This window comes from Peromyscus leucopus, chromosome 9 (genome assembly GCF_004664715.2).
Source record: "Peromyscus leucopus breed LL Stock chromosome 9, UCI_PerLeu_2.1, whole genome shotgun sequence".
NCBI classification, from domain to species: Eukaryota; Metazoa; Chordata; class Mammalia; order Rodentia; family Cricetidae; genus Peromyscus; species Peromyscus leucopus.
Window position 1 is genome coordinate 95127814 of NC_051070.1, and position 288358 is coordinate 95416171.

At 45.0% G+C, this 288358-nt stretch overlaps 4 protein-coding genes, 1 non-coding gene and 1 pseudogene across 7 annotated transcripts; 3 read left to right on the top strand and 3 right to left on the bottom strand.

The window, feature by feature from the left end:
• Positions 1-2072: 2072 nt before the first annotated feature.
• LOC114697412 lies at positions 2073-32979 on the top strand (annotated as a pseudogene).
• Positions 32980-48845: 15866 nt separating this feature from the next.
• On the bottom strand, positions 48846-76467 carry Nr1d2 (nuclear receptor subfamily 1 group D member 2). The gene is made up of 8 exons (XM_028875681.2): positions 76143-76467; positions 68500-68766; positions 67016-67104; positions 63370-63514; positions 60244-60866; positions 55872-56057; positions 53529-53739; positions 48846-51704 (listed from the first exon to the last, which is right to left on the bottom strand). Exons 1-8 carry the CDS (start codon positions 76156-76158, stop codon positions 51508-51510), a joined length of 1734 nt encoding a protein of 577 aa, XP_028731514.1. The 5' UTR covers positions 76159-76467; the 3' UTR covers positions 48846-51507.
• Positions 76468-108317: 31850 nt separating this feature from the next.
• Positions 108318-110594, bottom strand: Rpl15 (ribosomal protein L15). Its single transcript, XM_028875683.2, has 4 exons — positions 110498-110594; positions 109862-110043; positions 109564-109700; positions 108318-108673 (listed from the first exon to the last, which is right to left on the bottom strand). The coding sequence occupies exons 2-4, from the start codon at positions 110031-110033 to the stop codon at positions 108368-108370; spliced, it is 615 nt and encodes a 204-aa protein (XP_028731516.1). The 5' UTR covers positions 110034-110043; positions 110498-110594; the 3' UTR covers positions 108318-108367.
• A 48-nt stretch (positions 110595-110642) lies between these two features.
• Positions 110643-129190, top strand: Nkiras1 (NFKB inhibitor interacting Ras like 1). 2 transcript variants are annotated; one of them, XM_037208684.1, is made up of 4 exons: positions 110643-110863; positions 114398-114508; positions 117103-117344; positions 128585-129190. In XM_037208684.1, the coding sequence occupies exons 2-4, from the start codon at positions 114415-114417 to the stop codon at positions 128615-128617; spliced, it is 369 nt and encodes a 122-aa protein (XP_037064579.1). In that variant the 5' UTR covers positions 110643-110863; positions 114398-114414; the 3' UTR covers positions 128618-129190. The 2 variants fall into 2 exon arrangements, with proteins under 2 accessions (XP_037064579.1, XP_028731515.1); XM_028875682.2 differs by lacking the exon at positions 128585-129190 and adding an exon at positions 120833-121433 and having other exon boundaries at positions 110651-110863.
• Positions 123857-176910, bottom strand: Ube2e1 (ubiquitin conjugating enzyme E2 E1). Of its 2 annotated transcripts, XM_028875684.2 has the most exons (6): positions 176745-176910; positions 175988-176172; positions 171517-171567; positions 126690-126822; positions 125631-125778; positions 123857-124631 (listed from the first exon to the last, which is right to left on the bottom strand). In XM_028875684.2, the coding sequence occupies exons 2-6, from the start codon at positions 176137-176139 to the stop codon at positions 124534-124536; spliced, it is 582 nt and encodes a 193-aa protein (XP_028731517.1). In that variant the 5' UTR covers positions 176140-176172; positions 176745-176910; the 3' UTR covers positions 123857-124533. The 2 variants fall into 2 exon arrangements, with proteins under 2 accessions (XP_028731517.1, XP_037064577.1); XM_037208682.1 differs by lacking the exons at positions 175988-176172; positions 176745-176910 and adding an exon at positions 171848-171879.
• Positions 176911-285672: 108762 nt separating this feature from the next.
• On the top strand, positions 285673-285833 carry LOC114697431. The gene has a single exon (XR_003735179.1). It is a non-coding gene; the product is annotated as a U1 spliceosomal RNA (small nuclear RNA).
• The last annotated feature ends 2525 nt before the right edge of the window (positions 285834-288358 follow it).

The following is a 288358-nucleotide window of genomic DNA, read 5'->3' on the forward strand; positions in this document are numbered from 1 at the left end:
GCTGCTGTACCATTGCTTTGTTGTTTTGTTTTATTTTTGTTTGGAGGCTTTATCGGAGGGGTTGGAAGCTTGCTTTCTTGTTTGTTTGTATTAAGCACACTAATCCCTGCCAGAAACATACACAAACTTGCTTGTGTCTTTCCAGAATATTAGAATAACAATACATGCACAAGGTGTAGCACTTTCAATGACAACAAATTGTCATAAAAATCCAACTCCCTTGGTAGGCTGGCTGAGACAAATCGAGCTCTTTATTCTAATTTTAATCACTGCTATGAACTCTCATCACAGCCCATGGAAATATGTCTGTATATCTGTGTGTGCCTGTAAGGGGTTCAGAGCAATACACATCTGAGAGTCTGCACCAGTACGCAGGAGGCTTCAGGAACGGGAAGGAGTCTGTGCAGGTGTGATAAAGGACCAGGTCAGCAGTGAAGAGCACAGAGGTGGGGAGGGTCTGGGAGGAGTTGGGGGAGGGGACAAACATGAGCAAAATATATTGCATAAAAATGTTTAATTAAAGAAAATAAAGTGTGAAATTGTCACCAGAAAATTTTGATCACTCTTATCCTAGGAATCAAAGTCAACTTGAATCTATAAAAGTCTTTCTGACAAGCAGAAAATCAAGTCAGTATAAATGGCTTGTTAAGAAATAAGCCAGGCAGTGGAGGAGCACACCTTTAACCCCAGCACACAGAAGGCAGAGGCGGGGGATCTCTGAGTTTGAGGCCAGCCTGGACTAGGTGAGTTCCAGGATAGCCAGGGCTACACAGGGAGACCCTGTCTCAAAAACACAAATAAAGATAGATAGATAGATAGATAGATAGATAGATAGATAGATAGATAGATAGATAATAGATAATAAAAATAAAGTAATGGCTGTTCTTCTAGAAGACCTGGGTTTGATTTTCCGACCCACATAACCATCTGTAACTCCAGTTCCAAGGGATCTTTCCTGGGCACTGCACATGAGTGTTACAGAGACACACATGCAGGCAAACACCCATACTCATGAAATTAAAAATAAATAAATAGATAACCAGACCAGTGTCTCAAGGAAGCTAACAGTAGAAACTTTTGGTATCAGGTTTGAGATCAAGGTTGCAGAATCCAAGGTGATAAGGCCATACTGGGTCCAGAGCAGGAAATGACTGGTCAGGTCCAAACAAGAAGCAAGTTGGAGACACAGGTCGTTGAGACAGTTGTGTCAGTACTGGGGGACCAGCTGAGTCCGGGAGACCTCAGCCTTGATACACACACCAGGTATTAGATGTTAGTGATGTGGAGCCATGCTATGTGTCTGTCAGTTCATGAGGTCTGGACTCAAGCATTATGCCCTTTCTTCAGCCTACGGTGTCTGTTGGGTTCCTGGGCCTGATTTCCCTGATGTGTTTTTAATTCGCCATGTGCTCCCATAGTTTCAATTCTCCCCAGTGAACTTACGTTCCCAGGAGTAAGTCATGTATTGGTCTGTGCTGGACGGATGGAGCAGTGTCTGGGCCCACCCAGGGCTGCAATCATCTTTCTCCTTCACAATGGACTTGTGGGACACAATGGACTCGTGGGACACAATGGACTCGTGGGACACAATGGACTCGTGGGACACAATGAACTTATGACACAATGGACTCATGTGACACAATGGACTCATGTGACACAATGGACTCATGTGACACAATGGACTCATGTGACACATGGACTCGTGTGACACAATGGACTCGTGGGACACAATGGACTCGTGGGACACAATGGACTCATGGGACACAATGGACTCATGAAACAATGGACTCGTGGGACACAATGGACTCGTGGGACACAATGGACTCGTGGGACACAATGGACTCATGGGACACAATGGACTCATGACACAATGGACTCATGGGACACAATGAACTCGTGGGACACAATGGACTTGTGGGACACAATGGACTCATAACACAATGGACTCGTGACACAATGGACTCATGGGACACAATGGACTCATGACACAATGGACTCATAACACAATGGACTCATGACACAATGGACTCATGGGACACAATGGACTCATGACACAATGGACTCATGACACAATGGACTCGTGGGACACAATGGACTTGTGGGACACAATGGACTCATGGGACACAATGGACTCGTGGGACACAATGGACACTTGTAAAATGGAATCTCCTAGGGCCGTGTACAGCCTGAAAATCCACTGCTTTATGCAAGATGGAGTAACTCGGGGAATAGCTTGATCTCAAGGAAATCTCACTCTGTAGCTGAGGCTAGCCACAAATGCATGGTAATCCTCCTGCCTCAGCACCCCAATTGCTGGGATTACAGACACTGCACCCAACTTAAAATGTATTTTTCTAATGCCTTGTCTAACTCAAGCTGAAAGCAATTTCCTTTCCTCCTCTCTCCTCTCCCTTGGGCCACTGATTTTCTTCTAAACTTGTTTTCTTCAACTTTTCAGAATATTGTTCTGACTTGAAGTTGCAATCCAGAAAGGCACTGCAGTCTATGGCAGCTTAACTTGGATGGATAAACTAGTGCAGTAATGAAACCTAAGCCAAGGACTTCAGCCACAAGGAAATGCCTGGACCAAAATACCTATCACTGCAGAATGCCAAGACCAGCTGGGACATCCAGTGCCACGGGCAGGTGTGCTGCCGATGGTAAGAATAAGTGCCAGTCTCGGAAGGGAGGGCAAGGTGAAAACTGCGCATCATAGCTTATTTGATATTGAGAAAGAAGTGGAGCAATGACCCCCATGCCTGGAAACAAAAGCTAATAGTAGCTTGAGCACAGTGCCCCAGACGGTGGGGGAAGCTGCGAAATGGGAGGAACTTTTTCCACTTTCTGTCATCTCAGATTACTGCTCTGAATAAAGCGGAGAACCCAAAGCAGTTATGGTTTTGCTATGATCCTAGACTGAGTTTAGGCAAACCTGCGACCCTAAACAGATTATGAGCTAACCTATGACCCTAGACTGAGCATGGGCAAACCTGTGACCCTAGACTGAGTGGAGGCAAACTTGTGACTTTAGACTGAGCATGGGCAAACCTGTGAACCTAGACTGAGCATGGGCAAACCATATTCTTTCTGGTTATAGTTATCTCAGCAAATCCCCTGACAAAGTGAGTGTTAACACATTCCCCCCCTAGAATGCACTGACCATCAGGGTGGGGGGCAGACTGGTAGACTAGCATGTTGACAATACTTTAGTGCCAGAACCCCCTTTGGCTGTCTGTGAACTCCAGATCTGTTCTCAGAACTATTGTTCTGAGGCAGGCCCTAATGTACCCCCAGGTGGGCTTGGAGCTGACTCCAGCCAAAGATGAGCCTGAAGTCCTGATCCTGCATTTCTGAAGTAGCTAAGATTACATCGTAGGCCTCTATGCCTCCTTTTAGGTAGTGCTGAGAATTGAACCCAGGGCCTCGGGTATGCTGGGCTAGCACTCTTGCCACTGAGATACATCTCTAACTCAGAATTGGCTTTAAACCCAAATAGTGAGCTACATAGGACTAGAAAGGAAACCAATTACTTTGACTCACATCTTCACCCAGGAACTCCACACAAGCCCGGAGACAAGTAGAATCTGATGTTAAAGAGATGCAAAGAGCAGCATGGCTATGCAAACAAAACCAAAGGGCTCCACCAGACGCTGCCTGGGTTCAACCACGACGAGGCCGACACTCATGGGGCTCCACCCTGGGCACTGGAATCCCAAGCATTTTTAATATGATTGTAAAGTTGTATCTCCCGTAAGTTGGTGTCTGTCCTAGGTTTTCAACTTATTCTGCATGGAGAACTGTCATTTACCTTGTCCCCATTAGATAGCTGGCAAGGACTTCAACTTCTCCAACTTGGAAGGTCAACAGCCCCAAGTCAAAGCAATTCTAGAAGTCAGGCCTTCACCACTCAACTCCCCCTTAAGATGGAAGAGAGGCAAGTCCTCCTGGAGGGACTGAAATGGTGTGATAAGACATGGGCTCTCACACACTCAGCGCATAAGCCTATCGCCCACCCCCTCCTCCTCCATTGCTAATGTACAGAGTGTGTCTGTCCCTCATCCCCCACCCCTCCTCCTCCCTTGCTAATGTACAGAGGGTGTCTGTCCCTCATCCCCTATCTCCTTCCCCTCCATTACTAATGTACAGAGGGTGTCTGTCCCTCATCCTCTCCTTCATCTCTAGGTGAAAACCACCAGGTAAGATATAATGCCAGGACTTGTCTTGGGACATACAGGCTACTGTATCTCTGTCTTACAGGGAAAATGCCCCTGGTGGCCCGAGTTTCCTCAACACCAGTGCTGTTCCCTGGCCCTCGCATCCTTTTCTTTCCAACTGAAGGTTTTGTAAGGTGTGAGAGTATAGACTTCCTGATAAAGCCGCTAGGGGAAGTCCTACACACAGAGTGTATGTCCAGGACTGAAAGCACTATTTGCTATGAAATCATGTCACCCTGCCAAGCGTGTGGGGTGGAGGGCTCAGCAGGAGTCACCCACCCAGCCCTTTGGGCATTGAGGAGGACGAGAAACTCTCTCTCTCTCTCTCTCTCTCTCTCTCTCTCTCTCTCTCTCTCTCTCTGTGTGTGTGTGTGTGTGTGTGTGTGTGTGTGTGTGTGTACACATGTGTGTACAGGTCAGAAGATAACTTGAAGGAGTTGGTTCTCTCCGACCTCTCATGTCTTGGGAGTTGAGCTCAAGCTGAGAGGTTTGTCAGCAGCATCTTTTACCACTAAACATTTTGCTGGCCCCAGATAATTTTTTTAATGTGTATGAGGGTCTTGCCTGTATGTGTGTCTGTGCACCACATGTATGCAGTGCCCCTGGAGGCAAGAAGAGGGTGTTTAATCCGCTGGACCTGGAACTACGGACAACTGTGAGCTGCTATGTGGGCACCAGGAACTAAACCCAGGTCCTCTGCAAAAACAGCCAGTGCTCTTAACCACTGAGCCATCGTCTCCCCAGCCTCTGCCGACTCACACTTTAAAGCTTAAGTCTCCAGTACCAGCAGAGCACAGATACAACTGACTCACTGCTTACATTTTGTTTCTAAAGCTATGTATGACACGTGGAGATTTTTGTGTAAAACCCTCTATGAGGACTCACAAACTCCCATGTGAACATGAGAAGTACAGCAATGACCTGTTTGGAAATAGCCCAAAATAAGACACATTCTAACATTTGCAGGTACAGTGGCTCCCCAGCCTGGAGGGTTCATCTACTTTACAGAATCCATGAGGAAGAAAATGAGGCATCAGCAGAGGCAGGTGCTGCTGACAGTGGAGATCTGACCTCAGGCTGAGGTGAAGTTGTTCCTGGAAAAGCATGCCAACGGGCAGGTACCTTCCAGTCCTTGGCAACTGGTTCCAAAAGGAACCCGGTGTGGGTCTACTAGACTCCACAGCAAAAGCCAAGCTTAGGAATTGATCTCACTTTCGTTCTGACTGTGGATTAACAACTGCTGCTCTGGGCACTCATCTTTCCTGTTTTCATGGTCCAGCCAAGACTAGTTAATATCTGGGTCCTGCTTCCACTCAGGGCAGCAATAATTTATATACTTCTGCATACACATATTTTCCTCATTTCCCCTATTTTCATAGATGTGTATTTGTGCAAATGTGCAGTATGCATGTGTGTGCACCTGCACATAGAAGCACCTGTATGTGCCCACCTGAAGCTGATGTCAGGAACTGTCCTGTATTGCTCTTCCATGTTATTCCTTGAAGCAGGATCTCCCAGTCAAACTCAGATCTCAGTGATATGGATAGCTCAATAGCCAGCTTTCTCTGAGGAATCCCAGAGATCCCCTTATCTCCACGTTCTGAGGCCACCATACCCATCCAGAAACGTGGGTTCTGGGGACTCAAACTCTAGTCCTCAGACCTACCAAGCCCCTACATGCATACATTTCAAAGGAATAATAAGGGAAAAAATTAAAATCAAGCTATACAAGTTTTTAATGCCCAGATGTGCAGTCTTTAACCTTTGTACACACTCAGGAAGGGGAGAGCATGCCATAGATGCTCCAGCCCTGGTGAGGCTGCTCTTTACAGCTACTGTCCTTATATACTACCTAGAACGGCTTCTCCCAATCATGGTCTCAACAATTCTTGCTCATACAATCCCTCTTTTTTCTTGCCGATTGGATTCCTGGAGCTCCACCTGGGGCCTGGCCATAGATCTCTGCATCTGCTTTCATCAGTCATTGGATGAGAGTTTTAGCATGACAGTTAGGGTGTTTGGCCATCTGATCACCAGAGTATAAATAGCCAAACTAGTAGAAACACATGAAATATGAACCAATAACTGAGGAGCCCCCAACTGGATCAGGCCCTCTGGATAAGTAAGACAGTTGATTAACTTGAACTGTTTGAGAGGCCCCCAGGCAGCGGGACTGGGATATGTCCTTAGTGCATGAGCAGGCTGTTTGGAACCTGGGACCTATGCAGGGACACTTTGCTCAGCCTGGGTGAAGGGAGAAGGGGACTGGACCTGCCTGTACTGAATCTACCAGGCTGAGCTGAATCCCCAGGGGAGTCCTTGCCCTGGAGGAGATGGGAATGGGGCATGGACTGGGGGGAGGACGGCCCCCCCCCGGGAGGAGGGAGGACAGGGGAATCTGTGGCTGATATGTAAAATTAAATCAAATTATAAAATAAAAAATAATTTTTTTAAAGAAGAAAGAAAGGCTTCTCCCTCTTGTTAATCTCATTCTGCATTCCCTGCTCAAATTAACGTTTTTGTTGGTTTTTTGCTGTCCCTGGGGGTGAAGCCCAGAGCCTCAGAAATGCTGCCCATGTACTCTCCCACCGAACTTCTACCCAGAGTTCTTAGGGAATTCTGTGTATTAGACTTCCCCTGTTCAGATTGCTGTGTGCATTCTCTCTCTTGGTTAGACACAGACCAAGCCAATCATATGTCTTAGCATATCATTATCTAAAACAATTCTTTGGGGGCTGGCAAGTTGGATCAGTAGGAAGAGGCACTTATTTGTCCTGTAAGCCTGATGACATGAGTTCCGTCCCCAGAACCCATGTAAGTGTGGAAGGAGAGAACCAACTCTGAAATGTGGCCATTTGCCTCCATACACTTACCCTGATATTTATGCTACCACACAAATGCATCGTGCACACACATTGACTGTCCCAATTGGTGTTGGTTTACTTTTGTTTTTATTTGTTTTTGTCAACTCAATACAAGCTATAATTATCTGGGAAGAGAAACGTCAGTTTCTATTATAAAGGAAAATGCCTCTGTAAGATTCCCTGTGAGCAAGTCTGAGGAGGCTTTTCTCGGTTGATGATCTATGGGAAAGGCCCCATCCCACTGTGGGTGGTACAATCATTGGGCAGGTGGTCCTGGGTTCTATAAGAAAGCAGACTGAGCAAGCCATGAGGAGCAAGCCAGTAAGCAGCACCCCTTTCTGGCCTCTGCTTCAGTTCCTGCCTCCAGGTTCCTGCCTTGAGTTCCTGTCCTGACTTTCCTTGGTGATAGGTTGTGACCTGAGAGCTGTAAAATGAAATAAGCTCTTTCAGCCTCAAGTTTCTTTTGGTCATGATATTCTATTACAGCAATAGAAACCTCAAGACAGAAATTGACATCAAGTCATGGAGTATTTCTGTAACAGACCTGAACATGTGTTTTTGAGAGGATTGTGATACCGTTTGAACTGTGGTCTGGAAAAGACCTTGAGTGCTCAGAGCTTAGTGGTCTGGTCTGTGGGAGCTTAGAAGATAAGAACATTGAGAGCAAGCCAGGCATAGTAGTGAATGAACACCTTTGATCCCAGGACTCAGGAGGCAGAGGCAGGCAGATTTCCATGAGTTTGAGGCCAGCCTGGTCTACATGGCAAGTTCCAGACTACATATAGAATTCTGTCTCAAAAAGAAAACCTCAAAAAAAGATAGAGAAAAATGCTGAGAGTAATGTAAGCAATGTAGGCATGGATTGTGAAGTTTTAGAAGGAACCTGTGGTGGTTGGCTGGAGCTGAAGAATCAACTGTGATTAAAGAGAAACCAGCATAGTTGAGGCCAAGTGTTCTGGGAAATGTTTCCTCAGGGTCAACATGCAGAAGCCATTCCAGAGGGGCCCACAGCTGTACCCCATGCTGGCAGCTGGACTTGCTAATATATAAGAGATTCGTAGGTAGTACTAAATTTGAAGTCATGAAGGCATGTGGAGAGCAACTGAGGCTTGGCACCAGGGGAGGCCCTTAGTAAAGGGGCAGTCTGAGTGGCGGCAGAAGCCCTAGGGTTGAAGGGTTCAGGGTGATAAGTTGAGGTCTGTAGCCATGTGGCAGGGTCAGAGTCTCTGAAGAGGGCCAGGAGAGGCTGCTGCAGAAGAGACCCCAGTGTTTGTGGGGTGACACCCAAGGACTGCAGTGAGATGCACTATGTGTGACGTGGATGGCGGGGCCTGAGAGGTGGGGCTGCTCAAGCCCTTTAGAGTTCAGAAGATGGTTGATGAGTCCCAGACGTCTGACCCTGAGGTTTACATTACTGGACCTTGGTTTTGCTTTGATTGGTTGGGATTACGCCCTAGTTCTTCCCTCTTGGATTAAGAAAGTACGTGATTTTTTTTCTTTACAGGATCCCACAGTGTCTTGGTTGGCTTTCTATTGCTATGATAAAACACCACGACCAAAAAGCAATTTGAGGAGGCAAGAGTTTGTTTCCACTTACAACTCCACATCATAGTCCATCATCAAAAGAAATCAGAGAAGGAACTCAAGGCAGGAACTTGGAGGCAGGAGCTGATGCAGAGGCCATGGAGGATTACTGCTTCCTGGCTTGTTCCACATGGCTTAATCAACCTGCTTTCTTACAGCACTCAGGACCGTCAGCCCAGGGATGGCACTTCCCACAGTAATGGTAGGTCCTTCCACATCAATCACTGACGACTTCCTTTTAGTTAAGTAAGTTTTTAGTTACTTTTCCATCACCATGACAAAACGTCGTGACCAAGACAATTTATAAAAAAGAGCATTTAGGCTGAGCGTGTGGCACACACCTTTAATCTCAGCACTGGGAAGGCAGGAGCTGGTGGGTGTCTGTGAGTCCAAGGCCATTCTGGTCTATATAGTGAGTTCCAGGACAGTCAGAGCTACATAATAGAGAGAACTTGTCTCAGAAAAAGAAATAGAGAAAAGAAAAAGAAAAAATAAATTTACTTTGGGGTTCATGATTCCAGAGGTTAGTCCATAACCATCATGGCAGGGAGCATGGCAGCAGGCAGGCAGTCATGGCACCGGAGCAGTAGCTGAAAGATTACATCTGATCCACAAGTACCAGGCGAAGAAGAAGAGAGAGAGAGAGAGAGAGAGAGAGAGAGAGAGAGAGAGAGAGAGAGAGAAAGAGAGAGAGAGAGAGATAACTGGATGTGGTGTGAGCTTTTTTTTTTTTGGTTTTTTGAGACAGGGTTTCTCTGTGTAGCTTTGCGCCTTTCCTGGAACTCACTTGGTAGCCCAGGCTGGCCTCGAACTCACAGAGATCCGCCTGCCTCTGCCTCCCGAGTGCTGGGATTAAAGGCGTGCGCCACCAACGCCCGGCGTGGTGTGAGCTTTTAAATCCTCAAACCCTGCCCCCACTGACACACCTCCTCCAACAAGATCACACCTCTTAATCCTTCCCAAACAGTTCCACCAACTAGGAACCAAGCATTCGAACACTGAGCCTATGGGGACCATTCTTATTCAAACCACCACAGTCACTGACTAAGTGATTAAGCATTAATAATGCCCCACAGGCTTGTCTACAGACCAATCTGGTAAGAGCATTTTCTCAATTAAGGTTTCCTCTTCTCTAGCTGCTTGTGTCAAGTTGACAAAACACTGTCCAACACACAGTCATGAGACCTTGGGTAGTTTAGAGAGACTTTGAACTTTTTTTTTTTTTTTTTTTTTTTTGGTTTTTTGAGACAGGGTTTCTCTTGTGTAGCTTTGTGCCTTTCCTGGAACTCACTTGGTAGCCCAGGCTGGCCTTGAACTCACAGAGATCCGCCTGCCTCTGCCTCCCAAGTGCTGGGATTAAAGGCGTGCGCCACCACCGCCCGGCAAGACTTTGAACTTTTAAAGAAACTTTTGCTATTTTTTATTTATTTATTTTTACTTTATGTGCATTGATGTTTTGCTTGCATGTATGTCTGTGTGAGAGTGTCAGATCCTCTGGAATTGGAGTTATAGATGGTTGTGAGCAGTCATGCGGGTGCTGGGAATTGAACCCAGGTCTTCTGAAAGAGCAGTCTGTGCTCTTAACCACTGAGCCATCTCTCTAGCCCCAGAAACTTTTGGTGTTTTAAAGAGACTGAACTTTTAAAATGTTAGGATTTCTGAAGATTGTTTTTTTTTTTTTTTTTTTTTTTTTTGGTTTTTCGAGACAGGGTTTCTCTGCGTAACTTTGCGCCTTTCCTGGAGCTCACTTGGTAGCCCAGGCTGGCCTCGAACTCACAGAGATCCGCCTGGCTCTGCCTCCCGAGTGCTGGGATTAAAGGCGTGCGCCACCAACGCCCGGCGAAGATTGGTATTTTTAAAAGTTGGAATGTTTTACATTGTGATATTAACATTAATATTAGATCTTGAGGATAAACAAGAAAGAAAAGGTTATAGTTTAATAGTAATGTGTTGGTATGTCACTTATCCTGGATGGGTTTTGTTGTTGTTGTTTTTGGTTTTGGTTTTGGTTTTTTCTATTTTGAGAGACCAAAGCAGGATGATTGTTAATTTGAGACCATCCTGGACTACATAATGAGTTCCTGTCTCAGAACTCAAGAAAGAAAAAAAATCCACTCTTAAGCTGAAACATTGTGTTCTCTGCTCTCCCTCAGGTCAAGTGTGTCACTAAGGAATGGCAGAGTGAGTGTGGTATTGGCTAGCTCTGGCCACTTCCTTCTCTCCCTCCTTTGTGCTAGGACAGTGTCCTAGTTAGGGTTATTGCTGTGAGGAAACATCATGACCAAAAGCAAGCTTGCTTATACTGAGTCACACTCCATCAAGGAAAGTCAAGGTAGGAACCTGGAGACAGGAGATGATACAGAGGCCTTGGAGGGGTGTTGCTTACTGACTTGCTCTTTGTCAATTGCTCAGCCTACTTTCTTACAGAACCCAAAACTACAGGCCCAGAGACAGCCCCACCCACAATGAACTACCCCACTCCCACCCCCACCCCCATCCATTACTAATTAGGAATATCCCCTGCAGGATTGCCTACAACCCAGTCTTCTGGAGGTGTATTCTCATTGAAGCTCCCTCCTCTCAGAGGACTCCAGTTGTGTCAAGCTGATGTGAACCAGCACAGGAAGGAGGACAGAGAACAGGATGTCTTAGAAATGACCTATCCTCTCTCATGAGGCATGTGGTATGTCCCGTGGGGCCTGCGAGGATATCTGTGCTGCAGATTTCTCCCATAGAAGAACTGGTTCCAGCTCAGCCTCTGTCCTTCGCCCTCTGGTCTCTGCCCTTGGCTGAGTCTGCTCAGCGGCTTCTGCACCAGCCCTTGACCTAGAAGGTATTTTTTTTTTCATTTTGATCCTAGCAAGCTATTTTAAGCCAACACCACCTTCTCTCTCCCTCTAGCTCCCCTTTGCCCTCTCAGGTAGGCTCCGAACTCTCCAGAAAATCCCAACCCCCCAGGCCTGAGTCTTTCTCTACTGAGGTGCACCCTTCTCTTTATATATATATATATATATAGTTCTAGGCAGGTACTGCCTCTCAGCTTCTTGTCCCACTAGTAAATAACCTATTCAAACACAGGAAGGCTCCACTAGAGATTTGACTCAACAGTTAAGAGAACTTGTTGTTCTTACAGAAGACCAGAGTTCAGTTCCCAACACTCAACCAGGGAAATCCCAACTGTCTGTAACTCCAGCTCCAGCTCCAGGAGATTCAACACCTTCTGGCCTCTGAGGACGGACGGGGACACACACACACACACACACACACACACACACACACACACACACACACAAACACATTTAATCCCAGGAAGTAATATGGCAGGGCAGAGAAAGGTATATAAGGTGTGAGGACACAGGAACTCTTGCTCTTTAGGCTGAGGATTTCATAGAGGTAAGAACTAGTTGCTGGCTACTCTGCTTCTCTGATCTTTCAGCTTTCACCCTGAAAAAAAAAAGAGTGATAGAAAAGGACACCTGATGTGCCCTTCTGGCCTCTGTGCCAGCACAGGTGCACAGGCTTGTACACACACACACACACACACACACACACACACACACACACACACACACACAAAATAGATAGATGGGGACAGATGAGAGTGAGAGGTAATGATAGACAGGTAGATAGATAGATAGATAGATAGATAGATAGATAGATAGATAGATAGATGCTAGTTCTTTTTTTTTTTTTTTTTTTTTTTTTTTTGGTTTTTCGAGACAGGGTTTCTCTGTGTAGCTTTGCGCCTTTTCCTGGAACTCACTTGGTAGCCCAGGCTGGCCTTGAACTCACAGAGATCCGCCTGGCTCTGCCTCCCGAGTGCTGGGATTAAAGGGGTGCGCCACCACCGCCCAGCTTGGTAGTTCTTAAATCTTAAGTATCTAATAGGCACTAAGGCACTAGTCACCATAAAATTCCCTATTATAGTCTAAGCAAATCTGTATAATATATGTAGCAACAAAGGGAATTTTAAAACAATAGGAAAAAGATCAGTGATGTGGAAAGATCTAAGAAAGGACACACAAATGGACCTAATTAAACATGTTAAAATGTTTCGCCTCTAACAACAGAACAGCATGACACAGGCGCTCTTTCTCAGCAAACTGTACAAAGCCTTTCCGAACCTTGTAATAAGCCACATGCTCCAGATTTTCCTCTGACAAATTGCAGCCAAACTAGGTTTTCTCCACTCTATGTGGGTGTGACTGCTCTTTCAAAACTAATTTTCAGGACCTACATTTATTTCTACTATATTAAAGCTTCAAAACAGCCTTAATAGGTCTGAGTTCTCTGAACTAAATCATCAAAGTTTCCTATCTGTCATGCCAGCTTTTAATTCTAGGTTGTCTTCATTCCCCATCATTTTTCTTAGTCGCTCATGTCAGGACAAGGATAGAAAACAGATGCCACAAACCCCAAGGTTGTCCCAGTACAATACATGCATGGAAGAGAGTGTCTGTGACCATGAGAGTGATCACCAAGTTCCAAAATTGAAGGAAGCAAAAATGATGAGCAAAATAGACTAGGACAGGCTGGAACAACTGACCAAACATTTGGTAAGAGGTGCCAGCAGCCAGACACTGCCCAGCCCAAGCAGTGTGAAGGGGGAGCACAGCCTGAGATGGCAGGGACTCACAGCACATGGGCAGCTCGAAGGACCCAGAAGATGCATGTATCCTCAATTAGGTCCCTGGATGGGCACCAGCATCCCGCCGTCCTTAGCAGCAGTATGACAGAACCAAACAACAGTCTTCACAGATGGGCAGAGAGGAAAGGTGAGCCTTACAGCTGAGTTCAAAAGCAGTAATGCTCCAACATTCCCCGGAAGCTGTCAGGACAAGATAACAAGCAGAACTACTGCCCAAGGAGAAATGCCAATGCTCCAACAGAAAGTTTGGAAGAAGGATTGGGAAAGAATCGATTGGAGATGGGGTGGGGGCATAAATGGAACAATGGATGTAGTTGGGGAACTATTAATAAAAGGAAAAGGTTTCCTTAGAATGCAGCATAAGGGAATGAAGAGATTTAAAATATGAAGCAAAAGTCATGATGTCATCTCTACTGTATTCTATCAGCAAGAAACGTGTGACAGACCCAACCAGGTTCAAGGGAACGAGAAGACACAAGACTGCACAGGAAGCTTAATTCTCTGTGTGACAGAGCACCACACACTGTGTCTCCATCCCACTTCCATAGCAGGCACCTCTGTATTACATTTCATGCAGTGTTTCCATTTGCTGACCTTTCAGTCCCCCCAAGAGGACTGATTCTCATGAGGTCAAGAGCTCACTTGGGCACAGCCCTCAACGGGACATCTCTACCACACTCTTTCTCCCACCCCAGGCTCAGAAGAGGAGGCAGGAAGATTGTACAAAGCTGAGGTTTGGAAGACGCTGTGACATGACACCTTCTGGCCACGGCAGGACCACTTTGCTCGAGAACCCACAGCAGCTGTGGTTGTCTGCTTGAGACCAAGCTGGACAACAGTGCAGCGTGGACAGGGGCGTGGCCCACAGGTCTCACCCCCAACTGAGGAGCTGTTGGCAATTGATGGCTGCTGGAAGGGGTGGTCACTTTGCTCTGCTGGAGCGGCCACTGCTAAGTTCACCTGGGCTCTGGTGGATGGCCACATGTCCATGCACACACGGGCAGCACTTATTGGATTCAGTGGGGTATTTAAAAAAAAAAGATGATGACATGAAGTTGGGAGAGGGATATGAGGAGGGGTGCTGTGAGGCATGGCAGAGGGAATGTGGAGTGGATATCACTTATCAAAATGTGTTGTATAAGCGTAGGATATTTTCAGACTGTTTTGTTTTAAAGAACAGGCTCCCACACTCAGGTCTGCAGAGACTGCCTCAAGCCCAGCATAAGCAGGTGCTCACAGAGGCCTCTGAGCCCCATCACTGCTACTGAGTCCCTCAGAATACACATAAGCAGAGTGTCCAGCTCCAAAGATAAGTCTGAATCATCTGGGAAATATTCCCAAAAACTATAATGACACGAATTCCTTTAGACAGAAAGGTAGTCACCATGACAACTGGAAGAGTCACCGACAAGGCATTAGGAGGGAGGGAAATGAAAGAAGGGAGTGATTCAGCAAGAGCTTCATATACCTCACCCCAAAATCTACACACAATTAAGAATATATCTGTGCCGGGCGTTGGTGGCGCACGCCTTTAATCCCAGCACTCGGGAGGCAGAGCCAGGCGGATCTCTGTGAGTTCGAGGCCAGCCTGGGCTACCAAGTGAGCTCCAGGAAAGGCGCAAAGCTACACAGAGAAACCCTGTCTCGAAAAACCAAAAAAAAAAAAAAAAAAAAAAAAAAAAAGAATATATCTGTACTAAAGAAATAAAAACAGGACAGTGAGATGACTCAGGGGATAGAGGCGCTTGCCCTTCAAGCCTGACAGTCCTCAGGACCATGGAAGGAGAGGAGCAAACTCCTCCAATCTCCACGTGTGTGCCATGGCACCCATGCCCCTACACACACACACACACACAACAACAACAACAACAATACATAATTTTAAACTAAAGAAAACAATTGACTTTGCTGCTGACTGCAACTCAAGCATGTGTCATATGTATAAAGGCTGGGTACTGTGACACAAAGACCTCAGATATTCCAAAAAGAAAAAAAAGTAGGTCATACTGCAACACAATTTAAAACACTCAAAACAATATTTTAAATTAATGTTTGGGGGCTATCAATATGGCTCAGTGGTTAAAAACATTTATAGAGGACCGGGGTTTGATTCCCAGCACCCACATGGCAGCTTGCACTCATTTGCAAGTTCAGTACCGGGGATCTGATGCCCTCTTCTGGCCCACACACACACTGCAAGAATATGAATACTTGCTATCACTTAAGAGAATTGGTTATAAATTATTATAGGTTAAGATAAGGGAAAAATGTAAAAAATTCCAAGTAGAGGATCACTTGATGAGTTAAACAGAAAAAAAGATGTTTTAGGATGTAGTATTTTTATAAGAATATAAAGGCTTGAGAGATATGAGAATGAAAATTTGAATAAATGATTTTTTTGGTTTGAGGAATCAATTTAAGATATAAAAATATGAAGGCCTAAATATGTCATGAGAGTTTAAATAAATGTTGTTTGGGGTCTGAAAAAATAATTTGAAATATAAAAATATAAAGCTTTAAAGTTTAAATAAGTTTTGAGGTTTGAATATAAGTAAAGTTTATAAGGGGTCTAAGATGTAAAGTCTTAAGGTAGGGGGATATAAAAAGAATGTTTCTGGAAGAAGGAAAGTAATGAGATATATGGAATGCAAGTTATCAGGGTGTGTAAAAGCAAGTTATGAAGGTCTGAGGATGGAAAGGCTGAAGTAATGATAAAAGGAAACAATTTGAGGTGTATAAAAGAATGAAACATGTTTCAGATTTCTTGCTCTTGATATTCTGCTGTTACATTGAGACTCCAAAGGTTTATAGTTTTAAAAACTGTATGTTTTCTCTATAGGTATGGATGAAAACATGACCACATGCATGTTTGATTTTGAATGTCTGAGTTTGTGTGTCCTCTGTGTAAAGGAATACAAGTTAATACTAGTCATCCAGCTATCCAGATACTAGATTAAAGCATAAACTATTAACACTTATTTAATTATAAGCTATTTAAAGAAGAAAAAACAGAACCTGAGAGGTCCATTTAACTAATACATCTACAGGATAACAAATTGGCCTGGTTATTGTTACCAAACTTAGAGATGTTTTCAAGATTAGGCCTACATTTGTTTGGCTCAGATATATTTAATAGATAATGGTCCTCAAGCCTGTCAAAGATCTGATGAATATGGCATTTAAATTATTTGATAAAAAGCTTACTATAGCAAACAGAGACTCAGCTTCTAGCAATGACTCCCAAGGTCTCCAAAGAAGATAATGAACAACATGATGACATCACCGGAATTGCTGACAACACTGACCACTGGGCAAGATGCCCCAACTCAACACCTGCTGCCAGGGATCCAGTCCAGAATGGACAATGTTATGGGCCCGGCAGCCAAGACTGATGCTGTCCTGACACCTGTCCTGCCAATGCTATGAAGACTACAGGAGCCTGGGATGATGGTGGTCTGGGTAATGGATAGTCTATGTCATTTTTAATAGATTTGGAAGCCTGCACTCAGGTACAATTTATCCTTCTCACATCTCTGATAGCATTGATGACTAGGCTAGCTATCACTTTGTCAGCTTAGCAACATCAGACAACCAGAGTCTTCCACAAGGTTGCAGCCACCTTATTTATTCATTGATCAATGCATTAATTAATTAAAGCTACTAAGTCTCTTTCAAAAAAGAGAGAGAGAGAGAAACAGGTTCTGAATATAGACTTACAGATGCTTTTCATAGGGCCAAAGACATTTCAGTCCAATCTATACTTGGCTCTCTAGATAGAAAAGAATATACATGCTTTTTAACCCAAATCTGTAGCCTTTGCTAGGACTGAAAAATATGAGTCTACTCCTGCTGTTTTACATATACCTGTTACCTGCTTTTTCTACAATATGGATTTCAAGGCAAATTGATATAGCTCCTGAAGGTGATATTTTTCTCTCTCCTGGACTGGGACTCCTCTCCTTCCTCAATTACTGAAGTTCTTAAATTTTAATTTCTGTTCCTACTTTATATCTGTCTCAACAGGTTTCTACTTGGCTGACAGACACATCCAAGCATCATTTGCTGATGAGCCCTGAACCTGCTAAAAACTGATATGGACCAATCCAGCCGATATAAATGCCATGGCTTCAGCTGGTCAATAAACCAGATGCTTCTATGTTCCTTCCTTGCCTTTGACTAGCATTTTGGCTTTCCAGGGCCCTGACAACAACATCCCAATGTCAGCAGGAAGTAATAACAGAATCAAAAAATGTTGCCCTTGGTCCCCCCCCTCGCTGTAATGTTAGATCAAAAGGGAACTTCTTGTCATAGGGGAACTGAGATAAAAAAATAAATAATTACTGGAAGAGATAATGAAAGGACCAAGCAGAAGCCATAACAGGCTGCTCAGTCTTCTCTCAGAGATCAGGCCTCAATTTCAGTTTCTTGAGACTTGAGCAAGCAGATTCTGGGAGGGCCATGAACAGAAGACATAGTCCTTGCAGTAGCTCCCTTTCTGCACGTACTCTGACTGCTTAAGGTTCAACCCATTGTTTACTGTCTGGGACCCCTAACCAACTTATAGCTATGTGCATGAGTCAAGGACAGAGCCTGGGTCACTGAGTCAGCCCCCACAGTCAGTATGTGCTAGGCTATCCAGCCTCCATGGCAGCTCAAGGACAGAGCCTGGGACTTGTCCAGGCTACCCAAAAATGGTAAATGTAACCCCCAACTAACCCTAGCCAATTAAAAGTTACTAACATGATTGCCACTTGCATAAACCAATCCTGAGTCTGTTCCTATATAGTCTGTAGACTCCAAGTCCCCCTTGCTTTAAAAACCCTGCCCCATTGCTACTTGGGGTCTCTTCTGCTCTGCTGCTGCATCAGATAGGCAGAGAGTCCTGAGTTAACTTGTAACACAGATTCTTTGCTTTTACATAGGATTCGGTCTCTTGTTGGTCTTTGGGGGGGACTCTGGGCACAACACTAGTCAAAATCCATGGATGAAGCAGTCATAGACCTTGGAAGAGCCTACTAAATATTTGTGTTTATATCTATACACTAGTTCTGATCTTAGCCTCAGTCAGTGATACTTATGTCTGCAGTGAGTGATGGTTAATGAAAATACTCATAATTCATCAAAGTACAGAGAATAAGTAATAAGTGACTGTTAAAGATGCTCAGACCTAAACAGGACATCTATAATCATCCCCACTAAAGCTAGGAGGCCACTGTGGGAAGGATGTAGAAAGAATTTAAGAGCTGGAGAACAGGAAGGAGGTAAAATATGCTGTGAAATACCATCGTCTGGACATGGCACTGGCTTTGTACTCGTGAACCCACAGCAGCTGTAGTTGCCTACATAAGACCTACATAAAATCAAGCTACCCAAAATTTCAGCATGGATTGGGAAGGTCCTCCCTTAACTGAGAAGCTACTGAGTGGTGGCTGCTGGTAGGAGTCAGTTTTCTTTGGCAGTGTGGCCACTAGTAGGTTGCCCATGTTCCAGTGGATGGTGTAGCATTAACTGGATTCAGTGGGTAATAAAGAGCGGGGAGGGAGGGGAGGAGATGATAAAGGGAGATATGCGGTGTATTGGGGGATTTCTGGGAAAGCTGAAAGATGATCTGGGGTGGATGTGATTATAATCCATTGGATGCATGTATAAAATTCTCAATGCATAAATACAGCAGTAAGGATCTACAGTGATGGAGTAGCTAATCAGCCTGGCTTGATTGTCACGCATTGTATGCACATGTCTAATTATCACAGTGGTCCCTATAAGTATAGTTTTGGGTCTTCTTCTTCTTCTTCTTCTTCTTCTTCTTCTTCTTCTTCTTCTTCTTCTTCTTCTTCTTCTTCTTCTCCTTCTTCTTCCCTTTTGTCTTTGTATGTGGGAATAGAGTCTTGCTCTGTAGCCTAGGATATCCTAGAACCTGTTATGTATCCCAGGCTGGCCTCATGTGGCTCAGTCCTCCTGTCTCTGTTTCCTGGATTCTGAGATTATAGGCATACACTACTATACTCTTGTTTCCCTGCAAATAAATGCCAGTATATGTGTCAAATATTTTTTTAAAAAATAGATGTTGCTGGAGGGCTTCTCTCCAGGTTCCACCAAGCCCCGCAGTCCCACAATCCACGTATAAAATGATCACTCAGACGCTTATATCACTTATAAACTGTATGGCCGTAGCAGGCTTCTTGCTAACTGTTCTTTTATCTTAAATTAACCCATTTCTATAAATCTATACCTTGCCACGTGGCTGGTGGCTTACCAGCGTCTTTACATGCTGCTTATCCTAGCGGTGGCTGCAGTGTCTCTCCCCTCCTCCTTCCTGTTTCCCCAATTCTCCTCTCTCCTTGTCCCGCCTATACTTCCTGCCTGGTCACTGGCCATCAGTGTTTTATTTATGTAGAGTGATATCCACAGCAAATAGACACAATCACAAGAGATACTGTCTCATCCATAGATTGAAGGCAAATAGCTATTTTCAACAAAGAAAAAGATGAGCTCTGCTTGATGTGGTGGCCCATGCCTTTAATCCTACCACTCAGGAGGCAGAGGCAGGCAGAACTCTGTGAGTTCGAGGCCAGCCTGGTCTACAAAGGAATTCCAGGACAGCTAGAGCTGTTACACAGAGAAACCCTGTCTCAAAAAAAAAAAAAAAAAAAAAAAAAGGAAAGAAAGAAAGATGAGCTCTTTTTGTTGTTATTGTATTTGTTTGAAACAAGGTCAATGTGTGTGTGTGTGTGTGTGTGTGTGTGTGTGTGTGTGTGTGTGTGTGTGTGTGTTTTCCTGGCTGTCCTGCCTCTGCCTCCCAAGTGCTGGTATTGAAGGAATGAACAAACAAGCTAACAAAGACAAGCTCTTAAGAACCAAAACTATGGTGTCAAGATTCAAACCTCATTAAGAGATTAATAAAAGTAAATCAAAGCAGACATAGTCTCAAATGCACATAATCCCAGCACTCAGGAGTCAGAGGAAGGAGGATCATGAGAAATTGACAAGCCTGGGCTACATAACAACACCCAGTCTCTAAATAAAGTAAATCAAGGTGATCTCCCTAGAGAGAAACAGAAGACGAAGACAAAAATAAAGAGAGGTATGGTGGGAAAGTTGTACATTGTGTGAAGATGTACTGTTGTGATTGATTTATTGAGCTGAATAGACAATACCTAGGCAGGAATTGCAGGCAAAGAGAGAGGAAGTAGGAAATGAATCTAGGCATGTGAGAGATGCCAAGAGACATGGAAGAAGCAGGATGGGTGGTACATTACAATACAGATTAATAAAAATATGGGTTAATTTAAGTTATAAGAGCTAGTGATAGCTGGGCAGTGGTGGCGCACGCCTTTAATCCCAGCACTCGGAAGGCAGAGGCAGGTGGATCTCTGTGAGTTCGAGGCCAGCCTGAGCTACCAAGTGAGTTCCAGGTAAGGCGCAAAGAAACACAGAGAAACCCTGTCTCGGGGGAAAAAAAAAAAAAGAGCTAGTGAGACAAGCCTAAGCTAAGACCAAGCTTTCATAATTAATAATAAGTCTCCGTGTCATTATTTGTGAGCTGGAGGCACAAAGAAAAGTCTGATTACATATGGCACCCAACTTCTGGACACATATTTCCACATAAGGACTGAGAAATCTTAAAAAACAAAACCCGACACAGCTTTCTAGTAACCCCAGTGCTTGCAGCTTACAGAGGCATCGCTTCTGTACAGCAAACACTTGGGCAGCTGGGGCCCACTAAGTAGAAACATTGCAAGCTCAGCAAATCCCCAGAGCTGGGGCAAATAAATAGTGCTCCCAGTCTGTGCCATGGGCATAAGGCTGGGCTCTCAGACACCAGAGCAGGGTGGAGCCAGCCACCAGTGTCAGGGAAGGCTGCAGGTGTGCAGTAAAGCAGTCCAGACCGAGAAACCTAAACAGATACAGTATGTTTAAAAATGTGCTTAGATGCTAAAGAAAGAAAAAAAAAGGGTATAGACAGTCACAGAAAAATAAGTAAATAGCTTAAAAATAATAAAGTCTTTAAAGAGAGAGTAAAGTAATATAAAAAGAATAAGCCACGTAAAAATGGGAAATACACAGGGTGTCCAGATCCTATATGGTGCTTTGTTGACTTTAAAATTTTTAAATGCTAATGAACAAAAAAACAATAGCTGCTGAGAGACACTGGATTATGGAAACTGCTAATTTAAACCAACCGGTATATTTTTTAAATGTCTTAGTTTCAAAATGAAAGTCAGAAAATATGTTGATTTGTGGGGAGAGGTTATGCCTTTGTTTCCATAGGAAACAAGAAGTTATGGTTATCTTCAAATTTAATAAAGATCAGATTTGATTGGCAAAATCAAAATCTTGGCTACAGTAATGAAGAAAAAACAAGAAAGACTACAGGACAGGTAACATATATGCTGATCCCTCTTCTATGGGAACAGCTCTGAGACTGGATGAAACATGATATATCTTGTTGGGTACGGAGTCCTCATGACTTATTATTACATGCTACCCTTACATATGGCATGGATAGAGGTTTGGCTATATAGTCCAAATAAACTTATAAAGTTGGCAGATGCCTTTTATCTGTTCAAACATAGAACAAAAAAATCTTTAACTGATTTGTGCACACTGCACATTCCATACTTGTGTTAATACAGATATATATGTTACCTTTAAAAGGTTTTGTGTTTTCAGATAAAAAGGACCAGATGCCAACAAAAACAAGTAGCCCAGATGATCTAGTCTCTTAGAATGCCTCTGTTGCGGTTTCCTCAAAATTCTGCATCCAGAACAACTTCAAAGCTGCTAGCTGAGATGGTCCAGCCTCACAGAATATCCAGCCAGAATTTCAGATGAGCCCTGCACTTTCCCATCATGCTGAGACTGGACAACAGGTAACTCTCCCAGAATTTGACCATTATCTCAATTTTCTCAGGGTCTCCTAAGATGCCAGCACCCCCCAGACAATAGGAAGCAGTCTAGAAAACACAATGCCTGCATTCCCAAGAGGTGGAGTAGATGATTTTTGGTCATTCAATGGATTACAGATTTTTATCATAATTTAGGGGGGTTGGTTACAAGTTGTTATTAGTAATAATCAGGAAAAAGTAAAGAAAGGAGATTAGATTCGGTGATCTCTTTCTGAAGGGAAAAAGAAGGGCTATAGTATAGAAATGATTGTATAAAAGTGTGGATTGTTGAGTCTACTTTTGAACAACCACTAGTCTCAAATGTTTTACATTGCTATGAATTTTTGTACATATACACATTTAAGATTATACTGTATATATGTTTCTAGTCTTGTTTAAGGTATTATACCTATGTAGCTTATTTTAAAATGTAATGTAAAGGTCTGGGCCTTAAAAGCAATTTAGAATAAAGAAATACAGGTTAGTAACTAGTCATCTATAATAATCAAACATGTAGCCATGTTAGATATGTTTTCAGGGTCAAACAGGAATATATTTTAGATAGACAAATGGTCTTCAAACACTCTAGAGACCTACAGAATATGGCATTTAAAATGTTTTAATAACCTAAGGCTCTTCATGATAATGAGACACATCTGATCCTAGCAGCACCAATTTACTTCAAAAAAGGATGATGGGTACTGAAGAACCACCATATGGAGTTTGCTTTCAATGTACCAAAGTTAGTCACAGGGAAAAGAAACTGTGCTTACCTCAACTGCTGACAGCATGCTGTCCAAATTGGACAAGCAGGACACAAAAGAAGGCAACTGTCAAACTTTGTCAAGACAAGGTTGGACAGTCCTTCAAAAGTCCTACTTCACAGAAAAGTCTGTCAGATATTCTAGTCCGGTAGGCTGAAGATAGATGTCCCAATGTTGCAAAAGAACCTTGGATGACTGTTCAGGCATCCAGCTGTTTCTCTCATTTTTATAGTTTTGGAAATTGTTTGCTCTGCACTTTCTGTTTACTCAGGTAATATTTTATCTTGAGTCTCTGATGGGAATTAAAGACTAGATAGTTATACTGTTTTCTTTGTTATCAAATTCAGAAAAGAAATGTTCAAATGAGATGTAAAGTTTATAAGGCTGAGAGACATAAAAGCTTAAATTATCTATCTAAGGAAATGTTTTAAGATCTAAAAAGATAGTTTGGGGTTGGTAATACAGGTTAGGTTAAAAAGTAAATTAGGTACAAAACTTTTGACTTACCAATATAGGATACATATTAAAATATTTTCTCTGAATTTGCCAAATACAGATAGATTGAACATTGTAAATGTAAGTCTTACCTGATAATTGTTCTTATTGTACATAGTGGTACTATATTAAAGTTAAAACTTTTCCTTTTTATTTAGACAAAAAGGGGGAAATGTTGTGGGATATTTGTACACTGTGCGAAGATATATTGTTGTGATTGTTTTAATAAAGAGCTGAATGGCCAATAGCTAGTCAGGAAGTATAGGCAGGACTTCTGGGCAGAGAGAGAGAGAAAATAGGCAATGAAGTTGCATCTTGTATCAGCCATTTCTTTGGACTTCACTTTCCTGTGAAGTTCCCCATATATATTCTTTTTCTTGATTTCTTTTATTGATCTGATATGTTAATTGAGTTCTCAGGTTCAGCTAAAGACCATACATAAAAACTAAGAGGAACTTGGCCTGATGGCACAGATTCATAGTCCTAGAACTCAGAAGGTACAAGCAAAAGATTCAGAAGACCAAGGTTATCCTTGACTGAATAGTGATTTTGAGGTCACCCTATGCTACATGAGACTATCCTAAAATAATCACAATAAGAGGCATAATCAGAATCATATAAAATAAATATTACTGTAACCAAAAACATTAATAGATGATACTTGAGAGACTCGGGTCATAGAAGAGGGTTCACTGGTCATTGGCCAGAACCAAAATCACTAAGTCAATGAAAACTGCCTAAGGCATAATGGCATAGGCTATACTGCAACCCTTGGGAAACAGAGGATGGTGAATTAGTGGTCACCTGGGAAATAGGAAGACTATCTCTAGAAAGAAGGGGAAAAAAAGGAAAAAGTGTGGCTCAAGAAACAAAGCCAGCAAGTATGTTCTGAATATCAGAAACCCCACTGGGAAACCAAGAGTCTGTGCCCCCAAGATTGGGGCAGGGGCCTCTGTCTTAAGACGGAGTCCTATTTGACCTTTTCAGCTTTGGTAATGAAATAAATTTAGTTTTTGATATTAAATAAAAAGGGAGAGTTTTGCTGTGAGTGGTGGTACACACCTTTAATGCCAGCACTCAGGAGGCAGAGGCAGATGGATTTCTGTGAATTCAAGGCCAGTATGGTCTACAGAGTGAGTTCCAGGACAGCCGGGGCTATACAGAGAAATCCTGTTTTAGGGGAGAGAGAGAGAGAGAGAGAGAGAGAGAGAGAGAGCGCTTTTCATAGAGCCCTGTCCACTGCACTGAAATCTGTCCAATTCAGTCTGAACTGGCCCCTTTCCTAGGCTGGCTTGAAAACCAACACCTCCCTTTACAAAGTTAGAGGTCACATGGACAGCTTTGGCAATCACATGCATCCAAGCAGCTCCTTAAGGGTTACTCTCAAACCAGTTCATGACTCCTCCCTTTTATTAGGGGTGTGTGTGTGTGTGTGTGTGTGTGTGTGTGTGTGTGTGTGTGTGTGTGTGTGTGTGTGACCGTCTATGGAGATCAAGAGACTGGTCAGAGCAAGTATGAGGGGCAAACAGAAATAAAGAACAATGATTATATATTATGAAAATGTGACTGAAACACTATTTTGTACGCCAACTGTCCTAGCTACGGTCACTATTGCTATGATGAACCATGACCAAAAACAATTTGGAGACCAAAGTGTTTGTTAGCATTCAGGCATCTCTGCTGGCCTGCCCTTGGGACCTGGCAGATATAGCCTCAGCTACAGCCACTCCCCGTGTGCATGTGCTTGCTAGTACTCAGGCATTACACTGGCCTGCCCTCAGGGTCCTCAGCTGCAACCACTAAGAGCACCCCCGTGCTCATGCGCTTGTCAGTACTCAGCCTGCTCAGGGTCCTGACAGAACATGTCATCAGCTACAGCTACAAAGTCACTACAAAGTCCCTGTGTGTGTGCTGTGTCCCCCCATAAAAGATCAGCCCCTCCTGTCGTTCACCCCTTCTCTCCTCCCCTCTCGACCCCAGAGGCTGCCTCTGTGCCTCTTCCCTTCCCTTCCCTCCAATAAACGTGGTGTGACTTTCTGGTGCCCCTTGGCTCTAACCCGCCAAGGCAGCCTTCCCTTTCTGCCACTGCTAAACTACAACAGGGTTTCCTTTGCTTACACTTCCACATCACTGTACATCACTGAAGGAAGTCAGGGAAGGAACTCAAACATGTCAGGAGCCCAGAGGCAGGAGCTGATGCAGAGGCCATGGAGGGGTGCTGCTTACTGGCTTGCTCAGCCTGCTTTCTTGTAGAACCCAGGACCACCATCCCAGGAGTGGCATCACCCACAATGGGCTGGCTCTTCCTACACCAATCAGTAATCAAGAAGATGCGCTAGAGGCCTGCCTACAGCCAGCTCTTAGGCAGGCATTTCCTCAGTTGAGGGTCCCTCCACTTAGATGACTTTTAGCTTGTATCAAGTTGATATAAAACTGGCCAGGATACCAACTAATAAAATGAAAGAAGGAATTTAGTTCCACCCTGAAAGCCATCCAGAGGGAAGTGACTTGTCGCAGGCCTGTCTGATCACAAGCCCTTGGGCTAGAGTGGGCCTGTGAGCAGCCATGTCTTCTGCTCTTCACCTCCAGAGCAAATGTCACTCACAAACAGGAAACATAATGTCAAAAACAGGAGGTAGATGCTAGGTGCGGTCAGTATCCAGAAACCTCTTCTCCCATACCAAAGTTGGGGACCTTCCTCATCTCAGATCTTCCCAGGCTCACCTCAGAATGCTAGCAGCTCACCTCGAGAGCAACTCCACTCGGAGCTGACAGCAGGTGCACTATACAGAGAAGATGGAAGAAAATGGTTTCAATGTTTTACACACATACACATGTGAGCTCCAGGCCAGCCAGGCCTACAGGAAGACCCTGTCTCAAACAGACAACAATTAATGGCAACATGGTAACTCTAGTTAATAAAATAGGTTGCCTTTCTGAATATTGCTAGAAGAGTACATTTTTATAAGGTAATGAATAAGATAATTAGCATTATTTGGCCATTTCACAATTTAGTCATTTTTCAAAACAACATGTTGTATGCATATATTCAATGTGTATACATAGATATAATTTTGTAATTTAAATAAATGAATAAAATGCTTTAAATTGGATAAAATGGCAAAGTGAACATATGTGCTACAGTCTGTCGCCCCCAAATGCCTTGGAAGTGACAGAAGAAATATTTTTAAATAATTAAATCTATAACAATGTTGGCAAAAACAAGAAGTACCCTTACCAGAACTTTCAATGAATTCCTGGAAATCAGGGAGGACTGTTACCAGGTTTGTGGTGGAGGGGAAAGAACAGGGACCCACCATCCAAAACAGTGACAGAAAACAAGTGTGACGAGACGGCCACAGAGCCCTGGACATTGACAACCTACAAAGTGCAAAATGCGTAAGAAACACCTCAGAATCAAAAGAAGGTTGGCCACATGCCCTTGACCCAGCTCTTGAGAGGCAGAGGCAGGAGAATCCCAGGCCAGCCAGGGCTACACTTGGAGAATCTATCTGAGAAAAATAAAATCAACAATGATTTTTATCCGTGTTGGCAAAAATTTTATTTTTAATTATGCGTGTGTGTTGGTATGGGTGTGTGTGTGTGTGTGTGTGTGTGTGTGTGTGTTGGTGAGTGACCATGGATGCCAGGAGAGGGTGTCAGATTCCTTGGAGGTAGAATTGCTGGAGGTTGTGAGCTGTCCTATGTGGGTACAGGGAACTGAGCATTGGTCCTCTGCCAGTTCAGTACTCAATCTTAACCACGGAGTCATCTCTCCAGCCCTAGAATAAACACACACACACACACACACACACACACACACACACACACACTTAACCACTGAGTCATCTCTCCAGCCCTAGAATAAACACACACACACACACACACACACACACACACACACACTTAACCACTGAGTCATCTCTCCAGCCCTAGAATAAACACACACACACACACACACACACACACTTAACCACTGAGTCATCTCTCCAGCCCTAGAATAAACACACACACACACACACACACTTAACCACTGAGTCATCTCTCCAGCCCTAGAATAAACACACACACACACACACACACACACACACACACACACACACACACACACACTTGGCTTTTTTGAGACAGGGTTTTTCTGTGTATCCCTGACTGTCCTGGAACTTGCTCTGTAGACTAGGCTGGCCTCGAACTCACAGAGATTACACATGTCTCTGCCTCTCAAGGACTAGAATTAAATGAGTGTGCCACAACCACCCAGCTCAATAAATACTTTTAGAGTACCAAAAAAAAAAAAAAAAAAAGAGGCAACAAACACACATAGATGTCTCTGAGAGAAAACACAAACGCCTAATACACATAGTAAAATGTACAACCTCAGTGGAGGCTGGAGAATCAACAATTAAAACTTCAATGCCAGTGCTTCCTGCTTGTCAGTTCAGCTCAGGGGTGGAGGCAAGGAGGTGAGTATCAATGCTACCCTTCTTCACTTCAAAGCAAGTCTGAGACCAGCCTAGGAAATAGGAGACTGTAGCTGGAGTTTTTCTGTGTCCCACAGTCGGGACAAATCTCTCACCCACAGTCCCTCAGCCTTTTATAAAATAATCACACAGAGGCTTATATTGATTATAACTGCTCGGCCATTAGCTCAGGGCTACCACTAACTAGCTCTTACACTTAAACTAACCCATTTCTGTTCATCTATATGCCACCACTTTGTTTTGTGGCTTTACTTGTGTGCCATTACATGCTGCTCCCTGGACAACAGGCTGGTGTCTACTGACTCAGCCTTCCTCTTCCCAGAATTCCTCTTGTCTGCTTATCCTGCCTATACTTCCTGCCTGGCTACTGGCCAATCAGCATTTTATTTATCAACCAATCACAATAACACATTCACAGCACACAGAGCAACATCACCCATCAGGAGATCTTGTCTCAAAAGACAAAAATGAAAATGTGGTATTTCCATAAATGAGTTAGACTGAGGAAGTGTGCCCCTGGCACACTGGACCACCCAGAACTCCACACTGCAGCAGGAGTAGAAATGGGTACAGCTTTTTAGGAAATGAATGGAAATTCATTAATAAGATCAAAGATGTGTGTGCCCATAGCCTGTAAGTTCACCACAGTTATTGTGTAAAGAAATCATAACCACCTGTAACTCCAGCTCCAGGAGATCCAGCACCCTCTTCTGGCCTCCACAGGCATTGCACTCACATGCACTTCCCCACACACAGACTCAGACCTGTAATTAAAGGTAAAGATGCGGGTGTTGGTAGCAGCAGTGTTGATGATAGTGTCTTAGTTCATTTTCTACTGCTATAATGAAACATGACCAAAAGCAACTTTAGGGGGAAAGGGTTTATTTATCTTCCAGTTTACAGTCCATCATGAAGGAGGCCAGGACAAGAGCTCGGGCAGGAACCCGGAGGTGGGCATGGAGAACACAGAGGAACACTGCTGACTGTCTTACTCCATTATACACACTCAGCCTGCTTATTGAGACAACCCAGGACCCACAATGGGCTGTGAGCCTCCCACATCAATCATTCATTAAGAAAATGTCCTCCCTTACCTAAAAGATGATCTTAGGAGGTGTTTTCTCAATTGAGGTTCCTTTTCCCAAATGAACTTTTGTCACACTTCCAAAAATATCTAACTAGCATAGCTGCCCAAGAGAAAAGAAGTTTTTTTAAAAAAAGAAAGAAAGAAAGAAAGAAAGAAAGAAGAATGGAAAGAAGGAAGGAAGTGGGAAGGAAGGAAGAGGGAACAAAGGAAGGAAGGAAGGAAGAGGGAACAAAGGAAGGAAGGAGGAAAGGAAGGAAGGAGGAAAGGTGTATATGTGTGGGAGGGAATAACGAGAATTGCTGCTGTGAGTCTGAAAGTTTGTAAATTAAAAGCTAATTTGGAGACGAGGGAGACGGCACTGGGAGGAAGAGCTCTTGCTGTGGAGCTGAGTTCAAATCTCCAGCACCAGGCACAGAAGCCAGGCATGGTTATGCACAGCCCTATAACCCCAGTGCAATGAGGACCAGAGACGGGAGGGTAGCTGTCAGGAGCTCTTCAAGACTCCTTGGCAGATGTGTGGGCAACGCGGCTGCAACATCTGTCACCCCATTGATCACCAGGGTTGGTTCAGATGATCTGGTTAGGGCTCCCTCCCTCACAGCTCCGTGTGTCCCTCCTAAAGCTGTGTGCTCCCTTCCCTGAATAGAGGAGGACTAGCCTTCTGTCAAGGGTATAGCAACAGCTGCACTCCCCTGCTAGAACCTCCTGTGCGTACCGAGAGAGGACAGCAGATTTGGGGGTCACAGGAAAGATTTAAGTGAGAAGGTGGATAGAGCGAACAACCCCCATGGAAGAGAGTGCCTAGTGCGCACAAGACACTAGTCTGGTTCCCCAGAACCAGAGAGACAGAGACAGGCAGAGACAGAGAGGGAGGGAGGGAGAGAGATCAAGAATCCAGAATACGGTCAGACCCAGTAGAACACCCGATCCCAGCATTCTGGAGACTGCTAGGCCATTTCTCCAGCTATCTCTCCAGCACTTGCCCATATTCTTCTATTTAGAGCAGAAATGGTTGGATTTGGGGAGTGTTGCCTGTTGAGGGTTATGGTGATGTCCTCAAAGGCAGGTCAGTAGTGCAGATTGCTCTTTCCAAGGACCCAAGTTGGATTCCTAGCACTGACTCTGGATGACTCACAGGAGCTTACAACTCCATCTCCAGGGGATCTGACACCTTCTGGCCTCCCAGAGCACCTGCACTCAACTGTACATTCCCACACAGAGACACACATGTGCACTTGTAATTAAAAATAAAATGAATCATTTCTTTAATAGATATATTCTGAAGAAAGGCTACTTTAACAGCCAAGTGAAGCCTGCCTTTGGGGACATCACCATAACCCTCAACAGGCAACACAATAGCACTCCCCAAATCCAACCATTTCTGCTCTAAATAACTTCGCTGTTTCGAACACAACCCCTTTAACTAAAATCCCAGCTCATCAGTCTCGGTCTGCTAACTTGGCTTGCAGGCAATACCGGGCTATTTCCATCCCTGCAGGCACTGAGGTGATGCAGGCCTGGAAGGACTGAGTTTCCAGGATCTCAGGTTCAGCCAGCCAGGAGTCAGACCTAGTGGCTTGTGCAGCCACACATGCAACAAGCCAGGCAACCTGGATCCAGCAAGGTCAACCTCCTCTTTCCGGAGGCATTACCCACGTCTCTCTCACTGCTCCGGGCTCCACCCAGGCCTGTGGACAGTCTCTGTGGTCCTCCGTTTCCCTCATCTTCCCTCTGATTTCCAACGTTTTGTTTTTCTTCCTCCTCTCCATTCTGGTGGATTTTGTTTTGGGTGTTTTTTTAAATCATGTTTACAGGCGGCTCAGCATTTACTCGTGCAGGGACATTTTTTTTTTCCTGTCCTTGAAGCGAAAGCTTGTCTTTCCCCTCAAACGTCGTTGTCGCAATGCCTGATAAACTGTTTATTTTTTCTAACAGCTTTCCTTTTTAGCCTGAAAAACAAACATTAACCAAAACCGGCCTCAAGTCTCTGACTTGTAACTTGCAATGAAATCTCTGGTGCTGGAGCGCCGCCTGATGGGAAACTGAGAATTAGCAGGTAACGCTGTCTTTGCCTTAGCGGCCCATAGGTGGACTCCTGATGTAGCCCAGGCCTTGAGCTGATCTCCTGCCTCAATCTGCAGAATGTAGCAAGTGTGTTGTGCTGTTCGTCTTTGTTTTGAGAAATGTCACGTACTCGAAGATGGCTGTGAACTCAAGCCTTTCCTCCTTGTTGCTAGGATTAGCAAGCATGAGTGTGGGCGACTATGTGTATAAATGCTCATGTCTGCACACAAAGCCCAAGGCTGATATCAGGATTCTTCTTCAATCTCTCTCCTACTTTGTTATTTGAGGCAGGGTCTCTCCAGAAAACCCAGAGCTCACCATGTGTCTTGCTAGCAAGCTTTTCTGGAGAAATCCTGTCTTTGCCTTCTGAGTCTCAAGTTACAGGTGAGCCTCCATGCCTACTGGCATTTATGTGGGTTCTGGGGACCTGAACCCAAGTCCTCTTGCTTGTGTGGCAAGCGCTGGGGTGAGGCTCCTTTTTGATTGAACTTTTTAAGAATGGCTTTTGAGTGTTACGCCTGTATGCATACATGTGTGCTGTGTGTGTTCGGTGCCTGTACACTCCCACTAGAGTACAGGTGGTCCTGAGGCGCCTTGTGGATACTAGGTTCTATTCTCTGCAAGAACAGCAAGTGCTCTTATCCACTGATCCATCCCTCCAACCCTGGTGTGGCAGTCTTGATGCCATATCTTTTGACATCACATCTTCACATACCAACTGGAATTTGAATGTTTTCCTTTCTGTGATGGTGCCTCATGGATAGATCGCTGCATCAGGCTGGCCTTTGATGGTTCTTACATAGTAATATGTATTGTTTGTATATTATGTGGTGTTCTCTGGCTGGTCTGGTCTGCATGTTACCGGAAAAATGCGTTAAGAATACAGTTCTGGATTGCAGCTACTACTTTTCCTGGGAATGCTTGAAAAGCAGGTTTTTATAGTGAATAACAAACATCAACAGCACTGGACTGTCAACACAAGGTTCCCTGATACCTTGTGGATTCGAAGGACATCAGCTCTCTGCTTGTGATCACTGTGACCTGGAGTTATGGATTCCTCCTTTAGAAACAGTCATGCGTAGGTGTCTGTACCAGGGTGGCTTTATCTGCATATCCACTGAGGGTGTGATGAGAGCCGTGGAGCGAAAGATTCTGATGCTGTTCTTCTGGCCAGCCTGCCTCTCTCCTTGACTCGAGCCTGTACTGGTGAATTTTTTAAAGTTTGTCACAAACCATGAAGAAGACTCTAAGGCTAAAAAGGAACACTGTAAATGCCACTGTTTAGACAACTTACAAACCTCTCATCTCCACTGCTTGTGGTGTGGGCACAGAAGACAGAATCCAGATTCGAGTCAGGTTGGTGGAGCTCTGGGTCGGTGCATTCTGGAACTTCTTCTTTCACTTCCCTTCACTGTGGTAACGTGTGTATGGAGACCATCAGCACGAGATCAGAGCTATGTCTTCACGCCATCAGTAGACAACTGTCATGATGAAGTTGAGGACTTCCGGGTAACATCTGAAAAGTTAACCAAAGGGATAAAATTAAGAACCTCAAAAGCAGTTTCAACTGGAACAGCTAAACTTACTCCTGACCATCCTGATGAAGATTTGAAGTGGGTGGAAGAAAATATTCCCTCCTCGTTCTCAGATGTAGCTCTTCCACGGTGAATGGACCCAGACAAGGACAATATGACCAGATCCAAAGCAGGTGAAGGAAAAAAGTCTCCAGAAAAGATGTTATTGGAAAATTTAGAAATGAAGTCAAGTTGACAGGAAAGGATTCTCCCTTCTCAGGACCGAAAGAGACTTGCTAAGTTTTATTGTGTTGTCTTGGAAATCTGTGTATGCAAATAAGGAATTCAGGTGGTAGGAGGGTCTGCCACCCTTATAAAGCTGACTCTGAAGGTCAGTTAAATTGCCATTATGTTGCCAGAATTTGGAAATAATTTGAGAAATGTTACAAAAATGTTGTGTCCATAAATGCCTGGTCAGTGGCAGGCATGTGGAGTTGGGGGGCTCTCTCTTCACTGAGGAAAAAATAAACAAATGCCTGCGTGAATACTAGCTTCCTCTCACCTTGGAGATAAGTGTGACTTTTGTTGTTGTTGTTGTTGTTGTTTTGTTTCTAGACAGGTTTCTCTGTGCAGCCCTGGCTGTCCTGAAACCTGTTACTTGCTCTGTGGACCAGGCTGACCTCGAACTCAGAGATCCGCCTGCCTCTGCCTCCCAAGTGCAGGAGCTAAAGGCATGAGACACCACATCCCCACCAGATAAATGTGATTCTTTTGAAGATTAGCTTAGCAGTGTCCATCTTTTGCAATGATGGTAATTTTATCCTATGCTTATACCGACATGATTTAATGTTGAAATATGAACATGTTCATATGTTTAATTTTGTCATTTTTGGTGTGCACAAAGCTCTTGTTTGTAAGTACAACCATGCAATGCCATTGGAGTTACTTCTGTGAGCTCAAGGGAACTTCACATACACAGAGAAGTGTTGAGGACGCCTCCAAAGGCTAGCTCCACCACTGTCCTCTCCCTCAGGCCATAGGTGCACATGCTAATGATGATCCTGCTGTGACCCCTGGCCACATTGCTCACCTAGAGCACTTTCTACCCAACCAGCTGGGTGCCCCCTTCCTTGTGAGCTTCATGGGGACTAGCACTGTATCATTTACACACTCAGCATTTTCCATTTCATAAAAAAAAGCATATTTAACTACACTACACATCATACTCAACTTGTAATTAACCAACCCTTGGCCATGTTTTACATCTTTTGCTAAAATATGTTTGTAACATATAGTTTGGGAGCTTTTATTCTATTTTTTAATATAGACTGTTCTCAATTTGAAAGGCACTTGAATGTGTATGGTGAAAATGTGAATGATTTGTTTGCTGCCCTCACAACCAAAGACACCAGTCCAGCAGGTATTCAGCATGGTGACATGAGGCCGAGCTTGGATGGCTCCTCTCTGAAGGACTTCCAGCCTTGTGGATTGAGAATAACTGGATAATTATGATGGAGAAAACATGAACACCTGACCAGGAAGCTCACTTAACTATAACCTACGATGGTGATTTGCACTGCCATGATGCCTGCCTTCTTAATTCCCTGCGCTCTCATTTCAAAGGGCTTGGTAGAGATGTGTTTCTAACAGTCATGTCTCTTGAAAATGTTTTCATAGTGGACATTGGCACACCTGGTGAAAAAGGTCTGGCTTTCAAGACCCCACGGCTTTGGGCCCTTCCCAGGGGAGAGTGACTGATTCAGCCATCGTGAGGTCCATTCCCTCCATCAGTTTCCACCACAGTGATGGGCTCCTGTATGCTTCCCAGAAGGTTTTAGAACCTGAGGTACCTTTGGCAGGGCAGGGTGTCACTGTGTAACCCATGCTGGCCTTGAACATGTGATCCTCTTGCTGAGATCGCAGACATGGACCGCTGTGGCCCACTTCACATTTGTATGTAATACAAATACAAATGCCCTCATGGGAGGAGCAGTTGACTTCAAACCACAGCCTACAGATGGATAGCCGGGGGCTTACAGCCAACAGGGGGTACAAATTAAGTGGACTTTGGTGGGGAATTGATGACCAGGAAAATACCTCTGACACCAGGTCAGAATGTGTTTGTAAAGGGACATGAAGACAGGGGAAGAAGATACCAGTCTACAAGCCATGGAGAGAGACCTGGAATAGGACTCCATTCCACACTGCACACACCTTGGCTCCAACAGCCAGCCTTCCAGCTACAAGAACATTAACTGGTTGTTGTAAGCCTCCTAGTCTAGGGTCTTAGTACAGAAGTCTCAACACACTAAGGAGTGTATTCTATCAGAGCAACCTTTGCACTGGTCAGAACCAGTTAAGACCCAGGCTGCTGGCCCCACCCACCCTAACCTCCCTTGAGGAGTTTGCCTCATATACGAAGAGGACCTGGTGCAGATCTAGCAGACCCAGTGTTTGCTGCTTCAGTCTCTGTGAGCCCACAGTAAAGCAATTACTTATATTGTTCTATTATGAAGTAAAACTCAGGAGTCAGATATTGGGGTAAAAACCTGATTGAGACATTCAGGCCCAGCGGCGGCCCACAGAGGTAGACAGGCCCGGCGGCAGAGACAAGCAGACGCAGGTAGGCCTGCGGCGGGGGCCCGTGGAGATAGACGAGCCCAGCGGTGGCAGCCGACAGGGATACTCAGACCCGGCGGCAGCCGGCAGAGACATTCAGGCCCAGTGGCGGCCTGCTGAGGTAAACGGATCCGGCGGCAGCGGCCGACAGGGACATTCAGGCCCGGCGGCAGCCGGCAGAGACATTCAGACCCAGCGACAGCCCACAGAGGTAGACAGGCCCGGCGGCAGAGGCAAGCAGACGCAGGTAGGCCTGCGGCGGCCCGTGGAGGTAGACGGGCCCAGCAGCAGCCCGCTGAGGTAAACGGGCCCGGCGGCAGCGGCCGACAGAGACATTCAGGCCCGGCGGCAGCCGGCAGAGACATTCAGGCCCAGCGGCAGCCCACAGAGGTAGACAGGTCCGGCGGCAGAGACAAGCAGACGCAGGTAGGCCTGCGGCGGGGGCCCGTGGAGGTAGACGGGCCCAGCAGTGGCAGCCGACAGGGATACTCAGACCCGGCGGCAGCCGGCAGAGACATTCAGGCCCAGCGGCAGCCCACAGAGGTAGACGGACCCGGCGGCAGCAGCCGACAGGGACATTCAGGCCCGGCGGCAGCCGGCAGAGACATTCAGACCCAGCGGCGGCCCACAGAGGTACACAGGCCCGGCGGTAGAGACAAGCAGACACAGGTAGGCCTGCGGTGGCCTGTGGAGGTAGACGGGCCCAGCAGCAGCCCTCTGAGGTAAACGGGCCTGGCGGCAGTGGCCGACAGGGATATTCAGGCCCAGCGGCAGCCGGCAGAGACATTCAGGCCCAGCGGCGGCCCACAGAGGTAGACAGGCCCGCGGCAGAGACAAGCAGACGCAAGTAGGCCTGCGGCGGGGGCCCGTGGAGGTAGACGGGCCCAGCGGTGGCAGCCGACAGGGATACTCAGACCCGGCGGCAGCCGGCAGAGACATTCAGGCTCAGCGGCGGCCCACAGAGGTAGACGGCCCAGCGGCGGCCTGCTGAGGTAAACGGACCCAGCAGCAGCGGCCGACAGGGACATTCAGGCCCGGCGGCAGCCGGCAGAGACATTTAGGCCCAGCGGCGGCCCACAGGGGTAGACAGGCCCAGCGGCAGAGACAAGCAGACGCAGGTAGGCCTGTGGCGGCGGCCTGTGGAGGTAGACAGGCCCAGCAGCGGCCCGCTGAGGTAAACGGGCCCGGCAGCAGCGGCCGACAGGGACATTCAGTCCCGGCGGCAGCGGCCGACAGGGACATTCAGTCCCGGCTGCAGCCTGCAGAGACATTCAGGCCCGGTGGCGGCCTCCAGAGGCAGACAGGCCCAGCGTCAGCTGACAGGGGCATACAGGCCCGGTGGCGGACTGCAGAGGTAAACAGGCCCAGGGACGGAGACAAGCAGACGCAGCTTGGAACAGGGACGCCCCTAACCCCAACATCTGGGGAAGAAGCTATCTCGGTGGGTCAGAACCAGAACGAATCTGAACACTCCGTCTGAGAACAACCCAGGGCCCAGCTGCTGATCCTGTGAAACCCAACAATTTGGAGGTGTTGGTGAGACTACCCTGCTCAGCTGAAACCCATCTGTGAGAGGATTCAGATGCCTACAGCTTAAAGTCTGAGGAATCAAGATCAGCTGAGGAGTTGACAAATGAACAAAACGTGACCTGGGAACACAGAAGAAGGCGCTACCCAGACACCAAACCAGATCACCAGAATCATAAGTATATAATTCACCGATCGAAATCAGCTGCCCCTGAAGAAATAGCCCAATAGCACCAATTTAACCAAGAACCCCTACTAAACCAAGACTAAAAATTAGAACAAGAGAGGCACTCTCAGACACAGATACCACCTGCACCTCACAGAGGAAGAGATGAGTAGACGCCAGTGCAAAAATACAGGCAACAACATAAAGACCTATATGGCAACATCAGAACCTAGTGATTCTACACCTGCAAGACCTAAACATACCATGACAGAAGAAACAGAAGAAATCAACCCTAAAAATGACATTAAGAAGATGATAGAGGCCCTTAAAGAAGAAATAAAACATTCCCTCAATGAGGAAATAAAAACTTTCCTTAAAGAGGAATTGAAAAACTACCTTAAAGAGGAAATAAAAACTTTCCTTAAAGAGGAAATAAAAAACTCCCTTAAAGAGGAAATAAAAACTTCCCTTAAAGAGGAAATGAAAAACTCCATTAAAGAGGAAATAAAAAACTCCCTTAAAGAAATGGAAGAAAAAATGAACAAAAAATGGGAAGAAATCAAATCAAGCCAAGAAAAAGCAATTAAACAGATGAAAGAAACATTCCAAGATCTGAAAAATGAATTTGAGACAATAAAGAAAACACATGCTGAGGGAATGCTGGAAATAGAAACCCTGACAAAACGAACAGGAACTACAGAAACAAGCATAACCAACCGATTGCAAGAAATGGAACAGAGAATCTCTGACGCTGAAGACATGATAGAGAAAATAGATTCGTCAGTCAAAGAAAACAATAAAGACAAAAAAGTCCTAACACAAAACGTCCAGGAAATTTGGGACACCATGAAAAGACCAAACCTAAGAATAATAGGGATAGAAGAAGGAGAAGAATACCAACTCAAAGGCACAGAAAATATATTCAACAAAATCATAGAAGAAAACTTTCCTAACCTAAAGAAAGAAATACCTATGAAGATACAAGAAGCTTACAGAACACCGAATAGGCTGGATCCAAAAAAAAAGTCCCCTCGCCACATAATAATCAAAACACTAAACACACAGAATAAAGAAAAAATATTAAGAGCTGCAAAGGAAAAGGACCAAGTAACATATAAAGGCAAACCCATCAGAATAACACCAGACTACTCAATAGAGACTATGAAAGCTAGAAGATCATGGACAAACCTCATGCAGACACTAAGAGACCACGGATGCCAACCCAGACTATTATACCCAGCAAAACTCTCAATCACCATAGGCGGAGTAAACAAAATATTCCAGGATAAAACCAGATTTAATCAATACCTGTCCACAAACCCAGCCCTACAGAAAGCACTAGAAGGGAAAATTCAACCCAAAGAAGCTAAACACATCCATGAAAAATCAAGCAATAGATAATCCTACACCAACATACACCACAGAAGGACAACACAACACAACCAAAAAAATAACAGGAATTAACAATCACTGGTCATTAATATCCATCAATATCAATGGTCTCAACTCACCTATAAAAAGACACAGGCTAACAGAATGGATAAGAAAACAGGACCCATCCATATGCTGCATACAAGAAACACACCTTAACTCCAAAGACAGACACTACCTCCGAGTAAAGGGCTGGGAAAAGGTTTTCCAAGCAAATGGACCTAAGAAACAAGCTGGTGTAGCTATCCTAATATCTAATAAAATAGACTTCAAACTAAAATCAATCAAAAGAGACCAGGACGGACATTACATATTCATCACGGGAAAAATCCACCAAGATGAAGTCTCGATTCTAAACATTTATGCTCCAAATACAAAAGCACCCACATTCATAAAAGAAACACTACTAAAGCTTAAAATGCACATCAAACCCCACACATTAGTAGTGGGAGATTTTAACACACCACTCTCACCAAAAGATAGATCTACCAGACTGAAACTTAACAAAGAAATAAAGGACCTAACAGATGTTATGACTCAAATGGACCTAATAGATATCTACAGAATATTCCATCCTAACACAAAAGAATATACCTTCTTCTCAGCACCCCATGGAACCTTCTCAAAAATTGACCACATGCTTGGACACAAAACAAATCTCAACAGATACAAAAAAATTGGAATAACCTCCTGTATCTTATCAGACCACCATGCCTTAAAGTTAGAACTCAATAACAACAAAAATTATAGAAAACCCACAAACTCATGGAAACTGAATAATGCCCACCTGAAACATCAATGGGTCAAGGAAGAAATAAAGACAGAAATTAAAGAGTTCCTAGAATTCAATGAAAATGAAAGTACAACATACCCAAACTTATGGGACACTATGAAAGCAGTGCTAAGAGGAAAATTCATAGCTCTAAATGCACACATAAAGAAGATGGAGCAATCCCATACCAAGGAATTAACAGCACAACTGAAAGCTCTAGAACAAAAAGAAACAAACTCACCCAGGAGAAATAGACGCCAGGAAATAATCAAATTGAGGGCTGAAATCAACGAAATAGAAAACAAGAGAACAATACAAAAAATCAATGAAACAAAGAGTTGGTTCTTTGAAAAAATCAACAAGATAGACAAACCACTAGCCAAATTAACCAAAAGGCAAAGAGAGAGCACCCAAATTCACAAAATCAGAAATGAAAAGGGAGACATAACAACAGACAATGAGGAAATACAGAGAATCATCAGATCATACTTCAAAAACCTGTACTCCACAAAAATGGAAAACCAGGAAGAAATGGACAATTTTCTGGATAAATACCAAATACCAAAATTAAATCAAGACCAGATAAACCATTTAAATAGACCAATAACCCCTAAAGAAATAGAAACAGTCATCAAAAGTCTCCCAACTAAAAAAAGCCCAGGACCACATGGTTTCAGTGCAGAATTCTACCAGACTTTCAAAGAAGAACTAATACCAATCCTCTTCAAAGTGTTCCACACAATAGAAACAGAAGGAACACTACCAAACTCTTTTTATGAGGCTACAATTACCCTGATACCCAAACCACACAAAGATGCAACAAAGAAAGAGAACTACAGACCAATCTCCCTCATGAACATTGATGCAAAAATACTCAACAAAATATTGGCAAACCGAATCCAAGAATACATCAAAACAATCATCCATCACGACCAAGTAGGATTCATCCCAGGGATGCAAGGATGGTTCAACATACGGAAATCAGTCAATGTAATACACCATATAAACAAACTGAAAGAAAAAAACCACATGATCATCTCCCTAGATGCTGAAAAAGCCTTTGACAAAATCCAACACCCCTTCATGATAAAGGTCTTAGAAAGAATAGGAATACAAGGAACATTTCTAAACATAATAAAAGCAATTTATAGCAAGCCAACAGCAAACATCAAATTAAATGGAGAGAAACTCAAAGCGATACCACTAAATTCAGGAACAAGACAAGGCTGTCCACTCTCTCCATACTTATTCAATATAGTACTAGAAGTTCTAGCTAGAGCAATAAGACAAGAAAAAGAGATCAAAGGGATACAAATTGGCAAGGAAGAAGTCAAACTTTCACTATTTGCAGATGATATGATAGTATACATAAGTGACCCCAAAAACTCTACCAGGGAACTTCTACAGCTGATAAACTCCTTCAGTAAAGTGGCAGGATACAAGATCAACTCAAAAAAATCAGTAGCCCTCCTATACACAAATGATAAAAGGGCTGAGAAAGAAGTCAGAGAAACATCACCCTTTACAATAGCCACAAATAATATAAAATACCTTGGGATAACACTAACTAAACAAGTGAAAGACCTTTTTGATAAGAACTTTAAATCTCTAAAGAAAGAAATTGAAGAAGATATCAGAAAATGGAAGGATCTCCCATGCTCATGGGTAGGTAGGATTAACATAGTAAAAATGGCAATCTTACCAAAAGCAATCTACAGATTCAATGCAATCCCCATCAAAATCCCAACACAATTCTTCACAGACTTGGAAAGAAAAATACTCAACTTTATATGGAAAAACAAAAGACCCAGGATAGCTAAAAGAATCCTATATGATAAAGCAACCCTTGGAGGCATCACCATCCCGGACCTCAAACTCTACTATAGAGCCATAGTAATAAAAACAGCTTGGTACTGGTATAAAAACAGACATACGGACCAATGGAATCGAATTGAAGACCCTGACATTAATCCATGCACATATGAACACCTGGTTTTTGACAAAGGAGCCAAAACTATACAATGGAACAAAGAAAGTATCTTCAACAAATGGTGCTGGCATAACTGGATGTCAATATGTAAAAGATTACAAATAGATCCATATCTGTCACCATGCACAAAACTCAAGTCCAAGTGGATCAAAGACCTAAACATAAATCCAGTTACACTAAACTTAATAGAAAAGAAAATAGGAAGCACTCTTGAACGCATTGGCACTGGAGACCATTTCCTAAATAAAACACCGACAGCACAGACCCTGAGCACAACCATTAATAAATGGGACCTCTCAAAACTGAGAAGCTTTTGCAGGGCAAAAGACACAGTCAATAAGACAAAAAGACAGCCAACAGATTGGGAAAAGATCTTCACCAATCCCACATCTGACAGAGGATTGATCTCCACAATATATAAAGAACTCAAGAAACTAGACATCAAAGCACTGAACAGTCCAATTAAAAAATGGGCTAAAGAGCTAAACAGAGAATTCACAAAACAAGAACTACAAATGGCTGAAAGACATTTAAAGAAATGCTCAACATCCTTAATCATCAGAGAAATGCAAATCAAAACGACTCTGAGATACCACCTTATACCTGTTAGAATGGCTAAGATCAAAAACACCAATGACAACCAATGTTGGAGAGGATGTGGAGCAAAGGGAACACTCCTCCACTGTTGGTGGGAATGTAAACTTGTACAACCACTGTGGAAATCAGTATGGCGGTTTCTCAGAAAATTAGGAATCGAACTACCTCAAGACCCAGCCATACCACTCTTGGGCATATACCCAAAGAATGCTGATACATACCATAAAGATACATGCTCATCTATGTTCATAGCAGCACTATTTGTAATAGCCAGAACCTGGAAACAGCCTAGATGCCCATCAACGGAAGAATGGATGAAAAAAATGTGGTACATATACACAATGGAGTACTACTCAGCAGAGAAAAACAATGAAAGCATGAAATTTGCAGGCAAATGGATGGAACTAGAAAAAATCATCCTGAGTGAGGTAACCCAAACCCAGAAAGACAGTTATGGTATGTACTCACTCATTGGTGGATTCTAGATATAAAATGAACAATCAGACCACAACCCATAGAACCATAAAGGCTATATATATATATATATAGCATGGAGGTCCCTAGGACGACTGTGGCTTATAATAAATTTCAGTTTTACTCAATTATTGAAAAAAAATAGCCAAATGAATAGAAACACATGAACTATGAACCAAAGGCTGAGGGGCTCCCAGCTGGATCAGGCCCTCTGAATAGGTGAGACAGTTGATTGGCTTGATCAGTTTGGGAGGCATCTAGGCAGTGGGACCAAGTCCTGTGCTCAATGCATGAATTGGCTGTTTGAAACCAGGAACTTATGCTGGGACACTTGGCTTAGTCTGGGAGGAAGGGACTGGACCTCCCTGGACTGAGTCTACCAAGTTGATCACAGTCCTCGGGGGAGGACTTGTCCTGGAGGAGGTGGGAATGGAGGGTGGGCTGGGAGTAAGGGGAGGGTATGGGAGGGGGGAGAATAGGGGAACCCATGGCTGATATGTAGAACTGAATGGTATTGTAAAATAAAAAATATATATCACAAAAAAAAAAAAAACTAGAAAAAAAAAAAAAAAAAAAAAAAGTCAACTTGTGCAGAGCCACTATGATGTCATATGACCAAGGAATAAAAGAATGCCAGAATTAGACATATAAATAAATTCTATAAAGATAAAAAAAAAAAAAAAAAAAAACCTGATTGATTAGAGAAGGGGCAGAGAAGACACCAGTGACCTCCTCTCTCTCTTTCTTCCATCCAAAACAGCTGTGAATCATTCTAAGCTCCTTCCTATGACTTCCTGTGTCTCTCTGTGTGTCCTGGGTTCTCCAAAACGTCTATGGCTGATTCTGGTCAGTTAGTAGCTAACTCTGCCCTCTGACTCAAGGTAAACTTTATTGTCAGTCTCAGGGTGTCAGAGTGCGATCAAAATATCCCACAACTCAGAAGTGCCCTGCTTAGTTGATCCAGGGAGCCGTGTTCTCCTGCTGTCCTCCATCCGCTGGGACTCCTACAATCTTTCCACCTTCTCTTCCTTGGGGTTCCCTGAACTCCCAAAGGGAGGGACCTGATGGAGACCTCCAATTTGGACTCTCCTGCCTCATAATGTCTGGCTGTGGGTCTCTGTATCTGCCCCCATCTGCCAGAGGGAGTCTCTCTGATGATGACTAGACAAGGCACCCATCTATGAGTATAGCAGAATATCATTTAGAATCATTTCATTGGTTTTTTTTTTTTTTCTCAAGACCAGTTTTTTTGGTTCTACCCTAGGTCTCTGGGTTATCCAGTCTCCAGTTTCTGGTCATCCAAGCAGTGCTGAGCATGGGCTTCCTCTCATAGAGTAGGCCTCAAGTTAAATCAGACGTTGATGGCCACTCCCACAAATTCTGTGCCACCATTGCCCCATCACATCTTGCAGACAAGACAGATTGTAGGTCAAAGGTTTTGTGGCTACTTTGGTGTCCAGGTTTCTCTTTCTGTAGCCTGCAGAGTACCTTCCCACACCACAGAGACTAGAATATAGGGGTGAAGGCTCCATGCAAGCACCAGATCGACCTCTCTATGTTCAATGAGCTGTGTGGATGTTGTCCTCGACAACGGGCCCCACTGTCAGTTTTCAGAGAGCGACCCTCTGTCCCACCATCAGCCTGGGTTGTTTAGGAATCTCCACAGGACCTCCTAGCCCAACAATTCAACCAAATGTAACCCAGTCCCACCACTGGGAGCCTTGCCTAACTACAAAAGATAGCCAGTTCAAACTCCATATCCTCCATTACTAGGAATCCTCACTAGGATCACCCTCACAGATTCCAGAAAGTTTCCACTGCAGTAGGTTTCCACAGCACCCTCCAAATGTCCCCCAATTCCAGCTGTCTCTCCCTGCACTCTCACCTCCCATCCCATCTCCCACCCGACCTGATCCCTCCCACTCGCATCGCCATCTCCCACCCCAAGTCCACCTGTTGGTTGTTTTTGCTCTTTTTGGGGGGTCTGCCACCCAGCTCCCAAATAAATCACACATGGAGGCTTATTCTTACTTATTAATGCCCAGCCTTAGCTTGGCTTGTTTCTTGACAGCTTTTCTTTACTTTAAATTATCCCATCTACCTTTTGCCTCTGGGCTTTTATCTTGTTTTACTTCTGTGTATCTTACTTTCACTCTTATTCTATGGCTAGCTGTGTAGTTGGGTGGCTGGCCCCTAGCATCCTCCTCTCCTTGTTCTCTTGCTTTCTCCTTTTCTCCCAGATTTCTCCTATTTATTCTCTCTGCCTGCCAGCCCCACCTATCCTGTCTCCTGTGCCAATTCCTTCACCTTCTCTTCTATCAAGTTCAGTGTATCAGGTTTTATGTTGAGGTCTTTGATCTACTTGGACTTGAGTTTTGTGCAGGATGATAAGTATGGATCTATTTGTATTCTACAGGCTGACATCCAGTTTGACCAGCACCATTTGTTAAAGATGCTTTCTTTTATCCATTGTGTATTTTTGCCTTATCAAAAACTTGGTATCCATAAGTGTGTGGATTTATGCCTGGGTCTTCAATTTTATTCCCTTTATCATCATATCTGTTTTTATGCCAATACCATGCAGTTTTTATAGCTCTGTAGTACAACTTGATATCAGGGATGGTGATACCTATAGCAGTTCTTTTATTGCTTGGGATTGTTTTAGCTACACTAGGGTTTTTGTTTTTCCATATGAAGTTGAGAATTATCCTTTCAAGGTCTGTAAAGGAGTCTGATGGGATTTGGATGGGGATTGCATTTCATCTGTAGATTGCTTTTGATAGGAAGGCCATTTTTACTATGTTAATTCTACCAATCCATGAGTATGAGAGGTCTTTCCATCTTCTGATATCTTCATCGATTTCTCTCTTCAAAGACTTGGAGTTTTTGTCATACATGTCTTTCACTTGCTTGGTTAGAATTACTTCAAAATATTTTGTTTTTTGTGGATATATTATTAATGAAAAATGCTCATTTCCCTAATTCCTTTCTCAGTCCATTTGTCATTTGTATACAGGAGGGTTACTGATTTTTTTTTTTTTTTTTAGTTAATCTTGTATCCAGCCACATCACTGAAGGTGTTTATCAGCTGTAGGAGTACCTTGGTGGAATTTTTAGGGTCACATATATACTACCATATCATTTGCAAATAGTGATGCTTTGACTTCTTCCTTTCCAGTTTGTATCCCCTTGATCTCCTTCAGTCTTATTGCTCTAGTTAAAACTTCAAGTACTATATTGAATAGATGTGGAGAGTGGACAACCATGTCTTATTCCTGATTTTAGTGGAATTGCCTTAAATTTCTCTCCACTTAATTTTATATTGGCTATAGCCATGCTGTAAATTGCCTTTATTATGTTTAGGTATATCCCTTGTATCCTTAATCTCTCCAGGACTTTTAGCATGAAAGAATGTTGGGTTTTGTCAAAGGCCTTTTGTGCATCTAATGATTGTGTGGCAGTTTTCTTTCAGTTTGTTAATATGGTAGATTACATTTACTGATTTTCATGTTGAACCACCCCTGCATCTCTGAGGTGAAGCCTACATGATCAGGGTATGATCTTTTTTACATGTTCTTGAATTCAATTTCCAAGTATTTTATTGAGTATTCTTGCATCTATACTAATGAGGGAAATTGGTCTGTAATTATCTTTGTTGAGTCTTTATGTTTTGGGTATCAGGGTGACTATGGCTTCAAAATGAATTGGGCAATGATCCCTCTGTTTCTATTTTCTAGAATAATTTGAGTAGTACTGATACTAGCTTTTCTTTGAAAGTCTGCTAGACTTCTGCACTAAAGCTATCTGGATCTGGGCTTTTTTTGGTTGGGAGACTTTTTTAAAGACTGCTTCTGTTTCACTAGGGGTTATAGGTCTATTTAAATTGTTTATCTGATCTTGATTTAACTTTGGTAAGTAGTACCTATGGAGAAAACTGTCCATTTCTTTTAGATTTTCTAATTAGGTGAAGTATTGCTTTTTTTTTATCACTTTTTTTTTTTTTTTTGGTTTTTCGAGACAGGGTTTCTCTTGTGTAGCTTTGCGCCTTTCCTGGAACTCACTTGGTAGCCCAGGCTGGCCTCGAACTCACAGAGATCCGCCTGCCTCTGCCTCCCGAGTGCTGGGATTAAAGGCGTGTGCCACCACCGCCCGGCGAAGTATTGCTTTTTAAAGTATGCCCTTATGATTCTCTGGATTTCCTCAGTGTCTGTCTCCTTTTCATTTCAGATTTTATTAATTTGGATATTCTTTTAGTTTGAACGAGGTTTATCATGTTGGTTTTCTCAAAGAACCACCTCTGTTTCATTTATTCTCTATATTGTTCATTTCTATTTTATTGATTTCAGCCCTGAGTTTGATTATTTCTTGCCATCTACTCCTCTTGAGTGTTTACTTCTTTTTGTTCTAGAGCATTCAAGTATACTGTTATATTACTAGCATGAGATCTAATTTTTATGTAAGCACTTAGTGCTATGAACTTTCCTCTTACCACCAATTTCATTGTGTCCCCTAAGTTTTGGTATGCTGTGTATTCATCATCACTTAATTCTAGAAAAGTTTTTAATTTCTTTATTTGTCTTGACCCATTTTTCACTCAGTAAGTTGTTCAGTTTCCATGAGTTTGTAAGCTTCCTGTTGTTTGTTGTTGATATCCATCCTTAATCTGTGATGGTCTGACAGGATGCAGGGAATTACCTCAAATTTCTTGTGTCTGTTGAGACTTGCTTTGTAACCAAGTATCTGGTCAATTTTGGACAAAGTTCCATGAGGTGCTGAGAAGGTATATTCTTTTGTATTTGAATCAAATACATTCACTTGGGTCCATTTGGGTTAGTCTGTCAGCTCCAGTATTTCCGTTTTTGTCTGGAAGACCTGTCAGTTGGTGAGAGTGGGGTACTGAAGTCTCCCACTACCAGTATGTAAGGGTAAATGTGTGATTTAAGCTGTAGTAGTGTTTCTTTTATGAAAGTGGGTGCTCTTGTGTTTGGGGTATAGATGTTAAGAACTGAAATGTCATCCTGATGGATTTTTCCTTTAATGAATATGTAGTGTCCTTCTCCATCTCTTGGTGTTGAGGTATTTCTTGGATGCAACAGAATGGATCATTTTCACATCCATTCTGTTAGTATGAGTCCTGTTAATTAGGGAATTGAGACCACTGAGATACCAATGACCAATGATTGTTGATTCCTGTGATTACTGGGTGGTGGTAGTGGTGGTGGGTAGATGGGTGGGTGTCTGTGTGTATACACTTCCCTTCTCTTGGTTTTGCTAGAGTGAGATTATTTCCTGTGTTTTCATGGGTGTAGCTAACCTCCTTTGGTTGGAATTTTCCTTCTACCACCTCCTGTATTTGTTGATATTGTTTAAATTTGACTTTTACATGGAATATCTTGTTTTATCCATCTATGGTGATTTTGCAGGGTATAGTAGTCTGGTCTGGTATCTGTGGTCTCAGAGTCTACAGGACATCTTGTCCAGGCCTTTCTGGCTTTTAGAGTCTCCATTCAAAAATCAAGTTAATTCTAATAGGTCTGCCTTTATGTTACTTGTCTTTTTTCCCTTGCAGCTTTTTATATTTCTTGCTTTGTTCTGTACATTTAGTGTATTGATTATTATGTTGCCACAAGACTTTTTCTGGTCCAATCTATTCAGTGTTCTGTATGCTTCTTGTACCTTTATGGGCATCTCCTTTTTTAGATTTAAATTTTTCTTATATGATTTTGTTCAAAATATTTCCTGGGCTTTTGAAAAGGGATTCTTCACTTTCCTCTACTTCTAATATCTTTGGGTTGGTATTTTCTTGGTGTCCCAGATTTCCTGGATGTTCTACATCAGGAAATTTTCAAACTTAACATTTTCTCTAACCAAAGTATAAATTTTCTTCTATTTTTTCAATGCCTGAGATTCTCTCTTCTATCTCTTGTATTCAGTTGGTAAAGCTTGCATCTATAGTTACTGTTCAAATTCCTAAATTTTTCATTTCCAAAATTCCCTCAGTTTGTTTTCTTTGTTGCTTCTATTTCCACTTTTAGGTCTTGAACAGTTTTGTTTCTTTCAACTATTTGTTTTTCTTGGCTTTAAAAGATTTACTCATTTCATCCAATTGTTTGTGTTTCCCTGGCTTTAAGGGATTTTTCATTTCCTCTTTAAAGACCTCTACCACCTTCATATAGGTGGTTTTATGGTCTTTTTTTTTTATGCTTCAGCTATGTTAGAATATGCAGGGCCTGCTGTGGCAGGATAGCTAGGGTCTGCTGGAGACATTGTCCTTGCTGCTGTTGTATTTTTATGCTGGCTTCTAAGCAACTGGGTTTAGGGTGATTACAGGTGTACATTTTGAATTCTGGGAGTTCAGGGGGATGTTCTGTGGGATCCATAGGAGGCATGGAAAAGGGAGGGAGGGAGGCTGTGGCTGGGATGAGCCTGAGGGATTGGGTCTGCTGGAAGAACAGAAAGAGCAGAGAAAGTCTGCAAGCAGCCTACAGCCTGAGCTGGGGGCTGGGACACAATTGAGGGAAGGCAGGCTAGGAGGAGATGTTCTGTAAAATCCACAGGAAGTACGGATGGGGGAAGGGAGGCTGTAGCTGGTGTTCTGTTGCAGCATTAGAGGTGAGCCTGAGGGATTGGGTCTGCTGGGAGAACAGAGAGAGCAAAGCAATAAACTCTTCTTATACATTCAGCAAACTTTATATTGCAAAAAGAGAAAAAACAATTGAGACAGGTGTTTGCTCTCGTGCACAGGAATACATCTATCTGAACCCCTCTCACAGCTTTGCTTTGCAATGTTTACATAACACACATCAATTCTGACCCAATCACAATGGTAATTTTTTAGAATGTAGATGAAACACTAATCTACTGAAGTATTTTTAATCTGTAATTAAACCATCACCATAACAACAAACTTCATCTCAAAATGTCCCTCTATTCCCTTAGCTATTGCTCTCTGAAAGCTGGAATCCTCTCTCAGATCATGTAAAGACACACTAAAAGCACAGGAAAAAAAATGGTTCATCTTGCTAACATAATGCCCATAAGTCTGGTGACATAATGCCCATATTTTAACCTTGAACCATAAAGTCAGAGTTAAAGCATCACTTAATTCATACAGTACATTATTATCAAAAGTGCCCCCTTCCCACTGACTCAGAAGTTCCCTATCTGACTGATGTCATTTATTAATTGTTTAACCATGACTCAATCAAAGAGTGTGCTTGTATTAGGCTGCTGGTTTAATTTAGAATTAGAACGCTCGTATTTGGGCAACTTTCAAATACAGAAATACTACATGTGGCATATGAACTATGGATTTTGTTTCCCATTACTATAGGAAGAATTTATTGAAATAAAATTTTACGAGACAAAATGCAAATCTACATGCTTATATTTAAGTGTGTACATGTATATACTAACCCTAACTAAAGCATTACAAGCAATACTAACAGTTCTAGTTACATATTCCCAAAGACTTAACTACTTTAAAGATACATGTTATAAAGACACTTATGTCAAAGGCAAAAATGAAGAATCAACATAATCTTTGAGGTTTTCAGTATTATTTCAAAAAGCTCTCTATTTCCCATAGAAGAAAACTATGCATTTGTTTATTCTAGAAAAAAAATATAAAAGGATAATGCTATCATGTGAAGGATTCACAAAACCTAGTTGTATATCCCATGAAAGCCATACCCACTGAAGGTAAACAGCAGTTATGGTCCCTACTGTATGACAGACACACCATCAGCTTTCCTCTTTGACAACAAGGGTTTATCTTCTTCAAGCTCTCTTAACTGTGCCACAGAAATTCAGATCCTGCAGCAACAAGTTAGACTACAAAATAAGGCATTCTGCTTACATGTCACAAAAGTAACAGGCTTAAAATAGTCAAGCATATTCTTAACGTCTTTACAATTTCACATAGTCCAAACATTACACAGAAAGTAATTTTACCCAAAGAGTATAATTAATTGCTATTTTCCAGGGGGGGAAATGTTCAGGAATCTTCACTTTGGCTATCTCTCCTACCACGATCTTTAAGCCTGTAGGCAGGTCACCCACTAAAAGGTTTTTCCAATTATATTATATCTAATTTGACAAAATCCCTGTAGTGTTATTTAGGGAAAGAAAGAAAAGTGGACTTGGCACACATATGCCAACAGGGTAACGAAGTTTCCTTAAACAAAACTTCATCTTCCACATAGAATCCAAATCTTCCATCCACCTGCAGCAGGTAAGAGGCAGCAATACCACCTCTATTAGCACAAGGGAGAAAGCTGAAATGCTCTGAAACACCTAGTGTCTTTAACTGCAGATTTTACACCAAAGATGCACTCTAAAATACATGTTTTTTTCTGAAATCTGATTTGACTGCCCATCACACTTTTACATTAAATGTTGCTTAAACAAAAATAGGGCATAATTTCAGTATTCTACCACCTAAAGGTCATAAAGCAATGGTTATCCATCAGCAGCAGCAGGTAAAATGCACCTAATTTGGGTCCTTGACACCTCTTGTTTAAGTTTATTGTACGATAAAGTTCTTCACAGTTTAAAATATTGTGAAGTAAGATTTTATATATAATTATATTCACATACACACTATGTACACATACTATCTGAGGTGTCCATAAACCTGGAATATGTGTTTATCAATAGGGTCCCCCACTTAGAGCAGGAACCCTGAACAGATTGGTGTGGACTGTCAAACAGTTTCCAAGAAATGCTTAGAAATAAGACAAGAATATTATTATGAGCAATTATAATAAAAACTTCACCTTATTTACATAGTGCCTATCTCCCAAGAGGTAAATATGCTTCATGGATATCAATTATCATTTTCCACAACCAGGGACTACCAGGACCATGCACTTTGACATTTGTAGAGCAAAATCCAAACACGTAAAGACCTCTTGGCTCTCAGTCTCCCTTACCACATTTCAGTCTCGTGGTACAGCAAGATTCTCAGCACAAAGGGTTAATGTCTACATCCTCCGGTATCTGCAGTGTGTGTTAGATTTATACCACAGGGAGATCAAATGGTATTTTGGCTTTGGCAGATGAAAAAGTCTAACATTCAGTGTGATTATAACTCATTGTAACTTCTCCAGTCTAAGTACAACACAGCTGATTGGTCTACAGGGGCAGAAGGGCCAATGTCTAACATGGCAATGAGTTCTCATCCAAACAGCTACAGGTAGCTGACTACAGAGACAGCCCAGAACCTGGCACTGTCTAAGGTCTTTTCTAATTCCACATATAGTATACACATATAAATAAGAATCTTAGCATAAAATGTACAGTTAGCATCAGTTCATGTTTCAAGGCCTTACGGGTGAACTTTAAAGGCCAAGAGCTCCTCAGAGTGCATGTTGTTTAAAGATCGAAGATCTGGCAACTTTAGAAGTAATTTTGTAAAAATGGAGGCCTCATTTGGATGGTTTTTCATTATTAAGGTCCTTAGTGCACGGATGAGCGTTTCTTGCAAAGCTTCCACTGAGTTGACATTTTCAATTCCAGACCGATCTAATGGGGAGGAAGGAAGAAAGAAATATGAAGGGACGGACATATTAGCAATAAATATTCCTACTTACTGATCACTACCAAATTCAAAATAGGGTTTTACACACTGTAACACACACAAGTTTAGAAATGTAAAAATTCTCAGCCAGGCATGGTGGCACACACTTCCAGCACTTGAGGCAGAGGCAGGCAGATCTCTGAGTTCAAGGCTAGCATGGTTTACTAAGCAAGTTCCAGGACAGCCAGAGCTACAGAGAAACCCTATCTCAAAATTTAAAAAAAAAAAAAAAAGGAAAAATTCTCAATGGGAAGTTTTATAGCTGCTTATTCTACATATATCTCACATTTGTTAAATCAAGAATTCTTTAGTAGTTGGAATTTTCTTCATATAAAGTTTAGAGGTTCTAGATGGCTCAGAGGTTAAGAGCACTGGCTGTTCTTCCAGAAGTCCTCAGTTCAATTCCCAGCAACCACATGGTGTGGCTCACAGCCATCTGTAATGAGATCTGGCACCCTCTCCTGGCATGCAGGCAGAACACTGTATACCTAGTAAATAAATAAATAAATCTTTAAATAAAAAAAAAAAAGTTTAGAGGTTCTGATTTTTCTTTTTTTCTAATGTATATGGGTGTTTTGCTTGCAAATATGTCTGTATACCATGTGCATGCCTGATGCTGAAGAGTCCAGAAGACCCATTGGATCCCCTAGAACTCGAGTTATATATAGTTGTGAGCCACTGCATGAGTACTAGGAAGCAAACTCTAGTCCTCTGGAAGAGCAGCCATTGCTCTTAACTGCTGAGCCACCTTTCCTAGTCAGAGTTTTTCCGTATTTAAATTTGATGCTAATTTCAACTGCTTCTAATTGGCAAGATAAAATAATGTAGTGCAGAAATATACCCTTACCATATATGGACTACATTTCCACTTCCATGCACAGTAGATTCCCTACCCTAGTATCACACCTTGTATTGTCCCTTCCTCTTGAGAGGGTGTTGGGGGATGTTTGATCATACTGTGAACCCGTAGTTTGCATTTGTGTTAATTAAAAAATTAACCTTGGGTCAGGAGGCTAAGTTAGCAACTAGTTGACAGACAGTAGTCATAGAGCATCAGAGGGCATCTAGAAGAGATAGAGATGCACCGGAAGTAGTGGGGAGGGATCTGGGGTGGCGCAGCTTTTTTTTCTTTGGTGGAGCAGAAGGATGCTCTCTTTCAGAGGTGCCAGCAAAGAGAGAAGGTTAGCTAGGTGCTACTCAACCTCTCTGAGCTAGCAGGTTTTCACCCCAGGCTTTGAATCTTGAATCTTATTATAAACAGAATGATAAGAGATATAGTTAAAGCTACCTTCCGTGGCAGCAGCAGAGCTAATGCCTATAGGGACAGAATTCCCACCAGGCTGCAGCCTGAGAGGCTAGGTTGCTACCAGAGAAGTGGGCCAGTAACTGCAGAGTCACAATTGCTGGCTGAATAGCAGTAGATTAAGGCAGTCACTGTGCAGAAGTTAAACAATAAGGCTAGACTTACTGGTTCCCATATAATGAGTAAAATGCGGCCATTGAGAGGAGCAACCTGCACCTTAAGGGCTACTGTCTGAATGAAATACAAGAGAAAGTTGTTACAACCTAAATGCAAGGTGCCAGGGAAACTGGAAACATCACTGTGAGTCATGAGGACTCAGACACCCTGGTCACTCATTCAAACAGAAAGTAACCCCATACTAGGTTCATATGAGACAACTCTTTTCTCTAACAGGATGTGGAATCTGAGGCACAGAAGGATGAAATTCTCAGTCACTAATTAAGGCATAACCAGATTTTGAGCTTACCTGCAGATACCAGAACAACTGCTGTGAACAAACTCATCTCCTCATCACTGAGCTGGAGGGCATTCAGCTTCTCGCTGAACTCAAACATAGAACTGAGCAGATCTCCTGCTCCCATTGAATGCAGGTCATCCACACTGTACTTCTTCCCACTTAGAAATGTGACAGTCCTCTCCTTTGCATCAAACAATGAAGCAAATCGTACCATTAGAACCTGGAAGGCAGAAAATTCAAATGTATTTGGACAAGTTCATTCATAAAACTCGATGTAACTAGTCAAGTCAGTTAAGAAACATCTACATATAAAAGAAATTTTATAAAACGGAAGCTGAATTTATATCTAGAACCACTTTATTTTAATTTTTTTTTTTTTATTTTTTAGTTTTTCGACACAGGGTTTCTCTGTGTAACCACCATGGCTGTCCTGGAACTCATTTTGTAGACCAGGATGGCCTTGAATTCACAGAGATCCGCCTGCCTCTGCCTCCCAAAAACTGGGATTAAAGGCATGCGCCACCACTGTCTGGTTAGAACCACTTTAAAGGCAAATTCTCCACAAAACCAATAAATATCCCAACATCAGAAAAAAGTCGAGATTCAGAAATGCAAATATAAAATTAAAGTGAGCAATGATGTCACTGAGTTAGTAACTGGAGTCTGATCAAAGGCACTCATGAAACTCTTCAGGGTCCCAAGCATGTTTCAGGTGTCTATGCCCCGAGAGAAGTCCAATTTCAACAGAGCATCACTGGGAACCCTCAAAAAACCAAAGGCCGTCAAGGGAAAGGCAGCACACAAGCCCTACTTAGACCACTACAAGACCCAGAGTGTGTACCTAACGCTGGCCACCACAGCAACTGACCGCTACTCCAGCCAGTCAAGACTGTCTCAGGACCACAGCATCCCTCCATCCACTGTCTATATGCCTCTTTACAACCGAAGGTGCACTGCGCTTTCTTCTACAATTCCCCAAGCAAAGGTAGACTGCCCAGACAACCCAAAAGGGAGTGAATCTCCTGTGATAATGGTGCCAATCACTTTATAATGATAATGGAGAAGTCAGAAGGCAGAAAGAACATAAATCTTGAGGAAGTCCAGGACCCCTGTCAAAAGCCCAGTCACTCCAAGAGTCTCTTCACCTCTCTGGGCCAGAAGTACCCCTCCCAAAACAAGTGGACTGAGTCAATCACTGACTTCCTTCTGACTTGACAACTTAAGTCTCACTGTATTCCTTTAAATTAAAAGGCCCAATCTGTGTTGCTGCTTGCTTACTCTATGGATGGTTTATTATCAAAATGGTCCAGGTGGTCCAGGAAGCAGAGCCTGACACAAAAGCTTCTGTGCCCATGTGAAACTGGGGTAAGGAAAAAGGAAACAAGACCCAGCAGAGGGAGCAAACATGGAGGTCACTCCATCCAGGCACATCCCAGGTAGGCCAGCACTTAACCCCAGAGTGCCTGACAGTTTAACTCTGGAGGACTCACCAGGGGAAGAGTCAGCACATGTTCAGTCCCATTCTCACACTGCTCAGAGTTCAAAGGTCTGGCCCGCTAGATGTTCACTTCTTACCGTCCCCTCAAATGTCAGAGCTACCACTGGGAGGCCACTAGTTGGTGAGCTCTCTACACAACAGGCAGCCATGGCCATCCACCTACAGGCACAAAGCCTCTGTGCAAAAGAAGCTGAATGGGAAAGAATGAGATAGGCAGTGACAGGCAGCCATCATGGCACACCTCTATCAACTGGGGACAGAGACAGGAGATCGGGAATTTGAGGCATTGTCTCAAAAACAATGATGAAAACAAGTACCCAAGAACCATGAGAAGGGCAGCACAGGGATGTCTACTGAGTTCCTAAATAGTCTACAATCTTTTGAAAGAAAAGCCATATTCCAGTCTACTTTCTTGGGGGGTGGGGGAAGGGGGAATTGTTTGTTTTAGAGACATGGGGTCTCACTATGTAGCCTGGCTTGCCTGGAACTCAAGAGATCTGCCTGGAACTCAAGAGATCCGCCTGGTTCTGCCTCCTGAAAGTTGTGACTAAAGGTATGCACCACCAACCCAGCCTACTCTCCTTTTGTTTTCTGTATTGAACATATTAAACACCCATTAAGCAAAACCCAGTAAGTCTACACCTAAAACCACCACAAGAACTTGGAACTCACATGCTGCATACAGAGTTCAACACTTCCAGTCCCAAGTAGCTCAATGTACCTGTCCCTTCTCAAAGCCCTGGGATAGTTATTATTGTGTTAGTTTGAGACTCTGAACTATAAACATTTATTTAAAAAAGAAAAAAATTAGGTACATGGACTTTGTGTCAACAGTCAGGATAAATAAAACCTACCTCAAAAGTGCCAGCTTTTAGAAGGTTGACCTGATCATGTTGAGACAGATCTCGGAACCCAGGAATACGCTTTGCAAATTCCACCACTTCTTTTACTGCTGGTGTAAAACTCATTGAAAATTCTTCCCAGATTTCATGCCCAGACTTCTGAGGATCCACATATGGAGACTTGCTCATAGGACAAACCTAATTTACAGGAAATAGAAAAACTCTTAAATTGTGAAGGGTGACAAAGAATTCAAAAGTGTCATCTCAATTGTGAGAAACCTCAACATGAAACAATTCTTTAACTCAAGCAAGGTCTTCCAATAACCCTTCTTCTGTGTGCACCTCACCTCAACACAGGAAGCCTTCAGCAGTAAAGACAGTTGCACATGTCAGCATACATAAGAAAATGTGTGAATCCTAAACAACGTTAAGGTGGGTAAACATTTTCAAATGAAGGCGTTACAAATCACATATTCAGGCTGGAGAGATGGCTTAGCAGTAAAGAGTAAATACTGCTCTTCCAAAGATCCAAGTTCAGTTCCCAGCACACACGTCTGCGGTTCATTACTGCCTGTTAGCTGCAGCTTCAGAGGATCTAACACCTCTGGCCTCCTCCGGCGTGCACATATCCATACTCACACATACACTTAATTAAAAATAAAAATAATCCAGTTACACTAAACTTAATAGAAAAGAAAATAGGAAGCACTCTTGAACGCATTGGCACCGGAGACCATTTCCTAAATAAAACACCAACAGCACAGACCCTGAGCACAACAATTAATAAATGGGACCTCTCAAAACTGAGAAGCTTTTGCAGGGCAAAAGACACAGTCAATAAGACAAAAAGACAGCCAACAGAATGGGAAAAGATCTTCACCAACCCCACATCTGACAGAGGATTGATCTCCACAATATATAAAGAACTCAAGAAACTAGACATCAAAGTACTGAACAGTCTAATTAAAAGATGGGCTAAAGAGCTAAACAGAGAATTCACAAAACAAGAACTACAAATGGCTGAAAGACATTTAAAGAAATGCTCAACATCCTTAATCATCAGAGGAAGGCAAATCAAAACGACTCTGAGATACCACCTTATACCTGTTAGAATGGCTACGATCAAAAACACCAATGACAACCAATGTTGGAGAGGATGTGGAGCAAAGGGAACACTCCTCCACTGTTGATGGGAATGTAAACTTGTACAACCACTGTGGAAATCAGTATGGCGGTTTCTCAGAAAATTAGGAATCGAACTACCTCAAGACCCAGCCATCCCACTCTTGGGCATATACCCAAGGAATGCTGATTCATATCATAAAGATACATGCTCAGCTATGTTCATAGCAGCACTATTTGTAATAGCCAGAACCTGGAAACAACCTAGATGCCCATCAACGGAAGAATGGATGAAAAAAATGTGGTACATATACACAATGGAGTACTACTCAGCAGAGAAAAACAATGAAAGCATGAAACTTGCAGGCAAATGGATGGAACTAGAAAAAATCATCCTGAGTGAGGTAACCCAAACCCAGAAAGACAGTCATGGTATGTACTCACTCATAGGTGGATTCTAGATATAAAATAAAGATCAGACCACAACCCATAGAACCATAGAGGCTATATATATATAGCATGGAGATCCCTAGGACGACTGTGGCTTATAATAAATTTCAGTTTTACTCAGTTATTGAAAAAAAATAGCCAAATGAATGGAAACACATGAACTATGAACCAAAGGCTGAGGGGCTCCCAGCTGGATCAGGCCCTCTGAATAGGTGAGACAGTTGATTGGCTTGATCAGTTTGGGAGGCAACTAGGCAGTGGGACCAAGTCCTGTGCTCATTGCATTAATTGGCTGTTTGAAACCTGGAGCTTATGCAGGGACACTTGGCTTAGTCTGGGAGGAAGGGACTGGACCTGCCTGGACTGAGTCTACCAGGTTGATCGCAGTCCTCGGGGAGGACTTGTCCTGGAGGAGGTGGGAATGGGGGTAGGCTGGGGATAAGGGAGGGGGTGGGAGGGGGAGAATAGGGGAACCCATGGCTGATATGTAGAACTGAATGGTATTGTAAAATAAAATATATATATTTAAAAAAATAAATAAATAAATAAAATAAAAATAGCCAGATGTGGTGGCATATTAAGCTTAATCCCAGCCCAAAGATTTCTGAGTTCCAGGCCAACTGGTACACACAATGAGTTTAAGATCAACCATAAGTATACAGTGAGACCCTATCTCAAAACAAAAAACAACAATACGTTTTTTAAATAACACAGAAATCACATATCTTTTTATTTAAAAAGCCTTGTGCAAGGCAGTGGTGGCACATGCCTTTAATCCCAGCACTCAAGAGGCAGAGAAATGCAGAACTCTGCGAGTTTGAGGCCAGCCTGGTCTACAAAGCGAGTTCCAGGACACCCAGAGCTGTTACACCGAGAAACCCTTTCTTGAAAACAAACAAATGCATAAATAAATAGCCTTGTAAAGCTAGGAGTGGTGGCTCACACCTTTAATCTCAGTACTAGGGAGGCAAAGGCAGGTGAATCTCTTTGAGTTTCAGTCTGGTCTACACAGTCCCAGGCCAGTCAAGGCTCTACACAAGACCTCATGCATGCATGCATGAATGAATGAATGGGCAAGCCAGCCCTGTAAACCAAGTGTGGTGGCCCACACCTTTAATTTCAGCACGAGGAAGGCAGAGGTAGACAGATCTCTGAGTTCCAGCTCAGCCAGGACCACAGGAACCCCGTCTCCAGGCCTAAGGCAACCTAATTTAAACAGCTATGGATGTTTAAGTAGTAGCCTAGGAAAAAGTCTAAAACAGGCTATTTCAAAACCCTCGTGCACAGGCCTAGGTGAACCTTGTAACAGTGCTGCCACTTCACCCAGGCTTAAGGCGCTTTAAGTTCTGAGGACAAATCCCCCTGGTTACTACGGCCAACTGTAATGACCCGGAGTCTGTATCTTTAAAGCTGCATCTCAATTCATAATTCTTTCCTGAGTACAAGAACCTCTGGAAGGCTCAGTGCCTTATCCGAACACAAGTGAGATCATAAACTCTTACTTCCTATTTCAGAACTCATTTGTTCCTCAGTGAACAAAAACACTGCACATTCTAAAAGGAAGGCAGCATAAGGTGCCTCATTTAAGAGATCACTGGTCATTTATCTCAGTAACAATGGTGACCAGGAACCTCCACCAGCTTAGCTAAGAAACGGACTGGATACCAGGTACACCTTCCAAACAGGAACTGAGGGAAGCCAAAGAAGTTGTAGCAACACTAAAGAGACATGAAGCATGTACCATATAGTCTATTACTAAAACTAGCCTTTATTTAAATTTCCATTAAACCCATAGGAATCCAGGAATAAGATGATTCTTAAGCCTGGGGACTGCTATAAACCAGAACCTGAAGTCTCCAAGTGCCTGGAGGAAGAACCTAAGACACAAGGTAACCAAGTGTAAGGGCACCTTCCAGACCTGCACTCAGACACTGGCAAGAGACAAACAAAGAAAACTGAACTCAAAGACTGGGGTAGAATCAACTATTTTTAAGATGGGAAAAAAAAGATAACTTTAATTACCTGGAAGTTGAACAACACAAGCACTATCAAAGGACCTCACGGTTTAAACAGGAAATGGCATAGTACTGCTGTTTTGATGAAATTCTGGCTGAACATGAACACTGTATTTTTGGGCAGAATGTTCAATTTGATGTAACAAATTTGAATGATATGAATAATTAACTTATCTGAGAATAAAATCTTAGAAATTAGGCGAGTAAATTGTTCCTTAATTCTGAAACCATAAAAATACCTATCTCCAAAGCTCTTTCTAACATCATAACTAAAGAGGCTAAAAAACTTCTCTGCTAGGGAGTGATGTACTCTGAAGTCCCAATGATCCACACGTCACTTGAACCCAAGAGCTCAAAGGCAGCCTGGACAACATAGCAAGACTGTCCCCACAAAGGGCAACAAAACCCCTCTCCATAGAAATCAAAAAAGCTTAAAAAGATCAACCCTTTTGAGAAAGAACCCAAAGCTAATGAAGTACTAACTGATCATAGCACCTAAATTTCCAAAGAGACTTCCAAGAATTACAGAATCAATTCTGTGTGAACCGTATTTTATACAAATCTTAACCCTACAGTAGTAATGAAAGCACAAGCTTGTACATATTGCTATGTGAAATTAAGTTACTTCACAAGCGTTGCTAATTAACATTATTTCACTAAAAATACTACAGAGTCTTCTAGAATCTCTTTTGAGCTTTCTGACCCACCTCCCAAGTCAGCATACCACTCCCCCCCCACCCAAAAGAAACCTTCCAAGCTTTCCTTGATAAGGCGAGCAAAGAATCATTTCACTATACCAGATGCATCCTCCCTCCAGTGTTGCACAGGTAACTATTCTTGTTCTCATTCTGAGAACATCCATCTATCGGAACTCTATCACAGACTCTTTGAGTGTAAGCACTGGAGAAGTTCACACAGTGTCCATTTGCAATACAAATGCCATGCCCATTTGGGTAATGCATCATGTTCCTCCCTTTGTACTGTCCACTGAGATGCTGCTGGCTCTCACTACAGGGAAAGTAGCTGTGAAGCCTGCTGCCACAGTGGTCATGATTTAAATTATATTGCTCTACATTCCTGGAGATTCGTTCTCCTCTCTGGGGTGGCATGCTCTCAGCCGAGTTTTCTCGATGCTCTTGATTATACAGAAAGGTATCCTTGTGGGCTCTGGTCACCATGCCAATCACTTCCTCCTTCGCGAAATCAGAAGAGGGAGGAGGAGAGCTTTTGAGGTTTTCTTGCTCCAGCTGGGGCTTGGGCCGCAGCTGTTCCTGAGCTGGTAGGGCTTCATGCCGCTCCGCTAAGGTGTCATTTTGCAGATGGCCACTGAACTGGGTGTTCATCATGGTCTTCATTGCGCTTTGCATTTCAATTAGCATTCTCTGTTTTTCCCGCTTAGGAATCCGGCCAAATCGAACAGCTATTAAAGAGAAAGATAGTTAGCATCTATATTCTAATAAACTCACCTTATACAAAATAATGACACAAAATTACCTCTGGAAGCCATGGCCTCTTGTCCTACAAGTCAAAAATGTCTACATGTCCTTGGCCTAAGTTTTCTAAATTTGGTCCTGATACAACAAAGGAAGTGAGAAAGGAGAAAACGTCCCGTTGTTTTCTTTCCCAAAACAAGGCTAAGAAAAACATGTAGTTCTTGGGTGTTTTCTAAGCAAAAATCTAAGAAACATGGAAATAACTAATGAGAACCACAATGTAGAGCACACCAAGACTGTATTAAAGACAGACACACCACACAGCACTCTGGACAATCTCTGTGGGTTCCATGACAACCAGGGCTACACAATGAGACCCCACCGCAAAAACAATTTTTAAAAAGACTAAGATAGCTGAGAAGATGGCTCAGTAGATAAAAGAATCTGCACCCAAGCTGATGACCCACACAGAAAGAACCAACTCCCAAACGCTGTCTTCTGACCTTCACATGTATGCCAGGGTACACACATGCCCACATACAAACACAAAATAAATACGATGTAAACGTAAATAAATAAGGGGCTGGAAGGATGGCTCAGCAATTAAGAGCATTCATTGTTCTTGCAAAGGACCTGGGTTGAATTCTCACCATTCACAGGGTGGCTCACAATCATCTGTAACTCCAGTTCCAGGGAATCTGACACCATCTTCTGGCTTTAGCAAGCACTAGTTACTCACATGGTACGTGTAGGTATACGAGGGGAAAAAAATCATATACTGAAGTAAATTAATCTAAGTAAATAAAAAATGGGCTCCTTAGTAATACCAAGGGACCAAGAAGACAAAGTCAAAAAAATAAATCTTAAAAAAAAATTAAGGGCAGACATGATGGTGCCTGCCTAAAGTCCCAGCACTCAGGGAGACAAAGACAGGTAGATCTCTGTAAGTTTGAAGCCAGCCTAGTCTACATAGAGAGTTCCAGATCAACTAGGGCTATGCAGCATAATACATAATACATAGTATCATATAGTACATAACACACACATACACACATATATTATTTTATGTGTATGAGTATTTTGCCTGCATGTATATAAGAATACCATGTACTACAGTGCTGTAAGCCACAGGAATACGTAATGGAATTCAGCTACTATCACAAAAGCTACTACTTGGAAAAGTCAAGGACTTCTCCAAAGGTCAAGCCATGGCTTAAGAAGTCTTGGTGATATTTTAGCTTTTGTATGTATATTAGCTGGTTCCTACAGTGATTTTCTTGTAATGCTATACATTCTTCCTAGAACTCCTAACAGTGTATTTATCTAAAATACCTGTCAAGCATCCAAGGTCCAATGAAACAACACCTGTCTCCTAGGTCAGGAGGATAGCTTTATTTCTTGTGCTATTTAGGGTGAGACCCTACTCTCTTCTACAACCTTACCTATAGACCCCTAACTTCTTACCTAACCACTTCTAACTGGTCATTAGCTCTCAATTAACCTCCTCTTTTACCACTCCCATTGGGGGTTGTAAAAGAAGCCTGATGGTCACTGCCTGAGGAAAATTCTGACCTATCTTCATGGCCCCGTAAGAATTCAAGCCTGGTGACCTTGCTATGGCAGAGGATCGCTATTGCTTGGTTTATAACTGAACACCTCAGAGACTTGAGAGGACCTAGAGGTATAAGGAGACAAAGAGGAAGAGGAGTAGAGAACTTGAAGACAGAGAACTGAGAGTGATAAGGAGGATTTTGACCAGAGAGAACATGTGGACGAGATGGAAGATGAGGAAGAGCCAGATGAGAAGGATCTAGATGAGGCAGAATTAAGATGAGAGAATTAAGATAGAACTTAGAGGGAACAGTAGATAAAGGTAGAGAGAAATCAGGCAAGAAAGGAACTAGGCACAAGAACAGAACTGAAGCTGTGTAGATAGGATTTTATCTCAGAGGAATAAAATAGACGGACAAAGAAAGAGCTTGTTGTATGTAGATTCATTTCCTGAAAATAATTCTCGCCGTTCGTACTTTTCACTCCTGAGCCCCTAGGAAGTGTAATATTAAGGCTGGTCCTTTTAATATTATACAAGACCACAGATGACAGAAGAGTGCATCAAGTCCCCTGGAGTGACAAGCAGTTGTGAGCCATCATGTGAATGCTGGAAACTGAACCTAAGTTCTCTACCAGAGTAGTGAGTGCTTTGATTTGGTGCCACCATTCTACACCAAATAAATCCTCCTCCCCTGCCCCCGACCCCGAGAAAAACTTAAAATCACTTAGAAAAAATGGAAGTCAATTTACAAGAAGTAACTAGAAAGGAGCCATGCCAACAGCTGCCGCTGAGATGACAGCCCTCACCCACCATAATGAGTTGCATTCCACAAGTCACCATGTGCTTCCTGAAATACCACCGTCAGAGGCCCTGGTAACTGCTGACAGCTCAATGACCAGCTTTACACTTTACAAAAACTCTCTGAACTGGGAACATACCATCTCTTGACATTCCCACTGACAGACACTTCTTGAAGCGACACTGCTGGCATCGGTTCCTGTTCATCCTCATGATCGAACAGTTCTCATTCTTCAGGCACTTCTTGTATTGGATGTTTTGCTGAATGCTCCTCCGAAAGAAACCCTAAAATAAAGGAAGATTTATCCATCCATGTAAAAATAGCTGCATGAAGTCCTCACAAGAACTATTCCCCCATCTATCTAGTGTCTGTGGAGCTAGGCCCAGGTCAAAGAAAGAAAATTCTGACACAGAATTTAACTGGATACTTACTGGTATCAATCAGCAGATACAACACATACCAGCCAAACAAAATTCCTTTTCTTGCTGAAGAGTACCCTTTTATAAAGCATTCCTGCTGCTAGAACTCAGCTATATCCACATGCTCTACCTTGAAAGCAAGTTTTCAGCTTATTTTGGAGATGGGTCTCACGTAGCCCAGGGTGGCCTTGAACCCACTATATAGCTTGGGATGGCCTTGAACTCCTGATCCTCATACCTCCATCTCCCAGGTGCTAGGATAACAAGCCTGTACCACCATATCTAGCTTTCAAAGCTTTTGAAATATAAATATTGAGTTTCAGAAAGCTGAGAGTTTGATAGCTGAACAGAACCTTGTTACATTAGAATTTCATCATTTCTGATCATATTTGTTGACACCAACAAAGCCTACACACACCTGCTAGATGTCCCTAGTCACATGTCAGCAGCCATGTTACAGCACATGCCCAGAGCCAGCTAATCATCCAAAGAAAGAGTTCCCAAGCAGATGACTTTAAACAGCTATCTTGACTACACAAGCACACGCTCTATGGCAGGTCTTCATCAACCCCCTCGCTCAATGTTCCCAGAAAGAACAGAAAACTTGAGTAAAACTACAAAATCATCTCAAACTGTATTTCCCCCTAATATTATAACTAACTACACATGATCTATCTTTGTTAAATACTGACCAGATATAATACTTTTGCTTCTTACTGCTGTGATACTATATACTTGGTTTAAACAACAGAAGAGTAAGAACAGTGTATTTTTAAGAAGGTACTGAGGGCTAGGAGGTAGCTCAGTGGTAAAGTGCCTGCCTAGCCTGTGTGAGACCTTGGGTTTCATTCCCAGCACTGCCCCAAAAGCATTTATTTAGCAAGATATGGTGGCACACTCCTGTAATCCCCATTAACTTGGGAGACTGAGGTAGATTTTAAGTTCTAAGCCAGCCTGGGGTACATCATAAGACCCTGTCTCAAACAGGTAACACCAAGACATTAATCAACTATTTGTATTTCCAATATGGTGCTGGAGAGCTGCCTCAGTAGTTAAGAGCACCAGCTGCTCTTCCTGAGGATCAGCATCCACATGGAAGCTCACAATCATTTGTAATGCTTGTTCCAGAGGATCTAACACCCTCCTCTAGCCTCCATGGGCACTTGGCACACAAGAGGTGCATACACATACATGTAGGCAAAACAGGAATGTACATAAAATAGTAAGATACTTTTTAAAAAGAATATATAATGCACTTCATTCAGATCATGGTTTTACTTTCTAACTGTAAGGTGAAAATCAACTTAGCTTAAAAATACTTCAAATTTTCTTTAAAATATATATAGTATTTACACAGTTCTTAAAAACAGTAGAAAACAGCTACAGAACACACTAGTCATTCACAAGTTCCCAGATCCGACTCATTTAGAACTGTCCCAGAAGAGACTTGCTCTTTCATTACGAATGTTCCTCCTTATTATATTTGCCCTGCCACATCCTGTCAAACTATATTCCTACCCTAGCCACAGTGGGAAAACAGCAAGAACACATGTTGACCTTGTTCACTTTAGTAACAGGAAAAAGGGCTGTGTCAGTTTAAAGAGACAGTCCTAGACATAGGTAAGGAAGCAGAGCCATTTTAAGGAGGCTACCTAAGGCTCTGGTTGCAATCACTAGAAGTAATCAACTTACAAATTACCTTTTTCCTGAGTTTTCCATTTGAATTTAAGGTGGTCTGACTCCACTTGTATTGTATTGTTTGTTGCTGTTATTTATTTTTGCTTGTTTTGTGTTTGAGATAAGGTCTTGCTAAGTAGCTCAGGCTGGTTTAGCATCAACAATCCTCCTATCTCAAGCATTATTTCTGAGCACACTACATTCTGGCAAATACTTAGCAGTTACTGCCAGCCCACAGTACCTAACAGGATAAGATCTGATATGGTTTGACTATGTTCTCCAAAGATTATGTTCTAGAAACTTAACACTCAATGCCATGGTACTGAGAGGCAGGGCTTTATGAGTGTACCACATGTATCCTGCTTTCTTCAACTGGCTAATGTTAATATGGAAATGAATTTGTTAGAAAAAGTAAGTTGGGAGCCAGGCATGGTGGTACACATCTTTAATCGCAGAAGCAGCAGGTGGATCTCTGTGAGTTTGAAGCCAGCCTGGTCTACATAGCCAGCTCCAAGACTACACATAGAGACCCTGTCTCAAACAAAACAGAACAACAGCAGCAAAAGTTAGCTGGGCTTATTCCTATACATCAAGCTCACATTCTTATGCATGAGCACTTTGTCTGCCCTACTCAATGTCTTCCATCCTCCAACATAAAGGCCCTCCCAAGATGAAGGCCCAGTCTCCACAATTCTGAGGCAAATTAGCTTTACCAATTACCCCCACCTGTGGTATTCTGCTTCGGCAAACAGAACAGACTAAGACCTAACTCAAATTTTAATTTACAGGCATGGTGCCCATGCTTGTAGCAGGATTGTAAGTACTAGGTCATCCTCCACTGCCCTCCACTCAAAGTACTAGGTTATCCTCCACTGCCCTCCACTCAAAGTACTAGGTCACCCTCCACTGCCCTATACTCAAAGTACTAGGTCATCCTCCACTGCCCTCCACTCAAAGTACTAGGTTATCCTCCACTGCCCTCCACTCAAAGTACTAGGTCATCCTCCACTGCCCTCCACTCAAAGTACTAGGTCATCCTCCACTGCCCTCCACTCAAAGTACTAGGTTATCCTCCACTGCCCTACACTCAAAGTACTAGGTCATCCTCCACTGCCCTACACTCAAAGTACTAGGTCATACTCCACTCAAAGTACTAGGTCATCCTCCACTGCCCTACACTCAAAGTACTAGGTTATCCTCCACTGCCCTACACTCAAAGTACTAGGTCATCCTCCACTGCCCTACACTCAAAGTACTAGGTCATCCTCCACTATCCTACACTCAAGGTACTAGGTCACCCTCCACTGCCATATACAGTGAGTTCCAGGCCAGCCCTAGACTACCGGAGACCCTATCTCAAAAACCACAGAAAGAGTGAAAACCCAGGCGGCAGGGCTCCACAGCCCTAACTGTCTGGATCATACCAATTTCCTGACTGTGAAGGCCTGTGCCTGACTGGACAGCGAATGAGCCAGAACTGCCACGCTCCACACCAAGTCACCGGAACTGAGACAGCAAATTTATTTTGATCAGAATCTTTTTTTTTTTTTTTTTGATCAGAATCTTAAAGCTGAAGAGGAACAGCTGATTTCTCCTCCCTTCTAAATAAACTGTGGACATTCACAAACTTAACCCACTTTCTTTAGTCTCAGAATTAGATTGGTAGTAGGAAATAAAAGCTTGCATTACCTTACAGCCTTCACAAGCATGAACTCCATAGTGGAATCCTGACGCCACATCCCCACAGACTTTACACAGTAGAACCATGCCACTAAATTCTAGGGTACAAACAGACAAAAAATAAAAAGCTGGAAGAACCACTCAAGTGCTTTTCCCAATTGAATATCTTATCCCATTCAATTTGCAAGTGCTTTAAAACAATACACTTATATCTTTGTAGCACAGCAAAGAAATCTCTATACCAAATAAACAAAGGAAAACCAGTCTTCCTTCCTCTCCCCTCCCCAGCACTGGGGGTTGAGCCAGGCAGGGCCTTTGCCCACACTAGGCAGGTGCACCAAGCGGCACCCCAGCGACAGCTGCCTTTTCCTTTGGATGACTTTAGGTATCCATGGAAATTCTGTAAATCTGTAGTTACCTTACACCATGCATGCAACAAGAACTAAGAAAACAAATCTCTGCCGGAGGTGGTGGCGCACGCCTTTAATCCCAGCACTCGAGAGGCAGAGCCAGGCGGATCTCTGTGAGTTCGAGGCCAGACTGGGCTACCAAGTGAGTTCTAGGAAAGGCGCAAAGCTACACAGAGAAACCCTGTCTCAAAAAAAAAAAAAAAAAAAATCTCCTAGATAAAAAGAATTCAAACAGAGAAACTAATCAACAGAAAAATGTGAGGGGACGCTGAGAGATGGCTCAATGATTAAGAACACTCGCATAGGACTAGGGTTCAGTTCTCAGCAATCACATGGCAGCTACCAATAGCATGTAACTCAGTCCCACCCATCAGTTGGGGTGCCCTCTTTCTGGTCTCCAAGGAGACACACAGACACAGACAGACACACAGACACACACACGGTGTACATATATTCTCCCAGGCTCACACACATACACATAAATCTAAAAGCAAATAAGTAAGTAAATCTTTTCAAAAAAGAAGATGTAAAGAAGGCTGAAGGCATAGTTCAGTGAAGAGTGCTTACAGAGTGAACATGAGACCTGAGCTCGCACCCCAGCTTCACATAGAAAGAAAAAATGTTAAGGGTGCAGAGGTTTTGAGTTGCGCTGCTTCAATTCAACAGCAAGAGCTGGGCAAGCGCCATGCCTTCTCTACCAGCCCTGCTAGCCCTTTCCACCCACATTCACTCAAGTAAGCTGCCTCATTGGTCAGTACACTCCTGCTTCGTTTCCTATTCCCAAATGTTCCCAACTCTGGCTTCATGGAAGGAAACCCTTCCCACAACCAGAAACAATGTTCAGTACCAGGAGTCCAGCAGAAAGGTTTCTATAAGTGTGTGGTAAAAGGAGAGACATAATTGGGCCATCAAACCATATGACAGCCAGACCCTGGCTGAAACTTCTAAAACCATCCCTTGATGTTTTGCCTACTGACCACGGTTACCAGAGGGAGAGTAAAGTATAGTAGTACCCAAACGAAAGCCCGGGATACAGAACCCCTCTGCACCAGAGGCCACAGTATAAAACACTGACAGACTTACTTGTCATACCGCTGTGACTCTTGGTCATGCCAGGAGCACCAGGTTTGCCTGCTTTCACAGGACAATCTGTGCGATCACTCTTCAAGACACCTTCGATGCTAGAGATGTCACTGTTCTTGGGATTGCCGTTGGCATCAGAGTTAGAGCTAGTTGGAGAAGATGGAACAGACGAGGATGAGGACTGGAAACTGTTCTCAGAACCCTCACTGTGACAAGAGGCAGGGCTAGAGGCAGAGCTGGAGGAACTGATGTAGGCAATCACACCTCCTAGAAAGAGTACAAGTAGACAGTCAGATGCAAGACGATGCACGTGTTTGATTTTCACTCATGTAAATACAACACTTTACTGAACTGTTAGAAATGCCACTAATTTCAGAAATAAAAATGATGGACACTACTCTTGTTTACACCAAAAGACTTTTTCTTGTTTCATGTGACTCCTTCCACGAAGTTCAAAGCTATGTTAAGTCTCTTTGACGTAACCATGAGAAAGCCTTCAATAGCTTGTCACCAGCACACAGCAGACCCAAAACTAGCCTCTGAGAGCCCTCACAGCAGATGACTGTAGACAACCCTCACTGGTCCTCATCCTCCCTGGGACTCCACGCTTGCTTCCCCAGCACCTAGCTGAGACACAGGCTAACGGGGCAGGGGTTCCATTTGGAACAGCAGACAAGGTCATTATCTTAATGCAGGGAACCTTTCCCAGCTGCTGCTCCCAAATCTTGCTGCTCTGGCACTCCCTGAAGACAGGACTCCCCACCTCCTTCCTGGGCCCACCCACCACTGCCCTTGCACACTCATCTCTGTGCAGTTCTTAAGGATCCAGACACACTGTGTGTTCTTCTAACGTGTTACAGGCCACATTAGAGAGACTGGCAGAGATACACCATGCAAGAACAACAGTAAGGCAGAAAGAAGCTAGTCTTATCCACCAGACATCCTCTCAGTCTGTCCAAAACAGGACAGTTACATTCATGGAAGTCACCTCCACAACCCCTCAGCAAACTGGCCTGGGCCTCTGCAAAGCTATAATCTGTTCAGGATGAGACAGTATTTAAAAGTGTTCTTAGGGTATAATTTTAAACTCCTTCCCTCAAAGAGATAAAATACTGCAAGAGTAACCCCCAAGGCCAAATATATTATTTTCCCAAATCCCAGACCAAACAAGTAATTCTCTTCTCTGCCAAGGTCCACTGTGGTTTCTCCTGCTTCCATCATCAAATATTCACTGGCTCCTCAATGTAGAGCAGAAACAACGGTCACCTTTCCCCAGCACTGTACTGAAGTCACACTGCACCTCCTGTCTGCCTGCTTTCACCTGTTTTTTGGCTAGCCATAAGCATCTACGCAGTACTATAATCCTCAGTACACTTTACAGGGATGAACCCTGCCACACACACTTTTAACATCGTCTCTGCCTTTGTGAAATCCACGCTGACCAACAGATTCCAAGCAATGCAAGGTACAAGAGGGAAGTGAGGCTCCTGACAACTGTCTAGATGATGCACATAAGGAGGTGGAGAATTTCAAGGGCAATGGAGGAGGCATTAACTTGAAAATAAAAATGTAAGCTATGGCTCAGAGGTAGTGTGCTTGCCTATCATGGATGAGGCCCTGGGTTCGATCCTTAGTACTGAGAAAAGGGGGAGGAAAAAGTTTCCTAAAGAAAATAGCTCTTTGGTCCATCTTTGAACCAATTTTGGTAAAGATGGGATCTGTGTTTATCAGTTGTTTAAAAAGTAAGAGGTGGAGGAAGGCTCCACAGTGCTTGTGACATATGTGATGACCACGGTTCAAATCCCCAGCACCCAGGTTAAAAGACAGGAAAGCCTAGAGAGATGTTTAGCCATTATGAGCACCTTCCCCCGCTCCTGCTGAGGACCTGAGTTTAGTTCCCAGCACCCACATCAGGCTGCTCACCATCACCTGTAACTCCAGTCCCAGGAAATCCAACACCGTCTTCCGGGCTCCACAGGGACTCCCTGAGCACATGTGTACATACACACACATACATAAACATAAATTTTAAAAATAAATTGCAGGTGGGCATGGTGGCCCACTTGTAATCAACGTGCATGGGAGGAGAGAGTGAATTGCTGGAGTCAGACTAGCCCAACAGTTCAGCAAGAGAACCAGCTTTACTAATGTAAGGTAGAGAGCAATCAAGGAACACACACACCCAACACCTACCTCCAGCCTCCACATACATGCATACCTGTGCACATGCCAAGATATATACATAGACATGCACACATACATACACAATAATGATATAAATAAACCACACAACAAAAAGTTGAGCTCAAACAACCCTCCCAAATTCAGATACTTTAATTTACAGACAGGAGGGAAAAAAAAACCAGGCAGAGGAATTTAAACTACTTTCAGTCTATTGTGTTGAAATCAGCTTTTGGATGTGTAGTCTAGCACCAATCATCCACGTCCAGATAGGAAACCTCTGAGGAGTAAAGCACAGCCACAGCTCTCAGGGAGCTGCTATCACCCAAAGAGGGGAGGGGACAAGTGTCTCCTTTGCCGGGGACTTGTCAGTATGTGAAAAATCAACTGCACACAATTCACAAGGTGTTTTCTTCATTTATGTGCCTAGGTTTGTGTTCATGAATATATGTCAAGTGTGTGGGCCCCCAAAGTACCAGATCCCTGGGAGCTGGAGTTACTGGAAGTTGTGAAAAGCCCAATGTGGGTGCTGGGAACCAAATGTGGTCCTTTAAGTAGAGCATGAAGTGGACCTAACCACTGAGCCATCTCTCCTTCCAGCCCCTACACTCCACTTTTTTTTTGAGACAGGGTTTCTCTGTGTAGCTTTGCACCTTTCCTGGAACTCATTCTGTAGCCCAGGCTGGCCTCGAACTCACAGAGATCCTCCTGCCTCTGCCTCCCGAGTGCTGGGATTAAAGGCGTGCGCCACCACCGCCCGGCTTATACTTCACTTTTAAAGACAAAAATAATAATTCACTAAGCCAGGCATGATGACACATGCCTGTAGCCCCAGCACTAAAGAAGCATGGCAGAAGGATCCTGACTTACACATAACAAGTCCTTGCCTCAAAACCAAAGTAAAGCAAACAGGAAAAACAAAACAGAACCATAAATTGGTTAGTTATAAAGGTTATTATCTACTTAACATAACTGCCCAATTATCTGAAATGCCCTGTGAATTCAATGAGAACCTGCAAGCCTATTCTGTCTGGAGAACATTATGTGTGGAGAAAAATCTCTAAGTACATCTGTCTTTAAAAAGCTTAAGAGATCTGAAGTGCACATCATAAATTCCAGGGTCAGAAAACTGCAGAACATGATACCAAGAAAAACATCTTATCAGTGGAGTATCTCACAGCTCTGTCTGTAAGAAATACAACCTTAGACACTCAGTGCACACCTACTACTTGAAGAGGATAAAAACAAGACTCTTCCCTGAGACAACCTTCCCAGGACCAATACTGGAAGTCATTTATGTTCACAAGGCCTTCTGAGTACCTCTGCTTAGAAATAAAAATAAACATTTAGCCTATAATGACAAAAGTCAGGAAGCTGAGGCAAGAAGATTCACAAGTTCAAGGGCAGCCTAGGCTATAAAGTGAGATCTTGTCTCACAACAGCCTAAAGGTACTTAATGGGGGTGGAGGCCGGGCAGGCTAAGGAGGCACCTCAGTGGCCAAGAGATCTTGCTGGGCCGGCACGAGGATCTGTGATCAGATCTCAAGCACCCACAAAGAAAGTCAGACATGGTTTTGTACTACTGTGACCCCAGAGCTGGGAGGAAGGGTTCAAGACAGGAAGATCCCTGATGGTTTTTAGCCAGCCAGCCAGGCTAAGGAGGAAGGGGGTGACAGCACCTGTGTGAGAGACAAGGGCTCTCGGGCTCTGGGTTCAGTGAAAGGCTGTGTCTCAAGGGACTGGGGAGCCAGCAATGGAGAAAAGCCAGCACCCTCCTGACCTCTGCACCTGTGCACACACCACACTAAATAAACAAACTTTTAGAAATCTGCCCAACTGCACACACCACACACACTAAATAAACTTTTTGAAATCTGAGCTAATCCAGATTGCTTAAAACTAGCCAAAAGCACTACTTGGGCCATGACGGCATTAAACTTTCTTTGTAAACACTCCAAAATAAAACATAAGGAAACCCCCTGGCCTGTTATCAATCCAGCTCACATCTAACTCCAGTCCTTAGGGGATTCAAGTGTTTGTAGTCAGCACCTTGAAATCACTGGGACCCATCAAGAAGTAGCATCTTTCTTCCAGTCAGACCTCCCACGCTGACTTTCTTGTCCTCATCTCCTCTACACAGCAATCTACCAAGCTCATGGTTAGCAACTCAGGGGTTAAATGTAACTTCCTAGAAGGTAAGGCTTACAGGAGCAGCTCCTCGTGTGAAGAAAGGAAAATCAAACTCTCAAGTTCACACACAGTAATGAAGTCAACCATGAAATGAACACAACCTCCTGGTCACATTTCAGCCTTCTAACTTCCATTAACCCATCTGCAAATAAGGAAGTCGGAGCTGAGAAAGACTGAGTAAGGCAGCTAGTAAGCAGCAGAACCAGATTCAAAAGTCACTGAACTACCCAATGAGTGAGTTCACAAGATCACTGAGAAGACCTAAGCAAGCAAGTTTCTTTCTCACCAACCCTGAGTCATCACTTAAGACAGAAATATCTGCCAGTAACTGCAGGACTAAAATGAAAGTGTTCATAAAAGGGATTATTATATATACATATTTTTTGTGCACACAGTCTCTGATGATAAAGCAAGAAATGTAAAATCCCTGATCCAGCAAATCCCAACACTTCCAGAAACAAGCAGAATGCACTTCTTGGAGCCTTGAGCTAAAATTAAGTCAGGCAGCAAGCAGTCCTCTCTATTTTTAGCTCAAGGGGAGTGGAGCTGGGCCAGGTTCCCAGTCAGGGCTTACCCAGGAGTCAACGCCCTCCTGCAGGCTGAGGTCCGCATTCTCCTTTCCTGGGCTTACCCCTCCTGGAAAGGAGGCTTTGCTGCCAAGTCACAGCAATATTTGCCTGTTTTGTGCCTTAGAACTGAACATTTTACCACCAAGGATGCTTACTTTCTTATCACGGAGCGATTTATTAGTGATCCCTCATCACAGGAAAGTCGGGTAGATCTAACAGAAGCACTCAGTTTCCACCTGTGCCTGGGGCCTGGGGCTCCAGAGCACACATGGGCATGTCCCCAAAAAGCTTTGAAGATGGAGTGGAGCACTGTGAGCAGTGGTGTACAAACAGGGTGGAATGCTGAGGACCACATGAGCAGTGAACAGAGCAGAGATCAAGGGCAAAGTGGGTCTTAAAGAATGCATCCCCTTAGCCGGGCGTTGGTGGCGCACGCCTTTAATCCCAGCACTCGGGAGGCAGAGCCAGGCGGATCTCTGTGAGTTCGAGACCAGCCTGGGCTACAGAGTGAGCTCCAGGAAAGGCGCAAAGCTACACAGAGAAACCCTGTCTCGAAAAAAACCAAAAAAAAAAAAAAAGAATGCATCCCCTGATAACTGATGTATGTGCTGTGAGAGATATTTTTAAATAAGATTACAAAAAATGAGATCTTAATATGTAAAACTAACCGTATTTTGGTTTCTATGTACCACACTAGAAGGAAGCCAAGGTTTAATCTGGTGTCTGGAAAGTAAGCCAGCTTCACTAGCAACAGGGTTAGAGAGAAAGGTGGGGAGGCCGCTCGGAGTGCAGAATGCTGACAGCAGGCCTCAGACACAGGCACCTGACCCCTTCTCAGCCACAACCCCATTCCTCTACAAACTGAGTGGATCCATACATGATCTCCCAAGCTCCTCACTACAGATCCCTCTACTATAGATTCCCTATGTCAGTGGACCTCAACCTTCCTAATGCTGCCACCCTTGGATTGTGGGGACAGTAAACTACAAATTCCTACATTTCAGATCAGGCAATTTCTGAACAATGGATAAAATCTAACTTCAAAGTACTTCCCATAGGGAAGAAAAAAAAAACTTCCCATGAAAAGGTCCTAGCTGACCCCAAGGTTACTGTGAATCAGCAAACCAATATGCCAAAGAGAAATAGGTGTGTGGGTGTGGGTGTGTAAGTAAAAGGGCTACAAACTGCAAATAGTTCATTTGCAGCAGGGGCCAAAGAGAAGAGTCTAACTCGGAACGTGGGAAATGCCCAAGCATTTCCATGGCAGTCTACTCACTTCTGGGAGCTACATCCCAGAGGGCACCATGGATTTAAACTTGATTAGAAAAACAGTGGACCAAGTGAGAACTGTAATTGGGGGGAGGAGGGAGCCATCAACAGCCACCTGGGAAATGCTCACAATTTGTAGCACCAAAAGACTAACAGAAATAATTACGTCCTCCAAAGGCCCAAATCAGAGAAGCTTCTAAGCCACCTGACCCAACCACGTCATGAAGTTAGAACTTGAAGAATTCACGTGGAGAGCGGGGTTAGAGGAGGCTAACTCTACCAACCTCTAAATTGCTAGTGAAAAAAATGTTCACCCCATTAAAGATAATTGAGTATTTCCACGCGGCAATGGCTAAGAAGAACAGTAATCAAAACTATTTTTACCGTTAGTCTAAAAATTCAAAAAACATGTTACTATAGCCATGATTTTTAAAAGGTGCAGAGAACTCAAATTTTTCAAAACGAAAACTTGATTTGCTTCAGGTGTAAGGGCCATCAATGGGGACAGACTAAAAGGGAGCAGGAAGTGTGGTATTATTCTGTGACCATGTTGCAAGAAATGTAGTATGGTTTTGGGGTTCAGGCAAAGTCGGTCCTGAAAAAAAAAGGAGGGGAGGGGGAGATTCTCTTGGCATTTGAGTTAGGATCTCACACCGTAGCCCATGCCTGCAACTTTGTGCGGTCTCCCGCCTCAGCGCTGCTCTTGTGCGAGGATAAAATGTTTTTAATACAAATAAAAGTTTTGCAAGGTTCTGAAATTCTAGGATCACCAAGCCCTTGATCACAAGGGGCCGCATGCAGACATCCAAGCTCGAGGGGACTTGTAGACTATGTCCTCCAGGAGGCGGAACGCTGAGTACACGCGGTCCACCCGGAGGGTACTGCGGGGCTCCCGCAGGCCTCTGCTCGAGAAGGACCCACGCACTCCCTGCCCAGCAAGGTCAACCCTGCCGGGGTCACCTCGGGACGCGCGGGCTGCGGCGCGCACTGCAGCGGGACGAACAGCCGGCCTCGCGGGCAGGTGCGCATGCGCGGCGGACTCCGCAGTGGGCAGCAGCGGGAGACCCGGGACCGCGGCCACGTCACGGCGGAGGCCCCGGAGGCGGAGCCTCACGCAGGCTGTGGGCTCCCCGGCGGCGCCGCCCCCACGTGTCCCTGCAGCCCCGGGGAATGTGGGTCACCGCGCGGCCTCACGTGTCCCCGCCCGCCGCCGCCCAGCGCGCATTATGTAATGCCGCGTCACGCGCCCGCGCAGCCAACCGGCGCCCGCGCTGCCGAACGTAAACACACCGTGCACGTGGCCCGAGCGGCAGGGCCATGTGAGGGGGGCGGCCGGCGTGCAGGGAGCCCGGGCTCGGGAGCCCGGCGTCCCCACGAGAAGGACGGCCGCACGGACACGCGACCCTGCCACCCGCGCCTCCCTCCCGCTCTTACCCGCGTTCAGTTCCATGGCGCTCGGCGGGGTGCGGCCCTCACCGCGCCGCCCGGGGCTGCAGGCGGTGGGGCTCGCGGGCCCGCCTCATGAGCACCGGGCGCGGGCGGCTCCTGCGGGCCACCCGGCAGAAGCGCGGGGCAGCGGCTTCCTGTGGCAGCGTTCGGCGGCGGGCACGGCAGCTGACGGGGAGGGCGCCCCGACCATGTGACCCGCGCACACCCCCTCCTCCGCCGCCGCCGCCGGCGGTGCGGCCGCTCCGCCCGCTCCTCCTCCTCTGGCCGCCCGCTCCTTTTCCCCGACTCCTCCCGCTCCTGCCCCCTGCTCCGCCCGCTCCTCCTCCCTGGACTCTCCCGCGGCTACTCTTGGCTCCGCCCGCTTCCTCGCTGCAGGCCCCGCCCCCTGTGCTCGGTCGTACCCGCCCGCCCCTCCTCCCTGGACTCTCCCGCGGCTACTCTTGGCTCCGCCCGCTTCCTCGCTGCAGGCCCCGCCCCCTGTGCTCGGTCGTACCCGCCCGCCCCTCCTCCCTGGACTCTCCCGCCTCTAGGCTCCGCCCGCTTCCTCGCTGCAGGCCCCGCCCCCTGTGCTCGGTCGTACCCGCCCGCTCCTCCTCCATGGACTCTCCCGCCTCTATTCTTGGCTCCGCCCGCTTCCTCGCTGCAGGCCCCGCCCCCTATGCTCGGTCGTACCGGCCCGCTCCTCCTCAGGCCCGCCCTCTCCTTTTACTCTGGACGCTCCCTCCGCCAGGCTCCGCCCCCTCCGCTTGGTCACGCCCCCTCCCTCTCCTAGACTTGACCCTGTGGGCCCCGCCCTCTCCCGCCGCTACTCTCCAGGCATCGCTACTGTCCAGGCATCAACCAGGCCCTGGCCGCGCCTTCCTCCGGGCTCTGGCACCGCCCACTCCACCTCTTCCCTCCCTCTCCAGCTCCTCTCGTAGCCCCCCATCTCCGGTCCCCAACCCCGCCAACTGATCTCGGACTGCTAAAGGTGTTCTTCTCCCCTCCCCCTCTATGTTCTCCCCCAGCGCTAACCAATCTTGCCACCTCCGCGGTCCACATGGTTCACAGCCGCCAAGCTTTCCAGGACTCTGAGCTTGGCTAGCTTGTCCTGCCGACCGCCCCCAGCGCCGAGGACACCGGGGACACCGATGTGTCCTTTCTTTCTGCTATCCTCTTAGGTGTTTCCATTCAAGCTCATCGCTTAAATAGACGTATGTTGTGGTGATCCTCGCATTTACATTTCCAGTGAAGACTGGATTCTCAGATCCAGCAGCGGGCTTGGTTACGACCCTTGACCTCTCAGTTTAGGATGTGGACAGGTACATGCATTCTCACAACTCAGCAAACGTATAACTAAAGATTGGTGCAATTCACCTTGCATGTAAATTTTTTATCAACTGACAATAGAAACAAATTGGATGCGTGCTGAGGTGAATCCAGGAAGGTGTGCTTTGAGGATATTTAAATACAATGCAGAAATAAGATAAGATGACGTCAGATGGGACAGTAAGACGTAAAGTTTAAGTGGTGGGTATGACCACTACAAAGTGCATTCCTGTTTGCGCTGAAATTACTCGGTATAGAATGTTGGAGCACATCCTGGAATAGACACGTTTACATGTGAACATTCCCACCTCCCCCACACAGATTCCTCCGCTATAGCAATTTTTGCTCTGTTGGTTCATCAGGCTGAAGTCATCAATTTAAGCTTCTAACATGCTTTCTCGTTGCTTTTTACACTCTATTTCATCCTTAACAAGTCTGAGCTAGTCTACACTCAGGGGGGCGGGGCATGGCCGTGAGTCTAGATCCTGTCTAGCCTGGGCTGTTGGAACAGCTCCTTAACTGGAGTGAGCTCCTTGGGCCACCAACAGCCTCTTCTCTCCAGCAGTGTGTTTTTTTAAAATAGTAACTAGTCCGTTACCCTGCCTCAACAATGAAAAAACGTCACAGTCTTCCCTAAATCTGCACAGCCCTGTAAGCACTCTGCCTTTGGTCTCAACAAGGTCTCCGACCTAGACGTCCTCTACTTCCTTGCCTCAGGGCTGCATCATCCCCATGTGATGTCAGTGTAAATTTCCCAGCTTCTGTTGCAGCTTCCTTTGCACTGAGGTATCAACTACCATCTACCTCACAAGTAAAATGAGGTTAATGCAAACAGTCTAGAAAGGCAGAAAAATCACGAGCGGATTCTGCTCTTAAAAGGCTGTCTAGTGTGTGATAACAACTACATGACATTCTGAATGGCAAAACTACGAGCAGGTGACAGAAAAAGATCACTGGTTGCTAGGCATTAAAGGAGAAGAGATTAATACACTGAGCACCGAGGGCTTAGAGGTCAGAGAAGCTTCTGTAAGATACTGTTAGGCTGAATACCTGTGAGTATGTGTCTGTCAAAAACCTATAAATGTCTAATGTCAGAAGTTAACTAGGGCCTTGTTGGTAATGATGTGTTCATGTGTCACTGTGGAGCAGGATGTTGACTGTGGGGGAAGTTGTATCTTAATGGGGACAGAAGGTACACAGGGACTCTTAGTACTTTCCATTCAGTTTTGCTGTGAACTGAAAACAGTGTGCGTGTGTCTGTGTGTGTGTGTGTGTGTGTGTGTGTGTGTGAAGTCTCAAGTCTGAGACAAATGACAAACTAAGGTGTCTGTTTAACATATCAAAGTGGACCTGGCTGCCAGGTTCTCCCAGCATCCCTCAGTTCCTACCTGATACAGAGTATGGCTGGCATACCCTACCCTACCCTAAACTTCTCTAGCTCAGGGGCTGGGCTGCCTTTCCTCCCAGCTGTTCTTCCTTATATAATCCAGACATTGCTACCCAACCCTTTTGTCAACCCTTAGCAACCCTGATAGTAAATAAAGAACTTCGGAGGAAAGAGGCAGGCTTGCTTGCTTGTTTATTTGTTTATTAGTGTATGGGTGTTGCCTGCTGGTGTGTGTGCACCACAACCATGGAGTACACGCAGAGACCAGAAGAGGGTGTTAGATCTGTTAGAACCAAAGTCACAGATGGTTGTGAGCCACCCTGTAAGCACAAAGAATCAAACCCAGGTCCTCTGGAAGAGCAGCCAATGCTCTTAAATGCTGTCATCTCTCTAGCCCTGGAAGGTGGCAGTCTTGAAAACTCAGAGGCTTAGCAAAGGTTTTATTTTTACCTACATTATATTGAAGAGATGAGCTCATATTCTTTTAAATATTTCTCATTCTTATTATTTTAAAATTTAAATGTGTGTGGCTTCATGTATTTTTAAACACGTGTGTGTGTGTGTGTGTGTGTGTGTGTGTGTGTGTGTGTGTGTGTGTTTATTGTAGTTGTTACTGTGAGAGACAAAGAACTCTAAGCAGGCCCATCACCACACACTACTGGCCACTGGAATCTCACTGGCTCCTCAATACCACAGAAAATAATAAGCAGCATCCACACTAGGTTGTTCCCAGAGTACCATGCTGCAGTGGGAATCACCTTTGCCCCTGGGCTGTCTTTGCTGAGCCTCGGCCATGAACTCTGCGGTGTCTGTGGCTCAGTCTCTGTAGAGTCTCAGACTACTCACAGCAGATGTGTGCTTACTCTGCCTTGCTCATTCTTCTGACCAAGACAACTCAGCTGAATGAAGTGACTCTGTCCTCAGAAGTTACCTCTCAAAAATGCAAATCGCAGCTGGGCACATAACTCATGCAACTCCTGAGGCTGAGACAGGAGACTCTAGGCATTTAATGCTAGCCTGAGCGACACAGCAAGACCTTTCTGCTTTCTTTTCTTTTTTCATTTTCTGAGACAGGATCTCCTGCAGCCCAGGCTGGCCTCTAACTCACTACATAACTGAAAATGACTTTGCACTCCAGTCTATTTTTCTTATTCATAACTAAGGAAACTTCATTGACCCAACTGCTTTAAATCACTCTCATCTATTTCTAGGAAACATTTCAGTACATTAAGTCACCTCACAACTTGGTGGTTTGAAATAACAGCATTTGGGGTTGGGTGCAGCCCAGTGGTGGAGCACTACCCTAGCAGACAGGAGGTCATGGTTCCATCCCTAGCACAGATAGCCAAAGAGCAAACAAAAAGCTAAAGAGAAAAAAAAAAAAAAAAAAAAAAAAAAAAAAAAAAACAGTGTACTTGAAACATCCCTGATGGAGGGCCAATGCCTCCTAGCTGGAGCTCCTCAAGTAGGCTGGCATCTTCTCTGCCCCTGCCCTGCCCCCCAGGCCTTGCTCCCCTCCCTGATGATAATTGCAGAGCTTTGACAGATGTGGGCCACCTGTGGCCTCTGTTTCATATTTTGGCCTTGGAGTATAAGGCAGCTGTCAGAGCATTCAAGACTCCAGGACAAGTATTCCAGGCTGTGGGCAGAAGCTGCATCACCTTTTCTGAAAAAACCCCTTGGCTGACTGCAAGAACACCACCGCATACCCAGATAAGAGGGGACGCAGACCTTACTCCTTCATAAAAGGAATATCAAGCTCATATTCTGAACAGAATATGGGAAGGAATATACCTCAGTCACCACTGTTCAAACAGCACATCATTTTTTTTATTCTTTTGAAAATGTGGGGGTTTGCTGTCTTGTTCTGTTTTGAGACAGGGTCTCACTGTGCAGCCCTGGCTGGCTTAGAATTCACTATGTAGAAAGGCTGGCCTTGAACTTACAGAGATCCATCTGCCTCTGCCTCCCAAGTGCTAGGATTAAAGTTGTGTGCCACTATGTCCAGCTAACCTTTTATTTTAAGGATATATTATTTTCCACTCCAGCTGTTGACTCCATTTCTGAGAAATGAAGTCACAAACAGGAACTTATCCTTCCTATATTTTTTTTTATTAAAACCACGTCTGCTGTGGTGCTACAAGCTGCAAAAATATACAAAGTAGGATTTGGGCTGATTATGACAAAGCTAATACCTGGAAGAAGCCAAGGGCCTTCTAGAGGTCAGGCTGAGGCTCAAGGAGTCTTGGTGATATTTGGCTTTTGATTATCAGCCGTTTCCTGCTATGAGTTTCTTGTGTGCTGTTGTAGCTTTCCCATCATTTATTGGGCACCATTTCCCCTCTACTAAAGGAATATTTAGATAACCTTGTGCGCTGACAGCTATGCTCAGCCAGAACCCCAGTTCAAGCCTCCCTGTAATTACCATCATTGGCAGCATCCGGCCAGGTCCATCCCCAGATGGAGGAAAGTACCTTATCAGAGATACCTCTGTGCTCCGTAAGAACAGACTTAAGCATCCAGGCTACCCATTTAAGAAGGCCTGGCGGATGTACCAATTAAGCTTAACTTCCTCCTTTCCCAACTCTTACCTCTAGTTCCAGATCTCCCATTAACTATCACCAGAGGCATCTAGCTGTACACAGGTTGCCTAGCAACCAAGCACACTTTCCCCCACCCTGCAGAAAAACGGCAGAAAGCTTGGACAGATAGGAGCCACAGGAAAAAAGAAGACAGTTTTATTTTCTCCCATTGACCTAGCAACTTATAGATTCTTAACACTTTCTACCAATCACGTTTAAGATTATAGTTGAACACATAAGACCCCTCTTCTTAGATATTACCCGAATTTAGCATTTAGTTAATTCATTTCCCAATTAGTCACTTCCCTTTTGGGTTGCAAATGATAATTAACAATTACTGCCCCTCTATGTGATTCTTATCACCCCTCCGTTTGACCCTGGAAGCCTGGCTTTGTACTGCCAAGGGATTACTGCTTGTAAGTGTATGTTTACCGGGATTTCCAGGGTATGGGAGAATGAAGAAGATTTGAAAGAATAAATGACTGGACTAAGAGCTCTGTGTGCTGAGATTCTATTTCCCAAAAACAGTCTTCGCCATTTATAGTTCTCTCTCCTGAGCCCCTGGGATGTATAATATTAAGGCAGGTCCCTTATAGTATTATACAAGACAGTGGGATGTCTTTCTGTATGCTGTGGAATATGTGTTGCTCTGGTTGCTTGATAAATAAAGCTGTATTGGCCTATGGCAAGGCAGCTTAGAGGCAAATGGGAAATCCAAGCAGATATATGGAGAGAAGAAAGGAGAGGTGGTAGAAACGCCAGCCGCCATCAACAAACAAGATGCCAGCAGACCGGTAATGCCACGACTATGTGGCAACTTATAGATGAATAGTTATGGGGTGACATTTATAGTTATAACTATATATAGCCTGCCATAGGCCATACAGTTTGTAAACAATACTAAGCCTCTGAATGATTATTTTATAAGTGGCTGTGGGACCCTGGGGCTGGGCAGGACTGGAGAAACTTTCCAGCTACACATGTCTGTATTTGTACGCTGTATGTACAGTGCTTGTAGAGGCCAGAAAAGGGCATTGGACCCTTTGGAACTGGAGTTGGAACTGGATTATTGTGAGCTGCCATGTGAGTGCTGGGAACTGATGCAGGCCCTCTTCAAGTGCTTTTAACCAATGAGCTATTTCTCCAGCCCCAGCATACCATTTAAAGAACCACACAAAAACAGTTCACCTTTACTCAAGGACCATGTTGTAGTTGTAAGCATCAAACTTTAAGAGACTGCACTTCTCCAAGTGAGTTGTGGAATAATCCTCTGTACACTGTAAAAATTTGTCACTTGAATTGGTTTAATAAAATATTGATTGGCCAGTAGCCAGGCAGAAAGTGTAGGTCAGGCAACCAAACTAAGGATGATAGGAAGGAGAAGGAGTTACTAGCCAGACTCAGATGAATGTACCATGTTAATAAAAGTACCACCGCATGGTAAAGCATAAATAGAAATATGAATTAACTTAAAATGTAAGAGCTAGTTAGTAATAAGCCTGAGCCACTGGCCAAGCATTTATAATTCATATTCAGCCTCTGAGTTGGTTATTGGGGACTGGGCAGTCAGGACAGGAAATGATCATTTACACAGGTGAGCATTCTCATCCTCTCTGACAGGCAGCATTTCCCAAGGGGTGATGTAAGGAGGAAGAAAGGTACAGAGAAAGCAATGCAGCCAGGGAAGAAAGTGAGGCCCCAGCCTGAAAGTTCTCCACGCTCCACCCCACACTTCACACAAGGCTCCATTTACTACAGCCTTATGTGTTGAATGGCTGATCTCCCTCATGGCGGTGATATTTTTAAAGGTTCTGAAGAGTTCAGCGTTGTGGGGTATCCACCAGAGAAGACTGCTCAGACATGGGTGTCTTAGTCAGTGTTCTATTGCTATAAAGAAACACAATAACTAGCCAGGCGGTGGTGGCGCACGCCTTTAATCCCAGCACTCGGGAGGCAGAGCCAGGCGGATCTCTGTGAGTTCGAGGCCAGCCTGGGCTACCAAGTGAGTCCCAGGAAAGGCGCAAAGCTACGCAGAGAAACCCTGTCTCGAAAAACCAAAAAAAAAAAAAAGAAAAAAAAAAAGAAAAAGAAACACAATAACCATTGTAACTCTTATAAAGGAAAGCATTTAATTGGAACTTGCTTATGGATTCAGAGGTTTAGGTCATTGTCATCACGGCAGGAAGACACCCAGGCAGACATGGTGCTGGAGAAGGAGTGGGCAGTTCTATATCCAGATCTGTAGGCAGCAGGGAGAGAGCCACTAGGCCTGACTTAAGCATTTGAAACCCCAAAACCCACCCCTAGTGACACACTTCCTCCAACAAGGCCATACCTCCTAATTCCTGTCAAGTAGCGCCAATCCCTAATGACCAAGCATTAAAATATATGAGCCTATAGGGGCCATTCCTAGTCAACCCACCACGATGGGTTTAAGCCAACAGGAAGTATTTATTAGCTGGCCAGCACCTACACTGGGTGTGTGGGATCCCAGTGTAGCAGTGAGCCTTTCTCTAGGTGAGCTTTTCTGCACAAAAAACACATTCTGGGTTGACATACTTAGAGTTAACAAAAACAGTTAGCCAGAAGCACAACTCCAGAAGCCAAAAAGCAAGGTTCGAACATTTAGAGACGTCTCAGAACTATGGACTTTTATGGATTAGGTTTTCATTTTGGTTGGTGGTACTGGCTATGTGCTGATTTTTATGGCCTGAATGGTACTCCCATCAGGGAGTCATACTAAGGTCTGGGGCCCTGTTATATTCCCCACTGGTCTTAGTGAATAAGTTAAATCATGGACTCATCCTACTCAAAAGAGGTGTACATAATTGATCACATAGATTAGATGCGGGATTCCACTGTTAATCCATTCAGAATGAGAACCAGAGAGCAACTAGCCAGGGGCACCAAGAGAACCAAGATTGGAACCAACTATCTGATTGATGTCTTTGTCTTTCTCTTTCCTGAGGTTTTTTTTTTTTTTTTTTTTTTTTTTTTACCAACCATGGCAACATTTCCTCTAATTACTCCTGATCAATTATCATAGAAACAACAGTTTTTTTTTTCCCAAAAGCCACACATAGTTCCTCTTATCTCATGAGAAGTAAATCTAAACCTCTCCAATTTTGAAGGATCATTTCTGCAAGGGAATCTAACTGTTGTCTTAATTCAGAAATGGAAAGTTTTAGTATCTCTTGGTCTTGATCAAACTTAGTTTTTTTTTTGTTTGTTTGTTTGTTTGTTTGTTTGGTTTTTCGAGACAGGGTTTCTCTGTGTAGCTTTGCGCCTGTCCTGGAACTCACTCTGTAGACCAGGCTGGCCTCGAACTCACAGAGATCCACCTGGCTCTGCCTCCCGAGTGCTGGGATTAAAGGCGTGCGCCACCAACGCCCGGCTCAAACTTAGTTTTTAAAGGTTTTATCTCCTAAGATAAAGGCAACCAGGAGTGGGATAAGGACAGACACAGCTCTCTGACTCTGTCTCTCTGTCTCTGTCTCTGTCTCTGTTTCTCTCTCTCTCTCTCTCTCTCTCTCTCTCTCTCTCTCTCTCTCTCTCTCTCTCTGTAGTCCATGGTCCATATTAAAATGTGTTACCTCTTCTTACCATTATATAGATATACCTGGGGCAGAATGTGTCACACAAAAGGGGTTTCTCCATTTGGAAAACATCAAAAGAGGCACATTTAGTCAACCCATGAGTATGTGCCCATCAAGCAGTCTCAGGGATCCAGTAATACTGCTATTGTCCAGATGAGTTAACTCAAAAGGCAGAATAGCAGGCATTGGAATAAGGGGAAGTGCCTAGGTTAAAGGTTTTGGGCATTAGAAAGTTCCAGTCCCTCTAAGGTTAACCTCCCCACCCCACCCCCAGTTACACTGAATTTTGTTAGTCAATGGGCTCACAGTCCAGTTAGCTTCTATCCCTTTGGAGTAGGGGGGTCATGGGTCTAAGAATAAGCAGAAATCCTGGGTGATTTCTGGTTGACAATGATTGACTAAGAGTGGAAAACAGAGATGGGGATACCTCAGCTTCCTGAACAATGGGAGGTGGAACTCCGGCCTGGATATGTCAAATGCATTGGAGAGGAGAATTGGTTGGGGCTTTGGCATGGGTTAGAGATCTTTGTTAGGACCCAAAGGTCTGGGAACCTCAAGGGGAGATTTAAATCTATCCCTAGGGTCCTTCCTGTGGCATGGAGTTTGATTTCCTGGGCTCCCCCTGTTTCCAAAGGACAGTCTTCTTAAAGGAATATTTCAAGAAGTCTCAGTCTCACATCCCTGACTTTTGCAATGGAAATTCCCTTATTCCTGGCAAGTAGGGGCCCAGCCGTAGGGCATGCATAGAATGATAAACTCTGTGTTCCTATCTCAAAAGATAAACCCTTACATCTTTTCTTTCTCCAATACAACCAGACACTTAAAGTGGGCATCGGTGAGCAAAGGTCAAGATGGAGTATGGGTTGTTGGTCTGTAGCCTCATGGTGAGGGTTGGACCATGACTCTGTGTTCATACCAAAGACTCAGAAGGAGGTACAGGGGCAGGGAATCAGTATTTCATGTCTTTAAATCCTTGAGGAAACCTGGTCCAGGTGTGTTGACTATAAGGCAAGCAATAGGGACTGAAATTTTCCTTTTTGTTTCCAGGGTCACTGGATGTTATTTAATCTAGATGGAGGTAGCTGAATTGGTTAGTTGAACAATTATCGGGTGCCTGGAACATCTCAGGTTGTGCACTCCCCTAGGAGCTCCTTGACCACCACACATTTTTCTGCTCTGAGGGATTCTGAGACCCCCCCTAGTGTCTGTCTCCAGGCCTGGTCTCTGGGAATCTCACTGGGTCCTCCAGAAATGTTGTGGGGTATCCACCACAGAAGATTGCTAAGACATGGGTTTAAGTCAACAAAAAGTCTGTATTTAGCCAGCTAGTAACTATACTGGTGTTTGCAATCCCAGTGTAGCACCAAGTCTTTCTCAGAGTGAGCTTTTAAGCGCGCGTGCGCACACACACACACACACACACACACACACAAACACAATTATAGAGCCAAAAAGCAAGATTAATACATTTAGAGACTTTCCTAGAACTATGGAATTTGAATGATTGGGTTCTTGTTTTCATTTTGGCTGATGGTTCTGTCTACATGCTGAGTTTTACAGCCTGAATGGTACTTCCATCATGGAGTCAGTTATGCTAAGTTCTGGGAGCCTGTTACATTTAGGAGGTGGGAATTAGCTGGAAAGAGGTAAGAACCAGAATGTATGCCTTTGAAAGTTCTACTTGGTCCTGGTCCTAGATCATTTCCCTACTCTGGTTCCTGTGTGCCACGAGGTGATCAGCAGCCTCCTCCTCCTCTTCCATGGGCTCCTGACACCAAGATGAGCTTCCAAGCAACCAGGCACTGAGCTCTCTAAAGTTCTGAACTAAAAGAAATCTTCCCACTATGTTGTTTATAGCAGGCATTCTATTACAGCAATGATAAAACTAATACACCCTCCATATACTTACTTGTTTAACACGGGGTCGCATTCTACGGCTTAGGATGACCTCAGATGCTACAGTCTCCTTCCTCTCACTCCCAAGAATCATCCTCAGTGTTGCAGAACACTGCTCTCCATGCATAGCATGACCACTGCCATTTTAAATCATAGCAACTGTGATTATCTGCTGTGGGATAAAGCTCTTGTACACTGTAAAGATTTGTCACTCTAATTTGTTTTTTAAAAAAATGCTGATTGGCCAGTTGCCCAGCAGAAAGTATAGGCAGGGTGACCAGACTAGGAGACTTCTGGGACAAGGAAGGACAGAGTAAGGAGTCACCAGTCAGACGCAGAGAAAGCAAGATGAGAATGCCACACTGAGAAAAGGTACCAAACCACGTGGCTAAAGAGAGATAAGAATTATGGGTAAGAGCTAGTTAGTAATAAGCCTGAGCTACCAGCTGACTGTTTATAATTAATATTAAGCCTCTGAGTCAATTATCTGGGAAGCGGCTTCTGGGTATTTGGGAGTTGCTGGTGGGACAGAAACTTCCATTTATAATTATCCACACGAGGTTTTCCAAGATTGGACCCATGAATATTCCCTCATGGTGGAGGGTATCATTCTGTATGTTGTGGATATGTGTTGCTCTGATTGGTTGATAAATAAAATGCTGATTGGCCAGTAGCCAGGCAGGAAGTATAGGGAGAATAAGCAGACAAGGAGGATTCTGGGAAGAGGAAGACTGAGTCAGGAGTCACCAGCCAGACACAGAGTAAGATGTCAAGGCAGAACTGAGAAAAGGTACCAAGCCACGTGGCTAAGCATAGATAAGAATTATGGGTGAATTTAAGTGTAAGAGCTAGTCAGTAATAAGCTGAGCTAATGGCCAAACAGTTATAATTAATATAAGCCTCTGTGTGTTTACTTGGGGGATGTGAGTGGGAGAGATTTGTCCTGACCACCAGTTAGTGGGGGCACAGGAAAACTTCCAACTATGGGGAGGAGGGCGGCTCATGAGGCCCCATCCATCCCAGTTACATGAATTGGTTGCTGGGGAGTGGAGGCTTTTCTTCAGTGGTTTAGTTTCCCACACGTTGCCTGTGTAGGTGACCCTTCATCCATGCTCCTGTAAATAACCCCAGTTAAACTAATTGGTTCACAAGCTACATCTGGGTGGAATAAATTCTGTGGTCTATTGTAGATAGCCTCTCTGGGGTGAATGTAATTTGTCCACGTCTCCTCAGGAAAACTTAACACAGTACCAGCTTATTTCTTAGATTTTTTGGGGGGTTGTTTGTTTTGTTTTGTTTCTAAAAAATAGAACAGAACAAAACCAAAGACCAGGCTGGCCTTGAATTCACAGAGATCTGCCTTCCTCTGTTCCCAACTGCTGAGATTAAAGGCCTTCTTTCTGGGTTTTGAGTTTGTACTCTGTGGAGTTGATGGTCAGTGAAATATTTCAGATAGAAGCCCAGTTCTTTGCATTCTGAGACATCCTCTTCTGGCCAGCTCAGACCCCTGCATTCGTGTGCACACACACTCTCCCCACCAGCCCACACATATAATTAAAAGTAAAATCTGGGTCAGGCAGTGGTGGCACATGCCTTTAATCCCAGCACTCGGGAGGCAGAGCCAGGCGGATCTCTGTGAGTTCGAGGCCAGCCTAGGCTACCAAGTGAGTTCCAGGAAAAGGCGCAAAGCTACACAGAGAAACCCTGTCTCGAAAAGCCAAAAAAAAAAAAAAAAAAAAGAAAAAAGAAAAAAAAATCTGGAGAGATAGATCAGTGGTGAAGAGCATTGGCTGCTTTTCCAGAAGACCTGGGTTCAATTTCCAGCACCCATGTGGTAGCTCACAACCCTCTGTAACTCCAGTTCTGGGATATCAGACACCATCATCTAGTCTTCTCTGATTCTACAGGCCTGTAGTGCACAGACCTACATGTACTTAAAATATCCATACACATAAAAATAGTAAATACATCTTTAAAATTAAAAAAAATTTAAACAATATTGTGTAAGATTATAAGACAATCCCTAGCAAAAAACAGCTGCCCAAGATGCTTCATGGGATGGGGAATCCGCTCACTGTCTAGGTCTAAATCAGTTTCTATCCATGAGGTCCAGGAGACACCCTCCTTCCTGCTTTGAAGCAGGATCTCACTAAGTAACAGCGGCTAACCTGGAGCTCATTGTGTAGACCAGGCTTGCCTCAAACTTAGGGTTATGCTTTTGGCTCTGCCTTCTGAGTACTCAGATTCCGGGCATCATAAATCTGTGTTGTGCTAGGCCACTTAATTTTTGGAGATGAGATAAAGCAGCAATAGCAAAGGAGTAGAGACACCACACAGTCACTGAGGTAAAACAAGGAAAGGAGAAGCCAGGCTCACAGCTAGTTTATGAATTGGCAAACAGCCTCTTGGAATACTGACTTCACTTAGGCCATTGCTTTGTGTATGTGAACTAAAGTTTAGATCCAAACTGGAATACTGAGGAGTCTTTAAGGTTGCCTCAAAGATACAGAGAGAAGAGAGGTGAATGGGAGGGGGTCCTGCTGAGTGACCTCTACATTTACCATCCCTTAAGCTATTGTCCATAGATTGTTTTAAAAACTCGTTTTAAAAACTAGTTAGTGAACAAGTCTTCTAATATGCCCTGAAAGAATTTTGCTTTTACAAGAGAGCAAGAATGGATGCTTTGGGTCAGCAAGGATGTTCAGTGGGTAATGGTGTCTGCCACCAAAGTTGGCCACCTAACTTGACCATGTGCCAGAGGAGAGAGGACTTCTGATAGTTGTCTTCTGAGCTCCACTTGCAACCCATAGCACACCCTTCCCACAATAAATGTTATTTTAAAACATTAAAAAAAATAAAAGAATGATGCTTTCATTAAAGGGAGAGAAACCACCCTGAAGAAAGTTTTATTTTCTCAGGAAGATAGGCAAGCTGTGAATAATCCCCATGTGATTAACACTAATTCTTGCAAAATTGGTCCTTGTAGGTCAACCAGATCTCTTTCTTTTGTTTTAGAAATTGAGCTGAAATCATTCCTGCTGACCCAGGAATGCTGGCTGCCTGCCCAGAAGTGTCACACACACACACACACACACACACACACACACACACACACACACACACCCGTAAGTGCTCAATGTATAATGAGCCTGCAAAGGGCTGAACTCAGCATAAATAAAAGTTCAAACTGGAACTTAAATTTTTCACACATTTGCAGTATGAGAACAAAATAGCCAAGGAATCTACAACATGATGACAATGACCAAAGGATTTCTTTACTTGGCCCAAGACCCACTCTCGCGGGAGACGCACCCCTCCAAGAGCTGCCTAAACTGCCAGAGTTCTTTCAGCACTCCAGGACGTCAGGATGCAGACTGCTTCGTGTCCGGCTTTGGTTTAGTGGAGCGGTGTGTTGAGAGGGAGGGAGAATGAGACATTCCAGTTTTCTGTGTCAGAAAAAAGAAAGAGAAGGAAGAAGCACTGGCCATCACAACACTTGGAGGTGGAGGCAGGAGGATCCCAAGGCTGTCAAGAGAAAGAAAGAAAAGTGAAGAACAAAGAAGAAGTAGCATCAAGGAGAGTGGGTAGAGGGCTTCTTCACATGGGGGCACTTACTTCCCAGCTGTGCGTGTAACCCAAGACCACAGAAACGCAGAGGAGGGGTCGCAAACAGTGTTAGTAGTTTTGGGGTGCATAATTATTTGTTGGGGGTAGCTATTGTGTATGTATTTAAATGTTTGCAACTTTTTCTTGCTGTTGTTATGAAACAGGATCTCATCATGTAGCCCAGACTGGCCTGGAATGTGGGGTCCTCCTCCCTCAGCCTCCTGAGTGCTAGGATTACTGGATTTAACACTGGGCCAGAAGCATTTCAGAGTGTTTAGCTTCACTGGACTTCATGAGGAAAACACCAATCCAGTGAGACAAACAAAAATGTCTCCAGACATTGCCAATGTCCCTGAGGGGCAACTGCTCCATCACGATGGAGAACCATAGGCCTACAGTGGGGAAGGGTTGTTTGAGTGTGTGGAAGGAGATGGAAGGGCAGGTGTAGAAGTCAGCAGAACAATATGCAACTCATTTTTCAGTTTTTCAATAAATCACCACAAACTGTGGTCAACAAAATACAGATTTATGAGAGTACAGTGTTTGTAGGCTGGGGGTCCAAGGCAGTCTTGCTGGACTAGAATCCAGATGTGGACAGGACTGTTTCCTGTGGACACGTGGGGAAAGCCCCTATATGTGATCCTGTGGTCCCTGGCTGTCTGCAAAGCTGGCACTGCTGGGCTGAGTCCTCCTCTTCCTCACAATGCCATCTCTCTGGCTTTCAGCTCTTTGGCCTCTTCTCCATTTAGAGGACTCTTGGGATCACATTAGGCCATGGGAAATTCCCCATGTCAAAGTCAGCTGATAGCACCCTTTGTCCTGCTTGTTTTGTAGCCCAACATGTTCACAGGTTTCAAGTCTTCCAGTGTGGACAAAGTTAAGGGGACTGTTATTGTCTTAGTAACTGTTCTATTGTTGTGAAGAGACACCATGACCAAGGAAACTTATAAGAGAAAGCATTGATGATGAGTCCATGACCATCAGAGTAGGGAGCATGGCAGGCAGGCAGGCAGGCAGGCAGCAGGCAGGCAGCAGACAGCAGGCAGGCAGGCAGGCAGGCAGCAGGCAGGCAGCAGACAGCAGGCAGGCAGGCAGGCAGCAGGCAGCAGGCAGGCAGGCAGCAGGCAGGCAGGCAGCAGACAGCAGGCAGGCAGGCAGCAGGCAGGCAGGCAGGCAGAAGGCAGCAGGCAGCAGGCAGCAGGCAGGCAGCAGGCAGCAGGCAGGAGGCAGCAGGCAGGCAGCAGGCAGCAGGCAGCAGGCAGGCAGCAGGCAGCAGGCAGCAGGCAGGCAGCAGGCAGGCAGCAGGCAGCAGGCAGCAGGCAGCAGGCAGGCAGCAGGCAGGCAGCAGGCAGGCAGCAGGCAGCAGGCAGGCAGGCAGACAGGCAGACAGGCAGCAGACAGCAGGTAGCAGGCAGGCAGCAGGCAGCAGGCAGGCAGCAGGCAGCAGGCAGGCAGGCAGACAGGCAGACAGGCAGGCAGGCAGGCAGCAGGCAGGCAGGCAGCAGGCAGGCAGCAGGCAGGCAGCAGGCAGGCAGGCAGGCAGGCAGGCAGGCAGCAGGCAGCAGGCAGCAGGCAGGCAGGCAGACAGGCAGCAGACAGCAGGCAGCAGGCAGGCAGCAGGCAGCAGGCAGGCAGCAGGCAGCAGGCAGGCAGCAGGCAGCAGGCAGACAGGCAGACAGGCAGGCAGGCAGGCAGCAGGCAGGCAGCAGGCAGGCAGGCAAGCAGGCAGCAGGCAGGCAGCAGGCAGGCAGGCAGACAGGCAGCAGGCAGGCAGGCAGCAGGCAGGCAGGCAGACAGGCAGCAGACAGCAGGCAGCAGGCAGGCAGCAGGCAGCAGGCAGGCAGCAGGCAGCAGGCAGACAGGCAGACAGGCAGGCAGGCAGGCAGCAGGCAGGCAGCAGGCAGGCAGGCAAGCAGGCAGCAGGCAGGCAGCAGGCAGGCAGGCAGACAGGCAGCAGGCAGGCAGGCAGCAGGCAGGCAGGCAGACAGGCAGCAGGCAGGTAGGCAGACAGGCAGCAGGCAGGCAGCAGACAGGCAGGCAGCAGACAGGCAGGCAGCAGGCAGCAGGCAGGCAGCAGGCAGCAGGCAGGCAGCAGGCAGGCAGCAGGCAGCAGGCAGGCAGCAGGCATGCAGGCAGCAGGCAGGCAGGCAGGCAGCAGGCAGGCAGCAGGCAGCAGGCAGGCAGGCAGGCAGCAGGCAGGCTGGCAGGCAGCAGGCAGGCAGGCACGCAGCAGGCAGCAGGCAGCAGCAGGCAGGCAGGCAGCAGGCAGGCAGCAGGCAGGCTGGCAGCAGGCAGGCAGCAGGCAGGCAGCAGGCAGGCTGGCAGCAGGCAGGCAGCAGGCAGGCAGCAGGCAGGCAGGCAGGCAGCAGGCAGCAGGCAGGCAGGCAGGCAGGCAGCAGGCAGCAGGCAGGCAGGCGTGGTTTTGAAGCAGTAGATGAGAGTTTACATAGCAAGACCCACTTCAACTGAAAACACACACACACACACACACACACACCAAAACAAAACAAAAAAAAAAACTAAGCATTAACAAGTTAGAGAACTATTATATTGGAAATTGGGCAGAATATTGAAATGTTCTCATTGTGATCATATTAATGGAGAGTATGTTATCAGTAATAAATTGATTGCAACAGATTCAACCTACAGACTACAACTGGGCATCAAAAAATATATATCTTAAGTGTGGATGGTCTTTCTAAATGTTTTGCGTTATTTATTTTTAACTGCTGGGCCATTTTTCCAATCCCAAAGATAATTATTTTTTGAATGCTCCTCTCTGATGAATGAAATAATCTCACTTAGTTAATAATTACCTAGTAGTACGCTTATACTCTCACAGGAAGTTTAATGATTAAACAATGCATAATTATATCACTCACCAGTTGTTCTTAAACCAGCACTGACCAATAATGAACTTCCCTAAATCACAAGGAGAGTTACAAGCAAATTAGTTGAGGTGTTTATAGCAATTCAATTTGTATGTCAATTAAAGGAAGTTATTTATTAATTTTGAAGAGACGCTCTTTCTTGCGATTCAAAAGTAAACTGCACTGTGTGTGCTGGGTAAATCTTCAAAAGCATGCTTTTTTCTTTTTGGTTTTGGTTTTTTGAGACAGGGTTTCTCTGTGTAGCCCTGGCTGTCTTGGAACTCACTTTGTAGACCACGCTGGTCTCAAAATCAGAGATCCACCTGCCTTTCACTCCCAAGAGATGGGACAGAAGGCTTGGGCCACCACACCCAGTTGCAAAAGCATGATTTTGAGTGCTTCATGAAGCCTAAAGCACAGGCCAACTATGATGTCTTGGCAGTCGATTTATTATTGTGGGTTTTTCTGGGGAGTGGAGCGATGTTAAGCCAGGACCTTGCTCTATAGTCTAGGCTGGGCTGGAATCCATGGCAATCTTGATTCAGCCTCCTAAATGCTGGCATTACAGACACACACCACTTTGGCCAGCTTGAGAGGAATGTTTAAAGGAAACAGTGTTTCCCACTAACAGGCCCTGTTTGCCTCTTATGTCACTGTACGTCTGTTGGCAGTGTTCACTGCAGATCAATAATCAAAATCTTCCAACTGGCCAGCCTTCCCAAAGCTGAAATAGGACAGTGATGACAGGGCTATGGAGAGAGGACTTCTGGGTGAAAACTAACACTTTGAGCCATTCTCTGTGAGGTGGCTGTTGGTCAAAATGTAGCTTGTACCTGCATATCACCTCACCCTGGTATCTCAGGCCAGCTTAATTTTTCCAGAACAGACTTAAAGGAACTATCTCTTTCCTGAGTGAAGAATATTCATAAAACTGATTTCATGCATCTGAGAGTTTGGCAAGATGGGGGTCAGACTGAAGCCAGGGAGGCCTGTTTGTTTTTGTTTTTCAAGACAGGGTTTCTCTGTGTAGTCCTGGCTGTCCTGGAACTAGATCTATGGACCAGGTTAGCCTCGAACTTACAGAGATCTGCTTGCCTCTGCTTCCCAAGTGCTGGGATTGAAGGTGTGTGCCACTGCCAGGTTTATAGACCAGAAGCTCTGTCACACAATGAAGCGGCAGGCAAGCTGGTTGTAGTTGTGTGCAGAGGTCCTGCTTGCCTGTAACCCCACAGGAGCGGGTGAGCATAGAGACAGGATCACTGAGGCTTGCTAGTTAGCTCATAAAAAAGCAGTGAGTAAAGTGGGTGGTGGTGCAAACCTTTAATCCCAGCAGAGGCAGGTGGATCTCTGTGAGTTCGAGGCCAGCCTGATCTACAAAGCAAGTTCCAGGACAGCCAGAGCTGTTAGACAGAGAAACCCTGTCTCAAAAAAACAACCAAACAAACCAAAAACCAGTTTGTTCAGTGGGACTGAGGAGTATGAGAAAGATAGAGTACACCTGCAGTCCTCCTGTGGGCTTGCTGTGGCATTTACACAAGCTCAAATGAGCCTGTACACACACACACACACACACACACACACACACACACACACACACACTTTTTGACACAAATTAAATTCTCTTGTCTCTGCTTCTGTATGCTCTACCATGACCAGCTAAGTCCCTGAGATCTGGGGGCTATAACCTAACCTACTCTAACACAATAGTTATACTAATTTGGCTTACAAATTTCAAAATTTAACGATGGAATTAAGAGTTTAGAATGTGAACAATGAAGAGTTGAAATGAACAAAGTTATTTTATAGAATCTTTATTTATTCATCTTTAAGAAACTTTTGAGCAGAAACATGGTAAGAAATTAGCTAATAGTAGCAAGGGTTCAATAGAATATAGCATCAGCCAGGCATAATAGTGTACACCTGTACTCTTAGACTTCAGAGGTCTAGGAAGGATGGTCAGGAGTTCAAGGCCATCACTGCATAGCAAGCCAGCCTGGACTACATAAGGCCCTGTCTCAAAATGACAGAGGGAGAGGGAGAGGTCTTAGGGAAGCAGGATTTAAGGGAAAGAGGATCCTCTGATGGGAAAAATAGACAAAGGATCCAGAGTGGTGGTGCACACATGTGATTCCAGCACTGAGGAAGCAGAGGAGAATTGTGAATTTGAGGCCAGCCTGGACTACAAAGGAAGACCTTGTCAAAACAAAGCAAACAAAAAACCAGTAACTGGAGACCAGGGAGATGGTTCAGGATGTTAAAGTGCTTGCCAGGCAAGCCTGATGGCCTGAGTTTGACTCCCAGAGAGCAGGTCAAAGGGCAGATGTGATGGTATGCATCTCTAATCCCAGCATTCCGACAGTGAGATTGGAGGCAGACACAATCTCATTGTGTCAGCCTGGAGACCTTGTATCAAAGTGGGAGGACACCCAAAAGTTGTCCTCTGACACCCACACATCACTGCATATCCATATCCAAGTGTGCATGTTTCTCCTGCCCTCTGAACATACACACTAAAGCAAAACAAAACACACACATACAAAAAAAAAAAAGCACCCAGGAAACCCCAGGACTGGGATGTAGCTTAGTGACAGAGAAGTTGCTTAGCATGCTCAAGGCCCTGGGTTAGATCCCTAACACCACACTCGTAAAATAAAGAAAAAGTTAGGGGCTTGAGAGATGGCTCAGCAGTAAAGAACACTTGTTCTTACAGAGAACCCAGGTTTGATTCCCAGCACCTACATGGCAGAGCATGGGAATGTGACACCTTCTGTGGGTACCAGGCACACATGTAGTATACATATATACACACAGGCAAAATATTCATGAATATAAATCAATCTATAAAAAAAAATTGGGGGCTGGAGAGATGGTTCAGTGGTTAAGAGCATCTGCTGCTCTTCCAGAGAGTCTGAGTTCAATTCTCAGCAACCACATGGTAGCTCACAACCATTTATAGTGGGATCTGATGCCCTCTTCTGGCATAAAGTCATAATGCAGATAGAGCACTCATATACATAAAATAAATAAATCTTTAAAAAATAAAAAATAAAAAATGGGCCGGAGAGATGGCTCAGTGATTAGGAGCACCCACTGCTCTTCCAGGTTCAATTCCTAGCATTAACATGGTACTCACAGTTGTCTGTAAGTCCAGTTCAGGGAATCCTCTCACATACATACATACATGCAGGCAAAACACCAATGCACATAATTTTTTTTCTTTTTAAAAGGCACATGGCAAGCGGTGGTGGCGCATACATTTAATCCCAGCACTCGGGAGGCAGAGCCAGGTGGATCTCTGTGAGTTCGAGGCCAGCCTGGTCTACAAAGCTAGTTTCAGGACAGGCACCAAAACTACACAGAGAAACACTACCTCAAAAAAAAAAAAAAAAAAAAAAGGCACATGCCTTTAATCCTAGGAGGCAGAGGCAGCTTGGTCTACACAGGAGGAGAAACAGCCAGGAGAAACAGCCTGGAAAACTAAAAATAAATAAAATAAAAAGATAGTAGCAGATTGCTGAAAACGTAAGACTCATTGCTTATTTTATAAGCAGGGTCAACCTAGACCATGCTACCATGGGACTACAGCAAGTGAGAGTATCTCAGCACAGGGCAGTCTTCTCAGTCTAGCAGAACTGAGCAGCTCTCATTTTGTAGCTGTGCCTTGGAGAGCACGGGCTTCCATGGTCATGCGCAGTTTGGAAAAGCAGGGAAGGAGTGTATTACATCTACTCCTATCCCATTGGCAGAATAACTCATGACTTCTACTTAAATGTACGATGGGTTGACAAGAGATTAGCTGTGTATTCTGATGGGGAAAAGCTTTGGTATACATGTGGTGTTGTCTCTTCCACACTAAGAGGTGAACAATAAAAGTATCTCACAAGACCACTTTCCACAAGACTGAAAGATCCCAAAATTTTGAGGGATATTCAGACCCGGCGGCAGCCGGCAGAGACATTCAGGCCCAGAGGCAGCCCACAGAGGTACACGGGCCCAGCGGCGGCCTGCTGAGGTAAACGGACCCGGCGGCAGCAGCCGACAGGGACATCCAGGCCCGGCGGCAGCCAGCAGAGACATTTGGGCCCAGCGGCGGCCCACAGAGGTAGACAGGCCCGGCGGCAGAGACAAGCAGACGCAGGTAGGCCTGCGGCGGTGGCCCGTGGAGGTAGACGGCCCAGCAGCAGCCCGCCGACAGGGATATTCAGGCCCGGCGGCAGCCGGCAAAAACATTCAGGCCCAGCGGCGGCCCACAGAGATAGACAGGCCCGGCGGCAGAGACAAGCAGACGCAGGTAGGCCTGCGGCGGCGGCCCGTGAAGGTAGACGGGCCCAGCAGCAGCCCGCTGAGGTAGACGGGCCCAGCGGCGGCAGCCGACAGGGATATTCAGGCCTGGCGGCAACCGGCAAAAACATTCAGGCCCAGCGGCGGCCCACAGAGATAGACAGGCCCGGCGGCAGGTAGGCCTGTGGCGGCGGCCTGTGGAGGTAGACGGGCCCAGCGGCGGCAGCCGACTGGGACATTCAGTCCCGGCTGCAGCCTGCAGAGACATTCAGGCCCGGTGGCGGCCCCCAGAGGCAGACAGACCCAGCGGCAGCTGACAGGGACATACAGGCCCGGCGGCGGACTGCAAAGGTAAACAGGCCCAGGGACGGAGACAAGCAGACGCAGCTTGGAACAGGGACGCCCCTAACCCCAACATCTGGGGAAGAAGCTATATCAGTGGGTCAGAACCAGAACGAATCTGAACACTCCGTCTGAGGACAACCCAGGGCCCAGCTGCTGATCCTGTGAAACCCAACAACTTGGAGGTGTTGGTGAGACTACCCTGCTCAGCTGAAACCCATCTGGGAGAGGATTCAGATGCCTACAGTTTAAAGTCTGAAGAAACAAGATCAGCTGAGGAGTTGACAAATGAACAAAACGTGACCTGGGAACACAGAAGAAGGCGCTACCCAGACACCAAACCAGATCACCAGAATCATAAGTATATAATTCACCGATCGAAATCAGCTGTCCCTGAAGAAATAGCCCAATAGCACCAATTTAACCAAGAACCACTACTAAACCAAGACTAAAAATTAGAACAAGAGAGGCACTCTCAGACACAGACACCACCTGCACCTCACAGAGGAAGAGATGAGTAGACACCAGTGCAAAAATACAGGCAACAACATAAAGACCTATATGGCAACATCAGAACCTAGTGATTCTACACCTGCAAGACCTAAACATACCATGACAGAAGAAACAGAAGAAATCAACCCTAAAAATGACATTAAGAAGATGATAGAGGCCCTTAAAGAAGAAATAAAACATTCCCTCAATGAGGAAATAAAAACTTTCCTTAAAGAGGAATTGAAAAACTACCTTAAAGAGGAAATAAAAACTTTCCTTAAAGAGGAAATAAAAAACTCCCTTAAAGAGGAAATAAAAACTTCCCTTAAAGAGGAAATGAAAAACTCCATTAAAGAGGAAATAAAAAACTCCCTTAAAGAAATGGAAGAAAAAACGAACAAAAAATGGGAAGAAATCAAATCAAGCCAAGAAAAAGCAATTAAACAGATGAAAGAAACATTCCAAGATCTGAAAAATGAATTTGAGACAATAAAGAAAACACATGCTGAGGGAATGCTGGAAATAGAAACCCTGACAAAACGAACAGGAACTACAGAAACAAGCATAACCAACCGATTGCAAGAGATGGAACAGAGAATCTCTGACGCTGAAGACACGATAGAGAAAATAGATTCGTCAGTCAAAGAAAACAATAAAGACAAAAAAGTCCTAACACAAAACGTCCAGGAAATTTGGGACACCATGAAAAGACCAAACCTAAGAATAATAGGGATAGAAGAAGGAGAAGAATACCAACTCAAAGGCACAGAAAATATATTCAACAAAATCATAGAAGAAAACTTTCCTAACCTAAAGAAAGAAATACCTATGAAGATACAAGAAGCTTACAGAACACCGAATAGGCTGGATCCAAAAAAAAAGTCCCCTCGCCACATAATAATCAAAACACTAAACACACAGATTAAAGAAAAAATATTAAGAGCTGCAAAGGAAAAGGACCAAGTAACATATGAAGGCAAACCCATCAGAATAACACCAGACTACTCAATAGAGACTATGAAAGCTAGAAGATCATGGACAAACCTCATGCAGACACTAAGAGACCACGGATGCCAACCCAGACTATTATACCCAGCAAAACTCTCAATCACCATAGGCGGAGTAAACAAAATATTCCAGGATAAAACCAGATTTAATCAATACCTGTCCACAAACCCAGCCCTACAGAAAGCACTAGAAGGGAAAATTCAACCCAAAGAAGCTAAACACATCCATGAAAAATCAAGCAATAGATAATCCTACACCAACATACACCACAGAAGGACAACACAACACAACCAAAAAAATAACAGGAATTAACAATCACTGGTCATTAATATCCATCAATATCAATGGTCTCAACTCACCTATAAAAAGACACAGGCTAACAGAATGGATAAGAAAACAGGACCCATCCATCTGCTGCATACAAGAAACACACCTTAACTCCAAAGACAGACACTACCTCCGAGTAAAGGGCTGGGAAAAGGTTTTCCAAGCAAATGGACCTAAGAAACAAGCTGGTGTAGCTATCCTAATATCTAATAAAATAGACTTCAAACTAAAATCAATCAAAAGAGACCAGGATGGACATTACATATTCATCACGGGAAAAATCCACCAAGATGAAGTCTCGATTCTAAACATTTATGCTCCAAATACAAAAGCACCCACATTCATAAAAGAAACACTACTAAAGTTTAAAACGCACATCAAACCCCACACATTAGTAGTGGGAGATTTTAACACACCACTCTCACCAAAAGATAGATCTACCAGACTGAAACTTAACAAAGAAATAAAGGACCTAACAGATGTTATGACTCAAATGGACCTAATAGATATCTACAGAATATTCCATCCTAACACAAAAGAATATACCTTCTTCTCAGCACCCCATGGAACCTTCTCAAAAATTGACCACATGCTTGGACACAAAACAAATCTCAACAGATACAAAAAAATTGGAATAACCTCCTGTATCTTATCAGACCACCATGCCTTAAAGTTAGAACTCAATAACAACAAAAATTATAGAAAACCCACAAACTCATGGAAACTGAATAATGCCCACCTGAAACATCAATGGGTCAAGGAAGAAATAAAGACAGAAATTAAAGAGTTCCTAGAATTCAATGAAAATGAAAGTACAACATACCCAAACTTATGGGACACTATGAAAGCAGTGCTAAGAGGAAAATTCATAGCTCTAAATGCACACATAAAGAAGATGGAGCAATCCCATACCAATGAATTAACAGCACAACTGAAAGCTCTAGAACAAAAAGAAACAAACTCACCCAGGAGAAATAGACGCCAGGAAATAATCAAATTGAGGGCTGAAATCAACGAAATAGAAAACAAGAGAACAATACAAAAAATCAATGAAACAAAGAGTTGGTTCTTTGAAAAAATCAACAAGATAGACAAACCACTAGCCAAATTAACCAAAAGGCAAAGAGAGAGCACCCAAATTCACAAAATCAGAAATGAAAAGGGAGACATAACAACAGACAATGAGGAAATCCAGAGAATCATCAGATCATACTTCAAAAACCTGTACTCCACAAAAATGGAAAACCAGGAAGAAATGGACAATTTTCTGGATAAATACCAAATACCAAAATTAAATCAAGACCAGATAAACCATTTAAATAGACCAATAACCCCTAAAGAAATAGAAACAGTCATCAAAAGTCTCCCAACTAAAAAAAGCCCAGGACCAGATGGTTTCAGTGCAGAATTCTACCAGACTTTCAAAGTAGAAGTAATACCAATCCTCTTCAAAGTGTTCCATACAATAGAAACAGAAGGAACACTACCAAACTCTTTTTATGAGGCTACAATTACCCTGATACCCAAACCACACAAAGATGCAACAAAGAAAGAGAACTACAGACCAATCTCCCTCATGAACATTGATGCAAAAATACTCAACAAAATATTGGCAAACCGAATCCAAGAATACATCAAAACAATCATCCATCACGACCAAGTAGGATTCATCCCAGGGATGCAAGGATGGTTCAACATACGGAAATCAGTCAATGTAATACACCATATAAACAAACTGAAAGAAAAAAACCACATGATCATCTCCCTAGATGCTGAAAAAGCCTTTGACAAAATCCAACACCCCTTCATGATAAAGGTCTTAGAAAGAATAGGAATACAAGGAACATTTCTAAACATAATAAAAGCAATTTATAGCAAGCCAACAGCAAACATCAAATTAAATGGAGAGAAACTCAAAGCGATACCACTAAATTCAGGAACAAGACAAGGCTGTCCACTCTCCCCATATTTATTCAATATAGTACTAGAAGTTCTAGCTAGAGCAATAAGACAACAAAAGGAGATCAAAGGGATACAAATTGGCAAGGAAGAAGTCAAACTTTCACTATTTGCAGATGATATGATAGTATACATAAGTGACCCCAAAAACTCTACCAGGGAACTTCTACAGCTGATAAACTCCTTCAGTAAAGTGGCAGGATACAAGATCAACTCAAAAAAATCAGTAGCCCTCCTATACACAAATGATAAAAGGGCTGAGAAAGAAGTCAGAGAAACATCACCCTTTACAATAGCCACAAATAATATAAAATACCTTGGGATAACACTAACTAAACAAGTGAAAGACCTTTTTGATAAGAACTTTAAATCTCTAAAGAAAGAAATTGAAGAAGATATCAGAAAATGGAAGGATCTCCCATGCTCATGGATAGGTAGGATTAACATAGTAAAAATGGCAATCTTACCAAAAGCAATCTACAGATTCAATGCAATCCCCATCAAAATCCCAACACAATTCTTCACAGACTTGGAAAGAAAAATACTCAACTTTATATGGAAAAACAAAAGACCCAGGATAGCTAAAAGAATCCTATACGATAAAGCAACCCTTGGAGGCATCACCATCCCGGACCTCAAACTCTACTATAGAGCTATAGTAATAAAAACAGCTTGGTACTGGTACAAAAACCGACATACAGACCAATGGAATCGAATTGAAGACCCTGACATTAATCCATGCACATATGAACACCTGGTTTTTGACAAAGGAGCCAAAACTATACAATGGAACAAAGAAAGTATCTTCAACAAATGGTGCTGGCATAACTGGATGTCAATATGTAAAAGATTACAAATAGATCCATATCTGTCACCATGCACAAAACTCAAGTCCAAGTGGATCAAAGACCTAAACATAAATCCAGTTACACTAAACTTAATAGAAAAGAAAATAGGAAGCACTCTTGAACGCATTGGCACTGGAGACCATTTCCTAAATAAAACACCGACAGCACAGACCCTGAGCACAACCATTAATAAATGGGACCTCTCAAAACTGAGAAGCTTTTGCAGGGCAAAAGACACAGTCAATAAGACAAAAAGACAGCCAACAGATTGGGAAAAGATCTTCACCAACCCCACATCTGACAGAGGATTGATCTCCACAGTATATAAAGAACTCAAGAAACTAGACATCAAAGCACTGAACAGTCCAATTAAAAAATGGGCTAAAGAGCTAAACAGAGAATTCACAAAACAAGAACTACAAATGGCTGAAAGACATTTAAAGAAATGCTCAACATCCTTAATCATCAGAGAAATGCAAATCAAAACGACTCTGAGATACCACCTTACACCCGTTAGAATGGCTAAGATCAAAAACACCAATGACAACCAATGTTGGAGAGGATGTGGAGCAAAGGGAACACTCCTCCACTGTTGGTGGGAATGTAAACTTGTACAACCACTGTGGAAATCAGTATGGCGGTTTCTCAGAAAATTAGGAATTGAACTACCTCAAGACCCAGCCATACCACTCTTGGGCATATACCCAAAGAATGCTGATACATACCATAAAGATACATGCTCAGCTATGTTCATAGCAGCACTATTTGTAATAGCCAGAACCTGGAAACAACCTAGATGCCCATCAACGGAAGAATGGATGAAAAAAATGTGGTACATATACACAATGGAGTTCTACTCAGCAGAGAAAAACAATGAAAGCATGAAATTTGCAGGCAAATGGATGGAACTAGAAAAAATCATCCTGAGTGAGGTAACCCAAACCCAGAAAGACAGTTATGGTATGTACTCACTCATTGGTGGATTCTAGATATAAAATGAACAATCAGACCACAACCCATAGAACCATAAAGGCTATATATATATAGCATGGAGGTCCCTAGGACGACTGTGGCATATAATAAATTTCAGTTTTACTCAATTATTGAAAAAAAAATAGCCAAATGAATGGAAACACATGAACTATGAACCAAAGGCTGAGGGGCTCCCAGCTGGATCAGGCCCTCTGAATAGATGAGACAGTTGATTGGCTTGATCAGTTTGGGAGGCATCTAGGCAGTGGGACCAAGTCCTGTGCTCATTGCATGAATTGGCTGTTTGAAACCAGGAACTTATGCGGGGACACTTGGCTTAGTCTGGGAGGAAGGGACTGGACCTGCCTGGACTGAGTCTACCAAGTTGATCACAGTCCTCGGGGGAGGACTTGTCCTGGAGGAGGTGGGAATGGAGGGTGGGCTGGGGGTAAGGGGAGGGCGTGGGAGGGGGGAGAATAGGGGAACCCATGGCTGATATGTAGAACTGAATGGTATTGTAAAATAAAAAATATATATCACAAAAAAAAAAACAAAAACAAATGATTAAAAGGGACTAAATATGATTAAAAAAAAAAAAAAAAAAAAAAAAAAAGATCCCAAAATTTGCTAAAATGAGAGTCCCCTCATATGTTGTTGGTGGGGGTTTAAGTTGGTACAACCTTTAAGGAAAATACTTGGATAATGACTATTAAAATTGATATTTTGAGCTTAAGTCCAAGCTTATTTTTATTTCTGTGTGTATTAGTGTTGGGATGTGGACATATATACATATTGGTACTCTTAGAAGGCCAGAAGGCAGTGATGGATCCCCTGGAGCTGGAGTTTCAGGTGGTTGCCAGTTGCCTGATAAGGATGCTGAGAACTAAACTCTGGTCCTCTGCCTAATAGTAAGTGTTTGTATCCATCGAGTTATCTCTTCAGCCATTCTATGAAAGTTTATCTACAGGGTTTCTCTGTGTAGCCCTGGCTGTCCTAGAACTCACTCTGTATGTAGACCATGCTGGCCTCGAACTCAGAGACCAGTCTGCCTCTGCCTCTAAAGTGCTGGGATTAAAGGTGTGCGCCGCCGCCGCCGCCGCCGCCGCCGCCGCCGCCGCCGCCGCCGCCGCCGCCGCCGCCACCACCACCTGGCTGTTTATCTACTTTTAACTCAACCATTCTACTAGAATGTATCATACAGGTAAACTGCATGCACGTTTTCCTTTCTGTAATAACTCGTAGTATAAAATCTTAAATACTCATTAGTAAGCGTCTGTAATGATTAGCTTGGTTGTCAATCAACTATGGGACATGCAGTTCTGTGATGATATTTCATGGAAGCATTAACTGTGGAAGTTCTACCCTTGGAGTGGCCGTTATACAAAGTCCGAGGTAAAAGCGTGTTTTTGCTTGCCTGCCTTAGGTCTCTCAGGAACCCTCCAAGACTTCAGTCTGAACTGGGATTTCTGAGGTATCCAGCTATTGTTGCACTACCCAGCCTGTATCTTGTAAGACAATCTAACAAATCCCCTTTGTTCTGTAAATTCAGTCTGTTCCTCTAGATCAGTGGTTCTCAACCTTCCTAATGCTGCAGCCCTTTAATACAGCTCCTCATGTTGTGGTGACCCCAACCATAAAACTATTTTCATTGCTACTTTATAACTGTAATTTTGCCCCTGTTATGAATCATAATGCAAACATCTGATATACAGGGTGTCTGATATTCAACCCCTGTGAAAGTATCCTTCAACTCCCAAAGGAGTCTCCACCCACAGGTTGAGAAACACTGTTGTAGAGACTAATACCAGGGCCATATCAAATTACATCTCTGTAACACCATGCAAAATAAAGAGAATGAAGCTCTTTGTGGACAAATACGCTCCTGGGTAACTCATCAAAGAACTTAGTATGTATAATATCCTACCATTTGGATAAAAATAAATTACATTTTAGTATCTCTTGAGCCAGGTGTGATGATACATAAATGTGATCCCATCACACACAGAAGCAGATGCTGATCTGCTATCTTGGGATCCATAGCAAGACTGTCTCAACAGGAAAAGTATTTCTTAGAGTTGGAAGAGTGCTTGCCTAGCACACACAAGGTACCGATTCCATCCCTAGAACCACATAAGCAGGGTAAGGTAGCAGATGTGGTGGCAAACACCAGTAGTTTCCATACTCTGGTCAATATCAGCTCTAGGCTTGTTACTATCTCAAAATCTAAAATCAAATCTAAGAAACTGATTGTACCTATTGCTTTCAGAACAGGAATCTGGGAGGCAGACTTAGAGCTCTCTGTAGACCAGGCTGGACTTGAACTCAGAAATCCACAGCCTGGGCCTCCTGGGCGCTGAGATGGAAGGTTTACAGCAAAGGAAGACAAGGCAGAGCTTGCTATTCACAGCCTTCTTTTGAGACAGGCTCTGTACTGCTGATCCTCTTGCCTACCTCCCAAGTGTGAGGGCAAAGCTGGGAACTATCCCCAGCCATACATTTTGAGTGTTCTTTAGTACACCATTTAATTACATACTTCAGTGATGATAGATCAGTGTATGTACCTGTTCCTTGTTGTGAGACTACTATGAAAATTGGGCATCCTTGTAACCTCAGTATTCAAGGTCAACCTGGGTTATACATTAACTGTCTCAGAAAGAAACCAAGAGGGTACAGGCAGAGGTAGGTGGATCTGAGTCCAGTACAGTTTGGTCTACATAGCCAAGTTCCAAACCAGCCAGGGCTATATAGCTCTTTTCTCAAGACAAAAATAGCTTAAGTGTTAATGCATGCCTGCTATGATCCTGGTACATGGGAGGTGGAGGCAGGAGTTAAACGACAGCCTCAGCTAACTGAAACCACCTGAAATAAAACAAAAATCTTTAGCATTATCACATAACATCTACTAACATTCCAATTGTCTGGGGAAAGGTTTACAATGAAGATCGAGGAACTAAGGGGGCAGACATAGGTCATTTGCTAAGGACTTTGGTTTCCAGCACATAGAAGGCCAGGATAAACTTGACAGGACCCCTCTAGCTGCAGTGTGGATAAAGTTCAAGGATGGCAAGGACAAAGGCAAGCTTGTCATGCTGACAGGCCTTTAGCAAGACTCTTCCCAGTGCTAAGCACAGAACTGGAGGCACAGTGCCAGGCCCAAGCAGTCTCCTAATTCTTAGTATATTCCACTTCCTTTCAAATGATGCTTGTCATTTCTACCATTAGTATCTTTTGGTTTTTTTTTTCATTTGCTTTAACATAAAAGATAACATAGGTCCACTTGTTTAACAGACATTTATTACTTTAGTTGAACAACCTCTATACACAATGATTTGTTTTGCTGAATAGAAAGGTCAAGATTTTGAGTCTAGTATTTTCTGGAAATCAATAAAATCACCCTTTAAAAATCTGAAGAGAAAAAAAAATCAGTTGAAAGGCATCAGTTAGTTTTGTTTTTTTTTAAATCAAGCTTGCTAGCCCAGGTCTGTGATAAGGGCAATTATCTATTTCTTCCATACTAAAATGTACTGTGTGAAACTAGTTCAAGGAATGGCACAAATGAAAATGTGGTGGTATGTGTGGCCTTTGTGAAATGTCAACAACTCCCAGGTAATATACCAGGGACAAGTAACCCCAGCCACTACCTAAGGGAAGACAGTAAACAATGAAGTCATACTGCCAACCGACTTTTCTTACCTCCAAAATGAACTGACTGGCCTAGGATTTACCTTTAACTACCCAGCCACCCTTTTTATGTGGCTAGTGGATAGAAACTTCTTAGTGATTGTATACTAACTTCATCACAACTTTTTTTTTTTTTTTTGGTTTTTCGAGACAGGGTTTCTGTGTAGCTTTGTGCCTTTCCTGGAACTCACTTGGTAGCCCAGGCTGGCCTTGAACTCAGAGATCCGCCTGGCTCTGCCTCTCGAGTGCTGGGATTAAAGGCGTGCGCCACCACCGCCCGGCTTCATCACAACTTTTTAAGTTCACTTGGTTGGTATTAACTTGAACCCCACATGGCACCCATCACTAGTTTATACACCCTAAGGGTAACAATTTGCCCTTTCAAGGGCAACCTCACCATACCGGCCCTAAACATGCCCCACCCCATCCAATGTTCAATCTCCAACTTCAAAATACACAGGTGCCAACACCAATTACTGGGCATCAAACTCATAGTCCAGACACCCAACAGAAAATGAAACCTCTTTCAATTTTACCTGATTCTTCTGAAAATGGGACACTGGATTCAATTTTCAAAATGTTGGTTGTAGCTGACCTCCCTTTTCTATGCATGTTCACAAAACAGGTTGAAAAGCTTCTCTTCCTATTCATTTCTAAGCAAAACCCAACTCTAAAAGTTTGTACTCAAACTTCTAAGCAGTCACTTCAGCAAACTAGAAGACTGCATCATTCCAATAAAGCTGTAGGTTCTATCACATGCACCATACACATCTACAGGGCTAGCCCTAGGACTCCTTTTACAGGATCTTACACACAGGGTACCACATGGTGTTAACACCATACACTTAACCCCCTAAGTAGGTAACGCAAAGACAAAAAGGTTATCAAACACCCCATCACTTGTAGTCTTCAAACATTATTGCACTTTAACCGCTATAATTCCATAAAGCTTCATGACAATCTGCAGACTAATTTTAACAGACAAATAACACCTGTAAGCAGACATGACGGTCCTAAATTGTTTATTGGTATGAATTTTACAAACATTACGTGTATTAGCGGTAGCGGTGGAGCTGCAGAGTATTGCGCCTTCTCCAGGCTGCACGGCGAGAGCCACCAATAGTGTGGTGGAACTTGTGGCCCTTTCCAAGGCCACGGCTCTTGCGGCCAGCAGATGTCAGCCCACGCATCTCTCTGTGCTTGTGGACTGGTTTGGTGATCCATTGGGTGTCAGGGTTTCTTCGGATAGCTTTATGGAATGGATCAATGAGGATAACCTCAAAAAATTTATATGTGGAATCTTCGCCCACCCAGTAAGAATTCAGGACTCTCAAAGCCCCACAATGGCGTCCAGCTCTCTCCTAAAACAGGGTGAAAAGCCCAGTCAGTCTTATGTACTGCTTACAGCAGCTAATTACACAAAAATCCTTCCTTGGGTCAGAGACTGAAGCAAGCAAGTCAGGTCCCTACAAACTAAAGACTAGCTCAAAGCACAGATCTAGACAGAAACACATCATTTCCTTCTTAATTCTCCCTAAGACATATTAACACCGGGCTTGGAGTTTTGAGTACTATTGCAGCCCCCTTTATGGCCTTATATAGGAGTCAATGAATCAGAAGCTCCCACTTCTGGAAAGGGGTCTCCTATAACAGAACATAGCTTAGCAATCCAAAAGAAAAACTGCAACTGATCACACTGTATTAGCAACCTAAGTGAAAGTAACTTGAGAACAGCTCAAAAATTGACTGTCTTCAAAAGCTTAGGTTCTTCAGAACCTAGTTTATTAAAACAACTAACAAAACAGAGCTTGAAAGATGGCTCAGCGGTTAAGAACACTGGCTGCTCTTCCAGAGGACCTGGGTTCAATTCCCAGCTCCCACATGGCAGCTCACTACTGTCTAGAACTTCAGTTCTAGGGAATCTGACACTCTCTTACAGATACACATTCAGGCTAAACACCAATGCACATAAAAATAAATCTTTAGAAAAATTTAAAAAAGGAAGTAAATTGGCCAGGCTGCAGTTAAGACTATTCAAGTTTCTGTAGTTTACTCTCTATAAAAAACAAAAAAAAACTTTCAGTATATACTTAAGCACAGAACAGTAACAGTTTTGATAACAATTGCTCTTTGCCAAGGTTAAGTACAAAATACATCCAGTCCCACCTGATACCCAGTTATGTTGCCCCATTTCTTCTTGCCCACAACCATTAATGGGTTGCCAAGACAACCAGTACATCAATCCATTTACCTCAGCAACAGACTGAAGGCTTCGGGCAAACTTTAGCTGGTTGACACCATGATGGACAGGCTTGCCGTAAGTTGCACCCTTAGGAACTGGGCGTTTGCGGCCACCACGGCGGACACGAATCCGGTATATGACATAACCTACACATACACACAAACAAGTGAGACTCACTTAAGACTTCCCAATGCTTCCTGTTACATTTACCCAAACTGACCGCATGGGGGTGGGGGGCAGGGGGATCTCCAAACCGAGGATTTCTGGGGCAGCGGGACCGGATCTCCCACGCCAGGACACCACGCACCTTGCTTGGCCTTGTATCCCAGCCTCCGCGCTTTGTCAGGCCGGGTGGGGCGGGGAGCCCTGTGCAGCGCCGAGAGCTGGCGGTACTGCCAGCAGCGGACCCTCAGGAGAAAGCGCATCACGTCCGACTGCTTCTTCCTCCACAGCTCCTGGATGTATTTGTACGCACCCATCTTGGCTCACCTTGAGAGGAAGCAGATTGAAAAGGCGACCGCTGTCAGGCATGACCAGAACTGCTCCGTCCCTTCCGGCGCCCCACCTTCCACGGGCACCGAGAACGGCTCCGCACGGCGCCGCTGCCGACTCGGCTGCACCCATCACCCGGGCTGGCCGCAGGGATGCGACCGCCACCGCCGGCGACTAAGACCCGGCAAGCTTCGCCCCCGCGGCGGCCTGGCCGGGCCTCCTTCAGGCCCGGGCCTCCTTCAGGCCCGGGCCCGGCTCGGATGCCGCCGCCATCGCGTCTCCCCTCCAGCCTCCCGGATGGCCGCGTCTTCGCGCCCTCTCCACCCCGCATCCTGACTGAACGCCCGTGGGAGGAGGCAGCTCCCAGGCGGCCGGGCCGCCAGGGCCGGATGGCTGGAGACGAACGCGATTCGCGGCGGATAGAAACGCAAACACAGCCCAGCCAGCCTACCTGATGGCTGCCGCCAGAGGAAAGGAAGAAGCCTTTCTCCCACAATCCCTTTTGTGGCTCCTCCCCCACCTCGGCGACTCTCCTTCCGGTGGGGCGGGGTGGCCGCACAGTGCCTCATGGGGCATGTAGTTCCGATATCCAATCTGGTGGGCGGAGTCAGGCGGGACAGCTGGTCGCTTCCGGATGTCCTCCCGCTGGCTCTCAGCATTGCCTCTGAGCTGCAAGGGCTGCGGGAGGTGAGAGGCGCTGAGCCCCGTGTGCGTCGCGGTGCGGGTCCTGAGGAGCCAGGTCGGGGACTGGCTCCAGAGCGGTGTCCGCTGGCCGCGGTGACCGGCGTGCCTCTGTCTCACTGCCCCGCAGTGTCAGGTTGGTGTCTCCGCCGGCTCCTCTCCGTGATCCCGCAGCAGTGTGGCCGCAAGACAGCCACCGGGTGGGTGTAGGCGCAAGTGGCTGCACGCGTGGGCCTCGCGCGTGTCCTTGAGCCCGCCGGGGACCTGCCGAACCAGGCCGAGCTGGTGGATGGGAGCCGGAGATGCTAACGTCAGAACGCGGGGGCTTATTTTATGGATGCTTTTAGGATAGCAAATTGTTCATTTGTCAAGCCCTCTTAGGTACGACTGTTTCAGGAAGAAATGCCAGAATGCTGGCATTCTGCATTGCGTTCTTTATTAAGAAATAGTGGTGTATTGGAGTTTTTGCAGCTCCAGAATTTTCTTTTTTCATATAGTCGTGCGGTTTCAATACTCTACTCTTGTTTGTAGCCAAGATTCCGGAATCATGTTTCCTTTTACATCAATCTGTGGCTCTGTTCATCTTTTAAAATAAATAACGGCTTTAGCATTGTAGGAATCCTCACCTGTCTTTTTTTTTAAAAAAAATTTAATATATCTATATATACCTTAATATGTGCCAGGCGCAGGCTCAGCTGTTGGTGCTGCAGCCGCAAACAACGCACACGTTCTAGCCTTGGGAGAAACGTTAATACTGAGCTATGCGTTTAAGTTGGTGCCAAGGACACACATTGAGGGAGTGAAGGGGTACAGAGTGACAGTTGCTCCAGCGTCCCAGGAGGGAGGCCTGCTTCAGCAGAGCCCTTGTTTGGGAGTATGTGAGCCAGTGGAGCCTGGACATGGGTGGAAGTTATCTTCCAATTAACTGCCACGCTCCCCCCGCCTCTTTTTAAAAACACATCTGGTGTTGCTTGCTAGTTAGGACAGAGTGCTCAGGATAAGATTTCTTTTAGAGCTCTCCCTGGGGATGGGAACAAGAGGGATCCCGTTGGAGTGGATGGAGTGGGGGAGTACTGAAAGAGATGACTGGAAAGGGGTGCTTTCCAGATCAGGTAGAAACCTGATGAAAGAGAAATGTCCATGAATCTACAAGGATGACCCCAGCTAAGACTCCTAGCAACAGCGGATAAGTTGCCTGAACTGGCCATCTCCTGTGATCAGATTGGTGACTACTCTAATTGTCATCAGAGAGCCTTCATCTGGTAACTGATGGAAACAGATGCAGAGACCCACAGCCAAACATTAGGCCGAGCTCAAGGAATCCTGGTGAAAAGAGGGAGGAAGGATTGTAGGAGCCAGAGGGGTCAAGGACATCACAAGAAAACCCACAGAAACAACTAACCTGGCTCATAGGAACTCACAGAGTCTGAAACAACCCAGGGGCCAGCATGGGACTGACCTAGGCCCTCTGTATAAATGTGACAGTTGTATAGCTTAGTCTGCTTTGGGGACTCCTAACAATGGGAGCAGGGGCTGCCCCTAACCTCTGGCTGGCTCTTGGGAACCTATTCCTCATATGGGATTGCCTTGCCCAACTTTACTTAATACAAGGGGAGGTGCTTAATATGCAGCTTGATAGGAGGAGCTCCGATACCCGTGGGAGGCCTGCCCCTTTCTGAACAGAAACAGTCCTCTGGGCTTTCCTGCTGCAGGCCGCAGGAATTTTATCTTACTCCGTGGCTTGCTGTGTGCTCTGCTTTTCCCTCAAGTGAGGAGGCTGTGCTGGCCCCGCTGTTTTCTGTTGCAATATATTTAATGGCTCAAATAAAACACTTATGGAAAGATGCATCAGCAGTTAAGAGCACTAGCTGCTCTTTCAGAGGACCCAGGTTCAATTCCCAGCACCGACATGGTGGCTCACAACTGTCTGTAACTCCAGTTCCAGGACTTCTGACACACTCACACAGATACACATGCAGGCAAACACCAATGAACATTAAATTTAAAAAAAAAAAAAAAATCCTGGTGTCAGGAACAGCAGCCCAAGACTGCCTGCATCCCTTGGCTGCTGGCTTCTGCCACCTTCCAGTCAGTCATTCCCTCTCTCAAACCTCTAAAAATACACTTGTGATAGATCTCCACCTCCATCTTGATCTATGTCTCAAGGTTAATTCAGTCACACTTGCAAACGTCCTTTTAAAGTGAGGTCTCAAAGGTTTCCAGGATTAGGATGGAGGCATCTTCAGGAGTCCATTTCTATAAAGTGGAGATGGGGAGCCATCTGCTCACCCTGGTACCCACATGGCAGCTCATAACTCTCTTTACCTCCAGTCCAGGGGATCTAATACCCTCTTCCTGGCTTTCACGGGTACCAGGCATGAGTATGGTGCACAGACATACATACTGACAAAACACCCTTAAACGTTAAGCCACTGTGTAGGTGCTGGGAATTGAACCCAGGTCCTTTGCAAGAGCAGCCAGGGCTCTTAACCATGGAGCTATTGCTATGACCCCTTAAAAGTTTTTGTTGTTGTTATTTGTTTTGTTTTTGTGTTGTTTTTTTAAGCCAGGCTGGGTGGTATGCACCTTTAATCCCAGGATTTGGGAGGCAGAGGCAGGAGAATCTCTGAGTTCAAGGCCAGCCTAGTCTACATAGTGAGTTCTAAGACAGACAGAGCTACATAGTGAGACTCTGTCTCAAATTTTTTTTTAACTTATTTATTTGTGCATGCATGTATAGGTATGTATATAGTTGTGCAGAAGTTGAGAGGACAACCTTTGGGAATTGGTTATCAAATTCAGGTCATCAGACTGGGTAGCAAGTATTTTTACCCATTGGTGAGCTGGGGTTTTTCTATATACCTCTGGTTGTCCTGGAACTTACTATGTAGACCAGGCTGGTGTCAAACTCCGAGATCCACCTGCCTCTGCCTCCCAAGTGCCTCAATTAAGGGCTGTGCCACAATGCCTGGCTTACAATTTGACCTTTTTTTTTTCCATTGGTATTTTGCCTACATGTATGTCTGCGGTTGTCAGATCCCCTGGAACTGGAGTTACAGACAGTTGTGAGATATTATGTGGGTGCTGGGAATTGAACCCAGGTCCTCTAGAAGAACAGCCAGTGCTCTTAACCTCTGAGCCATCTCTCCAACCCCACCATTTGACTTTTTTAAAAATGACTTTTCTGTTGTTTTTAATGAACCATTTCCCTTTTTTACCTTAGCTGCCACGATCCTGTGTTTTGGAAAAACAAAAGCTTTAAGGAAAATGTTACTTTACTCATGGTAATCCTCCAGCCTCAGCACTCATTACTTCTATTACAGAGTGCTGGGATTGTAGGCATGAGCAGCCATGCCTAGATATCAACATCCAAGGTGGTCTCTAACTCACTATATAGCTGATGCTGATCCTCCTCTGCTTTCTGAGTGCAGGGATTACATGCATCTCCTTTAGGTATTTTTACAGTCTACCCAGATGATTTCTGTGGCAATATATAAGAAACTCTTCACAAAGAGCTTGGAGAATGGAGTGTGGAAAGATTATCTTATTCTGTATCACCCTTTTAATATTTGGAGTTTCCTCTGTATTACTGGTTCAACTTAAACTTTAAGGGAAAGAAAGGATCCACTTCAGTGCGTCTAGTTTTAAAGTCCCTCCATTTTCTCCACAGTTTTGTCCCGAGAGAAGATGGGAAAGGGCTGCAAGGTTGTCGTTTGTGGGTTGTTGTCTGTTGGGAAAACTGCGATTCTGGAGCAACTCCTTTATGGAAATCATACTATTGGTAAGATAATCTTTCTTTGTTTCTCTAGGTTCTGGAACTGGTTCAGGGCACTTGTTGGTCATGCTAAATGGTGTAAAAGGAGAATAAGTAGGGGAAAGAAAATTGGGTTTTGTTGCAATTCAACAGTGCTTGCTACAGGTTATATAACAGGTCAGAAAACAAATGGCAGGTAGACATGAGCAATACGAAAATGGGGTACTGTGCATCTGCCTCAAAAGGAGGTCTAGGAATCTTAGGGTCTCTGAGGTAGTGCCATTCTTCAGGCTTAGTGTTTTAATGCTGCTGTATAGGTTTAAAAATGAAGAAATGACTGTTTGCTACAGTATGACCTTGTTTTGTAAATTGAGGTCATCTCATTCATTTATTCCTCCGATGAGTACACTGTTTCCTGTTTTCTTTTTCATACTGCATGTGATGGTGCTTTGTAGAACTGCAGAGGTGAAGATGATGTCCCTGGCACTAATGAGGTCATGATTTTGCTAAAGAAGACAGAGGTGTTAAAGTGAACTTAGGTTATATAAAAGATTAGTAAATACAGATCTTTAGAGCGTTTCTTTCTGCTATATATATAGCTTAGAGTACATTTTTATATTTTATTCATCATTTTGATGATCTTTTTTTTTTTTTTCTTCTCAAGACAGGTTTTCTCTGTACCCTTTGCTGGAACTTGCTATGAGACCAGGCTGGCCTCCAACTCAGAGATCTGCCTGCCTCTGCCTCCCGAGTGCTGGGGTTAAAGGCGTGCGCCACCCCCAATGGATGACCTTGGTTTCTATTCTGGCTTCTCAAAATAATATATAACAATTGTTATTAAATCTGTATTTCAAGGGCTAGAGATGCAGCTCAGGGGTAAGCATGTATGAGGCCCTGAGTTCAGTCTCTGGCACTGCCAAAGAAATTATACTTAGTGTTCACTTTAAGGTCTATGCCAACAGTTCTCAAACTGGTTGGTGTCAGAATTTCCTTTAATCTCCTACTCTTTTCAGGTCAAGGGCAAGCTTTTTTAAAATTATATTCTTGAGTAGCTGGGAACATGGCGGCATATAACTGCCTAAGTCAAGGCCAGTCTGGGAACATGTGATATTTTGTCTAAAAAAAAAAAGGAGTTTAAAGTTACTTCAGTTTAAACTCTAATGCATCAGCTATGAAAAGTATAACTTAGACAAACAAAGGCTGTTTGGGTTTCAATTCATGCATCCCTCTTTACAATTCTGAGAACTAGCTTGGGTCTGGGCCCAAATTGGACATATGCAATTCTTCTGGAGATAACCTGGGCATTCTGCAGAAAACAGCCCATTACCCTGTTTCAGTCTTGCTTCTGATGGAGGCCGAAGCTGCTATTTAAATCAGCTTTTATCACTATCATTTAGGTATTAGTTTCTTTGACTATTATAGTTCATAAAAATAGGTAATCTCACTGCCAGATTTTTATTACCATTTTTATATAGAAGAAAAAATTTTACTTTTTTGGCAGACTTAACAATAGATCAATTCTAATACCAGAAGAAAGGTTTAGTTTGTTGGACAAGGTCTTATTAGCCCAAACCAGCCTCTGATTCCTACACAGTTAAGGCTAACCTTGAATTACTGATCTCCTGTTCACACCACCCAAGGGCTGGATATAAGTGTGTCACCTCAATGAGTTATGAGAAGAAACTTTTTTTTTTGGTTTTTTGAGACAGGGTCTCTTTGTGTAGCTTTGCGCCTTTCCTGGAACTCACTTGGTAGCCCAGGCTGGCCTGGAACTCACAGAGATCCTCCTGGCTCTGCCTCTCGAGTGCTGGGATTAAAGGCGTGCACCACCACCACCCGGCTTATACTTCTTTGTTTTCTTGAGAATGGCTGCCCTAGAAGTCACTGTAGACCAACCAGGCTAACCTTGAACTCACAGAGATCCTCCTGCCTCTGCCTCCCAAGTACTAGAATTAAAGGGTGCACTACCATGTCTGGCAGAAGAAATGATTTTTAAGCCGGGCGGTGGTGGCGCACGCCTTTAATCCCAGCACTCGGGAGGCAGAGCCAGGTGGATCTCTGTGAGTTCCAGGCCAGCCTGGGCTACCAAGTGAGTTCCAGGAGAGGCACAAAGCTACACAGAGAAACCCTGTCTCAAAAAACCAAAAAAAAAAAAAAAAAAAAAAAAGATTTTTAAAAAGTATGTCTATGTATGGGTGGGTGGGTGGGACATGTAAGCCTCTGTACAGAGTAAAGGATGACCTTGTAGAGTCAATTCTCTCCTACCTTTTAGTAGGTCCCAGGAATCGAATGAACTCAGGTCACCAAGCTTGAGAGTTATCTTGATGGTCCAAAGAATATTTTTAGAAAAACAAGATACTTTCAGATGAATAACTACTTTTAATTTTGAAGAAATTAGTAAAGTAGAAATTTGATTATAACATATGGTGCGTGGGAAACCTAGAAAGCCAGCCTTGAAAGGACAGGGAACTAGTGAATAACTGACCCTGGTTCTTTCTTTGAAACTGTGTATCCTTGGCTGGCTAGGAACTTACAGAAATCCGCCTGCCTCTGCCTCCTGAGTGCTGGGATTACAGGTGTGCGCCACCATGCCTGGCTGACCCTGGTTCTTTTTCATGTAGGGACGGAAGACTGTGAGACAATGGAAGACGTGTACATGGCCTCAGTGGAGACAGACCGTGGGGTGAAGGAGCAGCTCCACTTATATGACACCCGAGGCCTGCAGGAAGGCGTGGAGCTGCCAAAGCATTATTTCTCTTTTGCTGATGGCTTTGTTCTTGTGTACAGTGTGAATAACCTTGAGTCCTTTCAAAGAGTGGAGCTTCTGAAGAAAGAAATTGATAAGTTCAAAGACAAAAAAGAGGTAAGTGGCCATTGCAGATACCAAGCATGTTAGAAATGAAGTGTAGTGTAGGGCCGCATTGTGTGTAGTTCACACATTTCAAAACCATTCACTTGTATTGGCAGTATCTGCAAACACAGGGTATGCAGGATAGGCTGAGCCCATTTAGCACAAGTGTGGCTTTCTGCCTAGTTCTGTTTGACTCTGTACAATGTGTGCTTACCTAGCTCCCTTGCTCAGGTCCTGCACAGCTCAGTCATGTGTGGGATCATTGCTTCTTCAGGCTTTTAGGATATCTGTAGCAAAATAGGACTCTTATGATCCTCAACCTAAAAAAGTACATACAAGCTAATAACTAGTCATCAGCTCCTACCTACTTGCCACTGTTCTGCCTGGAATTCGCTAATCACAGATCTTCTCTACACTCTCACCCAGCTCAGTCATCATCTTTGGAGCCATGTAGCACACTGGTTAATAGCATTGATAAATTGTTTTATCCCAGATTCTTACACTTTACTTACTTACTTGCTTATTTATTTATTGGTTGGATGGATGGTTTTTTTCAAGGCAGGATTCTCTATAACAGCCCTGGCTGTCCTGGAACTTGATTTATTTATTTGTTTGTTGTTTGGTTGATTGGTTTTTCAAGGCACGGTTTCTTCAAACTGGGATTAAACATGCACTAATACACCCAGCTGATTGGCCATCTTTTAAAAAATAAGTTATGCTAAAGACTTATTTTATCTTTGATTATGTGGAGAGGGGAGGGGGAGGAGTTATATGCACATGAGTGCAGGTATCTGTAGCAGCCAGAAGACGGCATCAGATCTCTGGAGCCAGACTCAGGAGCCACCAAGGTGCCTCTGTCCTCTGTTAGAGCAGTATGTACTCCTACCACTTAGTGGTGTTTCCAGTCCCAAAGTTGAACATTTTTTAGTTTTATTACTTATCTTAGACAGGGTCTCCCTGTATAGCCTTGGCTGGCCCTGAACTCAGAGACCTACCTGCCTCAGTTTCCTGAGGGCTGCGACTAAAGGCATGTAATCCACTACACCTGGCCTGTTTTGTTTTTCAAGACAGGGTTTCTGTGTGTAACAGTCCTGGCTATCCTGGAACTTGCTTTGTAGGCCAGGCTGGCCTTGAACTCACAGAGATCCGCCTGCCTCTGCCTCCCAAGCGCTGAGATTAAAGGCGTGTGCCAACACCTCCTGGCTACACCTGGCCTTTAGTCATTTGAATACTGTGCTGACAATAAACATTGGGGGAAGATAAGGAAGGCTAGTGAGCAGGAGAAAAAGCGAGGGGTAAGTAGGGGTGTCCAGAAAGCAAATGAAGCTAGCACTTATATAAAGCAGAAAGTAACCCCACTGTCAAGTTCTCTAGGTAGATCAGAAAGGTTGGGGACTAAAAAATTGATGGATCTATAATATGTGGAAGTTAGGGCATACTCTAGGCAACTAATGAGAAGCAGCCTGCTTGGAGGTGGGGAAAATAAACACAGAAGCTACAGTAGCTCTTTGACTAGTTTTGCTATGAAGGAGAACAGGCCCTGGAGAAGGATGTGGCATTGGAAGTGTTTCTTTAGATAACAGTAACAGATAGGAGTGACTGGCTGGAGGAGTGGTGGAGTGACACTCATCCTTGTCCAAGCAGCAAAGGATGGCTGGTTCTGGAGCCATTGAGATGGGCAGGGAAGATGACAGGTCAGTTCGCTGGTGAGGATGTTCTCTTCCAGTTTACTTTCTTCCTGTAAAACAGCAGGGTCATCAGCTAAAGGACGGAAGAAAAGAAGTTGGAAAGGCCATGGTCTGAGATGTCATCTAGCTGAAGAAATTAATGCAGCAATCTGTTGAAGGACACGAGCTGGAGATTGGTGGTTATGAAGTGGGGACCCCCACCCTCCAGCAGGGCTAAGAGTGAAATTTAACATAGGGTTTAGCATGTGGTGGTATAAATAGCCAGGGTGGTGATGAAAATCATCTGGGCTGGATGAGGGACTTTGGGTGTGAGGTAGACTGCAGCTAGAGGTAGCAGAGCCAGAGGGTGCATCGTAGTGTTAGTAAGAATGGCTGCACTTAGGCTAAGTAGGAAGATGGGATTGGTGTGGACTGCCTGGCATTGAAATCTTTCCCAAAGGTCTAGGGAGTGACCATGGGAGGGGATGATTAGTTAGGAGGAAACTATGATCATCAGAAAAATCAAAACCAAGAGACCAGGTTATAGAAGCATGTACATAAGGAAGGAGTGACATTGTTAGGACTATAACCATAGTAGTGACGGGGTGACCATGAAATTAGTCTGATAGGCAATAAACAGCATGTGGGTTGGGGATTGGTAGGTGGGTATGTTGAACTAGGAGCACTAGGCTTCTGTAGAAGTGTTTAGGTAGGACCCTGTGCTGGCTTATTTTATGCAACTTGACACAAGCTAGTCATTTGGGAAGAGGGGACTTCAAGAAAGTGTCCCCACCTGATTGGCCTATAGGGCAATATCTTAATTGATGATTGCTGTAGGAGGGCCCAGCTCATAATGGGTAGTGATATTCCTGGCTGTGGTACTGGGTACTTTTAGAAAGCAGGCTGAGCAAGCCATGGGGAGCAAGCCAGTAAGCAGCACTCCTCAATGTCCTGTTTCAGTTCCTTTTCTGACTTCCCTCAGTAATGGACTGTGACCCGGGAGTTGTGAGCTGGAATTAACCTTTCCTTCCCAAGCTGGGTTTGATCAGTGTTTTATCACAGCAATAGAAACCCTGAGACAGCTGTGTTGGAGCAGCACTGAAGAACTCCGTACCTTACGTACACGTACACTGCCTCTGCTCAGGACTCCGCAGCAGTGGGAGGAGTGCCCGGAGCTCCGGCCTTCTGCAGAGGCCGGGCGCACAGCTGTGGCTCAGCGCTCTGCTGGGAAGGAATGCTCCACACTCACTCTGCCTTTGGGGATTTGGCACTGTGGTTCTGTGCTATGCTCGAGTCATGCCAAGGACTGCCTGCTGGGTAGCCAAACTTAAATGCATGATTTACTTGTATTTGGGGTAAAATGTTCCTCTTGGCTCACAATTCAGAGGACATTTAGTAGGCACCTTTCAAGGACAGAATAACCAAGAACCCACTACCACTCTAGAGGTACAGAACTCTCAGCTCCGCAGCATCTTTACATTGAAGCAGTGTAGTCATGGTAAGCCATGGTCCTAGACTGAATGGTAATTTCCAAGTCAGTTAACCAGAAGTTAGTTAAAAATATAGAATGTTTGTATGTACTCAGAAAAAAGAAGTGAGGTGATGCCTTCTCTTATTCCTATCACATCTGAGGACACTCCCACCAGCCTAGTACTAGGGATTAACCTAGGGCCTCGTGCCTCAGTCTTTTATTTTTTAAACTTTGTTTTTGACAGGATCTAACTAAGTTGCCCAAGCTGGCCTTGAAATGGCAATCCTGATTCTTATTTATTCATTTTGCATAAACTATTACTGACAGTATACTAGTGTGGTCTTTTCATCATTTTCTTTCAGGTGGCAATTGTTGTGTTAGGAAACAAAATCGACCTTTCTGAGCAGAGACAAGTGGATGCTGAGGTGGCACAGCAGTGGGCGAAGAGTGAGAAAGTCAAACTGTGGGAGGTGACAGTGACAGACCGGAGGACACTGATTGAGCCCTTCACTTTACTAGCCAGCAAGCTTTCCCAGCCCCAGAGCAAATCCAGCTTCCCTTTGCCTGGGAGGAAAAACAAGGGGAACTCCAATTCTGAAAACTGAGTCAAGCCTTGCACCGTGCATAGCATGACACAAGCTTACAATTTAACATGGCCCTTTACAAAACCACCTCTGGGCCTTAGGGAACCCCTAAGTGGGAATTCAATGCACTTTATGTTATAATTAACTTATTGGGCTAAGTTGTTGTTGTTGGACATTTTGTCTTTATTTGAAGCCTGTTCTTGAAATCACCATCTTTGTTATTTATGTTGCACCTGTCGTTAATAGTAAAATAAAATTTGGAGACTATGCAGTGTTCCATGGGGACCCTTCTAGCCTGTCAGGAACTGTCCAGTCATTGTAATTTTATGCAGATTCCTTATTGTGAATATAACTTCAAAAAGGCTTATTACTATATGTATGTGATGTGTGTATGCAGTCAGTTCCAGGGGTCGAACTCGGGTTGCTGGACTTGCATGGCAAGTACCTTTCAGTGGAGGAGGTTCATCAGGACTGGAGAGATTGCTGTTAAGATTGATGTTCTTGCTGGGTGGTGGTGGTGGCGGTGGCGGCGGCGGCGGCGGCGGCGGCGGTGGCGCAGGCGCACGCCTTTAATCTCAGCACTAGGAAGGCAGAGGCAGGCAATCTCTGTGAGTTGAAGGCCAGCCTGGTCTACAGAGTGAGTTCCAGGACAGGATCCAAAGCTACAGAAAAACCAAAAACCAAACAAACAAATTGATGCTCTTGCAGAAGACTCAGGTTCAATTCCTAGTACCTACACGGTGGCTCACAACCACCAGTAACTGATTCCAAGGGATCCAATGTCCTCTCTTGACTTCAAGTACTGCATGCACAGTGAAAAATCACTCATACACATAAAATATCTAAATTTCTTTAAAGGTTAATCACTAATATCTAAGATTATAAAACCTGACAATTGTTTTGTGTACCTAAATTGTATCAATAATGACAATTTGGATCCCCATGAGTTAAATTCTTATTTCACAGAGGCTTTGCTAAATAGAACAAAAGTCATGGTTTTGCTTTGCCCTATTAAGTATAATAAGACTTACTGTTAGGAAAAGTAGGCTTGTCATATTCAGAACCCTGTTTTTATTCTATAGCTAGGCCTGTGCTGATGATAAAACCAAATCCCAGAGGGTCTTCTTTCTTCTGAAAGTGGCTAGGCTGAAGGACAGAAAAGCACTCCTTTTCTTCTACTAACCCTATCTTATACAATAAAATATGTCAGAAACACTGAGCTACCATTAGTCCTAAATATTTATCTGAGTTAGTACTATAGTTTATCTTAGCCAAATCTGAAGAGTGTGGGTCACTGTGTTAAAAAGTGTGACAACACTATCCTAAGATCTAGGAAATAAGCTGCTTGGAGGTTTCAGCTATGAATCAACTTTAAGAATGTATTAAGACCACAAGTAAAGTATGGAGTCTTCAATGCAGTACTTCATAGTGGCTGTCTCAGTCTAGTGAGTTCAAGCCAATAGGACCACTGTGTATAACATCAGCATTGTTGCTGTTTGCTTTTTTTGTTGGTGGTACTGCAGACTGAACCCAAGGCTTCACGCACATGTATCATTGACCTTTTTACTTTTTGAGAAAGGGTCTTAATAAATTACTTAGGCAGAATCCGTGTGCCCTAGACAACCTTGAATACTGGGCTTACAGCCACCTGGTTTGCCCTGCCATCTCCCTTGAAAGACAGGGCTTGTTTGGACTATGTAAACCAGGCCAGCCTTGAACTCAAAGCCTTCCTCTGCTCGGATTAAAGGTGTGTGCCACTATGTCCAGTCTTGGCCAATTCTTTTTTGTTAAGACAGGGTTTCACTTTGTAATATCCCTAGCTGTCCTGGATCTCACTCTGTAGACCAGGCTGGCCTTGAATTCACAGAGATCCACCTGCCTCTACCTCCTGAATGCTGGGATTAAAGGTGTGCACCACCACCACCACCACCACCACCACCACCACCACCACTAGACCCGGCCTTGGGCAATTCTTTAAAAAAAAAAAAAAAAAGTATGTTGTTTTTTCTCTTTGATTACCACTCAGTTATTAAGTCACTTCTCTAGTCTGCCCTTCCAGGTATTTGTTTCAGCTTTTCCTCTTGGGTATTGGATATAGATCCCTGCCAGCAGTTTGCTTTTTTTCTTCTGACTACACTTAGATCTTATGCTTTAATACAATGGAATTAGTTAGCATGTTTTAAAAATGATATAATGAAAAAAAATGATATAATGAACATGTTCTGGGTCAGTTTTCCTTTTTGTGAGAAATGATCTCATGTGGTCTAGGCTAGTCTCAAACTCTGTGTGTAGCTGAGGATGACCTTGAACTGATTCTCTGGCCTCTACCCACATGCTGTGATGACAGGTATGTGTGCCTCTACGCTCAGCTTTTACCGACATGGGTCTGGGGCAACTGCAGCGGCAGCAGCACTGAGTCAGACTCTGCCCTGCAAAGCCAGTGGTGGCACCAGCTCACCAGGCCGCGCACTTCTTCTGTTACTGCTGCCGCTGCATCCGCAAATCAGAGAATGCTTTCAGAAACAGGCATCGAGTTTATCTTTGAAGCTCAGCCGACTGTTGATTGTGTTTTGTTTTGTTTTGTTTTCTGGTTTTTGGAGACAGAGTTTCTCTGTGTGGCTTTGAAGCCCATCCTGGAACTCACAGAGTTCCACCCGCCTTTGCCTCCTAACTGCTGGAATTAAAGGTGTAGGCCGCCACTGACTGTTTATTGTTTTCAATCGTCCTGGCATATGTATGTATTTCTGAACCTGCTTCAGAAGCACAGACTCTACAGAGGGAAATGAACACGGCAGGGCCAGGGTTGTTCTTAATATTGTTTATTAGCACAGTAACAAATGCAGACGTAAGAAGTCTAAAACACATAACCAGTCCACTGAGCAGTTCCTATTCCTCACCTACGGTTAACAGCTTAAGGTATTTCACTACAGGTTTCCACAAATCCTGATTCAACCTTTAAAGTAATTTGCATATGAAATAAAATACATTAACTACTCGTTTCCTACATGGTGTCTCATAGCCAAGTGTCCATTTTATATATACGAGGTAATGATCTCTATAAACTGTTAAATACCATTGTTTCCTTCTAAGAAGGAAAGAGACAAATTCCAACTTTTTTAAACAAGAAAATGGGACTTTACATAAATGGCCATGTGTGTAACCTATAAAAATGTAAGCTGATTTTGAAATGACAGTAGACTACAGTCAATGAAACCCAAGTGTCTACACGTACATTCTTCCCTGTTGGACTCAAAGTCAGCTAATCTTGCAAAACTGACAGCTCGAAAAGTCACTATTACCAATTTGTCTACTGTAGCAAGATACCTTAAGTTACAACAAAATCTTAGGAAGTAAGACTGAATAATATCTGTTATAGAAATACCCTACTCTTTACCAACTCCCACCCTCCCCCACCCTTTCAAAATCATAAGCAGCTCTCTTCTGTGACAGACAGATAATGTAAGAACTGAAAACCCAGTTTATGTAGCGTATCTCTTGGTCCACTGTCTGGCCATTCTGTCGTGTTCTGCTCTGTTGGTCATATACTGAGTGGCAATACTTCCCACCAAAGGGTCAGCTGGAAGAAAAACATGTAGATTACTTTGGAGAAAGAAAATCAGACACTTTGGATATTAACACACAGCAGTTATGACCATGCCCTATGCCTGAAACACTCACCAGGGTGTTTTCTTCTAATCGTTAGAAACAGCTTTTAAAAAGATTTACTTGATGTGTATGGGTACTCTGCCTGCATGCTATAGATGCAGGCTGCCATGTGTGGCCTGGGAACTGAACCCGAATTCTCTGCAAGAACAACTGCTCTAAACAGATGGGCCATTTCTCCAGCCCCAGCTTCTCATCTTTAATAGAAAGTAAAACAAGGAGGTTGGGAGGAGTCTTGCTGAAAAATGGAGTGGCCTGGCTATATTTTCTTATCCTACTTCTCTCCCAACAAGTGACACTCCTCGTCTTCATGTGTATGACCAAACTTACAAGTCTGGCTGCCCAAGGCTCCACCAGCTCTGCTCACCACTTAGAGCACTGTGGATGCTGTAAAAACCTTTGTGGCTGGTGCAGTTGACACCATCTATTGTACTCTGTATGCCTAGAAAAGGCCAAAACCCAGACCCCCAACTAAATGTGGTTCTCTGAAAATAGAATGCCTAATTAAATTTGTATGTTTAAGCAGAAAAATAAATCATTTCTTTTTATTTTAAAACAATTAGTCCCAGTAAGATTACAATTCTGAAATAGTTCTTTTTATTTTAAAACCATTAGTCCCAATAAGATTATAATTCTGTAATCACCAAGTACTTAGCAGAAAAATACCACTTTCCAGAGTGAGAACTGGCTATGGGGCAAGTGGTCACTGAGCCACCACCCAAACAGGGAGGCAACTGGGCCACTCACCCAGTCTCAGTGCTGGGCATAAGAGTAGGAAAGTAGCAACATTTTCCAACTAGTGAGTTAAAGTCTTGATTAAAACGTCCTTTGAAAACATGAGTCTCAGTTTATGTGGAAAACAAGTTCCTTTTCATTTTGTAAGAAATAAAGTACAGAAGATTATTAACCTTACCAGGGTTGCAGTCTGTAAGGAGTGAGCAGATAGAGAGGAGGACTTTCGAGATGGTTAGTGCTGGGCTCCAGTTGTCTTTCAATATGTCCAAGCAAATAACTCCTTGGCTATTAATATTACAGTGATAAATTCTTGTACGAAACGTAACCTAAAAATAAGGTTATTGTCAAGCAGCATTCCAGTAGTGGGAGACTTTTACTACATTTCAGCTGACTAATCCACAGACTGTGAGGTGACAGAACTCACTCATACCGTCCCCTTTCATTTGAAGGCGATGCCCATTGTCAAAGGCTAAGGGAGTTCAACACTTCCTCTATTCTCAGGGTGTTCTCTTGTCTTTCTCTTCTTTTCTTTTCTTTCTTTTTTCTAGACAGGGTTTCTCTGTGTAGCCCTGGCTGGCCCGGAGCTCACTCTGTAGACCAGGTTGGTCTTGAACTCACAAGAGATCTGCCTGCTTCTGCCTCCCCAGTACTCGGATTAAAGGTGAATACTAACACCACCCAGCAGGGTTTTTCTTTCCTTGATCAGGCTAGCCTTGGACTATGCATCCCAGACTAACTGCAAACTTTTGATCCTCCTGCCTGTTGCCATATCCAGAGTGTTGGGATGACATGTTTGGCCTAATTTTAATGTTTTAAATACGAATATTTCTAAGTTTGAATTGCTGGTTGTTTGCTGACCTCTTGTGTTAGCTAGTAGTAATACACTGCTTTTGAGTAAGCTTCAAATCTAATAAGCTTCACTATAAATAGCACAGGTTTTAAGCACTTACCCCTAGAGATGCGTATTGCTAACTGACGAGCCAACTCAATCAACAATCATCATATTCAGTTAAAACTAGCAAACACTGTATACTCAAGAAGCTGAGATCTTTTCTGACCCCTACATCAGATCTAGACTGTCTACCTAAATCACTAAAATGGAACACCCACGGGTAAGGAGGCCTTGGTAGGACACCAACACAGCATGGAAGAAATCTACCTTTCATGATTACATTTTTAAAACTTCAATGTGTCTCTGACAGGAACAGTCAAATCTGAGAATACACAGACTTCTTACCTTTGGAGGCTTAAAGGGATATTCTGGTGTAAATGTGATATCAAGGAAGAATACACCACCTTCATACACAGACCCCGGAGGCCCGAGAATGGTTGATCTCCACTCATAGATGTTGTCACCTTTGGGACCAGCACTGTGAAAATGAATACACCAGCAGATAAAGGATGGTGACACTGTCTCAGAAAAGGAAAGAATCCCCCGCCCCCATCCTTTTGGTTTAATGTCTGGGTTCTCTTCCTAAAGACTGTGGTATAAACTCATCTTCCATCAGAAAGTGAGCCATGACAGAAGAACATCCGGTCCATGCTAAGTCCAGCAGTTATAACCAGATATGATGCTTTCAACTCTCAAACATCTTTATATGTAAGGCCAACAGCAACTAAAGCCATGTCTTAGGAGCTGCGTTGGTAATGTCAGATCTCAAAGACAGTCTCAAGTCTCAGTACATGTGTCTCCTTCCTGCAGCGTCTCTGCCTTAGAATGCAGCAATTTTGGCTATGGGCTCTCTTGGTCCACGCACTCTATTGGCTTTTCTGGTTTCTCTCTTGGCCTCTTGGTCCATGGCCCCTCTCTTGTTTGCTCCCCCCCCCTTACCTCCCCCTCCCCACTCCTGGTTCATTCTGCTGGCTAGGTTCAGTCTGGACTCTTCCAGATGCCTCTGCCTGTTCTCCCCCTTTTTTCTAAAACCTTCTCCTCAACCACACCTAGGACAGATCATGTCCTCATTTCTCATTCAGTGACAAATAAGTTTTCTCAGAGCTACATCATCTCTTGTAACCATTTCTAGGACCAAGAATCTCGTTTTCTGACCCAGAGACTGACTCTTCCTTGTGCTCTATCTCTATAACCTTTGCCCTAACTAAAGTGCTTGGCAGAGTTTGGACCTTGGTGGGGCTGTCAGCTAGCCAGGCTAGCAAATTGGTGAACTCCAGATTGAGATAAAGACATACAACATAGACTTCAGTCTCCACGTGCACACATATGAACATGGACACACACACACACACACACACACACACACACACACACACACACACTATTGCTTTAGCTAACAGATTTCTAAGCTCCTCCACTTCTGGTCTCCTGAGACAGAGTAGTCCAGGCTGGCCTGAAGTCATGATCTTCCTGACTCAGCTCCTACAAGTGCTGGGTCATCTGTAATCACAACTTGGTGACTTTACTTTTTACTTTATAAACTAGTGAGGGAGAAAGGAGAATGTCAAGTATGTAACTAGTTTTCACTTCAGTGTTAAACTAAACACTAATGCGTATAAGCCACTCACCAAACCCTGTTGTTAAATATGTGTGGTTACACCTTCACTTGGCGACACCATCCTTCTTAAACATTTCACTGGCTTCCAGAGGGCTTTGTATTCAACACCTCAACAAAAGTGGTGACGCTTACCCTCCAATTCTAAGACCTATGAAGAGTGTATTACATCTACCTGCTCCTATCCATCAGGAAAGTACTCTGGCAAGAACAAGTGGGAAATAGTACACTGCATGCGGGCAAATGGCAATGGAACAGACAAAAGTATTCCCCTCAGTCCCCCAGACAGGTTTCTCTGTGTAGCTTCCCTGGCTGTCCTTGAACTCAGAGATCACCTCTGCCTCCCAAGTGCTGGAATTAAAGGCTTATGCTACCACCACTTGGCTCAAAACTGCAAAACTGCCCTTTTTAATACACCAGATTTGCTCAAACTCTCAATGAATGCCAAATGGCAATGGTTTGGGGGCTGAACAAGACTGTCCCCCCAAATTTATGTTAACTGATTCAAAGCAGGCTTGATCTTTTTCAGATGAGGGGGCAGAGACAAAGTGGAAGGGAGAGGGACTAAGAGCCACCTGTGACTACACTTCCTTAAACCTAACTGCACAGTTTCTTTCCCTTTCAGATCCAAGTTAGGATGAGAGAAAGGAGAAAATAACATGACAAGAGTGAGCTTTGCAAAGAACAAGCTGGGGGTGAAAACACTGAACACCAATGACACTGGGATTTTAAAATACAGGCCTGACCAAACTGGGATGACCACATGCAGCACGAGCTCAGACACGGACCTGAACACTGACCCTGTGACCCCAGCAGGTCCGAAGCCAGTTCAAGCTCTTGTCAGACTCAACAGCATTCTGGAACTAAAGGAACCTCGGGAAACCCAAGACTAGCTCACAGGCTTGGACCCTTGGAGACAGTTAGGTCAAGAACGGGGAAGTCATTCTGGAGGAGCTTAGTGCCCTTCCTTCTAAGACAGACCTCGCCAGCAGAATACTAGCTTTTTACCTGCCACATGAGGGCAGTGCAACAAGACAGCTGTCTGGAAACTAAGAAATAATTTCTTACCACATTAAGATTGCCAGTACTTAGGTCTTGGATTTCCTTTAAAGTTCAATCAACACTATTCCAAATTACCTTCTAAAAATATTCATTGTCAGGCTGGCAAGATGGTTCAGCAGGTAAAGCTGCTTGCTGCAGAGCCTGAAGACCTGAGTTCAATCCACAGAACCAGCTTTTCACATACATGCAGACCAGGCTGTCCTTGAACTTGGAGATCCATCTACCTCTGCCTCCAGAATGCTGAGATTAAAGTCATGTGCCACCAGAGCCAATATTGTAACTTTTTTAAAAGTAAAAATACTAACCACAAGGAGCCATACTTTTAAGAATGTCTAACTTGATAATGCTAAGAAGCCAACCTGGAAAAAAGAGGAGGGCCAGTGCCCTAAAAGTGACACAGTCTTTTTAAACAGAAGCTTAGCAACCTGCAGCCTCTAGAGAGCAACTGATGGGTCTCAAACTCGACTGACCATCAGGATAAAACATGGAACTAAAGGCTCCTTAGCTCCCTTGGCAGATGGTGCTGAGTTTAGAGTATGTAAAGGACACTCCAGAACCTGCATGGAGACGCCTCTGCTGCTTCTCCTATCGGCAGTTCCCATGTAGACACAGGACCACCAGGGACACAACTAGAAACCCAAATCAAGATTGTTCCTTTATAAAGGTGGGAAAGTTGTAAAGAAAGAGAGTTACGAATCTGGGGACTCAATATAAACGTTTTGTAACAAAGAAAAGGCTATGTTGCCTATTTCTGTTATACTTCAAAAAAATGAAGAATGAAGGTGGACTATATATCCGAAGCTGCCCAAGGAAAAGGTCTGTCTGTTCACACTCTCCTCCCTCCAGTCCTCTCTCCTGAAACAGTATCACTGTGGTGTCTAGGCTGACCTCACACTCTGGTGGTAATCCTCCTGCCAAGGCCTCCAAACGCTGGCACGACAGCTCCACACCATCACACCCAGCTGCCCTCCATTTCTTGCTAAAATGGCTGAGGAGGTTTACACTCAGGTCAGCTAAGTCTATTTCTACTAGCCCCTCCCCTTTGTTATGTAACACGGGCTGACTCTGAACTCAAGACTCCCTGCCTCATCTTCCCACGAGTTAGGACTGCGGTGCCCACACTCCAACACCGTTTCTTGCATTAACAGGAAAAACTTTGGTTTCCACAATAAGAAATGCAACTGTCACCAATCCAATGGTTACACTAACTGAAGTTCTGACCTGAGAAATGGAGCACAGTGCTTGAGTCTACCCTGCCTGCCTTCACAAGTCATCTCAAATTCAGCAGTAAGGTGTGTGTGTGTGTGTGTGTGTGTGTGTGTGTGTGTGTGTGTGTGTGTGTAGGGCAGAGGTCAACGTTAGGTACCTTCCTTGGCTGCTCTCTATTCTTTGAGATATGGTCTCTTCCTGAGCCTGAAGCTCACACACAGATCCAGCCAGGCTAGTGGAGAAGAGAGCTATGCCGGTCTCTGCCTCACCCTCTCAAGTGCTGGGGTTACAGATGCATGCCGCTACACCCAGCATTTATGTTGGGACTAGCAAGCCCTGTTTCCACCTCATCATGCTCAGCATTTTTACATGGATTTTGGGGGATCAAAGTCAGTTCCTCATGCTTGTGAGGCCAGCTAGCACTTTATAAACTGAGCCAGGAATATGAACCTGCTAAAATTAGAGTCTGTCTGAAACTAACTGAAAAGAGACCATGGTTTGCCTTCCAGATTTTTTTCATTAAAGAAAAAGTAAGATTTACTATTTATTTAAGTGTATGTGTGTGGGTCTGTACATGTATAAGTGTGTGTGTGTGTGTGTGTGTGTGTGTGTGTGTGTTGGTGCCAGTGGAAGCCAAAGAGGGTGTTTGACTTTCTGGAGCTGCAGTTACAGGCGGTTATGAGGCACCTGAGGTGCGTACTGGGAACTGAACTTGGGTCCTCTGGAAGAGCAGCAAGTGCTCTTAATCAATGAGCCACCTCTTCAGCCCCACTTATAGATTTTCTTAAACAGACATTTAAAGTTTCTTTGCAACCAAAATATGGTTCAAAACAAAAGTAAAGTAATAAAACTCTTTACAAGGCAAAAACAGATGCTTGTTTCTCATCAAATATATCAAGAAAAGTGGAAATTGCTTCTAATTAAGCCTTATCTTTTTTATTTCTATAATGGTTTCTGACCTAACACAGGCATGGCACCAGGAGCAGGCACAGTGAGCCACAGCACAATTCTGCTGGTGCAGCCAAGTCTGCGGAGAGTCGACAAAGGGACTCTCCGCACCAGCAGCTTTCCTTGTGACCCCGTGGCACATGCTCACCTCATTAGTGGGACATTGCTGACTACAGTTCCTGAAACTACCATTGCAGTACCTTCTGCTCAACACATGTGGCTTAAAGAGAATTTAAACAGCACCGATGAGTTCGGTCATTTAAGATACAAGCCTAAAGACAAACCAACAAATAATGTCATTGGAAAAGAACAAAAACAAAGCCCTGTCATTGGTGCAGTCCTAGTAGGATCCGATGTGCTCTCTGGGTTGACCTAAACTTTTCCAGTATAAAACTTTCCACAAAAACAACCTCTGTTTTATAGTAATTTTGTGAGTCCTCCCTCCTTCCTCCCTCCAAGCCCTCTGCAGCTCTTCCACGTCTACAGTCAGGCCAGCTACACCCTGTCTTCAAATAAGAAACCCTGAAGCAGAGAGTTCTACTCCATGTTAAAATCTGTACTTGTAGCTGTCAACTTTAAAAGTTTATTACAAGACAGCACCTTGGCTTACAGACACACGTTTCCTAAGTTTACCATCTTTCCTCTTCCACCTCTGAGGGCTGAGATTATAGGTGTAGGTTTAATTCTAAAGACTTAGTTATCTGCTTTAAAAAAAAAAAAAAACAGAGGTCATGGGGCTGGGAAGAGAGGACAATGAGGCTGAGCTAGAAGCAGGCAGACAGACATCAGCAGGAAGCGAGAGTAAAGGGCAGCACAGTCCAAGTGAGCTTGCATGCTTCAACAGATCCCAAGCAATTTCTGGCATCCATGCTCTGATGGCTACTCCATAAAGTAAAGAACCAGCAACCCTAGGGAGCAAGAGGCTGTAAAGACTGCCAACTGGCTAGTTTACTCCATGGATCTCCTTTACAGGAGTTTCAAGATGACGAGCAAGCCGCTTATAAGCACACCATTCACACACAACACTCCACCCAATGCCACATTTCAACATAAGTCTCAGGGCAGTGGGTGATAGCTAGAAGCTAAGTGAAATCTTCAACAGTGTTGCAGTCATTTCTGGATCGTTACACCTGAGAGGGAGGAGGGTACTGCTAGTATCTGGCAGATAGAGATCAAAGGATGCACTACTAAGTAAGCATCCTGAAGTGCACCAGACAGAGCAAAACACAGAATCACTTCAGCTGTGGATTCCAGCAGTGTTGATGTCAGGAAGCCCTCCCTATCTTGGAGAACATGGCTCAAGGTCAAGTTTGGGAAGGATAAGGCTTTAGCTGGTCACACTAATACCCAACATTATTTTACTGCTCTGTGCCTACTATAGAAAAAGAAATGCACATGGATATTATTACTGTTGGATTTGCACATACTCTGAATGCCCTATGAACTTGCTACTCAAAATATAGTCCCCAGGCAAAGAAGCAATGTCAACATCACCTGGGATTTTGTTAGGAATGCACACAGCGGACTTCACTCTAAACCCAATCCACTTGCTTTTTAACAAGATCCCTAATTTTTTTTTTGTTTGTTTTTGTTTTTTGTTTTCCAAACAGGGTTTCTCTGTGTAGCTTTGCACCTTTCCTGGAACTCGCTTTGGAGACCAGGCTGGCCTCGAACTCACAAGAGATCCGCCTGGCTCTGCCTCCCAAGTGCTAGGATTAAAGGCGTGTGCCACCACCGCCCAGCCCCTAAATGATTGAGTATATTCAAGTTTAGAAGTTAACAGTGGACCTTAAGTGGTGATAAGAATAGTTTTCTAATATTTTGCTTTGAAGTTATTGTACTGTAGCTCTTTCCTCCCTTGTCTGTAACTCTGCAGTAAGACAGATCAACGCTAGAAAATACTTAGTTCTGTTGGATGGCAAAACACTCAAGTCCACAACTGTCTATATTCCCTGACAAACACTATTCAAAACCCATTTCTGAGCTGGGTAGTGGTGGTGCACGCCTTTAATCCCAGCACTTGGGAGGCAGAGGCAGGCGGATATCATCAGTGAGTTCAAGGCCAGCCTGGTCTCAAAGCAGGACAGACAGGACTGTTACACAGAGAAACCCTGTCTCAAAAAACAAAAACAAACAAAAAACAACGGAAAAAAACATTTCTTTTTCTTCTCCTACCCCCTTGAGACAGGGCCTCTCACTATGTAGGTCTGGTTGTCCTAGAACTCACTAAAGCAGGATGGCTTCAAACTCAGCAGGGATCTGAGTGCTGGGACTAAAGGCTTGAGCCACTACACCTGGCTCAAAAATCTATTTATCTTGTCCTCTGTTGCTAGGAAGCTCAGAGAGTATGATCAGCTATGCTGGTAGCAGACGGTAGATCCTCTCCTCCACAATGAGAAGGTGAGCGCTGCCCTCTCCATAAGACCTATCTAGTCCTCATATCTAGGGCTTTTATTTAAAACAACAACCAAACCCACAATCACCAACTCTTTCATTAAACAATAGTGATTTGTAACCTAGATGTGGGGAGCAGGAGGAGCTTAAAAAAACGTCACCAGAGACTAAGAGGCCTGATGTAGTGGCACACGTCTATAATCTTAGTACTGGAGAAGCTGAGGCAAAAGTAAGACTGGAGTGGGTTGGCCAGTCTGTTCTATAAGACCAGGACAGGAGAGAGTTGTGTTAAGTGAGCACTGTGCAGAAGTCTACAAAGATCAGAGGAGGATGCTGGGACTGCTAGAGCTGCAGTCAGGTCACCGTCCCTTGGAAAGAACTTGTGGACCAAAGACCCACCTGAGCAAGTCTGTAAGACTGGCTCTCACACATCACTGTGTCCGGGGATCTGGACAGCCTCACTAGAACAGAGTGGGCTAAGGCCACTGTGTCTTCCTCAGTAAAGGGAAGGAGACTGGCCTAGGCACCAAGTCATCCCCACAAAGATTTCTAATTCCTGTTACACCAACACTCAACTCTCCAACAGGAGAGTGTCCAACAGGAAGTGAACAAATCTCAAATGGGTCTAAATTCTGTGCTCTCATAGTAGTTAGGCAAGAACTCTACATAAAATAGTAATAGAGTTTTCTTTTGATTACTATTTTATGTGTATGGGTGTCGTCCCTGCACATGTCTGTGTACCACATGCATGCAGTGCCTGCAGAGATCAGAAGAGGGCATCAGATCCCCTGGAACTGGAGTTAAAAACAGTTGTGAGCTGTCATGTGGGTGCTGGGAACTGAACTTAGGTCTTCTGGAAGAGCAGCCAGGGCCCTTACTGCTCAGTCATCTCTATGGCCCTTTCAAGAATTTTTTTTTTCTCCCATCTTTTGGAAACTATCTCATATAGAACAGGCTGACGTTGGAATCCTTCCTTCCTCTACCTTCTAAGTGTACAAAGGGATTTTAACTATAACTTTTTATAAAGCACAAAGCTGACTTGTAGCCTACAGATGCTATAGAATTGAGATGCTGCAATGTATTACAAACTAAGAGGAAAAATCTATCTGGGTTATTACACAGGTATGATGTTGGCTATTTTGCTACACATCTGTCTTAGGTGTCTCTGGAGAGTGGTAATTTCCTCCCACACAGACTACAAGGCCTACCGTATTAGTGTTCAACAATACTTAAACAAAAGCTCAAATATGCACCACTGTTTTGGATTATATAGCAGTATTCAAATCAGGTGAAACAGTGACATCACCACCTCAATTCTTAACCAACTAGTCCTTCAATTGTAGTTGAATGACAATCTGATGCATCTGGAAAACAATCTGCTATGTGAAGACTAAAGTCATGACTTGCTTCTATTCTGGTCTGTGTGTGTGTGTGTGTGTGTGTGCATGGGTAGTGGTCAGAGGGCTACCACCAAGTGAACTCAGGGCGAGAACCCGGGTGCTTAGGCGTGGCTGCAGAACCTCTCCTGGGTATGTCATCACACTGTCTGATCAGAGTGAAAAGGAAAACAATTTCCAGTGTGACCTGTAAGCAGAGAGGCTGAGACAGGAACGGCTGGACTGGTTTTCAGTAACCTGAAATAAGCAATACGCTTTTATCTCTGGTCTGGCAGCACATGCTGTGAGCTTGGAGAAAGCAAATGAAAGGACAATCAGTTCCTGGGTAACGGCTTGAAATGGAAGGATTAGAGAGTTATAGGAAAGCCATTTTCTTAGAAAGGTTAGCATGAGTATTAAGGATGACAGCACTTTGGATTAGAGGAGAGGGGCTGGCAGAGAGCAGATCCTGTTCAATTTTCCCAGAGACAGGGTTACTATGTCTACGGTCTGCTACTCTGGGTCCTGCTTCAGCCTCCGAGTGCTAGGATGATAGGCATGTACTCCCATGCCCAGCTTTGCAGACTTTTTTGGTGCTGTGTGGAGGATGTCCGGTGTCTTCCTCTGTTTTTTGAGACACTCTCTCACCAAACCTGAAGCTCACTGTTTTACAGACTGGCTACCCAGCAAAGTCTGGAATCAGTCTATCTCTGCTCCCCAACACAGAGATTAAAGGAACATGGAAGAGCTGGGGATTTGAACTCAGGCCTCTCTGCTTTCACAGCAAGAGCTCTTCTTTCTCACTAAGCTGTCTCCTTAGCCCATTCACACTTTCTGACCACAGTATGACTGTCTTTTGTTAGTGCTGAACCCTGAAGGCCATGGTGCCTGCCCCAAGGAAAGCTGTTAAAGAACACCAAAATTCTCATAAAGGGATTTACCAGTTTACTTCATTTGTGGGATGACCGGGGACCATCTTCAACTGTTTCTCCAATCTCAGAATGCAAGTGGGGGCTGAGCTGCTGGAAACTTTGAAACCTTGCTACTTACTGTGTGACATGAAACTGATTTGTATTGTTTGGCAAGACTTTTATTATTAGTAGTAACAATCTTAAGTGGTTTTGTAGCCCCTGTTGTTCTAAAAACAGGCCGTTTATATGAAATTTTCTACTTGGGGGGATTTTAGAACACTTGCATCTTGCCTTTCCCTTCTACCCGCACACCATCCTCTCGTGGGACATGAAGATCCAGTCCATGTAACACCCTCAATCCAGAACTGATTTGGATTTCTCTGGAGGACAGACATGCTTTCAGAGAAAGCTGGCACTTACATGGCCAAGGAAAGAAAGGTCACGAAGAGCTCCTAAGAGCCTGGTCAAGAAACCCACAAGGTTAAGACTTTTCACAAATGCAAAATGCTATTTGCCGTTTCTCTCAGAACTTGGAGGGATTTTCCAGTGGCTGCAGCTGTGTGAGAAGAGAATCAGGCAGATGAAACCCCAGCTGTCTTCTATTATGCCAGACATTAAAGAAACTTGCAAATATGTAAAACAGCACCACTCTTCTAAGGTTTTTTAATTTTGGAAAACAGCTATTTTCATTTAAAATGCTATCTATATTAATTGTTATTTCAAAATTAGATTTTAATGTTTGTTTTAATTTGGAATACAGCACAGCTCCATAATTCTTAGCTGTACAATTACATTACTGAGTCTAATGGGGTGGCCCGAAGGTGTAATGGAATATTGGTTTTAGTGGTACTATGGATTAAATCCTGGGACCTGGTTATTCTACCTGATACCACACAGCCCCAGCATCTAGGGCTTTCTTTTGCCAGAGACTGGATATTGCTGTGCAGCCTAGGCTGGCCTGGAACTCTGTTATAGTCATGAGCCACCACAGCTAGTTCTTATCAGCCTGTACTGGGGTCTTGAAACCAAAATATTTGAAAACTAAGTAAATTATTTTAAACGTTAGCAAATTAGCTAAAGCAACTGGGCATCAGGCATGGTGGTGACACTCAAGATGGGCAGACGCCGCCATCTAGCTCAGATTCAGGATGGTCGGGACTATACAGTAAGCCATTTTCAAGGTGCGGTGCTCAATCCCCAGCACGGTGACACGTGGGTTTAATGGGGGTGGGGTGGGGTGGGGAGCAAACAAAAAAAGGCAACAACAGATGCGAGGACGTAGAAGAAATGCAATTGGGCAGTTTCACAGTTCCGGGTGTGGGAGCGGCCACTCCCATCTTAATTCTCAATGGAGACTCATCAGCCTTCGCTGTCCTGGAGCTGTTGGCCCAGACTCTTCACTCGGAGGGTACCTCTTAACAACTGCATTCTTTGAAATTTCTCCAACTTTTTAATATAGCTGGTGAAATTTATATGTAAATCTATGAACCATGACTTCTCAGCCAAACTGAGCCCCTTTGTTTCTTTCCTTAAAAACAAAAACACGGGCTGGAGAGATGGCTCAGTGATTAAGAGCATTTGGTGCTCTTGAAGAGAACCCAGGCTCCATTCCCTTCATCGACACCAAGACAACTGCTTCTAACTCCAGCTTCAGGGGATCCCACGCCTTCACATGTGGTGCCAACATACACATGCAGGCAGATCCTCATACACATAAATGAGAATAATGAATGTATTAAAGGAGAGATTATTTCCTCTTTTTCTGTGTCTTGGAAACTCACCACCTCCTCCGGCGGCTGGCCACCCTGAGGCTCGTTGGAGAGCTCACCTGAGAATGGGGTCACCCAGACAGCACAGATGTGCCTGCCAGCTGTAGCTGTTTTCTTCCCAAGCCAGGCAGGGGGTGGAAAAGCCCTCAGAGAACTTAGCCAGACCCACCTGCTATCAGAGCTCAAGTGAACCCTGTCCCAGACAGACTCCAGATCTAAGGAAGGTTACAATAATGGCCAGTGGCTGTTCAGGTGCTTTTTAAATGTAGCAATAAAATAGCTGGTGGCTCTTTCGTCCAAGGCGGATTTCCCCTGATGTTAAAGCCACACAGAAAGACACTGAAAACAAGGTGTGAGAAAAAGTGGTGCAGCTGTAGTGTCATAGTTGGCTCCCACTGTCCATCCACTAACACAACTAGGGATTGGGAACCCAGCTGAGGAATTACCTCAACTGCGGGGGGGGGGGGGGGGGGCGCACATTTTCTTGACTGCAATTTGATGCAGAAGGGCCCAGCCAACTGTGCATGGTACCTTCCTGGGCAGGTTGGCCTGAGCTGTATGAAAAAAGAGACTGAAAAAGCCAGTAGGCAATGTTTCTCTATCATTTCTGCTCCAAGCTCCTGCCTCAGTTTTCCTCAACGATAGACTATCACCTGTAAACTGAAATAAACCTTTTCTTCCCAAGTAGCTTTTGGCCATGGGTTGTTGTTGTTTTTCTTTCCATAGCAAGAGAAACCAAACTAAGAAGGACAAAAGAATATTTCAAGTGCACAATATTAACAACTACTAAAAATTTAGTAGCAATGAAAAAAATGCAGAGGCATTTCTCAAAATGGAAGACCCATAGGGCTAATAAATTTTTGATCTTAGTCCTGTAGAAATGCAAATTTGACAACATAGTAATTTTTTCTGTATTAGAATGGCAACAATTTTTAGTAGACCCTTTTCTATGAAATCCTGGCTTGCTGTGGATATCGCTCTATACACTGTGAATGTGTTGCTCTGATTGGTTAATAAATAAAGTGCTGATTGGCCAGTAGCCCGGCAGGAAGTATAGGTGGGACAAAGAGAGAGGAGAATTCTGGGAACAGGAAGGTTGAGTCAGGAGCCGCTGTCAGCCGCTGCCATGAGAAGCCAAGATGTAAAGATACCAGTAAGCCACGAGCCACATGGCAAGATATAGATTTATAGATGTAAGATCTAGCTAGCAAGAAGTCTGAGCCATTAGGCCATACAATTCATAATTAATATAAGCCTCTGTGTTTTCTTGGGTCTGAGCGGCTGCAAGCCCGGGCAGGACTGGAGATAACTCCAGCTACACTGGCTCTCAGAACGTGTCCTAAGGAATAACTGGACATGTGCACTGGCTACAGCATAAGGATATTTAAAAGGATTTATTGTAGGATGAAAAAGCTGTGTGTATGTGCGTGCACCTTTATGTGTTGTGTGTGTGTGGAGGCCAGAGGTCAACAAGGGATGTCTTCTTTATGCTCTATCTTACTTTTACTTTCCGACTCTATGTGTATGAGTGTTTTGCCTGTAATGTGTGTATCTAGACACAAATGTATGCTCTGTCCATGGAGGTCAGATGAGCTTCAGCTACAGGCAGTTCTGAGCTGCTTGACATGGGTACTGGGACTGGAACTTTGGTTCTGTGGAAGAGTAGCAAGCACTCTTAAGCATTGGGGCATCTCTCTGGATCCTCCACCTTTTCTTTAGACAGGGTACCTCACTGAGCCTTGACTAGCTGGCCACTAAGTCCTGGGGATGCACCTGTCTCTACCCTGCTCCCATGCTCCTTCCAGTGTGTGGTTACAGACATGTGCTGTCATGCCTGGCTTTTAGGAAGGGGCTGAGGAGCTGAATGCAGGTACGTAGACTTGCGCAGCAAGCACTTGACCCACCGAGTCTCAGTCCCTTCCACCTTATCTTTTGAGTCTCTCACTGAACCTGCAGCGAGCTGAATCACCAGACTGGCTGGCCAACAAGCCCCAGGACCCTGTCTCTGCTTCCCCAGCACTGAGAATACAGGAGCCCATCACCATGACCAGCTCTTTCACGTGGGTTCTGGGGACTTGAACTTGGGGCCTTACATTTGTATGACAAGCACTTTACTGACCATCTCCCCAGCTAAATTATAGATAGGACACGAAGTATGTGTAAATGTGTGGCTTGTAAATGAGATGAGGTAAGCACAATAACCAGGAAGAATCCACCTTGCATCCCTGCTGACATTTATTGTTTGTTTTCTTTTTAAGAAAATCTTTTAGATTTATTTAATGTGCATGAGTGTTTTGCCTGCATGTATACTGTGCACTCTTTGTGTGCCTGATGCCTACAGGGGTCAAAAGAATGCACTGGATCCCCTGGAACTGGAGTTACAGGTGGTTGTGAGCTACAATGTAGGTGAAGGGAACTGAACCCAGTCCTCTGCAAAAGCAGCCAGTGCTCTTAACCACTGAGCTGTCTCTCGGGCCCCTGTTCTTTGTTTGATGACAGCCATTCAGCAGCCAAACTCTTAATAGTGGCTATACCTGGAAGACAGGATGAAGGACGTTTACCCAGGCATGCATTATTAACCTAGAAAGCAATGAGCACCAATTCCATCTAGAACATGTTTTCACAGTGAAAATTTAAACAAGAGGTGAAAGGAAAGACTATCTATAGCTCCTCCTCTGGGTGGCTGGAGAGCCAGTGTTGGGCTCGGCAGTTCAGAGGGCTACTCAGCCTCCTCCAACTGCTTCATCTTTTCCCGCAGGCACGCAGCTGGGATCTAAGGTAAGGCCTATCCTCTCGTAGGCCCAAATATGTTTTCAGTGGTGACACGCTAGTTTAGCTGAAATGCCTGGGTTCAGACACAGATTTCAGATTTGGGGGGAATTTACAAATCAAGCAAGCAGAGTGAGTGTGTGTGTGTGTAAAATTAAACATAGTAGCATAATAGGATGGACCCAAACTTAAACATGAGATTTATTTAGGATTCATATACATCTTATATACTGAATATGATTTTTTTTTTTTTGTAGTGTATTTGTATTTTGATTGCATGTCACCTGAGGCCAGTGTGGCATTTCTACTTCAGGTATCCTGTCTTATGCTCAAAATTTTGGAGCATTTTGCATTTTCAGACTAGATATAACCCAATCTGTGTGACATCATGGGTGAGACTCTAAAGTAATAACTGCTCTTATTCTTAATTTAAATGCTTTTAAAAATTACATTTACCCCACCCCCTTCATGCCTGGAAATAAAGGACAACTTGTAGATGTTAGCTTTCTCCCTCTACTCTGTGGGTCCTGAGGATTGAACTACAGTCACTAGGTATGACTGCAATCATCTCTACCCACTGACCCCTAAAACCTGTCCATGGCTAAAGTGATTCAAAAGTCTCCTGTGGCTCAGTTGTCACATTAAAGGGAAGACTTGGGACCTGTGAAAAGTGAAAGTTTCTCCCTATACCTACTTCAAGAGTTCTCCCTCTCGGTTCACATGCTTTTTCTTTGTCTCCTCCTAGTATATTATCAGGGAGCTGAGGTTCAGCTCTGGGGAGAGACCACAAGTCTCTACTTTACTACAAGAGGTAAATCAAAGGCAAACTTACTCCAAATCAGCTTTCAAAAGCAAGCAAGCAAACAAACAACCAGCAACAGCAGGGACTCTGAAAGCCAGAGGGAGACCATCTACCAAAAGAGGGTGCTCTTCCTGCTCAAAGGCACAAGCACCAAATGAACCAAATTGGCAATCGATGCTCAATTAATTAGATAAACAAAACTACTACACAAAATTGAAGATGAAAACTACATCTTCAAATAAAAACAAATTAGGTTTGGAATTCAGTCCTCCAAAATTTATTAGTTTGTTCTGGGCTAATATTTGTGTTTAAAATACCATTTCAAGAACTAAAATAAAACAAAGGCAGAGAAGTATTTTAAGAAAAATAGATAATTTTCAAGAGTTATTTTCTTAACATTGAATTCTTTTGATCTCTATCAAACTCTACACATCAGGAAATGTAACATACAGCCAATTAAAAAACACGGACATCCACTTATGGGGTTAAAAGTTATGTTTCTGAACCACACCCTGGCCCCCAACTCCAACAGAGCCCCCCCCCCAACTCCACATCCAGGGGGTAGCCCAATGTCATCAGAGAGGCTTCCTCCAGCAAGTAACAGGAGCAGATACAAAGACCCAAAACATTAGGCGGAGCTAGGGGAACCAAGGGCAAAGAAGGATTTCAGGAGCCAGAGGGGTCAAAGACACCAAGAGAACATGGCCCACAGAATCAAGTAAGCAGGGCTCATAGGGGCTCACAGAGACTGAACCAACACCCAAGGAGCGTGCGTGCGTGCGTGCGTGCGTCTGCACTAGGTTCCTCTGCATACAGGATAGGGTTGTTAGCTTGATGTTCTTGTGGGACTCCTAACAGTGTGAGTGGGGTGTCTCTGACTCTTGTCTGCTCTCGGGACCCTTTTCCTCCTACTGGGTTGCCTTTTCCAGCCTTGATACAATAAGATTAGGTTTGTGCCTAATCTTATTGCAACCTGTTATGCTGTATTAGGTTGATATCCTTGGGAGGCCTGTTTTTTTCTGAAGGGAAATGGAGGAGTAGATCTAGCGGGGGGAAGGGAGGAACACAAAGGATTGAGGGGGTGGAGAGAGAGTCTGGATATAATGTATGAGAGAATAAATTCACACACACACACACACACTGTAGAATGAGCTGGGGGTGTATGCAGCACAAAAATGAATGACTAGCATGAGTGAAGTAGTGGGTTCCATCTCTAGTAGCACCAATGTATGTGTTATGGGTTGAATTATGATTCTTGAAAAATTTGTGTGTTTAAGTCCTAAATCCCACTGTCTCATCTTGTAACTTTTTTGGAAATAGGGTCACTGCAGATCTAATTGATTAGAATGAAATCCCTTGGATAGGGTAGGCCCCAAATCCATAGAATGTTCTTATTATAGGCATGCATGTACATATTCAAAGGGAGGGAGGGAGGAAGGGAGGGAGGGAGAGAGAGAGAGAGAGAGAGAGAGAGAGAGAGAGAGAGAGAGAGAGAGAGAGAGAGAGAAACACCATGTGAAGATAGAGGCAGACATCTAGTTGATAGGATACAAATCATTAGAAGCCAGGCTAAAGTGAGTAGAGATTCTAACAATCCTCAAAAGGAACTATCCCTGCCAATACCTTGATTGAGCAGGTTGGGCAGAACACAGGATGTGCAGGGCCAAATTGTCTCCAAAGGTTGGATATTACTTATATGGACACAAGTGGTGGGCTGGCATACAGGATGTGAGTCCTGGTCCAGGTCTGGAGTTTGAGGATATATCTGGGCATCAGGGAGAGTACTGGCGAGTAACAGTCAAAGTTACTGGGCAAGACCCTGAAACAAGATGTGCAGGACCTTGATAAGTGCTAAGGTTGTATATGCTGTGCACAAAGGGCCTGCTACCTTTATATTGAATTTGTTTTTCAAATCCTGGATTGTCTTAATCATTTCTTCTAGCCTTGTTTGTATTTTCCGGGGCACTGCTCAGGTATTTATTCTAAGTTCCCTTGGGCACGTGTACTCCTTTTTTAGTTCTTTGTCATCTACAGACACAGCAGGATGCCCAAGAACACAAGAGATGCAAGACAAGTTGTGTCTGAAGGGTGGATATGGTATGGGGGGATGAAACCAGCTAGACACTCAGGCTTGGTTGCTGCAACCCATGTACATCCTGGTCCAAGCCTGGAAGTCAGTGGTAGTGTGGACTGCGTTGACCTACAGATTTGGGCTATATCTAGGGACTGATAAGGGTATGTGGAGGGGAGGATGGCACACTCGCCAGGCTGCAGATTGCTGCAAGATGTATTGCATATTGCTGCAAGATGTAGGAGTCAGGAGTATGATTGATGGTGCTGGTTGGAGGGGTTGGAATAGAGTTGAGGAGTCTAGGTCCAGGTCCTTGCTAGGAATGGGGGGCAAGCAAGGACTCTCAGAGGGGATGGCTGGGGCTAGTGATACAAGCTGGATTTCCCCATCTTAAGAGAGATGTGTGGGAAACGGCACAGGGTCACAGATAGGACTTGTGTTTCTAAAGGCATGTGCCAATGGTGACAGGAGCTGCTGGTGTGGGTCTAGAGACCCTCCCTGCAGAAGAGTGTCTTATGGGAAAGGAAGGGCATGGTTGGTGGTGCAAATCACTGGCTTCTGTTTAAGTCTAAAAACAAGATGTATTTAAAAACTAAGAACCTGTAGAATTATACAAAGAAAAAAATTATGGTGCATGTGTGCACGAGTGTGTATATGAGAAATGAACACTGAGCCATCTCACTGGCCCCTGAAAAAATATTAAATTACCCTTCATTCTACCACCCAGTTAAAGGGAGGGAGGGAGGGAGGGAGGGAGGGAGGGAGGGAGGGAGAGAGACAGAGACAGAGACAGAGAGACAGAGAGAGAGTTGAAGCCAGTGAAGCAGCCAGGCAGGCTGCTCTGGCTCAGCATTCTGGCTCTCTGCCTACAGTGATAGTTCTCTCCCCAATGGTTACCTGGCGTGGGGGCTCACCTCTAACACTGTTCATCATATTTACATTTGCTTTTCCAACCCTGCTTAAGCAATTTCATGTCAGGATTAGCCAAAGGGTATTTTGGGATCTGCTAAAAGGTGTTACTAAAATTCCTTAAATAAACGTTAATGCAGGGCTGGGGAGATGTTCAGTAAAGAAGCACTTGTCATGCGGCCACAGGAACTGGAGTTCAGATGCTAACATCCATGAGAGTGCCAGGCCCTAGAAGCCCGGGATTTAGGAGATAGAGACAGGAATCCTGGAACAAGCTAGGAAGCTACTCCAGCTGAATCGAAGAGCTCTGGGTTCAGGAGAAAGAAATTCTGCCTTGAAACACAAGGTGGAGAGTGATCCGGGAAGACTTACACACACACACGCACACGCGCGCCCTCTATATTTGTAGAAATACAATACTTGAAAATAAACATGTTGCACAGGGAACTTTGTGTGGAGGAGAGAAGTTTCTACAATAATGTGACAATCTGAAAGTGAAGAATCCCACCTTCATGAAAATCAGAAACAGCTGGAGGCTTTAACAGTTCAAATATTATGTGTGAGTTGAAAGAGAACAAAAAATAAACACAATTCTACTTCCATCTCTAAGCTCAAAGGTGGACACATTACCTACTTTCCCCAGTACAAAAGTCAGGTGGGCTCGGATGCAGCCTGAGAACAAGGCCACTTGCCTCTATTCCATTCCAGCTTGTAGGCAGAGACTGCGAACTCTAACAGCCACCAGGATGACCTACACTGAACTGTGAGGCGATCCCTGCCAAGGACACAGTATCAGTCACTGCTGCGGCAACCTCTGGGGCCTGAACCTCTTTGTTTCCTCCTACTGCACTCCACTGTTGAACCCACAAACACAGAAATATTTACTGCATGTGAAATGTCATCTGGTGTCTGTCTGTCTTGGCTTCAGATGGCCTAGAGGGAGAGAGGGAAGGTAGGCTGAGAGACTGAATGAGTGAGGAAATACCCTGTAAACATGAGGGCTGGGCTGGGGTCTGGATTCAGTGACTCCATCCCATCGAGCTGCACAGTAACACAAAGCTAGTTGCTACAGCACCTCCTGGAGGCCCTCATGTGAAACACCGCCATGGAACATTTTATAGGTTAACATTTACTTCTTCAAATGACAGCCATTTAATATTTAATACCAAAAGAATACAAAGCAGGATCCTGATGAACAAAAATGTTTATTATATGAATTTCCAATTTTATTTTATTTGAGATAAGGTCTCACTATGTAGCCATGGCCAGCCTGGAACTTGCTATTTAAATTGACCTGGGCCTTTGACTCAGAGAGCCACCTGTTTCTGTCTTCTGAGTGCTAGGATTAAAGGCATACATCACCAAGCGTGGCTCTGAATTTCCAATTTCACATGAAGCATATTCTCAGAGAACTAATGGCTTAGGTATATAAGTATTCCATAAGTTCATAGACAATGCAAAAAAGCAAAGCAAAGCCCCCTACACACACACACACACACATACACACACACACACACACACACACACACACACACACACAAACACACACACACACACACACACAGAGTTTGATGGAAAAGAGACAATTCCTCTCAGCCCAAGGTAAGGAGCTGGCTTTAAGGTACACGACAGGATAGGGGCACAAATCCATGCCTGAACAAAACAAAAGCTAAAGAGTAAAAGGATTAAAAACGAAGCCTGGCCAGGCGGTGGTGGTGCACGCCTTTAATCCCAGCCCTCGGGAGGCAGAGGCAGGTGGATATTTGTGAGTTCGAAGCCAGTCTGGTCTACAGGGCGAGATGTACATAAAATACAATATATATATATATTTTTTAAAAGGCGTCTATTGCCAGAGAGGAGACTGGAAGTTAGGAAGCAGACAATGACAAGGGCTGCCAGGAACCAAGACGGCCTCAAGTCCATGTAGTCAACACAGCCTCCAAAGACTTAGGAATGGTGGGGTCTCTGGAGACTGAGTGGTAAGGAGCAGTCACAAGAGCCTCTGTGACAGGCGGAGTTCCAAGACGGGCTGCTTGCACTTCCTTCTAGCCAAAGCCAGAGAGTTACAAGTGGCTGCTGTAGGCTCAGAGCCACAGCCACAGCCTTAGAGCATTGAGGAACCAGACTCAGCCAGTGACTATATGAGCCTGGATGGGCTTCTAAAGAGAACATGTGACAGCCAGCTCTGGCCTGCAAACTTAAGAGACCGTGAGCAGGAGGCCGAGCTAAACTGGCCCAGTTACTAAATGTGCACACTGTTTGGAATTGCTACACTTGCAGTACGCTGTCAGGGAGCAACAGACATTTGGCTAGACTGGCTGTATTTTCTAGAGCTGAGGGAAGAAAAATAAGTGGGTCTCTACACCAGGGTCATGAATATGGATGAGGGCAGAGGTGCAGTGCTGAACAGGAGCTTAACAATCTGGACAATAAGACCCCCAGCTTTTTTCAGCTCCCACAAGGCAGCCTAGCTTTGCCCAGCTTTGCTTTCTTTTAGGAAGCATGAGCAGATTGGATGAAGCTCTCAATACAGGCATTACATCTGCAGAGACAACCAAAGAGCATATTGCCTATCTAAAATACAATTCACTAACCAAAACTAGAAAGCAGCTAGCAACAGGAAACTGAAATTGTAGAGAAAAAGAAATTTCAAGACACTTTTTTTTCTCCCTTTTGGAAATTAAAAGTGAAGGCAAACAGATTTCAAAAACTCCAGGGAGAGTTTGCTGAGGTCTCCTAAAAAAGTAAAAGTTTCAAGAAAAAAAAACAGGAAAAATGCTCCCTAAAGGATAAACACAGGCATGGAGGTCACAGAGTGCTAAGAAACCCTTTAAACTGGGTGTGGTGGTGCATTTCTGTAACCCCAGGAAAAGTACTGGAAGTTGAAAGCCAGCTTGAGTCACAAAGTGAGAGAGGGGTGGGGTGGGGGTGGGGGGCAGCTCAAAGGAAACAAATACTCCCCTCCCCACACACCAACGACAGGCTGGGGAGATGCTCAAGAAGAAAGCGTTTCCCGTGCATACAGGCTTGAGTTCAGATGGCCAGCAGTCATGAAGCAGGCCATTGTGGTGTACGCGAATAATCCCAGCAATATGGGGCGGAGACAGGTGAATCCCCAGGGGCTTGCTGGCCAGTTAGCTAAATGATAAGACTCAGTAGGTTCAGTTCCTATCTCAAAAACTAAAGGTGAGAGAGTGACTAGGAAGACACCTGACATGGCCGTCTGCCACCACAAAGCACGGTGAGGGAAGAGCTGCTCCTTGGATGGCCACTAAACTGCAGTTTCTCTCCTGTACTCCTCTCCCAGTCAGTTAACTAAAGGCATCACCAACATTTGCCACTTTGGTGTTTTATTAGTGGGTATTTACGCTGACAATGACCGTGGAGGACACAGGAGGGTACCAGGGAAGACACTGCTAAGTGATAAAATTAGAGCACTCAAGACTCACTTGGCATGACATCTGTCATGAGGGGTGGCTGCCAGCACTGGAGCAGCAGCAGCTGCAGCACTGGTCCTCAGTACCCAGAAACCTGAACAGGGGACAGAATGTTCATCTCTAGCCAGCCAGGACAGTCAGCTATGAGCACAAGCCTCTGTCCTTGGGCTGCTCCACCAGCAATACCAGCTAGAACCAGCCTTCACTCTAAGGCGAACAGAGCCCACAGACACAGTTCTGCCGGGAGTTCAGGGTCTTTCCACACAGACTACAAGGCCCAGAGCAACAAGTATAAAGTGCATTCTCATGTTTACAACAGTACAGAAATATCCACTTAGACCTTCCTATCTGTCGGTTCTATGCTGGATGCAAAAGAAGCTTGACTGCTGGTGGACAGCTAAGGCCAATCAGGAAGGGCCTTTAAAGAGTCAAGACACTCTGGACAGAGCAACTCCACAGCAGGCTCTTTAAAGTATCACTCTGGGGAGAATTTCCCCACATTTTGCACCAAAGAATCAGGCTGGGAGTCTTCTGGTAAGTGACCTTAACCTGCCTACAGCCACTCAGCTATTAACTGGAGGAGGCTAGATTCAACCCTCTGTGTCCTGAACCTTCTCTACACACAACCTCCGACTGCCCAAGGGAGAAGCCTCACCTCAGCTAGTGTTGGGAGTGAGGAGCCTGGTAATCCCAGGAAGTTATGATACTGAAGCCAGGAAGATGGAACAGGAATCCAGAGAGTCAAGAGGCGCGTGCTCAGTGGGGGATGGGTGGGGTCCATGCCTCCCTTAGCTTTTCTTGAGATGAAGAATGAGAGAACAGCTCCATGCCCATTCCTATCAGGGAAAAACGAAAAGTAGGCCAAGGAGTGAACACTTCCTCCTCTCTAGAGCAACCATGCTTCCCTGGGCAGAGAGCAGAAGGCTGGATCAGGCTGAGAACCTCATGTAAGAGATGTCTGACCACGAGCGTTTGGAAGTGACGGGAATAAGAGTAGACTAGAGTCCGCTTCCCCTCCATTCAATACCTACGGCACAATTCCAACACAAAAGCATTAAGAAGCTGGAGCCTGCTCATAGATAAGCAGTAAGAGTCTCTAGTAACCAAGGTGGAAGGAAATGCAAGTTTATGCATCACAACATACTCGGTGTTGTTTAAATGAATGTGGGGTCATAACAAAAGGCTTCTAAACACACAATAACCAGAACTCAAATGCAAACACATAATGAACCAAAAAAAGTGTTTCAGGCATCGCAAGCCTTCATTGAAGCCTTCACCTGGAGCACATAACATGTTCAACTTGGCACTGTGCATGCAGACAGGTACAATGCCAGTTAACACTGTCTCAGACACTTTGGCTGGGACTCCGAGACTGAGACTATTGTAGTTCATGAGCTGCACTTTCTATTGTACATGGAAAGTTCTGTGCTGAAATAGAAACAATACTTTAATTAGGGAAAACACGCTTTTAATATTTTCCCACCATTCCTTGGCACATAAGTATAAAATTAGTACATCTTGGAATTGAACTGTGCTACAATGTTTGAGTTTTTAAAAATAATTAATTCTTCAAGAATTTCATACAATGTATTTTGATCATATTCACTCCCATTCCTCCAAAATACACTCTTACCTCCCTGTGCCAACTTTCTGTGTTCTGTTTTTACAAGGTTTGATTTTAAAAACTGTTGAGTTGTTAACCTGAATTTCACAATAAGTTAATAAAAACTGCTTAATGAATGTTAGCTGGGGACAAGGAAAGAATTTCTGACAATTTCTGAAATGGTCTTAAATATACTTCTGCCATTCTATATGATGTATTTATAAGAAATATTTTCAATGATGACTATAAAATCAAAGTAACAGTCTATGTTCTATATCCTGCAAGATCGAATATTCAGCTAAGATATAGTTAATTCTTCATCTAAAATGAACCAGCACATCCATCTCATTAGTATGTAGGTTTGCTTTGTCTTTAGGAAGTGGTAAAAGTATATCAGAGAACTGCTTTAAAATAAATTTATTATTTATTCACAGTAAATATTTGATTTTTATATCTATTTTACACACACACACACACACACACACACACACACACACACACACACACACACCATGGTTCCGCAGAAAAATCTTGGAGGAAGGGGTTGTATAAGTGAAAAATACTAAGAGTCCTGCTCTAGAGGGATGGGTCAAAGGGAAGTGGAGTAGTTGTGAGCTTAAGCAGGGGTGGAGGGGGTGGAGGGTGGTATTTAGATCTGAGCCCAATGTAGACGGTTCATATCAACTATTTAGTTGATAAGAATAAGAGAAGGGCCTTTAGTCCCAGCACTCTAAAGGCAGAGGCAGATTTCTCTGAGTTCCAGGCCAGTCTGGGCTACAGAGGGAGACTGATCCCAAATATAAATAAATATATAAAAACAAGTAAGAGAAGGAAGAGGGAAGAGGACTAGATGTCTTGTCACAGAGCAAGTCTGCCCACCCTGGCTGTATGAGACAATGTTCAAAAAACAAAGCAAAGCCAAACAACAAAATGGTAAAGCTTTCTACCTTTTCACAAATTTTAACTAATACAATGTGAATTATTTATTTATGTAGGTATTTATTTATTGTGTACTGGTATTTCGTCTGTGTACCACCCACATGCCTAGTACCTGTGGATACAATGTGAATTTATTCATCCATCCATCTATCTGACTATCCATCCATCCATTTGTTTATCCTGTGTTGGTGTTTTGTCTGGGCACCTCCTGTGTGCCCAATGCCAGCGGAGACCCGAGGAACACACTGGGTCCCTGTGGATTAAAAGGGTTTATTTAAATACATGTGAAGCCATGTGTTCATGAAAGCAGATCATTTCTGACAAGACTTTCAAGTGTAATTTCTGTTATTTCAGAGATTAGTTTTAAAATAAAAATGAGAACTATTTTTCAACTTAGTTTCACAGACCAGTTATTTCACGTCTGGATCTACACAGAGACGTACGTGTGCGTGCACACACATGCATATGTTACAGGGGATTTCCAGCTGTCTGACATGGGTGCTGGGAACTGAACCCGGCCTTCTACAAGAGCTACTAGTAGCACTCCTAATTGCTGAGCCTTCTCTCCTGCAGGGACTTGCCATCTTAATCAATATGCTAAACCAATGGCTAACTTGTCTTTTCTACTAGACTGAAATACTTAATGCCCTATTAGTTAACAGACAGAAGGAAAAGCAGACCAGTGAGTGCTTGGCAGGTGTCACCTGCCCCTGGGGAGAGAGCTCAGAGCCAGCAGCAGAGCAGTGTGTGCTACTCCAACCGCTGTCTGCTGGTGCCAAGAGAGGAAACTCGCACACTTCTCTAGATCCGAATGTCCTCATTTGTGAAGTGAGGAATCAAACTAAATATAGCCCCCCTTCCATTTTAAAAACTTCCAAGAAAAGCTAGCATCTTTTGGAAAGAGAACTAAAGTTTGTTTCCACTGAAATACTGTGTAGGTTTGTATAGAACAGTTCGATTTTCTTTTTAATGTAATCTCTATTCCTTCCCTAGACTGAGGCTCCACCATGGCCAGGCCAACTTTCCTGCTATGCATTCCTAACACTGCACACAATTCTGGCATTCAAAGAGTGGATACATCTGGGTTAAGGCTTGTGAACAGTAAGGGAAACAAGAAAAAGTTTATATAGCACAAATTGTTTATTTCCCAAATTCCACAGGTAGGTAGGTAATTTTATTCACTGGTTATTTATCTTAGATATTCCTACTTTAGTTACAAAGTCAGAATGTAAAGACTTATTCAACATAAGATGTTACAACCTCATGCCTCTCCAACCTTCATCCAATGGGTCATGTTCCAAAAGCATTACTTAAAAGCAAAACAAATCCAAAACCACCCACTTGTGTAGAAAGAAGAGCACACAGGAGAAAATGGAAGAGGAGAGGAAGATCAGAGAGGAAAAGAGGAAGGGAAGATTTCACAGCATTCTTAAAAGCTAATTTCCCCCCCTAAAAAAACGGTATCTTACCTGCACTGCGACTAGACAGTAAAAGCAGCAGTCCAGATTGTTAGAGACAGCTAACACCCCCAAGGAAGTAGAAGCCAGCCCTCTCCCCTTCCTAATGCCTTGTATTTCAATGTTTATTTATGTAGATTAACGACAGCAACACACCAGAATTTAATGTTGTTTCAATTCACAAGAGCTCTTCAAACAGTCATCTACAAATCGGTGCAGCTGTATCCTTTACCCTGAGGCTTTCCTTTCTCTTCCTTCTGTGGTGAGGTCTTGATACACTCTTGCAGGACTAGGCCTCGACCTCCTGAGGGCGCTATCGCACCTGCCCACCTGCCGTGATAGTGCTTTTCTAAGAGCTGAAAGATGGGTGGAGCTGGGGTGTAACTCCGAGGTATGAAGTTTGTATAAGCACAGGCCTCGATGCCTAGCATGTGCAGGATCCTGGGCTCCATATTACACACACACACACACACACACACACACACACACACACACACAGAGAGAGAGAGAGAGAGAGAGAGAGAGAGAGAGAGAGAACAAACTTAAAAAAATAAGGTACAAAAGTTTCTAAAATTGAATTTCTTTTAACAAGTTAGGATACTTTAAGGGCAGGTGGCACCACTCCTGGCCCGACAAGCATTTTTATTGATTTACTTTCTATGTGTGCATCTGAGCTGAGGTTAGATGACGATTTGCAGGGGTCGGCTCTCTCATTCCAGCATTTGGGTTCCAGAAACTGAACTCAGGAAACAGGGCTGGGGGAAGCTCACTTTTCACTGAGCCACCTTCTCTGGCCTGTGCCCTGGGTCTGGCTCCTGGGTTTTGTCTTGGTGCAAATGGATGAGCTTCCCCTGGACATGGCTCTAGTGGAGTGGGGTCCTTGAGCTGTTTTGATTAAAGCATTCTATGTAACAGAGAGCAGCCCAGACCGAGGCCACAGCACTGACACGAACTGTAATGCCAGAACTGCTTCAAGTAAGCTTGTTCACTATGTGCAACCTAAAAATGTCAGTTCACTTAGCTCCTCTCTATATCCTTTTCTCGACTATGAAGCAACTGAATCAGTGAATTATTTATTTTTTCTGTTCCATGGAATTATCACTAAGCCCTAAGGTAAACCCAATGTTAGTTCACCTTAATTTTAAAAATTAGAAACCACATTAACTTCAAAGACAGAAGAGTGGAGTGTATATATCTTATTTTCAGAGCTTTCAGGAGACAGTGGAGTCAGACAACTGCTTATTCCAGCACAGTTCCATTCCAAACTACCTACCCTGGCCCAGCGGCCTCCAAACTCATGTTTGAAGCACGCCCTCTTCAGGAGACACAAACCTTGAAAAAGGACTAGAGCAGTGCTTCTCAACCTTCCTAAGGCTGCAACCCTTTAATACAGTTCCTCAGGCTGTGGTGACCCCAACCATAAAACTATTTTGTTGCTACTTCGTAACTGTAATTGTGCAACTGCTGTGACTCATAATGTAATTATCTGATATGCAGGATATCTAATATGTGACCCCTGTGGAAAGGTTATTCGACCCCCCCAAAGGGTCATTCACAGGTTGAGAACTGCTGGACTGGATCCTGGCTGGGTTTCACACAATGGCAAAGACACACTGGCCGGCACCTAGAAAGCTATTGATATTATAGCTGATAGAGTTGAAGAAAAATGTCCCAAGTAACTACTCCCTTTATAAAAATACTCTATTGTAATACAGAACAAACTGTAAGAAAATGTTATCCAATTTCTAATCACAAAGAGTTTTTCTAGTATTGAAGAGAATGGAGGACAGACAGCTTCTGTTGTTTTCTTTTCCACGAAGGGCTGCCAGAAGTTCTGGCTTAGGTCACAGCTGAGACTGGAGGGGAGGAGGGGCAACAGGCTAAGGAGACAGGCTACAGACTTGTGAGGACAGCGAGACAGATAGTGAGTCATGACTGTCCACAGTGTGCCCTCTGCAGGAGGAAGTATCCTCCCAGGGTTCCAGACTCACGGAGGGAGACCTGAGTCCACACTCTTAGACCCTAAACCAAATGAAATGAGCCTAACGACATTCCAAACAATATTCTGAATTGTGAAGCAAGTGTTAGCCCATTAAGTCAGCTTAAGAAAAGCTCCCGTTTTCTGATGTGAAACTTTTGGCCTCTTAAATCAACCTTACTTATCTCTAAATATATAACACAATTTGTGTAAAATGTAAGAAATTATTCTCCCTCTACCTTTGCCAATGCAGCCCATTTCCATACAATTTTCTTTCCCCATCTGCATAAGACTTACAGTATTAAGGGTTGCTGAGGAGAGCTTCTAGACATCCTGAGCTTTCTTAGTCAGCATTAATTTGTATTTTCCAACCCGGCTGGACTAATTTTCTAAAGATAGGAGAATACAATTTACCTAAAATTTAAAAATCTGATTAAATTTATTACTATAGTTGTTTATCAAACACTAACACTTTGATTCAGTTAAGGTTCACAGCATACAACTCATTTAGGTTAGGAACAAGCAACATAAAACTTACATTCACAAAATACAAAGTGTCTCCATTGTACTCACTGCTAGAGAGATAAAAAAGTTCAGGAGAATAAAAGCTAAGAAAAAAAAAAAAAAACACTGAACAAGGACATTGAGAATGGTGAGTATGTGTAGGACATGGGCATGAAAACAACCAAACCACTTGTCACAGGCATATTGACTACTATGGCCTTTGCAAGTCTTCATCACTAGTGACATGACAGGGTAGGACAAGAGATAGAAGTCTGACTGTATGTATGTATATGTGTGTGTGTATATGTATATGTATATGTGCATGTGTATGTATGTGTATGTATATGTACGTATATGTATATGTGTATGGAGGTGTGCATGTGTATGTATGTATATGTGTATGTTTGTGTGTATATGTATGTATATTTATATATTTACATGCAATATGCAATGGCTGAGATCCTATCACCCTGTGGTCTCATCAGGGCATATTAGGAGACTTCATGAACACCATTCTGAAAGGCTGCTTCCTTAGAGGCAAGCCTGGCTCAAAGGAGCCTACATTTAAGAACTGAAGAATTAAAGTATCAGAAGCAGTTTTTAAAATGTCCTATGATTCTGGACCTATTGTTTGGCTAGGGTTTCTCTATATGTAAACCCATCTATGCCCACAGACACACTATCAACAGCTTTCTTTTCCTCCTCCTTCTCTGCCCACCTTCTAGATCTCTTTGCTTTCTCAGCTCTGGTTCCTTACCTCTCAGGAGCTCAGTTCAGACCTTTCAAAAGCCTACTGAACAGAAGAGAGAGGGAAAGTCTTTCCAGCTGTTAGCCATGCCCCCATGGTGAGCCTATTATTATTATTATTATTATTATTATTATTATTATTTCCCTAATTTATCTCCTCTGGACCCGATTGCTGCAGACCTGTGAAGTCTAGCCTGGGCTAGGAGCAAGAGTAGAGGTCACGACACTACACCAGATGCCTGAGAGTGAGATCAGAGTTACAGTAAGCTCACACCCTTCTCTAGTCACTAGTCTCAGGCTGAGAGCATCGGAACACTTTCTCTACATGGACCGACACACTCAACTCAGTTATAATTTTAGTCCAACAAAGAGCTGTTTTCCAAATGGTGGGTGTTATTCTCATTTATTCACCAGCAACTGCTTCAATCAGGGTCTACAAACAGTCAGACGAGCTGTCTTCATGAACAATCTGACCTACACAAGATTAATCACTGGGCAAACTATATTTTCTTAAAAAATCAAGACAATGAGCCAAATATTACAATATATGTCTATAATCCTAGCACTTGGGTGGTAGAGACAGAAGTACCACAAGTTCAAGGAAAACCTAGGCTAAAATAGTAAGACTGTCTCAAAAAAAAAAAAAAAAAAAAAAAAAAAAAAAAAAAAAAAACTAACAAACTGAACAAAAACCCATATGTAAAATGTTCAAGATGTGTTTTGTGGTGCACACCTTTAATCCCAGCCCTTGGGAGGCAGAGAGAATGGATCTCTGTGAGTTCAAGGCCAGCCTAGTCTACAGGGTGAGTTCCAGGACAGCCAGGGTCACATACATAGCGAGACAAGGATTCACTTTTAAGCACCCAAATGGCAGCTCACAACCATCTGTAACTCCAGTTTCAGGGAATTTGATATCCTCTTCTGGCCTCCTCAGGCACCAGGCACACATATGATACACATATATTCTCGGGCAGAACACTCATACACTAAAGTAAGACTAAACAAATCTTTAAAAGAGCTAAACTTGTTTCTAAACAGTAAGAATAAAGCTGAAGAGCCAAGCTTTGACCACTTTCAACTTGAACATTAATTAATTAAATTAATTAATTAATTAAATGACAACTACTGCAATTTGTTTGCATAATCATAACTTTCTTTGGTATTTTCAGGTGGTAGGTACAATAAACACTTAAAACAAAACAAAACAAAACCAGAGAGGCACATGCTTTTAACCCAAGCACTTGGGAGGTTAGAGGCAGGTAGACCTATGTGATTAGAGGCTGACCTGATCCATAGTTCATTCTAGGCCAGCCAGGGACCCCATGGGGGGGGGGGAAGTGTATGAAATTCTTAAAAAGTAAGAACATTATATATATATATATATATATATAAGTATATTTGGTTTTTCAAGACAGGGTTTCTCTGCGTAGCTTTGCACCTTTCCTGGAGCTCACTCGGTAGCCCAGGCTGGCCTCGAACTCACAGAGATCCGCCTGGCTCTGCCTCCCGAGTGCTGGGATTAAAGGCGTGCGCCACTACCGCCCGGCTCATTCTATCTATATTTTTAAGACTTATTTTTGTTCTTTTGTGTATGAATGTTCTGCCCACATGTATGTACGTGCACCTTGTTTGCTTGGTGCTTGCTCAAGAGGCCAGAAGAGGCACCAAATTTCCTGAATCTGGAGTTAACAGATGGTGTGAGACAACAGGAGCCTGGGATTTTAACTCAGGTCCTCTGCAAGGGCAGCAAGTGCTCTTAATCACTGAGCCATATCTCCAGTTCCAAAATATCGTTGTTTGGGGCCTAGAAGGTGACTTAGTGCCTAAAGGCACTTGCCACCAAGTTACATGACCCGCTAAAATAAGTAAAAGTAGTTTAAATTTTTTAAATTAAAAAACAAAAGAGCCCAATGGGGAGGCAGAGGCAGGCAGATCTCTGTGAGTTTGAGGCCAGCCTGGTCTACAAAGCAAGTTCCAGGAGAGCTAGGACTGTTACACAGAGCAACCCTGTCTCGAAAAATCAAAAATAAATAAATAAACAAAAAACCAACACCCTACAAAACTTAAGTGTAGCTGGGCTTATGCGTTTAATCCCAGCATTTGGGAGGCAGAGGCGGGTGGATGATCTACATCATAGCAAGTTCCAGGCAAGGCATGCATACACAGTGAGACCCTATCTCACACCCCTCCCCAAACCCTCAAAAACTCAGGTCTGTTAGAATGGCAAATATAAACAAATGACACACAACTGCATGTAATACTATCTATAATGTGTATATATATACTACACTATATATATATATATATATATATATATATGCACAAACGTGTGTGCAAATGTGTGTGTACACATGTCACACAAGCTGTATGAATAGAGTGAGATAACCTCAATGTTCTTTTGGCATTGAACCCAGCCAGGGTCTATTACACCCCAGCCCCAATGGAGGGCCATTTTACTATTACCAAAGATGACTTGAACTTCTAATCCTCCTGCCTCTGCATCCTGAGTGCTGGGTGATCTAACCCAGGGTCTCTGAGCCATGGCTCCAGCTTTTGAGGACTTAATTTTAAAGAGAGATGGGGCCCTCCATTTTTGTTTTTATGCATTTATTTATTGTGCGCACGCGCACGCACATTACAATTTACATACAGTTTTGCGTATGAGTACAGCTGAACACAGCAACTCCAAGTGAGGTTCACAACTCAGAACCACAAACACACCAATAGTGTACAATGGTAAGGCATGAGTCTTTGAAAGGTAGAGATCAAATCTGTAAACATCCCCTACTTGGGACAGGGACTTGGGCTAGCCACTTAATCACTGAAAGCACTTCTTCTATAAAACGAGAATGACAGCCACACTGACATACTTCGTAAGGTTAGCTGTCACCATCAGCTAAGGTTTATTCTTTTGTTTGTCTGCTTTGAGACAGCCCTGGATGTCCTGGAACCCACAGAGACCTGCCTGCCTCTGCCTCCCAGAGTACTGTGATTAAGGGCGTGTGCCACCCACCCCACAAGGCTACTAGTTTTGTTTTATTTTTAATCCTCACAACACAGACTATGAAACTAACTCTTAAGTCTCTGAGTTGTCTAGAGTATCACAAATCAGGCCTTCTGTTGCTCCCGTATTCCAATTCCCTTCACATCAAAGGCAAGCTCACAATCCTGTGTGCTTTGATTGCATTATTACTGGGGTTGTTTCTGAGTAAACATTTATGTTTATACTCAACTTCTGTCCCCTTAGAAACCTGAACTGACACAAAAAGCAAGCCAACAACAACAACAAACAAACAACAATGTAGCAGCAGGACTGCAACAATCTGTAAGCTCAGCCAGTCACCGGTCAGGCCAGGTTACAGGTTACAGACGGGCAGGCAGGAGCTTGCTGCCCACCGCAGCTGAGTCACCGACAGCCATGTCAACAATGTCGAGAGCAGTGAGGACTTAACTGGAATGACCAGCAAGGCTGCTGCTTCACAGACAATTCTCGTGATGCAATGGTAAGTATTCGGTATGTTACACATTTTAAAAATCACAACCCCTGCTTAGTGTGGCACATTCTTGTTGGGGACTGAACAATGTCCTCGATGGTTAGGCTCCTGAGAATTAATATACACAGTCTGGTACACAAAGTTTTTGTTGTGGTATTTTTAAGCTTCATATCGCAGGCTGCTCTTGAACTTGCTACACAGCCAACAATTACCCTATTTGGGTTCTCCTGCTTCCCCTTTAGGGAGGTGGGATTACAGGAGTGTACCACTTTATCAACTTTATTTGGTATTGGGGATCAAACCCAGTTCTCTGTGCATGCTAAGCAAGCACTCTAGTCACTGAACTATTACTTGGATCCAAGGTGCTCTTTTTGGTTTGGGTGGTGCTGGGAATTGAACCCCCAGCAAGCACTCTACTCCAGAACTATAATCAGAGGTGGATACATCGTTTTATTTGCTTCCTGAAAATCAAATGCAACGAAATATTTTCTGGTTAAGTAAACATGTTAACAAAAAATTTCTGAGAAAGCTGGGTGGTGGCGCACACCTTTAATCCCAGCACTTGGGAGGCAGAGGCAGGTGGATCTCTCTGAGTTTGAGGCCAGCCTGGTCTACAAATTGAGTTCAAGAACAGCCAGGGCTATTTTACAGAGCAACCCTGTGTGTGGAGTGGGAGTTATTTAATAACTTCAGAGAAATCCAACTGGCTGGCCACAATTTTAAAGGAAGGGAGCAGATTAGGAGGAGAGAAAGACAGAAATTAAATGTGAACTGACAAAGATTCCAAGCACAAAGGAAATGTTACGAGATATATGGAGACGGCTCTGCTCACAAAGCAACAGGATAATATATATTTTTGAAATGCATCTTCAGATCAAATGGCAATAAGCAAATGTGACCATCTCAGACCCAGTGTTCCTACAGAGGCTGGGAGGGCACGGGGAAGCTTCACAAGTGGAAGAGGACAGCTCCAGAGGGGCTATCAGCCAGAAGCACAAAGCTGTGGAAAGCGATGATAGTTGGATGGTAACGAGGAGCCACTAAATGGAGAAAGGTTTCAGTGGTGGCTCCGGGAAAAGGAAAATAAGACAGCACCAGCCATCAGCAGACAGAGGGAGAAAATGACCGCTCCTTTTCTGTGTTAAGCCTCCACAGTAAAGAACACTTACTTCTTCTCCACGACTCCCTGCTAACGCACAGCTCATAGGGAAACTGACACAAGGGAGGGAGAGAGAGCTGGTCCTTTCCACCTGAAAACACTTGGTTAAAGGTCAGAAGACCTTCACGTCTCCCACAAACACGGTTTAACCTGCAGGCAACACAATACAGAATGCGCGTCCACATATATAAACTGGCAACAGTAACATATAGAAGAAACTATGTTCTAGGGGACACAGAATCCATGGAGAGGATGGACACCAATTCCAGGTGCCAGCTGGAACAAGAACTGTATCCTCAGTGAGATTTCCTTTAAGGACCTTCCTCATCCCACAGCACTGCCCCTGCATGGGAGACACCCCAGGGTCCTGCTCCGGCCTCACTGAGGAAGGCAGTGATGTGGCCGAAGGTGTTCTCCAGGAGGGCTGTGCCGACAAGACGAAGGGGAATGAGCACAACGTGAGGCTGCAGCCCACCGCCAGGCTCTGCAACAAAGTTACTACAGCACTAACCAAGTACTTATTTTGAAATATTTATTTAGGTTAGAGGAAAGTTATCACTCATGTTTTAGAAATCCTCTTGGGTGCTTATAATAAAACAAATGTTTTCTTTGAGGGGTCTTTTATGTAAACCAATTGAATGATCTTCTTCTATTAGGATAAATATGCTCTAGTAAAGTCTGCCAAGAAATAAATTTTTATAACACCAATTCCAGTAAATTATGTTTAAAAAGTGAAATGTATTCCCACAGAGAAGGCAGGGTTGTAGTAATGGGAGAAATTTAAATTACTTTTGTAGTGAAATCCCTCTGCAGACAGACACTTGTGGTTCCCCTTTCTATCTGTGTTCCTCAGGCAGCATCTAAGGTTCTGTGACCCCAATTCCCATGCCAAACATTTCCAAGTGTTACCCAAGTTAATGAAATCAAGCAAGACCAAGACAGCCTGCATAATCTAGAGTTGGTATGGCTGGCTCAAGAGAGAAAGAATGCTTACCAGTGTTTTAGGACCCTGGAAAACTGGGCATGGTAGCACAAACCTTTAATCCCAGTGCCAAGAGACCAAAGCGCAAGGACATCTTTAAGTTCCAGGCTACCTTGGTCTACAGGGCAAGCTCCAAGCCAGCTAGGGTTACACAGTGAGACCCTCTCTCAAAAATAAGATCTTGGGGCCAGATAAATGGCTCAGTGGTTAGGAGTGTGTATGTACCGCTCTTCCAGAGGAGCCGGGTACCTGCACTGGGAAGGTCAACACTACCCATGAAACTCTAGCTTCAGGGAATTTAACGCTCCCTTCTGGACATTTTTGGGTGAGTACTTGCATACATGTGGCTAATATATTCATCCATTCTTATTCTCTCTCACACATACAAGCAAAAATAAATCTTACAAATAACTAATCACTTTTCTGATTACAATGAATCTTTTAACAGAGAAGAATAGAAACATCTTTTTGTTTAGGTTGAAAACCATCCCCGTTATTTTGTTATCTAACACGGATCTGTGTAATGTGGTCACCATCAACCTGAAGGTGTGATGCCCACTGATTACTTGCTGACCTTCCTATGTGCCCACTAGGCATCATTTTAGACTTGGTGATCACTCAACTCGGAACAGTTCCCAGTCACCATTTCTGATCCCTTCCTCCCCCTTCTTGGTTTCTATTATCAACATCTAAATGTCAGCAAGATGCTCAGGCTCCACCCAAAGAGCTCTCCTTTCTCCCTTCAGGGTGAGCCACGGGCTTTTTCTATTCACGAGACTCAGTACAGTGAGGTCTCATAAATGGCTCCGAAATACTCCTGAGTTCCAATCCCCTGTATGTAACTTCTATCTGACATCTTAGTTTGGATGTCTGGTGGGAACTAACCTCGCCCACATTTTGTCTAAGCAGTCATTTCCAGTCTGACCTCCTGCACACGGCCGGGCTCTGTGCCAGGTTTCTCACTATCAGCAGGAAGTCACCACCATCTAGGCAACAGCAAACCCACAACCTGGGAGAGAGAGCCCCTTATGCTGCTGTCTCCCAACTCCCAAGTGCAATCCAAGGAGGTCCGGGTCTACTCCCTTCTCCACCTGTGACCTTAAACCCAGCACCACCCTCCACTCATGCCTTCCCCCACCGTGCTCCACACACCTGAAGGGGAAGAAAAGTCCTTATACCACTTCCAGCTTCAAAAACCAACAAGGGCTTCCCCAGCTCCTTACTGGACCTGAATCTCCTGGCTTCCCTCGCTGGAATATTCTTACAGGACTTTCCCTAGCTTCTTCCTTTCTTCTCAACTCTGAGGTCTTTGCTTAAGTATATTTACACACCTTCTGCGGGTAACCCCCGCCCTCGCCCCCGCCCCAGCCCCCCAGTGATCCTCTATCACTGTACTCCATGATTTTCCTTCCTACCAGCCATCCCGAAGCATACAAATCCCTTGACTTGTTGTCTGTACTGCCCACTGTGCTGGACAGTCTTATGTCAACTTGATACAAGAGTCATCTGGGAAGAGGGAGCCCCAATTAAGAAAATGCCCCTGTCAGACTGACCTGTGGGCAAGCCAGAGTATCTTCTTGGTTAATGATTGATGTGTGAAGACCTAGGCTCACTGTAGGTGGTGCCATCTCTGTGTGGGTGTTCTAAGTTGTGTAATGATGCAGCCTGAGCAAGCCCTGAGGAAGAAGCAAGCCAGACAGCAGTATTCCTCCACGGTTTCCATTTCAGTCCCTGCCCTGACTTCCAAAGTGTGACCCCAAGTTGGAGGGTCTTTATCACAGCAATAAACACCTTAACTAAGACACCTACTGAAGTCCACATTTCACAGCAGATAAAAGCTCTCGTTAAGGTCCTACCTAGAACAGTTCACTGCTTCAGCGACCTGATTTGATTATTTGATTATCCTGCTGCCGCTAGGTGGTACACTTATCAGATGGAACAAATCTATTGTTTTTCCTCCTAGTAAGATTATCCCAAACTACCCTCCACCCCCACCCCCCCTTGTTTGAAACAGGTTTTCTCCATGTAGCTTTGGAGACTGTCCTGGAACTCTGTAGACCAGGCTGGCCTTGAACTCAGAGATCCGCCTGTCTCTGCCTCCCAAGTGCTGGGATTAAAGGCGTGTGCCACCACTGCCCAGCACAAACTACTTTTTTCTAGTTTTGTTTGTTTGTCTGTTTGTTTGTTTGTTTGTTTTAGAGGTAGAATCTCACTCACTCTATAGCCCAGGCTACACCCAAATTCAAGGCAATCCTCCTGCTTCAGACTCCCAAGTGGTGAATTAGATTCATGATATAACATGTCAAGTCCAGTGTCTTTTTCTATACGATATCCTAGGGGTACATCCCACATCAATTTTCTATCTATCAGTTAGAATAGGCACAAATGCCTAAGGTCTTGTGTAGTGGGTAGCTGTTCTGTCCATGACCTTGAAGCCCCGCCCTAGAGATGCAGCAAGTGACTGCTCCACCTGCTCATGACCTTGAAGTCCATGACCCTGGGGCGTGGCCTCACGGACCCTGAAGATCTGGGATGCATGCAGGCAGCCGCTCACTCCCTCTCCGCCCCTGTCTTTCCATTTTTGGAGACAGGACTAAGTCAGGTGGTCTGAACAGCGTTCTAGAACCTGCGACTATTTTGTTATGTACAGTGAGTTTTTCCCCTAATAAATTCCTTTACTCGTTAAACAGACTCTGTGGGTTTCTCCCAATAGTCTTGACAATATTAGTGACCATCACATCAATGCTAAGAGCCCTACTGAGATCACAACCTTCTTTATTAAGGTCAGACTGGAGAAGTCTGATGTGATTCCAGTGGTCAAGCTGCTTCTGACACTACCTAAAGCTAGATGACATCGGCCCCTTTCTTTCTTCTCATCTGCCATTTAACCAACTTGTCACATGGAAGGCAGCACATTCTCTGACAGACAGACAGACAGAACTGGGCTTTAACAACTCCGAGCAAGACCCTGCCCCGACAGCAAACCGAGGAACACGTTCAGTTATCTTCTCAGGACAGTCTCGCGCACTGTCCCAGCAGGGCGGCAGACATCACCTTGGCCTTCCAAAGGCTTCCCTCACGAAGAGTAATAGGGATTCCAGAGAGCTATTCAGTCACGTGCAGATGTTAAAGAAAGAGTGTAGCTAGCCTCAAACACAGGCTTGGTGAGCTTCTAGCCTCCAAGAGGAGGAGGTTGTCCAGAAGGTGAGGAGGAGGAGGATGGCCACACCAGGTGCCGGCCTTTTGTTTCACTGGGGAGCATGGCTAAGTGAGGGGCTGAGTAAGAATGAATGGGTTTCTTATGGAAGCCCTGTTTCACTTTACTGGTGACAAGGAGGGCATCAGATGTCTCAGGAGGGCTGGTCCCAGCACCCTAACAATGGTTTGGACCAGCTTTAAGATTCAGGAACCCAACTTACTTAGCATCCCTATTATCAGTGCTCTTTGCAGGCAACTTTATAAAAATGGAAACGTGCACCATAGACACATTATTTTCTTTATTACATTACCAGCCTAGTCTGAAGAACAGATCACATCTTTGGTTTTTTTTTTTTTTTTTTTTTTTTTTAATCACCCTGACTGATGTCCAGTTCCTCTGTGATTCTGGAAGGGCCCAAACTGCCAACAATGCTTGGGGCCTTCCACAGCTGTGAAACCATTTGTGACAGCGATTTCCCCAGCTCTTCCCATTGTTTCCTAAAGAATGTAATAAGATGTCTGGTAACCCACCAGGTCTACATTAGTCAGTCATCTGTGTCTATTAATTTAATACCCACTGATGATCAACCATTTCTCAGGCACCAGAGATGCTGAGACAGAACAGTGCCCTTTTCTCAAGGAGCTTAAAGTCTCCCAGGAAAGAACAAGCAGGAGGCAGATCTTACTGCTCTTAGCTCTCTCTACACAGGGCTGGAGGGCTCCTCACCCATGAGAGATGCTTCCAAGCCAGGAGAGAGCTGTCCTGCCAGCAAAACTTCAGGTTGTCAGCTTTTCAAAGGAAATGCTCTCTGCCAACAGCCTCAATCCCACATTCTACCACCCTCTTTAGAACTGTTTGAAAAATGCTGCATCTCCTTCTTGCCCTCCATCCTTCTCTGATCGCTTCCCCTCTTGGTCTATAAAAACACACCCATAGCTGTTACACGTTAAAACCCAAGAGGCTGAAGTTCGTCCTCTTCCCCCAGAGCCTTGGTGGCTCCTCCAGCCTCTCTGCTTCCCCCTTTCCAAGGCTTCTGTCCCTACCTGTCCGTCATTTGCAGAGACCCCTTGGAACACAGTTCTACTTGGATCCTGCTAGGAGTCCAGGGTTGCCTCAAACACACGATCCTCCTGCCTTAGTCTTCCCTGTGCTGTTACTACGGTATGCAACCAGCTTTTAGAACACAATCCCTAGTGCTCTTCTTCCCGGCAAATCTCATTCTCTTTATCATCACAAAACTTTCAAAACTCAAATAGACTTTCAAAGCTACCTCCAGCCTTGGCACCTCTGCTAAGACCTTAGATTTGACTCCAGCACACTTAACCACTTCATGGAAGCAGCTTTCATTCACACTCCACAATAGGTAAACAAACAAACAAACAAAAAAAAATGTGTCCTGGTTAACTTTAACTGTCAATCTGACAACCTAGAGTCATCTGAGTCTCAAGTGAAAAATTACCCAGATCGAGCTGTCTGTGGGGGACTGAGTGTCTTGTTGATTGATACAGGAGGGCTCATCCCCACTGTAGGTGGCAACAATTCCTAGGCAAGTAGTCCTGGGCTATCTCAGAGAGCTAACTAAGCATTAGCCAGCAAACAGAGTTCCTCTATGGCTTCTACTGCGGTTCCCTGGTCAGCGATAATACAGCGTGGAATAGTAGGCAGGCCTGCCTTAGGTTTCTAATGGAGTTCCTGCTCTGACATGTCTTAGTGATGGACTGCAATAAACCCTTTTCTACTCTAAGTTGGTTTGGTCATGGTATTTGTCACAGCAACCATAAACTATACAAACTATAAACATGAAGTTGTTTTACAGAGAGTGAGCGTGCACTACACTACTCTCCCAATGTCTTCTGTAGCTCTGAAATCTTCAAACTGAAAAGTTAGGGGACACATGCAGGGTCAGAATCAAAGACTTAAGTCATTGTCTTTGCCTCTTAGGAAATTTTTAACCAACTTAATTTGCCTAATCTTACCTAAAAGCAGGCAGATCTAAGAGTTCAAGAATTAATTAATAATAAACTCAAATAGACTACCAAACTCCAAACATTTACTGTTGGCCTACTCAGTGGCAGCAGCATGCTGGGCACTGTATATGATCCACAATGTAATAACTTTGGAGAGACCTTGCCTCCCTCCCCTAAGCCACTTTGCCTGTCCTATCTCTTGGAGTTAGTTACCAGTTGCCCTCAAACCCAGAACTTCAGCATCCAGGTTTCCTCGTTCTTCTGCTTTCTGTCTCCTTTCTTCTCTCCTCTGAAGGCTACTGTTTCCCAAGCCCTCTCTGCTTCCTACTCACACTACAGCAGCCAACTCGAAGCCTACTGCTTCCTACTCAACTTTATGCCATCATTGTCTCTGTTCAAATTGTTCCACAGAAATTGCATTTCCCACTCAAAACTTTCAAAGATTCTCTAATGTCTACAAAATGAAATTCAAGGCCTTGGCCTGACAGAGCAACTCAGATTTTCTCTTATTGCAATGGCATCCTCCCACGTGGTCTGCACTCTGGAGCCGAAGGCTTACCCACCACAAGACAACCCTCTCTACCTGCTCTCTGCCACATTTGCTGGCTGTTTCCTCCACTGAGTCTATGCTTCTTTATTCTTTGCCCCAATCCCCAGACAACTAAGTGTTCCAGCCATGGCCCTCACACCCAGGGCAAAGCCATCTCTCATTTGTCTGAATCTTCACAGCATGGCACTGGCAGTTATTACTTCAATATTTCACATTTCTACATTTCTTAGAACCTTTAATAGATTATGAACCACTTGAAAGTAGTTCCTTTTCATACCCAATAAGCACTCAAGGTTTGTAACAGAGAATATGAGCACCTTTACAAGAATATCTAAAACCAGTATCACCTTTAAAGCTATAAGGATTAAAAAAAAAAAAAACAAAAAAATCTCCAATATTTTAACAATAATTGTGTTTTTTATTAGTTTTTTAAAGATTTGTTTTATGTGTATGTCTCTGTGTGAGTGCAGGTGCCCTGAAGGCCACAAGAAAACGTTGGATCCTCTGGAGCAGAAATGGCAGGTGGTTTTGAATCTTCCCATACAGGTGCTGGGAAGACCCCAGTCCTCTAAAGAACAGCAAGTCCTCCTAAGTTCTCAGCCATCCTCTCTCCAGCCCCTGTGGGTTTTACATGTACAAACCCACTACATAACTCAGCGTTTTGACCATTACAAGCATACAAGTCAGTGACATTAATTACATTTACAACATTGTACCCCTACTGACACTATCCAGTTCCAATGAGTTCATCATTCAATGCAGCAACTGTGATGATTAATGACTCCTCACCAGGAGGCAAGGCAAGAGGGCCACAAATTCAAAGCTAGAATTTTGAGACAGCAAGAACTTGTCTCAAAAACAAGGGTGTGCTAGCATGAACCAGGAATCCTAGCACTTGAAAGGTAGATGTAGATTAGGAGTTCAAAATCATCCTCCACTAAATAGTAAGTTCAAGGTCAGCCTGAATTATTTGAGACTATCTCAAAACAAAAGGCTAGGCTTTCCAACATTGTAAGGTAGGTAGGCAAAGCACTGGGTCCTTTCAGCAGAGAAAAATAAGAAGGCTGAGAATTATAAGACTTTTTTTAAAAAATGATGTTGCTTCACCTCAAATCACCCTAAAAAGAACTTTATCTGATTAAGTATAGCTCTTGGTGGAGAAGGTCTTGATGTAACATACTTAAATAAAGTAAAATAAAATAAAAACACTGGTCAAATATAATAAAATTATATGAAGGAAAATTTATTTTTACTACCCTCTCCTTGTGCTTAAAATGCTTAATGATGTCTCAAAATACTTTTACCTAAAATAACATTAACCAAAATTCTGAATTTTAGGTTTCTACTTACACTACAGGCTTACATTATAATACAGATGTTCCCATTAAATAGAACTAAAGTAGGAAAGACTTGGACAAATATGCCTGTTATAATGGGTAAACTTACTGTCCAAAGACATTCATGTTCATAATTTAAGTTACAATTATAATTTAATTGACTACAGCAAAGGATGAGCTGTAAGCTACAAATAGCACCACAAAACGGATCCTAGCAGCCTGAAGTTCATGAGCTATCTAGAACATATGACTTCTCCATCCCAAATAGAGTCAAGCTTTATGGACTTGTTACAAAAACCACAACAGTATTTTTTCCCCTAAAAGAATAGAGCCTATGATAGAGAAAAAGTATAACTAAATGTATGGTAAGTTGCAGAAATATTTCATTCACTAGGTACGTACACATACACACACACACACACACACACACACACACACACACACACACACAGAGAAAAGAGAGGAAGAGAGAGAGATTCATATACACAATACTAAATAGCTAGATGCTTGAAAGTAAGAATTTAATTTACATGATACTACAAAGCAAATTATACTTTTTAAAGTTTCCAGGGCTCGAGATGGCTCAGTAGTTAAGAATCTTGCTGATCTGTATGGGGATCAAATTCCATTTCCAGAACCCAGGATAGGGAGCTCCAAACCATCTCTAATTCCAGCTCCCAGGGATCAGTGCCTTCTTCTGACCTCCACTGGCATCAGCCACATGCACATACACAAACCTATACTCATAAACATGTGTACACATAAATTTTCAAAAAATTAATTTATTCAATACAATACACTAATTATTACCTTTCCTCATACAACATATTTAGCAAATGAAATTCACACAAGTTTTGAAGTTCAGTAACTTTGAATCCAAACTTTTTAGTTGAGTACGAAGACTAGTAAATACAAGCAGCAGTCAGACAGACACACACACACACACACACACACACACACACACACACACACACACACACACCGCCGCCGCCGCAAGTGGACTTTTAGTGTATAAGAGGCAGCTGTCAACTGAGAGGATGCTGTGTGCCACTTGATGTTTTAAGAAAGTAATGTGCCTAAATTTAAAACTGAATGCTGCCTGAAAGAAGTTCTAGAAAGATAAACTATGTCTAGAAAGGGTAAACTCTATCTAAAATTTATAAAATGGAAACCAATCATTTAGCTTATTCAATATGATTTATAATTGATGAAATTACAATTTCACTAAGAACTACTGAATTCTTATGTGGAAGGTAACACCAGAAAAAATTTAATATATCATTTAATTCACACATGTTATTTGGAAGCTAACTTCAAAAAACATCTAAGCTAAACTATCTATTCTGTCTCTAACAATAAAGGCCATCAAGATTTTAAATAATTAACTCTTATAGAGGGGCAGGTGAGATGGCTCAACAGATACCTAGTTCAATCCCTAAGACCCACATGGCAGGACTCCTGTAAGTTCTCCTCTGACACTCATATACATGCTGTGGTACATGTGCATCCTCACACATAGACAAAATGAATGAATGTTACTTTAAAATTGGTTTTAAATCCTATACATAATGTAAAACCAAACTCAGACCAGAGTCCAGGACAGAAACTACAGCACAACGAAAGTGGTAACACAAGAAGGCAATAAAAATAGAAACTCAAATTCGTATCATTTCAAACAGCAGTTCCTTCTCAACCTGTGGGTGGAGACTCCTTTGGGGGGAATCACACGACCCCTCTACAGGGGTTGTGTATCAGATATCCTTTATATCAGCTATTTGCATTGTTACTCATTATAGTAGCAAAATTAGTTATGAAGTAGCAACAAAAATAATTTTATGGTTAGGGGTCACCAGAACATGAGGAACTGTATTAAAAGGTCACAGCATTAGGGAGATTTAGAACCACTGAGTTAAAAGGTCTAGTAGGGAGTATCTCCAGAAATTAAACCATTTGTTATTTGTAAAGGGCAGCATAATATATACTTTATTTTATTTTATTTTTTTTTTGCAAAATAAAGATATCTAGTATGTTCTTGGAAATCACACTCTTCCCAAAATGTTTAAGTGTAGTAAGATTTATCACCCCACCATACAGTATAGATCATCCCCAGCCGCAGGGAATGCTCCAAGGTTTCAGCTTGAAGGGAGTGATATAAGGAATTTACGAAGAGAAAATGTCCTTCATGCTTCAGAAACACAAGCCACTCACCAATGAACCCTGCTACAAGAGCTCAAGTGTACCATCCTGCTTCTAAAAAACAATCTCATGAAAATCTCCAAACTGTTTACAGTTCAAATTTGATAGCACTTATTCATTCACAGGAAAGCCATTTATGTTTTAATAAACGGTGCTAGTTTTGAAGCTCTGATTTATAGTTTGATCAGCTGAAGCTGTCTGAACTCACAGGAGACACACACAGGGGAGACAATACCAACAGTAGTGGCAGCTACAACACAGACCTGCCGTGGGGACCGTCCCTGATTCCATAAACAACCAAGGCAAGCTTCAGGCTTGCCTCTAACAGCTCTTAGTATTTCTCCACTTTCTCAACCACTGAAAAGATTATTAGCTACAAAAGAAATCCTAGAGAATAATTAGGGCTCAGTTAAAGAACACAATTTCGAAGTATCTCCCTGGGAATGTAGCTCAGTTGGTAGAGTGCATGCACAACCCCCCCCCGCCCCCCCCTAGTTTAGCCTGGCACAAAGCCAGCATGGTAGCTCACACCTGTAATGCCAGCACTGAGGAGAAGGTAGACAGGAGGATCAGAAACTTGAGGTCATCCTCAGTTACACATCAAGTTTGAGACAATGTCTTAAAAAAAAAAAAGGTCCTAATACTCAAAATGACTTTCTTACAAATCAGTATAAAATTTCAAAAAGTATCACAAATCTGATCAGCATTAAGAACAAATTCATACAAAACAGAATCACTAGGGTGAGCCGAGAAAGCTCAGTGGGAAGATGCTTACAGCTCAAGCCTGGCAACCTGAGTCTGATCCCTAAAACCTACAAACAAGCAGGAGAGATCAGCTGCACAAAGTTGTCTTTCAGCTTCCCCATGCACACACACATCAAGCAGTCATACATGCAGAGTAATGACCGTCAACAAAACAGCAGCACTCAATTTGGCTTTTAATCCACCAGTCATGGTTTTAAAACGTGAATGTTAAAACAAAATGCTTCACTTAGCTTCCATCCTGAATGCTTGCACATACTCACTGGATATATCTAGTAAGTATTTGCCAGTAACTCCTACCTGTGAATTTAAAGCACCAATGAAATCTTGCCTTCCATTCAAGGCTGAACCAGGTTCTACTAAAGTTTTTACACCTTCATGATTCACTATCAATTTAGACAATCACAACTTCTTTCCACCTTGACTCAAAAGTGCAAAACTGACAATTTTAAACAAAGCCAAGTGGTCACACACCCTTAGGAAGCTGGCTACACAAACACATACATACTCAGTCTGGATTACACAATTATCAACAAAAACATCATCTTCTAAGAGTTTAATTTTATAATTTAAAACAAAATTATTCTATTAAAGTCACAAGTTATTTCCTGAACTGCTTTGCCAAAAGTCCAATACAAAATTACAATGAGTAAGTCTGAGGATCTAGTGTTTGCTTTCACTCCAAGCTCCAGCGACCTGTAATGAGGTGATTCCAGCCGAGCAATTTCTAAAGTCGCCTGTCTAAAGGCTGGCATCACCCACAGCTAGCTTACAAAGGGGCTACCCCTTCACCTTAACTCTGAAGTTTGTTTCCTATGCACCATGCCCCTCCGTGAGTCCCGTCCTTCTCAACAGTCCTGAGCTGGTTGCATACCACACCCACAGCATACCAATACATTTCCTCGGACATTTGACGTTAGCACCAAACAAGCACAGACCATAGAAGAGAAGCAAAATTCAATAACAGAAAACACAAGAGAGAAGTTAGGAGAATTTTAAGAAGACAACAATCCATAGGCAGCTCACCTGCAGTTTGGTGGAGGGTCTAAAGTGATGTCTGCCAGCTCCTTCTGGATCCTGGGAGATCGGGAAACAGAAAGTTAGTCGGAGGCCCCTCCCAGAACTGGTCTGGCAGCCCACCTCACTCCGTACATTGAGGGAGGAGAGGACACCCAGAGGTCCCAGGCTGGGGAGACTTTCCAGTGCAGGGGAGAGCAGCCTGAGGTCTCTCCCACCCTCAACAGCGTCGGGCTTTCAATACTGCCAAACGCACTAGGCAGTTGTCCTGGGTGTTTTCCACTTAAACAATTTAAAATTTTCTTCACTGCAGTTTCCCCCAACCTTCTTGGCACCTCACCCGTGAATGGAGGTCATTATCCTGAGGTGAGCCTGCCCTGGGGACTCCCCGACCTGGGACCCCACAGTTGTCCCCCTCTCTCTGGTCCCCAAACGCTGGGACTCCGCACGCCAGCCCCACCCCCAGAGCAGGCCCATCATGAGCACTCTGGCTGCGACCCTGACCAGCACCCCTCCTGACCGGGTCCCCTCCCAGAGGCCGGGACCCCGCACAGCGACACATGGCCCCGCCCCGCACACCAGCGCCCCCCGCAGGCCGGGACCCCGCACAGCGGCACATGGCCCGGCCCCGCACACCAGCGCCCCCCGCAGGCCGGGACCCCGCACAGCGGCACACGGCCCCGCACACCAGCGCCCCCCGCAGGTCAGTGCTCCTCAGACCCGGACCTGCACCCAGGAGCAGTGACCTCCCGGCAACGCCAACATGGCCGCTGGGGCCCTGGTGACCGCCACCGTCAAGGGTCGAGCGGCCCAGGAAGTGCTGGGTGGAGCTGAGGCCCGGGACCCCCGGCACAGGTGCACCGGCCACCTGCGCCCGCCCGGCCGGCCCCCAACTTCCCCGGCGCCCCGCCCGCCCGTTCGTTCGTTCGTTCGTTCGGCGCCCGCCCGCCCGCAGCCCGCAGCGCCCCCCGCACCTCCTCACCTCACAAAGAGCCCATCCCCCAGCCCTAGGCCGAAGCCACTGACAGTTCACACGAGCCGGCCTTTGTCTTCTGCTTACCTAGGCGCTTAGGGCACCAACTACAACCACCAACTTTGGGGCCTTAAGCTGCTTCTCCTAAGGAAGACTATTTTTTACAACTTCTCCTCCTAACAGGCTGTTACAACTTAAAAAATCCACCAAGCCGGCTCGGTAGTAAAAATAAAGCCAACACACACTCGGCAATCTCAATGACAATGGATGTTTTCCCTTTCCAAAGAAAGTTTTCAGAGAGTAGCAAGAGGCCAGCTACAACGCACTGACATTTTTAGCAGGCACTTCTTCCACGTTAAAAGGAAAAACAAATTGAGTGGTGACTGGGGAAGTTCTTCAAACTTTCCTATCGAAGGGCGCTTCCTGTCCCTACAAATGTGGTCCAGTTAGAACACCCAGTCTCTGCTGACATCTGCTAGTGCCCTCCTAGCACTGCAGTCCCTTTACACTTGCATCTGCCCTTTCGTTCACATCAGGGAGTCACACTGAGGTCTGGAGCATCAGTTTCAGGATTCTTGCACCTATTGGAACTGACCATTTTCAGATCTGTCAGAAGGCAAGCATGTCCTCCTTCAGTTGTAAAAAGACAGTTGCTCCTTTAGTACTCAGGGTGAAATACCGAGTGGGACTAGTGCTTGCCAGCCTACATGATGACCCCAGTTCAATCCCTGGGACCCACACATGGAAGGAGGGCTGACTCCAGCAATCTGGCCTCTGCCTTCCACACATGTGCCTTGATATGCTTGAACACACACACCACACTAATACACACAAAATAAAATTATGATATAATTTCTTAAGAGGGCAATACCAGGCTAAATACCATTTAATCTTAAACACCACCATATGCACCATTTCCAGAGCAAGATTTGCAAGTGATTCAAAGGCCCATTCCACGAGTAAACCTAGCTCTCCACTCTTCACTGGTGCTTTCTTCCACAGTGAACGAAACCCCTTAGTCTGCCGACTCTGGCTGCGTTTTCACATCACCTCCTGGTACACATGCCCCTTCCCATTCCATGGGCAGTACCCACCTTCCAAACCACCGTATTCAAATGTTCGACATCTACCAACCATGCAGAGCAGGCTGTGCATCAAACACAGTCTGTCTCCCTTCCATTCTCTCCTTTTGTCTTTTCATGGTAACCTTAGCTCAGCTTTAACACAAATAGCTACTGTTTCAACAAGGTATCTAGGAATCTAAGCGTGCTGCATTAAGAGATACAAAAAACATGCTAGTTTACAGGCAAAATTATTATTTACTCTTCCCACCTTCTAGGTCTACTTCCAGGGTTTCTTTAGTTTCTTTACTCGCTGTTTCCAAATAAGGTCCCAGGCTGGCGATCTGAATGACAATGGATGTTTCTCTATTTGTGAAGGTTTTCTGGGGGTAGGACTTCCCCAGTCACCATTCAGTGCGCTTTCCCTTTCACTGGGGAAAAAGTGCCAGCTAAAAATGGCAGTGCTCCGTACATTATAGCTGGCCTCTTCCTATCCTCCAAAAACCTTTGGAAGGGGAATATCCATTGTCATTCAGATTGCTGAGCCTGGTCTACATGAAACCCTGACTACAGGATAGCCTGTCTCCAACTCAAGTATGTGTAGCCAAGAATGACTTTGAATTGATCCTCCAGCCTGGCAAAGCCAGATCACAGGCCTTTGCTACCGTGCTTTATGGTGCTGGTGACTGAACCCAGGGCTTCATGCATGCTAGGCCAGTACACTACCATTTGAACTACCAAATAAAGTTTATTTTGTTTTTGCATTTTTTGTTTGGCATTTTGTTTTGGAGACAGAGTCTCCCTATCTATACCCTGACCTCCTGGAACTCTCTATGTTGAACAGGCTGACTCTGAACTCACAAGAGATCCATCTGCCTGCTTCTGGTTTCCAAGGGCTGAGTTGATAAAAGGCCTGTACCACCATGCCCGGAACAAAGTTTTTAACTTCCTCAGCATAAATAGACAGACTGTATCCATGGGGAAATCCAATCGTTTTCACTGACCAAAAAGGAAACTACTTTTTGATGCCTGTCCATTTTCCTCCCAGTATGGTCCCAAGCACACTGAAACACAAAAGCTCCACCGACCTAAGGGGCAGGTCAAAAGTCAAACGAGGATGGAGAGAGAAGGGCCATCCTCTGCAAGAAGGGGAGAGCCTAGGCTCTGGGAGATTTCACATGGGGTTAATCAAAGAGGACCAGTTAAAACCAGAGAGCCTGAGATACAATCAAACCAACCCTTTGAAAATGAGAACAATCTTACCCAGGCATCTCAACACTTCTCTCAAGACCTGAACACTAGCTATTTAAAATGGGCTGAAGTCACTACGTCAGTCCAGTTAGGTCACTAAAACAGCATCCCATGTCTCTTTCAAGAAGGAACTGTCAATCTCTGAGTGCCAGGCTCACTACTCAGCAAAGAGAGCCAGAGCCATGTAGATGTCCCATTTCATGTTAAATTCTTTAAAGAATGATACCCCACCTACCCCACAGTTTCCATTCCTTACTTTGGCCAACTATTCATATTCAATGAAAAGAAATGGAATAATGAAGGGATGTCAGGGGGTTCCCAGGTATCTGCTAGTCCTATTTTAAGGACTACAGGGATCAAAGAATATTACTTAAGGTTAACAGAGGCAAAGTATCCATCCACCTGTCTTTTTACATAAGGACTAACTCTGGGTATAGTGAGTGGCTCCTGTAATCCCAGTGATCAGGAGGCTGAGACAGGAGTTGTGCTGTGAGTTCAAAGCCAGCCTGGGCTATAGAATAAGACCCTGTCTAATAAAACACCACCACCAAAGTCTCCCTGAAAACTATGGAACTGAAGTTCTTAAACAGAAAAAAAAAATCTCCAAAAAGACCTGAAATAATCATTTTACAGTCATTTATTGACTCGTTCATCTGCCCCAAACCAGAAAAGGCTCTTCAAATCCCACCAGAAAAACATCACCTCAATTTCTTAGCCACTAATGGGAGTTGGTTATTCCTTAAGCAAGTTATGGAAAAAAAAAAAAAAAACTCTACTCAGAAAACATGATCCCTGCAACAGGTGAGGAGGAGAGAAGGTCAGAATTCATTGACTGAGTTCCCGGGAAGGTATCCTTAATTATGAAGGATGACAGCCTCCGGGAAGTCACAGATTCGTGATTACTAGGATGAGGACTCTGAAATCACATTCAGAGTCACTCATAAAAGTAATGAGGATTCTTGAAACTTCACAAGAGATGGACGAGGCCAGCCACAACTGCTGCATATGGACAAGGGTATTAACAAAACCAGAACCAGCAGGCAGGAGAGAAAACAGGTGGGACTGCCATGCCCCATTTTCCTGCCTGCCGGAGAGGAGAGCGAGCGAATGAGAACGCCGTCGAAGCCACCGTCCCTGACAGGCAGCACCAGGCACCTGGGAAGCTAGGACGCCTGTGGAGAAAGGAGTGGGGTACCTCTTGGCGCTGGTGGAGAGGAGCTTCGAGTTTTTGCTCATGCTGACTTTACTCTCCTTCTTCTTGGGGGTGCTGGCTTCCTTCTCGGTCTGCTGGTTGGAGGATGAAGATGAAGAGGAGCTGGTGCTGGCCCTCGAATCGTCATCCGACATAGCGAACCCCCCACCCCACCCCGCGAACGGCCCCTGCAGGGGGAGGAAACAAAACAGAAACACAGACCATGCAGGCGCTGCAAAGAGGGAACTCCGCTGTCAGGAGGGCGCGGGCCGGGCCGCCCCCGCCGCCCTGCAGAGGATCGGGGCCCACCGCCGCACCGGCCGAAGGGGCGCGGGGGCCGCGATCGCGCGGGGCGGCCCGGGGAGGGCCGGGAGCCGCCGCCGCCGTCCCCGAGGCCTCCCGGCGTCCGCTCGAGTTTGGCGAGGTCGGGACGAGCCGGGCAGGGAGAGTGGGTGAGGAAGGCGAGCGTGGGCCGCGTGGGCCGCGGGGACACGGCGCCCGGCCAGGCCCGGCCACGCGGGGCTGCGCTCGCAGGCCGGCGCGCACAATGCGCCCCGGGCGGGCGGGTCCCCGCGGGGATCCGGCCGGGCTGACAGTTCGCGCGGTCCCCGCCGCCCCGGCCCGCCGCCCCATCCCCGCCGTCCGGCCCTCGGCGCCCCCGGCCCGGCCCTGCCGCCCGCGGCCCGGCGATGCCGCCCGCCCCCGGCCCCAGGCCCCGCGGCTCGCCCGCCCGCCCGCCCGCCCCGGGGGCCCCCCGCACCTCTCTTTGTGTCTGGCTGCTCCGTGCCGCCGCGGCGGCTGCTGCTGCGGCTGCGGCTGGGCCTGGCCACTCGTGTCTCGCTCTCGCTGGGAGAGAAGCGGAAGTGCAGCAACAGCAACTATTAACCAGGCAATGGCTTCCCCGGCCGCACACGCTCCGCGCCACTCCTCCTCTCCGCCCCGCCCCGCGCCCCTCCCCCGCCGCACCTGGGGGCCGCGGCCCGGGAGCCCCGGGCGACCCCGGCGGCCCGGCCTGGGGGCCCGGAGCCGGGCGGAGCCGAGGGAGCCCGGCGGGATCGGGGGATGACTGCGGCCGGGAGGAGCCCCGGGTGACCGGGGAAGTTCTTCCCAGGAGGGTTTTAGGAAAGGGCTGGGGGTGAGGTGGCCGGTGTGGGGGGAAAGATGGTACTCTCCTGGCCAGGACTTTGACTCCTCCTCAAAAGTGATCGGTTTAAAGAGAAAGAAAAATCAAATAAAATGAATATCCCCTGCCAGGGTTTTCCTTTGGGCTGACACTTGTTTCTCCCTCTGGCAATTTACTTGCTAGGAGCAGAGGTCACGCCTGTGAGAAAAATCCCAGACTAGGTTTCTGTTCAGGACACCAAGCGAGAGCAATTTCCGACATTAGATACACCCCCTTCACTTGAGATAGAAAAGGATGAGGTGGTTTGGTTTGGGGTTTTTTGTTGTTGTTGTTGTTTTGTTTTGTTTTGTTTTTTAATGTAAGCGATTGGAGTTCGTGACAGGTAACTGCGATTTGTAACCGGGCATGGGAATTGTAAGATCACTGGGAATAAGCCGTAAACCTCTGGTTTTGACAGGATTTGGAATTCTTAAATTGCGTTTAAAGTCTGAGTTTTAGAAATTGGAAGTTCTAGAAAGCACCTTACTTTTTACTCCAGCACGATGCTTTCAAACAGTATTTTTAGAATAATCACACAGTAATGTCACTAAATTGTTCTTTTCGGGGCACTGTGCCAAAATTTATTTTTAAAAACATTCCGCCATTAAATTAGGACTTAATTTCTTACCTGTTTGTCATTTACCCTGAAGGTAAAAACAGATCCCTACCATCCAAGTCCAAGGTGCCACAGACACAAGATATCTTGTGTACTGCCCAGACAACCACACTCAGATTTCCATGGTCCACTTTAAATTACCTCATTCAAATTGTCATTGCTTCCCAAGGCAACAGCGGCTTCAGTTACCATAACACATGATATAAAGAAAGCTCAGGGCATATCCAGTACCCAGGAAAGCAGGCTTTCTCACTGTCCAGCTAAACCCCTTCTAGCCTTCTATCTGAAACTCTGGCTCTGTTAAGATTCCTAAAGTAATTGTGCACTTTACCACCCAGTCTTTAAGGAAACCTGTATCTCATGGGGAATGTCTTCAAACTGTGAGTAAATGCACTGGAAAGACTTCTAACGGTCATCACCTGAGTCTCCTGTCAGCAGAAAGAGCTGTTCCTCCACTACCCGAAGCATATCACTCGAAGAAAGCCCCACATGTGCTGGATGTGATGGTAGAGCTTATAAAGGATGATGGCATTGTCAGGTCATGGTGGCTCAGGTGTTTCATTCCAGCTCTGGGGAGGCAGAGGCAAGCCAGCCTCTGGAGTTTAAGACCAGCCTAGTCTATGTAGCAAGTTCCAGGCCAGCCATGGACATATATATTGAGACTCTGTCTCCAAAAAAATCGTAGGAAGCTAGAAATTAGTAAATGAAGACAGCTATGTATTCAGAATATTCTGAGGTAAAGATTACTACTTATTTTAAAACTTTTTAAAATTTTATGTGTGTACATACCAGGCTGGCCTTGAACTCACGAAGATCTTCCTGCCTCTTCCTCCTAAGTCCTAGGATCAAAAGTATGTGCCACCACACCCAGCTTCTAGCTTTCTACTTTTTCTTTTGGCAGTTTTGGAAGTTGAACCCAGAACCTTAGTACAAGTTGGACAAGTTCTCTACACCCCATCTAGATTGACCGATGTACTTAGCTACAAGGCCTGAGGACCTAAACTGACCTCCCTGGCCTCAGTTTCCTCTTGTGTATAGGGTAAGAATACCCACATCATAGTGACTGGTGGGATCAAATGTCTATCTATAACTATTCCGCAAAGTACATGGATAATTCCATCCTGGGCCGGCTTCTAAGAGCTTTAAGACCTAGAATTGATGAGTAGTTTGTAAAAAACAAAAACTCACAGTTAGAAGTTCAAGGCCATTCTCAGCTACGTAGTGAGTTTAAGGCTAGCCTGGGTTACATGAGCCCAGGCCCGTCACAAATAAATGAAGTTTAAAAAGAAAGAAAGGAAGCTTTCAGGAGGAAAGCAGAGCTGAGGAATGAGGAGTTCATTCCCAAAGGGGCCTAGACTACTTTCTAGTTTACATTCATGTTTTTGTTGAAGAAATGAAGGTGAGAAAGCCCTTGGATTTTTTTTTTTTTTTTTTTTTTTTTTTTTTTGGTTCTTGGATTTTAGTTTTTTGAGACAGGGTTTCTTCATGTAGCCTTGGCTGTACCAGAACTCTCAGAACTCTCTTTGTAGACCAGGCTTGCCTCCAACTCATAAGAGAGCCTGAGTGCTGAAATTAAAGGCATGCACTACCACTACCCAGCTAAGCCCATGGGTCCCGTTCAAGATCATGCAGTACAACATTGATGCTTTACCATCCACACATGACCTTATCGGTTCCGGCAGTATTGGTGTGGAAGAAGGGCCTCAGTTATATTAATTATATATATATATAAATGAAAAGAGCTCTTTTTTGGTTTTTCGAGACAGAGTTTCTCTGTGTAGCTTTGCGCCTTTCCTGGAACTCACTCTGTAGCCCAGGTTGACCTCGAACTCACAGAGATCTGCTTGCCTTTGCCTCCTGAGTGCTGGGATTAAAGGCGTGCACCATCACCGCCCCTGATAATATTTTCAAGAATGCACTGATGTACTTAGTGGGTAGGATGTTCTATGTTCTGTGTGCAGTGGGTATGATGGCATGTGCCTGTAACCCCAGCTTTTGGGAGGTGGAAGCAGGAAGATCAAGAATTCAAGAATGGGAGGGGCCAGGCAGTAGTGGCGCAGGCCTTTAATCCCAGCACTCGGGATCTCTGTGAGTTCCAGGCCAGCCAGGAAAGGCACAAAGCTATACAGAGAAACCCTGTCTGGGGGGGGGGGGGAGTGGGAGGGGAAGAGGAGTTCAAGGCCAGTCTCTGATACAAAGCAAGTTCAAAGCCAACCTGGATTACATGAGACTGTTTAGAAAAGAGAGAAAGAAAAAATAATTCATTAGCAATAGCAATCGAGAGAGGTGAGAAAGCGGGGAGATGAGAGCACAGGAGAGACACAGAATCTCTAACACTTAGTTATGTATTTGAATAAACTAATGTCCTCTGTTCAAGCTCTCCATCCTGAGGCTAATCATCACGATTCAGCCTACATTTATGAATATGTTTTCATGTTTTCTTTCTAACAGAATAACCAATACCTCCCTACTTCCCCATTCCCACTTTCCCCAGAGGTAGCTGCTTCCTGTTGTGGGCTCTGGGCGTGCAAGCAAATGCTACAACCCCATTAAATGCTATGATTGGACTGCTCAATTTACACTAAAAAACAAAGGAGTTCAAGTAATTGGGGGCTGGCATCCCAAAGGCATAGTGAGCCTGACTCTGCATTTTACCAAGTTCAAAGCCAGGTTTGAGATACTGGCAAAGACATTTACATTTGCTAATATAGCTAGGGATCGTAGCTCAAGTCTAACCCAACACCCACAAGCCGTGACAGGAAGGTCACTACAGGCCATCCTGTGCTACAATAGTGAGTTCCACTGCAGTTTGCACTGTAGCATGAGACCCTGCCTTAAAAACAAAAACAAACAAGAATTTCAAGAAACTGGATTTGTAGGGAGATAGGTAGATAGATAGGTAGGTCGATGATAGGTGGATAGGGCCTGTTTTCTTTTTGACTGCCTATGGTTTGGGTGTGTTGTTTTTTGTTTTCTACTTGTTTGAAACTAGGCCTTCCCATGTATGGAGCCCAGGGTGGCCTGTAACTTTCAATCCTCTTCTCTCAGCCTCTCAAGTGCTGGGGTTATAGTTTATCACCGCACCAGGCTCTTTTAACATAGTTTTAAAAACTTCTTTGTAGCCAAATAGAAGAGATTTCCTTTTCCTGTCAAACAAATGAAACCATCTTGTGCTTGGAATTTTACAAGGGTTTCTTCAAAGAGAAACTCACTGTAGCCTTCACTTTATAATCTCCCATGGTCGAACAGTCTCGTGGGCTTTTTGTTTATTTTCAATTTTTGTTTTTTATAAAATATTTATCTATTTTGTGAGTTCGTGTGTGTGTGTGTGTGCATTCCATGGTGTGCACCCAGGAGGAAGGAGGACACTTTATGAATTCAGTCCTCCTCCCCTTCCACCAGGCAGTTCCCAGGGACTGAACTCAGGTCATCCAGCTTTCAAGGCGAGAGCCTTTGCCTGCTGAACTGTCTCATTGGCCCTGAACAGTCTCTTGTTCAACGAGATCAGGAATGGCCGCAAAATAAAGCTCATCTTCAATTTGGTTTTCTTATGGAAAGGGAGAGGTAGAGGGGGAGAAAAGAGAAGAGAGGGGTGGGAACTGAGAGAGACTGACACCCTGAAGACCTCCCCCCACTCTACCCCCCTGTTGGTCATGAATGCTGCCCCCACAGGAAGCTAGGACATATGTTATTTGTTCTACCACACGGAGGCATTGAACAACTGTGAGATTCTTGGATCTTACTAAGGTTTGATGAGAGTCTTATGTTCTAATAGGTTTTCTGTACCCCATAATAGGTTTCTCCACCAACACAGTAAGCCAGACCAAGCCAAACTGAAAGAGTAAAAGAACAGGTTTGTTTGAACAAAGCAACTCCTGGGCGAGTCGTCCAGCCCCAGAGATCAAGGTGGAAGAAGTTATATACCCAAACTAAAGCCGGTATATATACCCAAACTAAAGCGGGTATATATAAAGAAGTTATATACCCAAACTAAAGCGGGGAGCTTATATAGCCTGTAGGCCAGGGGGTGATGATATGTCCACTGAAAGCTGGGTTTGTGCTCAAGTATGGTCAAAAGCTGGAATGCAGCTGGGAGTTCGAGGCCAGTCTGGACTACAGAGTGAGATCCAGGACAGGCACCAAAACTACACAGAGAAACCTTGTCTCAAAAAACAAAAACAAAAGCTGGAATGCTTGGGTGGGGACTTGGGTTGCTGGCCACTTCAGGGGAGGAGCCACTAATAATTCAGAACTGGGCTTTCTGGTGTCCTTCCTTTGTTCAGAGATTCTGAGTGAGTAGGGTTGGGAAAGAAAGGAAAATGGGGCTTCCCAGATCAAGCAGGAGTGAGCTGAAGGGTCCAGCCCAGCACTCTCAGGTGAGGGCAAAAGTCGTAATTACTGTCAGAAGGTGGAGCTCTTAACATAAACTTCAGCACATTTCCTCTGAAGGACTTTCGGAAGTTTAAGCTTCATGTGGGCGTGTGCGCTATGTATCCCCGGCTGATCTTAAACTCACAGAGATCCACCTGCTCTGCCTAAGGGCTGGCTAAGGTATGTGCCATCAGACCTAGCTAAATTAAGCTTCTCCATCAAGGAAGAATATATTGAAACACACTGGGTATGACTAGAGCAGTTTAGTTTTTGAGTGTCTGAAGTCTTTCTGAACTTAGCACTTTTACAGTTTACTGAAAATTGAAATGAAATAGTAGCAGAGAAGACTAATTTCATTCAGGAGGCTTAGATGGAGGACTGTATGGAGCTCCAGGCCAGCCTGGGTTGCAGAGTGAGACTATTTCAAACAAAATGAAATAACAACCAAAACAACCACTCTCCCCTCCTCCCAGAGTTTTATGATGTTTCTTAAAATTATTTAAATCTCTATTTATTGTACATGTATGTGGTGTAACACATATGTGCCACAGGATGCATGAGGTTGAGCAGGTCCTGGAGAACTCAAATCCTCAGGCACAGGGGCAGGCATCTTTGCCCTCTGAGCCATCTCACTGGCCATCTGTGGTATTTCTCATGGTATGTAGCAAATCTGCCATCAGGGATCCAGTTTTGAATCCAACATTTTTTTGTTATTGTCTTTTTTTTTTTTCCCCAGAGCTGAAGACCGAACCCAGGGCCTTGCGCTTGCTAGGCAAGCGCTCTACCACTGAGCTAAATCCCCAACCCTGAATCCAACATTTTTCTAAGATTGATTTTTTTAATACTTATTTATTTTATGTATATGAATGACCTGTCTTCATGCACACCAGAAGAGGGAATTGGATCCAATTACAGATGATTGCGAGCCACCATATTGCTGGGACTTGAACTCAGGACCTCTGGAAGAGCAGCCAGTGCTCTTAACAGCTGAGCCACTTCTCCAGCCCTAAGATTGATTTTTATTTTTATTATGTGTATGTGGAGATATTTTGTTTGTGATCTAACAAATAAAGCTTGCCTGAAGATCATAGTGTGGAGCTAAGCCACTAGTTAGCCATAGAGGCCAGGCAGCGGTGGCACACATTTTTGATCTAAGCACTTGGGATCTCACGCCTTTAATCCCAGCACTAGGGAGGTGGAGACAGGAGATATGGCTGGGCAGAGAGAGGAATATAAGGCAGGAGAAGACAGGAGCTCAGGGCACTTTTGACTGAGAATTTTGTAGAGGTAAGAACTGGTAGCTACCTACTCTGTTTCTCTGATTTTTTAGTATTTACCCCATATACCTGGCTCCAGGTTTTTATTATTAAGACCAATTAGGATTCGAGCTACATGTATATGCTTGTGTGTTTTGTTGGGTTATGCATATTTAAATGCAGGTGCCTACAGAGACCAGAAAAGGATAGCAAACCTGTTGTGAGGTACCCCAAGGGGATTCTAGGGACCCCTCTGTAAACATAGCAAGTGTTCTTAACCACCAGTGTATTTCCAGCCCCTGAATCCATTTTATTTTGCAATAATTGCAAACTCCAGAAGCAGTTAGAAGCAAAGATACCAGTATTTTGCCCTGCTATTTTGAGACAGGATCTCATGTATCCCAGGGTAGCCTCCAACTGTCAATGTAGCTGAAAATGATCTTGAACTTCTGATCCTTTTGTGGTTAGCACAGGCATGAGCTATCACATCTGGTTGAAACTTAGTTTCTTTTTTTTAAAAAAAAAAAAAAAGGCCAGGTGGTGCACGCCTTTAATCCCAGCATTCTGGAGGCAGAGGCAAGTGGATCTCTGAGTTAGAGGCCAGCCTGATCTACAGAGCGAATTCCAAGACAGCCAGGGATAACAGAGAAACCTAATCTCCAGGAGGGGAAAAGCCAGTGAGTGGTGTATTCCTATAATCCAGACTTGGGAGATGAGGCAGGAGGATCATAGGTTCAAAATTGGCTACAAAGTAAATTCAAGGCCAGTGTGGACTAAAAAGCCTTATTTCTAAATAAATAAATATTGTAGAAAATATATGTACATATACATTGTAAAATTATTTTTGAGGAGTTTATTAAAAACAAATAGAGGGGCTGATAAAGATGTCTCAGAGGGCAAAAGTGCCTGCTGCTAAAGCCTAAAGACCTGAGTTTAATCTCTGGGATCCACACAGTGGAAGGAGAGAACCAATTCCTTCAAGCTGTCCTCTGAACACACACACACACACACACACACACACACACACACACACATTAATTAATGAACATACAGAGTTAAGCATGACTCTACATGCCTGTAATCCTAACACTCAGGAGGCTGAGGCAGCAGAATCAGGAGTTCAGGATTTTCATTTGCTGTACAGGGAGCTTGAGGCCAGCCTGGGCTAGGGGAGACTTTGTCTCAACAACAACAAAACAAAGAAAGGAGCTTTTACCTGTCAAAAATGTCACTGATATGGAAGACAAAGGAAAATTAAGATTCTAGACTACAAGAGTCTAGACAGACAAAGACACTGTGACCTGTGATCCAGGCCCAGAGCCTGTGCTAGATGGGAAAATACCAACGGAAGTAGGCCAATTGAAAACATGAAGTATGAAGTTAAATTAAAGTGCTGTATCAGTATTTAACTTCCCAAAATAGGCAATTTACTGAGGATTTGTTTTGTTTTTAGGAACTGCACACTAAAATCTCAGTGTCCATCGACTTTCCCAAATCTTTAAGACCAATAAACAGTGTATGTGTCTGTGTGTGTGAGTGTATGTCCATGCTCACACAAGTACAGGGGTGTGTGTCCAGACTACAGACTGCTGAATGTAGGTAGAGGGTACATGAGTGTCTTTGTAAAAATCCTATGACCCTCTCCTGTCTTTGTTATCTGCTCCTCTGTGCTGTAACCCAGGCATGGTGGGCAGCACATGCCTGTAATCCCAGAATCTGGGAGGTGGAAAAGAATCAGAACTTTAGAGTCACCCTTGGCTACATAGGAAGTTTGAACAGTCTAGAATATACAAGTTCTTGTCTCAAAATAAATAAATGAATAATTTAAAAAGAAAACTTTGAAATCTTGAAGAAACTGAAGAGAACACCGGAAGACGGAGAGACCTCCCATGCACATGCATTGGTGGTGTTAGTGTATGAAAATGGTTATCCTACCAAAAACAATCTATAGGTTCAGTGAGATTCCCCATCAAAATTCCAAAGCAATCCTTCACACAAATTGAAAAAGAAGAATCTTCAAATTCATATGGAAGCATGAAAGGCCCCAGATATCTAACAGAACCCTGGATAATAAAAACTTTGCTAGAAGTATCACCAACCCTGATTTCAAGTTACACTACTGAGTCATAGTAATAAAAACAGCATGGTATTGGCATGAAAACAGAAACACTGATTAATGAAATAAGACTGAGGACTCAAATATAAACCTAGCCATGAGAGCCACCTGAATTTTTTTTTTTTTTTTTTTGACAAGATGCAAAAATACCTACTGAAAAAAAGCATTGTCAACAAATGGTGCTGGGAAACCGGATATCTAGGTGGAGAATAATGCAATTGAGTCCTTCTCTGTCAGAGTAAAGAAGAATTCCAAATGGATAGAAGAAAAAAACCCTCAATATTAGAGCTGTATGTAGAGGAAATAGTGGGGGGTACACTCCAGGACACAGGTCCAGTTAAGGACATGCTGAACAGAAGCTAGGTCATGCAGAAATAAGACCAACATCAAAAAGTAGGGACTTACAGATTAAAAAGTTTCTGCATTGCCAAGAACCCCCCTTTTAAAATAAGAAACATTTACCTATTATATTTTATTGTTGGATACTTGAAAAATAGAAGATATAAAAATTGGGACATATAAATTCTTTTGATTTCTGTTCTTTCTTTCCACATTTCTCATTTCTAACACTTGAATTCTCTGAAACCATCTTTATTTAAGTCCCTCAGCGCTGGGGGAGTGGTATCTTGCAGGACTCCCAAAGAAGACAGTGCAGAGACAGCCTGGGATGGGAGGAAGTCTTTGTCAATTCGTATCTGACAGAGGATTTGTGTCTAGAATATACGAAGAACTAAAAAAAGAAAGAAAGAAAGAAATAGAGCAAGCAAGCAAGCAAGCAAGCAAGAAAGAAAGAAAGAAAGAAAGGAAAGGAGAGAGAGAGAAAGGAAGGAAGGAAGGAAGGAAGGAAGGAAGAAGAAAGAAAAGAAAGAAAGAAAGAAAGAAAGAAAGAAAGAAAGAAAGAAAGAAAGAAAGAAAGAAGACCAACAGCCCAGCTGGACAATGGACTATGGAATAGAACAAAGAGTTCTTGAAGGAATGCAAAATGCTGAGGGTATCTGACAAAGCTTTCACCATGCTTAGCTAGCAGAGCAATGCAGGTTAAAACTGTACTGAGATTCCATCTTACCCCAGCCCAATGGCTAGTTGCTAAGGCAACAGACGACAACAAATGCTGGTGATGGCGGGGAATCCACATCCAGTGTTGACAGCAGTGACACTGGGGCAGCCGCTGTGGAAGTGAGTGTGGAGTTTCCTCAAAAAGCCGAAAGCGGAACTACCATGTGACCCAACCTTACCGGGCCTGGGTATATACACCCTACTACAGAGACACTTGCTCATCTCTGTTCACTGTGGCTGTGATGCGTGTGTGTGTGTGTGTGTGTGTATTATTCACCTATAAAGGAAACTTAAATTATAAAATTTGTAGATGAATTTATAGAACTGTAAAGAAGTTATACTGAGTGAAGTAACTCAGGCTGAGAAGACAAATGCACCATGTTCTCTTTCACATGTAGATACTAGTTCTGAATCTCTAGATTTACGTGTTTAATTTGGAGTACCCATAGAGAACAGGAACCTAGAAAGGCACATTGGACTGGGGAAGAAAGATCTTAAGGGAGAGGGGGAAGTAGTACCTAGGTGGTGTGAAGCGGGTGATGGAGAGGAAGTGGGGAAGGAACTAGGAGGTTAGAGCAGAGGAGGGCTTGAAGGAAGCGTAACTAACACTAAGGGCACCTTGGAAAGCTACATTTTATAAGCTTACTAAAAATTATAATTAAAAAAAGTTTGAATGAGGCTGGGCAGTGATGGCGCACGCCTTTAATCCCAGCACTCGGGAGGCAGAGCCAGGCGGATCTCTGTGAGTTCAAGGCCAGCCTGGGCTACCAAGTGAGTTCCAGGAAAGGCGCAAAGCTACACAGAGAAACCCTGTCTCGAAAAACCAAACCAAAACAAAACAAAAAAAAAGTTTGAATGGTAGTGCCCTACACAAGGGATAACGCTTCTTTCAGAAGCCATAGGTAAATGAACAAAAGTCCCAGTGGCAGGTCATTTTGAGTTGCTAGGGGAGTTTCCAGAGTCCTCCCAGACCATAATGCTATTTCTATTGCTGTTAGTTGCACACCAGAACTTGAGGATGAGGCCTTCTTGTTTACTTTGGTCACAGGATGTAGTTAATTCAAGCTGCTGCTGACCGAGAAGGTTCCTCTCTGATGGCTGGTTTTCATAGCACCGAAGAGTGTGATGTAGGTTGCTGGCCTGGAAAGGCATTAGTGGTATCACCCAGCTTTGTACCCCGTGAAATACAATAACCACCAGCCTGGAAAGATGCACTTAATGTGGCATGAATGTCATGGGTGTGGCAGGGGCAGCCAACTGCTCTCTAATTAGATTTAAGGTCTGCTCCGTGGAAAAAACGTAGGCCTGATGCTGCGAACCTTGTCAAGCATCCACTTTTGGGAAGATCATAGGACTTCAGAGAATCTACTCTTATCATTTTGCTAAATAGCCATAGTATCACACTACCTTCTCTGTGGGTGCACATGTCTTGTACCCATAGATCGTGCACCTTTAAGACTTAATCAGAGATGATGCTTCTTCTTGCAGAGACAGTAGTGGATTTAGAGACTCACAACTGGTTAAAGTCAGAGACTAAGAGACCGTGGAGAGCTGGGATCTAAACAGTATTTCTACATACCCCCACCCCAAAGTTCCAGGGACGTTATGGAAGCAAAAGCAAGAAGAATGTGAGAGTCAGAGAGGTGGGAGTAGGTTGCTACGACACAGCATCTGTGGATATGACAGAGCCAATGAACCTACTAACTCACCGGACCTGCAGAAGACCTTCACAAGATGACACAAGATTGGGCCTGTCAACATTTCATCAGGAAAGGGCTCATGCGGTCCCACTGCATCCTGAGGGAGTTTTGATAGTTGTCGGTGGCTAGGGGAAATGGTATCCCTTTCATCAGCAGAGTAACCACAGCTAAGTGCTCATGCTCCAGGAAGTAACCTCTCACTCATGCAGATCTAGTTAGTGGATCATACACACACACACACACACAGGAACCATAAAAGTAGGGCTGGAGAGATGGCTCAGTGGTTGGGAGTACTGGCTGCTCTTCCAGAGGTCCTGAGTTCAATTCCCAGCAACCACATGGTGGCTCACAACCATGTGTAATGGGATCAAATGCCCTCTTCTGGCATAAAGTTGTACATACAGATATAGCACTCATACATAAAGTAAATAAATAAATCTTAGAAAGTCCTTTAAAAAAAACCCCATAAAAGTAGGAAGGGGATCTGTTGGGATCTGTTAGATTTCAGTGGGAGAAGGAGTGGAAATTAGGAAGAGTAACAGGAATAAGGACTAAAGCTCATTGTGTACATGTATAAAACTGTCAATAAAATGATTTTGATTTAAAAAGGAAAAGAAAGAAAACAATTGATAGAAAAATCCAGAAAGGAGGAAGCCATCAATGTGGTGTGGGTCAGAGGAGCAGCTCAGGCTCTATATGAGTTTAATAGATTACTATTCAATGCTGAAGTTCTGGGGATCGATCAGGTTTCAAGATAGCAGAGAATTTATCTGCTTAGGACTGGTATGGAACTCAGTAGGTATGCAATAAAAGTTTAGTGAAGGCACACATGATGGTGGACACCTGTGGTCTTAGCACAGGTGAAGCTAAAACAGGAGACCTCCAGGAGTTCAAGACCAGCCTGGACTACACAGTAGTTTCAAGCCTGGTCTGTCCCATATAGTGACCCTATCTAAAAATAAACAATTCACCAACAGATGAAGACAGAGAATGAAAGCCTTGTCTCAGGAGCTTCACACAGCAATGATTTTACTGTCAGGCAGTGGACAAGGAATTCATGGAGTGCTTGCTGTTGTTCTCTGAGGGAAGAGGGCAGGGGTGACTCCAGGGATCCCCAGGATGAAAAGAAGTCCCAGCCTTGATGTCATAACTTCTGAGTTATGAATTGGAAGCACCCAGAGATCACTCACTAATGCACCCCAATCTGCAGACAGACAAGAAGCTGGAGTTCAAAGAGAAGACACGTCTTCTCTCAGGAGAGCCAAAAGGACTGCAGGGATTTGGGGGATCCAGATCTCTATATCCTGAACGTGAAGCATCGGACAGAGATTGCAGAAGTAGCAGATGACCTTCATGGTGCAAGGAAGCTGAGCTGTTCCAGCTGCCTGGGGAGCTGGGCTGTCTCTCAGGGCTGATATACCCTAGCCTGGGCACTAGGCTGGGCATAGGTTCATCACACACATGTGTATACACATAAATGCATATGTACTCAGTCACACACACGTACAAGAATGTATTTGTATATACTACACACCTCCTTGTGCACCCACATGCAAATATACACATACATACATAAACTGATGTGAATAGAAACACACATACACAAACACAATTGGAAACTATCTTACGTCTCACAACGAGGCTCAGACAGCTATTGCCTGTTGTGGCTGAGAGGACAGACTCTGAAATCCCCCTTCTCACCCTTGACTTTTGCCCATCTTGAGAAGTCTTTGTGGACTAGTACTGAGAAAGGAAACAGTGGGCGTGAACACTTTGCTTTGTGGCTGGCTTCCCCTGAGGTTGTCAGTGCTGAGAGTGGAGGGATGTCCTTGCCCCTTGCTCCCTCGCTTAGGGAGGCTAAGAGAACTCAGGACCCGAGTTTCCACAGCTCTCTGGCTCTTCCTGGTTGCATGCGCTCCGGTCAGGTTTTTGATCCACTGAACTTTCTTTCACTGCAGCACTACACTCATTCCTGAAGGTGTTTTTGAGGTTAAATGAGAAACATCATTGAAATGCTTAGCTGAACACCCGGCATAGACCAAGAACCCGAAGTCACTATCATCACTGGTGTGATATTACACCGTAACACCCTAACACTAACCATGTATTGCACCCTAACACTTTTTAAAATCGACTTTGGGCTTCCTTTGGCTGGCCTGGAGTCAAATTAGAAGCTTACATGCTGCCAGTCTCACCTAGAGACTGTTCATTCTGTTCACTACCAGTTGAAAAACAGTAAGGAAGAGCAGAGGGGATCCCTATCTAATTGCAGCTCAGCTCAGCTCAGTTCATACCAGAAGTCAAAGAACCATCTGCTGGAACAGCCACAGGACTCCCCCAAAGCACAGACGTCATCAGGTGAGTCAGAAGACATCGGACTTGCAAGGCAGTGTGTCTCCTGTTCTGCTGAGTGAGTGGGAAGGGCCAGCTAAGCACCGCTTCTGCAGAGGGCCTTTGGAAAACTTTTGGGAAAAAGATCTTTGCAGACTCTCTGTATCTTAGTACCCAGAATTAAGTCTCTTTCCCTTGAGAGAAAAAGGGAGCCCAGCCTCTTAAAATTATTAAATCAAAAGATCTGGGGAAAGCTGGTTGTGTGAGAGAAGGGATTTTCAAAGAAATTAAAATATAAGAAATATCTCTATGAAGATCGTTGAGTACAGCCTAGGCAAGCAAGGGAAATACAGCAAAGCTGCTCATGTTCCTGGACATGCTTATTCTCCACCAGAGGTCTGCATATAGGATTATTGGAAATAATCAGTCAGCATTTGTATGAAAGGTCTGGTTTCTGCAGCATCTATGATACATTCAAGTTCACCTCTCCCCCCATATTAATTGTGTGTGTGTGTGTGTGTGTGTGTGTGTGTAGGTCAGAGGACAACTTACCGGAGTAGGTTCTCCCCTTCTATCACATGGGTCCCAGGGTTGAACTCACACAGGTTGTGGGAAGTACCTTTACTAACTGTGTCTCTTATTAGATTCTTAGTTCCTTCCTTCCTTCCTTCCTTCCTTCCTTCCTTCCTTCCTTCCTTCCTTCCTTCCTTCCTCCCTCCCTCCCTTTCTTTTTTCTTTCTACTGTTGCCTTTCTTTTTAAAAATGTTTTAAAAGATTTATTTTGTTTATTTTATCTATATGAATGTTTGCCTACATTTTTGTATGTGCATGCCTGAGGAAGTCGGGAGGTGCCAGATCCTCTAGAACTCAGGGTCTAGAGTTATCCAGTCACCATGTGGGTGCTGGGACCTGAGCTCTCAGCCTCTGGAAGAGCAACAAGCAGATCTTAACCTCTGGGACAGCTTTCCAGTCCTGTTGTTTTATTTTTTGAAGTAGAATCTCACTCTTAACCCCAAGATGGCCTGAAACTCAGTGTGTGGCCCAGACTGGCCTCAAAATTGTGGCCATCCTCCTGCCTCAGCCTCCCAAGTGCTGAACATGCACCATCTCACACAACTCAGGATATTTTGCATATATAAATTCTACTGCTTATGTAATTTTTTTTCTAGCTCAGAGCCCTGGTCATGCAGGGAAACAGTCTCTACCACTGAGTGACAGTCCCAGCTCTTCTGCGCAAGTTCTTATTCTTTTTTTATTTTTATTTATTTTTTGGTTTTTCAAGACAGGGTTTCTCTGTGTAGCTTTGCGCCTTTCCTAGAACTCACTTGGTAGACCAGGCTGACCTCGAACTCACAGAAATCCGCCTGCCTCTGCCTCCCAAGTGCTGGGATTAAAGGCGTGCGCCACCACCGCCCGGCTTCTTATTCTTTTTTGTAATTAACAGTATTTTCTCTTTTTAAATATTCAAGTTTTTATTTAACAGTGTGTATATATGTGTGTACACATAGTATGTGTATTAGCCAGGGTTCTCTAAAGGAAAAGAATTAATATTTTATATATATATATATATATATATATGCCTACATATATTTAAAAAGTTTTCATTAAACTGATTATATGATATGTTGATATGTTCTGGGTAGTCTAGCAACAGCTGTCTCATAATGGAAAGGTCCAAGAATCCGGCAGCTGTTCAGTGCCTGAGGCTGGATGTCTCAGCAGTCCCAATCTGGTGCTGAAGGCCTGGAGGATTCCTGGAGAGATGCTGCTCTTCAGTGTTGGAATCTCAAAGAAGGACCACCTCAGAGATAAGATAGAATTTGCCAGTTAGAGGGCAAGTGGGCAGAAGGCAAAGTTTCCTTCTTCTGTGTCCTTTCACGTGGACTGCTACCAGAAGGTGTGGCCCAGATTTAGGGTGGATCTTTCTGTTTCAAATAATCTGATTAAGAAAATCTCAAACAGGGTGGTGGTGCACATCTTTAATCCCAGCACTTGGAAGGCAGAGGCAGGTGGCTAGCCTAGTCTACAGAGTGAGTTCCAGGACAGCCAAGGTTATACAGAAAAACCCTGTCTTGAAAAGCCGAGAGAGAGAGAGAGAGAGAGAGAGAGAGAGAGAGAGAGAGAGAGAGAGAGAGAGAGAAACATTCCCCACAGAATTGCCCAGCTCAGGTGTGCGTTGACTCCACACGGAGGCCAGCTGACAACCAAGAGTAGCATCACGAACATGTGTGAGGTGGAACACTTCTGTTGTGTCACGCATGTCCTAGTGGAGTTAGTAAAGGTTATCTCTTTACCTTTACCTGGGATCTGGGAATTGAACTCGGCTTGCCAGTTTGAGTGGCAAGCACCTTTCCCTGCTGAGCCATCTCGCTGGCAGTCCAGCTCTTGTTCTAATCTAGAAAAGAGATTCAGAACTGTCTAATTTGTTGAAACTGTTTTCTTTGGATTCTAGATTTTTACTGGATTGAGGGGCTTAGAGCCATTGCTCTGCTTTGCAAACAGGTTTTCCCCTCTGAGAAGTAAAGATTTCTGTTCATCAGCCCTTCAGTCTCCCTCAGTTCTGGCATGTACCTTGGCATCATGTGGTCCTTGGCTATGCTGGGGGACAGATCAAAAAGATGCTTTCTGCACTGAGATTTGTTACAACCCTTGGAGTTTACTTAGCTCTAGTCCTGTCCTAGCTTAAAATAAACACTTACAATGGTGGGTTGGCCTATAGAGGCATATATTTGAGAGGTTATTTTTGGAAACTATTAAAGAATGAAATGAAAACTCGTGGTTTCCCATGGACTTGACTTGGAAGTAAAATAAAGGTTTTATGAACTTGCAGGTGAATGTATTTACTGTCCTCAGATGTTCTTGTTTGCAAGTTACTGTAGGTCTCGGAGTTAGGAATTCAGATTTTACAGGGTTCAACCCCCCCCCCCCGCCCCGCTCCCCTTGCCAAGCTATACTCCTGTATGGTGGCTCATGCCTATAATCCCAGCATTTGGGGAAGCATAGAGAGGAACATTACCAGAAGTTTAAGGTCAGCCTGGTCTGCAAAGGGTGTTTTGAGCCATCCAGGGATACATAGGAAAACCTTGCCTACATGGGCAGGAAGGGAGAAAAGAAGGAAGGGAGGGAGGGAGGGAGGGAGGGAGGAAGAAAGGAAGGAAGGAAGGAAGGAAGAGAGTGAGTGACGGAGGGAGGGAAGGAGGGAGGGAAGGAGGGAGTACCAGGTGTGATGGCACATACCTCCTGGACTACATAGGAAGTGCGAAGGCCATGTAGCAAGACCCTATCTTAAAAACAAAACAAAACTTCAGGGTATGACAGTGCACTGCCATAACCCTGGTCCTCGGGAGGCTGAGGCAGAAGCTTCACAAGTTCAAGTCCAGCCTAGGCTACAAGGCCCTCTAGCAAAAACCAAAAAAGCAAATAAAATAATATTCTGCCTCTAGAATGTTTTCATTATAAACATGTCTAATTATGAACTTCAAAGCCTAGTGTGGTGATTTGTCTCTAAATTGGAGATTTATAAATAACAACAAAACTGACCCCATCCCATCATTCATTCAAAACACTATCCAGATCCAAATTAGACAATTTAGGTTTCGACTTTCATACAAATGACTGAAAAGGTTCTTTCTGTGGGTTTGAGGGTATTTTTTTCCTCCATTAAACAAAGGACTTTCGTGTCCCTCCTCACGAAATGACACAAAACAACTCTTTATTGTGTAAGATGCAGAAGGCACGGCTGGTCTCTAACAGACATTTGGGGGGTGCCACTGAGGAGAGAGGGTGCTAGCCTATACCCCAAACCTCACTCATGGCTACTGTGATCTGAAAAAAAAAAATGCCTGTTTACCTTTTATTCTGAAAATTTCCAAATGCTCATTAAGGAGTTGTGAAGCATAGTGCAAGGGTGCCATAGGCTGGCCTCAGCACGAATTTAAGAGCTGGCGCTATTGGCTGTATTTGCTTAATTTTTCAAATGATACTATCATTTAAAAGTAAATTTCATGGCAGCTGGTGAGGTGGCTCAGGGATTAGAGCATGTGCAGCTCATCCAGAGGACCTGGTTTCTAAGATTCAGAGTTTGGTTTCTAGCACTCACCTTAGGTAGTTCACCGCTGTCTATAATTCCAGCTCTCGTGACACCCTCTCCTGGCCTCAAAAGGCACCTGCACCCATATGCATATCACACACATACACATAATTTAAAAAATTAAAATCTTAAAATTACAGACATCAAGACAATTTATTCTTAAAATTTTCAGTGTGATTCTTCAAAAAATCACCATATACTGTGCTCACATCTGACAAAACTGCCAGCATTCCCTTTGTCTTTCTTAGTATTCTGCTCATACTGAGTTGTGTAATGTAGGTACAGATCAGCATCCTGCTGCAGGCCAGGCACATCACTTTCGTTTGATGTGTCTCTTTCAACCTAGAACAATTTTCACACTGCTCTGCCTCCACCTCCCTCCTCCCGTCTCTCTTTTGATTGTAGCATTGACCTATTGAAAAGATGTGACCAGTTCATATTACAGAGGGTTCTGAATTGGCTGGATTGCTCTGCTTAAAGTGGGCCCTCTGTCCCTTCTATGTCTTATAAATTTGAGGTTTCATAGAAAAATCATGATTCAATTGCAGTTATGTTTTGTGGCCAGACAATCAAGCCATGGGTGACAGGATGTACCTCCTTTTGCATCACATCAGGGAGCAGTGACTGTTTGTCCCTTCAAAGGCATGAGAAACAGAAATAGCTACCACTTTATACGTGTCTTTAAAAAAAAAGAAAGAAAGAAAGAAGAGAAAAAGAGAAAGAAAAAAAGGAAAGAAAGAAGAAAGCCTCTGTGGTCAGGGATATAGTTTAGTGGTAGAACATTCTTCCTAGCAGGGGCAAATGAGGTTTGATGCCCTGTGATGTGAATCACAGAAACTTGGGACCTAAAACTAGAATCATGAGCTGCAAAATCCCCCTTAGCCTCTGTTTTCTTGTTAGAGACAAAGGCAATGCCGACTTCAGTAGCTGTACATGTTGCCGTCCTAAAGACTGCAAAAGAAAACAATATAACTACCAGTAGCTGTCATTTACTGAGCAATCCGCTCTGCCAATCCCTACATAAGAGCTTCCTGTTCACTGTCCAGCTAATACTCACAAAACCTACTACTATATGGTGCTATCATACCATATAGATAGAGGACACTGGAACAGAGAGATTAAGCAATTTGACCAAGGTGAAACAGCTATTAAGGGATGCAGGTAGCATGCACAGCTGACCAGGAAGGCTACAGAGCCCTGTGTCAGTGGAAAAAGCCTCCTCTGACCTGAGTTCGATCCCTGGAATCCATAGCAGAAGACAAATAGAACTGACTCTCAAAAGTTGTCCTCTGACTTCCAAACATACTCCACAGCGCACACAGGCAAACACACACACACACACACACACACACACACAATTTTAAAAAGTGACCATTAAATAGGAATGGCCCCCATAGGCTCATATATTTGAATGCTTAATCATCAGGAGTTACACTACTTGAGAAGGATTAGGAGGTGTGGCCTTCTTGGAGGAAGTTTGTCACTGACAGTGGGCTTTGAGGTTTCAAAAGCCCAAACTAAGTCTAGTCTGTCACTGCCTTCCTGCTGCCTGCCGATCCAGGTGTAGAACTCTCAGCGACATCTCCAGCACCGCGTCTGTCTGCATGCCGCTTCACTCTCACCTGTAAGCAAGCCCCAGGAAAATGCTTTCTTTTGTAAGGGTTGCCATGGCCATGGAGTCTCTTCACAGTGGCAGAGCACTGACTAAGACAGACACCAGACGCAGGTGCTGTGCAGTGCTTGGTTTTTCCTCTCTTGTTTTCAGACGCTCACTGGTACCATCCCCTTACTAACTGAATGACTGCACGATGAACAGGTATTTCTACAGTGTGGGGTAGAATACAAATATAAAATAACAATTAGAATAAGCCCTTGTCATGGGGGTATTGACAGCCGGACAAAGGGAAACCTATCAGGAGAGTAAACTTTGGTGAGGGTGACTCATAAACCGACATCTGTGTCCTTTTTCACAGGCCACTCCTTTCACAGGTCCTGTCTTATTTGGCGTAGGGCTCATTCATAAACATTTTTACATATTAGTTTCCAGATAGCTTCACTTGGTCCTAACATTAACAAGGGTGTGGTTCCTGGAATCAGCTGTTTTGATGTGCCTATCTTAGAAACAAATAAATAAATAAACGAATAAGATGGGACAAGGGCAACAGGAATCAGAATGCACAATGTGCATCAAATTGTCATAAAATTGATAAAAGGAAACAATTAAAGATGTGTTTTCTTCTTTATGAGGCTTTTGAATCAGCAAGGTAGTTCATTATTTGCATCTAAACACCCCAACATGCAGCAGTCTTGGAAGGGTGTGGTTAAGGCATCTAAAGAAGCAGGGCCATCATTGGAAGTCAATGCCCAAGCTCTGAGATGAACATCTGCCTGCATCAGTGTGAAAGCACACTTGACAAACAGCATCTCTGGACCCCTTGAAACCCTCATACTACACAAATGGTTTCTTTAAAAGACCTTGGCCATCTAGGGACATTGGTAGAATGCTTGCCTGGAATCCTAGCTACATCCCTAAGAGCTCATAAAAATGGACATGGTGGCCTTCACTTGTAATCCCAGCACTTGGGAGGTGCATCAGGAAGATCAGACATTAGAGGTCATCCTCATGGTACACAGTAAGTTTGTGGCCATCCTGTGTTGTTTTGTCTCAATAAATGGACTTTTCTCAACCAAGCGTGGGAACATACCTGTAGTTCCAGCATTCAGGAACAGGAAGTCAGGTCATGAGTTCAAGGCCAGGCTAAGCTACATAAAGGTAGTTTCCTTTTGCCTTTGCACTCTGCTTCAAATATCAGAAACTCATGTTTAATTTGCTGACAATTTTAACCCTGGAAATACAAATTACACATACATACACACGTTTTTTTTTTTAAAGATTAATTTATTTTTATTTTTATGTGTATGGGTGTTTTGCCTGCATGTATGTCTGTGCACCATGTGCATGTCTGATGCCCTCAGAGATGAGACATTATTGAATCTCCTGGAACTGGAGTTACAGACTTCTGTGAGCTGCCATGTGAGTACTGGCACCGAACCTGAGTCCTTTGCAAGAGCAGTCAGTGCTCATAACCACTGAGCCAGCTCTCCAGCCCCTATTTATGTTTTTAGACAGGGCCATATATCCCAGGTTGGTCTTGAACTCACTGCGTAGCTTAGGATGATCTTAAACTCCCATCTTCCTGCTTCCATCTCCTTAGGGTTGGAATTACAGTGTGGGCCACCATGCCAGCTTCTTCTCTTTGCTTTGCTTTTGACTTAGGTTCTTGCTATATAGTCTAGGATGGCCTTGAATTCACACTGATCTTCTTGCCTCAGTCTCCTGATAATGTAATTATAGAGATGGACTACCATGCTCTGTAGACCTCTGATCTTTTTTTTTTAATTTTTATTTTTTAAATTACACTCATGATATTCATTAATTACACTCATGTTATTAGTCACATTTGTGGTATTCATAGATTACATTCGCAGTATTCATTCATATATATATATATATATATATATATATATATATATATATATATATATTTTAAATGCCAAATGTCATTTATTGAAGGAGGGAGGAGGTCTTAAATACAGGTTTACAGCACAATGGGAGAACCCTGGAGGGCAGAAGTTCGCTACTGATGTTTTACAATCTTGCATCTAAGCTGTTAACACCCATTATTCAGGATCCACAGACAAGGAACTTCCCTTAAGCATTCAGGAGGGTGGATCTTGGCAGGGAATTAGCATAAGGAGGATATCAAGGTCAAGGTCCGCAAGCAAGGCAACAGTTGCCCAAAATGGGGGCCAGGGACCTACAGGTCCCCCTTTTATTAAAAAATGAGCTTCTGACTTGGGTTGCGTGGGACGTCAGCAGTAGACCTCTGATCTTTAGGCAACTTTATTTATTAACATACAAACAAAATATCACATTTCATCACAAATAAAATATCACCACAATGCTCAGTTCCTGTTACATCATTATATGAAGGCAGTAAGAACCTTGAAAGAGATTAAAAATATATACACCCCTGACGGAAGGAAGATAGCTACTAAAGTGTCAACAAGCTAGGGCAAGGTTACTACATCAAAAAATTAATCACAAATACTGTATTGCCTTGTTTATTGTTATTACTACTATTGCTATTATTCTTAACAGAGTCTCTTTATGTAACCCTGGCTGTCCTGGAGCTCATTGTGTAGAGCAGGTTGGCGTCACACTCCTAGGGACCCGTTTGCCTCTGCTTCCCAGTGCTGGAGTTGAAGGTGAGCACTGCCTCTGTCTAGGCTGTCTTCCTTAACGGTAACAAAAAGACAAATGGTTTCATAAAATGTCCACTTCAAAGGTCATAAAAATTACCTTTTTTAAAATGGAGGGCATATTGCTAAAAGAAAAAGTTAAGAGAGTCTGTCTCATATCAGAAGAGCCGCCTGGTGTGGGACAGAAAAAAAAAATAAAAAATAAAAAGGGACCATTGTTGTCAGGATTCTATCTCTCTCCATGCTTATTCTTGATTTCTCGGAATCCTTTCTTACATGTCATGTCATCTTTAAAACCAAACTTTCCATTTTGACATTAATAATGTTTAAGTTTTCCAGGGTGAAAATAAGTCTTCCCAATAGCAATCTCTGAGGTCTCCAGAAGGAAGATGGGGCCCCACAACAATGACTCTACTCAGTCTAGAAAGATGCCATGGTACCTAAGAACATTACTCAGTGATCAGCTTTGGACTGGAAACTCTTCAGGACAGTCCTAAGATGAGATGGTCCATCATACCACACTTCCATCCAGAATCTCAGACAATCTTACCCATTACTGAGACTGGCTGCAGACTCTATGGCTAGCCCTATTGAGACCTAAGTACCTAAGCTTTCTTACAGGACCCCACAGAGATACCATCGCCCCCTAAACAGCAGGAAGTAATTCTAAGAAAACGATGCCCCTCTCCGAAAGGTTTCATTTTTCTCAGGGTTATGGATGGTTGTAGGGTTGGGGGTGGAGCAATAAAATGTGGACTCAGTATTCTTTTTTTAGAAAAGAAAAAGGGGAATGAATAGGTATAGGATATTAAGGTAAATTATTGTATTTACTAGTAAACTAATTCAGTAAAATATCAGCCTTAGATAATTTGCACTGATATAGATTCTTGTATATTGATACAAATGTAAACTATTCTTATATTCCTATTTAAGATAATTTGTATATTGATACAAATACAAAACTGTATTTGCTGTATTGTACACATATTCCTACTCCTGTTTGAAATATTTTGTATATTGATATAAATGTAAAATTGTATTTGTCATACTGTATATATGTTCTATCTCTACTTGGGATATTTGGTATATTGATACATATTTAGGATTACTGTCATATTGCATATTGCACTACACATTTCTACCTCTACTTTAGCTATTTCGTGTATTGTCACAATTTTGAGGTCATTGTCCTTTTATTGCACATCTGCTTACAGACTGTTTATCTTGTTAATGTGAAGCCTTAGTCCTTAGGTTATTTAGGTAGATAAGACTTACAGATTTACAGTCACCTATGCTTGTCATTTCTATAGTTATGTTAGTTAGGTTGTCCAGATTTACAGAAACATGTCAGATGGATAGGTGATCTTCAGACACTTCATAGACCTAGAGAATATGGCATTTAAATGTTTTGATAACTTAGAATTCTGTTGACATGAGACACAATCGCTCCTGGCGGCACTTATCTGATCCCAAGAGAATGTTTGGCTTCTGAGACATTTCCGTTTGGAAGTTTGTCTTCTTTTGGTACAAAATGGCCTACTGGGCAAAGAACTGCCCTTGCCTCGACTGCTGACAATACAAATGCTGTCCTTCTGGACAAGCAGGACACAAGGAAAAATGATTACTGAACTCTGCCAAGACAGGGTAAGAGAGTTTTTCAAAATACCTGCTTTTATGCCGGGAGGTGGTGGCTCATGCCTTTAATCCTAGCACTTGGGAGGCAGAGGCAGGCAGGTCTCTGAATTTGAGGCCAGCCTGGTCTATAGAGAGAGTTCCAGGAAAGGCACAAAGCTACACAGAGAAACCCTGTCTCAAAAAACCAAAAACAACAACAACAAACAAAACACCTGCTTCTAAAAATGGTCTGTCAGATATTCTAGGCCTGAAGCCAATTTGAATGCACCAACAATGCTGAGAAGCTTTAGGAGACTGTTCAGGCTGCCAGCTGTCTCTGTCTACTCTTGCAAAACTCCCGAAAGTTGCTTGTGTCCTTCTCCTGTTTCTCAGGTATTATTATATTCCTTCTCAGGGCTTTGATGAGATTGAAGACTAACAGTTATAGTTACAATGTCCTTGCATCTTAGCTAGAACATATTAAGTATTAGATTCAGGTTCTTCAGGGTAGGACACCTTTTGGAATGATCTCTGTCATGTGCCATTTACCTATGCTCCAGACTTCTCTGGATTTTAGTATGTCTTTCTTGTTTGATGTTATTCTTGTTGGTTGTAGTTCCATTTTTATTTATTTTATTACCCTTTGTTTTTCCTGTACAATACTTGATAATCATTCTTATTGTATATAGTTTGCATTAAGATTAGAACCTTCAGGGGCTGGAGAGATGGCTCAGAGGTTAAGAGCACTGGCTGCTCTTCCAGAGGTCCTGAGTTCAGTTCCCAGCAACCACATGGTGGCTCACAACCATCTGTAATGAGATCTTCTGGAGTGCAGGCATACATGCAGACAAAATACTGTATACATAATAAATAAATCTTTTTTTTTTTTTAAAAAGATTAGAACCTTCTTATTTAGGCAAAAAGGGGAAATGTAGTGGTATTTGCTCCGCCCATGACCGTGGGCCATACAGCCTGAAGGAGGTGGTGCTTCCTGCTGTTGTAGGCAACCACTGATAAGGAGCTGTAGAAGGGTCACATGTTTTGCCTGCTAGGTGGATTCACTCCAGTCAGATCAGAGGATGACTTCTGCTATCTACTCTGTTCTGTAATTGTGAGTGTATTTCCTCAACTTACATCTTAATAAATTCTGTTATCCATTTAGTAGATTCATGTGGGTTGATCTCAATAGCATGCCTTTCTAGTTAGAATTAAAAGCAGGAGGAGACAGGAGAGATGGCTTGGCTCCCAGGACCCAGCACCTATGTGGAGGCTCATAACCAGTTCCAAGTGATCTGACACCATCTTCTGGCGGCCAAGAGTATCAGGCAGGTGGGTGGTGCACATCATGCATGCAAGCAGAACACCCGCATGTCTATAATAATAAAATAAAATGAAAACCAAATCAAATCAATCAAAGCAGGAAGACTCAAGTTTAAGGCTAGCCTAGACCTCATAGATGCTTCTACAATTAAGAAAGAAGAAAAAACATTCTCTGCTGTGTGTGAATTGTTTAGTTTATTCTAAATATCTTCTCTGTATTCGTTCCTTTAATTTTGACATCAATCTTTAAGGCAGCTGGAATGTGTCAAACCTAATTTGTAAGTTTGCAAATTGAGGCTTAGAGAGGTTTAGCCAAGTCAAAGTCACATAGCAGTTAGGTGGCAGAGCCAGAGCCCAGCTTCTCTGGCTGCCCCCTGGATATTGTAAAAATTATTCCAATGTCTGTTGACTAAATTCCAAAACCAAAGCATATATGAATTGAGAACTTAGTAGAATGTCTTTTCTTTTTATTAGTGTTGAAAGTTAGCATAAAAAATCATGGGCTTCATGATGACATTTTCATAATATTGATCATTGTATTTGTTCACATTTGCCTCCCCCAGGTAGAACGTCTCTTGCTGAACTTGAGCAATCCACCTGAAATAGCCTCAGCCCAACCAGAACAGCTATTCCCCCAAACTTCAAGTTAAGCTGGAGGACACCCAGTCTGTGTGAGACAGTCTATTCCTGCTTGCTTTTCTTATTCATCACTTCAAGTGCTGCGTGCTAGAGTCTGCTCCTCAGGTCTGTCTTGTTACAATGGTGCTAAGAGGTCCTATCTCAGGACCACAGGAGGTCCCAAAAGATGTGCCTGTAAACTGATATCACCTTCAGAGGCTGATGCCATGTGCATCTATTGCTCTCCTGCTATTTGTGGCTATTGTGCCTAGTTGTAGGGACTTTTGTACATTCTCAAGAAGGGGAATGGTGGGAGGGAATTAAGAAATATCAGCTGCTCTCCCTGGAACAAAACAAACTCCAATCAGAGAAGGGCTTCTGAGGATCTAGGCTGCTCCAGCAGCCCAGTCTCGACTTCTGAGAAGACCACATGTCCCAGAAATCACTTTGCTCCTTTTCCTGTTTTTATCTCGTCCCGTCCTCTGTGTGTGTCTGTGTGTCTGTGTGTTTGTGTGTGTGTGCGTGTGTGTGTGTGTGTGTGTGTGCGCGCGCGCGCGCGCGCGCGCGCGCTACAGGGCAACCTCAGGTATCATTCCTCAGGTGAGGTTCACCTTTTTTTGGTTTTGTTTTGGTTTTTGGTTTTTTTGAGACAGGGTTGCTCTGTATAATAGCCCTGGCCATCCTGGAACTAGCTCTGTAGCCCAGGCTGGCCTCGAACTCACAAAGATCTGGCCTCGAACTCACAAAGATCCACCTGTCTCTGCCTCAAGAGTGCTGGGATTAAAGGCATGCGCCACCACTGCCCAGCTATGTTCACCTTTTTAAAGACAGGGTTTCACTGCATAGCTCTGGCTGCCCTGGAACTCTATTTATTATTTATTAAATAATACAAAGTCTTTAAGACCTGCTATGGTCCCCCTCCCTTTCTAACCCCATCCCCAACTGATTACGAAGATCTTCTCCTTTCCTGTAACTCATCCCATTATCCCAGCCACCAATACCAACAGGCATTTACTGGGAACACAACAGCTGGGCAGATCAGGAAAAGATTCTGAAATTGGAAACAACCTAGATGTCCCTCAATAGAAGAATGGATAAAGAAAATGTGGTACATATACACAATGGAGTATTACTCAACTGTTAAAAACAATGACATCATGAAATTTGCAGGCAAATAGATGGAATGAGAAAAAAATCATCCTGAATGAGGTAACTCGGACCCAGAAAGATAAATAATATATGTACTTCCTTATATGTGGATATAAGCTGTTAAGTAAATGATAACCAAGCTGCAATCCATAGACCCAGAGTGGTTAGGTATGGAGGAAAAGACTAGGGAGACACATTGATCTCCCTGAGATGGGGAAATAGAATAGATTTTATGGTGGACTGGGGAGTAGGTGTAAGGGAACAGGAGGTAAGGAGGGGGAGAGGAGAGGGGGTTGAGGGAGGGAATGTGAGGAGAGACAGCTACAGTTGAGGGCATTTGAGTAGTACAGTGGAAACTTCCTAAAATACATGAAGATGATCATTATGTGAAGTCTCCAAATAGTGGGCAAGATGCAGTTCCAACTGGCCATCTCTTGTCACCAAGTGAAGTTTCCAATACTGGGACTGGGTTGCATCCAATTGAGTTGTTGACCAAAGGGATCCCATGGAAGTCCCCATACAACCCAGGATGTTACCAAGACAATAGGTTGCTCTCCACAATCTGACAGCATTGCTGAAGACGATACCCACACAGCTCATTGGCCATGGAGAGGCCAAGCTGGTGTCCACATAGAACCTTCACCCCCTTGTGCTAGTGTCTTTGTATGGGAAGGCACTCTGCAGGCCACCAAAAGAGAAAAGTAAACACAAATCCAACCACAAAACCTTTGATCTGCAATGCCGTCCTGCCTGCAAAGTACGCTAGGCCAATGGTGGCACAAATCTGTAGGAGTGACCAACCAACACCTGATCTGACTTAAGGCCCGCTCTACAAGGTGGAACCTATACTGCTCGGGTTACCAAGAACTAGAGACTAGAGAGCCCAGAGTCCTAGGGTAAAATCAACTACTACTGGTCTTAAAAAGAAGATAGACCAGTGCCGTGCTCAGCCATCATCAAAGGAGCTTTCTCCTGCAGCAGATGGGAACAGATATAGAGAACCACAGCCAGACCTCTCTCTCTCTCTCTCTCTCTCTCTCTCTCTCTCTCTCTCTCTCTCTCTCTCTCTCTCACACACACACACACACACACACACACACACACACACAGAGAGAGAGAGAGAGAGAGAGAGAGAGAAATATCATGGAACACACAGCTCTAACAGGATGTCTCCATCAAATCCCTCCCCTGGAACTCAAGGAATCTCCACAGAAAAGGAGGCAGAAAGAGTGTAAGAGCCAGATGGTGTGGAAGACACCAGGAGAGCAAGGCCCTCTAAATCAACATGAGCAAAGCTCGGGTTAACTCACAGTGACTGAAGCAGCAGGCACAGGACTAACACAGGGCTGCACCAGGTCCTCTGTGTATTTATTTCAGCTTTCAGCTGAGTATCTTTATGGGACTCCTGAGTGTGAGAACGAGTGAGTCTGATTCTTGTGCCTGCTCTTGGGCTCTTTTCCTTCTGTTAGTTTGCTTTGTCTGACTTCAGTGGAATGGTTCTGGTTTTATTTTATTATGTTTTATTTTGTCATGTTTGGTTGTTATCTTTTAGAAGCCTGTTCTTTTCTAATGAGAGACAGAAAGGGAGTGGATCTGGAGGAGAAGTAGAAGGAGGGGGCCTGTGTAGCTAGAGTTTTCCTGCCTGGCCCACAGTCAGGACAAATCTCTCTCACCTGCCAGTCCCACAGCCGCTCAGACCTAACCAAGTAAACACAGAGACTTATATTGCTTACAAACTGTATGGCCATGGCAGGCTTCTTGCTAACTGTTCTTATATCTTAAATTAACCCATTTCCATAAATCTATACCTTGCCACGTGGCTCGTGGCTTACCAGTACTTTACATCTTCCTTGTCCTGGCGGCTGCTGCAGGCAGTGACTCCTTCTGCCTTCCTGTTCTTTTATTTCTCCTCTCTGTTAGTCCCGCCTATCTTTCCTGCCTAGCCACAGCCAATCAGGTTTTATTTATTGACCAATCAGAGCAACTTGACATACAGACCATCCCCCAGCACAGCCAAGTGCAGACCATCTCAGACACCTGCACTCAGGCCCGTGGTCCTAATCATCCTCTATGCGGACCTGCTGGGTAAAGCCACGAGGAAACCAAGAACGGGCTCCCACAGGACATACAGAACATCCCACAGCAGGCCTGTAATCAGGATATATTGTACGAGAAAGGAATCTATTTTCACTAAAAGGGAAGGAAAAGAACAAGGGGGCAGGTGATGCTGCCACAGTCAGTGTCAGTATTTTTTGAGGGAAGAAAAAAGAGAGAGAGAGAGCTCTCTTACTGGCCTGGATCTTAGCAAGTAGGCTAGACTGGCTAGTCAGCAAGCTTCCTGTTTCTGCTTTCCCAGCACTGGGATTGGGAGAGTGTGCCATACTTTCCAGCTTCCATTGTGGGTCCTGGGGTTGGATTCAGGTCTTCATTCTTGAAGGCAAGCACCTTACTGACCTGTCTACCGCCCCTTTAATTGGAGACAGAATCTCACCCCAGGCTTTGCTACAACTTGCTATGTAAATGTTGCTATGGAGTCAAGGATGACCTTGAACTTCTGACCCTTCCTCCTGCATGGTTTGTACAATGCTGGAGACGGAGCCTAGGGCTTCCTGCACTCCAGCAGGTGCTCTTCTGACTGAGCTAAATCTCAAGCAGCGCTTTCTTCTTCTTCGTCTCCATCCAGGCTGTCACCGCCCTTCTGTGGAGGCTCTGTTCAGACCAACAGCCGTTAACCAGAGTACGCAGTTAAACTAAGCGATGGCTCTGGAGCCAGGGTCCAGAGCCACTGTCCGGAAGCGTCCTTCCTTCCTTCTCCACCCACCTGGCAACAGATGGGAACACAGAATGCAAGGAATTTTTTTTTTTTCCAAGAGGAATTAATTTTGGCTCATATACTTCCTCCCTATTGAGTGCGGGTTAACCCTTAATGTTTGCTTAGGAGCCCCAGTCCCTCCAGCAGGCTAGGTCAGAGAAATGACACAGAGAGCCTTCGCTTTACCTGTCCCTCCTGTATCCTCCTCCCCCTCCCCCGTCAGTATCTGAGGAACTAATGGAACTGCCTTGGTTTGTTTCTCCAATTTTCTCTGCGCTGATGTGTGTGTGTGTGTGTGTGTGTGTGTGTGTGTGTGTGTATGGGCGCGCGTGCTCACACTTGTGCACACGCATGGTGTGTGCACATTTGTACTTGCCTGTCTTTGTGCTAATTTTCAAATTGTAAGTTTTCCCAGAAAATGGTCTTGGTGGTTTAAGAATATAAATTTTGATTCTCAGCCCCCAAGCAAACCCTTTAACCAAGGGTTCTTACTTTTTTGAAAAAGTGCAAAATTTCTCCAGCAAAGAAAGATTTAGTATTTTCCCAGGTCTTCTAGCAGAGGCCCCTTGAGCACTATTTACGTCTCCATGTGGTTGAGTCGAGGCTGTTCTTGGGGAAGCTGGAATAAGAGGGGCATTGATGGCTTCCAGTAAGGCCGGCGGGAGTGGAGAATGAGGATGGGTAACTTGGGAAAGGATACCAGGTTTGTGCTAAGGGCTAGTGTTTGCTCTCAGAATGGACCAGGCACTGGGCTCTGGCAGTCTGCATTTTAACAATCCCAGGTCAGTGTGGATCTTCTGTTCAAGCTCTTTTTCTCTTGGTACTCTGCTGCCTGCACACCTGTCCATGTTCTGACCTCCTAGAAATCTGTTTTTACCTTTTCAAGGCTCATTCATTGTGGTGGTTAGAAAGAAAATGCCCCCCCCCCATAGGGAGTAGCACTATTAGGAGGTGTGGCCCTCTTGGGGGAAGTGTGCCACTGTGGGGGTGGGCTTTGAGGTCCCCTATGCTCAAGCTATGTTCAGTGTGGTAGACAGTTCATTTTTGGTTGCCTGTGGGTCAAGATGTAGAACTCTCAGCTCCTTCTCCAGCACCATGTCTGCCTGCATGCCACCATGTCCCACCATGATGATAACGGACTAAACCTCTGAAACTGTAATCCAGCCCCAATTAAATGTTTTCCTTTATAAGAGTTGCCATGGTCATGGTGTCTCTTCACAGCGATAGAAACCCTTACTAAGACATCCATCCATTCATCTGCAAAAGGAAGATGGGCCCAGGTTTGTTGAAAGTTTAGACACTTGCCTGTAATCCTAGCTGGGCACATGGAGGCAAGAGGATGATGATTTTAGAGCTACAGAGCAAGACTCAAAAGATCAAAAGAGACTTAGAGTTCAGGCAGCTGAAATGTGTTTGGTGACTGGAACTTTATGGCATTTTTCTAAGTGTTTACATAAGACTTTTAAAAACTTTGAATGATCTTGTCTGCACAAATGATAGGATAAGTAGACACAGGACTTCAAATAATAAAAACATAAAAATCCCATCAAAATCTACCATCTTTAGACAAACTCAGAAATAGTTTCCATATTTGCTCCCCACATATGTACTTGTACACACACACACACACACACACACACACACACACACACACACACACTGTAGGATGGTCTAGTGTCTTTCTTTTTATCCCCATTGCCCAGTTCTCAGTTGTATCGAGCACACAGGTGGCGTCTGATAACTGTAGTGGATGGAAAATGAATGCACCGATAAAGGAAGTAGTAAAAGAAGGAATCAGGGAGGGTGGTAACTGCCTCATGATGTAAGTTCAGCATCTTCTCCCAGTCCCACCTGGTACCATGTAGCTCCTCTCTATGCCTGCTTTTCTATTTATTTATTTATTTATTTATTTATTTATTTATTTATTTATTTACACAAATTGATTAATTACTCTGAGACATAGTTTCATCTGGCCCAGGATGGTCCAAACTGCATATGTAGACCAGGAAGATCTTCAATTTCTTATCCTTCTATCTCGGTCTCCTGAGAGCTTAGGTGTGCTGCCATGACTATTTCATGTAGTCCTGGGGATAGGACGTAGGCTCTGTGCATGCCAGGCAAGCACAGGATCAACTGAGCAACATCTCCAACCTAAGGAATTTGTCTTTAAGAGCAAATGTCCCTGGGTGAACCGCCTGCTGCAAATAGGCTAACCCTGAGGTCTTAGTCCTGCAGGAGAGCACAGTCAGGACCACTGGATGTAAAACAGCTTTCTGAAACAAACTTCGTCTCTGAATATTCAGCCATGTGCTCATCAAGGCTGCTTTCCAGGGAGTAAGGAGACATCACCCTGCCAAGCTTCAGGGCAGAGAGCTGGAGCTTCTGGGGTACGCTCTGCCCTCCAGTGGGGAGAAAAGAATCCGTTCAAGAGCAGAACACCATATCTTGGAAACTGTCTCTCAGGAAGGCTAGGGAGGTGTGGAGGTGAACAAGGACTAGGCAGGCTTGTACAGAAAGGAGACACAAGAAGCAGAGGCTTGCCTGGGTCATCTCTTTGGAGGATTCTTCTTAGACCTCCAGTTGACAGCCAAGAGGAAACTAGGGAGGGGTCCAGCGTGCTCACGGCCGTCCGTATTGTTTCCGTCTCTGGCTTCTGCCGTCTTGTATGGACAGATCATAGGCCAGATCTGGCCACTTCCCCACTCAGAAACTTCTACCACTTTCTCAGTTCTGAGCAAAGCCAAAGGGACACCATATCACTGTCATCTGTTCCTTCTGTCCTTGCCTGCCCCCTCAAGCCACCCCAGCCTCCTGCAGGCCCATCAGGGCCCCAGTCACTTCCCCTCAGGCATTTGCTCATACTTGCTGGTCCCTCTTCAAACAAGTGGCTCTGCTTCCCACTTGCAGCCTCCCCTCTCATATTTTCTCCTCTAATCCTCCAAGTTCCCTTAGCCTCCCTAAAGGCTCATCTAGAATAGTAAGATATCACCCCCACCCCCAAAAAACTTGTTCTTATTTTGCACCGGTAATCCTAAATTTGCTGTGTCTTTCTTCATAGCATCGCTCACCACATTGATAATCTGTGTCCATCTCCTTCTCACCTAGACTAAAAACGCCATGAGAACAAGGATGCTTTTATAACCTTTCCTCTGCTACTACCAAACTCTAAAGATGTTGCCCAAACTTTATTTTCAGTGAATATTGAGTAAATACTAAAGAACAACAATAGTATAATTTATTTTGATTTTCTTTTACAGTTCTATTACCATTCTCAAAATAGTTCGTCCCTCCCCATTATTATTATATTACAGGCTTTGTCATTTTAAGGAAAAATTTAAAGTTTGAATGACTGGTCTGTTATGAATAGATTCCCAAGTGTAATGAAAATGTGATAATTTTTTATTTGCTCCACAACTGCTGAGATCTCTTTCTGCTTCATGCGCCTGGGTTTCCTGAATTATTTTAAGGAGGTCAAAGTGGTGGGGTTTTTTTGTGTGTGTGTGGTGTGTGCATATGGTGTGTGTGTGTAGTGTGTATATGGTGTGTGTGTGTGTGTATGTGTGTATGTGTGTGTGTGTGTGTGTGTGTGTGTGTGTGTGTGTGTGTGTGTTTAAGTGGGGAGGGAGATTGAGCCCTTGGTTTCAGGTTTAGACATGGATTTGGCTACAGGGAACTATTATTTAAAGGTAAATATAGAGTTCATAGTACTCAGAGATTTGGGAGTTATCTTTGTCTTTCCTTGCCTTCTGTCTGTCTGTCTGTCTGTTTCTCTCTCTCTCTCTCTGTCTCTGACAGGGTCTCATTATGTAATAAGCCCTGACTGCCCTAGAACTCACAGAGATCCTCCTGGCTCTCCAGTGCTGGGGGTTAAGAGCATGTGACACTGGACGAGAGCTCTCTGCTGGCAGAGGGCTCCTCGGAGATGTCTGTCATCAAAGCAATTCTTTTTTCTGAAAAGTTCTCCTGAAGTCGCAGAGGAATCTCCCCATGGAGGAGGAGAGAGGAAAGGTTTCAGGAAAGCTGACACTTCAAACTCCCCTTTGGACTGTTAGTTTCAAAGTTCTCCTCCTCCTCCTCCTTCCTCTTCTTCTTCTTCTCCTCCTCCTCCCCCTCCTCCTCCTCCTTCTCCCCCTCCTCCTCTCCTCCTCCTTCTTCTTCCATCTCCTCCTCCTCTTCCTCCCCCTCCCCCCCCTCCTCCTCCTCCTTCCTCTTCTTCTTCTCCTCCTCCCCCTCCTCCTCCTTCTCCCCCTCCTCCTCTCCTCCTCCTTCTTCTTCCATCTCCTCCTCCTCTTCCTCTTCCTCCTCTTTTTCCTCCTCCTCTTTCTCCTTCCCAGTTTATTTCTTGAGTTTGTTTTGGCTGGGGATCAATCCAGAGCCTCAAGCATCCTAGGTGAGTGCTGTACCTTAGAGCTATACCTCCAGCTCTTAAATTTTTTTCCTTACGTATTTGTTTAGAGTCAGATTTCACTATGTCTGGCCTGAAATTTGCTATGTAGACTAGGCTAGCCTTGGACTCAGAGATCTGCCTGCCTCTGTCTCTTTCATGCTGGGATTAAAGGTCTATACCGTCACACTTGGAAAATTTTCTATTTAAAAATTTAGTTGTATTTATTTACTCTCTCTCTCTCTCTCTCTCTCTCTCTCTCTCTCTCTCTCTCTCTCTCTCCTGTGTGTGTGTGTGTGTGTGTGTGTGTGTGTGTGTGTGTGTGTGTGTAGGCTAAGGACAACTTGTAGAAAGTCTCTCCATTTACCAAGTGTGTCTCGGGGATCTAACTCAGGTCACCCAGCTTAGTGATTACACTTTGTATAATCTCAAAGTGCTTTTTCCTGTTCTACGCTATTGGTTTCCTGACTGTTTGGGGGATAACTCCAAATACATAATTTAATACTTTCTTCTGCTTCTTGTATTAATTTAGATGGCTTTCCTTGGTATCAGGTCATATGCAGTTGTCTGTCTGCATCAGGGCTAGTCCTGGCCAAAGTGTCGAGGAACAGAAGGAATGCAGTGGACAAAGCCAGGTATCACTGGGTGTTGGCTGCAAGTCCTCAAGGGCAAAGGTATGGGGGCACTGCCTAGCAGCAGTGTGACTAATATTCCCCCCAGGTGTTTTTGGAGGGGAATTTCTATTTTATCACTAGGGTCTTACATTTTCCTCAAAGAGCAAATTCCAGAATCAAACTTGCCTCACCCTGCCCTCCTTAACCAGTTTCCTTGTGGATGACGGCCTCAGGAAAGGCCTGCCTTCCCTGCTCATGCCTCTCTTCCTGGGGCTTTCCCATGCTTCCACTGGGAGGTTTGTTTGTTTTTTTAAAGATAAGGTTCATGTAGCCCTAGCTGACCTGGAACTCAGATCCATCTGCCTCTGCCCCCAAAGTGCTGGGATTAAATATTCTCTCTCTACTTCCCCCTCCCTTCCTTTCTCTCTTCTCTCTCTTTCCTCTCTCTTCCCTACCTTCTCTCTCACTTTTCTTTCTCCTTCTTTCCCCTGCTTCCTCTCTCTCTTCTCCTCTTCTCTCTTTTCCACCTACTTCCTCTCTCTCTCCTCTTCTGTCTTTCTGTGTGTTTCTCTCTGTCTCTCTGTCTCTGACAGGGTCTCCCGATGTAGTCCTGGAAGCTTGAACGTGAAGTCCCTTAAGCAGCCTCTGAGTGCTGAGATACTGGTTAGCAGCACTCGGTTTAGGGAAACACATCGTTGCGTGGTGTGAAAGCTATTAGCTGTCTTCTTGACTACATCTGGAATTAACTACAACCCAAGTGTCTGGGTACACCTTTGGGGTATTTTTTCTTAACTAAATAATTTGAAGTGGGAAGCCCCACTTTTAATCCAGGTCTTCTGAGGTGGGGAGATCCACCTTTAACCTGGGCCATACCTTCTGCTGGCAGCCTGGGTGAAGGATATGGTAGGTGGAAGCTGACTCTGCCTGCTTGCTCTTGCTGACCAAACCCTTTCCTTCACTGGTGTTAGAACCTCCTTCTTTGGAGTTCCAATGTAGACTAAAGACCAGCTGAGACATCCAGCCTTGTGGACTGAACAATGACTGGATTCTTGGACTTCTGCTGGTAGACAGCCATTTTTGGATCAGTTTGACCATAGCCTGTAAGTCTTTCTGGTAAATCTCATCGGTATGTTCATTTTATCAGTTCTGTTCCTCTAAAGCAGTGGTTCTCAACCTTCTTCCTACAGTTCCTTTGTGGTGACCACCAACTATGAAATTATTTTCATTGCTACTTCATAACTGTAATTTTGCTAGTATTATGAATTGTAATGTAAATATCTGTGTTTTCTAATGGTCTTGGATGACCCCTGAGAAAGGGTTGTTCTAAAAAAGGGGTTATGGCCCATGGGTAGAGAACCCCGACTAATGTAGGTGGTAGGGTAAAAAAAATTTGCTGCTCAGCTCACCCACAGTTCCTCATTGGCCTCATTTCGTGTAGTGCTCACCAAGCTTCCAGTGGTGCCATAGTCCTTCTGACCCTTCTGAAGGACTTGAGGGGAAAGGGGGATGGACAGGCATTTTAGTCAACTGAAAGCCCATAATGAATGGTGAAATTTAAGAATGAATCATTCCAAGCTAAAGGAGACTAGGGGGTAGTCAGAAGCATAGTTATGGGGGAGCATAACCCTAGTAAGGTTAGAAATAAAAGCCCAGCTTCAGGGGTAAAATGAAATTACTTGGTAGGAGTACCTTCTGGTACATTCCCAAAGAGCTGTCCCACTCAAACCCTTGTCTAGGTTATGGCCTTCCCTGGTCTCAGGTCCCCAGGACTGTGGCCTTTGACACTTTTAGTGTTCACAAAAAATTCTCTGGGAGCTAACTTTTCAAGATGCTCATGGCTGGCCCCTGCCAGGGAAGAAATAGAAAAGAAGCAGCTGCCTCAGTGGTCTCCTTAGAATGGATAGATGGTTCTTAAGCACCACTGTGACATTAGGTAAAGTGACATAAAAATATTTCTACTACTCACTATCTGGAAGCTTCAAAAGCTATTATTCCTCTTGGATGATGTTCTACAGAAATGATTCTTTCTGTCATGTGATAAAAGAGGCTGTGCTCTGTTTATACATTCAAGATGCAGATTCTAATTCCGCATGCTAGGGAACAGAGTGACCGTCTCTGCATGAATCACTCCTCACAGAAAGGGGTCACATGCTTGTCTTGGGAAATTTGCAGCCTCACGCTCACTCCCAGAGGGACAAAGGATAATGATTTCATGTCATCTGGCTGCTTGCTCTCTGGGCTCCTCAAGCACAGGTTTTCTTTTGAAGGGAAAGCTGCCTCATCTTTTTAAAGGACATCACAAGACTCTTGGTGACACGATTCAGCTCTGGCATCCACCACAAAGACATTTGTGTGTCCTTCTGGGGCTTGGAGCCAGGCCTCCAGACTGCACAGACTTTCTGTCCATCTGCACACGGAGGGCAGAGCTCCTGCTCCTCCCAGACCTCTCACTGAGAAGCTAGCTCATGGATGAAGATGGCCACCGCCACTGTCCCAAGCCTCCACAGCTGCTAGGGAAGGGCCCAGGCCTGCTTGTGCCCACCATGGCCGTTTGCGGACAGGACAATGAGGGGAGAGCAGCCAGCACACACAGCCAGCCTGCCTTGACAGACACAGCGGCAGTGTGCTCTCCTTGGCTGGGGTAGTTAGGAGGGAGGAGGCGACCTTCTGTGCGGGGCAGTGCTGCCTCTGTTGGAGCACCTGAGAGTCCCTCCTTCTCCATGTCCATGAGACTCTGCAGCCCAAGTACAGGACTATCACAGGCGCCCCCAGATCGCGGAGGTAATTCATCCTAGTCTAGGAGATTGGCTGTCGCAGGAGACTCCTCAGTTCTCTCCTTAGCTCTCTGTGTTTGTGTCTGTGATGACCAAGCTGTAAGCTGCAGGCTGCCGGACCCTTCAGCAGCTTGAGTTCCTGACAGATGTTAACCCTATAATGAGATGCTGGTGGTCAGTGCCTGGGAGGTGAAGGGACGGGTGGAGGGAGGGAGTGAAGGATTGTCAAGTCAGCCGCAAAGCAGCCTGCTGCAGTGGGAGCCTGCAGGGAGCCCAGAACCCCTAGCCAGCCCAGGAAAGTGGGAAGCTGCGGTCTGCACACTCACAACTGTCAGGTACACATGAAGGGCTTCCAGGACAGGTCACTCACGGGAGCGTCAGTGTGTCATGTTCATAGGCAGGGGACATTGGTGCAGGGGCTGGCTGCTGGGAACCAGGCTGGGCACACCCGGATGGAAGGGGGACTGGGCAGGGCCTTGGCTTCTGTGCTGTCAGAGAGGTTTTGTTTTTTTGGTTTGTTAGAGAGAGGGTCTCAGCTTTGTAGCTCAGGTCAGCTTCAGCCCCTCACTCTGAAGTGCTGGATTGCAGGGGTGCAGAGCCATAGCTGGCTGGTGTGGACGATTTGAACATGTAAGTAAGGGCTAGTGAGACGGCTCAGAGAGAAAAGATGCTTGTTGGCAAACCCAGTGACCTGAGTTTGACCCCATGGCGGAAGGAAAGAGTAGACTCTTGAAAGTGTCCTCTAATTTCCACACTATGCCTCTGTGCACATGCGTGTGTACAAACACACACCACACACATCATTCACACACACCATATACACACACAATCATACAAACACATCATACATACACACACGCCACACACAACATACACACTCCATATATATGCACTATACACACATCATACACACACCACACACACACACACACACTATATATATATATATATATATATATACCATACACACACATCAGACTCATACACACTGTACACACACATATCACACACACACTTATCACACACACAGCACACATACATACATTCACTATGCACACATACCACATACACACCCTCCCTCCACACACACACCATACATACATGCACATACATCACACACATATGCCCACATACCATACAACACACCACACATACCATATATATACACCACACACACCATATACACATGCACACACACCATACACATACCCCATATATGCACACCACACATACCACACATGCATACACCACATACACACTCACCACACACACATGCCACACACCATACACACATGTACACACACATCACACATAAAAACACCACACATATGTACACCATACCCACACCACACACATACACACATGTACCACACATATGCACTCTCCCCCATACACACACACAATAATAATGTTTTTGTTTTGTTTTGGTTTTTCGAGACAGGGTTTCTTAGTGTAGCTTTAGAGTCTGTCCTGGATCTCACTTTGTAGACCAGGCTGCCCTCAAACTCACAGAGATCCCCCTGTCTCTGCCTCCCAGATGCTGGGATTAAAGGCGTGCACCACTGCCACCCGGCAATAATAATATTTTTTAAAAATGAATTTCCTCCTAGCTTTTCTCCTCTAGAAAGGGTAAAGGAAAGGAGGCCTGTGAGGTCCTCTGCGGACTCACTCTGAGTCCCTCCTCAGCAGCGGCTCTCCTTACACACTGCCCTTTATTTCTGGAAACCTCTCCTCAGAAGTTTGGGTTCCAGGATTCTGTTCCCCAGCTCACTTATTCCTATAGCATTTTGTGTCTCCACAATAGAGTTCTGTGTCTTATTTTGTTCAGAACACATTAAAGACCTTGATTCTTTTCATTTTTAAGATTTATTTTTAAGCCAGGCAGTGGTGGCCCACACCTTTAATCCCAGCTCTCGGGAGGCAGAGGCAGGTGGATCTCTGTGAGTTTGAGGTCAGCCTGGTCTACAGAGCGAGATTCAGGACAGCCAGAGATACACAGAGAACTGAAAAAGAAAAGATTATTTTTATTAATGTGCATGTGTGTGTTTGTGTGAATGTGTGAATGTATGCCACATGTGTGTAGGTGTCTTTGAAGGCAGGAAGAGGGTGTCAGATTGCCCGGCACTGGAATTGCCGGCAGTCATGAGTTTCCTGTCCTGGGTGCTGAGAAACTAACACGTCCTCTGCACGCCGTGTCCCCGTCCCGTCCCCCCCACCCCCCAATCCCGTCTACAGTTCACAGAACCACAGTCCACCTTCCCTGTGGTGCTGTGGTCTGAATGCACCTCTCCAAATTCAGATTGATACTTCATTGCAGCACTGTGCAGAGGTTAGGGCTTTTCAAATTAACTAATTAGTTTTTAATTAATGTGTGCATGTATGTGTGTGTGCGTGTGCATGCCTGTGTGTGAGTGATGCGCATGTGGAGGTCGCTTCTCTCCGTCCACCATGTGTGTGTGTGGGGTCCTGGGGATGGCACTTGGTGGCCATCAAGCATCTTTACCCTCTACGACATCTCACCGGCTCACAGCTGGGTCTCATGGTTATCAGGCTATGTGGGCACCACCCTTGTGAAGAAATGAATGGTGTGTTAAGGAACTAGGTTAGTTAGGAAATGGAGAGCCTCCCATCCTTTTCTTTTGTTTTCTTCCTTCTATTCTTTTATTCATTTTCTACTTTTTTGTATGTGCTTGTGTGTGAATGTGCATGTGAGTACAGTACCCGCTGAGGCCAGAAGAGGGCGTTGGATCCTCTGGAGCTGGAGTTCCAGGTGGTTGTGAGCTCCTGTCACGGGTGCTGGGAATGGAACCAGGTTCTCTGCCTGAGCAGTATGTGCTCTTAACTGCCCAGCCACCTCTTCAGCCCTGTTCTTTTCCTTTTCTTTATTGATTTTGAGATCAGGTCTCATTCTGGAGCTTTCTATGCAGCTAAGGCCAGCCTTGAGTTCACAGAACTCCCTTCACCTCAGCCTCTTGTGCACTGGGATTACAGGTGTTTGCACTGCATCCAGCTTATTTTCTTGTCATGTGGTCCCTTCTGCCATGCGGTGAGAAAACAAGGAAGTCCCCAGTCCTCCGTGGACCCCGCCTTTCAGCTTTAACTTCCAGCCTCCAGAGCCCAGGGCCACATCAGTACCTGTTCATCACCAACTGTCTAGGGTCAGATCTGCTGTAATGGCAGGAAATGGACTAAGGATGGTGAGTATACATTACCTGAGTAACACAGGGTACTGACCGCTTTAAAACTGTATCACAGCTGACGGATCCAGAGGAGGATCCAGAGCAAGCAGGCCTGAGGAGATGGCTGGGAGCAAATAAGCAACCTGTAAGTTTGAAAGGCAGTGTTCTAAGGTACCCACCCAGGGGCTAGCCTTTCTGGGTGGTTTTCTGCTTCTGTCAGGCAGGCATGTCGTGGTGGTGACACAGGTCTCCTCTAGGAGGCACTGAAAACATGAGTAGGGCATCGCATTGATTCTGGGCTGCTATGAGACTGTTGGAAGTCAGGCCTCTAATCTCTCAGGTGATTTTAGAAAGTTGCAGCTATTGAGGCAGGAGAAGTGGTCCAGCAATTAAGAGAACTGACCGCTCTTGCAGGGGACCCAGGTTCAGTTCCCAGCACCCACACAGCAGCTTCCAGCTGTCTGTAACCCCACTGTGCCCTCTTCTGGCCTCTGATGGCACCAGGCTCACATGTGGTGTACAAACATACACGGGCAAAACACCCATATACAGAAAACAAAAACAAAGGAATAATCTTTAAGTTTCCTCTAAAGTGGTTATTTTTTTTTCCCTTCAAATTTTATACTCTTGAAGATCAAACATACAACATCATTCATGTGAAGCAAATATTCCACCACTGGTATATTCACAGCTCTCTTTTAAATTATTATTAATTGGGGGGAGGGGCAGGGTCCCACTCTGTGGCCCTGACTAGAACTGTGTAGACTAGGCTGGCCTCAAACTCACAGAGATCCACCTGCCTCAGACTGCTGGGATTAAAGGCTGCAGCACCCGTCAGGTCCAAAGGAAACTCCACTGCCCAGGGTCTGGGACCTGTCTCCTCTACCAAAGGATCCATCTCCTCAGCACTCTCTCTGGTGCCCATTAACGTACCCGATCACATGCTGGCCTCCAGGCTCTCTCCATATCACAGGTACCTGTGGCTCCTCTCGGCTCCTCTCACTCCATCCCTACCCTAAACTTCTCCAGCCCATGGCTTCCTTCCCCCGGCCTCTCGTTCCTTACAGTCCCGTTTGGATGTGTGCTCTCTTCGGTCTTCCTCCCTCTTGCCCCTCTCTCGTGGTCTCTTTTGCCCCCCCCCCACCCCCCACTCGTCTCATGGCCTGGTCCAGCTAGCCATGTTTCAGCTGCTGCTTTCTCTCCCTGCTCTGGACTCCTATAGATGACTCTGACTGTATTCTCTCTCATATCTATAATAAACCAAACCTCCCCTCAAAGATACCATGGAGCAGTCATGCCCTTAGTTTATACATCTGGTGCTGAAACCTTCTGGTGGGACATAAACGGACCACTTCCAGGGAGTCTGGCCTCTCCTAGCCAAACCAAGCTGCTGATTCAATTCTCCTAAGGTATGGGAACAGTTGTTTCTGCTGGCTTCTGCCACCCACCATATTTGACCCAAATTCTAGAGTCTGCCTCCATCTGCTATACTTCTCCACTGTGATTCTGGGCATCCCTTGGTCATTCTGGCTCCTGAGCCTGCCTGCTATGCTGTCCTGGGTGCCTGGAGTTCAAGACCAGCCTGGGTGTCCTATAGGAAGGCTCTGTCCTTCCCTCCACCTGCTCTCTCCTTATCTGTCGGGTGTCACCCTGGAGCTGCCTGTTGCTTCGCTGGAGCTTACTATTACTGTAAAAGCCACACCAGTGTGTAGGGAATGCCTCTCCTCCATGATAGGGGCATTTCTCTCGGACAAGTCTCTCTGTCTGCTTGGGGACGCCCTGAAATGAAATTCTTGTCACCAGGACCCTTACCCTCCTTGCTTCCTCCCTCTTCTCCTTCCACACATCTTCTCAGCTCCTCCTGGAGCTTCCCCGGTCCCCCTAGGAGCTGCCTGCTCCGTATCTGTCCCTCTCATGGGCCGACTGGAGCCAGTTCCTGGGATGCTATGCTTTCGAAACCGGCCCTCTGGGGGAGTTCGTTTTTCAAGCCTTTCCCTCCTTCTCTAAGGTTTTTTTTCTTCCCTCCTCGGGACTCAGGGATTTCATTAAAGCCTCCACGTCTTACTGCAAATGTCTTGGCCTTGGGACAGCTCAGTGGCCAACATGAAGCATGTGAGTTCCAAATTCTCAAAGATCGTAACAGCTTCTGCCATCGCACAAGCAAATGATCCCAAAGTCTCCTGTTTCTAAACCTTTTCTACTTTCCACTTGAAAATCTTTTATCTCTTTGCTTTCCTGTTTTTTTGCTCTCAAAAAAAAAATCACTTAAAAGGTCCTTCCTGCCTGAAGACAGCCACGGAGCAGCCAGGGTCCTCACGGTCCAGCCTGTCTGAAGTACCCACGGGCCCGCCAGTGGGTGCCATTATAGTGAACAAGTATCTGGTGGAGAAATGGGAGAGAAAGGTGAAATGGTTGGTGCGCTGTGGTAAGAGGCAGCTCTGAAGAAGTGAGAAGTGAGAAGGTTAAGTGTGTCGTCTGTCGTGTGTCCCGTGTCCTGGTGAGGTCTGGGAAAGGATGTCCAGGTCTGCAGTCTTGCCGCAGCCAGGGTCTATGCTGATGTCCATGACACATGTTGCCACCAAGGCCACAGGGATGCCTGTGATCTGGGCTGCCACCTGTGACCATCTTGATGTTCAAGGGCCATGCTGCCACCAGGGCCATGCTGATCTGAGTGGCCTGTGCTACCGCCAGGGGACATGATGACATCCAGGCCTGCAGCAGCCAGGGTCTGTGTTGATGTCCATGGCTTCAGTAATCACCGAAGGCCGACGACCCAGGTCTGGTCAGATACTTGAGTCCATGTTGGTGTCCGAGGGCCATGCTGCCACTGGGGCCATGCCAATCTGGATGACCTGTGCTGACACCTGGGGCCATGGTGACATCTGAGCCCGGGCCGCTTGGGGCCATGTCTGGGTCCATGACTCTACCATAGCCGCCCCTGCACTCAGGAGAGATGGCTCCATCCTTCTTTACAGGTGTAGGAGAGCTGGCCCTGATGGCACAGGCCTAGGAGAGCTAGCTGTGCCCCTCACCTGAGGGGGCGGTCCCAGTGGCCTGGAGTGACCAGCTCAGCTACCGTCCAGACTCACATCCGGGGCCTTGGGTTGGCCATCCTAACATCTACCCCATCTATGGCCTGCTGGAGTGCGTGAAGGGACTGGTCCTGTGGGACAATAACCACAGGATCCCCATGATTCAGGGCAACACCAGCAGGATGTCCGAGAGGCGTTTCAGTGAGGGACAGTGATGATGGTGTGCCAGAGTCCTTGAACCAGACGAATGACTCATTGCAATGAAGGTTTTGTGGGTAGGGCTGATTGGATAAAGGGGTGTTCTGAGTGACACCCCGCAGCTCCCGATGCCACTAGGATGAACGAAGAGGTGTTGGAAAGATGAAGGAGCGAGGTGGGTTCTTTGTTTGTTTGTTTGGTTTTTAGTTTGTTTTTTGGAGGGCATGCTGCAAGGGTGAGGGGTAGAAATGGAGGGACTGGGAGGCGAGTGGTATTGGGGTACATAATGTGAAATTCCAAAGAATCAATAAAGGATTATGTTAAAAAAAAAAAAAAACTCAAGAAGCCAGGCGATGGTGGTGCACACCTTTAATCCCAGCACTTGTGAGGCAGAGGCAGGGGGATATCTGTGAGTTTGAGGCCAGCCTGGTCTACAGAGCGAGTTCCAGGACAGGCTCTAAAGCTACACAGAGAAACCCTGTCTTGAAAAAACCCACAAGAAAAAAAAACTCAACAAATTAGGAAAAGTATAATAAATGTTCATTAGATTAAAAAAAAATCTCTTAAGACTATTGTGTAAAATCTTTATCTCAGAATTTGTAAGCTTAATGGGTATAGTTAAAAATCTCTAAAATCTATAACAAAAGTTAGATTACAATTTGTAACAAAAGTCTGATAGTTAAAAAAATCTCTACATAGTTAACCTTAATTTCCTTAATAACTTGGATTAAACTCCTATTTAAGAAAATAGATTTGTAAAATAGCAACCATGTGGCTTGCCTCCATCTTGGTTGATGTTCTCTTCAGGATGGAGGCTGGCAGCCATCTTTACTAAAGTTAAAAGAGAGTACACACCATTCTACGTCACCACCGTCTTGATTAAGATGTGGCCATGTGGTATAACCCAATTGAGGCAGCACCTATAAAGCTTCTTAGTCCTATGGAGCCCTCTGCTTATCACTGCATCTCCTTTTAGATCAAGGAGGTAATGGCAGTTCTCGAAGATGTTTTGGATTAGGATGGATTTCTGTATGATGATTTTGCCCTCAGAGTGAAAATTTTAGTAGTGTATGTTTGATATATAAGGTTTATAAATTCCTAAGTTTGTAAAAGTCTACTCAGGTTAATAAAATCTGACTTAGATGTGTATGTCTAACCACTTATATCTTTGCTAATAGTGTTCAACACTAGACTTCTGAAAAAATTTTAGATACAGAACAATATATGTTTGATGAATAGGTATATTTGATAAATAAGGCTTATAAATTCCTAAAGTCTATTCAGGTTAGCAGAAACTGACTTGAATATGTATGTCTAGCCTCTTTGTCTTTGCTAACTTTGTTAAGCTTTAGATGTTGGATAAACTGAGTCATACAAAAAAAAAAAAAACCTGTGATATTCTGTAATAATGCACTATGAAAGGACCAAGAAAGTTCCCAATCTCTCTATGGATTGTATTTAAGGTTTAAAGTTTTATGATGCTAATGAATCTTCAATTAAACATTTAATTCAAAATTTTAAGGCTCAAACTTAACAAGGATAAATTTATAAAAGACACTAACTTGTAAATTGTTAAAGATAATTAAGACCTGCCAGTTAATTGCTAGTCATCTTATAAATGATCAAATTCTTTAATGTGCTCAGAACTATGCTTGTAGTCATGATAAGTGCAAATGTAATTCAATTATAGAGACAACCTTTGGCCTTCTGTAAATGCTGTCAAGGTTAAGCCTGAAGCAAGTAACTAAAAACAAGTGAAGTTTGTTTAAAAGCAGGTATACTAGATAGATGATGACCTCAAACTCCCCAGAGATCTGCTGAACATGGTATTTGGAGTGTTTAATTGAAAAGCTTTCCGTGATGGACAGAAAAGTTCTAGATCCTCGAAGCAGCCATAAGATCTCCTCCAAAGATGACAGGGCACAGACAACTCTACCTGGGTCATGGTAACAGAACTGCCCATACCTCAGCTGCCACCAAACTCCAGACAGTTTTTAATTGACTGATCTACTCTGCCTTGCTAAGATAGGTCAGTTTTCCCAAGTCCCTCTTCCACAGAAAAATCTCTCAGACCTTCCGGGTCTGGCAGCTGAAGACTGTTGCCGCCCTGTGCAACAGTGAAAGACTTAAAGCAGTCCTCTGCCCTCAGCAAAGCCATTGAGATCACCATAGAGGAGCCTAGAGCAATCATCCAGTTAGTCGGTAAGTCTCTGTAATTTTAACTGATACAGAGGTCATTTGGATTGATCAAATTTATCCTCAAATCTCTGATGATGTTGATGGCTAGCTGTACTTTTACTAATTTAACAACAGCAGGCAGCCAACTCCTTTGATTGTTTTCTAAGTAAAGACTTAAAACATCTTCTCATTGTGCTGAAGTCACTCCTGTGCGGTCCATCTCTCTGGACAGAGGAAAGTGCTCATGCTTTGAACCCCAAACCATAGCTTTGGCTCCGACTCAAAGGCGTGGCTCTACTCTGGCCATTCGCAGACACTTGTTAACGGCTTTTCTACCACATGGATTTTCAGTGCAGATTACAAACAGTGGTTCTACTAGACTATATACAACTTGCATCACTTTGTCACGGGTCAAATGGACTCCAGCGAAGTACTCCAGTCAACAGCTTAAGCTTTCCCACCTACTGCCTACCCCTGAGGGCAGGGTCTCTCTCCTCCCCACCACCAGCTATCAGAACCAGAGGCCTGGAAGTTTCAGGAGTACATCGAAGATAAAGATTTTCCCCTAAGATCCTTAACTTTACCTTCTGTCCCAGCAGATTTCCAGTCAACTGCAGACTGCAAACTGCTCCACATTAAATCAGTGAGCCCTGGATATGCTGAAAGCTGATATAAACCAGATGCTTCTGACAGAATTTCCACCTGGCCTGAGCCCAGCTTTGGACCAGCATCCCTGACTGCTCCAATTGGCCTGCACTTTGCTAGCCCCAGGCGATCCCACAGAACCTGGGAAGCAAGTAAAACAGATGTCCCTGGCAGGAACCTTCCCCCATCCAGTCCTTTGACTGGCCTTCCAGCCTTCCTGGGCCGACAACATCTTAATTTCAACTAAGAAGCAGTTACAGAGGAGATATCATGGCTCCTTATCACCAAGAAAATTCTTATTTTTTATTTTTCACAGAGAAACATATTTAGTATCCCAGGACAAACTTGAACTCACTCTGTGGTCCTGGAAGGCTTGGAGTTTTCTATTTTTCTGCTGTTGTTAGCCTCTTAGGCAGTTGGGATAATAGGCCACCTTCACTAGGACTGGCCAAAGTAGATAATTTTAACATCAAAAAATAATTTTTAAAGTACACAGATAAAGTAGAGATAGACTTGGAACTATGTTTTCAAGCATTTGAGTTCCATATATATTATCCTTAAATTCTGTATTGTCTTACTGTTTTTCTAACACTCAAATTGATAACACAATCCAATGTGATACACAGGTGGAGGCTGCATATGAAATACGTTTTTGTCAATGTGCTTCTCCATGGACAGCCTATCCTGGGGACAATGCAGATTAATAACATGAGAGAAAATGGGTGTGTGAAATCATTGGCAATAATGTGACAGGAGGCTATAAAGGTGGCTCAGGGGGGTGGGGATTTAGCTCAGTGGTAGCGTGCTTGCCTAGTAAGTGCAAGGCCCTGGGTTCAGTCCTCAGCTCCAGAAAAAAAAAAAAAAAAAAAGAAAAAGAAAAAGAAAAAAAAAACAAACAAAAAAAAAAAAAAAAAAAAAACAACCAAAAACCAAAGGTGGCTCAGAGGTTACAAACACTTCCAGAGGACCAGAGTTTGATTTCCAGAACACACATTGTCTGGAACTCTAGACCCAGGGGAGCTGACGCCCCCTTCTGGCCTCCAAGGGCACTGCACACATCTGGTGCACAGCCATACATACCTGCAAGCCAATCAACCATACACATAAAATGAAGTTTAAACAATTTAAAAAATGTTGAAACGGGTTTTACATCAAAAGGCTGCATTCCAACCTCATCTCAGCTCTTAAAAAAAAAACTCAACTGGATATTCTAGACTCCTTGGTCCTAGTGTTTGTGAGATGTTAACATGTAGCTGCTTGTCTGTCATGGTCAAAACAGTCATACCTGTTTGTTTGTTTGTTTGTTTTGTGTGTGTATGTGTATGTGTGTTCTCATTCTCTCTCTTTCTCTCCCCATTTCCCTCCCCCTTCCTACCCTCCCTCTCTCTCTTCACACACAATCTCATGTATTCCAGTCTGGCCTTACACTTGCTATGTAGCTGAGGATGACCTTACCCTTCAGATACTCCCACCTTCATGTGTTAGTGCTAGGACCACAGGCATGCACCATCATGCCCCATCTATGCTGTGTTGGGGACTGAACCTAGAACTTTGCTTTGTTCATGCTAACAAGCACTTTGTCAACCGAGTTACATTGCTAGCATGTATCTGTATGTGTGTGTATATAAATACATGTGTGTATAAATACATATATGCATATTTATACACATATATAAATAGTTCTGTGATACTGCATATAATATATTTTGATCGTATTCACCCTCAATTCCTCCCAGATACACCCCTATTTTGGGTCCTTCTCTCTTTTTAAAAATAAGTCATGGACTCCAATTTGTGCTGCCAATATACTCCAGGGTGTGAGGCCATCCATTAGATTGTGGCTGACCTACCAAGAGTCATACCCTTAAAGAAAATTGACTCTCCAACCCCAGAAGCTTCAGTCCAGGGTGGGAGCTTATGAACCACTTGCCACTTCATGCTGGAATATTGTGTGAGATATTCTAGAGTATTGTATAAAAACATTGGCAATCACGTGACAGCTAGTTTAGCTGAGCTTTACGTGTGGGGACCTACTTGTCATTGCCTTCCCAGTAATCCTTTAAACAATTCAGAGAATCAGTCTATTAAAAATATTGAAGTAAAAGAAAAAGCCATCACTGCTTTAAAAGTACAAACTATCTAAACAGGAGGCTGGAGAGGCAGCTCAGAGGTTAAGAGCACTGGCTGCGCTTCCAGAGGCTTAATCTCCTTCAGGCAGCTGTGGAAACCGAGTTTCAAAGTGCAGAGCTCCCTTCCTCCCTGACCTCCGACTTTTACAATCTTCCTGCCTGCTCTTCCGTGATGTCCCTGAGCCACGGGAGGGTGGCAGGGCGGGTATGACACAGACGTCCCACTCCTGGCTGAACACTCTGCTAACCCTATTCTCTGCACTTTGACCAGTTGTGAGTTTCTGCACTAATCACTGTGCACTGCACGAAGACTCTTCTCTGATGAGGTCTGAGAGTTGCACAAATGTACAGGTAGAGAGATGCAAATTTACCTTGTTAATTTAGCAGAATAATAGTAAGCTTACCCCTGGGACTTGTGAAAGTCCCAGCGATGGTCCTTGGTCAGGTTTACAGTATCAAGCAGACACACAGGTGAGCACACACACACACACACACACCTATGTATTTTCTCTGAACTAGGTACAGATTGAAAAATGACAACAGCACAAACATGATTTTATGAATTGTTTTTCCGTCAGCACAGCAGCTGCACCAGAACTGACTGCTGTTTCAGCTAGCAACTGCATCTCCACAGTTGCTGGCCTGCTTCTCAGGCAGTGGCCCTGTGGGACTTTTACCTCCCGCTGGATCTGCTTCCTGCCACTACCACCAAATGTAGTTTTAAACTAAATCTCTATTGGTCTATTTATCAATAGGACTCAGGAGTCAGAGGCTGGGGTGAACACCTGCTAGCTCAGAGAGGTTGAGGAGCAATTAGCTGACCTTCCTTCTTCATCGGTGTCTCAGAAAGAGAGCGTCCTTCTGCTCTGCCAAACCAAAAAAGATCTCCACTCTCATAGTCCCTCCCTACTACTTCCTGGGCATTTCTCTATCCATCTTCCAGACTCCCTCTGCCTCTCTATGATTACTTTCTGTCAACTAGTTGCTGGCTCGGCTTCCTGATCCAAGGTTTATTCTTATTTATTTAATGCAAATTCAGGGCTCATAGTGTGATTGAATATCCTGCAACAATGAATTAGTTTTGTTAGACCTTAAAAATAGCATAGTGTGTTATTAAATATGGGGAGCAAATGGAGCGTCCCCGTGGACCCTAGCTGACAGCACCTAATCATAGTGATGTGACCTGGGAAGGCCAGCATCATCCCTGCTGCAGTCTGTACCAGGCCTTTTCTTTTGGGCCACCAGCTCCCAAATCACCCCATGCCTCTTATTAGTTATGAAAGCTCAGCCTTAGCTTATGCTCATTTCTAGCTAGCTTTTTCTTCTTTAACTTAATCTGTTTCTCTTCATCTATGTTTTGCCTCAGAGATTTTTATCTCTCTTTCTGTATTCCCTACTCTGTGTCTGCTAGCTGGCAGCTGCCTGGCTGGCCCTGGGCATTTCCCTTATTCTCTCTTTTCTTCTTCTCTCATTGTCTAGATTTCCCCTCCTACTTACTCTCTCTGCCTGCCAGTCCCGTCTATCCTTTCTCTGCTTTGCTATTGACCATTCAGCTTTTTCTTAGACCAATCAGGTGCTTTAGGCAGGCAAGGTGAAATAGCAGCACATCTTTACATAATTAAAGAAATGCAGCAGAAACAAATGTAACACACCTGTACATCATTAACAAAGGCTTCAGAAACAAATGTAGCACACCTTTACACAGTTAAAATACTATTTCACAACAGCAGTCTTCCTGCCAGAAGCACACAGCCGCCTCTCACCCTCAGGAGCCACAGAGGGACTCATTCTGAGAGTCTGCACAAGCAATGCCAGTGCCAAGGAAAGATCAAAATGAGAAGCACTGAAAGGCCGAGAGTGGTTCCAGATTAAAGGCGTGATGAGACATGAGAAGGGAATGCACCCTGTGGTCTTGCATTCCCAATCCTCAGGATAAGTGCTGGAAATAGCGCCACCTGGGGAGGGGTGAAATCTGACCTTGGTTGTAACTTAAACAGGATCACCACAGGGATTACTTTCCTGAGCCTGAGATTTCCCAGAGTTGTATGAGAACATGCCTTTGTCTGGGGGAATGTGTACATAGAGCTATTTGGTTACATTCTTAAATAGCCAGGTGTGGCACACACCTTTAATTCTATCACTCAGGAAACAGAGGCAGGAGAATCTCTGTGAGTTTGAGGCCAGCCTGGTCTACAATAGTGGGTTCCAGACTAGCTAGTGCTAGCTAGAGACCCTGTCTCAAAATAAATAAATAAATAAATAAATAAATAAATAAAGTAAACCAACCAACGATAGCAAATCAGAAACACACACATGTATGAGAACACATGCAGCAGAGCCTCACAGGTCTTAGTGTCATTTAAAAAATGGAGACGAGGGCTGGAGAGATGGCTCAGAGGTTAAGAGCACTGGCTGCTCTTCCAGAGGTCCTGAGTTCAATTCCCAGCAACCACATGGTGGCTCACAACCATCTGTAACAGGATCTGGTCCCCTCTTCTGGCCTGCAGGCAGAACACTGTGTGCATAATAAATAAATAAACCTTTAAAAAAAATGGAGATGAAAATCATGTAACAAAATCATCCATTTAAAGTGTACAGCTCCTAGATTGGGGAGATGGCTCAGCAGTTAAGAGCACCGCCTGCTCTTGGTGAGGACCCAGGTGGTTCCCAGCATCCCACACAGTGACTCACAACTGTCTATAATTCCAGTTCCATGGGATCCCCTCTGTGGCTCCAGGCAGGCACATGGACACCCACATGCAAACACATGTGGCAAGACACATACACAAAATAAAATGAGTAATTCCTTTAAAATCGTGTACAGTGCTGCAGCATTTGACATGTTTATAATGTTATATGGCCACTACCTCTATTTATTCCAAAGGATTTTCACTACCTCAGAAACTAACCAACAAACCAACAAACTCCGATCCTTCGACAAACTCTGATTCTTCGAACAACCATTTTCCCTTTCCTTTTCTGAAAAGTCCCTAGCAACCACTAACCTACTTTCATTTGTATAGATTTAATACTTTGTATCTGGCTCCCTCCTCTCCCCTGCCATTCTCTCTCTCTCTCTCTCTCTCTCTCTCTCTCTCTCTCTCTCTCTCCCTTCCCTTCCTTTTTGAAGTTGGGCCAGTTTATCTCTGGCTGGCCTGGAACTAGCAGCAATCCTCCTCACTCAGCCTAAGTGCTGGAAGTACAGGTGTATTCTACTATGCTCCATCTTGGGTTCTTTAGTACAATGTATTTTTTGTTTGTTTGATTGTTTTTGTTTTTGTTTTTTGAGACAGGGTTTCTCTGTGTAGTTTTGGTAGACCAGGCTGGCCTCGAACTCACAGAGATCCGCGTGGCTCTGCCTCCCCAGTGTTGGGATTAAAGGCATGCACCATGGCTGCCTGGCCAGTACAATGTATTTTTTAAATAATTACATTGTTTATTTAGTGTGTGTTTGAGGGGCATGTATAAGCCACTGCCTGTGCAGAGGTCAGAGGACAACCGTGGGAGCTGACTTTTTCCTTTCATCATGTGAGTCCCAGACAGGTGACAAGCCCCTTTTCCTGATCTTATCAGCTTAACATAAGGTTTTAAAAATTCATCCTCATTGTAGCATATGTCAATATTTATCCTTTTAAATAACTGAATAATGCTTTACTGTATGGAGGACCTATTTCATTTTTCTGTTTGTTGATGGACATGGGAGGTTTCTGCTTCTGGCTATCACTATGCTGGACATATATAGTACAACAACTTGTTCGTATGCCTGTTTTCAGTTTTATTGGGTGCGTACCTGGAAGTGGAATTATTGTGTCATTTGGTAAATTCATATTTAACTTTGAAAGAAGCTAACCAATTGTTCCTCAAAGTGGCCACATTAGTTTCCAAATTTTATGTTTTTATGAGTATTCTCAAAGCTTGATAGTAGCTCAAAAAAATAATTAAAAAGTACCCCTTGCATCTGGGCAGAAGGGCAGGGCAGCCTCGTTCCAGGAGAGTGGGGCAAGATGACAGGTGCTTGGTTATCCACAGGGGGAGGTGCATGTGGGGATGGGAAAGCTTGGAATGGAGGCATGGCTGCTTGCTGGGAAGTCCAGAGGGGAAAGTGTGAGGGTCACGCTGGTGGAAAGTGCCTCTAGAACATTCTGTGACTGAGGGTCAGTCCCTGACAGGGAAGAGAGGCCTTCTTTCCTCCTCTGGGTGTCACTAGGAGATTTCCGGCTACAGGGTCCACTTACTAGCTGTGTGCAGGAGTAACCATGGGCAGGGAAGTGTGTGCTTGTGAATGGGCATCACAGGAAACAGACTCATGCAGGAGTGAGCATGGGCAGGGAACTGTGTGCTTGTGAATGGGCATCACAGGAAACAGACTCATGCAGAAGTGAGCATGGGCAGGGAAGTGTGTGCTTGTGAATGAGTACCATGGGAAACAGACTCATGCAGGAGTGAGCATGGACAGGTGTAGCATGAATCTTAAAGGGTCTTATTACTAAAAACAAACCTGGAGCCAGGTATTGGGGTGAATGCTGGAAGATCAGAGAAGCAGAACAAGCCACAGCTAACCTCACCTGGCCAACTTCTCAGCTAATCCTGACTCAGTTTCCTCAGACTGGAAGCCTCTGAATCCTTATCCAGAATGAATCTCAGCTGAACTGCTGCTCAAAAGCCTAAAAGCTTAACCAGGCCAAAAGCTTCTAGTTTCTGGTCTTTACACCTTATATACCTTTCTGTTTTCTGCCACCACTTCCTGGGATTAAAGGCTCTTGTTACCACGCCTGGCTGTTTCCAGTGTGGCTTTGAACTCACAGAGATCCAGATGGATCTCTGCCTCTGGAATGCTAGGATTAAAGGCATGTGTGCCACCATTTTCTGACCTCGATATCTAGTGACTGTTCTGTTCTCTGACCCCAGATAAGTTTATTAGGTTGCACAATATTTTGAGGAACGCAATACCACCACAGGCAGGGAACTGTGTGCTTGTGAATGGACATCATGGAAAACTGAGATTCCTTTCTGAAAATCTTCCTGATGGATGTGTGCTAAACCTACATAGGTTAAAATCAGCATCATGAGGTGTGGGCACACTCCTGCAACTCTAGCACTCTGGGGGACCCCCCCCCCCGTCAAAAACAAAGGGGACGAAGAGGACTAGAAATCCTGTTGGAATTATTGTAAAGTGATTGTGCGGGGTCGTTCTTCAACTTGACACGAACTAGAGTCTCTTGGGAAGAGAAAGCCTTAATTGGGAAAATGCCTCCATCAGAGCGGCTTGTAGGCAAGTCTGTGGAACCATTCCTTGGTTAAGATTGGTGTGGAAGGGCCCAGCCATGGTGGACTATACCAGCCCTGTGCAGACGGTCCTGGGTTGTATAAGAAGTCAAGGGGAGCAAGCCATGGGGAGCAAGCCAGGAAGAACCATTCTTCTATGGTCTGCTGCAGTTCATGCCTGAGTCCCTGCCCTGTTTTCCCTGATGACAGATTGTGACATAAAATGTAAGCCTAAACCCCTTTTCTCCCCAAGCTGCTCTCAGTCATGGTGTTTATCACAGCAATAGAAAGCAAGCAGGACGCTGGTGGTTTAAACAGGAATGGCCCCAGAGCTTCATGTATTTCAATGCTTGGCCATCAGGGAGTGGCACTTCTTGGGAGGGATTGGGAAGCATGGCCTTGTTGGAGCAGGTGTGGCCTTGTTGGAGTAAGGGTGTCATGAGGGTGGGCTTCGAGGTTTCAAGGGCCCAAGCAAGATCCAGTGTCTCTCTTCCTGCTGCCTGTGAATAAAGGTGTAGAACTCTCAGCTCCTTCTCTAGCGCCATGTCTGCCTACACACCACCATGTCCTGCCAGGATGATAATGGACTAAACCTCTGAAACTGTGAGCCAGCCCCAATTATATGCTTTCCTTTATAAGAATTGCCATAGTCATGGTGTCTCTTCACAGCAATGGAACACTGACTAAGACAGACACCAAGGCACCGTATTAACAGGAGCACCTATGTTTGGGGACTCTGATTTAGAATGGTAACTAATGTACGCATGGGAAGACAGATGTGTGAAGTAAGTGTTGGGAGGGTTGCCCACAACAGCAAAGGATTTAAAGATTGCACGTTCTTTTACATCATCATTCTTTCTGTTAGTATCACTGAGGGATGGCTGCCTATAAAGTAATTGAGGAGAATTAAAGTTGTTCATTGTTCTCTGTGGTGATTTAAGTGAGACGTGCCCCTAGTAGGTTCACGTGTTTGAACACTTGGTCCCCAGTTGGTGACACTTTTTGGGTGGGTCACGGAACTTTAGGAGATGCAGTCTTGATGGAGGACTTACATCATCAGGGTAGGCTTTGAGAGCGCGTAGCCTCACCCTACTTCCTGCTTGATCTCTCTGCTGCTCATATGTGGCTATAATGCGATCAGCCAGCTTCCTGCTCCTGATGCCATGCCTTGCTATCCTGCCCTTATGGAATCTTCCTTGGAACTGTATGCCAAAATAAACTCTTCCTTGAGTTGCTTTTGATCATGGTGTTTATCCCAGCCACAAAAAAGCAAATACTACATTCCCAAGCAGGCATTAGCTGTATATGAAGTGGGTTCTCTAGGAGAGAGTGGAAAGGATCTCCATGAAGTTATGAGATGCAACTCTGTGGTTTTTGACCCAGAAGTAGGAGAGAAACCTGTGCACCAGAGAGCAGAGTACTGAAAAGCTGTCTCCCAGTGAGCCAGCCAGCTTTAGTCCCCCTGTGTGCCAAGGTGGGAAGAATGCCTGCAAGGCTGGCTGGAAGGATGTCCCTTCCTTACCTGTCCACCCATGTCCCTGGGGTCAAGACCATGGGATCCTCCATGCACAGATGCTCTGGGAAATATCTCTTCCCAGTCCACTGCAGCTTTTCATTTTCAGGAAAACAAACTTATTTTGAAAATAGCCAGATAATCTTTATATGAATTGCATTTCCAGTGAGCAGAACCTAGGTTGGTGCGGTGACATTGGGGCCACCTGAACTAGGTCTGGTTTTGTTGTCAATTTTTTGGCCATGTGGCGGTGGTGGTGGTGGTGGTGGTGGTGGTGGTGTGTGTGTGTGTGTGTGTGTGTGTGTGTGTGTTTAATTTCCTCCTGCTTTGCATGCTTCAGATGCACCTCTGGTAAGGATGGAGGGACAGTATTAGGACATCATGAGCCTACTGGGCTCCATGGGCTAGTATGCTAAAAATAATTGGAGAGGTTCGAAAAAGTGTGGAAGCAGATTTGGGGGCTCTTGTGGAAAATGAAGCAGACGCTGGGTCCTGGGTGGTTCTATTTAAAGACATGCAGCATCAAACTGCTCCTGTGGAGTTACATGTGAGAACTTTGTTCCCAGCCAGAGGAGGGATGAGGGTCTGACTTGCATGAGACTTACTCCTCCCACACCCCTCTGCAAAGCAGCAGCTGTCCAGGGAGTGCAGAGCCTGGCACATGGTTCCCAACTGTCCCTTTGAATAGAGGAGGAGCAAAAAAAGGCTTTCAGGGCCAGTTTACGAATTTCATCTTCTGTGAGAAATGAAATCAATGAAGCTACGAAAAATTACTCGAGAGAGTGTAGTGGGCAGGGGAGGGGTGGAGAATCAGATTGCTTTGTTTGAGGCAGGGGCTTGAAAAGCCTTTTTAAAGAACATCTGGCCCACATCTTCATATGCCAGTGGACAAAAGCCATTAAACATCTCTGTTCACATGTTGTAATAATGAGAGCCATATATTTTCCATGGCTGTCTCAACGGGTTCCGAAGCTCTTCAGAAAGAGCTGGGATGGAATTTACAAAGCAGGTGTTTGCTCCCCTGTACAGTTAACAACCCGAGGCAGGGATGTTCCAGTGTCTTGAAGAGAAAGGGCAGGGACAGGTGTGTGCTGTCACCCTCCCCATAGTTCACTTGCCTACAGAGCAGTCTTCCACTACTCACTGTCCCTAAGGAGCAGGGCTGAGGGTGAGGATTTTAGTGGAGGTTCTGGTGTGGGATGATCCTTGACAATCCTCTAGAGGAGCTCTTAGAGATGACTCTGCTCCTCTGGCTCACAGTGCTTGGTTGGGATTTTAGACTGGGTCTCATGTAGGCTAGCTTCAAACTGGGGATGTATCTGGAGATGACCTAGACTTTCTAATCCTCCTGTCTCTACCACCTGAGTTCTGGGATGACAAGTAATCACTACCTTATGTAGTGCAGGAGATTGAACCAGAGTCTTGTATATATTAGGCAAGCACCTAACAAATTGAACTATATCACCAGCTTGGGATAGGAATTTTTTTTAATGTGTGTGTGGTATGCATGTGTTTATGTATGTTTGCATGTGGGGGGGGGGCACATGTGTGTTTATGTGGGCATATGTGTTTGTGAGGACACACATGGTACATATGGAGGCCTGAAGTTGTCACTTTGTGTCTTCTGATGACACTATCCATTTCATGTTTGAATTAAGTAGTTAAATAATTTTTTATATTTATTCTTTCATTTACTTATTAGGTGTGCTTTTTTTCAGCAAACACACATGTGAGTGCATGAACTTGTACACACACACACACACACACACACACACACACACACACACTATGGTGTACATGTAGAATCAGCAGACAATTTTGGGAGTCAGTTCTCTCCTTCTGCTATGTGGGCTTTGGGGATTGAACTCAGGTCATCAGGCATGGTGAGAAGTGTCTTTATCTGCTGAGCCATTTCCCAGTCCTCTATTTTTGAGGCAGGATCTCTCCCTGAGCACAGAGCTCATCCAGCTTGCCTCATCCCATTTCTGCCTCCTCAGCACTAGGATTACAGGTAACATCCATGCCTGCCTGGCTTTTATGTGGGATCTGAACTGATCTGAGGACCTGAACTGTGGTCACCAGGCTTGCATATGGTGACAGGGCTTGCCCACAGTGACAGGGCTTGCACACAGTGACAGGGCTTGCACACAGTGACAGGGCTTGCACATGGTGACAGGGCTTGCACACAGTGACAGTGCTTGCACACAGTAACAGTGCTTGCACACAGTGATAGTGCTTGCACACGGTGACAGTGCTTGCACACAGTGACAGTGCTTGCACATGGTGACCGTGCTTGCAGAGCAAACACTTTTGTTGTAGAATGTCCCTTTACACTGTGTGAAGATGTGTCATTGCGGTTGATTTAATAAAGAGCTGAATGACCAATAGCTAGGCAGGAAGAGAGTAGGCGGGACTTCCGGGAACAGAGAGGTATCAAAGCAGAGTCACCTGCCATATGGAGAGGAAGCAGGATGGGCAGTACAGAGTAAAAGTAGCTGAGCCACTTGGAAGAAGGTAGATTAAAAGATATGGGTTAATTTAAGTTATAAGAGCTAGTTAGAAACAAGTCTAAGCTAAGGCTGAGCTTTCATAAGTAATAATAAGTCTCTGTGTTATGAGTTGGGGGCTGTCAGTCCACAGAAAAATCCACTACACACTTTATCTACTGAGCCATCTTCCCAGCCCTGGTCAGGACTTTTAATTATAAGGAACACAAGTGAATCCAGCATAGCTTCATTGAGGGAGAGGGTTCATGGGGACTGAAGGGATGCATCTATCTGGAAGACCCAGTTGATTCCACGATTCAAACAGTGCCACCCACCTTTCCGGAGGGTGTTCTCCCAAGCAACAGGTTGTCTCAGTCTCAATAGTTGCAGCAATAATCCTGCAGTTCATTCTCATGGAATCAGGTATCCATCCTTAAACTGGGGACAAGCTGAGGTCACTGGTCCCTTCCTGGGGGTGCTGATGGGAATAGCATTGCTCAAACAACAACATTGAGAATGGGTAGCAGTTGACTCCACTAGAGGCAGCTGGGTCTGTAGTGCAGGGTTAGTCCTGACAATCGTCCCCAAGCTGCCAGCCACTTCTGTATAAGGCCGGTGGTGCTTGTCCTAGCCAGCTTCTGAAGGACTTAGGCCCAGGGTGTGAGCACTCATTTGTGAAGTAGGCCTGAGGGGCTGTGCATGTTACCAGCACGAGTGCATGTCCTTGGGGAAAGAAATATCATTCTCTGGAGGCATCTGAATCTGACAAAGGACAGTGAGAACTATTGATATCATGTCTGGGGTGGGGGGCAGGGGTGAGGTAGAAGAAATAATTGTATTTATTGCCATAGCAGGGGGAAGACTGGAAGAAAAGGAGGGGCCCTAAAACTAAACACGACAGACCAAGAGTCACTGGAAACAAGCCCTGACCACAGTCCTCTCTTTAATATGACTTTGGGTAGAAGGGAAGGGTCTTTAGGTGGGTCCCTTTGCCCCTGTACAGAGAAAGTTGACACCCCCCCCCCAAACCACTAGGACTAGAGTGAGCATGCCCAGATGGTAAAGTGCAGAGGGCTATCAGGGAGGTCTGCGGACCCTTCCATTCCCTCTCCCTTTGTACTTAGCATCCCACACCCAAGTTTGCACAAACATGAAGTGAGAATCAGCTTGGCCACAAGCTGTAGTTCAAGCATGCTAGGCTAGAAACTGTGGGGTGAACATGCAGGGGAGCCTGGGCTCGGTGTTGACGATGTCTGTTGGCTTTGCTCACTTTCCACCGCCAGGGCAGTGTATTGTAGTGCCCCACTGCATCAGGATGTTGAGCTGAGAAGTCAATGACTGACATCTAGCTTTAAGCTGGGCTCACCCAGCAGTGTGTCTTATGAGTGGAGCTGCATCTTTCCAGAACAGAGCAGGCCAAAGGAGCCATCTCTTGCCAGGCAGTAGGCAGGCCATGCTTCACCGATTTGGAGTAGGCCAATTTCCAACTCACAAGGGTCTCCTCTGGGCTAGCTATGGCATCCAGTATCTACTGTTATTACATTTGGTTTTAACGTCAATTTGCCACACATTAGAATCACCTGAGAAGGGATCCTCATCCGAAGCATTGTCCTGATTGCCTTGATTGATGGGAAAGCCCACTGTGATTGGAGGTAGCACCTTTTGATAGCAGCCCAGATAAAATGGCTCTGTCAGAGGGAAGTTTAACTTGCCTTCTCTTGGTCTTTCTCTTGCCGCTGAGTTGATTTGCTGCTGATTCCTTCGCTGACAGCAGAACCAATATTTCCAAGTTTTCATTGTGGAATAGGGACCAGTGGTTCTCCAGGAACTTTCTGGGCTCCCAGTGCCAGATTGGGACTGCTGAGGTACCCTGCCTTGTGGACTGAGTGACCACTGGCTGTGGCCCTCCAGTAAGAGACAGCTATTCTGGGGTTACCCTGGCTGTTGAGGATGTGTGTGTGTGTGTGTGTGTGTGTGTGTGTGTGTGTGTGTGTTTCATCCTTCTTGGTTCTGTTCCTTTAGAGCAGTGGTTCTCAACCTTCCTAATGCTGTGACACTTCAATACAGTTCTTCATGCTGTAAAATTATTATTGTTGCGACTTCATAAATGTAATTTTGCTCTGAGCAGTGTCTCAGTTCCTAAGACCTTTGGAAATGTATGTTTTTCGATGGTTGTGACCTTCAGGTTGAGAAGCGCTGCTCTAGAGAACCCTGACTAAAACAGTCCCTTTCTCCTGAAACTGACACCTCTAGCGACAGACTAGATGAACTCTTCCTCATCCTATTTAGCAACCTGTTTTGCATTTTTAAACAGTAAATTCTAGAACCTCACTGATAATCCCGGTTCCTATGTTACTTGTCAGAAAGCGAACTTCCAATTAAGAACTTGATTGGTGCCACCAGACCTGGGTCTGGGACAGTGAGATCAAATAATCTTAGAGATTTGGTGGCTGAGCTTTGGTACATGCTGTGTTCTATGTTTTTTTTTTTTATTTTTTCTTGGACAGGCCTCACTCTCCAGTCCAGGCTGGCCTCAAACTTGCAATTCTCACTTTTCAGTCTCACCAATGCTGAGATGACAGGCATGACCACGACAGCTGTTCATCTGTTTCTGTCTTCCACAGCCAGGAGTCAGGTAGCTAATCCGAGTGGGATGAAGCAATGCCTGTGAGTGCCACTGGGTGCCAGTAGTGGAATATATTGGGGTCTAAGTATTTTGGCTTAGAAGTGCACACACACACACACACACACACACACACACACACACATACACACATACATATAAATATGGGCACGCACACATACACAGAGAGGGGGGGGAGGGAGGGAGGGAGGATTTATTTCTTCCCCCTCCTTTTCTTTTTTTGAGATGGAGTCATATAGCCTACAGGCTGGCCTCAAGCTGCCTATACAAACAAGGATAACCTTGAACTCCTAATTCTCCTGCTTTCTGGGATTCAAGATGTGCATTCCCACACCAAGTTTGTGCAGTGCTGGGAATCAAGCCCTGGGAGTTGTGCACTCTAAGCAAACTCCACCAGCTTAGCTACATTCCAGCCCTATAGCATTTCTTTAAGCAATTCCTGCTCTACTATTTCATAGCTTTCTCAGTTGAAGCCCAGACAGAAAAGCGTGATACTAAGGATGTCTGGACCATCGCACACCATTCAGTACTACACAGTAAGATCTTGTTTCAGAAGAACAAAAACAAAAATAGATGATAATTTTACCTAAGGGCTAATTCTAAGAACAAAGAGTGTAAAACATTTCATTCTCTTTCCTGCTAAAATTGTATAGTATCCATTAGACACAGTGATCTATGCCTGCGAATCCCAGCTACCTAGGACATGGAGGAAGAGGATCAGAAGTTCAAAGCCAGCCTGGGTTATACTGTGAAATCCAGTCCCATAACCAACAAACAATAGTATGGCATCCTTCACTTCATCATGGACTCTGTCCCCCCCTCACTTTTGACTTTCATTTCATGTACAAAAAAAAAATCATCCCTTCCCCCAAAATCCTTGAGGGTCTTATCAAGTTTTAAAAGCAGTTTCTGGCTCCTGCCTGTTCACACAGTCTGGTTTTCTTATCTGTTTTCTGTGGATGGCCTCTGTCTAGTCTTACTCCAAGCTTGATGCTGCTTCCCTGGGCTTCATGATATCCTTTTGCAAGGTTTGGACTTCACCTTGTGATCCAGTTTGCACTGAGTCTGAATTCTAATTTTGGATATTTTTAGAAACCACAAAAGTGTCAGTGTGCTGGGTGGAGATGTCTGCTGGCCTTCAGTAGGCAGAGATGGTACAAGACTGTGTTATATGGTCTTCTGACAAATGCTTTTTTTCTTTCTTTTTATCTATCTGTCTATCTATCTATCTATCTATCTATCTATCTATCTATCTATCTATCTATCTAGTTTGATTTTTAAAACAGGGTTTCTCTGCATGGCCCTGCTTGTCCTGGAACTCGCTCTGTAGCCCAGGCTGGCCTCGAACTCCCAGAGATCTGCCTGCCTCTGCCTCCCAAGTGCTGGGATCAAAGGCGTGTGCCACCACCGCCTGGCTGTGAAGGATGTCGCAGCCACAGCAGTGGTGCAGGCAGCAGTAGCACAGATGTTCTCACCAACAGATAGATGGACTCACCAGCAAGAGGCTCAGGCAAGCAGGCAAAAAGCAAAGCTTTTTCTTGGAATATATATAAAATAACCGGATGGTGCAGCCACATGTGGGTCTTCCTACTTCAATAAACCTGGTCAAGAAAACCCTCCCAAGTGTGCCCAGCAACTCACCTTTCAGCTGACTCCCGATTCAGCCAAATTGACAACCAAGATTAACCGGATGGGAGAGCCTGGTCCACTCCCACTAATGGAAACGGCATTTACATGGACACGGGTTTTCCCAGTGCTTACAAAAGGGAAAGAGTCATTGAGGAAGGGCCTGGCTGAGGGACAGCAGGGACAGAATGACAGTATGCAGCACAGGATGATGCAGTGGACAGAACCCAGCAGCACACCTGCAGTATTCCTACCTGCATCTCATCAAGGGAAACTGAGTCACACCATGATGGAGTGGCATTTTACTCTGTAGTCTTCCAAAGAATCAAGGATGTAAAAATCCAGGTGAAAGAATGAAGGGCTGTTCCAGACAGGGAAGTGTGAAGAGAAGACAAAGAGCGGGACCCATGCTGTAGAACAGTGCTGTCCGTCAAGATGAAGTCACAGGACAGCTGGCAGCACTGTGGTTGGGGTAATGGACCCAGGCTAACTAGCTAACTTTTAAAATGACTGTATTGTGCATAAAGGAGGTTGTCCTCCTTAGAAGCAAATGTATTCTAGAACTTTCAGGCCCCCGTCAGGTCTGCAGCTCTCAGATTGTTCAGGAGCAAAGCACTCTGTGGATGTTCCCTGCACCTTTCCTGTAAGTGTGAGATTCCTGTTATTTTAAGGAAGGAGGTGGCTTCCGCTGCATCTGTGCAGATCCATCTGAGACACATGGATGGAGCAGAGGAGCGGGCAGGATGTGGGCCTGTGCTCCGTATGGAGAGGCTGCTTGCCACCGTGTGTAGGAATGGGCTTGGGAGACGAGAGTTGGGAGACGGGCTCAGGCTTGGACAATGGCAGCCAGTAAAGCAGAGGACAGGCCTGAGTCTCCTAGAGGAGCTTTTACAAATCTCAGAGACTTGGAGAAATGGAGGAGCAAAGGGTGGCTTCAAACCTCAGAAAAGATGGTGTGGCATTAGGAACCGCATTGGTCTTGGGGAATGGGGTTGTGTGGTGCTCTTGGGGTGTGTTGAGTTGGGAAGCAATCTGGCAGTGACCTTGAGCTCCAAGCTGGGCTCTGGGATTTCAACCCTTGTGACTCATCTTCCTAGATGTGGAATTTGACATCGAGGGACGGCATTTTCACCAGGATGGAGCATGAACTGGACCTCAGAAGAAAAATACAGTGAGTGGCAGGCCTTGAGGCTTCCCTGCTTGAGGCCAGAGAACGACTGACACTCAGGAAGGAGGGAAGAGGCTCGAGAAGGCCGGGGTGGGAGGAGCCTGTGAGGGGGAGGAGCCTGCAAGGGAGGAGCCTTTAAGGGGGAGGAGCCTGTAAGGGGAGGAGCCCCCAAAGGGGGAGAAGCCTGCAAGGGGGGGAGGAGAAGGTGGATTAGAGGCCCCAGAGGAAACCAGTTCATCTGACTTCTGAATGTCACAGACAAAGCCCATTTTCTTCTGCCCACTAAGTCAGAGGTGCTTTCTACTTATTTTCTTATATTCTGAGACATACACACACACACACACACACACACACACACACACACACAGAGCACACATACACACACCACTAATGCCAAGCTTAAAAGTAGTTCTCTCCCCATACCACACATGCAGTCCACATGGTTCCCTTTAGTTTAATTTTAGCAGAAACCTTGGTCAAGCAGCTGTTAGAAAGGAGGCACAGGGTAGTAAGGAAGAGCCTGGGGTCTTCCTCCCTGGGTTCCAGCTCTCCCTCCACCATTCTCAGTCGTATAACCCCGGGGAAGTCACTGAACAGGCCAGCGCCTCATCTTCCCATCTGTACAGCCGAGACGCCAGCATCCCCATCCCTAGAGTGGTCACGAGGGTTAAAAGTGTTCTATTTGATGACACTTGGGGTGGTGGACGGTGTGCTATGAGTACGTGTGTCACTGAATTGGTGTGGCCCAAGTGAGCTCCCGACGGTGCACGTCAGCCGTGGCTCTCCTGGCCAGCGCTCCTGAGTGACTCACCGTCACACTTCTCAGGTGTCTTTCCCACAGGCTTCAATGCTTTCCTGCTCAGGCCATGTTAGCCATCCTTGATGAAGGATTAACCCCAGGACATGGTCTCCAAGTGGAGGACTTCAGGAGTAAGCAAAGCCTGGGCTCCTGCTGAGACTGACCTCTTGGATTTCCTTTTCTCCCCCATCAGCTCCTGGGGAATGATTTGTGCAATGAAGAGTGCAAGGAAGCTCTTGTCCAGGTGCAGAATTTGCTCGCAGCATGCTTGTTCATGCCTATAATCCCAGCTCTCGGGGGAGTTGAGGTGGGTGGAGCAGGAAGCTGGGGCAGGTAGAGTGAAAGTTTAAAGCCAGCTGGCTGGGCTACAATTAAGTTTATGGTTATCCTGGGCATCTTTAGGAAGAGCCTGTCTCAAAGGAAAACTTAAGAGGCCTGGGGCACAGCTCAGTGGTAGAGTACTTGCCTGGCATAGAGGAAATTCTGGGTTTAATTCCCAGTAAGGAAAAACAAACACATAAATAAAAAACCAAAACCAAAACAAACAAACAAAAAAGAAAGAAAAAGGAAAAAGACAGAGTACTGTGACATTAACAGCCTCTGAGGACATTGGTAACTGAATGAATCAGTTGTGTAAGTACAACACTGTGATCTGCGTATATGACGTACTTGGCACTGTCAAGCCTATACAGAAGGAAGGAAGCCTGGAGTCGGGCATGGAGGCACGTGCCGACAGCCCAGCTACTCAGTAGGCTGAGGAAGCAAGGCCACAAACCTAAGGTCAGCTTGGGACAACTGTCAGGAAAATGTAGAAAGGACCGGTGATGTAGCTCAGTGGTAGAGGACTTCCCCTAGCCTGTATGGGGCCCTGGGTTCTATTCCTTGTACACACATGGGACAAAACAGAAAAAAGAAGGAAGAAAGAAGCATGAAGAGGTGGAAGGTGTCAATTGTACTGTTTTACTCCCACAAACAACCGAAACTTTTTATCTTATGATTGTTACTGTGTGGATGCACACTTCACAAGTGCTTGCACGCATGCCATGGTGCATATGTGTGGATGCACACCTCATAAGTGCTTACATGCATGCCGTGGTGCATATGTGTGGATGCATGCCTCACAAGTGCTTGCACATATGCTGTGGTACAAATGTGTGGAGGTCAGAGAGCAGCGTGTAGAAATCATCGTTCTCCACTCACCGTGTGGATTCTGGGGCCCGAACATGGATCACCATGTCTGGTGGCATGGCCTCTGTCCATGAGCTGGTCTCCCCAGCCCCACAATAAGCAATGTAGATTCTGGTTCAGGGTGAGTGACTGCCTGAGATCCCACATTTTAGTGAACGCTGAGGGGAGATGGATGCTGTTTGAACCACAGTTTGGGACCAGGACCACACTTGGAGTTGAAAGTCTGGCCAGTTCTTTTTGTTTCTTTGAAACAAGCCTGGCACTGCTTTGCATTGAAGTGATAGTAATACTTGAACAAAATGGAACTGGACTCCAGGCCCAGTGAGAGTGCTGGCCTTCTCATTCCACACCCGTGGAAGGTGCTTAGAAAGTCTCTGTTATAACAAGCATGATTAAAGCAAAAAACACACCTGGTGTCCGAATTATTTTCTAGTCTCCTGGACTACTCACTAGATACTTCCCTCTAGCCCAACAGCTCATCTGGTTCTTTTTATTTGGGGGGGGGGTGTGGGGTGAGTGTGGGTGGGTGTGTGCATCTGTGCAGTGCACATGTCTAGAGGTCAGAGAACAGACAGCTTTGTGAAATCAGTACTTTTCAGCTCTCTTTATGTGGGCTCTGGGGATTGAACTCAGGTTGTCTGGCTTGTTCAGCCAGTGCTTTATCCATGACACTATCTTGCTGGCCCAAGTTCCTAGGGTTCTTAGGAGAAGAAACAGCAGACAGCTGCCCTTTGGTTCTCACTTGAAGAATTAGTGATGCTTACTACTCTATCTCCTGGGGGTAGGTGCTTAATAAGTATGTTGGGCACTTTGGCCCACAACTGTAGTTCAAGATACTCTGAGTCTGAGATCCAGGATTGTTTGAGCCTAGAATTTCAGGGTGAGCCTGGGCAACTTAGCAAGAACCTGGTATCCTAAAACAAATGTTGATGAGGCTAGAGAGGAGGCTCAGTGGTTGAGAGCACATACTATTTTTGTAGAGGACCTGAATTTGGTCCCTAACACCCAGCTTAGGTAGATCTATCTGTAGTTCTAGTCCCAAGGGACCCTACACTCTCTTCTAGCTTCCACAGGTACCCACATTCATGTGCATATGCCCCCACAAAGACACACACATACATACATAATTAATAATTTTAAGGTCTTGAAGAAAAATAGATAATAAATAGATATAACACTGACAAAGCTGATGTTCTGAGACTTGTGTATACTACATTATTATGGTGGTTTAAATGAGAATGGCCTCCATAGGCTCATATGTTTGAATGCTTAGTCTCCAATTAGTGGAACTTTGGGAAGGATTAGGAGGTGTGGTCTTGTGGATGAGGTGTGTCACTGGGGGTGGGCTTTGAGGCTTTAAAAGCCCACAGCAGACCCAGTCGCTCTCTCTCTCTCTCTTCCTGAAACTTGCAGATCAGAGGTTAGCTCTCAGCTACTTCTCTAGCACCATGCCTCCTGCCTGCTTACATGCTCCTTACCGTGATGATAATAGACTAGCCCTCAAAAACTATAAGCAAGCTCCCAATTAAATGCTTTACTTTATAAGTTGTCTTGGTTATGGTGTCTCCTCACAGCAACAGAAAATAGCTAAGATGATTATATTTTCTGAAAATGACTATACAGTGTCATCTGTGCTAGTTGGGTGTGGAGGCACATGCTTCTTTCTAATCTGTGAGTTCAAGGCCAGTCTGGTCTACACAATAAGACCTCTCAAAAAAACAAAACAAAACAAAACAAAACAAAACAAAGCAAAACAATATAACCTGTCCTAATTTGTTTTTAAAAATATAGCTTGCTAGTCTTCCTATTGAGGAATAGAGTTTATGAACTTAGTATTGACTACATAGGTACCTTTATTGAAAAGGAAAAGTTAGTACATGCTTTATCATTGGAGAAAATACTTTTTTACTATAAGAGGTACCTTCTTCTGTATTGATCAATTACACACACACACACACACACACACACACACACACTGAACCAACCAACAAGAAAACCAAAATAGCCACAGGTTGGTGCCTGTGGTGGACCTCATGGCGCTTTATTCTCCTGTGTCTATAGGTTGGCTGGGTTGGTTTGACAAGGCTGGGCTTCAGCAGGGTGACTCTGTTTGCTCTGTGTGTCTGCCATACTTATCTAGACCTAGGGGCAAGCCTGAATGTGTTCTCATAGTGATGCCGAGAGCTCAAGAGACCAAGTCAGATCGTGCATGTGTCTGCATGTGCCTGTGTGAATCAGTGTATTCAGTAGGAAGACAGAGTAACAGGCCCTCTTCTTGGTGTTGTACTGGGGATTGGACAAGGTCCTCACTCATGCTAGGCAAGAGTTCTGCCGTTGAGCTGTTCCCCAGGCCTCTTACACTTAAAGTTTTTAAAATTGCATTTGCATGTGTTTATTCTGTGTGTTGTGGGGTGGAGGGAATAGACATGTGTTCCATGGCCTGTGGAGGTCGAAGCACAGCTTGTAGGAGTCGGTTTTCTCCTTATACCACGTGGATCCCTGGGATTGAACTCAGGTCATCAGGCTTGACAGCAAGCATCCTTACCCACAGAGCCATCTTGCTGCCCCCTCCTTTTATCTGTTTATTTTTAAAGAGAGTCTTCCTAAATTGTTCAGGTTGACCCTGGATTCATCCTGTAGCCCAGACTGGCCCAGCCAGTGGGTTTGTTTATGACATTTGCATACATGAATTGTTGTACTTTGCTTACCTTTGCCCTCCATTTCTTCCACTTGCCCCTCCCACTGGTCCCACTGGTCCCATCCTCCTCCAGACAGCCCGTTTTCATATGAGAACTTTTCATATGCATATGAAAAGTGCATACTTTTTGTTTACCCTTCTCCACCCACCTCCTTCACTTTAGACTTATCCTCCTCCCCACACAGTCCCTGTATTAGGTTCTTTCCTATTGTTATGATAAAACACATGACCAAGGCAATTTATAGAAAAAAGAGTCTATTTGGTTTATTGCTCCAGGGCAGTGACAGCATGGCTGAAAGAGCAGGAAGCTGAGGGCTCACGTCTTGACCTGCAAGCAGGAAGCAGAGAGAGCAAACTGGAATGCGGTCAGCCTTTGAACTCTCAAAGCCTGTTTCCAATGACACACCTCCTCCAACAAGGCCACACCTCCTCCAACATGGCCACACCTCCTCCAACAAGGCCACACCTCCTCCAACATGGCCATACCTCCCAAGCCTCCCCAAACAGCACCACCAACTTCAGACCACTCGTTCAAATGCCTGAGAGTATGGCGGTGTGCATCTCATTCAAACCACCACAGCCCCCTATCTACTTTCACATATTTAAGTATATAAAATATAGATTCTGCATATGAGAGAAAATACATCTATCTGAGTCTGGCTTATTTGTTTAACACAATGACATCCAGTTCCGTTGCCTTTCCTGTGGGTGACATAATTTCTTTCTTCTTTCCAGATGAATAAAGCTCCGTTGTGTATATAGTGCGTCTTCTGTATGTATATTGAATATTTTGAATAGTCCAATAAACACAAGTGTGCAGGTATCTTTGGGATGTGCTGCCTTTGATTTCCTTGGGCACATTCCTACACGGAGTGTGGCTGGGTCATATGCTGTTCCCTTTTTAGGTTTTGAGGAGCCTCATATTATTTTCATCGTGGCAGCACCAGTTTACATTCCCATCAGCAGTTCACGAATGTTCCTCTTTCCCTACATGCTTGCCAGCATCTCTCTCTCTGTCTGTCTGTCTCTGTCAGTCTCTCTGTCTGTCTGTCTCTGATTCTCCCATCTTTCTTTGGATGGACTTATCTATTTTAAGGCCAGGTCTACGGCTGCCCTCAGAGCAGCCCTCCTGCCCACATCTCCCCAGTGTTGGGATTGCAGCAGGACTCCGCCATGCTGGCTGTCATCCCCTCCCCTCCCCCATCCCGGTGGTAACCACTCTGACTAAAGTGAGACGGAATCTCAGTGTAGTTGGTTTTTAAACATTTAAAAATTGTGATTATTGCTTTAACGATGCGCATGTCTGTGTGTGTGTGAATGTGGACATGTGACCGCTATGGCACCTGTGTGGAGGTTGGAGACAAACTTTCAAGAGTCAGTTTTCTCCTTCTGCCATGGGTTCTGGGTACTGAACTAAGGCCATCAGGCTTATATGGCAAACATGTCTACCCACTGAACCATCTTGCCAGCCACCTCGATTTAGTTGTTTTAAGAGAGTTTTTTGCTGGGCGGTGGTGGCGCATGCCTTTAATACCAGCACTCGGGAGGCAGAGCCAGGCGGATCTCTGTGAGTTCGAGGCCAGCCTGGGCTACCAAGTGAGCTCCAGGAAAGGCACAAAGCTATGCAGAGAAACCCTGTCTCAAAAAAACCAAAAAAAAAAAAAAAAAAAAAAAAAAGAGAGAGAGAGAGAGAGAGAGTTTTTATACTTATTTATTTATTTATTGTATGAATGTATGTGTTATGCTAGCTCAGGCATGTTCTTGTAGAGAACAGAGTTTCACATCTGATGTCTTCATCAATTACTCTACACATTATTTTATTTATTTGTGTTTTGCCTTCATGAACACCTGGTGTTCATAGTGGCCAGAGGAGGGCATCAGATCCCCTGGAACTGAAGTTACAGACAATTGTGAGCCACCATCTGGGTACTGGGAACAGAACCTGGGTCTTTGGAGAGCCCCAGTGCTCTGACCACTGAGTCACCTCCCCAGCCTCTCTTCACTTTTCTTTTTTGGAAACAGGTCTTTCATGGGCTACATTGACTGGCTAACAACGCCCTATCTCAGTCTGCCCCTGCTCCTAGCCCTGGGGTTATTATTTCCTCCCTGACGCAAGGATGACCTTGAGCTCCTGATCCCCTTGCCCTTGATTCTAGGCCAGTGTGATGTGTGTGTAACTTGGATGCTGAGAGCAGGCAGGCTTGTGCCTGGTGCAGGGGGTGGGTGGGCCTCCTCAGGGAGTGATGGGGTGGTGCAAAATGGAAAGTACTTGACCAGCTCCACTTAAACCCTTCTACTTGTAGCCAAGTGAAAATATGAGCCTAGAGTTTAATTATTTGAGGTTTTCTTTCCTTTTCTTTTGCAGAGAGGGGTTCAAGACAGGGTTTCTCTGTGTAACAGCCCTGACTGTCCTGGAACTCACTCTGTAGATCAGGCTGGGCTCGAACTCACAGGGATTCACCAGCCTCTGCCTCCCGAGTGCTGAGATTAAAGGTGTGTGCCACCACTGCCCAGCAAGAGTTATTCGAGAGAATGTCCCTATTAGCCATAGGTCTTTAAAGGAATAGAACCGATAGGATGAAAAAATACATGCCTCAGGATTTACTAGACTGGCTCGTAGGCTGTGATCCAAGTTGTTCAACAACAGCTGTCTTATGTTGGTAAGGCAGAGAATCAGTCATTGTTCAGTCTAAGAGGCTGACTGCTCAGCCGTCCCACCCTGGTGCTGGAGTCCTAGAGGATGTCTGGAGAGTTGCCGCTCTTCATTGTACTTTGGATTCCTAGAGAAGTTGGTTCTGATATCAGTGAAGGACCGCCTCAGTGACAGGATAGATGCCAGTGGAGTGAGGGCAAGCAGGCAGAAAACAAAGTTTCCTTTTTCCATATCCTTTCACGTGGGCTGCCACCAGAAGGCACGGCTCAGATTTAGGGTGGGTCTTCCTGCTTCAAATCGACTGATGAAAAGAATTCCTCACTGGAGCACCTGGAAGCTTGGATGTTAGTGGATTCAAGTTAATGACCAAGATTATCCATCACAAAGTCAAAGTCTAGATTTTTGTAGATCTTCTGTATTTTGAAAATTGTAACTAATATTTACATTTCACGTAAAATACTTCACAAGCCAAATCAAAGCTGGTTGGAGCTCTATCAGTTTCCAACCTCTCAAAGGGAGTCTATTCTATGGCTTGGCTTCTTCACCGAAGACACACAGGCAGGCTGCTAACTCTCCAGGCTTCACTGGTAGTCAAGCTTTCTGGGCTTGAAGGCCAGGCTGCCTTCTCCCTTCTCCCCAGAGAGGAAGGGAGAAGGAGGAGGAGGGAGGAGAGGGAGGGAGAAATGCTTTTCATTCTTTGTGGAGGAGCCAGGGAGAGTCAACTCTCTCAGCCAGGGTGGTTGCTGCAGTACAGTACAGCCTTGGTAATTTGGGTGGCTATTAGCTAGGGAGGCAGCCATAAATAGCTACATGCAGTAATTACACTGAGGTATTCAGACAGGCTCGGCTTAGGCTGCCAGACTACAGCCACTGTGAATATTGCCCCAAGGAGGGTCACTGGGGACATGGCGTACAGAGAGACTAACTGGGCAGGCAGGGCCTGAGCTTCTGAAGCATCTTTGGCTTCTGTCTTAGCAGAGCAGAAAGCCAGCCAAAGCCTTGGATATCACCAGTAGGGTGCCATCGAGGTGGCAGCTTTGAGTCATCTGTGCTAGGGTGAAGAAGGTGGGTTGGGAAGGAAAGGTAGGGGATGGGTGTGGGGAGACCGGTTAGGCCGTGGAGATTGTCCAGGTGTGAGCTCAAGCAGCCAGGGTGTGGGTGGTGGGGAAGGAAAGGACTTGACAGGAAGTGAGGCAGCAGGGTGGGGCGCAATCATATCAGTGTCTGGGTGGTTCCGCTCCTTTCAGGAGGGTGTGGGAAGGAGAGGAACAGTGCCAAGGGAGCCTATGCCATGTGTGCTCACTGCCACCAACGCATGGCAGAGTGATGATCCTTTGCCCCCAGCAACTGTGAAGGGCCAGCCGGAGGGTGTGTAGGCTGCTCACATCTCAGGCCTATAACCTGAAGACACACGTGTTTGTGGGCTGAATTCTACACCTAACAAATACACAGAGAGCCCATGACTTGTAACTTTTTCTTTGTTCCTTAAACTTCATCATGACTAAGAGAACTAATTTATTACCCAAACTGGAATAATTAAAAGAAAATTCTATTAATAATTACTTAGGAACAACAGAGCAATGTGACACTGTCCCAGGCAAACAGTGACAGGTGGTGGTCATCCTAACCCTGACCCCTTTGAGAGGGTTAGAAGAGGAACATCTCTGAGGGACTTCATCCCTGGGGTTCCTTCTGAGTGTCCCAAGCTACCATCCCCCAGGACCTGTGGTGATGATCTATTGGCAGAAACAGGCAAGCAAGGTGCTTTTTGGTCACAAATAAACCACTGGATTCAGGTGGCCTTTATTTTAAACACCAAAAGCAAATATTTTGGTGGCATAATTGGATAAACTTCTAGGAGGGCCTGACGACACCAGCATTTTGTCCAGTTGATCTGTCACACACAGGAAACTCCCAGAAGTCTTTTTCTTCTGAATGAAAGCATCAGATATTGTTACGAAAAATGTGAAAGCAAAAATAAAAATTACCCATGACAGCATGATGATCTGTCACGCTTGGCAAGTGAAGGTTGACAGCAAAGGCCATTCTCTGAGCATCCCCAAACACTGATGTGGCTTCTAGCTGCACCATCTCACTTAATTCCCACAACAAACCTGTGGGGGTGATGTTTCCTACAGGAAGTGAGGCTGACATTTGTTCTGATAGAACCAAGGTTCTCAGGCTGCCCTGCCATACACTTTCTTTCTCTCTTCTCTCCTCTCCCCTCCCTCCTCCTCGCCCACCTCCCCTCCCCTTTCTTTTCCTTCCTGTGATGTGATGGTTGTTCTTGGCTGGCAACTTGACTACATCTGGAATGAACTACAATCCTGAGATGGAGGGCACACCTGTGAGAGGTTTTCTGCTTGGTTTGAAGTGGGTGAATCCACTTCTAGTCCAGACCTTTGAGGTAGGAAGACGCGCACTTTTGATCTGGATCTTTAGGTGGGAAGACACACCTTTAATACGTGCCACACCTTCTGTTGGAAATCAATACAAAGACATAGAAGAAGGAAGCTCTTGCTCTTGGCCTGCTCACTCTTGACTTGCCAGCACATCCATTCCTTCACTGGCATGAAGCCAACTTTTTCAGGATTCCAGCATACACTGAAGATCAGCTGAGACATTCAGTCTTATGGTACTGAACAACTACTAGATTCTTATACTTTCCATTCACAGCCAGTCATTGTTGAATTAACTGGACTGCACCCTGTAAGTCATTCCAATAAATTGCACACACACACACACACACACACACATACACACATATTCTATAAGTTCTGTGACTCTGAAGACCCCTGACTAATATACCTCCTATCCTTTCCTGTTGCCCACTAACTAACCTTTTGTTTTGGTGTTAAAACTATGTCTAATTATATAGCCTAGACTAAACTTGAGCTCACTATGTAGCTAAGGCTGATATTAAAATTTTGATCTTGTTTCTGCCTCCCAAGTGTCTGGGCTTACAGGCATGATCCATCAGGCCTGGCCCTTAAGTAAATCTTTACACTTACCCGGCTCACAGATTTAAAGTATTTTCTTCAGTACTGTCTGAAAAGTAAGCAATGGTTGAGTGGGAAGGTGAAGAGCCATCTGGAATGAGCTAACATGAGGGATTCTGGTCCAGACCTTTGGGCTTGTCTAATCCTGTGCCTGTATTCTACTAGAATTAGACCTTCTTCAGTAGTTTTCTCTCTCCCCCCTTCTTTTCTGTCCTTCCTTCCTTTTTCCTTTTCCATTTATCTGTTTTTATTCTCTGGATGTCCGTGCCTCACATGTATGCTGAGGCTGAAAGAAAGCCTTGGCTTCCCTAGAACTGGAATTACAGACAGTTGTGAACTGACAGTGGGTGCTGGGACAAACCCCGGTTGTCTAGAAGAGAAGCCAGAGTTCTTGACCACTCAGCTATCTTCTCCCTCCATCACCATTAAAAGATGCACACAGTACTCCACATCGAGCACCCCCCCTTTCCCATTTTGCTGGTTTCCGCTGTTCCCCTACACACTTCCCCTTCTCCTTTCACATCATACGTACATACGTGTTGTTTTGGACTTTTTTAATGTATGTGTATGTGGTGTGTGTACCCTGTGGAGCTGGCGGAGTACTGACGAGGGTGTCTGATCCCTGGAGCTGGGGTTAGGTGACGGTGAGCGGCCCACGATGAATGCTGAGCACTGAACTCAGGCCTTCTGGAAGAACGGCAATCGCTCCTAAGTTCTGAGCCATCTCTCCAGTCCCTTTGTAGATTACTTTACGTATAAAATATAGGAACTACAAGTGAGGAAATACAAATATTGTCTTTCTGAGAACGGCTTAATTTGCTTAATATGATTTACCTCTGTTTGCATCCATTTTCTTGCAGATGACAAAACCTCATTCTTTTTTATGAATGAAAAAAATCAATTAACTATATATTTATTATATATAATAAATGACATTGTAATATATATATTACATATATATATATATATATATATATATATATATATATATATATATATATCACATTTTCTCTATCCATTCTTCTGGTGTGTGTGTGTTTAGTGACAGGGTCTTATGTGACCCAGGCTGACACTGATTAGAGTGATTGGACCCTGGGCCTCAAGCATGAAGAAGTGCTCTACCCCTCAGCTACACCCCCAGCTTATCGTCAGAGTCTTTAAATGACATGTGTAGACGATGTAAGGTGAGCTTGAGGTCCAGGAGGAGCGCTGATGTTGCTGTCTGGTACAGCTGCAGTAGCCAGGCAGGTCTTCCCTGCATCTTCCTTTCAGAAGACGATTATCCCGTCGGAAATCCTGGAACATTGTCGGGGTACAAGAGACAAGGTCTGGGCAGGGCTTGGCTTTTTCTTCCTTACACGGATTAGGGAAGCAACACTTGAATTTAAGCAATACAACATCTGACTTCAGAGCCAGGCTGCTAAGAAAATGCTGGTGCCTGGAAAGGCAAAGTGTAGGTTCCTCCTCAGCCTGACTCACCTGCATTTTATCTCACAAGTGAACTCGGAAGCAAGATTGTCAGGTGTCCCTTGCCATGAAGGGGTCATGCAGTTGTGCACTGACGGACCCAGACTCGGGCATTCTGAGGAAACTGTGGAGAATTCCTGGTGTTCTTCTCCTGCCTCTTGAGCTGCTTTCTAAGAAAACACCAGAAGACAACTCCCCTCTGTTCATTACTCAGTGACTGTACTAAAAGAACAAGGTCTGCTCTACAAACGAGACAAGACAATAAAGACGTCCTAGGAGACAAAGACAGACGCAGATAAGCTACATATCTAACAAACACACCAACTGCCCAGCTTGGAGCTGTCTTTTGTCTTAGGGTTTTGGGGACCAGAGCCCTGCCAAGTTAGTGTCCATTTTCAGGCCCCAAGTATTCCAACTGACTCTGTGATTAACACTATAATGTGTATCTTTCCTGCTGGAAAAGAAAGGAGGGAGGGAGGGAGGGAAGTAGGAACCATTTTCAGAGGAATCTAACTTACTTGCATTTTTCTATTTTCTATTTAATGTGCGTGCGTGCGTGCGTGCGTGCGTGCGTGCGTGCGTGCGTGTAGGTCAGGGGACAACTTATGAGAGTCATTTCTCTCACTTCTGTCAATGTTTCCTAGGGAGGATAGGGCTCACTCAGTTAGGCTAGGTGGCAAACACCTTTGTGCACCAAGCCACATCCCGGCCCCTAATTTGCATTTTTAATGCTCAGTGAGGCCTGGTGCTGCAGTTAGCTTTCATTGCTGTGATAAAACACCGTGACTAAAAGCAACAGAGGAGGAAAGGAATTGTTTTGTCTTACAACTCTCAGGTCACAGTCCACCATTGAGGGCAGTCAGGGCAGCACTCAGGGCCCTGGAGGCGGGAGCTGATGCACAGGCCATGGAGGAACTCACTATACATGCACCAGGCTGGATTTAAATTCATAGAGATCCACCTGCTTCTGCCTCCCCAGTGCTGGAGTGTTGTGATTCAAGGCGTGCACACCATGCCAGGCCCAGTCCGCTTTCTTACACACCCAGGACCATCTGCCCAAGGTAGCACCACCCACATTGGTTGGGCCATTTTCTATCAACCATTAATCGAGAAAATACCTCATAGACTTGCCTGCAGATCCATCTAATGAAGGCATTTTCTCAGCTGAGGTTCCCTCCCCCCAGATGACCCTGGCTTGTGTCAAGTTCACACAACACTAACCAGCTCTCTCAGAGAAGTCAAACACACACCAGATCTGGTTAAAAGTTCGGGCAACTTTGAGACACTGTGTAGTGTGCTGTTCGGATTCCTAGTTTCCCATTTTTGTCTTTCCTGGGGGGAACAGAGTTCATTAGTGCCTTTCTCAGATGTTAGAATGTGAGAAATGAAACTCTGGCTCAGTAATTTATCTTTTGGTTCCCCCCCCCCCCAGCTCTCTGGGTGAGGAATAAATCTGAACTTAATGATTAGAGTCATTGTCTGGAGTATCTCAAATTTACACATCTACACTTTTTTTTTATGTCACACATATTCCATTGTGTTTCTTTCAGATATCTTTTTTTCTCTCTCATAGCTCCCATTTTACTTTTGTGTCCTACATGTATGAGCACATATACAAACATATAGAACCACAACACACATACAAATTTAAATCTAGATTCTGCATATTAGAGAAAACATGCAATATTTGTTTTTCTGAATCACGTTTGTTTTGTTTAGCATGATGATTTCTAGCTCTACCCATTTACCACCAAAGGCTTTAATTTTAGTCTTCCAACAGCTGGGAAAAGTTTCCCTGGGAATCTGACTACATTTTCTTTATCTGTTCATGTGTGGACAGACATCTGGGCTGGTCCCACACCTTGAAGAACAAAGAGAATGTAGCTCAAGGAACAAACAGGACTGATCTCCCACAGGACTCTCTGCACCCTTGGGTAGACAAGAACGCACTGGCATTCTGACAGAATGTTCACCCTTGAAGAGTACATTCCTCATCCTTGGCTCTCCTCCAGGTCATTACAATTGGTGTTTGGAAGTGAATCCTTGGCATCCGCACACCTGCCCAGACGGGAGACTGTACAGACCACTGAGAGACGGTCCTGGCTGCTGGGGAAGACTTGCTGGACCTGTAGATGGGCAGATCACCTGTCTGGGAAGACAGGTGGGAAGGACATGCACAGTGAGCTAGGCTGATGGCGGCCTGGAGTTTAGCCCCTGCTCAGATGGCTAAGCCTCTCTGATCCCCATCTTTACCACAGGTTGGGAAGAAGGTCCCAGTCCAAAGACAACACAGTTTCATTTCAAAACAACTCACTCAGCTCTAGTTCAGGCTTCTATTGCTGCTAGGATGCTGGAAACTCCATCTAAATCATTTCCTCTTTGTTTGGGGAAGTACTGCTGCCAACCACGGGCGGGTCACTGGCCACTGGCTGTCACTATATTTAGGTTGCTCCAGGAGAGGCCCCAGTCTCTGCCATGGGGGTGGGGTACAGGAGGACGGGACTAGGATCTTGAACGTATTACAGAGCCCTTCCCTCTGCGCCTTCTTCCACATGGGGCTCAGGGGAAGCAGGGCAAGAGTGCCGCAGATCGTCAATTTCACAGACTCCTTTACCGTGGCCTCCCTGGAGTAGTCTAGAAACCAGGCACGTGGCCCCCTCCCACACCCACCCTCTTCTCAAGTCTCCCCTCCAGCCAGCTCTTGAGGAACCTTCTGACCAGTATCTTGCCCCTGCTGGTTGTCAGCTCCTGGAGCTCAGAGGGGAAAAGGCTCGGTTTTTGCTTTGCCCAGGTGCATCCTCCCCTGGCTGGCGAGGAGCAGTAGCTGCCTGGCAGGCTTGGATCACAGCAGAGATGTGCTGAGCAACTAGTGGGGGGTGAGGGGGAAGGCTGAAGTATCACCCCACAGCCGCAGGGAGCCGCAGGTCTGTTTGGGCCTTCTCTCTAAGGCCAGGGCCCGTGAAAACCAGGGCAGGGCATCTTCCCCCTGGAATCTGTCTTCAGCGGTTTCCTCATATTTGGCATACCACCAGACTGCTGTTTAGATAAATGAAGGAACACATCTACAGACAAACCAACCTTCACCGAGGGTGGAATCCCAGCACTTGAGAGGCTAAGGCAGGAAGATGATGAGTTTGAAGCCAGTCAGGACTAAACAGAGACCCCCAACCCCCACCCGCATCCCAGTAACCATGAAAGCTGCTCATGGTGGCATAAGTCTGCAATTCTAGCCCTTGGGGAGTGGACTATTAGGAGTTCAAGGTCATTTTTGGCTACATAGGGAGATCAAGGCTAGTTTTGGCTACATAAGAGGGACAACTCATTTCCTTCTCCTCATTAAAAAAAAAAAAAAAAAAAAAAAAGTAATCCTGAATGTAAGAGGGGCAGACAGGAAACCCCCTCAGCTCCAGAACTATACAGCTAGATGCCCCCTCCATGGACAGGTCTAGAGATAGTTCTACTAAAGCTCCAGGCAGTGCCATGGAGCTGTCCTCAGCTCCGGGAGCTTGGGCGAGGTGTGCCGAGCATCATGGAGCTGGAGTCAGCAAGCTCTTCTTGCCGAGGTGTTGGGATCTTATCTTGGTGGTGTGTTTATTGCACTAAAGAGAGGAAATTTCAGTGAATACTAACTCACCATCGGCAAGAGCCCACAGAGAAGCAGGGAGTGAGCAAAGACCTCAAATGCACACACCTGTCAGCTGCGGTGTACTCATAACCCCTGTTCACGAAGGATGTCGTTCAGCGGAACCGTGAAAGGTCTGCACGTTCACTTAGACATGATGTACTGTAAGTCACAATAAGCAAAAACCGTAAAACTCAGCAAATGAGCAGAATTCAGATAGTGAGTATCTGTGTTTGGCTGGGAAGGCAGCCAAGTGATAATGTGTTTGGGATTAAATTTCTTTAAGGAAAAACAAATTAATTACTCAGTAAATATAGTTTGCTAGACAAGTTCTCTCAAAACTTGGGAGGAAAAAATGATAAAAAAAAATGCTCATTAGTGATTCAGGCAAAGTCTTTTTTTTTGTTTGTTTAAAAGTCGCCTACTTTAGCTCAAGAGGCAAATATTTGCTTTTATGTGTCGGCCTTAAAAATATTGATATAAAGATCAGGCTGACAATTAATCAGTATTAACACCCAAGGTTCACTTGAAGCTGGAATTAACCAAAGGCAGTGTTCACCAATGCAGAGGAAAACCTGTATCTTACCAGAAAATCAAAACTTTTCGGGGGGTTAGGAAAGATGGGCCTTTCTGGGAGGCTGGCCCTATGGTTTGACTTTACCTACATGCCTGTTTTCTTCCCCTGCCTACCTCCCTGCTCCGTGTGGAGTCAAACCCAAGCCCTTGTGAATGCTAGGCAAATGCCCTACTTCTGAGCTCACACCCAGCCTAAATGTGTTTTTCATATGTATAAACAGGCCCAGGTTCAAGACTCAGGTCACTCCCCTGGGTTCTGGGAAATTCTGCTTCAAAGCTTGTTCTCAGTCTGCAGCTAAGTATGAGGGCCCCAACTTGGGGCTGGTACATTGGTAAATAAAGATACTTTCTTCACTGGGAGGCATCAGACAAGGGTGGCCCCAAGGGAAAGAGAGGAGAGACAGAGGCATAGGGCACATCTGTCTTTTAGCTAAAAGAGTCTTAGTTTTCATCTCGTCCAAACCCTGTGTCCTGACATTCAAAATATCAGCTTTCTGCTCAAGAAGAGATGTGCTCATCTCCCAGAACAGGAGTCAAAGCAAATTTAAACAGACTGATTTCTTGTCTTTCAGGAATTCTTGGACTCTAAATACATTAATATTTACTTAAGATCTGTAAGAGGTAACATGGGCACCCTCAAAAATGTCAGATGGTCTGCCACATGGGTATGCTGGTCTCTCCAGCTACTGGAAAAGCTGAGGCAGGAGTATTACTTGAGCTCAGGAGTGCAAGGCCAGCCTGGATAACAAGGGGAGACTTTCTTAAAAACAAAAATGCCAAGGAAGGCCTAGGAAGGCCGAGGCAGGAAGATCACAAATGTCAGGTCAGCCTGGGTTACAAGGTGAGATCCTGTAGCTAGAGTTTTCCTGCCTTGCCCCCAGTCAGGACAAATCTTTGTCACCCTCCAGTCCCACAGCCGCTCAGACCCAACCAAGTAAACACAGAGACTTATATTGCTTACAAACTGTATGGCCGTGGCAGGCTTCTTACTAACTGTTCTTATAGCTTAAATTAATCCATTTCCATAAATCTATACCTTGCCATGTAGCTGGTGGCTTACCGGCATCTTCACTTGCTGCTGGTCATGGCAGCAGCTGGCAGTGTCTCTGCCTCAGCCTTCTGCTTCCCAGTATTCTCCTCTCTCCTTGTCCCACCTACTTCCTGCCTGGCCACTGGCCAATTAGTGTTTTATTTATTGAACAACAGATTTGACATACAGGCCATCCCACAGCAAGATCCTGTTTTACACAACAGTTAGGTGAACTCACACATGCATGTATGTGTTCCTCAAGTGCTACACTTCCAGGTTGTGAAAATACGAGGAAGAAACATTAGCTCATAAATCAAGTTTGTTTCTGAAGCTATTGAGTCCATTTCACCAGTCCAAACATACAGTTTTCTTAAAATGCGGGGCACTCCTGAGGATGGTGGGGAAAGGGAGACTGTGCCCACCTTGGAATCATCTCCCGCTTCAATGCCCTGGGTGCTGTGCTTGCCATTTCCCCTGAAGTGTGCATGCGGCCTGAGGACTGGAGAAGCCGACCTGTGAACGAGGGAAGGCCCGGGTGTGCAAGGTCCAGCTGCACGGGTGCCAACCCCGCACAGGTCTGAATGCAGTGAGAACAGTCTTGGGCTGTGCAATCAAGAACCTTTGCCCTAGTCCAGGCTTCAGGATGAGAGGCATGCACACAGAGCAGTAAGTAGCCCCCCAGAAAGGGGTTCCCTTGGGACAGGGTAACTCAGAATGCCCCGAAGCCATCAGTCACACTCCAGTGAGTGAAGATACATGGGCCTGGAGGTCACCCATAGGTTGTTGTAGGAACAGAACGCCATCAGTCAGAAGGCGGCACTATGGAGTGTTCGGAAGGCTTTGTGGCTCCAGGGACCCGCTGAAGAAAGGAGACGGGAGAAGAAGTCCTGAAGAGGTGAAGAGTCCTGAAGAGGTGAGTGAGGTGGAAGAGTGGGCAGGGGCATTGTTTCCACTCATACAGATCCAGCGGGGGAGGGAGCTGAGTCAGCACCCCGTCCCCCAGGCTCCCTCGGTAGCCCAGGCTGGCCTCCAACACCTGTGTAACCCAGGCCTCGAACTTCAGTGATCCTCATCCCTAAAACACTTGGGGTTACAGGTGTGAGCCAGCATGACCTGCCCCCTCTTTCTGAAGATTTGTTTTTCATTTGTTTTTAGTATGTGGATGAGTGCCTGTGTATTTGTGTGTGAGAGAGACAGAGAAAGGGAGAGAGACAGAGACAGAGAGAGGGAGAGAGACAGAGACAGAGAGAGGGAGAGAGACAGAGACAGAGAGAGGGAGAGAGACAGAGGGTCGAGGGTCGGGGGAGAGACTTGGTTTATGTAGAGGTCAGAAGACAACGTTCAGAGTCTGTTTTCTTCTCCCATCAGAAGGGTCTGCTCACACGAGCCTTCAGCTGATTCTCCTGTCTCCACTTCCACCTTAACTATCTCACCTTAATAGTGCTGGGATTACAGCCATGAGCCACCACATCCAGCTTTTGGGGATGAGCTGATAACGGAACTCAGGTTTTCAGGCTTGCTTGGCAAGCCCTTCTCTTGCTGAGGCATCTCCCAGCCCTGGCTTCTCTCTTTCTTAAAGACCTCAGTACAGTCTCCTCTACAGCTTACATGACAGGCAAGTGGCCACTGGGGGTAGAATTTACTAGAGAGCCACAGAAGTTCCTTTGTGTAAACTAGAATCTAGGACTTTGCATTTGCAATGCAATTAATTGTGTATGTGTTAGTTAATATCCCATTTTTGGTTCAGGAGCAATATTTTGTTACTTAAAAATTAATAGCAATATCACAAAGGGCTTATAAAAAGAGATACATTGCTCTGATAGGCAATTCCATACAGTGCTAAGTTTTTATTTGCCATTACTTTAATTACTCAGATATGATTTTATATGTTTTCATTATTTTAAAGTGCCTTGGGAGTATGAAAGATGTCTTGCAGATAATGTATCCCCATTTTAGCCAGAGCAGGCTAATCATAAGTAGCTGTAGATTAATGCATTTATCACTTAAAATTTCTTTTTGATGTTCTGTAAAGCAAGTAAAATTGATATCTTGGGAAGATGGATTCTTCTCATGCCATACAACCCCTCCTCAGCAAATATTTCTTCATTAGATTATAAATCTTCCTGGAACCAGGAAAGAATAAAGCCAACAATAAGTAAAAAGTCACCCTGCTGAACACCACCACTGAGAGCTGGCACTGGGAGCAGCTCTATCCTACTGACATGGAGCACCTGCTTTAAGCCAGCCCAGGTCTCTGCACCCCAGCACATAGCCAGCCCAGGTCTCCACACCCCAGCACATAGCCAGCCCAGGTCTCCGCACCCCAGCACATACATCATCTGCATTTCCTCACTGAGAGCTGGTGTGGTTGGTTCTGCCCATGGGGCAATGTTTGTAGTGGGTAGCCATTCCAGCTTTGGTCTGGAAGTTCCAACCCCCATTGTGGTTTGGGCAACTGTCATGCCTACAAGGTGGGCTGAGAGAGAACCCTGAAGACCCGAGATCCAGATGGGCCAGCTCTCTTGGTTCCTGGATCCTGGATGCTGGAGGTAGACCGAGCAGAGTTCTCCAGAGAACACCGCTGGACTGTGCCACACCTTTCCTAGACCCTGTTACCTATCCCTTCACTTGTAAGTTACCCCAAAAATAAACCTCCCTTTTAACTACGTGGAGTGGCCTTAATAATTTCACCAATAAATGTTTCAGAAGGTTGAAGATGTCCACATGACAGTGTGGTTTTCTTCATCAGAGAAACTCTGGAGAAAACTGACTCATGGCCAGGATCCCTCCCCTGGAGAGAGACTTTAAAAATAACTTACGCTCTCTATTTTTAGAGAGCCCAGGGAGCTGCCTGCTGCAGTGGGCTTCCGTTTTTTGTAGAGAGAGTAATTAAGCACCTCTTATCTCTCAGGAGATGGCTGTTGATAGGTTCCTATAGAAATGAGAACATATTGGTCTTAACCAATGGCCCTGGGTTCTGAAATAAAAGAGGCCACCCATATTCCACCGCCGAACTGGAAGGAACTGGTGAACCCAAGTCAAGCCAATCTGAGGCGTCTTAGCCTTGTGGCTGTGTTATAAATAGAGGTTGAAACAAAATGGTTTAAAGCACCGCCCTTCCCCTCCCCCACCTCCTGCCCTGAGGCTTCCCTGCTCTAGCTAGTCTCCCTCAGAACTTGAGTGCATTTCTTACTCAATTTCCCTCCCAGTCAGTGCTAAGATTCCGAAGCTTTGAGAAGGATTCCATGTGAGAGTTTAAGTGCTCGAAGAGAAAGGCCAGGAGGGCCGGTTACATAACTCATCACGAGTCTACCAGGAGTGATGAAGTAGTGAGCCTCTGGCTTGAGCAGGGAAGACCGAACCCCAGAGGGATTGGCAACCAGGGCAAGGTGTCTGTCCTTCTGAGGGGCGAAGACTGTTGGACACCTTGTGCTGCATGTGGTCCTGCTGGGTTCCAGTTCATACCTTCCTGTACATGGCATGTGGCAGTCCTTAATGAGGTGCATGAGAGGATGGATGCCGCTGTTCACTTGGACGTGCTGCTCAGGAAGCACTTCTCTGAAGGCGAATATAAGCCGAGCTCCTGAGACTGCGAGGGCTCTGTGTTCGCCTGGTGAACATCCCCAGTTTTCCACGTTACATTCCGCCTCTGGTGAGTGCTTCTCCGCCCTGCGGCTCTCCTTGAACTACATTTTGTTCTCTGTCAGCCCGTTCTTCAGCCGTTGTCTCACACAGAGTTCTGTGACTGGCATTCTCCATCCCTCAGCCACGCTGGCACGTTTGATGCCCTCAGTACAGATTTTTGTCAGGCCTCACAGGACCCTTGTCAGCCAGTTAAGGTAACTCATACTTGTAATCACAGCACTGGAGGATGAAGCTGGAGGATTGCTGTGTTCAAGACCAGCCTGAACTACACAGTGAGTACCAGGCCAGCCTAGGCTGTGCAGTGAGAACCTGAGAACCTGTCTTACAAAACAACCAGCTGGGTGTGGTAGTGAGTGTCTGTAATCCCAGCACATGGGAGGTAGAGGCAGGAGGATCAGGCGTGCAAGGCCAACCTGTGCTACAGGAAACCAAAAAAATCTAAATAAACAAATACCATTATGGCATTATGGCTGATTTCAATATTTGATGCAGAAAAGGAATATGGGGTCTTGGCAACTTTATTTATTTATTTGTTATTGTTGTTTGTTTTTTGAGACACGCCTTACATAGCCCAGGCTAACAATGACCTCATTAGTGAGGCTAGGATGACCTTGAACTCTTGATGCTCTCACCTCCACCAAAGTGCTGAGATGATAAGGATGGCCTTCCCCACTGAGAGTTCTGCCGACTTCAATGACAATGGTCCCTCCCTCCCTCTCCTTCCCTCCATTCTTGCTTCCTTCCTTCTTTTCTTTTCACGGCATTGGGACTTAAATTTAGGGCCTCATCTATTCTAGACAAATGTTCTACCACTGAGCTATAGTCCAAGCCCTCTTTAATTTTGGGGCAAGGTCTAACTAAGTTGTCCATGCTGGCCTTGAACTCACTCTGTATCCCAGGCTTTCCTGGAACTCTGGGTTTTCCTACCTCAGCTTCCCAGGTGGTAGGATTGCAGGTATGTACCACCAACTCCAGAAAGTGTATGCCTTATTTTCTAGGGATTTAGAGGGAAATCTAAAACATATTCTCAACCTGCTATCTTGGTCCAAATTACTTTTATTTTAATTAATTTAGTGTGTGTGTGTGTGTGTGTGTGTGTGTGTGTATGTGAGAGAGAGAGAGATGTGTGTATACTTGCCAATGTATGTACACATAGAAGCCAAAAATTAATGTTGGGTGTCTTCCTCAATTGCTTCCTGTCTTACTTTTTGAGACAGTCTGTCACTGAACCTAGAGCTCTCCAGTGAGCATTTGGGAACTTCCTGCCTCTGAACCTGCCCCCAGAACTGGGGTTACAGTCATGCTGTGAGATATTGTTCTGTATGCTGCGAATATGTGTTGCTCTGATTGGTTGATAAATAAAGCTGTTTGGCTAATGGTGAGGCAGAATAAGGTTAGGCGGGACATTCTAACTAGAGAGAGAGGAAGAGGGAAGGCAAAGGTAAGGAGACACTGCTAGCCACCACCAGGAGAAGCAAGATGTAAAGTACCATAAGTCACAAGCCACATGGCAAAGTATAGATTTATAGAAATGGGTTAATTTAAGATGTAAGAGTTACCTAGCGAAAAGCCTGAGCCATTAGGCCATATAATTTGAAAATAATATGAATCTCTATGTGTTTATTTGGGTCTGAGCGGCTGCGGGCCTGGGCGGGACTGGAGAAAACTCCAGCTACACAGGCACATGACATTTATGTAGGTACTGGGGATCAGAGCTCAAGTCTTCCTTTCAAGCAGCAAGCACTTTAGTGACTGAGCCCTCCCTCTCCCCAGCCAGCTAATCTACGTTAATTTCATTTTATTTTTGGATCTCAAGCCAAAACAACAAATCAGAGCCTTGCAAAACATTCACTCCCAACAGCAAATGTACTTGAAGAATCAATCTTTAAAAATTTTATAGAGTCATGTTTATATGTATGTGCCTGAGGGCAGGAATGCGCATGTGAATTTTGTAGATGCCCACAGAGCCAGGAAGTGTTTGATCCCCTGGAGCTGGAGTCACAAATATATGTGACCTACCAGACATGGGTGCTGGATCCTCTGCAAGAGCAGTGTGCAATTTTAACCATGGAGCCATCTCTCCAGCCCTGAAAATAAAAACGTTTTCATGTATCATGTGTTGTGACAGGTCAGAGGACAACCAACAGGAGTCAGCTCTCTCCTTCCACCATGTGAGTCCCAGGGCTTAAACTCAGGTCATCAGGCTGGGTGCTGAGCATCTTAACCTTCTAAGGCAGCAGTTCTCAACCTGTGAGTTGTGACCCTTTGGGAGGTTGAGTGACCCTTTCACAGGAGTCGCATAAAACCCTCGGAAGACACAGATGTTTACATTATGAGTCATAACTAGCAAAAATACAGTTACAAAGTAGCAACAAAATAATTTTGTGGTTGGGGTCACCACAGCCTGAGGAACTGCGTGTTAAAGGTCTCGGCATTAGGAAGGCCGAGAACCACCGCTCTAAGCTAGCTCACTGGCCCCCGAGAAAGGAATCTTACAGAGAAAAACTTTTGAGCTAGTGCGCTGGGTCAGTGGTGAAAGGCACGCTTTACTCTTCCAGAGGACCCAAGGTCTACACCGAGGACCCACGTCAGGCAGCTCACAACTGCCTGAATTTCCAGCTTCAGGGGATCTGCTCCCTTTGGCCTCTTTGGACACTCACACACGCCGTCTGCTCACACAGACATACACATTTACACGTCATTGAAAGTAGAACAAATCTAAGAAATATTTGACTATACTTTATGTGTATCTGTGTGCATGCCTAAGTGTATTTATGTGCACTGCGTGTGAGCAGGAGCCTGAAGAGGTCAACAGAAGACATCAGATCCCCTGGAGCTGAGCAACAGGGGGCTGTGCATTGCCACGTGGGTGCTGGGAACCAAACCTCAGTCTTCTGCAAGAGCACTAAGTGCTCTTAACCACTGATCCATCTCTCTAGACCCCGAAAAATCAATTTTGAGCTGTGAAATGTGAACATGGAAGTCAGCGACTCACTCTTATTGGTTGCTTACTGTGTGGCAGGCACTAAATACATACAAGGTAAAGCCAATTAGGATACAGCCTTCTGTGACTTTCTGCTTTCTTCCTGTTTCCGCACTCTTTCTCACTCCAGCTTCTTTTTTGACCTTTGACCTTTGACCTCTGTTGTAAATCAGTCTGGCAACTTGCAATACAAACTCTTTAAGTACTTACTTTGACCCACTCATTTCCTGCTTCCGGAAATTTAACCTAAGGAAATTATAGGGAAGAAGAGAAAAAAAAAAGATATGTGTGTAAAAGTGTTTATGTTCATAAGCATGAAAATAGATAAAACTCTACCAAGTGAGTTCCAGGAAAGGCGCAAAGCTACACAGAGAAACCCTGCCTCGAAAAACCAAAAAAAAAAGAAAAAAGAAAATAGATAAAACTATCTAAATGTGACAGAGGGAAGGTTAACACTGTCTGTTATGCCCAGTGGACAGACAGTAGAGCAGAAAGTGACGAAGGCCCAGGCTACAGTGGTCGTCCTGGAAATGCCTGTGACGTTAAACAAAGAGCTGACAGTCTGCATACACGATGCACGCTCTTGTAGCTCAGATCACCGAGAGACACTGAAAACCGAAGTGGGATCAAGGCAGTTAGAGCATGAGTAAATACGCTCTTCTCTTTCAAACGCCCTTTGCTTTCCTGATTCAGCTTTTGGTTTTGCTTAGTCATAAAACGTTGTTGCTAATTGATTCTTGGAGTTGGAGCCTGGCTCTGGAATTGTTACACTGCTGTCTGTTTCTTTACATCTGCCGCCGGGTCACAGGCCACCTCTGCCTTCATGTCTCTGGGACACTCTGCTCCTTACTGCCATTTCTCTTTCTTAAGGCCAGTGCGTTTCCCAGCATTCTCACTTAGGTCCTTCTCCACCGTTTACTGTTTCTCTCCCAGTAGAACTAAGCCCCATAAGAAAGACAATTTTAGTGACCAGCAGCCGCAGGATCTTCAACACCAAGTTTAGGCGGATATTTGTTGGAGGAACCCATCCATCATCCATCCTACGGACTTGTAAGCCAGGCACGAGACCTCGTTCAGTCGTAGATGGAACGTCTGTCATCGCCCTTGTTTTTCCTCCATCCCTTCTGCCCCTCCAGCTTCGAAGCTGATGCTCAAGTCCTTTCTGACAGGAATCTCCATCGCCCACTCAGTGCTCAGGAGCACTCGGCTCACCCAGCACGCCGCTGCTCAGCATGTTCTTTCTACCACCTGCTCAGCGCTCCCTCAAGGTTCAGCTCCTGTTTGGTTGTCACGTCTTCCAGCCCTCATGCTGGCCTGACCCCTGGGACTCTGGTGCCCTGACCCCTCACTTCACAAAGGACTTTTTGTTGCATCTGTTAGAACACGAGCCAAGGAAAAGGAGAGTGGCGTCTCAGTCACCCTTACCTTGGCCTACTTTCGGGTGTTCACTAGGTATTCAATGAATGTTTCTTGAGTTGGAATGCTTTGTGTTGCTAGGGTTCTAATTATGCCATGCACAGTGTGGGGTGGCATACCACATTAGGTAAAAGAGAGTTTCCTTGACATGATGCGCAAACCTCTAGAGAGTTCACAAGTCTCTGGCTAATGTGTAAATAGTAAGATTTTGCATAAAACCCTACCTTACTATCTCTTTATGAAAATACACAGTTCTGGCGGCAAGGCCATAATGGACTGTAACTAAACTGGTCTTTCCTGGTCCTGTAGACACATTATTGCTGCTTTTCCACAGTCTCTACTGCTCCCCATAGGCTGCCCAGTTAAAAGACAAGAGCCTCACCACCTCTCTGGTACTCGCCTTGTACATGCTGGGCAAGTGCTCCACCCCTGAGCTACGTCTTCAGCACTTTTTATATTTTTTTACTCTGAGACAGGGTATCACCAAATTTCCTAGGCTGACCTTGTACTCGCTCCATAGGTCTTGCACTTAAGGACTTCATGCCTCAGTCTTCCAAGTGGTTGGGATTACAGGTGTGTGCTGCCAGTTGGGCTAGCGTGTCCTTTCTACGTCAAGTCCACTCTGCCAAGGTGGCACAACCTGACCAGCCTGTTCCTAATGACACTACATATAGAGGAATTAAAAACTAAAAGCCACTGTGCGGTCACATCAGCATGTTTCCAGGCTTCTAGGCACGATGTGCACTCCAGGTGTGCCCGGTGAATCAGCACAGGTATCCAATGCCTGGATGCAAGAAGCCCTGTTGAAGAGTGTGGATCTGGGAGGTAGACCTGGTTTGAGTTACTATTGTTAGGGCCCAGAATCTGGGACATAGTCATGTTGTCACTTACAGATTTTTGCCCAGGTAGATTTTTTGTCTTTGCGAAAAAGATCACCCAGGGAACAATTTTCTTGCCCAGGATGATATTAACCATTCAGTCTTTGAAGTTATTTCAAGTAGAGACAGGAGGATGATTAGGAGTTTAAGGCTAGCCTCAGCTACACAGTGTGTTTGAGGCCATCCTGGGCTACATGAGGCCCTGTCTCAAAAAACAAAACAAAACCAAAAAACAAAAGTTTACTGCCTCTCCCCCGAATTTGCCTATTGGTGTTGAAACTTATGCTGTTCTATTCTCGTCTGACTTTCTCTTCCCCTTTCCTTTTTGAGACGGTACCTCGTTATGTAGCCCAGCCTATTCTGGAACTTGCAATCCTCCTGCCTCAGGCTGCCTATCACTAGGACTGCAGGGGTGTGTCCCAACACCTGGTCGCATGCTCTTCTTTCCTTTCACATTTCTGTGTTTCTTTCTACCACTTAGCCATGACTGTGCTTGAGATGGAGATTGATCCCTTCACTTTACATCCTCGTTGGATAGAAATAGTCCCAAGACACAAAGCAGGCAGAACCCGCAATGAAGGGTCTCTTCAGCATGGGCCCTGGCAGCAGATTCCGAGCCAGCCTGCCTGGGGTCACATGCTGGCACCGCTGTATAAGGTACGTCACCTCGGGCAAGGCCTCTCCCTGTCCCTCCCTTGGCTGAGGCTTCTCTAACTGGAGACAAAAGTAACCGTGAGGGTGGCCTTTCACATCCCTAAGTGATATACACAGAGACGACAAAGATGTCACGGAGAGCATACTGCGAATCAGGATCTGAAGTCATTTTATAATTACCCCATAAAGCCCTGCTCTTTCATACTTTACTTTTTGCGTGTTAAGGGTGCTCATATGCAAGCCTCGGGGAAGCTGACTTTGGTAGACCGCTTAAACAGGGCCACCCCTGGGAAGAGTTCCTGGAGGGGGGTAGAAGGGGACAGGGCCAAGCTGAGCTGAGGCACCAGGGTAGCCATCACTGACCCCACAGGGAGTCCACGTGACTTTAAGAGCCGTCCCCAGCTGATACAGCCTGGCCTTTCTGCCCCTGTTGCCCTTCACTGTTTGTGGGCTGTTTGGAAGTGTGACAAGCTGAGCTGAGGGACTGCTGCCTGGCCATCTGCAGGGGCTGAAGGTTGAGGCTCTCCTTTCTATGTGTTAAGGGTGTTTACATGCAAACAGTTACACCGAAGGAACTCCCCACCCCCCACACACCCAAGAGGCCCCTTTCCCAGCATCAAGGCAAAACAAAAACAAAAGCAAAACAAAATAAAAAAAGCAATAACAAACAACAAGAAAAACAAAAAGCCGGTTGTTGACAGGGCTTCAGGCGGGGTACCGGTAACCAGCACCCTGTGGCCCCCTTCTGGGCTGTGCGCATGTTTAGCAGCCAGCAGCAGAGCAAGCAGTCATGTTGCAAGGGTGGGCTGACCTTGCTTCTGCATCCCTGCCTTTTCCGCAGGACAGCCTCAACTCTCCCATCCCCTTCCTCTCTTCTGCCTACAGCCTCTCTCAGCCCCTCCTTCCTCCGAGGTTGGCCTTGGAGCACACTTGTGCCGACTTGGAGGAGCGCCAGGTTTGAGAGCTCCCTTCCCGGCACTGCCTGGGCTTGCCACACCCCAGGACACATCAAGGTGTGTGTTCCCGGATCTGGGCACAGGCCCTCTGTGTGAGGAGGAGGCTCATCTGCAAAGGCAGGCAGGTCCTAAGGGCCCCCTTTCCAACAGCCAGAAGAGCCATGCTTTAAAAGCTCACGTTTCAGTGGGGATTACTCCTGTCAGTGGAGAAGACCAAGGGAACCCACTTCTGTGAACACCAAGTGAAGATCAGAGTCAGGGTTTAAAAGTAAAGGTCAGCTAAGCCCAGAAGGTGGGGAAGCTTGTTCATGCAGCTCTGGCACCGCCCTTATTTCTGCTCTGTAGGAGAGGCATGCACAGGGAGCAGGCCCGTGCTGCAGTGAGCTCCCCGGAAAACACGTGAGGCCAGCTGAAGCATCCTTCTTGAACTTAGCAGCAGAAGCAGGGAGCTGCGCATTTCTACATCGTATCATTCATTCACTTGTGTGCGCAGGCAGCACACTGCGCACATGGAGGTCAGAGAACAGCTTTGGAAAGCTGACTCTCTCCTTCCACCACTTGGGGCCCCGGGATGGACTCAGGTGACCAGGCTAGGCAGAGAGCATCTTCATCTGCTGAACCATCTTGCCGGACCATGGGCTGTGCATTTCTATCTTGTTAGACCAACACACACACACACACACACACACACACACACACACACACCACATGGCAGAAGCCGGCTGTCAAATCCACGGGCTGCAGTGAGCATGGCGCCACCATCACATTGTTTACGACTTCATCTTCATGGAATGAGACGGTCCTCGTGATGGTTAGTATATATTTAAATTTTTATTACATTTGTATTTATTTACGTGTGTGTGTGTGTGTGTGTGTGTGTGAGTGTGTGTGTGTGTGTTCACACATGCCTCCACATGCAAAACCAGCATGGCTGCTCTTGTGTCTGCTATTGTTACCTCTGCCTCTGTCTTTTATTAGCATTACAACCTAGTTTCTTCAGACCAGCAGCTCTCCAGGAATCCTCCAGGCCTCAGCACAAGATTGGGATTGTGGAGGCAACCATCTTTGTGGACTGCCTGAGCAGCTGCCTGGGTTCTGGAGTGCTCCAGAGTGCAGATAACCATTGGACTACCCGGCTTGTATCATACAAGCACACCTAATAAACCTGTCTCCTCACTGTCAGTGGCCCAGGAGAGTCGCTGTGTCCCTTAATTGTCTTGTAGCTGTGTCCAAATGCCTGACCAGAACCCGATTCGAGGGAGGAAGGCTTTATTCTTACTTACAGTTTAAGAGAGAGCACAGTCTGTCATGGTAGGGAAGGCATGTCAGCAGGAACATGAGATGGCTGGTCATACTGTGTCTATAATCGGGAGGCAGAGTATAAGTAGGAAGAGAGGCTGGACTCAGGATCCATCCCGGCTCACGGTCCATCCCACCAAAAGGTCCACCTCCGGTGACTCATTTCCTTCATTAGAGGCTTTACCCCCTGAAGATTCCACGGCCCTCTGAAACACCACCAGCAGCTGAGGACCAATTTCAAACACATGAAAATATGGGGTACAGTTCACATTTAAACCGTAATGGTCACTGTCTGGGGCCTTGGCTCCTAACAGGAGACATAGTAACTAGCACATCAGTGACGCTTGTACTGCAGAAACCAAGTGCCCACAGCAGCAAAAACGGGGTGCTACTGGAGCTGAAGTAAGGCCCGTGGTGTGGAACGGGCAGGAAGCCAGGGTTCACAGTAAGCCAGGGTGAGCAACCGCAGAGGTGGCAGGCAGGATCTACTGTGCATGCCTCATTTCTCCCTGTGTTTGGTCTTTGTATCACTCATGCAGCCCCAAAACTCCTGACAGAGAACATCACCCTGGCCAGGCCCAAGTCTTCCCCTATCAAGAAGGAAGTTCTGATTTCTTGCACTTCCTTTTCTTGTAAAATTACACAGAATAACATCCCAGGTGCTGGGACTGAGGGCTGGGACTAGACAGTAGCAGACCAAGTTATAAATGAAGATCCAGCACGTGGCCAGGACACTTCCTTTGCTCCAGGCAGGGTCTAAGAAGAGCTTTACAGGCAGTGTTTATGATTGCCAATGTTCAGCCAGTGATCAGCAAGCTGTGATCTTTTTGTTTCTTTGTTTCTTTTTTTGAGACAGTGTAACAGGCCCCCAGACTTTAGCAGAACTGTTGCCCTGATGGAAGTAGCATTCAGGCCTTGGAACCCAGCATGCAGGCAATAACACCTGCCAAAATAAGAACCTTTCGGAGGGGCAGGGGCTATGAAGGCAGAGATGGATGAGTGTCGTAGAACAGCATCCTTGGGGAGCCTGTGTCCCTCTTCCATCCCAAGAAGGTCCAGGGGGAAGACATCGTCTATGATGTAAACGTGAGCTGCCAGTGAAGGACTTCCCAGCGTCTGGAACTGTGAGTAATGAACTCCCATTGTTTGTAAGTGTGATGTCAGTTTAACTGGATGAAGAAGTGCCTAAGGCACCAGTGAGGCCTACCTTTGGGTGTATCCGAAAGGGTATTTCCAGAGAGGATTAATTGAGGAGGAAAGTGCCTTAAATGTAGGTTGTACCACGCCGTGGGCTGGATTCCCAGACAGAATAAAAAGGAGAGAAGGAGAAAGCCAGCTGAGTGTCATCATTCATCTCCCTCATGGTTGCCTGCTTGTGTAAGCCACATGAGCAAGCCGCCGCCTCACGTTCCTGGAGACACAGCCCGGAAGTGTTCCGGCTGCCATGCTGACCCCACCATGGTGAACTGTAGCCCCTTAAACCATCTACTGAAATAAATCCTCCCTTCCTCAATCTGTTTCTTTTGGGTGTTTTCTCATTGTAAGGAGAAGAGTAACTGGTCCCATAAGCCGCTCAGCTTATGGACTTCTTTGCCACTGCATGCAAAGCGTGCTACAACAATGGACTTGCTTCATGACCTCTCCCCCTGGAAACGACAGTCAGGCTGTGGCAAGTTGGCCTTGCCACACCCAAGCTTGTAGCCAGAGGTCTTGCTTATCTTGAACTAGGAGTGGGGTAGGCTGGTGTGTTAGTTACTCCTCCTGTTGCTGTGAGAAAACACCCCAATGAAGCAACTTGTGGGAGAAAAGGTTTGGCTCTCAGTTCAAGGGTATAGTCCACCATGGTGTGGAAGTCATAGCTACAGGAGTTTGAGGTGTATCTTAGGATTACTGTTTCTATAATGAAACACCATGACCAAAGCAACTTGGGGAGGAAAGGGTTTATTTGGCTTCCATATCAGAGTTTTCATGAAAGAAAGTCAGGAAAGGAATTCAAACAGGGCAGGAAACTGGAGGCAGGAGCTGATGCAGAGGCCATGGAGGAGTGCTGCTTACTGGCTTGCTCCCCATGGCTTGCTCAGCCTTTCTTATAGAACCCAGGACCACCTGGCCAGGGATGGACCCACCCACAATGGGCTGGGCCCTCTCCTGCTGTGGGATGGTTTTCCTGTATGCTGTGAATATGTGTTGCTACTATTGGTTAATAAAGAAGCTGTTCTGATCTATGGCAAGACAGGTTTTAGCTAGGAGGGAAATCCAAGCAAAGATACAGGCAGAAGGAAGGCAGAGTCAGGGGAGGAGCAAGATGTAACAGAATACAGGTAAAGCCACGAGACATGTGGCTATGCATAGATTAATAGAAATGGGTTAATTTAAGATATAATAGCTAGCTAGCAATAAGCCTGAGCCATAGACCAAACAGTTTGTAATTAATATTAAGCCTCTGAGTGATTATTTTAAAAGTAGCTGTGGGACCATGGGACCAGGGCGGGACAAGAAAAGTGACTAGGTATGATTGGTGCTCACCTTTGGGCATTGATCCACATAGACCTGATACAGCTTAAAAAGGATTCTTAGCACACAGAAATGAAGCCTACTGGGCTTCCTGGTCTTGCAGTCTCATGTCACCAGCAGTGCAGAGATGTGTCTCCTGACGACTGCCTGCGAGCTGGCTCTCAGCCAGCAGGAGCTACGTGGCATGGCGGGCTCCAGCAATCGATCTCACAGGCCTTGCTGCTGACTGCAGCCTTGAGAACTGTGTTACTTAATACTGCTTCCCAGAATTGGGGAGGTAAGTATGACTTGTTGGTACCTCCGCCATGCTGAAAAGCTAAACAGGGCGGAGCCAGCATCCAGGGCTGCCGCAGCTTCGGTCCCAGCCCTGCAGCTTAGCAGTTTAAATCTCTCCTGGTCAGAAAAGGATTACAGATACACAATAAGACAGATTCAGATAGGACAAAAACAAAACAAAAAACAAACCTCTAAATGGGTTACACTGTGTTTAAAAATATGCATAGGCTTGGGGAAAAAAGAAAAAAGATAAAGTTCTTAAAAAATAGAATTTTTAAAAAGCCACATAAGATGGAAAATACACAAAGAGTCTAGATACTATATATTATTGTGTTGTCTTTGGGATTTTTTTTTTTTTTTTTGCCTACAGAGAGTCATTTGATCCTAGGGGCTGCTAAGTTAAACCAACATATATATCTTAAAGGTATCTTGATTTCAAAATTTGGGTTTAAGGATATGTTGCTTTGGAAAAGAGGTTCTACTTTTGTTTCCACATAAGATGAGAAGCTGTGACTGGCTTCCAGGTTAATATGGTTTGACTAAGCAAAACCCCCTGAAAAATCTCCAATGGGATCAGATGGCCCAGATGATCCAATGTTTCAGAGCACCTCTGTTGCTATTTCCTCTGAGTTCTGACTCCAGAAAGGCTTCAAGGCTGCTGGCTGAGATGATCCAGCCTCACAGACTACTCCAGTCAGGACTTGATCATAATCCTAAATTTTCTTTGGGTTCCTATAAGATTACTAGCACCCCAATCAGCAGGAAGTAGCCTAGAAAACTACTCCCACACTCCCAAAAAATGGATTATGGATGCTTGTCTTTGTTTAAAATGTTATGGATAATGATCAGGAAAAAAGCTAAACAAAGGAGATTAGATTCAGAGTTTTTGTTTTGAAAAGAAACTGGGATAATGCTCTTGTACACTGTAAAGATTTGCTGCTCCCATTGGTTTAATAAAATGCTGACTGGCCAGTAGCCAGGCAGGAAGTGTAGGTAGGAGAATAGGAGAATGCTGGGAAGAGGAAGGAGAGATGGAGTTGCCAGTCAGACACCCAGTAAGATGAGAATGTTGGACTGAGAAAAGGTACCAAGCCATGTGGCTAAACATAGGCAAGAATTATGGGTTAATTTAAGTGTAAGAGTTAGTTAGTTATAAGCCTGAGCAATAGGCCAAACAGTTTATAATTGATATAAGCCTCTGTGTGTTTATTTGAGACTGAACGGCTGCCTATGTGACCACTTAAAAAGGAGGAGAAAGGGGGTCACAATCTCTTGGGTGGTGAAGATGGATCAGGTGGTATGAAGCAGTATGTGATCTGTTCCCAGCTTTCCAAGGACTCTGCAACTGGATTTACCTTATCCTGTATCAGTGAGTCTGTTTTCCCCATAAAACCCCTTAATAAATTGATATATAGAGACCATTGAGGCTTTCATTACACTCTCCCATCAATGACTAATTAAGAAAATGCCCCACAGGCTTGCCTACAGCTGGATGACTCTGGTTTGTGTGTCAAGTTGACATAAGACTAGTCAGCACAAGGTCATGTTACGTCCACAGTCAGGAAGCAAAGTCCTGGGTGCTGGTGCGCCACTCACTTTCTCCTTTTCATTCAGTCCAGGACTTTAGCCCATGGAATGGTGTCACCCACTGTCAATGTGGGTCTTCCCACCTTAATTATCCCATCCTAGATACTTCCTCTCAGGCGTGACCAGGTGTGACCAGAACTTGTCTTCTTGGTGGTTCCAGATCCTGTTAGGTTGACCATATTAACCATCATAGCTGGGCACTGCTGAACTGCTGTGGTCACAAAAGTTGGGTGGGTCTACTGTGAATGGCATATGAAGTCATATGAGGAGCGCTGTGCTAAGTGACTCTGATGTGAGCAGGCTGCCACGTGTCCTGTCACCATGCCGTCCCCACCATAAAGGACGATATCCCTTTGTGTTAGTTACTTTTCTGTCTCTGTGATAAGAAACCTGACCAAGGCACCTTACAGAAGGGTTTGTTTGGGCTTCCGGTTCCTGAGTGATGAGTGCCTCACGGCAGGGAGGCAGAGCAGCAAGTGGCACCCACAGCGGCAGGAGCAGCAAGCTGGGAGCTCCTGTCTTCAAACACAAGCACGAAGCGGGGAAAGCGGCCTGGAAGTAGGGCAATCTACTCTCAAAGCCTGTCCCTAATGAAGACGACCTCCAGCAAGGCGACGTCACCTAAACCTTCTCAAACAGTACCAGCACCTGGGAACCAAGTGTTCAGATACCTGAGCCTATGGGGAACATTTCTCATTCACACAACCACACCCTTTAGACCAGGAACCGAGATAAACCCTGCCTAGTCTAGCTCACAGGCCACCTGAGGACGAGCACTCCACTGCCCTGCATTGTTACTGTGCTGCCGCAGCCCACCTGAGCATGCCCGGCTGGTTTTTACTTTTTTTTAAAATTGATTTTTGGCCTAAGTCTTCTGAATAAATAAACACAACTGTCAAAACCAGGCTGTTTCTGCCCTTAGGCTGGTCTTCCTCCCTGGAAGAGCCTAGGCAAAGCAGGCAAAGCTAGAGGAGGCTTCTCTCAGAGCCTAGAAAAACTTCTGCCCTAAATGCCCCTATGCAAGGCCTGACCTTTGTGTCTTGTCACACACAGAGGTGCCCAGCTGCCACCCCTGTATCTCTCCTCTGCTTCCTCCTTCCCTATTGGGTACACCATGACCAAGAATAAATAATGACTTTGAGGGCTTGGGAGTGACTTTAGCAGAGTCTTTGCCTACCTTTTATGAAGCTCTGGGTTTCATCCCCAGTATCAAAATCAATCAATCAATCAGTTTGATTACTCAGAATCTCTGGCTGCTAAGTATGAATATGTAACTTGCTTCTGATCAAGGAGATGGCTTTATTAGGCCTTCTAGGAAAGTAGTCTCAACAAGAGACCTCTTTCTATCCTTGTGTGTCTTGCTCTGACTTGTGATGCTGGCAGCCAGTTTTGGATCAAGAAGTAACCTTGAGGGCAGACATACACATTAGAAAGTAGAAGAGGAGGAAGTCTAGGTCCGACCAGCCCTGAGACATCAACTGTGCGTTAATTCACACATTGATTCAAGATTCTTTCATTGTGCCTTGTACAGTGGATTTCTCGTCTGCTGTGGAAGACACTGCTGTGTGAAGCCACGAGCCTCTTTCTACTTCATTTATTTAGAGACAAGTCTCACTTTGTAGTCTTGGCTATCCCAAACTCTCTCTATGTAAGGACCAGGCTGGCCTTGAACTTGTAGAAACCCCCTTACCTTTGCTTCTCCCACACTAGAATTATAGACAGGCATCATTGCACCAATGTTGGGCCCATTTTTCCCATCAGGTGTCCCAAGGGGGGGGGGGTCTGGGCTTTGTCGAGTGCACACTGCTCTTCCACAGGCCCTTCAATCCACTTCAAGTTCTTTGTTCTCAGCGTCTTCCCAGTACCCTCTTTCCAGTCACCCTGATCGATGTCCCCTCTAAGGGCTCCTTTGGATCTCTTCTGCCTGCACAGCAGCCTCCAGGACACACAGACATTCCCAGGCCTGGGGGGATCCTGTAAACCCTTGTCTATACAACCATCCTCCTCAAGATGGAGCTTAGTGGCAGAGTACTTGGTCATATATGCAAGGCCCTGAGTTTAGTCCCCGGCATCACACACATGCAGATTGGGGGTGGGGTGGGCACAGACACAAATAAATAAGGAAGTAGCCTTAGTGGTCATGGTCTTCAGCAGGCAAGGAAAATTAAAAACCTGTTAGAGATCACCTCTGAAGACGGGGTAGGGAGGGGGTGGGGGTTGGGAGGTTGGGGGGTGGTGTAGGGGTAGGGGTGGGAGTGGGAGTGTGTGTAGGGGTGGGGGTGGGGGTGGGGGGTTAGTTGGCAGAGTGCTTGTTTTGCAATTGTGAGTAGAACTCATGTAAAAACTTGGGTGCAGGGCATGCTCCTGTAATCCTAGCATTGGGGAGGAGCAGACAGGAGGATCCCTCCTGGGGTTCACTGGCCAGCCAGTCTAGCAGATTGGAGTGCCCCAGACTCAGTGAGAAGTGCTGCCTCAAGAATTGAGGTGGAGAATGATAGAAGAGCCAACATTGACCTCTGGCCTCTTCATCGTCCCCCCCTCCAAAATCTGTTACACACACACACACACACACACACACACACACACACACACCGCCCTAGATTTGGCTACATGTAGCAGACTGATTATACCAAGTCTGCCTCTCCTCATCCACTACCCAAATGACAGTAAACTAAAAACTATTCAAACTCACAAGGAGAACAAAACGAAACAAGAGTTATAACCGGGCAGCAGAGGAGCAGAGCTGACGGTATTTTAGAAAAGGAGAGCAGGCAGGAGAGTGACAACGACTGAGCAGAAGGAAGACACCCGACGCTGAGGATTAGGAAGGGCAGACACCTCACCTCCGCATGCTGGGTACAGGGAGGGGACAGAGCCACAACTGCCTGAAACTATAAATGATGAATAGACATTCAAATTCCCTCCTCCAGCCCAGATGGCCAACAATCTTTCCTCCCTCCCTCCCTCTCTCCCCCTCCCTCCCTCCCTCCCCCTCCCTCCCTCCCTCTCTCGTGTACGTACTATTTATGTGTGGGTACATGTGCATGTGTATGCATTTGAGTGTGCAGAGGCCAGAGATCAACTTGAGGTGTCTTCCCAGCTTGCTTTTCACCTTATTTTGGGGGCATAGAGTCTTTCAATGAACCTGATACTCATTGATTTGGTGAACCTAGCTGGGCAATGCCTTCAAGGACATGCCTGCCTTCACATCCCCACAGGCCTGGTTACAGAGGAGCGCCACCACTCCCAACTTCCAGGTAGCTGCTGGGATCTGAACTCAGGTCCTCACGCTTGCACAGCAAGCATTTTACCCATAAAGCACCTCTCCATCTCTCTACCTCTCTACTACTGCACAGTAAGTTACCTCATGGTTCAGTGGCTCCAGACAAAAATGAGCCTTTATTACGTGTCTTTGGCCGTGATTCTGGGAAACACAGCTGGGCAGTGTGGGCTCAGGGTCTGTTCTCATCTGGAGCTGGAAGGTTTCTAAGAAGTCGAAGGCCTGGTCTCTAGCTGATGTTGCTATGGCAAGGTATTGGAGTTGGCCTTGGTGGAGGAAGTAGGTCATGAGGGAGAGGGGACCTCTGAAGTGTGTAAGGGGACCCTGGTCTCCTCCTCTCTTACTCTGATTCCCAGCCACCCTGAGCTGGGTGGCTTTGTTCCACTTTGTGCTCCCTGTCAGGATGTTCTGCCCCAACACGGAGCCCTCTGTCTAGTCCCTTCCCTCTCTAGCCAGCTTCCCCTCTTCGTTACTAGATATCTGTCATTGCCCATTCTTTCTCCCTTTCTGCAGTTTTCTTCTTCCTCTGACATGGTCCTTTTTCTAGTTTGATAACACACACACACACACACACACACACACACACACACACACACACACATACACTTTTAGATCTAGACTTTGCGCATTAAAGAGACCATGCATTTTGTCTTTCTGTATCTGGCTCACTTTGCTTAATGACTTCTAGGTCTGTTCATTTTCCTGTAACTGTCGTGGGTTTATTTATGTTTAGAGCTGCATAGAATCCCATTGAGTCTGTACCACATTTTCTTCATCTATTCATTGGCGGACAGACACATACTGTCTGAGTAACCTTACATCACGGATGCTTTTCTCCCTGCTAGGTAGTGGAAACTGCAATGTCTTTTATGCTGCCGACTGGTCCCACTTCCTCATTTCTGCAATGTCATATTGGTTACTCAGGCCAGCTCGATTCAGCATTTGAGGGGTGGAGGGCAGGGAGATGAATGACACAGGAAGTCTGAACCCTAGGTGGGTAGGTTTGGGGAATCACTGGGAACATCCTGAAGGGCCCCTAAGCCTCCATTGTGGCTTTAAGAGAAACACAGAACTGAAGACCACTAGACACGTGGGGGAAAGCCTCTAACCTGAAAGAGGCAAGGATAAAGAGAAGAATTCAGAGACATCAGCATGAGGGACAGAAGGAAATGCAAACAGGAGAGCTACATTATCAGGGAAAAGGAAGGGCCACCACACAGCTGGAGGCGGTAAAAACAAGAGCAGAACTGGGGCCAGAGATGGCTCGGTGGGTGAGGCCCGGCTGCCAAGGCTGATCGTCTGAGCTGGTTACGGGACCCACACGGAGGAAAGAAAGAGCCGACTCCCAAAGATTGCCCTCTGACCTCCACAAGTGTGTGGTGGCACAAACCTGCTCCCCAATAATAATAGGAAACTCCAAGAAAACCAACACAAATACCTGCCAAAATGTATGGAATCACAAATAAGGAGATAGAGAGACACAGAAATCATGTAACCTTTAAAGTAAACATCCCAGCTGGGCATGGTGATGCGTGTCTGACAGGCAAGGTCTCAGGAGACGTAGAAAAGAGGGATCGTAAGTCCCGGGTCATACAGTGTCTATATAGTATGTTTGAGGTCACCCTGGACAAGGTCTAAAATAAAACAAAAATGTATAATAAAACAACTATTCCATGTATATGTAGTATGTGATGACACTGGTCTTTAATCCTAGCACTCAGGAGGCTGAGGCAGGGGGATCTGGAATTTCAGGCTAGCCGGGCTGCATAGTTTCAGGGAGGTTTGGACTATTTGGTGAGACCCTGTCTCAAAAAAAGAAGAAGAAGAAGAAGAAGAAGAAGAAGGAGGAGGAGGAGGAGGAGGAGGAGGAGGAGGAGGAGGAATGAGAGAGAGAGAGAGAGAGAGAGAGAGAGAGAGAGAGAGAGAGAGAGAATTTGAAAATAAGCTTGAAAAACAAAATAACCATTCCAGAAAGTAGCTTCTATGACTGTGCTTATTTTAAGTACAAAAATCTAAAGTTGAGCCTGAGGAGTTTTTGTACTGGGTTTTTGGAGAAGGCTTCCCTCAGATCTGTGCTCACAACCCTGCCCAGGGGCTCAGGAACAGCACTGGGTCAGAAGCTGACTAAACAGTTAACCATCAGGCCATGTCTTTGCCACAGTCTGGGTACAGCTGAGGGATGGGACGAGGATTCTGGGACCTGTCATCACGAATGAGGCAGAAAGAAGGGCTGAATAAGCAGCGTGGTACCTTACCTGAGGGTGGGCAGTTCTCTGTGTGTCGTTTTGGCCATATGATTCATGGGAGCTTAGACTAGAACAAGAGGTTTAGAGAGACCAGAAGTCCCACTGGGCAGCCTTCACCTGGCCGACTGTGATGATAGCTACTGTCCAGGGATCACTCAATCAGATCACACCACCAGCCACAGCCCTGCTTCACGGACAAGGACACACTGGCCAAGCCTTTACCTCTCCCTACACCACACCCTTCACAGTTTTGTCTTCATTCTGTAGGTTACTGCATCAAGTGCTTTGGCTAACAAAACACTAGCATCTGTCTGTCATGTTGCCAGAGGTCTAAGACCTGCTTCTTCTCTCATGAACTGTCAGTGACTCCTCCAAGCCAAGCGTCTGCCATCTTGGGAGTTCAGCTGTGGCCCCTTGGCAAAAGAATTAGAGTAGCTAGGCTTGTTGATGATTTATTCACACTCAGAGGGTGGGGAGGGTCATGAGACCCTTACCTGAGAATCCAGCCATTCTCTACCACTTGTACACAGTTCTGCACATGGCCTCAGGGAGGAGTTAGATGATATAGTCCCAGGAAGACTAGGAAAGGGGGCTGCTTCATCTGTGTGGCTACAGGGAAGCCTTTATCCCTGCTAGGTAAAGGCTTTTGCCTTGTAAGTAACCCTCACCTATGGTCTGTAAAGGGACCTAAAGAACTCATTGGTTCCCTAGAGTGAACTGTGGTAGGACTGCGCCTTAGTTTATCATTGGGAATTAGGAGGAGGGTAGGCATCGTTTACATTTCCTCCTGGAAGAAATTTAAGCAACAGCCACCATGACAAAGACCTTCCTAGGCTAGGCCTCGGATCCCAGGAAGAAGAGAGACAAAAGAAACAGAGATGCCATCATCTGACTTCCTGTTGACACACAGAACCATGAGAATAAGTAATTATTGCCATAAGCTATTGAATTTTGGGGTACCTGTCTACCAACACTGTTGTAGCAAAATCTGTATTGGCTGGGGTTCTCTAGAGGAACAGAACCAATAGGAGATTTTATATTTAAATATAAAGGGAGATTTGCCAGGTTGGCTTGCATGATTGGAGGCTGCGTGGCCTCACAAGGGCTGGATGCTGGAGGGATGGAGAACTTAGCAGGACTCAGTGCAAGAAGCTGGCAGCCTCAGAACAAGGGGACCAGTGATGCAGCCCAGACTGAGGGATGTAGTAGAATATTATTTTAAGGTGCGTTACTTTTGTTTATGTTGCATTTGTTTAACTCTGTGAAGCTGTGTTACTGTGCCTGTGTAAAACACCTGATGGTCTAATGAAGAACTGGCCAATAGCAAGATAGGAGAAAGGATAGGTGGGGCTGGCAGGCAGAGAGAATATATAGAAGGAGAAATCTGGAAAGAGGAATTGGAGATCTAGCAGCCAGAGAAGGAGGAGGACTCCAGGGTCAGTCACCCAGCTACACAGCAAGCCATGGAGTAAGAGCAAGATTTACAGAGTAAGAGAATGGGGAAAAGCCCAGAGGCAAAAGGTATATGGGATAATTTAAGATAAGGAAAACTGGCTAGAAACTAAGCCAAGCTAAGGCCAGGCATTCATAAGTGAGACTAAGCCTCTGGGTGTGAATTTATTTGGGAGTTGGGTGGCAGGCCCCTCCAAAAGACCAAAGACAAACCTACCACAGAGGGATGCCTGGAAGCCCCTGGAGAGCTGTAGCACAAGTCTGCATGAAAGGCTGGCGTCCTCCATTCCTGCTTTACTTCACCTGGGACCCCTAACTTATTGGACAGTGTCACCCACATTCAGGGAATGTCTTTCCTTCTCAGTTACTGCCCCACAGTCAGTCCCTCTAGAAACTGCTCACATGCACTCAGAGGTTAGTCTTACTACTCCTAGGTGTCTTTTAACAGTCAAGATTAATTGTCATAAGAACTAGACAGTATCTCTGCAAACACTCTGAGAGCTGCATCTTCCAGGAAGACCTCTGTCTTCGTCAGTGTTCTACTGCTGTGAAGAGACGCTATGACCACAGCGATGCTTATAAAAGCATTTAATTGGGGGCTTGCTTGCAGTTTTAGGGTCAGTTCATTAGCATCATGGCAGCAAGCATGGCTGAAACAGTAGCTGGGAGCTACATCCTGATCTGCAAGCAGAGAGGGCGAGACAGGGCTTGGATGGGCTTTTGAAACTTCAAAGCCCATCTCCAGTGACACACTTCCTCCAAGACCACACTCTAAACCCTTCTAATCCTTTCAAATAGTGCCTCTCCCTGGACTAAGCATTCAAACATATGAGCCTATGGGGGCCGCTACAGCCTCCCTGGGTTATATAGTACTGTGTCCCAGGCCCTGTGGGGTAGAAGAGCCGCCCTGCAGCCCTGGGCCCAGGCAGGGCCTGACCAAGGACTTTTGTGAAGCACCAGGTATGCTAGTGATGGGAGGGGTGAGTGGGGAGAGGCTGGAGATATAGGGGTACTGAGGAGTGAGTGCTGAGTGCGGAGGCCCTCCCTCTCCCTCCTCCTCCCTCCCAGCAAGCTGCTGCTGCTGCCTTTGCACTGCCTGATTGGCTACTTGAATGAGCAGTTGCCAGCTCAGTCTAGGAGGAAATTCCATGCTGCCAGCCAGAAGCACAGATTGTTGCAGGAAAAATGACACAACCCATCCTCTGGGCAGAGGTGCAGACCATGACACATTTCCCCACCCTCCTCCACAGCTGGCAGAAGATGGTGGAAATGTTCCATGGAGACTGCAGATTTTTCCTCCCTGTTGTCTTATGACCAAACAAATCCTCAGGGCTCCTAGTCCGCACTCATTCCTGGCTCCCTGTTCTGACTTCAGAGTGGCTTATGCAGGCCCTGTGGCTAAGCACATACAAGCATTGAGCCCAGGTTTCCCTCTGAATGGCCTTGTTATGAAATCAGATTCCCGAAAGTGGCACTGTCCAGCTGAGATTTCAAATCTCCATATAAATGACACCATGGTAAACACACATAACACACAAAATACATACATGCACATGACACACACATAAAACACACACAAAACATACAACACTTGCAACACACACACACAAAACACACACACATACAACACATGCAAAACACACACACACACACACACACACACACACACACACACACACACACACTGCTTGTTGGTGCAAAATATTTGTGACATAAGCCACATACCACCTGTCTGAGGTCCAAGGGTGACCTAACCACTAGGAACTCTCCTCTGACCTGGCACACTCCTTTCTCAGCTCACTCCTTTGTTCTGTCAATTTCAGACACTGTCCCACTTGGATTCAATTTTATTTTTTTACATAGGGTCTCACTCTACAGCCCTGGCTGGCCTGGAGTTTGTTATGTAGACCAGGTGGCCCCAATCTGCATTTGGATTTCATTTAATGAGTATGTATTAGGCTCCTGTGTTGAGCAGAGCGCTGGGTGGGACTCTGGGAGAATACAGTAGGTAGTTAACAGTGCACAGGATCTTCCCGCAGAAGCTTGTGGTTTAGAGGGAAGGGCAGCACCAGAGGTGCACGTGAGGAGACCAGGCAGGATGACGGTGACATGCGGGGGCGGCTGGAAGGATGCCCAGAGCAGGGGGATTTTAACAGAGGAACAACAGACAAGCTGGAGCTTTCTGTGAGCCAAGAAGTTGGAACCCTTCCCTGGAGTAGAAACCGCACTGGTTTGTGCTACCAGCGGCAGGAGGTAGACATCTCCATCCCATAGTGCACAGCTCAGAGTCCCTACCCCTCTCATTTAAAGGGGTGTATTCTGAAGTATTTTACCCTCATGGCTTCAAGGATGACTATCAAGTGTTAATATCGAAAATTAAATTAAAAATCACTTATCCTTAGAGTTAATTTTTTGGTATTTCTAGGATTGAACCCAGGACCTCTGGCAGGCTCAATACATACTACACCACTCTCCTAGTTAGGGTTTTCATTATTTCCATAATACATCATGACCAAAAAGCAAGTTGGCAAGAAAAAGGTTTATTGGCTTACACTTTTGGGTAATAGTCCATCACTGAAGGAAGTGAGGACAGGAACTCAGGCAGGAGCTGATGCAGAGGACATGGAGGGGTGCTGCTTACCGGCTTGCTCAGCTTGTTTTCTTATAGAATCCAGGACCATCAGCCAAGGATGGCACCACCCACAATGGGCTGGGCCCTCCCCATCAATTACTAATTAAGAAAATGTTCTACAGGTTGGCCCAAAGTTCAATCTTACAGACACATTTTTTTCATTTGAGATTCTCTCCTCTCAGATGACTATAGTTTATGTCAAACTGACACAAATCTAGCCACACAACCACTGAGCTACATCTCAGCCTGTGGTAGTGTGAATGTAATTGGCCCCCATAATGTCATAGGGAGTGGCACTATTAGGACATGTGGCTTTGTTGGAGTGGGTATGGCCTTGCTAGAGGAAGTGTGTCACTGTGGGGATGGGCTTTGAGGTTTCCTATGCTCAGGATACCACCCAGTATCTCAGTTGACTTCCTGTTGCCTGAAAGATGTAGGACTCTCAGTTACTCCTCCAGCACCATGTCTGTCTGCATGCTGCCATGTCCCACCATGATGATAATGGACTGAACCTCTGAAACTGTAAGCCAGCGCATCAATTCAAGATTTTCCTTTATAAGAGTTGCCATTGTCATGGTGTCTCTTCACAGCAATAGAAACTCTAAGACACAGCCCTAGACTGATTCCTTAGAAGACCTCAAATTGTTCTGAGTTTCCATTGTTTTGGTAGATTCAGACAGTAATTCTGCCCAATTGTTAAAAACTCTGGGAACATCAGGAAACCAGCCTGTCAACTGAAATTGATTAACTCCCTCACCTTGAATAACCTGCCCCACTTACCACCTCTCCTGGGAGACCATCTATCTACTCCAGCCAGCTCAGGTCCAGCTGATTATCAGTAGTAATGTAACAAACATCTTCAGGAGCAAAGTCTGGGTGGAAATGACACCCCTATCTAGCAGCTGGAGCAAATTAGATACAACTGTCACAGTCACAGGAGTGGCGCTTACTTCTAGGCTAACAATTTGTCCATGGTGTCATCCTCACAGTGGGGTGCAGGGCAGGATTCCAGACTTCCTCTCTCAACTCTCAGAATTCCCTATGTGACTGGGTGGCAGGACTTTACTATAGGGAACAGAAACCTGTCTTTGCTCCTCATTTCCCATTGGCCATCTTCCCTTCTTCACTCTATTGAAACCCCTTTCTAAGCTCTAACTCTTGTTTAGACGAGTGTGTGTGTGTGTGTGTGTGTGTGTGTCTGTCTGTCTGTCTGTCCATCCGTCCTTTCTTTGTCTATAGCTTGCAGGGTAAGGGAAAGCTCAGAGCCCCGACAAACCAAGTGTGATTTTGTGATGGTCTGGCTCTAGGCATTCAGTCCACAAGGAGATGACGTGTGCTTTTGCGCTGACTTCCAAATGGACACCTAGTCTCCACACATGGTGTGTGTTGATCTTGGGGTGCAAAGCAGCTGCTGACCTTGAAGGTGCCTGAGTAACCATGGAGACAGGAATATAAACACAGGTAAGTGTGCCAGAATCAGGCGTCTAGTCTCAGTTAAGGCAGCCTTGACAGATGATGAAAGCGGTATCACTGGGTCTGTCTCTGGTTGAGTCGGAGGGCTGCGCTTCCCAGTGAGTGTCCTCCGCTAAGCTTCCCGTGAGTGTCCTCTACCGAGCTTCCCAGTGAGTGTCCTCTACCCAGCCTCACAGTGAGTGTCCTCTACCCAGCCTCACAGTGAGTGTCCTCTACCCAGCCTCCCAGTGAGTGTCCTCTACCCAGCCTCACAGTGAGTGTCCTCCACTGCGCTTCCCAGTGAGTGTCCTCCGCTAAGCTTCCCAGTGAGTGTCCTCTACCCAGCCTCCCAGTGAGTGTCCTCTACCCAGCCTCCCAGTGAGTGTCCTCTACCCAGCCTCCCAGTGAGTGTCCTCTACCCAGCCTCCCAGTGAGTGTCCTCTACCCAGCCTCACAGTGAGTGTCCTCTGCTGCGCTTCCCAGTGAGTGTCCTCTGCTGCGCTTCCCAGTGAGTGTCCTCTGCTGTGCTTCCCAGTGAGTGTCCTCTGCTGCGCTTCCCAGTGAGTGTCCTCTGCTGCGCTTCCCAGTGAGTGTCCTCTACCCAGCCTCCCAGTGAGTGTCCTCTACCCAGCCTCCCAGTGAGTGTCCTCTACCCAGCCTCCCAGTGAGTGTCCTCTATGGAATCTCCATTGCATTGACTACTTGATTCTTCATTTATTCCAGGAGTGTGAACTGGGAGCTGCTACGGGATAGTTGATGTTCAGGCACAGAGACGGCAGTGAGCTAGTCCCTGACCTCAGATAACTTACCCTGAGCAAAGGCTGCTTAGACTGGAGTTTATAAGAAGCTTTCAGAGCAAAACCTGGGAAAGTCCTGGGCAAACTGGAACAAGGTGGTTCCCCTATTGAAGGAGGCCCATAACAAATACATAGTAAAATGCAATCATTTCAAAAGGTAAGAGATAGGTATGGTGACTCAGGCCTGTTGAAGCATCTGGAATTCTGAGGCAGGAGGAGTGTGAGTGTGTGTGTGTGTGTGTGTGTGTGTGTGTGTGTGTGTGTGTGTGTGCACATTTCAACACTTACCTGTCAGAGGAGAGCCTATGACCATGAAGGTAGTTTTTCCAGGTGAGGCTTATCTATTACACTCTGGATGTTCTGACCCCTCCAATTTAGCCCCAAATGTGGGAAACTTGGCTACATAATTTGTAGTAGTGAGGGACTTTGTGCTATCCCCAAAGAAATAACATTTAATAAAACCTTCAAATGGTAATAAATGCATTAGAGAAATAACATATTGAGTCTACCAGGTTGATCGCAGTCCTGGGGGAGGATTTGCGCTGGAGGAGGTGGGAATGGGAGGTGGGCTGGGGGTAAGGGTAAGGGGTGGGAGGGGGGAGAATAGGAGAACCCGTGGCTGAAATGTAGAACTGAATGATATTGTAAAATAAAATAAATAAAATTAAAAAAAAAAAAAAAAACATGTACAGATTGATGCTGGGAGGGGCTGGGGATCTGAAGAGATGGCCTGAAGTGCCGTGAAGGCTGGAACCTGTGGGAACAGGGATAGACTGTACAACTGGAGGCGCAGAAGGCAAGCCGATGAGGACTGGACACAGAGGGAGGGGGCAATGGGGCAGCTGGAACTCTGTGTCTCCCGGGCCTCTGCAGAGTCCCACTGCTGACCCAGCAAACTCTCACATACTGTGGCTGCTTCTGTTCTGGGGACTTCTCATGCTAACTCATTCTGTCATAACATTATCCTGCTTCTGTCGCGGGTGAGACACTGAGGCACAAGAAGGTATGAGAATTCTTGTGGGGGGCCCACAGAGGCTCCATAGTGTGGCCTTACTCCATCTTGACTCAAGGTCAGAGAGTCTGAGCTTGTTTTACCGTGCAAGGTTGCATAATAGGATGTTTTGACCAAAGGCCTGGTTACCAGGATGCTACTAGATGTTTTGGGAATTAAGGAAGTGTTCACATTTGCTTGTACCTTGAACTGTGATATCCTTGCAAGGGGGAGGTCTTTTGCCTCTCCCCTTGCTGGTGTATAAAAAGCTCATGAGGAATAAACTCAAGGCGACTGTGGTATTGACCCAGAGCCCTCCCGATGCTATTCTGTGCCTCTGTCTTTTTCTTTTATTTCTTAATCCTCACTCCTCCCTTCACGGACTGTGCGGTAGTTGGGTGGGGCCCGACAAATTCTCCTATGACCAAATGGCCACCAGAGAGGGACACCAGGCCTCCAACCCACGTGACCTACCCGTGCCCTCCTCCTCACTGGGTCTGCTCTTTAGAAGATGGCCTAGATCAGATTGCAGTGTGGCCCAAACCCTCCCTTCATGTCCCACCTGCTTCAGACCCAAGTCCAAGGCATCGGGCTGTGGGTGGGCTTGCTACTGCAGTCTCTCAAAATGGGCTTCAAGTGCTCGAACTAGGAGGATGGAAGTATAATGGCACAGAGGCTCCCCTTCCACCCCAAGACAGGGTTTCTCTGTGTAGCTCTGGCTGTCCTAGAACTCACTCTGTAGACCAGGCTGGCCTTCAACCCAGAGATCCACCTGCCTCTGCCTCTGGAGTACTGGGGTTAAAGGTGTGCACCATCACCACTGCACACTGATTTTTTTTTAAGATTTAAAAATAGTTTCATGTATATGTGTCTCTCTGTGTGTATGCCACATGTGTGCAGGTATCTAAAGAAGCCTGAAGAGGGCATCGGATCTCCTGGAGCTAGGGTTCTAGCCAGCTGTGAGCCGCCCAACACGAATGCTAGGGTCCACACTCAGGTGCTCTTCTCTGTGGAGCCTTTTAAACTTTCACTGTGCTTCATTATCACCCTCGATGTGCTGTTCTCATGCCTTGCTGAGTGCAGCAACCATCCTAAGTACCCAGCTGCCAAGGCTGTTTGTTATATCTGCAACCAAATTACTTGGTGGGGTATGGTTAACAGTGGGCTTTCTTTACCATTCCTGATAAAATGTTTGCTCAGCCCTGTGTGGGGAAATACAGAGCTATGGCAATAAAAATGAACAAGGATAATTTGTGTGTTGGCATTTCCACAATAGAATGTCAAATATTTCATCCCCCAGTGATACTGAGCCTATTCATGTTCACTGTTATTTCTTTTATGAAGTGCTTTGTGTTTGCTTTATTATTAATCTTAAATGGTGTGTGTATATTATATACTTTCTTCTTCCATGGTATGTTTCTCAATATTTTAAAGGCTGTCATAAAAATATATATGTCTTGAGTGCTGAGACAATAGAGGGTCAGATGACTGAACAGTCGGTTGTAACTGAGCTTTCTTCCTGGAGACATTCCAGCCCACACTGCAAGCAATGACTCACCTTTTTCTTCACGTAAGGGACTTGTTGCTCTTTGTAGAACATAGTAGTTAATTGACGTTGGCTCATTTATCCTATTATTATTATCATCATCATTATTATTTCATCTATTTGAGAAAGGGTCTTATGTAGTCTGGGCTGGCCTTGTAGCTGAGGATGGCCTTGAATTCCTGATCTTCTTCCTCCCAAGAGTTGGGAGCTACAGGTGTATGCCACTGTGCCCATTCTTTCCCATTTTTTTTAGTATTCTTCCTTGTGCAGAATCTTTCCAAATGGTGGATGAGGGTTTTGATAGTTTTAATTATCAACTTGACACACTGAGAATCACCTGGGAAGAGAGTGTTAATGTGGGATTTTTCTATCTTAGGTCATCCTGTTGGCACATATGTGGGAGATTGTCTTAACCACCTTAATTAATGT

Bases quoted from the DNA above. Each gene is read 5' to 3' on its own strand.
- Nr1d2 (XM_028875681.2), bottom strand. The intron at 63,515-67,015 runs GTAATGCAAGCT...CCTTTATTTTAG, and splicing joins ATGCTTGTGAAGGCTGTAAG to GGTTTCTTTCGGAGGAGCAT. The intron at 53,740-55,871 runs GTAGGTTTTATT...TCTGCCTTCCAG, and splicing joins TAAAAGCTGGCACTTTTGAG to GTTCTAATGGTACGATTTGC.
- Rpl15 (XM_028875683.2), bottom strand. From the start codon at position 110,033: ATGGGTGCGTACAAATACATCCAGGAGCTGTGGAGGAAGAAGCAGTCG. The intron at 109,701-109,861 runs GTGCGTGGTGTC...GTGTATGTGTAG, and splicing joins GGGATACAAGGCCAAGCAAG to GTTATGTCATATACCGGATT. The intron at 108,674-109,563 runs GTAAATGGATTG...ACCCTGTTTTAG, and splicing joins GCCTTCAGTCTGTTGCTGAG to GAGAGAGCTGGACGCCATTG.
- Nkiras1 (XM_028875682.2), top strand. From the start codon at position 114,415: ATGGGAAAGGGCTGCAAGGTTGTCGTTTGTGGGTTGTTGTCTGTTGGG. The intron at 114,509-117,102 runs GTAAGATAATCT...TTTTTCATGTAG, and splicing joins TTATGGAAATCATACTATTG to GGACGGAAGACTGTGAGACA. The intron at 117,345-120,832 runs GTAAGTGGCCAT...ATTTTCTTTCAG, and splicing joins AGTTCAAAGACAAAAAAGAG to GTGGCAATTGTTGTGTTAGG.
- Ube2e1 (XM_028875684.2), bottom strand. From the start codon at position 176,139: ATGTCGGATGACGATTCGAGGGCCAGCACCAGCTCCTCTTCATCTTCA. The intron at 171,568-175,987 runs GTACCCCACTCC...CCGATCTCCCAG, and splicing joins CTCTCCACCAGCGCCAAGAG to GATCCAGAAGGAGCTGGCAG. The intron at 126,823-171,516 runs GTGAGCTGCCTA...TCATTTTCACAG, and splicing joins GACCCTCCACCAAACTGCAG to TGCTGGTCCCAAAGGTGACA.